Source organism: Excalfactoria chinensis, chromosome 8 (assembly GCF_039878825.1).
Source record: "Excalfactoria chinensis isolate bCotChi1 chromosome 8, bCotChi1.hap2, whole genome shotgun sequence".
NCBI lineage: Eukaryota > Metazoa > Chordata > Aves > Galliformes > Phasianidae > Excalfactoria > Excalfactoria chinensis.
The window spans coordinates 6,994,383-7,236,396 of NC_092832.1; the positions used below are offsets into that span (position 1 = coordinate 6,994,383).

General features: G+C 40.6%; 4 protein-coding genes and 1 long non-coding RNA gene across 16 annotated transcripts in view; 2 read left to right on the forward strand and 3 right to left on the reverse strand.

Annotated features, from left to right (window-relative positions):
* LOC140255467 (heat shock transcription factor, X-linked-like) overlaps positions 1-31,490 on the forward strand; it is a 35,857-nt gene extending 4,367 nt beyond the window's left edge. The window contains exons 1-3 of one of the 3 annotated variants that reach the window (XM_072343085.1): positions 28,656-29,948; positions 30,813-31,122; positions 31,353-31,490. In XM_072343085.1, coding sequence (XP_072199186.1) covers positions 29,445-29,948; positions 30,813-31,122; positions 31,353-31,378 — 840 coding nt within the window. In that variant the 5' untranslated portion in view covers positions 28,656-29,444 and the 3' untranslated portion in view covers positions 31,379-31,490. Of the gene's footprint in view, positions 1-27,003; positions 29,949-30,812; positions 31,223-31,352 lie in introns of those variants that run through there. The other 2 variants (XR_011904482.1, XM_072343084.1) reach the window with 2 other exon arrangements.
* LOC140255234 (uncharacterized) lies at positions 1,250-23,484 on the reverse strand. Its single transcript, XR_011904439.1, has 4 exons — positions 23,407-23,484; positions 22,730-22,831; positions 1,585-1,628; positions 1,250-1,474 (listed from the first exon to the last, which is right to left on the reverse strand). It is a non-coding gene; the product is annotated as an uncharacterized lncRNA (long non-coding RNA).
* Positions 31,491-41,022: 9,532 nt separating the features above from the next.
* On the reverse strand, positions 41,023-62,001 carry LHX9 (LIM homeobox 9). Of its 9 annotated transcripts, none has more exons than XM_072343376.1 (7): positions 61,943-62,001; positions 59,402-60,543; positions 54,621-54,903; positions 52,909-53,111; positions 51,753-52,108; positions 46,793-46,995; positions 45,312-45,668 (listed from the first exon to the last, which is right to left on the reverse strand). In XM_072343376.1, exons 3-7 carry the CDS (start codon positions 54,792-54,794, stop codon positions 45,411-45,413), a joined length of 1,194 nt encoding a protein of 397 aa, XP_072199477.1. In that variant the 5' UTR covers positions 54,795-54,903; positions 59,402-60,543; positions 61,943-62,001; the 3' UTR covers positions 45,312-45,410. The 9 variants fall into 9 exon arrangements, with proteins under 9 accessions (XP_072199480.1, XP_072199473.1, XP_072199482.1 ...); XM_072343377.1 differs by lacking the exon at positions 61,943-62,001 and having other exon boundaries at positions 59,402-59,532; positions 60,183-61,648; XM_072343375.1 differs by lacking the exon at positions 61,943-62,001 and having other exon boundaries at positions 59,402-59,532; positions 59,774-61,648.
* A 582-nt stretch (positions 62,002-62,583) lies between these two features.
* Positions 62,584-65,065, reverse strand: C8H1orf53 (chromosome 8 C1orf53 homolog; the record flags this gene model as incomplete). The annotated part of the gene is made up of 3 exons (XM_072343357.1): positions 62,584-62,805; positions 64,098-64,199; positions 64,694-65,065. Coding segments are annotated over 3 exons (546 nt in total), but the record flags the coding sequence as incomplete, so codon positions are not given.
* A 26,211-nt stretch (positions 65,066-91,276) lies between these two features.
* On the forward strand, positions 91,277-233,802 carry DENND1B (DENN domain containing 1B). 2 transcript variants are annotated; one of them, XM_072343491.1, is made up of 22 exons: positions 91,277-91,528; positions 93,881-93,945; positions 123,205-123,248; positions 138,152-138,201; positions 145,392-145,511; positions 151,612-151,681; positions 153,203-153,283; positions 157,510-157,563; positions 160,119-160,229; positions 173,642-173,742; positions 179,735-179,780; positions 181,278-181,379; positions 190,002-190,127; positions 198,977-199,078; positions 203,494-203,584; positions 206,623-206,663; positions 207,355-207,423; positions 209,771-209,827; positions 210,630-210,740; positions 224,048-224,127; positions 225,011-225,227; positions 226,362-233,802. In XM_072343491.1, the coding sequence occupies exons 1-22, from the start codon at positions 91,512-91,514 to the stop codon at positions 226,908-226,910; spliced, it is 2,304 nt and encodes a 767-aa protein (XP_072199592.1). In that variant the 5' UTR covers positions 91,277-91,511; the 3' UTR covers positions 226,911-233,802. The 2 variants fall into 2 exon arrangements, with proteins under 2 accessions (XP_072199592.1, XP_072199593.1); XM_072343492.1 differs by lacking the exon at positions 123,205-123,248 and having other exon boundaries at positions 91,508-91,528.
* The last annotated feature ends 8,212 nt before the right edge of the window (positions 233,803-242,014 follow it).

Genomic DNA, 242,014 nt, shown 5'->3' on the forward strand with positions numbered 1-242,014 from the left:
CCTGTTTAGAAATAATCTTCATATGCTCTGATGCCTCAGGTATTCGGTGGCAACGAACTTCTCATCAATGATGACATCGTATTCCCTTCACACACATTTAAGGCTTTACCTTTGAAATTGATTGATTACCCTGCTCTGAATGCACAAGCCTGGCCGCCAGTGCTTTTAGCAGCAGCACAAATTACCTAACTCATGTCCAGCAGCGGCCCTGCATGCATGAAGCTCTTACACTGAAAACCAGAAACTTGTGTTATTCAAATAAAAAGAACTCTGACAGAAGTTGTTAAGCCATACAATTTCCAAACAACTGTTAGGTCTGTTTGTCCGAGGCAGTCGTGTTTACGACACAACACAGGATTAGAAACTGTCCTAAAGTCTATAAACGTGCGCTTGCCAATAAAATCTACAAACAATATAGTTGGTGTCACTGAGGCCCAGATTCTTAGTGCAAGTCAGTATAGCTGCCCTGGCTTTGGTGAAGTCACACTGATTTACGCACTGCTGGAATGTTCTTATAACCAGAAAAGAAACAAAAATCACCTAAGTTTATCCTTTCCTTCAGTAAGTCATAGATGCCACAAATAGCATTCTGCTTGAGTCATTGTTACCATGAAGTTATAGTAAATTATTATTGAAAATCCAGGGCTGCAACATTTTATGCCAAATAAAATAAATACTCGAGTCCTGAATCACATGAGCTTCATTGGTGCCTAAAAATTAAGACATTGCATCCAGAGAACGTACTGACACCTCAACCTTAATTGTTGTTTCTCCTCCCACCTGACTAAATGCTTTTGGTACATCAGACGTCCTCACCATTGTACACCTCAGTGTCAAAGCCCTGAGGAGTTCATGGAAGATAATTATGAATGTTAATACAGGAAAAATTTCAAACAAACATAGTAAAACATACAGGTTTTCCCACCAGAATCTGATTGATGGGATACACCACTTCCTGGTTGGTTAACACACAAGTCAATCTGGGAGACACTGACCTGACAGAAGCCTTGCTGTTCTCCTCAGGGAGGTCACAATGTCATCCCAAACATCCACCTGCAAAGCTGGCAGAATCAGACTGATGTTAGTGAGTTGGGTAAGGGGTATTGCTACTTAAAAAGCAGAATGAGCTACAAAGAGGAATATTCAGGCTTACTGTTAACCACTGCATCGTGCCTGGTGATACAGCTGGACAGCTATTCAAAGTACACATTGAGATCTTCCTTCTTACTGCAACTCAACAAAGTGTACATCTTTGGAGAAAGACAGACTAAAGCACATACCTACTTAAACACCATTTAATTATCATATTTATTACCAGTGCAAGACGATAAGGTTTCCACATCTATTGCAGGCTTTTTCCCCAGAAACTGACATAAACCTTTGCAAGTGTTCTGAACTGCAGCGTTACTTGATAAGCTTCAAGGTAGCTTAGTTCAGTCTTTCCATACAAGCTTGAACAGATTTCCTATTTCAGCTAGAAATAAAATGGAGAGAAAACAGCATTAGTTCTCCTAGCATCCTTTCTCCCAGCCTTTGTCACAACTAGTTAGAATGTAATTCTTCCAAACAGGAATTGTCTCTCACCATGTCTCTGCACTTTGCCTAGTGGAATGGAGCCTACGCCTGCGCTGCAAAGTAAATGAATAATAATTTATGATGATGTTGGAAGGGTGTTGACAGAAGCAGAGCTAAAGGCACTAGTGGGGAATAACCACATTTATAGCAAAAATAACTATTGTCAGCCAAAAAAGCAAACTTATGTTCCAGTGTTTAATCTTTATTAGCCAGAACTCCCAGTGGAAAGGACATGGTTTTCTATGGTAATTTTGCTAGAATAAGGACGAGAGATTTTTTCCCACTGACTTCGGCAGACTTTTGAACCAGATTTAGAAGGGAGAAAAAAATTCACAGAACAAGTAAAATGCCAACAATATTTATTTCACAATAAATCGTAAGTGCATTTTATAGGTGGCTAGCAGCTTGTAATTACCCTTAGTAAAACTAATCCTTTCCCTGTGCTTATTAAAATGGTTCGTGTTTCAACAAGCCATGAAAAGGACTCGCTACCAATCTCTAAACTCACAGAGAAGCTGAGAAACATCCACCAGAGTCACAGTTCCCAGTGCCAGTCCTGTTTTCGTGCCTGCTGTTGGAATTCAAAGCCTCTAAGGGAATTAAAACTAACATATTAGTTCCTAATTAAATCCAAAAGGGGTGTGAAATGTAACCAAATAACTTCACGGTATATCTTGGGAATACACTCTCAGGAGAATAAGGAAGGAGAAGTGGCTTTCAATTAATAATTTTCCCTCTCCTAAGATGCAGAAAATGTCTGTAATGTTCTCTTGACCCCTTTTAATTTCTTCAAGGGGAGCATTTGACTCTTCAATCTTCCTCTTACAAATGTATTTAAAAAGTTGCTGCAGGTTTGTAATAATTCAGTAGGATAAAGAAGTACAGTCATCCCTATTGCAGTCCTTTTTTCTTCAATTAGTATTTCTAATCACATTAGACATGTTTTCAGTATCCAGAGAGGATGCCTGATCCCTACAGCTATCGTGAACCATTAGCTTTAATTAAAATTTACAAGTCTAATGTTGTTACATCTGCTAAAAGCATTAACTGCCATGTTAATTACCAAAATGTTAATGTTGCGTTAAAATATGAATGTTCCCTTTTGACAGTTCATCCGTGGTTTAATTATTTATTTTTGATAGAATGCGTCCTAAGAAAAAGAAAAGGCATGAAAAGCAGGCTGAAATAACGAGACATAATGGGAAAACCACACCTAAATGGAAAACTTAACACTTCAGAATACCGACTGCCAGCAGAAAATCAGTTGTACCTTTGCTAAGTGTCTCAAATAAATACGCAGCACTCATGTCACAACTAGGATGTTATTTGTAACTGCAGCACATTCTTGTGCTATTGCTTTATAGGGGTATCTAATCTGCAAAACGTAAAACTTAAACTCCTGTAGCTGAGCACCATCACTGTTGCAGCCCTGGAGAAGAAGCTTCCCCCAAAGCAGCATCTCAGGATTTCACATCAAAAGGTTATGGAACTGCTGAAGCTTCAACTTATAACTTCTTTCAAAGTATTCGTCCATTTACAAGAGGAGCTGTGTAGAACCCAGTCCCAAAGTTGCTGTATTCCCTCTACCAAGAATGCTGGATCACAGCATAAGACTTCAAAAAATCCTGCACTTAATAACAGGTATAGCAAAACACTAGTGAGGGATCAGCTCAAGAAAACAAGTAAAACTGTCACTTTCACAGTAAGTTACTCCTCTACTATAATATTCTCACAGACATATCTTGTCACCGAAACAAATAAGAAAATTCCAATTCCCAAACCAATGTCTTGGGACTATTGCTCTTTAAAACTCTTATCAGTGATTTAAGATCACATTGAGTGCACCCTCAGCGAGTTTGCAGATGACACCAAGCTGTGTGGTGCAGCTGACATCACAGAAGGGAGGGATGCCATCCAGAGAGAGCTGGACAGACTTGAAAAGTGGGCACATGAGAACCCAATGAGGTTCAAGATGGCCAACTGCAAGGTGCGTATTGGGTTGGGGGCAATCCAGCTACGTGTGCAGACTGGGAAAAGACCTTGAAAGCAGCCCTGCTGAGAGGAACCTGTTAGTCCTGGTGGATGATAAGATGGACATGAGCCAGCAGTGTACTCTCACAGCCCAGAAGGCCAACCATACTCTGAGCTGCATCAATGGGATAGGTTGGGTTAGATGTTAGGAACAAATCTTTACTCAGATGATGGTGCTCAGAAAACAGTACCTCAAAATATTACCAATTATTAACAGGTTTGAGAGCTTTTCTTAGATTTGGGTGTTTTTGTTGTTTTTTTTTTTTTTTGTTGTAGTTGTTGTTTTGTTTTTTTTTCTTTCCCCCCTGTTGTTTTAAACAGTAGGAATAGATATAAAGTTGCTTCTCCTAACACAAGAAGGCCAGATTTGGATAGACCACTGCAAATTCTCAGCAGATTGCTAACTGAAAGGACAGCAGATGTGAAGCCACCCCACTTGCTTCCTCCCAGATAACCCTTTTCTGATACCTGGATTTTCTCAGCTGTACGGGGTAGTCAGTCGTTCCACTCACAGAACAAAAGTTTTCCCATAAGACATTCAGAACTCTTCTTTTAAAAGGTAGGCATTGTACCATTATGATTGGCTTCTCAGAACAGAAAAGCTGCATTCAGGGGTCTTTTTTCACATAGGAAAAAGCTTACAGTTTGGAGAACTGCCTTGCCATTCACTTGCAGGACCAAGTATGCAGCAGGACCAAGTATGCAGCCCTGTGAGCTGAAGTAAGGCTGGGAGTTCTTGGAATCTCTTCTCCAGCCGCTCTCCAAACATTAACAAAAAACCCCTTTCAAAGCTCTGGAAAGCATTCGTTCAAGATGATTCTTTGGGTTACACTTCTTTCACTCCTAAAGATTCTTGAGGGTCCAAAGTGATGTTAGCGCAGCTGACTGGTCCTCAGAGGACTCCTTCTCTACACATCTCTGCAACTAAAATACAGCCACGGCCCCCTGTACCTGCTGTAGTCCTGCCCCAAGAGGAAGGGGAGCTCTGAGAGCACCTAACTAAAGCATTTTCTTTGCATCTTTAGTTTTGTTTTCCCCTAAGAGCCAAGGCAGTGTGACCAGGTTGACAGCACTACTCTACACAATGCTCAGACAACACCAAACCCAAGCTATGGCTGACTACATTCCCATAGGTGTGAGCCATATGACACTAACAAAGCAGGACTAGAGATAGGAGTTACTCTGATTCCAAGGCTTTTACAAACACTAGTTCAAACAGAAAGTATTCCCAGTTAAAAATAATAGTTGTTATTTTGAAGAATTGCATGCAAAGAAGAAAATGCTTTCTAATAGTCTGCCAGAAGGCAACCCATCTCCTGGGCTTTGTTTGCTTGTATACATTTCACTGCCTGCAGCAATACTTCTTTAAGTCAAGTTTACAGAAACTTTTGTTTCTCTTGTGGAGATGAATACCTTCCCAAGCTCATTACTCAGGAGCATTCAAACAGCCCAGAAGAGACAACATATTTCAAGGAATTGATTTGTAATTAATCTGATATTAGCTGCTGTCTTGCAGGGCTCTAACAAAGTACATACTGCAATGTTACGCACTTCTACTCATCTTGGGACATAATTTCACCCCTTTTTTGAAGTCTTCCATTCTTAACACGTTTGAAGACTCCTCAACTTTTTTCTCCCCCTAAGGAAAAACTGGAAACCTTTTTTATTTGGTTGCTTGTCACTATAAAGCAGGATGTGAAGGGCTGCTGTACAACCATGGAAACACGGGACCAACAAGGAGCTGCCCTGCTCATCTCTGCAGTAATCATAAATCCTCTTTATGAAATTGAAGTTAATCCCTCAGTATGGTGGCCAGTAGAAGCTCCAGCAGAAGGGTTGCCTTTCCTCAGGCATTCCAGCTGAGGCAACACAGGATTATTATCAGGGACGTAGCATTTTTGCAGCATATCCACCAGGTTCTGATTTCTCACCAAAATGCACATCCTCCCAAAATTAGTAATTGTAATTAGTAATTAATCAAAATTGCATTCAATAACAACACTAACTTTAACATTGGCAAACCTCCTTTCTGTATCTTTTTTAAACCCTTTCTTTAATAGCGCTTGTACAACTAGTTAAATGAAAACTAAAGGATTTCTCTTGCTCCCTACAGCCCCCCTGGGTAGAAGATGCTTGTTAGAACGTGCTTGAGTAGTGGCAACCAGCCCAGTGCACCATCCACCAAAAAACTACATTATCAAACTGTAAAAGCAACAGCGTTTTAGTAATAGTTAATTAAAAGGCCAACGTAAAAGCATTATTTTATGGTCTCTTTCAAGATACATTCACAACAGTTTTTTTACCACACAAAACATCAAAAGGCAAGCTGCACAGTTTTGCTGGGCATAACTTTTTGATAAAAGCTTCTAAAAAGCAGTGACAAACTCTGCCTCAGCAATAAACCTTTCTTTGACCTTTCTTGTGAACATGCACACATTGTTGAATAAATACAGTGCAAAGCACTGCACTCATAATCACAATGGAATCCATAAAAATCTATCTGTTGCAGAATCACTTACAGTCAACCTAGATTTAACGAGAGCAAGATTGACCAACACATTGATTCTGCATACAAAGGAGTTCCAGTTGATGAGTATGTCCATCCCTACATTCAGGGCCTGATATACCTGGCACTGCACAATTCACGTTTAATTTGGGCACAGGATTTATATACCTTCCAGAGTAGTACCTGTGTCTGGTTAATTATAGTCATGCATTGTATGTATTTACGTATCCCTGTTTGCATATATGTATCTGCTTACATATTTGTATATAATGTTCTATGTGCAATTGTAATTAGCATAGCCAAAATAAAAACAGTAAAAGCGTTCCATCAAGTCAATCAATACTGAAAACAAAATTAACATTGAAATTGGTGCGATTTTTTATTCATTTCTGTACAACCAGTTCCCCCTCCCAAAGACTATTTTCACCTGGCACCATGTTTCCTGTTCTAATTGCTTATTCTTCCACAAATAGTTGAACTAACATTCTAGTGATGGAACAAGAACTGTGTTTACAGGACATTTAACAGAGGTTTTCAATCACTCCTCAGATCTGGTTTTCATGTGAATCCATAGTAACTCCCAACTCCTGCAGAAACATAGCATCACCCACACAAGTTGGTGCTTTGTGGTTTGGTGATCAAATCTTTTAGATCTTAAACAAATCTCTGTTCTCCAGTTCATAAACACTGAGATATATACAGCATCTCCACAGCTGCCTTACAGTTCACAGCCCCTCAAGGCCAACATGTAGGAATCATTTCATTTTCTATATGCTCCGCTTGAGAAGTAGAGTATTAGTCATTCCTCTGTAACTCTTAGATTCAGTGCTGTCATGGTTTTGTGGCATTGCTGTCAATATTCTACATCATAATTCTAAAACACTTTTTATTATCTCGAGGATTCCTGTGAGCTATTTCATTCTGAATACCTAAGTATTTAAAATTATTGCCCTATGCTATTTTAGAGTAAATATTTGCATTAATTATTTCTTCCTGTATAACTCACTTAAAGTCACAGACTGCTACAGATTCTGTACTTAATTTCTAGAGTTCCTGGAGCGGACACTCCTACAAGGACTTCCAGTAGCTTCAGTGCTTCACATAAGAAAACAACCCAATGCCCCATTTCATAACTACATTTTGTTTTGCATATTTTATGAGATACTAAAGTACCTGCAGCACAGTGACAGAGTAACCAACCACACTATGGAAACAGCAGACAGGAATGCAGTTCATATGCAATTACAGCAATCTCTTACAGTAGGATTTTACGATAACATAGAAGCTGGATGCTCTTTTAAAGAGTCACACATCTGTACATGTATAATCCTCATGTCATCTACTAATGACAGGATTAGAGTACCATAATGCTGCTACGCTTGGAGGGCTATTAGATGAGCCTGGGCACACCAACTTAATACAAATCAAAGGCTGATTTTCAGGACATGCATGTTTATAAACATTCTAATTAAACATTCAAAACACACCATCCTTAGCTATAGAAGCTTTGTCCCTATGGATGGACAAACTGAAGACCCCACTGTAAAAGCCTTATGTTTCTAATATCGTAGAAGCTTACCAATAGTTTCAATTTATTGCTTTAATAAAGGAAAATAGGTATCTCCAATGGGTTTTCCTTTGTGAGGAAACAAATGGATCCATAGTTTTATTCCAAATATTTCCACAGACTGCTTTACCTGGCATGATGCTACAGCTGAAAATGGATTTGGAGGCTTCCAGGTCCACTACAAGAATAGATTGATGAATGGAAACTTCACTCCAGAATAACCAATTCACATTAAACCAACAATGACTTTCCTACTCCTCTTGCCACTTACTTGCCTTTTTTTCCCTAGTAAAAGTCACTTCAATTAGACCCAGGCAGCAGAACGAAATGCATATACAGGTAGACTGACTATCCCCTGCTGTTCACTAATGTCATTATGTTCACAAAGCATGTTGTTCTTCTTTAACACCTTATTCCATCTGACTTTCTAAAGGCTGACAATTAAGTACTCAAAAAAAAAAAAAAAGCCCAGGTCTCCAACGATAATTATAGCAGCCTATTCCCTTTCTAAATATGGCTTTAAATACATGGACCAAACCTTAGCTACACAAGTATCAAAGAATGAAACTCCAAAGAAATGAAACACAAACATTAATTTTCCCCCCTCCCCCTCAAAAGAAGTATTCTCTCCATTGTCCTCACTTATGTGAAATACTGACAAATAGTTGTCAATTCAGAAAAAAAAATAGAAATCTGTTGTTCATTTTTTTTCTTATGAAAACATGGCTCAGCATCAGCAGTACTAATGTTTGCTTGTTTTCTGTATCTGATCCCTCCCCATCATTCCTTTCTAACTATAACCAGACTACATCATAAAAATCTGCCTAATTCCTCATTCCTGTTCAAACTGAGCAAACAGGTCAGATTTTTTATTTGACCAAAACCAAACACACCCACCCTCCCAGCACTATATTTTGTAGCACTTCAGCAAAGCAAGTAATTCAAAAAACACTGAAGTATGGAAGAACTGGCCTCATTTTCAGCTTGCATGTTCTCCTGCAACAATAAAACAAAAGGAAGACAACTTGGCTCTGAAAACTGATATTCCTGACTCAGTCCTGATTGTCAGTGAAGAGGACAACATACACTGAGCATACACTGCCCTTATTAAAGTGCTTTATTAAACAGTGTGACAAAATAGAATTTATTTCCCTCTAACCATCTTTTAGTTATTCCCCCACACACAAGCTACAGTTTATTGCTTATTTTCTTCTCAACAAAATAACTCAGAAACTTTTCATCCTGATGAAAACTTGCAATAAAAAGGGGATACATCTTAAGTAATACAGCATGAGAGGTGATAAACATCAGGAATAGCAATAAAATCTTCAGGAGCCTTGGTGACTGCTAATACCAGAGGAGGAAAACTGCTTCAGTTTGCTCCCTAGCTACAGAAAGGCTATTGCCCAACACAATAGGATGATGCAGCACAGGAAGGTATAAGGCAATCTGAACGCATGGGGAGCAGCACATTCGGAGATGGTAACAATAACCTTTTATTAAGGTTAATACAGCCTCAGGTGAAATATTGCTACTCTTTGTCATCCACATACAAGGAGGATTCATTGATCAAGATCAACAGAAGCCACCAGAGTTACTACTAGGCAAGTAATGCTTGGATGAAAGGGAACACCAGAAGTGAAAATACCGGAAACACCTGAGTTTATGTATGGGCTTTTGTCACAAGACTTAAGTCTGGATATCAAAGAAGAGTAGGACTCTGCTTCAAGGAATGGCAACATCAAGTAACAACTGAAAATACAGGAGGGCTTTTATATCAACTGTGTGCTGTGATGCCACTCAGTCACTGAAGCCAGATTTAGTGGCTCTTAACATCTGTACTCAAACTCCCTCAGTTTAGCAGAGCCACAGCAGAACCAGGCTGAAAACCCCAACTTTAATCCTACATCAGTCTTACAGTTAATTATCCTTGCATTAATTAAAACAGCCCTCCACAGTAGGATACTCCTGCAACATAAGGTGCACTTCATAGTGCTTCTTCACAAAAGTCCACACACTTGGTAGGACGATACGCAAGACAACAAAAAAATACCAGGAGAGTTTATGATCCCAAGTGGTTATTGAGTCATCTTTGCCTATATAATAAGGCAAAACAGAATGAGTTTCTTCCTTGTGGCCTGCTGGCTCAAAACCTCACTCTCCTGAACCCTTGCCACTGCCTTAATAAATCCCAGAAACCCTTGGGAGCAAGGTTTGGAAACACTTCAGCAGATGAACCGCTTTCTAAAAATTGAAACCTCTGTTTCAAGAACATTCACTCCAAACTGACTCACGGCAGGACTGGAATCAAAGCCCTGTTCTCTTTCCTGAATTCAGTTCAAGTAGAGAACAGTTGGAAAGAGAAGGTTATTTCAGTGGTCAGGGTACAAATCAACACAATGCGTGGAACATTGGTATGTGTCTGCACAGATACAACATCCATCCAAAGCTGCTTCTACTTTCTGACAGGTAATAATGATTGTTAATGGGACTGACATTTCCACAGTACAATCAAAACATATTCTTCAAAACCTATTGCATAATTAACATTACTTACACACATTTCACATCAAATAACATCAAATTACGAAAGACTTATGAGGCTACAGAATAGCATCCTGAAAACATCTTGTCCAGGTGTTACAAGTGACTGCTAATAACATACCCAGGAGCACACTGGGTTATGTTTCTCAGGGAGAGAGATCTCCTGTGTTCCAGCACAGCTAACAGCAAAAAGCTGCACACATGAGCACAGGAGTTACAAGAACGTATCCTTTCTGTACCACTGACCAACAGGAGTATTAAATGCACACACAACACATTACTATGTTAACCAGGAGATGCAGGAGCAGGGTTCATCTGCATTACTTTTAATATGAAACCCGACCAATTGGTGATCATTACAACACGGGACAACAAGCCTCAGCCTTCTTGGCAAACCCAAAGGGACACACGCAGCTCTGGGGCTTGGAGGCAGGTTGGCTGCCATCAAATAGTTGCTGGTATGCTAAATAAAAGATCTAAATACCAAAACAAACCCCCTTCTTCTTGGAAACTTTGATGTTTCCAAACATCGATTCTGAATTAAACAAGGGAAAAAAATAAAAGCAAGCTGAAAAAACGCTGTCAGGACTTTTACAGAGCCACGCTTTTTTATGATTTTTTAATGCTCTGATGACAGATATATAAAAATGAGTGCAAACTGCACAGAAGAAAAATAAAACCTCAATGCATAATTTGCATAGATGAAGAAGAAAGTATAATTTCATAGCACTGACGACAGCATAAGCACAGAGTAACCTTCAAGAGAATTATTTTTGCAAAACACCAGCATGTTTCACATGCTTCAGTTCCTAATATGTCATTGTTAAATCAAAGAGGATTTCTTTTTTTTCCCCCCACGCAAGTAGAAGCTTTAAGGGATGTGAAGCAACTATAACAGTATCAACAAGACTTATTTATGTTATTTCTCTTTACCAAGCCAGCAGATGAAATAGCCTATAGATTCCCACCACAGTACACAGCCATACACAAAACAGGGTAATTGAATCTTGTACTAAGGTTTATCTAAAGCGTGCTTGTATCTGATGTTTCAGATTATCCCTTTGTGAGGATTTATGCAGACAGGTAGTATACAGTCATATCTTCTTCCTGTACATGAGCGGGACTAAATTTCACTTCATTTCTTCTTCAGTTCCTCTTCTTATTTTGCATTCCAAACATCAAAAAGCTCAAACTAAATTTTAGGAGCTTTGCATACTCACAGGTTTTTACTGCTGATGGCTTTTCTACAGGATATTATTCCAGACTTGCTGTAGCATGCAAACCACACAGGGCTCTTGAGAACAGAAATATTGTGTTAGGAAACTATTGAGGATTCTGCTTATTAAAATACTGCATGTACATTACATAGAAAGGCATCTCAGCATATGCTTTATTTGGGCATCTGCAATTATACTGAAATTGAAGTCGTTTTTTAATATGGTCAAAATAATGCAATAACTTGCACGTACATCAAATAGTTCTATATTATAAGCTGCACATCATCTAGCTAGCAGTTATGGCAGCGTGCTGTCACTGGCCATCATTTATCTATACACTGTTACAAGCACCATAATAAAAAAATACAGGACCTAGAATTAAATGTTAAAATAATATAGAAGCAGATTGATCTCATGGAGCGAAGTTGGAATATCTTACATTAGTGAAACATTTATTTGTTTTCAGAGTTGCAATATAAACAGACCCTATTTTCCTCTGCACTATTATACTCATTTTCAAGTCTTCCTTATAAAGCACTTTCCTTGTAGTACAGTAGCACATGCAATAGATTACTAGGCTGCCTCTGCACTGAATTTGATAATGTTCTTACTAGATTAGATGAATTAGGATAGAAACAGTGAAGATAGACAGCGATATAAAGCTCACAGGCAAGCAGCTTAGATGACTTCCCAAGCAAGCCACAGCCAAGCTAGAAATAAACAGTTAGCTGGGGTATGGGCAAGGGGGGAACAACTCTTGTGTATGATAAAAGCAAATAAAAACACTTCTGTTGATACGTAGAGGAATTACCTACTTCTCTTCATTTCCTTCCTGATCCACAGTGGCTCTGCCTTCTTCCACACAAATTTCTCTTTCCCCTTTTATTTAGTACCAGAATTAAGGAATTCTGTATTCCTTTGAACACCCTGCTACGTATCACTGAACAGCTACATGGTCCATTTCAGACTCAGTGTCATGATTCATGCATTCAAGGAAGTCTTACTTGCCTTATGTTTTAAAAATTCTCCTTTCACTTACCCAATCAGATCCAACCTGCGCCACCCTCACTGGAAATCCCAGAAAGTTTTTGATCATGACACAAGTGAATTGATGGCTAACAGAAGCAGAAGACAAGAAAGTGCTTTCCCAAACAAGGAAACCTCCATTAATTTGTTATGCCATGTTTTAAGTCATGCTTTTTAGACTGCAATGTTCTTTGGCTATTATGTTGCCATGGCAACTAGGAGTACTTGTTGTGGACCACTGTGTAAGAAACTACACAAAACACAAACAGTTATCTCTCTAAATTAAGAAAACACAAAAGGAGATGAATAATTACAAGAAAAATAAAAAGCAGACATTATTGATCCACAAGATAGTGCATGATATCACTATCAGACTAATAACTGACAGATGTATTGTAGATATCACAATGAAGGAAATACTGGAGGAAGGATGAAGCCTAACAGCACAAAAATGATTGTTTGAATATGTTAGCTGGTGCCTGAACACACACATAGGACTGTTGGAAGGCAACAAGTGCCATTTTTTAGTCATCATCAAGATTGATGATTGAACAGTTTGCTAAGATCAGTTGGCTAATGCTGAATACTTGTGTTGTCCCTGACACAACTGGTCATTGGTTGTATTTTGTCAATTCTTTAGTAATGCTACTTCCTTAATAACTACTTTTATAACTGCACATCACTATGATCAAAACAACATCAGAAAGATTTCCCCTACCATACGATTTGCATGTTTGGCACTACATTTACCTAACTTCAGGTATTGAATTTGGGTGCATTACTTTTGCACTTCAATGGTTGTCATTGCTTTCCTGAATTTAAATTTGAGACTACAAAAAAAAAAATCTGTCATTAAATTTTTAGACATGCTTAGATTAAGTTTCAAAACCAAGCAGGAAGCAAATTAACTACTTGAAAAAGCTAAATCTGTCAGAATCAAAATTGTCAAATGCATCTCTAAAAAGCACTGTTTTTGCCATTTTCCTGTTTGCCTTTAATAACTTCTTTGAATAATGTTCAACTACATTTTTGCTCTTTGCTTTGTTTTTCCAAGAGACAAATTAATCTTTTATCTTGAATTTATGGGCACAAATCAAATGAATCTGTGCAAGCATCATAACAGACAGAGAGGAGACTCTCAGCATTCCACAGTTGAATCCAGCAAGTGACAACTCTCCACTTCCCTGGTGCTTCAATATAATTCAGATACTCTTCTGTAATTTCTGGCCCTATCCTATTGCTATGTAGAGAGCAGCCATGCTCTCAGTTTCCTGAAAGTTGTTAGAATTTCTGCCTTAATCATTTAAATAATTTTTTTAAATACCCAATTTCTTAGAAGTAAATATGACAGTTGCAACAGTAAAAAAGAAATCCATTTCCAAGCAGGCTTATTGAGAGGTTCTTATGGCTGATTAACATTATTGTCTTCATTTCTCCCTGAATATCAGCAAGATAATCAACCTCTGCTAACAGGTGAACCATTCTTATTTATCAGTTCATCATTTACATCCAGAATATGGTGGGATATTTGTTATAGATACCCACATTTGAGAATTGGAAGCACAAATACTCAAAATTGTCTTCCTGAAAAAAAGTTGACCACGTTCTCCCAGTTGTCATGAATTTATCATACTGACTCCAGCTAGAAAACATCAAGTTGGAACCACTCTTACAGGCAGAACAGAGCCAATAGCAAGATGATTGTGTCTGTTTTTGTTTTCAGCAAAATATCAATATGAATATTTCAAAAGGGGAAATAGCAAAATATCTTTTGCGGCAAAAACATGCAATTTGGGAATGCAGTGAGGAATACACAGACCAAGATGCAAAATAGACCAAGAAAATTAATGTAGTTTCTTAGACTGCTTCTATATAACTTCCACAAAAACATTGTTGATAAATGGAGCTTTCATGGAGTGTCTTAACTTCTTGCAAAATCCTGTCCAGTAGAAAAGCTTTAATAAAAGCCTAAGCTGAAGAACTGCATTTACTAATTTCATTCTACAAGGGGCATCTACATCAACCACTAAAGTCCCAACACTGGTACTTTCAAGTGCTCATACTGTAGAGTAGGAAATAATACAAGAATGGTGGTGTAATAGAGAGCCAAAGGTTATCTATAGGAAAATCTTACCAATTCTGATGCCTTCAATCGAGACAGAAAATGCTGAGGCTGGTCACCCTAACTACACAAAGGAGCAATCTCCAAAAAAAAAAAAAGAGATGCTGTCATCATGGTAGTCAGCCCTTAAATGAAGTCTAGGAGAGGTGGAGTCAGGCTCCATCCCTTCCAGGAGCACAGCTGAATTACCTTCACCTGTGCTCCCACAGCTGACCCAACATTCGCCTCAGCTGATTAATCAGAGGTTCAGGCTGTGCTTACCATTTCCTATGCACATACAGTCACCATGTAGAAAAATGAATGATCTCAAAGGTTGCTTATTGTTCCAGGACATTAAAGTGATTTAGTTTTCAAATGAGGTCTCAGTTAAAAATAGATGACAGGAATAAAATGTCCTGTGGTGCTGAGAATTATCCAACCAAACTTGCTGTTAGTGCAGGAACTTAAACTGATTGAAGTAGTTTGTAAGTAAAACAGAGGTAAGCCAAGAAATTAAAAGTTTTGTGATTCTGATCACATACCTCAATTCTGCAGAATAAAGAACATTTTTAGCAGCACCTGAGATGTAAGCAAGGCAGAACTTTAACCAATATTGACATATCAAGGGATTTCACTGCAAGTTTGTTTTATCAAAGAAAAAAAATCCATAGGTTATGAAAATATGTGCAAGATTCCTCCATCACAGAGGTGCTAGCATAGGAACACTAAGACAGTGATTGCTGTATAATGGTTAATGACAGGCCAAAGGTTAATTTTTCCCTCACAATCACTGGAAAAGAAAAAGGGGGGGAGAGAAGAACAGTATGACGAAAATACTAAGGGCTTGGCTTTTAGCCACCTGACACAAACTAAAGTCTTCTAAAATAATCTCATGGTTTTTAAAAGGCTAACGCTTTAGTTTGGCTGAAGGAAAAGACCTACAAAGTTGGAAGACTTATCTGCATGTCATCCTCAAAGCGGCTGTCATTAGAACACAGGTCCCCCAGTTACAAAAAAGAGCTTAGAAAGAGCAAAACCATTGAGGCTAGGTAGAATAAGTTTTAAAGAAGGATCACCTACCAGTTTCAGAAGTAACAACCATGAGATTTGCTTGAATTAAGTCTAGCAAATGCATTTCAATTACAGTTAAGGTATACAAGGGTAATGGAGAGGAAGTAGGATAAGACAGGTATTGTGTTCACGTCTTCTCTTATAAGAATAAAGCAAAAACAAACACTTCAGTATCTTTCTAAATGAGAAGCTAACCAGTCTCGCTGGCTGTCTCTCCCCTTCCTTAATCCTACAACATCATATTGGTGTTTGAGGACCCAAAACTGATTATTGTTGAGTCCTATAAGTTGAGAGCAGTCATAAGGAGGACCAAAGGCATTAAGCGTTGGCTTAACATGGAGCTATTTTCAGTGGAAGCACAGATGGGACAACTAAATGTGCCCTAAGACTTTTACTACAGGTTTTAATTTCTAATGCTCTTCATGTGCTCATTTGCAGGTCTAGACCTATAATGCTTTGTTAGCTTGAACAGCTGTGTTTTTATGGCTGGACTAGATCTGAATGAAAGTTTAAAGGCTTGTGTGTAGTTATTGTACATGTCCAATTAATCTTCACTCCACTACAAAATGGTCTCCCTCCCTTTTTTGCTACCTCACAGTTCCAGTGCTTGCTTTGGACTGCAGACCTGGCTCACACTTTAAGTTAACAAGGTTGAGGTACTGCACTAATAATCCCTAACATGTTTAAACAGATGTTTATAGCTGCTGGGGAGCATAAGCTCTAGTTTTAATTCATGAAGTAACTTGTTAAACTTGAGTAAGATATGTGGTTTCTGGTGATAAAGTATGATATTTGCTACATTTGATTGCTGGTATAAAAATGCCAACACCTGAAATGTCTCTTAACTGCTCAAAACGAATGACTGGCACACATCAATAGGATTAAAAAATTCATAGCAATACAGCAGAATAATTATCTTGCTCATGTTGTACAACCAGAAAAGAGATCAAGATTTTGTGCCAGGTACTATACATGTTAGAACAAGGTATTTTCTACAGCTATGGACCAGCAGTGCAGAGCCAAAGCCTCCTTCCATTAACAGGCTATAACTGAAATGTGGGCAGTCTACTTGTCTCCTGCCACAGCCGAGTGCAGACAGTACAGACCTGGGCATATCTCAGGCCATTTAATCTTTCTGACACTGCCACATTTGCAGTGTCCCCATTGCTCTTGAGGGCACAAATTATGCCAGCAGGCTTGAGGTTTCAGATTCATATCTTTGCTGGCTAATGTATACTCAGTACGGATATTCACAGGTTGCATGCTCAGTGCAGACCAGCATCTGCTGATCAGTCACAGCACAGTTGCCATAGTTGGTACAAGGCAGCAGACAAGCACATCTGCATTTCTCCCATCTGATGGCTTCTGTGAGATTTTAAGAAAACCAATGTCATCTTATTTCAAATACTTGAGATACGCATATCAAATTAGAACATCAGAAAGAAACATCTACCAAAGATAGTTGCCATGTAACCATTAATTTTCTGACAATTTTTCAGGGTAGAGATAAAAAAAACCCAATGCTGGATTTATAAAATGCATATGAACCTGTTTATTCAAAGAGGGCCAACAAAAGATCATTAACTCATTAATTCATCAGATTGCTCTGCAGATGGCAATAACATCTATTTTCTATTTAAAGAGTGTCTCGCCTCATCATAACACTACACGCTCCAGCTTAACCAAAAACTTGGCAAGGAGAAAATGCTGTACTAGCACCAAGTAATCCCATACGAAATCCTGTCTCCCATCTTTCTTGCTTTTGCTATGCCAGAAATATTTTTAGAAGACCACAAAGAAGGCTTTTCATATTTTACTATGAAACATTCGCTCACTTAGGACTCATGTGTCTGGAGACTACAGCATCTGGCTCAGCCCATGCAGCATAACCTGGAGCTGCAGCAGCAGCTGCAGCCCTGCCCAGCAGTGGTCCCTGGCAGGTAGGATGTGTGCAGCCCACATTGCAGCTTGCAGTGCCACAGGAACATGAAGACATGTTCCACATCTCCAGATACAACTGCTGCTAAAGGATGTGATGGCCAGTGGACAGCAGAGCGCTACACAGGGGACAGCAGGGAATTATAGACTGGCAGGCAGCCCAAAAGAAAGGCGAGCTGCCTCAACACAAAGACATGGCTGCCCTTTTCTGGAAGCTACTCTGAGCAAAACTGCAGGCAACACTGGACCACACGCAGGTGGCACTTGGGCTTGCTTACCAGCTTCATTCCTAGGGGTGAGTGCACAGCCAAGGCATGCTTTTTGTTTGTGCTTATATGCTGTCCCTGTAACAGCAAATTCAGGACAATTATCCTTACAGTGTTTTAGCAAATCTGCAACTCCAACTCCATTGCTCAGAGCCAAAACAGGGAACTACCTTTATTTTTTTTGTGAAGCTATCACTTTCCATAAGCAACCTCTACACAGACATTTTCACAGTTAAAATTAACTACCATTGAACATGCCTCCCCAAGACTAAAAATGCATGCTGCTGCTGGGAACAAACCCCCTCATAAGACAAAGCAAAGGGGATGAGAGGTTTGAAAAGAAACAAATGTTCACTTGGAATAGAGTTCAGTATACTTCCCCCTCCGTAAGGAAGGAACCTGAGGATAGCAGCCCAGATCATATGCTATTTTGAAGTCTAACAGTAAACTTTTATGATGCACCAAAGCCTTACTTAAGGCGAGCACTGGGTGCCAGCACCTGGCAGCTCTCCTTGACCAGGCTTCTCTTCTAATTCAGTTGCTAAACAAATGCAAAATGACAATCCTTAACACAAAACTGAGATTACAGGTGAAATTATTCCTTTGATTAAGGTCTAGATGATAGTAACTCTACTTCATAGAAAATATCTTGAGAGACCATAGACTCATATGCCTGAGGCAGGAAAGAATAACAAAACTAAACATGAGTCCTTCCTGTAAGAGTACTGGTGCAGTGCAATAGTGATGCCTCCCTGGGACTGTTTGTCATCAAAAATACATGCAAGAGCAAGCCCCCTGCTTGACTGTACACAGTGATCTAACATTGCCTCTCCCACAGCGGTAACACAACCATAAACAGATTATCAAATCCTGCGGTGTGATCAACAACAGATGTAAAATTAAGAGCTGACATCTTTAGCAGGTAGCTGAGCCTCACGGATCTTCTGCCAAACTTAATTTTCGCTTTCAAAAACCTTCCATACAACTCTTTTTAAACATATGTCAGAAAGTTGCCTTCTCCATTCCTTCAGTTAGGGCTTGTGTTCTGAAGCAGAAGTATTCTGTTGTTGTTTCGCTTAGGACAATTGGCCTTGCATTTACTCTTGTCTTTATTTCATTTTGCACAGGAAAAATAAAGATCCACAAAAATGTATCTCTCTTATTTGTAGTCACAGCCTGATTAACAACTCACTACATGAACAAAGGCAAACATTTAAAACAGTAAATGAGGTTTTGTAACCATACCTTTTAGAAAATGTATTAGGAACGAAGATGTGCCCTAAAGGAGCATTGAGGTCAAGAACCAGCAAAACAAGAAAGTGCAAAGGTAAAACTACATCTAAGGCATATCTAGTAGTAAAAGACATGTCACAGTGACTTAGTCCCCAGCCCATACCCAGGTAGCCTAAACAGGCTATTAGCACAGAGAGGACACTGAATGCATTTCTTTTTCTTGAAGAAGCTCATTTGGTTTCACAACACTGAATGATGAGAGAAAGTAGGCTGAGCAGGAATTCAAACTGCCTCAACCACAACGCCAGGCAGGCAAATATAAATCTGTACCAAATGCCCATCTAATCACCCTCAGTATGAATTAATACCAATCTAACAATGCAAGAGGGATTGTGCATGGCTGTAAGGGAGCCTGTCAGCCTTTAAAGGCTCCTGTGTTACAGGAAATCTCAGAATTCTTCGGAGGAAGGACTGCTCTTTCCCCACTAGTACCAGATAGTCACTTTATTTAAATCAGTTCTTGACATTATGTTCTGAAGACAACTTTGTCCCCCAAGTTTAGAAGCATACAGGGCTCAAATATTGTTTGTGAATAATTCCAATTCTTGTAAATTAGACATAATAATTAAGCGGTAAGCCATGACAGGTAATGCACCTATTATGCTGTGATGGCTAATTCTTGCAGCTTTATAAAGCATAAGGTACCAATGAACATGTCTATTCCCTTTGGGTATAATTATATTTCATAAGCCACATCCTGGAGTTGCTAGTATAGTTTCCCTTCAGATAAATGTTTCTCAGCCTTCCATGGATTACAGCTGCATTTCTTTTTTAAATAGGGTATAGTATGATTGACAAGCAAGCACTGATACAAGGATTTGAGCTACGTCAAGCTACAAGTTTAGAGTTCAATCTATATCTCTAATCATGATACTATTATATTGAAACACGACCAATCTCCCAAAACATATTTCTTATCCGAAGATTCCTTGCAACAGTGATACTTAACAGCTAAATCTGTTAAAAACATATCTGTTCATTAAATTCTCTGTAGGGAGTAGAGTATAAACCCATGTAAAACTGATTTTAATATGATAGAAATAAAGGGGGTGCAATACCAGAACTGTGTGATTCATTGAAGATACGTAGCAAGTCCAGTACCAGAGTAAATTCTTTATTTGAATACCTAAAATAGCCAATTCACAAGCATGGGAAAAATGAAAGATGGGCCAGAGGAAAAATGGCAAAGTAAACAGTAATAGGGTTCACTCCAAAGTGACAGTAACACTGAGCTGCAGGCATCAGTGTGGCCAGCACTTAATAGATAAATTAAGTTTTGATAATTAAAACATTTGGAACATGGAACATAAAACAGGCCTTTACCTTGAAGGGAAAAATAACTCGTATGGTTGCAGATACTTGAAGTAAGTTACCTTTTCTCTCAGTCACACTGAACTTCCACATCCCTGCATGGCCACAAAACAACTTACAGAGCCACACTGACAGCATGATCACATCAACCACATAAACCTATCATACTAGTTGGCTTTTTTTAAGCATTCAATAAACTTGCTTGTATTTTCCTTGTGTCTTCATAGATACTATTTTTTTATTTATACAGAAAAATCTATTATTTGCCTGGGATTCTGTGTTTAAGCACATTCTATCCTTAAATTTTCTCTTTATAATCTTGTGCCAGTCACTCCTCTGTACACACCTTTATACAAAAAAGAAAAATTCAATCTTAAAGTCCTTTAACTACAGTTGAAGGCCTCTCATTAAATGGGCCATGAAGTCCAATGAAAGTTTGGATTGTTTAAAGAAAAAACAGGAGCTTAAAAATAAATCTGAATTTCTTTGTAAGGAAAAATAATTATGGTTGTGTTATAAAATACAGTTAGTGAAGTACCAAAGCAGATCAAAAGGTTATAAAAATCAACCATTATAAAAAGGCAGTGATAACTATAGGCAACTAGGAGAGAATATTGGAATGAAAAGGTGCTAATCCTTTTTAATATGCTTGGAACAAAAACTGGGAATTGCAATTAATGAATAAAACAGAATTGAGGGGAAAGGGGGAAGGCATAGCCATAAAAATCTCTTAACATGAGTTTGTCATTTCCTCTAGTGAATGATGGGGACCCAGACAAAAAGTGTTAGGTTTGATCTGTTTTGCTATACTTTTCCTTTGCAAAAACAAAAACAGAAATCTTGCTGACAGATTCAGGGCACACTTTGCAGCAGTTGAAAGTGGTGATTGCTCTACCGTTATTCCTTCCCATTCTGTTCTATTCAGTTATGACTTCCATGACCTCTGTCTACACCTCCCAAAAACGATTCCAGGACACCTCACACAGGAAGGCAGTCTTAACCAAATGTATTTCCAGTTATTAAATAGCAGACAATCAAAAGGTGCCTCATTGTTTCTTTTACTGTTTTTCTTTTCATTTATATGCTTTATCTGTCTGCCGCTGATTTTTTATTTAACCATTTCTTGTGTCACCTTCCACTCCTCTCTATGACATACTAAACTCAATTACTCAAAATACTTTTGTACGCCACAGCAAAAAGCTGCCATTAACCTTCTCTTTTCCTGAGACTTCTCACTCAGCACAAATTAAATCATTTGTGCTTCTTCATTCCCTAACAGTTCTATGCAATGGCTGCCTAATAAAAATTAGGTAGTAGCTTCCCCTCTCTAACTAGAGGCCTGAAAGTCACTTGAAAAGATCTGATCTCTATTTTCGTTATGAAACTGCTCTCTAAAAATGTATTTTCAGTTTTCATCACTATTAGCTGCCATACTTCAACTGTTTCAAAACATCTAATGTCACTTCAATGGCAGTTGATTCAGTTCACATTCACTAAAGTCAGAACAAAAGAATGCTTACATTTGGTAGAAGAACATTACCAAACAGAATCAAACACAAATGATAATGATGTCTACTAATTGAGTTACTACTTTATCTTTAGGCCTTCCCAACTGTGATGGAAAAGAATATACCCATTCTAGATTGCATCATCTGCCAATGGCTTTTATTTTTAATTCTCAGATTCTGTGCAGCATAAAGAACCAGCATGCTCTGTAGCTAATCTGCACATAAGGAGCTGTGTTCACTGAAGCCATGTATATGCAGACCACTTTCTTACAAGAAGCTTGAATACATTTTACTAGAAGTTTAGAAAAAGCAGCAGAAAAAAGTTACTTGATACTTTTATACAGAATAAACTCAAAAAGAACACTTCAAAGACTTTAAAAATAACAACTCACAACATACCAAAAGAGGCATCTCATTTAAGTGATCAATTTAGTTTCACATTAGGGTATCAAACAACATTCCCTCTGGACTTGCTGTCTGGCATTAACAAGATCAAACAATCTAGCTTGCATCCTCAGGCTGGAGACTTCACCACACTGAGGTTCCGGCCCAGTTCCCTCAGTTTGTCATGACAGAGATGCAGCATCCCACCCTTCCTTCCCTCCCTCTGCCCCCAGCTGCTGCAGGTCTTGCTACCTCTCGTGCACAAGAGAGATACAAGTCATGGATTCTGATGAAAAATAGGTCAAAGCTGTCATCATACAAAGGTAAAGAGATGAGCCTAGCTCTGCAGAAACACCAAAGCTAACCTGAAAAGAAAAAAAAAGCCACATACCATCACTTGTAAAGCAGCTGGAGTCCGAGCCACCCACCATCTGGCTGCTCCAACACTTCATGCTGTACTCCAGTACCACCCGAGTGGGTCCAGTCCTCACAACTAGAAGCAACAGAGGGCACAATCATAAAATGCTTCCATATAGTAACAGCCCAGCACTTCATCTTCCCTGGGCTACTACCACAGCTTCTTGTCAAAAAAACTTTTTATGAACCACAAAGGATTCATGGAATTAGAGTACTTGGGCTGAACGGGGTAAGAAGCAAGATCTCATTTGTCTGCCTGCTTTTTCTTAACTTCCCTATAGACTGCCTTGCAGAAAATAGCACCATAAACCTTGTTATTAATGTGTAAACGCTGTAAAAACAGATTGATAAGTAGATGGAAAAGGCAGCCCATTCATAAGCTGTTTTAAAATCACAGAAGCATGTCTTACTTATAGTAGAAAGTCTTCCCTTCACAAGTTCTTTTACCTTTTTAACTTACTATTTCTTTCTTCTGCCTGGATCCAGTAGGAATAAAACAAAACAAGAGTGAAAAAACACATCTATTGGGCTTCAGGATCATGGTAACTGAACAGATCAGTACAATGGGAAAGGCATCACAACAGAGGCATGATGGTGAAAGAACCAGCATAATAGAAAGATATAGTAATTGAATAGAATAAGATCACTCACCTGTGTCAGAAGATGCCAGATGTGCTGGAGAACAGTTCAGCAAGAAAAATCACCAAAAAGAGATCCTTTGCCCATGGCAGCCAGCCCTTCAATGGGGTCTAAGAGAGGTACAGCCAGGCTTCACCCCTTCTGCTCATATAGCTAAATTGCCTTCACCTGTGCCCCTGGGACTGACTGGGTCTTTTCCCAGGTGCTCAATCAGTGGCTCAGGCCATGACTCAGTAGTTCCCATACAAGTGTCATGCCTCAAAAGAACAAACAAATGAGAATAGATTTTGAAGTTCCTATTTCCAGTTCATTATGTATAACTAATGGTGAGAATCTGGCCCACTACTTCATCTATTTTACCAACTACTTTTTTCTGGCATTTGCATAAATCAGTGGCTAAAACACATTTTCAGAGGATTTATATGATGTGCATGATCTCTGTAATGTTATAATATGACTCAAGAGATAAATTGAAAATGAAGGATTGAGGCTCTCCCTTCTTCCCTCCCCTTCCTTGTCTGATTCTTGCTGTCCCAGTCATTATCTTCTTATTTCTGAGACTTTTCTGCCTCCCCCAAGCTCTTGGAAATTTCATAGCTGCTGGTTGGATGCTACTACCATATGACATGTTCAACCTTTAAAACAAATAATTTACTTTGAAAGTTGAAAACTGTTAGAATGATTAATTAAAGTGTTTACCACCAAGTTCTTCAAGGCTAAAAATACTGTCATGCTCTAAAACATGCAAGTGTAATAAAATAAAGCTTATTTGCAGGGTCTCTATAATGCACAGTATGTTTTTTCTGGCTTCTCAGTTCTACAGTTTGCAAAAATCACATTCTCAGTTTTTTATCTGATAGCCCCATTTGAAACAAGTAACAGATAACCACTGTGCTGTTACCTGCCATTCCTATTCGTGTTTCTGTGGGCAAGAATATCAGATTGGCAAACTCTGGTGGCCAAGCCATGCAGGCAGGAAGGAAGCCAGCCAGGGTAAGAAGAGTTCCTCAAGCTCCAGAGCAGGGAAGTGGCAGCAAAGCAGCAGCCCTTCTGTTCCGAGACAGCTTGAGGAACTGCTCTGTGTGGAGGGAGACACTGGATGAAAGGAAAACAGTGTCCAAACAGCTGTTCCCTCCCAGCTGCAACAGCATTACCCAAAACCATATAAACAGCTTTAATTTATGGGTTTAAAGAAGACTGAAAAAATGTAGAGCCTTGTGGCTCCACCAGCCACACTGCAGTGAAAAGATGCATTCGGTCAGATCTGGTCCTGGGGAGATCATTTCATATGCTGGAGCCCCAAAGCCCCTCTGTCACTTATCCATATGAGCAGAGCTCTACTGCAGCACCAGAACAAGTACACCAATAATACCAAAACTTGATCCTGAGAACGAGCCATGCCTGAGCACTCTTCTCTCCCACAGATCCTTTTTCCTTTAGGAATTCTTTTAGGAGAGAATGAGAGCAAAAAATAAAATAGGAAAATAAAATAAAATTAAAAAATGCCTTAGAAATTACAACCAAGACCAGGCTTTTTAATCTCATTTTCTTCTTTAATGTCAGGTCACAACTCTCGCCTCTCAACTGAAAAAGCCTTTCTGTTAACAGTGTTTTGTGATTGAATTTGATAGTAAGTTTTTAAGTCATTTAATTTGGCATCAGGCCTGGCTCTGAGCCTTAGAAACAAGTAGGCAGCTAACATCTAGTATTGGTGCTGTTACAGTTTGAGATAAAAGCAGGAGAGACTTGCAGTTTTCCAGCTAAAACAGCTGTGTTCTACTGTCAAAATAAAATGGTAAAATAATTGGTGTAGTATATGTACTTGCAGCATATTTAAATAGCTACTAAGTGCTTTTTAGCAGTTTGTACTTTATGTAATATCCACAGGAGCAAAACAGAGTTCTTGTTGCTTGTTCCATATGATTTAATTCCTACCTCCCAGTAAAGCTTCTGGATAGGTTTGGGGTTCAAAATCTCTTCTGAAATGAAGAAAGCAGTCATTGCCTCCAACTATAAACGCTCTGTTGCTTCTATGGTATTTAGGACACTGAAAGAAAAGAGCCCATAGAAAAGGGCCAGGGTTTTTTTAATGCCAGCACAAGAGAATTTCATCAGTTGTTTCACTTAAAGTCTGTGGAAAAAAAAAATAAAAAAAAATAAATCAAGAAAAGCAAACATTATTTCAATTATATATACCTTAAAAAAATTATTCTGCAGTTTCTCTAAAATTAGGTAAATATTGTGCAAGAATCACAAGTAAACTAACATAAACAGCAGAGCAAGTTTCTAGCTTTAGCTTACTAGTGATATTTACTTTGAGGAGATCCAACAAGGGCTATAGTTTTGTGTCCTAAGTATGCAGCCAACAACATCTGGGCAGGCAGCTAATCCAGGGCATGATAAGATTTCAGGCCAGAAAAATGCAAAATCCAACATGTAACTTCAGCAACTCACCAGCTAATTTCCCTAAAAAAATTAAGTGCTGTTGATAATCACAGAACAAAAAGTTTACAACAAATTTCTGATCCATCTGTTGCACTGAACTGTAGTTGCCTAAGCAAAGGTGGATGCTGCTTTTTTTCTGAATAGAACAAGCATCTCAATGTCACTGTAATCCTTGTCACAGTCATCTTACATTTAACATCAGATGAACTACTAAAGTCTCCCAGGCAATAGTTTAGAACTGCCTACAGTACTCTTCTTTGATTTTGCCTCTTCTACTACTGCTTAAAAAGACTTAGTTTTGTTTCTCCTGACCTCACACAAAGCTTTTGTAGTATTTTATACAAGTTCAATATCGAAGTCTTTCTTCAGGAAAAAAAGGAGGCTGAATTTGGAGCTTCACACTGCCAAAGAAACAACAGCATAGTAGCAAGACACAGGCACTGTCAAAGCATTTAAAGTTGGAATTCTTCAGAGACCCTTGTAAGAGTGAGAAAAAAAAAACAACTTGATGTTACTGTACCCTGTGTGACTTCATTTTTGTTTAAAATCAGAAAAATATTATTCTTGAAGAAACAGCATATTGATTTGTATAATCTGATTGATCAATCACTCTTTTATCAATTGAAAGTGAACGGTATACTTCCTGTGTCAGGAAAGCCTTCAGAGAAATGGATCTTCTGACAGACTGCAAACATCAAAACTTATCAGTAAGATATTTCGTCAAGAAACATGGGGCATGTAAGTAGGAACTGGTTACAGTTTGCTGCCAGGACTACAAAACATGTGGCCATACTAAACTACACAAAACACATTTTGAAAGGTACATGGGGCAACTGCATCACACTGTCTCATAGCGATAGGAAAAAAAAATACTGCAAAAGTCAAACTACAAGAAAACAACTAAGAAAGCCTTCAGTATAGAAGGCATTGATCAAAGGGAACGAGGCAGAGACCTGTTTTTCAGATTGCTGACTATAAGGGAGGGAGGCATTCTAAGCCAAAATTAGTTCTTTCTTGAAGCAGAACAGTTGACTCAACACTTGAATCAAGATCAGAATTTATTTTTGTAACTCTGCCTCCCAAGACCCAAAATCTATAGTCTACGCTGTAAGTTTTGTTCCACTGTTGTTCATTACGACTGATTGTTCCCATATTTCTTTTCAGCTCTGCATTGAAGCCTGTGAAATCAACAGAAAAATACTTACAGCACATACCTTTCTTTCTAAAAATGAATAACCAAGATATCACCTGAGGTACTGTCCTCGTGTTCATTTACATTTGTACCCTCCTCAGAAAGGACTTAGGCTTCAGTGTTTGGTTTGTAGTTGTCTCACCCTCTAGTGGCAGAGAGGCCTTAGTTCTCACAAAGTAAGAAATGGGAGATTTTTTTTTCCCTCCAGCCGCCTGTGCTCAATTGCCTATTTAAAGCAAAGAACGTAGAAATTGTTCTATTTTTTTAAATAAAGCTGCAGATCATTGTCTTCAATATGTGTCCGTCACTTCTAATGGAGCAATGCAAAATACACTGTCCTGCAGGCACTGAGATGATTAAAAAGGTGTTAATGAAGGGTAGCTGTGTGCTCAGATGTACTTCTTCAGTTATGAGAATGACTGCTATTCAAACCTTCCTAGGCAACCACCATTAGTGGAAATATTATGCCACTGCCTGAAGAGTCTAATAGAGAGGGAACCTCTGCTTTCCTCTAAAAACTCAAATTCCTTATCCAATTATCATTTCATAACAGGAGGTGGTTTTTTATTTTGATTTTGGGAAAATAAAGCACATTTTTTATGAAAATAGAATGCCGGCCAAATATTAGATGAAAATTGAATCTGTTCTATCCTGCTTTTGAAATAAATAAATAAATCTCCACAGTTTTGAACTGCTTTATCTCCCAGAATAATTGATCTGGAGCTTTACAGGATTAGATCCTTTTTTAAAAAAAATGAATAAATCCTGACTGATTTCTGTTGCAAATAGTTTTTAATGCTTTTTTATGTATACAGCCAAACTGAAAGGGAACTGGGAGACTGCTTTTTTCAAAGAAGATACATGGCATTGCCAGTATTTAGTTCCATGCAGCCACTGGCAGATTGGAGAACTCTGGAGATGACCAATCATTACACAATTAGTTCCAAGCATGATTTATTCTAAGAACCATATAATCATTAAGGTTGGATAAAAAACACTAAGTTCATCTAGTTCAACCATCAGCCCATCACCACCATTCACACTAAGCTGTGTCTCTTGGTGCCACATTTAGTTCCTTGAATGCCTCCATGGACAGTGACTGCCACCTCCCTGTGCAGGCTGTTCCAATGCCTAACCACTCCTTCTGAGAATAAATTGTTCCTAATATCCAACCTGATCTTCTCCATGCTGAAAGATCTCAGTGTCCTCAAGAAGAATGTATTCTGTCTGTTTTGCTCCAGTTCAAGAGAGCCAAGGGCCCCCAACACCAATGCTCCATTCATTAAAACACAGCAAGAGGGCAATGTATGGCTAACATAAGAGCTCCACTAGCAGCAAAGACAACCCAGCAACTCACTGCAGTGCAGTCTGAAAATGGAACACTAGATTAGGATAAGAAATCTGATCATACTTCTCTAATCAAACATCCATATGCCAAGATGAAGATGGCAACATCCTGTTCAACCTGAACCAGAAATCAGCAAGCATGGTGGTTGCCTTCAAAGAGGTACTGCTGAATCAATGGCTTCCACTACAGAAATGAGAGACTGCAGAATCACAGAATGATCCAGGTTGGAAGGGACATCAAGGATCATGAATCTCTGTAAGGTGGAATGGTACAAAGATGATAACAGATATTCAAAAGTTTATATATAAGGAAAACTCACCAATATGGATGCCTTCACTGGGAAATGCTGAGGCAATCCCCACCAGGGAGCAATGTCCAAGAGATGCTGCCTTAATGGGGGGTCAGCCCTTAAATGAAGCCTAGAGGAGGTGGAGTTAAGCTCCACTCCTTCCAGGAGCACAGCTAATTTACTCTCACCTGTGCTCCCACAGCTGACCTGACACTTGCCTCAGTTGATTAATCAGAGGTTCAGGCTGTGATTACCAATCTCCCATACAATCTCCAACCCCCCTGATTTCAAATTTTACTGAGATCTTCTGTAAAAATTGAAAAATTTTCAGGTTTTCATAAAGTTGTCTAGAAGGAGATCAAAGAAGGAGCACTAGCTCTAGAAAGGTTCACAGCTGGAAACAAACTTCCCACATACATGTGCCCAACAAAGTTATTAAAGAAACAGTCTTCTTTGTGGAAATTATAGATAACTTTTTGCCTATTGGTTTAGGTAGCATAAACATCTGGGATTATATTTTCTTAATTAACAAGCACATCACCGCCACATTTTGTTAGCCAACAGTCACCTGTTGTCTGTGATGTCACTGATATGCAGCACAGTCACCGTGGTGACATTTCTGAGTGTCCCAACCCACTCCTTGCTCCCCACACCACGGGAGCCATTGAGCTTCATCCTGCTGCTGGCAGGACAAATCTCACCAGCTGGAGAAATGTGGAAAGGCATTTCTGAGTGAAAAAAAATAATAATTGATAATTATATACTTAATAATTAAAATGGAGATGTCTTTGTCAGAAACATCAAATGTTTCTGTCCTGGACGTTGGCTCAGCAGTCACAGCTTCTTCTGTCCTACAAGTATGTGGAGAAAAAGTTGCTCAGGATGCTGCCTTAGGATCTACAAAAGCAGAAAACACTTCTCAAGGTTCATGTGAGGAACCCCGCACAAAAAGACTACGTCTTGATCTGTCTGGGAAGTGCTCTGGCAAAGCCACTGACTTGTCATCCTCCTTTCTGAAAAAACTCTGGGAAATTGTTGAAAGCAGCCGCTTTCAGTCCATTTGGTGGGCCAACGATGGAAACTCTATAGTGATTGAAGAAGCATCCTTCGAAAGGGAAGTGCTGGCAAGGAGAGGATGTCTGCAATTTTTTGACATTGACAGCATGAAAACTTTCATTCGTCAGCTTCACCTTCACGGATTCTTCATTATAGAAGGAGATTTGCCAAGATCTGTTTCACGTGATAATGAAGATGAAACAACAGATCCCACTTTTAGCAAGGTACACCGTCCCCCTACCCATGAAATACTCTTGGGACTAGTGGGATTGGTGGACACTCAGTCCAAGTAAGGTGCCTGAAAGTTGGTGGTATTTGGGTTTCTAAACCAAACTGCTTGAAAATCTTACACTTCTCTGCTGTTCACAAATGGCAAGAATGCAAGCAAGGATGGTTACTACAGTGGCTGCTCTGAAAGCAATGCCTCCCATTTAATTATGTTGCCCCACAATGTCAGAAGTAGGTTTTGCCTCCCCCCCAGTATTCCATTAAACTTTCTTGCAATGTGACACGTGGCAGTAGATGGGCAGTCTGACAGAATGGTGTCTGACATGGACATGCATAATGAAGGGTGCCATTAAATTCCTCCAGGCTGAAAAAATGGTTCCCCTTAACATTCGTGGACACTTAGACAACATTTATAAAGACCAAACAGTGGATGTGAGCACAGCGTGTTGATGGATGGTGTGTCTCAGCAGTGGCAACAGAGATGTGAATGAAGGCCTGGTTCTGGTCAGCTCTGAAAACCTTTGCACATGTGGCACGCAAGCTCTTATTCATCTCAGGAATTAAATGCACAGATAATGGTGGTGGCTGTGTTGAAAAAGTGTGTTTTGTAGCTTAGAATTTATCCTATCAAATAGTTTAATTGTGCTTTGTATCTGTTGTAGTTTCCATTGAAATAAATAGGAGGCATTACTTTCAGAGACCTTGTACTTAGCAGAACTGTACTGTAACATTTTATTCACATAATTCATGTCTAAAATGTCCCTGAGAGTCCTCTCTGCTTGTCTTTGAGATTCTAATTACTAGTTATTGTCTTTTCCAGTCTTGAAATGGTGGTAATTTTTCTCCTTTGTATGTTGTAGTTTCTCTACTACTATAACCCCTACTTCAAGAGAGATTATCCCCATCTGCTAAGAAGATTCAAGCGAAGTACTGGTATAAAAAAGAGAGCATCAGGTGCATTCTCGCTGGACCTGGATTTGAAGGAGGGCCACCTGAGCAGTAGCCCTCTGAAGAAATGGTCAGGCCCTGCTGCGTCAGCGGGCACTGATCTCCCCGGTAGCACCCAGGATGCTGCTCCTGCTTCATCTGCTGCTTCACCATATCACGCTGCATCTTCTGTACCAAACGGCCCTTTTCCACTGGGGCTGGGACCGGATAACGGAGCTGCAGGTGACGGGGTTGGACGTCAACACAATTTATACTACAGGAAGTATAGATGCTAAGTATCAAGTGAATATAGTAGTTCCAAAAATAAAGTTTCTGAATATTTTCCAGTTGTCCTGTCCTGTTACTTCAGTTTGACAGTTACTCTTCCTATGCCCAAGGATGGGGGGTTGCCTTCAGGGAGTTCTCATTTTTCAGATCCTTTTAAAACAACCATTGTTATTCCTGCCCTCTAGGTTTTGGAAGACCTGCTAAATGCTAAGCAGGCACTGTGTTAAGCAAGTCTGCTCCAAGGAATGATGCAAGCACAGGACATGCCGGTGGGCAGCTGGAGATGTCTGAAATGCCTGATCCCCTTCCTTCTCTGCCTTTCCTGTCAGGACAGATGCCAAGAGGGACAGGAGGCCTCTGATGAGCCATTCAGCTTGTGGGGATCCCTGGTGGTCACTGCGGTGAATTCAGCTGTCCTGTGAGCAGCATGTGCCTGGCACTGCCCTTCTGCTTACCAATTTGAACTGCGCTGAGATTCTTGCAAATGAGTGGTTTCCAGCTGTGGGCAGCTTTTCGGTGCAAACATGGTTTTAATCCTGTTCCAACATAAGTGAGGTGAACACAGATACCACGCAGATGGGTGCTTTAGAAATATCCATACTAACATTAATTAACCAAGGGCATCTGAGCTGCTTGTGTCAAAACTTCCAACATTCTGAGCCCCAGTCACCATGCTTCTGGCTGACCTAAACTATACCAGAACTAGCCTGTAGCCAAACGAATCCTTGCTGTGCATTCCTCAGAGCCACATTGCCGGGCACAACCAAGCGTGGCCAGAGACCAGGACGGTTCAGCAACTGCTAATCAAATGAACCAAAGGCCTTTGGCCATATTTTAGAGGAGGATGTATAAAGCACAAAACCACAGGGAGCAGTAGCTTACTTGCCAGTGTGCTAGCACATTTACTAAAGCTTTATTCTTCTTAAGCTCTTAAAAATCTTAAGTCTTATTTGCATGGCAATGCTGATAATCAGATACAGTTCTACCACGTCACACGAGGATACATTTTTTCGTATGTTTTTTTTTTTTATTAAGTGTAGATAATTGTGCATTGTTACAATTGTCCGTATTCCCCACTGCAACGCCCCGTTCCCTTTGTTCTTCCCACACCAATGCAAGATAAATATCTCTGAAGATAAAACTACAGAAAACTACTGCATTTTTTATACATCCAGAGATTCTGCTGGCAAACGAGAACTCTTTCTTGTGGAGCAGATAAAAGTTTGCATCTATCACAGCTATAGGAGTGCGAAGCATCTATAAGAAGCACAACACTTTTTATGGCTGCTCCAAACGCCCACGTCAGAGCAACTAAGCAGCAATTGGAACAACGTGAAGACTGACTAAATGTAGAGAGCCCTTGTTTCAGAGTTCGGAGGCAAAATGGATTTAACAGCCCATGCAGTACATGATGCCAACACTACTATTTTAATTGCATGTATTCTGTAGCATGTACACAGCTATCAAACAGCTCTTCAGAAGCACCTTCTGAAGGAAGCAAGCCTTCAGAGCACAACTGAAGGTCACAGAACCCAAAGTTGAGGCTCTTATTGAATCTTTGACTTCGAAGTCAGAGTGTAACCTATTACCACACAGCTGGATGCAGTGGATTCTGGCTATGTCTGAAATTGTGCAGCCACATTGTTACACCATGTGATCTAGGGTGCAAATGCTGCCTTAGGTAAAACTAGTTCACTTAACCTACTGCCCTACTTGCTGAATACTTTCTCAATTTTCCTGTGCAGTTTAAAAGTGTCTAATAAAAATGTTTTACTTAATGTTTCCTCATATATAAGTCTCAAAGCCTAGATAATGGGAACCAGATGACAATAGCGCATACAACCAAACTCATTTTGTAGATATGAAGTAGCTTTTGGAAAAGAGACTGAATTCTTGTGAGTGGGATGGGTTTAATTACACCACAGGCTTTGATCCTGTTTGCAATTCCAGTGTGAATTTGGGCAAAGCTTCACTAAAGTGATACAGTTACTGGCAAATTTAAAATAGGAAAAAGTGTTTCAAGATTCACTGCTGCAGATGGAGGTCTCTGAGGAAAAGAGATGCCATAAGATGGGTGCTTAGAGCACACATGTTGTACCTGTGTATCAGACTCCCTCCTTTATTTTCTGCAGTCTACACAGTGAGTATTCCAGTCAAATAAGTCCATTAGAGAAGTGCAGCTCAACGCATAGGGAACAAGCCATATAGGAGTTCAGTCTTATGCACTAATTTTAATCACGTTTGATACATTTGCTATCACTCTAAGCATGTAAAGATATCCACACACTGGGTTTCACTTTCAGTAATGTCAAATTAATGACAATAGATGTACTGTAGCAACAGAACAGAAACACCCACATGCACAAGAGGACTCTCCCAGCTTCAGTGAGAGAAATGCAACCACTCCCTGCTCTTAAGGGCAGTAGACAGACACCTGGTTAATGCCTGTTGCACTACTGCCTTTCACGAGCTACTGAACTTGAGGATTGCTGCAAGCAGTGTTGAATAATTCCGACCATTTTCTTTATCTGTGTAACAGCGAACACTCACCTATGATCCTGCTTCCCTTCCAAACAATACACAGTGCAAAACCAGGGCGTACGGATCAGAGTCTATAGGCCTGCTTGTCATGAAAGATGCTCATGTGTAATCAGTGCCTAACTTGATTAACAACAGGAGTGGCACTGGTATGTGCACGGTCATAGTTAGCTGACATTCACCTGGAAGGAACTTGCACAGGGCAAGACTATCTTCTGCAGAGCTGAGTCTCTGAACATTTCTGCTCATTACACTCCTTCGCCTGAATTCAAGCATACAGCACTTCCTCCTGGGGAAGTCAGATATTTACCTGTTTGAGTTTCCTGACACTATCGTATCAAATCACAGAGGATTCAAGTTTACCTTGTATTAGGGTCGGAATAATTCTTCACACATTCTCCATTTCATCTCTATGTGACAGTGTAAATAGAACATTACAAAATAGACCCTCTGTGAACAGGACTGCCATTAGCACTACAGGTGAATAAGCACCCTAGGACACACTCTCCCATTAGCCAGGGAGGAGATGGTAGCCAGCATCCTGACACATGTCAGCATCAGCGTTGTGCAGGGAAGCAGTGATGCGGATATCAGCATGTGTTCCAACCACTGTTTGCTCTCACTGCATTTTACAGTTGGAGTCAATTGACAGTCACCACCCAAGGGAATTCATGCTCTGGGCAAACCATTATCCTACTGAGGTGACCATGTGGAACTGCACAAGGAGGGTGGAACTGTGCTTTACATGCTGTTAGCATAGCTGTTAAAAGATTGTTGGATGCTGCTTCCCTTCAGAAGCCTTGAGTTGCCTGAATGTGTTTACCTAAAGGGAAGGAGCATGAAGCTCCTTTTGCTTGTCAGAAAGGAAATGAGGATTGAAAAATACACAGAAATATTGGCTTCAGTTTGAAACCACAACTTTTTTGTACTGTATTCAAAACCCTGCCAAGGCTGATTATTGCCCATTCTTTATAAAGCTCAGTCAAAAATAAATGAATAAATAAATAAGTAAAATCCCATGCTTTGTATTCATTAATCAGCAATAAATCCCCAAATCTGGGCATTCTTTTATCACTATCTGTCTCGAATATAGCTACTTTAAAGTTGTGGGGGATGTTAAGTAACATAATTTGGAAGCAGAGATGAAATAGTGCCTGCTGCAACCTGGAACACCAGAATTAGGCCTTTTCATTCCACGTCAGTCATCAAAATTAGAACATATGTCCAGAATGTACTTCACATACGTGACAGCGACATACATGCAAAACATTCGGGTTATAGTCTCCTCTTCTGACTTTTTGTAGCCTTGACCATTTATGCAGCAGCTTCCAACTGTTCTAATGCTAATTCCTAAGCAAATTTCAGCAAGTGACAACAAAGCAAAATTCTGCAGCTACACAGATTGTTCACCAGTACTCTATCAGCACAACAGAGAGTTTTTTCTTTTAGAAAGAAACGGGGTTGATAAAAACTAAACTGATTTTACAGGTTTATGCCTCTGTTTATCCTTAATACTGCAAATATTTAAACATTTAAATAAATTTCAGTCATATCATACAGAACAAGGAAGTTAAAGATATACATAAATATTTCCAGGACCGGGGATATAGCATGTGGATGCAAGTTGGAAGCAGAAGGAGGAAGTTAAGCTGTTTTTTCCATACCAGGATTCTGCTGTACATTAGTATTATAGAGTGTTTTGTGGGGCTGCACAAGGCTAGCAACTTTACCCAGCTTCCACAGCAAGCCATCCAAAGGTTTAGAACAGAAAGAAAGCTTCACCTCCACGTTGCCTTACTTTTGTCAGTTAATATTAGTAGTATGTGAGCTATAAAAACTATATTTAACATATTTCAGTCTTAGGTTGTCTTGTGCCTGAGTGACACCTGGAAAGTAACATGGCCTTGGCCTTGGAGAATACACTTACAGTGTGAGCACAGCAGAAACCGCTGTGAGCACCACGTGAGGGTTCTCCCTGAGCCCACTGGAAGTGCTTTTCCCCCAGACAAAATGCATTCGGACAACGCTGGGAAAAGAAAATGTGTGTTACTTACTGCAAGTAGTTCTTAATTGCCATTGTTCCGTTTGCAAAACATTTACTCAGTGGGCATAATTCCAGAAACTGTTTAACAAAGTCCACTGAATGACACCTCTGTGTGTGCCAGCATTCTTCATTTAGCATCTCACTTGTATTTCCTTATCTCCTGGGCAACTACCAAGTTTTAAGCAGAAAGTTATTGACAAAGGCTTGTAGAAAATAAGACTTTTTCTTCTACTAGCATTTTTTACTGCTTTTTTAATCTCAACTGGATAATTTTTCCTCACTGTATACAATTCAAAATACTTCATACGTTTGAAGTTGTTTGTTTTGTGTTTTACACGAAGACGAATCGGTTCATCACAGCAACTTCAGGAGAATGACCCCAAGTGACACCAGCTGGCCTCGGCAGTGACTGGCCCAGTGCCACACCAAGAAGAGCCAGGGGCAGCCAGCAGCACACCAGGAGACCTCAGGGGGCAGGAGTCTCTTTTGTTTCCTCTTGAAGCAGCTTTCATCAGCTTCGTTAGTGCTGCCCTGAGAGGGAAGGTGGGGGGACTCTAGCTGCAGAAAGGAGCCACGAAGGAAAAAGAACTGAGCAAACCATTTAAGCCTTTCTTCTCTTACCTAAAGTCTGCCTCTCCCCATCATCCCCAGGCAGCAGCTGTGCTGGAGACAGAGCCAGAGGCAAACTGAGGTGCAGTGCAGCCTGCAGCAAGCGGTGAGGAGGCAGTCGAGCTAAAATGGCGGCCGGGCTGTGTGTGGGTGCTCCCCTCAGCTGGCACCACACAGGCTGCGCACACCTTTTCTCTCATGTTCCAGTAACCCTGCAGAGCCTACAGAGAGATGCTGGTCTTCGCTGGCATGAGAAATCTGGCTTAATTCATAGTCATGCCTCCCAACAGCTCTGACTGACATGGAAACAGTAGGGAAAGGGAGATGGATGCAGCAGGCATTGGTTTGTGTGACGACACACAATAAGAGCAGGAGATATACCTCAGGAGTGTTTCCTTTTCTACTTTCTACCATCGTGGAGCTTCTTCTTTTTCAGTCCTAAGGAAGAGACAGTTTCTGAATAAAGACTGTGTGAGGAAAGCAGCTGGGAAAAGGTAAGGTCCATTCTTGGGTGTGTAGCTGGTAACGGCTGTCACAGACCTGTGGTGCTGAGGAGGCAGTCTGTGGGATCCTGCACAGACAGGCTTGCTTGTGTAAAAATGCACAAATACTTGAGTACACTGAAAAATATATGAATATATACTGGAGGATTCAACCAACTTGAGGGAAAAAAATATATATTTATAACAAAATATTTAATTTAACAGCAAAATTCTTCAGAGTCTGAAAGGAGAGGCCTGTCAGAACTGGTTGCTGGGGAGCCTCGTTTCCCCTGGTACTTATTGTTCTTAAAATAATCACAAACAAATAAATCATAACATACTAACAAAACCTTTGGGCATTTTCAGAAATGTTCTAAACTGAATCTGAGTTCTGTACAGCTGTTTTTTCCATTTCGTTTTTCAGTTCTGCTAGAGGCTAAAAAGCACATTCAAAGACTCTATGAGGAAACCCAAGGAAATGCTCTTGATTTCACCAGATTTTATAAGCCAGTTTTTGAAATCACGCTGAATTTAAGACAGTTGGAAATAAGTTCCAGAAGATAATTTTAAAGTTTTTTACATTTGTACTTACAATGCTATGAGACAAAAGGATCTCAGTATTCGCATGCTATTAGTAAATGATATCAACACTCCAAGTCATATTGTCTTTTAAGACCTCCATTTTAGTGGTAAGTTGTGATTTTGATAGCTTGTCAATTTGGGTCCATCCACAACAATTGCGGTAGTTTTAGGCTACTGCTTTGAAGCACTGATTTCTGATTACTGCTTATTTAGTGTCACACTAGTGCTCTGTGGCACATCAAAGAGCAGAAGAAATTAACTCACTTGGAGCAATTCCATCATTGCTCTACTTAGAAAGCATTCCTGGACAGATGATAACCTCTTTCTAATAGTTCATGGTAAAAAGTAATTGTAACCACTTAATTTCTTTCCAACATGATTCACGTTCCACATGATTCAGAAAAACAAAACAAAGAAAAACAAAACAAAACCAACCTGTCCAAGGCTTTGATTATTAAGAAAAAAATTACCAAATATGGTAAAAAATTACTTCAGTTAATATAGTTAAGGCTCACGTAAACTCACACTGAAAAAGAAAGGAGTTTTCAAATAAAAATAAATAAGAGGAAGCAAAAAGAAAGCAGTCGCTTCTTTAAAACTGATATTAAGATTCTAAATTGTGCAGTATTTTATATCAGATATGCTTGCAGGCACACAGTTGCATTCATGCATGTCTGAGTGTCCATTTCACTTCTTCCTCCAAAGCCCTCTTTTTTCATCAAGTCAAATAATACTGCACTGAGTAACCAGAAAAGAAGATGTGAGATATAGTCTGTTCAATTGCAGCTGCTGCATGACCAGTAATTATGCCAGTATCTTTGAAGATGAAGAGTATTCACCTGTGAGCTTCCAAGTTGGCTAGTTTCTAAGCTTATCTTGCCTCCCCTGTTTACGCTGCATACTTGGGATATGTATTTGTTTGGTTAAATTGTCATAGTAAGATATGATACTGATGCTGTCAGTTTTCCTGCTGTCCTGTTTTATTTTACGGGCATTAGGATATTGGATAACACTTTATTATTTTGCTGAGATAATTATTCCTGAAAATTTCTTGTTCTGGATTGTTCCGTACTGCATCTCAATCATAGCACGTGGCCGCAGAAAGTTAGTTGGTCATTTATACTCAGCTGAGTACAAATTCCTGAATGGAATGGTGAAGGAAAATGGTGAAATAAGGATCCATAGGATGATAAATCACCACATTTCCCACGGTGACTCCTTACATTTCTAGTCCAATAACCATTTCTTAGACTATTCATTCCTGTGTTATTTATTTGCTGTATGCAGCAGTCTCATATACACCGTGAATCTGTTCAGACTCAGAAATCTATACCAAACTGTATAACTGAAGTACAAAGGAAAACATCTCACTTCTATTTTCTAGTGCTAAAATAATTACTGACATTTTTCTTAGCCTCTGTTTTAAGTCCAGTTGGAAAAGAGGGCAAAACAGAAAACAGCACTGATTTTTGTTAAGCTAAATTAGGACTGCAGTCCAGCCCTCTGCTCCTAGCAGCAGCAAGCATCAGAAATTTCAAAGGACGCTTCCTCACAATTCCATTTCCAAAAGCAGAAACACACTTGTTCCAAAACTGAGCGCAGCCAAGAATGTATCATTTCTAATATTTACCACACTAGGAAAAATAGAATGCATTTAATATCAATTTTTATGATTAAAACTATTTGTAGAGTAGAACATTTATAGAGAAACACGCAAGCTATGGATTCAATGATCCCAGAAAGTTTAGTTGTTTTGGGTAATACAGGAAAAGCTGTATAGCAAAATAATCTGTGCATGTAGGTGTTTTGAGCACTACAGATTTTTGGACCAAAGCTATGGAAAGAAGAAAAAAAAAAAAAAAAGAAAAGAAAAGCATACAGAAGAACAAATTCATAACCTAAAATTGCTGCAGATTAAATATTTTACTTTGGAGGAGCAACAAAATAAAAATTATGACAACTGCTTTAGCTAGAACGTGTAAGCCTGGAGAGATACTTCCTATAGGTTTGAGTGACTTAAATAGATATGAAAGTACTAGTTATCTGAAGGCAAGACAAGGATATGTGTATAGGTATGTGTCAAGATAAGTCTGTGTCAATTGAGAAGCGCAGAAGAATTGTTCAGCACTGCAGAATAACTGAATAAAGTCTCCAACACTATAATAGCTTCTGGAATTTCCAGTAGTATAATTTGTGTCCTGTATTTGGGTGAAGGAGGAAGAAATATTTTGAAGTCAATTTAATGCATGTGCCAGGTGCTTGGATTAGCAGCTCTCAAGAATGAAATCTAAAGAACAGAGAGGCATCGCTGTCCTATACATTCTATCTCATTCTGAAGGTTATGCTTTCTTAAGAGACAAGAGAATAATTTAGTCTCTATGTTCATTCAGCTCCTGGCTCAAAGCCCACGGGATTGGGGAGAGAAAATTCATCGATTCCAGTGGGCTTTGGTGTCAGCCTTCTGTCATTTGACCCAGTCCTGCAAACCATTCCTCTGGTGAATAATTCTGAGTCAGATGTCCTAGGAGTGCACAATTTGACTTCTTTTTTGAGACCAGAAGTGAAAAAAAATGCTGCATCTAGCTGTGGGCATGCATCCACTAGGAAGAACCCAAGCACATTTCACTTCTGACAAGTGAAAACTCATGTTTGCCTTGCATTCTCTTAAATCTTGTCTGAAATTATTCCTTACTTTTCTTCCCGGTATAGTGCTGCCCATTCGACGTGTTTACTTTCTAAATGCAAGGGACAGATATTGTTATCTTGTGAAAAACCTTGGAATGGCAAATGCAACTGCTCAAACGAATCAGAGCACTGCATGCAAGACTATCTCTGGACAAACAATAGCACTGTTAAAAAATGAAATCTTGATATCATTAATCATAAGGGAGACACAAAATTCCCCTGGTTGCACTTTAATCAGTTAATTTGATTTTACCATTTACTTCAGTGGAGCTTGTTTTTCATCAAGAGCATTTAATTCATTTATTTTGCTAATCAGATGAGCAAAGCAGCACATGGACAATAATTCAGACTAGAAATATGCTTGTGCACATTAAAAAGGTGCAGAAGGAATCCAACTGACTAAAGAATGTAGTGATTTACAAAAGAATAACTGTCACAAGTAAGTTCTCTCAGTGCCCTAAACACCACCCTAGATCTTTACTGATTTTAATAATTAATGGTCATAATATTTTCTTGCAGACAACACGGGGAAACCACCTTATCTGCGATACGAATAATAACTTTTCTGTATGTACTTCTTTTCTGCAGTAATAAATGCACATGAGGCTCGGTTTAAGAATTTCACAGCATACTTAAATTTCTGATCAAGCTGATTTGAATTAAGTCCTCCGTGCTAACCTTTTTCAACAGAACTTTACAACGGACTATAAAACTGTTGTTTAAACAATACTTCCCATAATTGCCACCAATAAATGATACCCTTTTATTGCCGTTAGAACACTCTTGGTTACCAGTTTCCAGAGATTGCTGCAGTTAGCTGTATGTAACTTTGTCTTACATTGTTAATAATTGTATGGTTTTCTTTTTTGAATTCAGAAACTGGAAGAGTTGAAGAAAACATGCAAAATGCTGCGGATACACGTAAGTGAAATATTTAATGTCCATCATTCATAAAAGTTACATTGTTTACATAGGGTTCATTAGTATATAATAAAAATGTCATCTTAATGAAAGATTTTCTGGCAAGTTTTTATATGTTAATTTGTTTAACATACGCTTTGGCTATACAGCTAAATAGGAATATATTTTTAAAAAATCTTTCTGCAAATAGTTGCTTAACGCTTACAAAACCTCATTCCTAATAATCAGTTATTATCTCACTTGCTTGTCGGCTCATAAAAATCATCCGTGTTTTAGACTGGGAATCTCAGGAGCAACTATTTGTAATGTGCTTGCTCCTTGCATAGTGACCTTGTAAACAGCTCAGGGATCCACAAATTATATCCATGTATTCTAAAAGTCACCGAGAGTTTTACATACTGCTTATGTCTTCGTATACTGATGAAGAATTTGGGGGTTGTTTTTACTGCTGATGCTGATGGGAATTTATTTCTCAAAACATGTCAGTTTTATACAGCAGGTTAAAAAAATAAAAGGTAAACACTAAAGGAAATGCTTTTCGCTGCATAACAGTATTGCTACCTCATTCTTTTTGATTTTATATACGTAACACGTTGGAACTGTGCTGTACTGCTTCTTTTCAAGAGAAAAGTTTAAATTAGCTGGAACAATTAGCTAAGTGTTTACATAAAGTTAACTATGTTTGCATCAAATAAAATGTTTATTAATGAAAGCTATTATACAAGAAACATCAAAGAGAAATTCATCATACAGAAATGTACACTATATGTGACAGATGGAAAAGTGCATGCAGATTTGTCTCATTTAAAAATAAAAAATAAAAAAAAATAAAAAAAAAAAGGTTTCAGAAACAATAGTACTAAAGTTACTGGGTTTTGATTCCTATGATTTGGAATGAGTGAAAAGTTCTCTCTGAATTTACAAAAATCCATTTAACAGATATGACTAGTACACATTAGCAAGCAAGTGGAATGAATGCACTCAGATTTTATTTTACAAGTACTTGTGCTTGACAAATGTGATATTTTTAAAGAAAAGTTTTCTTCGAATATGGGCTGGGTAGATTGCTGCCAGGTTGCTCTGGTTTTATACATAGTTTCTCTAAATTTGTTTTTAATACCACACAATTTGTTGAAGCCTCCGGTTCTGTTAATTAGACACCATAAAATAACATATGTTTTGTTAACATTCAGGAAATGACATCAAGTCTTTTATTTTTATTTTTTGGCTCGATAGATTTTTAAATGTATGATTATCATAACCTAATATTGTCTTTGTCTTCACTGCAGTGGATTTCCGATCAAACTTTTCCCCTTCTTTTAATACTTTAGGGAATTTTCAAACGTCGGGATGTTTGGCTGTAATGCCCCATGATTTGTTCTCCCTGAAAGAAATCATAGTGACAATTTATTAAACTACAGAGCAACCTGGCTTCTCGGGGTCTGCAATTCTAGCTTGTGTTCAAATACACCTAGCATTAAATCTTGCTTCATTTCATCATATTATTTAGGTTATATTCGTCATGCAATTACTTTAGCTGCTAGCTCTCTGACTTCTTTAGAAGCCTACGGTGGGATTTCCATATCAAATCAGTGGGGCATTACCTGGCATGTTCAAAAAAGGGGGCTAAGAGGCTAACATCTAAATCGCACCAGCAGTAGCACAGACATTGAATAGGCAGAAACTGAAAACCTAAGAAGGAGCCGTATTTTAGAATATTTAAAAGGCCGTGTTTCCATGTTTAATACCAATTGTTCGCAGGTACCGTAAAAGCAAAGAGACACTCCGGAACACGTAGGCTTTAAATTGGAAAATAATAATAATAATGAAAACTGATGGGAAATAATACTCCTTAGATTCAAAATGGTTTATTCACACAAATTTAATAGGATATATCACAATTGTTTGGTCCATAAATATTTAGGGGAAATAGTTTCTATACAATGCATTTATCAATAAACAAAGAAACATGGACAATTTTGCTAGACCACTTACTGTACTATAAACACGAAGCTCAATATATAAGATTATTGGATTTATCAACTATATCTGAAAGAGTGCACAACTGCTTTCTATGACATGTTTGTCCCCTCTAACAGGATACACCATAAAAAGAGTTTCAGAAATAAGAGGTAAAACAGTACAAAACTAGTGAGGTGTCAAAAGGGCTTAAAACAGTTAATTTAACAAACAACACATATATCCTGATTTTTCACAAACTTACTCCCAAGGTATATCATAAGGCACATAGTAGAACTGAGTTTTAATTAGTCTACTTAATAAAGTAGATCTCTAGTACCATATATTGTTCTGTCAAAGAACAAAATTTATAAGTATCAATATTTTTACCTGTAAAAGTGTATTAATAAAGATCTCAGCCTTACCAAGGTTGTTTGGTCTGGTTAGTGGTAAATGCCCATAAGATAATAGAAATAGGAAAAGTCAAGATTTAATATCCGTAGAAGATGATAACCATACTTGCTAAATATATAATGGCAAACACACCTTTCTTCTATTACAGTGTTAACATCTCTTCCATCATCTTTTTTTTAAAAATAAGCTACTTTTCTGTGCTAATTTTCTAAAAACCCTGAGCAAAAATTACAATAATGCACTTTAATGTGGGCAGTGAACTGTCAATATGTAACCACACATTTATACAGCCAAAAAGGACACCTTTAAAATATATTAAATAGCCACTTTGACCACCAAAAAAAGAGATTTGATGGTGTCTAAAAAGTGGGGTATATGTGCAAAGTTATTCTTAACAATCCACTAAGAGCAAGACGTAGATCTTGACTGGTTTTTGTTCGGTTTTGTTTCTGAGACTCTCCACAATCTAATTGGTGTTCAACTACAATAAGAGGATACAAATGAACATTCACCACTGCCCAGACCATTCAGACTTTTAGCTTAAATAAAATTAAAAAAAAAGAAAGTTTGCTATTGTAAACTAAGAAATGTATTGAGATCAGCATCCACAAGGCTTCTGAGTTTATCTGCTTTAAAATTATCTCAATTCCCAATTTTGTGAGAATTTCTGCTAACATTTTCTCCTCTTATACAAAGGTTAAAAAAATAAAAACAAAAGGTAAAGCGTATGTTAAAGATAGCAAGGAACTAAAGATGTTGTGTGTTAAACAAAGAGTCCGATACAATCTCAGGAAACAGCTACAATAAATTCAAAATAGCAATGAATAAATGGTACTAAGATCATGTTCCTTAAACATCTTAACAAATTATATTTTGCTTATTTCCATTTCCCTGAAAAACTGTGATTTATCAAAAGCTTCTTTTAACAGCGCACGTGCTTGTGCAACGTTGGAAATCACTTTTGTGCTCACTAAATGACCCCCTGTTTGCTTTAGTAGTACGGCATGGAGGCCGAGTAGCAAACTGCCCTCATTTGTTTGGTTGGTTGTTTTATTTAATTCTGAATCTGTGCCGTTTGACTGCAGAGCAGAATGAAAATCCCTCCCTGCGCAATATGTCAGATCAGAGGGACTCCCACCTGGAGCTGTTGCTCTGCTCTAACATACCCTTACAGCAGCGAGCTCATTCTGGAGAGCATTTCCCACCCTTGCCCTCCGTAACTTGCAGAGATGAGCTCAGGGACCCACAGCCTCGGCTGTGCTCCATGGGCCCCACTCCAGGCCCCCACCAGGTGCAGCCCTTGGTGTGGGCTGGGTGTAGGGCTGCAGGGCAGCACTCATCCCCACGGGGCTCCCAACGTGCCCATGGGGGTGGGGTTGGCCTTGGCACTAACGCGTTACAAAGAAGCACTGGGACTGGCAGTCTGACTACGTCAACCATTTAATCCATGTTGTATTTATTCGTCTACATTTAAAAAATAAATCGTACAAAACTTTTAGATGCGTTATAAAAATAAAAGGAGATCTTGGGTTCTGGAAGTGAACATACAATCGTGAAAGCAGCATTCTTTTGTCTATAATTATACTGACTTTTATCTGGTTATCAGGGAGGGAAAAGAAACTTCTGGGCTTTGTAGCAGTAGTGGTAATCGTGTTTTTTTTCAAGATTGTGGAAATAAGTAACATACAATTTTAAGAGGCACTTATTAGAATGATTCAGAACTTCTCTTCGGTTGTCTGATGAATTAAAAAAATTTGAGTACAATTTATCAACAATAAAGGTTCGTTTATTATAGCAACATATTACTTCAAACTCATTTGCCAAGTGGCTGCAGATGCTACACATCAAGCTGTTTATTTTCCCAAATATTTTGTGGGTTTGTTTTTTGTTTAAAAAAAAAAAAAAAAAAGGCTTGAAAATAACCAAAATAATAATAATAATAATAATAATAATAATAAAGAGTAAGAATTAAAAAAAAACAAAAAAACAAAACCAAAAAAACGGCAATGTTAGAAAAGGTTCGTTAAGGTAGTTTGTGAGGGGCTCCCGGGTTCGTGGCTGTCCAAGTTAGAGGTCACTGATGTCACTACAGTGATAGTGGGATTGGTCAGGTCTGTTAAAGTGGTCGCAGTGCCGGGTGGAGTGAGAGCGCCGCTGTCTGCGGAGGGCGGTGCCGGAAGTGAGGTGCCGTCCGCTTTATCGACACCCCCATTCTCCTGCCGCAAAAGGTTCCTTCTGAATTTGGCTCTTGCGTTTTGAAACCAAACCTGCAAACCAATCCCAATTGATTTCTTTACCGATGCTTGTTTGTTTGTTTGTTTGTTTGTCTTTGTTCTTGCTTTTACGTCATCTTTTTGATGTTTGATTTGCGTGGCAACGCTGCCCACATCGCTCTACAGCCTGGCTTGCTACTGGTGGTACTGGCTCACAGGCAGGCCCTGCACAAAGGCCCAGGGCCCAGCGCCAAGCCTTGGGAAATCTGCTCACTCACTTGCCCAACAGAGGCAGCTTTTTGCATGGCCTCTGGTTTTCGCTTCAGCTGAGGAGTTTTAGGATCGACACTCAAGGATGAAGGCAAAGGGTGAATGAGCAGATTTTGGCCGAGGCTTAAAGTTTATCTTAATCATTTTAAAAGACTGACAAGGAAGGAGGGGAAATTACACTGTCCCTGTCATGCAGCTTGTTGGTGTCGGTTACCTAGTCTTTCTTTTCTACAGGGTTCACTGGAAGTGTTTCAGGTGATTTGTAACACAGACAAGCAATCACTGCTAATAGATTCTCTTTGTCCCTAGATGGCTGCCCTTCTCTGCACACAGCTTACAACACATACCTCACTTTAACTTCTCTGAGCTAGCACACACCATTATGCAGATTTTGTTAATGTCATTTGCTGGGCTCTTTCACAGGGAAATAACTTTGCTATGGAGGCCCTTGGTAATAACAGGGAACAGCTGGTCCTGGAAAATTGTACTGGTCAAAGTTTGCCTTCTGTAAATTGAGGATCTGCTCGCTGAGGGGCCACGTTAACTGCCTCACAGGAGCCCAAGGGCTTCACCCAGTACGTGTAAAATGAGTAGATTTGCTACCTCTGTCCTTAATAAGGTCAGCACAAAGAGACTACAGATCCCTGGATATCTCCCAGGTTGTAGACTCCGGAGACAATTTCCTCATCTTGAAGATGCAACTACTTATAAATCACATTTCAGTATTTGGCTGCCTTCAGGTATACATTTGGCACTCCTGTCATGTAATACCATACCCCCCTGAACACCCACTAGGGACACAGCTGGCAAAAGTATTTATATATCGCTCTCGTTACACATATGGGAAACGCTATTGACTGGCAGCAGTAGGGGAAAATTCTGTCAAGCCTGTGACGGTGGCTTCTTACCTGCAGAACTCTCTTGGTCAGGCCTGTTTTCTGGGCAAGCTGCTTGAGGTCCTTGGCATCTGGGTTGTGGTTGATAGCAAAGTAGGACTTCATGGTACGAAGCTGGTGGTGTTTGAAGGAGGTGCGCATGCGCTTTGTCTTCTGGGATGGGGGATAAGGCTGCTGGTCTCTGTCCATGTGATCTGCCTCGTTCTCATTACAACCTGTTTGATAAACCAAGCAGTGAGTTAGTGGCTGCGCCTCATGTATGATAAAGGAATCTAGGCAACAATCATGGCTAGCGTACTATTTGGGGGGAAGGAAGCAAGCTAGAGAGCAAGAGAGGGAAGAAGAGCTAACATGGGGCAAGACTAAGTATAGATGTGATAATTAGATGAGACAAAAAAGAACCAGAAGATGACCTTTTCTTATACTTAAAACATGCTATGTACCCTAGGCCTTTACCTACTAAGGACAGGCATAGAAAGTTATCTCTACTTTGGCATTTATTTTCAAACAACTCTTTTCCCTGTGGTGATGGTTTTGCTTTGGGCATCCAAAGAGTCATTTGAAATCTCATTCAGATTTTGAAATCTCACTCATTGAAACACTCTTAGCTTGAGAGAAGAATAAAGGTCAAGCCAGCATTCTGAATGTTCCTAAGCCTTCCTCCAAATCACAAGAACCTTTAAAAAAGATGTACAGCAGGAAAGTTTGTTATGACAGTTGATCAGGAAAGCAGAAAATCTGGACTTCTTTGCTAATAAAATAAATGCTTTTGGACTCTGCCGGAGATTTTAAGTGAACTGCTTGGAAACTTTTCCTCTGTAAAGCATCTCTAGAAAGTAGTTGGTCAAGGCTTGATTCAAGCCATTCTTCTCTTAGCTGGTACTGATTAATGAGATTTCTGCAAGCAACAAATAGTGGCTCAACTTTCCCTGATTTCTCTGATTTCAGATTTCCAAAGCATCTGTGAAAGATTCTGTTCCAGATTACGCTTGTATGAGTGTGACTTGCACCCTAGTGTGGCAGCAGTTCATGGACTTGTAACATCACCACTTATCGCTGGGGAATGAGATGACAATATTGGAAAAAAAAATAGAAGAAGTAGAAAAATGCCTGTATTTTTCTCTTTGGCTTAAAAACAAGTGGATTACTTTCAGGATACCATTTTGTAACGATAGCTCACTTAAACAGAAGAAAATTGAACACATGATCATAGCAAGGAGTACTAATGACTGAACAGCTAATTGAAAAGATTTCAGAATGTGCAAACTAGACCAAGTTTCATTAGTTGATCATTTGAATTTTTGAGCAGTTCTTGGATCCCAGATAGCGGATTATTTACTAGGCCAAGCTGATCCAGATTTCTCAATAAAGAGAGGAGAGAAAGAGAGAGAAAGCAGACAATAGAGAGAGACTGATGTTGACAGAGCTAAAAACGGAGGCAAAACAACTTGAAACCAGGAGAAAATAGAAAGCTTCTTGAAGGTGTTTTCTCTTTTGAATTATAAGACAAGTCAACGTGAACAGACACTGTTAAGACAACACTTTGACAGAAATTCAGGTGAATATTTAATTATAGTTAGATTTGCTTCTAGTCTTGGTAAGAAGTATATCTGCACTTTCAAACAAAGCAAAGTGACACTTCAGAAAGCACCAGGAGTTGAAGTTTACCTTAAAAACAATTTCAGGCTAGATTGGTATTGTATTTACTCCTTGTTTTCACAAGCAGTCACGCTGCCTTCAGTCAAATTGTGTGGGCAGTAACTCATCAGCTGCCATAAAGCAGATCATCAGAATTCAGCCCTCCAGTTTTCCATCAGACAGTTGTAAGCTGCTTGTGTGTTTCCTTTTCTTGGATCATTCAGGTGTACAGCAGCAAAGCAAACTTCCTCACACTCCTCTGTCCTGCTTTTTTTGTTTTGATTTGTTTTTCCATCTGTGATCTACTTTTACTTTCAAGAGAAAGCAAGAATGGGGCTCGGAGCATTCTCAGACAAGCCCTGTTCATACAGTGATCAGATCCATCTCGGTTTTACACAGGTGAAACAGCACTGTGTAGCTTTGCCACATCATGCTACAGAACTTTATACCATCGCCTGGAGAACCAGGAGAAAGCAGAGAGTTAGGCGAGATATTGTTGCTTATTTCACTGCAATGGGATCAGGGAGTTGCTAATTTAATTTTGCTTTGGAAAGAGCTAGAACTCATTGCTTTCTACTGCCAAGAATTTTTCAAGTGAACTCTTCTTAGTTTTTCACACACACATATTTATTACGAAGAAAAGTAAGCAGCTCTTGGAGCAACAGCTGTGTAAAATATTTTCCTAGGTAAATCTTCTTCGCCATCTCATTTCTATATCCTGTGAGCTGTAAGTCAACACAGTTGCCTCGATATATATTAGTTCTATGATATAAGAGGTAATATAGAGAAAGCTTTGAATGTTTTAAGTACTTTTGAATAGTTTCTTCCATTTTTTCACATTAATTGCAGACAGTTCACAAGCGCGAATGGCTTTAGCTCACAACATTTTGAGTTATTTATTGTTGTGTTTCCACTTTACAGCTGAGAAGCAGAAATCAAACTGCTAAACAACATGCAAAATAGAAAAGCTGTTGTAGAGGCAGCAGCAGAAGCCCATTTCCCACCCTGGCCCCATGCTTGGCTCGTCCAAAACAAAACACATGCACAGGTCTGAGCCTGATACTGGGGTTGTTTTTAAATACGCTGATTTTTGTGCACGGCTCAGTGGGGCTGTTGGCCTAATCAGGGTCAGCTGCACCAGTTGGCTTCAGAAGTCTGATTTGTTTCTGTACTGGCCTGCCATACCAACAGAGCCAGCTTCATCAGGCCAGTTCTGCCTCGCTTTACCGGGAAAGTGCTCTGTTCCCAAGAAGCAGGGAGCTGTAGGAGCACACTCAGCATGAACCAAGTCTGCTGGCATGGAGCACATGATCCAGGACAGATACATGCTGGGGGCTGCAGGGCATGAGGCTGTGCGGGACTGTGTGGGCATGCAGCAGGCTGGTACCCCTGGGAGATGGGATGTGCAAGGACAGCTGCCGGAGCGCAGGGCAAGGGATGGGAAACGCATGTAGGAAGTGGCTGATAGTTGCTGAGTAACTTTTTTCTCTCTCCTCTTTTGAGAAATAGTTTCATCAACTGCAATTCATTTCATAACTGTCAGAGGCTTGTTTTCCTCCCCTTGGATCTGCAGCACAGCAGGTCAATGGACTGGACTCGTTTGCACCGGATGCATGCTTTGGCTGCAGGCTGTATTTTCTCGAGACCGTGTGTCAACACTGGACACTGCTAGATAATGCTTAAAGCAAAAAATACAGCCCAACAGATCAAATTCCTCAGTCGTCTACATGAAGTGTAAGGCATCCAATTAGAGTAGGCTTCTCTGTTTGATTGTTCTAAATTATGTGAGACCTTGATGAAATAGGCTATATTTTCATATTGGGCAGTGAGTTTTAATCTCTTTGCAGTCGGTGAATCTTCCATCCCCCATGGTTGTAATGAAGCAGACTTTCAGGACTCGCGCCCAAAAGCTATGATGGGGTTCACAAGTCATGTCTCTGCCAAGTACTTAAGGGGTGTATTCTCGTACCCACAACTTTTCTAATCCTAATTCTAATGGTAACTTGTCCTTAGAAATCTTCCCGTTTGGGGACCTGGGGAATTGGATGGCCAAGTGAGAGTTTGAGAGAGCAGGCAGATGGGGACCCCCCTGCCAGGGGCCAGCACTGAATGAACAGGGGCTGTGCCACAGGTTCACTTTTCTTTAGCAGCTTTCAGGACTGATTGAAAACCGCTCCACAGCCAGGGATTCCAATGTCATCTTCAATTAACAAGGAACAATTAGCGCAGTGATTACCCCAGCTCCAAGGTCTACGCATCAGAGGAGATGAAATAGCCTCGCGCATCCACCCGGTTCCCAGCCGCGGCCCGTCTCGCAGCAGCCCCAGAGGACGTGCCGGGGAGGACTGCAGGCTGCGCGGGGGGAGCCGAGGGCTGCTCACGGATCTCCGAGCAGCGGCCCGAACTGGGGCGGAGGGAGGGGGCTGAGGCGGGTGCGGAGCTCCCTCGGTCGCCTCGCCTGGGGCAGCCGCTGCCCGCTCCCAGCCCGCTGCCCCTCCCGGGGGCTGCCCTTCCGCCCCAAGCTTTTGGGGAGGCGGGGGCTTTCTGTTCGGATTTGGCCTCGCTACTTTCGGCTTCCGTCTAACGAAACTCTTAAAGCGCCTGATAGCGCGTAAAGCTCTCCTCCCTCCAGCCCCTAGCACGGGGTGCTCGGGCACGGCCTGGGTACTGAAGCTACCGGAGTTAAGGAGGAAATTCAATAGAGTACAACACTTGTTTCTTTCCTACCGTTAAGAGAGCAGAAACCGTTCCTGTTAATAACATTTGTTAAGGCTTAGTTACGGGGAACAACATTTATTCGTTGGCCTCTCGAGCAGTTTGATCGTTTGAGTGCCAGTAAATGGGGATTGTTTAACCTGGAGAGTTCAGTGCTATGAATCGGAGAGCTGCACTGACTGCCTGCACACCACACTCACCGCGTTCTGTACTTTTTTTGCTCTGAAATTATGTTTTTGCTGACCCTTTTGGACACTTATAATTTGAAATCTAAATGATGAAGAATTTTCGTTAATGAAATACAAATAATGGCAACTGCATCTCCGAGGTTTCTATAGAGAAAGAACGGTGTGGTGTTACTCTGCTTTTTCTGTTGTTTTTGTCTTTACCCTGGGAAGCGGCTAAGTTTGGGTGTTTGACATTAATGGGCACAGACAGCCTTTGAGGAGGGCTGCTGTTAGCTTTCCTGCAAACGCTCCAGCCCTCGGAGGGCTGTTGGTTTGATTTGCCAATGGTTACGCGAGCTGGGGCCCGCCTGAGCTCCCCTCGCACCACCCGGCCCAGGGGAAGCCCGAGAGTGCTCCGTGCCGAGGGGGGGGAGGCCGGGTGCGTTGCCCACCTGAGTTGTAGTTGACGATGTCCACTCCCAGGGCAGGGCTTTTTCGTTTCCTGGGCCTCCCCTTCTGCACGGTGCCCGTGCCGTTGAAGTAGGGCAGGGCCAGCCCTCCGCTCTTGGCTGCCAACTCGGTGTAGCTCAACTGAGGCGGGTATTCTCCTTGCAAAAGAGACTCGAAGTGGGCCCTGCAGTAAACCAGGTTGTCCTTCATGCCAAAGTGATCGCCCGTGGTCAGAGTCTTGTTGCAGGTGGTGCAGGTGAAGCAGCTCAAGTGATAAACCGACTCCCTGGCTCTCATGACCATTTCAGAGGCTGAGATCCCAAGGTGGCAGCGGGCACATCTCTGCACGGAGAACCTTCTGAGGGAAAAGAACGGTGGGCATCAACTAGAAGGGTCAAGGAAGATCTCGCCCCGGCGCTGTCCGCCTCGCTCCTGCCGCGGGAGGTCGGCAAGGAGCCCGGGGCCGCGCACGTCCCTCCCCGCCCCGGGACGGCTCCCGCAGTCCCCGCAGGCACCCGGCACCGCGGCCGTCGGGCAAACGCCTTGCGTTTTCCGCCCGGTTGACCTATTCGCTTAGGTCGTGCGGCGAGCAAAACTCCCCGCCGCCAGCGCGCGGAGAGAAACGCAGGCGGGGAAAAAACGAGGCGCCCCCCTCCTTTCGGTCATTTAGAGACCAGAAAGGCCGCGGAGGAGAGGAGGCGGGGATCCGAGCCCTGGGGAAGCCGAAACGTTCTTGCAAACGGCGCCCGCTCGGCCCCAGCCGCCGTCGCCTCGGGGCTGGGCGAGGGGCACGGCCCCGCACGGTGCGGGCCTCGCCGCTGCCCGCCGCCTTTCGGCCGCTCCGCGCCGGACAAACGGAGCGCAGCGGTCGTTGGAAAACTTTCCGCCGGGCTGCAGGCTGCGTTCCTGCGCTTACTCGGAGCGGAGGGAGCCCGAGGCTCGGCTCTTTCGCCCTTTCCCGTGCCGCCACGTGCTCGGCTCCCCCGGCCGGCCGCCCGCTGGGTAATCGTGCGAGACTTTTCCGAGGGGACGCGTGAGGGGGTAGATGGCCGCAAAAAGCTACTTCGCGAGCTTCCCGTGCGGATGAAAAGAGCGGCTCTGTTCGTAATGCCCGGGGAAGGGACGTGATTTTGTACCCGTGAGAACTGATTGCTGTACCTGTAGTAATCCTCCTTGCAGTAAATACTGCCGTCCTTGGCAAAGCAGGTGAGTTCTGACTCCAAAGCCAGTTTACATTCACAGCACTTAAGACACCTGAGGTGCCATTGTTTGTCAACAGCCAGCAGGTAATATCTGTCTGAGATCTTCCCTCCACACCCAGCGCACAAAGCAGGCTTCTCGGGGCTCATGGGGGGCATGTTCTGCAAAACAACAGCGCAGGGATCAGGCACGGAGCGGGGCGGCCGTGGGGCTGCACAAAGGGACCCTCCCGGGCCGGGGCCGCCAAGTTCAGCTCACCGGGGTTCAGCTTTCACGTTTGTCTCATCACTCTGCTCCTAATCAGCTCGTGTCTTTGCAATACGTGAAAGCTGCTGATTAGGCCGCAGCGAGGGGAGGAAAGCCGATTCTTAGGCTTTCTTAAGTTTAAGTCCATAGTTTCCCCATCACTTTCACATTTTGATATTAGAATGCACCCGAAGAACGGCGTTTTCAAGTAGAGAAACACCATTTTGCCACACTATAAGTTTATGGCGGCGGGTGCACACTGACATCAGTTTTCTGGTAAATTTTCTCCATGCTTAGAACAGCCTAACCCCGCGCTAAGCAAAACCAGGCACTTTAAAGCAGAAATCAAAGAAAGGTGACAGGTGGCGATGCGAGGGGTAGTGGTGGCGGACGCTCAGCGCCCTGCCGGGCAGGGACACGGCCCGGGGTCACCCCCACCGCGAGTCTCTCGGCCCGAAGCAGTGTGGGTTCCCGGGCAGCTCCGGGAGCGCCGCTCGGGACAAAGGCGTGTGGAGGAACCGCGGCAACAAAAGCTCGGCCGGGAGGCTCCGAGCGGCGCCTGCTGAGAAACGGACGGGAAAAAAACAGCCCCGAACTTCTTGTTCTAAAGTCGCAACTGTTTTAAAGTTGCAACACCGCGTTCATTTTATTTTATTTTTATTTTTTAATCTGAAGAGGTTTTCCTCTCCCCCTTGTACAGCAATTCAAAAAAGCGAGTGGAATTTACATTGCAAATTCTCCCAGAACAAAGCGGGAGCTATTTAAGAGAAAGGGGAAGACCCCGCGGCTGTAGCGGTAAGGCGGGCTGCAGGCCGCTGCTCTGCGCGCTATTCCTCGTGCGCGGCGAGCGGAAGCCCCACGAAGTTGGGAAGAAAAGGATCCCGTTCTCCACCGGCCGTGACATTAATGAAAACCTCGAACCCGGCACTAGAAAGGGGAGATGCCGCTAAGCGGAATAACCGACCGGCGCTGCTGTCGGAAAGAGCGGTGCCTCCGTACGGGTCCCGCACTCGAGACCAAAAATGGATCCGAACAGCGAGCGGCCGCGGGTCGCGGGTCCGTCCGAAGGTGCCGGGGGCACGGAGTGCGTGCAGCCCCGCAGCCCGCCTGCAGCCCCTCTCCCACGGGCACGGCGGCCGGACCGGGCTGCTGCTGCAGCGGCTTTACAGACGTCCTCGCTGCGATTTTAGACATTGCCCCCTTACTCCAGAGAGCACACGCGGCAGCAGTCGTGAGACAAATGTCTAACGGAGCCCGGCAGAAGCAGCGCCCTGCGCTACAGCAACAGCGGCGGGGCTGTACAAGAGGGACAGGGGAAGGGCAGGACGGGGACAGGCGGCTTCTCCCTTCCCCGAGGTCGGACTGCCCCGTGCGGGCCCACGCTCGCAGGGATCCCCCTCCAGAAGGGCCGGCTGCTTTCTTACCGTTTCTCGGCCGTTCATCTGTCCCCCTTTGGCCAGGCGGGACTCGGTCTTGGATCTCCTCTCCATCTCCTCCATGATTCCTTGGATGTGGCCTCCGGAGATCCCGTGGAAAAGCATGGCTGGGGGACGGAAAGGACAAGTATTTTCTTCTGCTCTGCACCCCACTATTTCCATATACAGACCCCAGAGTCTTTAGATCATCCAAAATGTTTACACCGAGGAGCACGGCACAGGGAAGGAGGTTGCAATAGGAGCTTCTCTTTGCTCAAGCACCGAGGGCTTCCTGAAGGTGTGCGGAAAACAAACAAGGGGAAGAAAACGTAATAATAATTAGTTTGAAAAATCAAAGAAGAAAAGCGAGCTAAAGGATCTGTTACTGTTCTGGAAAGCCGGGGCTCCCGACCGGAGAGACTCGGACCTGGGGCGGCAGAACCGGTCGGGAGAGGATATAGTTTTGAATACAAAGAAAGCAAAAAGAAGTGCTATTTTCAAGCAGTCCCTGGTTGCTTTAAAGTTCCCAGTGCCTGTAGGTTGGATTTGGGACTGCTGCCTTCCGGAGCTCTGTCCAATTTGTTAAGAGACTAAAGCCAGCCCATTTTTGATAATTTAGTAGGAGGAGTTCTCTCCCTTGAGCCGCCACTGATTTTTATTCAGACAACAAAGACCTGTCATACTCCTCTCAACCCCTAGTGATGGGCAAGCAGAGACAAACATCGCAGCCGGGCCTGTGGGTGGGGTGGGCTTTATTACCTCCCCCAAACGCCGAGTCCCGCGAGGCGGCGGCGGGGCCGGGCTCCCCGGGGCCGCTCCGTACAGCGGGGACTCCGAGCGACCGGGATCGGGGCTCCGGGGGCGGCGGGAACCGGGGGGTTCAGCTCGGGTCCCGAACAGGTTCTCGGGCACCGCCCGCCCCGCCGTCGCCAGCAGCGCGGGCCCCGCTAGACCCCCGCCCTCAGCCGAAACGGGACCTCGCCTGCCCCCGTCCCTCGCCTGCCCCCGTTCCTCGCCGCTCCGGCTGCCAGCGGTCATTGCGCGCAGGGGTCCGGGCGGCGCATTCCTTCCTGGCTAATCTCTCTCCTGCTCCCCCTCCCCTCCTCTCCCCTTTTTCCTACTTACTTTTCACACTACTCTTCCTTGCCTTTCCCTGGAACAGCTGCCGGCTGTTTCCTGACACCTCGATCCCTACCGAAGGATCTTCCTGGCGGCAGCTCTGCGCTCCTCGCTCCCCGGGGGACGCTCCACACCGAGCCCCAGCGCGGCCGCTGGAAGGAGTGCCCCAGCCCCCACTTCCTCTGCAAAGCATCCCGGAGCCATCCTCGGGGGCTCCTCTAGTCACCTCTTCCATGTAACCCAAGATCCAGGCTGCCGGTTTCCTCCCTTCTCTTTCCCCTTAAGTAGCTAAAATTAATGTTATTTGCAGATTGAATGTTGCTACATTCCTCCGAGTGCCAGAATACAGCTCATAAAACACAATTTCACACAAAGATGAAGTCAATCAAGTGAAATAAGCCGGGATTTTTTTTCTCTGTTGGCACACTAGACCCCGGACAGCAGGGCTGCTATTTACTGTAAGTAATGTAATTAGCCCTTTTGGATGGAAATCAATGCGTTGTATGTGCTTGTGTGTTTTAATAAGAGTAATAGCTATAAAATCGACGAAGCTCAAAGGGGTGAGGGAATCTCCCTTAAAACGGACAGAAACCCCCACCAACAGTGGAGTCCTGCGGAGCAGTCCCGGTTCAAGATGAAAAGGGGAACAGGAAAAAAAATTGGAAAAAAGAAAAGAAAAAGAAAAAGGAAAAAAAAAAAAAAAAAAAAAAAAAGGAAAAGAAAGAAAGAAGAAAAAAAAAACTGTGGAGGGGGAAGGAGGAGGGAGAGATGGGCTTTCCTTGGAGAAAACAAGTCAATTAGCACAATGAGACATCAGGAAAAAATAAAGGAGGTGATTCGATCCGGGGGCCGGGAGCCGTTCCGGGCCCCCTCCCTCGAGGTGCCCCTCTGCCCTGCGGCCGAGCCGAGTCGGGCCGGGCCGACTTGTGCAGCCACTTCGTGGAGCGAGGCGGCCCGGGAAGAAGGAGGGAGCGGGGAGCGCAGGCGGCCGGCGCCGGCGAGAGGGCTGGGAGCCCTCGGCAGGAGCTCTCGCCCCGCGCACGGCCGTCCGGCTGCGCGTAGCCCTGCGCCTGCCCGGCGGGCGCCTGCGGTGAGCGCAACATGTCTTCTAGAGACGAGTTTAGTTTTAGTCATTGCGGTGAAATCTTTCCACTGTGGTGGCGCGTTCAGGGTTTGGGTCGGTTTACTGCTAGTGGGGTTTTTTGTTTGTTTATTTGTTTGTTTGTTTGTTTGTTTGTTTTTCTCCCAACGAAATGGTCCTTTATTCCTGTTCAGCTATTTTGTATTTCCGCCCGCCCCGGAGCAGAGAGCAGTTTCGCGTTGGCGCCGCGTTTACCCCCGCGCCGTACAGCACAAGCGGTGCTCGCGGGTGCCGGACAGGGGCACCCCGAGCCTCGTCCTCCCTGCGCGGTCCCTCCGTGTCCCTGCCGGGCCGGGCGCTCGGGGCAGCGATGTGCCGCAGGTGCGGGGCCGAGAGCCGCTCTCAGCGCCGAGCCTGTCGGTGCCGCATTGCCACCTCCAACCAGGGCTCGGCGGCTCCGTTAGGAATAATTGGGCAGGATCATAAGCAAAGTCAGAAACGACGGAACCTCCTCCTGGCGGGCGCGCTTAATTAATGATAGGGCCCTTCCCTTCTGCTCCATCAGGTAGCGTTAGGGATCCGCTGCCCCGCTAACGGAGGCCGGAGGTTTCTAAAGCGCTTACTGATGAACGTGCTGCTTACCTAAATGGACAGAAAAAGTTTGTTGCCTGCATCAGACGCGACTTCTCCATTTCCGAAGGCCCGCGGCAGCTCCCGGTACACCGGACTCACTGTCCTGGCACCGCTCCGCTGCGGGCGGGTGGTGAGGGCGCCCCGGGCAGGGCTCTGTGGGGGCCGCTGCCTTTCGAGTGGGGGAGGAGAGCCCGCAACGGGGCATCTAAAGCCCAAATCGAGCTCTTCATCCCCTATGAAACCATTCGCATTAGCACTTGGCCTCCGAAAGCAGTCTCTCGTTGCGGGGTGCCGCAGCACTTTGGGAAGACATCAGATGGGCAATGTTCGAGGCTTTTCAGACAGCGCCGTATTTTTCCTTTCCTTAAGTATGTGCTCGGCCTTAGCAAAACTCCCAGACAGTGGGGTGTGGGGGGGTTCAGCCGTGGGACCCTGCAGCCCGGACAGCTCGCAGCGGCTCGGCCCGCCCTCCCGGCCTGGCTTTGCCATCAGTCACCCCCCCACACACACCTCCCCCTCCCGCAGTCCCCCTGCGCTCCGGGCGGGCTGCGGCACGCGATGCCGGCTACGCTCCGCTATAGAGCTCTCATTCTTCTCGGCCACGGGCTCCAGGCTAAAGCCTATTACAGCGTGAACGATCCTGCGCTCAGTTCGGGGGATTTAGGACAACGTCTACATGCAAATTAATAATTGACCAGCAATAATTAGAAGAGGGAGGGCACTGCGGAAGGGAGGGGGGGCAGAAGGAGTTTGATTCAGCCGCCCCCCTCCCCTGCTGCGGGCAGCGCCAGGAGCACGGCCGCGGGGGGGCATCGGGCTCGGCCCCGCTCGGGCACCTGAGCCCCGTTGGCGCTGCCCGGCACATCGCGTCTGGAGCGCACAAACGGCGACGGCGAATGGCGGTTCTGCTGCCCGCGCCGGGCACTCGAAGCCGGGTCTGGCTTCACACCGTGTCTCTATTTTCTGCTCTGCCAGCTTGTTGCGGAGCACGGGGCTACTGCCGCTCGGTCTCATCGCTCCGTGGAGTCGGCGGCTAGGACGAGAGTCTGGGCACACAGACAGAGAATTTGAGCAAAGTCGAATCTCTCGGCGATGACACCAAATGTAGCCAAGCTTGCTTTCTGCATTTAAACTGACTGCTTTATAATTATATATCTAATAGTGTTTAAAATATATCTAGTATTGTTCTAAATTCCCCTCTGGTGCCCATAACACCTTTTACCGTCACCGCCTCTCTCCAGCCCCGCACCCCCGGGGCAGAGCCGCTCGGGGTCAGCGCCCCGACACCCCACTCCTCTGCCCGCTGCAGCTCGATGCACAGAGCATCGCGCCGAAAAAAAGCAAAGCTCAGAGCAGCCGGTAATGTGAAAACCCGCACTGAGCCGCCTATTCATTTTCCGAAGGAGGTGTTATTGAAATAACCGACCGCGATGCGCTTAGCGTGGCACTACCAGGGACACGTCCCCGCGGCCAGGCAGCAGCGAGCAGGTCGGCGGATCGCCGTGTGCGCATAGCGGCTCTGCTCACCGCGCCGGAGCGCAGCCGGCAGGTCCTCGGCGGTTTGCCGGTAGCCCCCATCGAATGCGCACTCCGGGCGTGATGTAGCCGTCTGAAAGCACCGTGTTTTGCTGCTTTGGGGAAGGATGCTGCTAAAGGCTACGTTCACGGACAGGTGAGGGGAGCCCTTCGTGGGAAGGAAAAAATATAAGATGAGAAAGAAAAAAGAATAAAGAACACAGGTCCGTATTTATTAAACAGAACGGCTCGGACTTCCCAGGCTGCTGTTTGTCCAGATTAAAACACCCGCACCGAATGCTGACTGCGAATGCACCTGGGGGAGCGACCATTCTGGGCTGCTGGCTTTGAAAAAACAACACGACGGCAAAGGAACACCCGCAAATGGCATCGTGAGGTCTGAATCGCCGCACCGCTTACAGGGGCTCACGCAAGACCTTACCTTGCGACCTTAGGAGCTTCTTCCCAAACTGTGCCCTCCTTTATGAGCGACGAGGGCTGGGGTCTGGGTGGGGAGAGGCGCGGTGCTCAGCCGGGAGATGGAGGTGGGTCCTTGTTCCTGGCGGAGGATCCCTATGTTAATTAAAATAAACAAGCTGCTGCGTGGAAGGATTGTTTCCCTCTCTCCCTCTCGCCTCTCTCCCCCTCTCTACATCGCCTCTGATACGGAATTGACGCGAATTTGTCACCTCTGACCCCCTCGGCACACACGTATACCTGCCTTTTCTTTGCTGCCGGCTTCTAAATATTTACTTCGAAACAAAACAAACAAATATTAATAAAAAGAACGAATGAAAACAAAACCGGCTCCCACCTCTCAGCTTTGGCCGCTTTTCTGGGTTTTCCTGCTTAGCTGTCTCAACTCCTCAGTAATCAGGTGAGGTGTTAATGGGAGCCGGTTGTAAATAAAACTAATAAAGCAAAGAGCATATTAGGAAATTAAAAAAAGGCGAGGGCTGAGAGGCTGCTAAAAATATTGCGGCGAGCGGAGCGGTTCCCCATCGTGTCTCTTGCTTCGTTCTGTGCTTATTCACAGCTGAGCGGCGAACCCCGTGTTGTTGCCATCTAGCCGCATTTTCCTTTTTCTTTTCTTTTTTTTCCCGAATCGTGCCGAACCAGCCGCGGATTGCAGCAACCCTTCCCACTTCTACTAAAAGCGACTCGCGAATGGAGTCGCTAAACAGCAAACTTCAGCCTGATCTGATGTGATATGATATACGTACTCGCGGAGCAAGCTCGCTTTGCCAAACCCGATGAAATTGTGAGTTGTCATGCAATACTACGCAGTCAAACCTGGGATAATTGAAAAAGTGAACCCAATTTAACCCATTAGAATAAAATCAGATGCCAAGTTGAATCGGAATCATTGCTTCTTAGGTGACAGGACTGATGACAATTGATCCACCGGCTCAAAACAACAGAAAAATAGAGGCTCGAGGCTCGCGTTTGACACCCGGAGCCGCTCTCCCCGCGGTCTGATGCCCGCCCGGCCTTCCCCGGGGCTTCCTCTGAGCTCCTGTGACAGTCTCAGCTCCTCTCCCCTGAGCCGTGTGACCGCCAGGTCGACGTGGCCAGCTTGGTGATCTATTCATATAAAAAGAAAGGGGGGAAAAAAAAGAGAAAGAGAAGAAGAAGGAAAGCCGACAAGGGATGCTAATGATCTGCTCATAGAAGGGAACCGGGCGCCGGGCGGAGGCAGCACTCCGCTCCCGGGGATCAGCGAGCGGGGCCCCGCCGGGAGCCGCGCCCGGAGCCCGCTCCGCCCCGCGGGCAGCAGAGGGGTCCGCGGAGCGTCAGCGCGCCCCGAGAAGCGCTCGGGGAGGTGTCGGGAGGTGGGGGACAGAGCTGCTGGCTGAAGGAGCGCGGAGAAAGCCCCGCAGGGCGGGCCCTGTGCGCAGGTGACCTAGGGTACGCTGCGCCAGCTGCGGGGCCGGGCCGGTTTGATCCCTCGGGTGGCGGTAAATCGCTCCTCAGCGGAAAGTTTAAGCCGGAGGGACCCTAGGGACAGAGCAGCCCGGGCTGGCGGCGGGGCGGCTGTGGCGTGGGAGCTCCGTGCCCAGCCCCGCTCCCTACATTGCCCGAGGCGTATAGCCCCTCTCCCTGCTGCAGGGGCACGGGCCGGGCTCCAGGAGAGTCACCTGCTGCCAGCGCTGTGCCCGCGGCTTCGGAGCCCCTCGCCGGAGGGTCCTCCAGGCGACGGGTAGCGCGCCGGGGGTGCCGAGGGCCGCGGTCTGTCCCCGCTGCCCACCGCGGACACGGCCGGGCTGCACCGGCCCCGCGTTAGAGCACAGCCCCAGTGCCCCGGGACTCCGGGCTCGCCCTGCCCGGCGTGCGGCCCCGCTGCTAACACGGCCGGGACAGACTTCGACTCTAAAATACTCTTCTTTCCCGTCTGACGGACGTCAATATACAAACGAAATCCATTTGGATGTGTTGTGTTACCAGAAGGCTGCGCTGACGTTCAAATGATCTAAATCTTAGCATCTGGAAGCCTGTACGAGCATCTTTTTGGAACAGGCTTCGAGACATTTCGTTCAACCGGAGCCGAGGATGGAGCAAAATGGGACACCGAGCAACTGACAATAGTTTCCAGCCCAAACGAAACCTCCCGCCTCGTCTGAATGTGCGCAGATGGAAAACGCCTCTCCGCGTAGCGTAGCGCGGCCCGTCGTGCCCCCCGTCCCGTTCCGCAGCCGCCCCGGGACGCCGCTGCCAGGTCGTGGCAGAGGGCCGGGGCCGCTCGGGGCGGGGCTCCCCTGCGGCTCTTTGGGAGCCGCCGCCCATCAGAACCGCGACGGGACGCGTCCCGGTGCCGCTCGGTCTGGGAGCTGATCTGGGGGAGACGCTGTGCCAGGCAGTAAGAGCAACAGCGCAGATAGCAGCGGCTGCAGTAGGGAATAGAGGGGCTGGCGTGCGCAAGGAACAAAGGCGGAGGAGCTCCCGCTGAGGGTACGTCCGACGCACAGCAGGGCTCGGCACCTACCGGATGCCTGTAGATTTCTTTAGCGTACTGTACACTTCGTATTATGCTTGCAAATAGAACACTTTTATCTTCCAAAGCCTTTTACAAACCCGGACACCGACCGGATAGATGTTCAATCAAATACGAAGAACGTAAATTATTCAGGAAGCCAGGCCAATCTGCCCAGCCGGCCCTCCTCCCACCTCTACCTCGGGGCAGGCGCTCAGTCTAGAAGCACGGCCCGGCCCGATCTGCTCCCCGGCATCCAGCAGGGATGCGGCATCCCCAGGGTGCTGCAGGCCGGGTCCAGCCCCCAGGACAGGTTGCCCCTGGCGGCAGCTGTCTGTGGAAGCACTGCCTTCATGTAGCACAGCACACAGTACAGTGTCGTTGTTCCCTGAGCCGTCCACAAAACAATCAAAACTCCAAATGTACCCAAATCAATAATTCTTACGTGTTGCACGGCATGCAACAATGACTATAAAGACACCTGAAGGATGTAAATTATTGCATACACCTGCTTTCCATGGCTTCTTCCCAAGTGAAATTCATGGTACGACCAGATACAATCCAACAACAGATAAACCTGTTTGTTACTTGTAGTGCAATAGAAAGGGAAGGGGTGATCAATAATGCTGTGCCAAAACACGCTCACACACGGTTCAGTTTGTGCTTTATTGCATTGAAAGTGCAGTCACCGTGTGCTGGCTGTGGGCACAGTGCATGGCAGTGCTGGTGGTGGCAGCCACCCGGAGCTACAAGGTGTGCTCATGTCCTGCAGCTGTTCTGGCTGAGTGCAAAGATGTTCACGGTCACACATAGAAATAAGAGTTGAAGCGCTTCTTTTTCGACTGGTCTTTTACGTTAACTTGCTCATATGGACACTGCAGAAGAAATAAAACAAGCCATTATTGCATTACTTAGTAATCAGTATGGAAAAGCCCGGCCCGGCTTATGGTTAACAGGAATTGTTAATGATATATAAATCATTTGATCTATTGTGCCCTCCAGACTAAAAGGAAAATAATGGCAACCCCAAGCAAATGGTCCTAATTAGCGTCCAAGAAACCACTTCCTAAATGCATCCTTCCAACTCATTCTAGTTTGACTGTCCAGAACAATCTTTTGTTCTTAAATTTCTTTATTCTGGATGTAACTGCAGAAATGCTGTGCATACCGGAGCTCCCAGAATAGCTCAGCTGAGAGCACAGCACGGCACCAGGAGCAGAGGGGGGACAGCACGATCCCGGGCTCTCAGTACATCTGTAACCATGTCCTGATCAATTGAAACTCTTTGTCCCCAAAGCCCTGCGTCCCGACAGCTTCCTTACAGGAAGAGAGAGATCTCACTGAAGAAACAAGTCTTTGCCACTCGGGCAGCAACTTTAAAAAGGAAAAGCTAAAGTACAGCCAGTCAGCTGCGCACATTTGAACTGTGTATCACATGTGCTCATCCTCTTTCTCCACTGCTTTCAGAGGGATCTTTAGGTTAAATGCACCACGGCCAGCCCCCTATATACTGCACCCCGAGTGTTACCCACGTGAACGTTCAGGCACAGCTGTAATGAGAGCCCAGATGTGGGATGACTGTGGCCTTGGCCTTGCCTGCACTGGAAGAGACAGAACCGGTGCTCCTTGGGTGTACGGAGCACAAACTGGCAGTTCTCAACAGACAGAGTGCCAGACCCTATTGCTTAATGACATTCACCCACTGCTCTACCAAATCCTGCACCTTACGTCACTTCTCAGTCTTGCTATAAAACATAACTTCTAAAGTTTTAAGCGCTGTCCTGGAAAACTGAGCTATCTTTGAGACAAATCCCATCTCGTGACCCCAAAATGGGAATGTTTGTTGGACACGGGTTTTGTGATACACTGCTTCTTTTCCTTGGCTGATGGACTTGTGAAAGGGTGCAGAACTTCCATAAACCAATAGTCAGTCAAGTAACTCCTGTGCAGGGCACTTCATGCTATTTCTAAGAGATGGCGTCAGTGGGAAATGCTCCAATATTTTAAGAAAATCTGCCAATAACCTCCCCTAGACTTAACATGTCCAAGACCACGGCAGGGCAGGACACACCAGATGTGCTGCTGACTCCTGCTGCCCCAGCAGCAACAACGTACAAGTCACAGGGATTGGCGCCCAGGCGGGCTGAGGGCACAGCTTTGTACTCACGTGTCTGCACGCAGAGCCACAGCATTTACCTCTCCGCAAGTGGGCGGCCTCAGTGAGCACCTGGTAGCCCGTGGCTGGGTCCACGTAGGTCTGCCGGCCTGCCTGGGGACAGACACGCAGCTCAGCCCGGAGGGCGTCCAGATCCCCGAGGCCCCACACTGCACGCGGGTTGGATGCAGGGAGCGAAGAGCACTTGGGCTGCTTTCCCTTTCTGCGCTATTTCCTCTTCCCTTTCCAAATTCCAGCCTCTCGCGTTTTACTTGTAACCCATCTCACGCAGTTATCGGACAGCGTCTGACATCTTTCACCGCTTAACATCTCCTCGATCCGCAGCCACGCCCGCTCCGAGCCCCGCGCTGCACGCGGAGCTCGTTGTGCCGGCTGCTGCCGCCCGCCGCCTCCCAGACGGGAGGCCCCGGAGCAGCGCGGAGCGAGCGCGGAGCCCCCGCGGCGTCTGCGCGCCGCTGCCGGGAGGGCGGCTCTTTCCCGGGGGCAGCGCTCCGCTCGGGTCCGGTGTTCCGCGCGGCCTCCCTCAGCCCCAGCGCCGCCCGCCCGGAGCCCCCGGGCGGACGTTCCCGGCGCGGCCCCGCTCTCACCGCAACCGCCTCCCGGTGCAGCTCCACGATGCGCCTCTCCAGCGGCGTCAGCTGCGGGGCCGGGGGCCGCCCCGGGGGCGGTGGTCGGGCGGCGGCGATCGCGGCGCTGCGAGCGGCTCCCGTGGCGGCTCCCGGGCCGGGCCGGGCCCTCTGGGGCGGCCGCCGTGCGCTTCCGGGCTCCGGGAGGGCGGGCGGGAGGAGAGCGGGGGCCGGGCCCGAGTCCCGGCCGTGCCCGGCGGGTGGCGGCTGCGAGGGGGGCGCAGAGGAGCTCGTCGGGCACAGCACGGGCAGGGCTGGCAGCAGCGCGTCCTTGTGGCCTTGTGTTTGGGTAACATTTACAGACGGACGGTCGCATCGTTCCCGTTCCGTGTTTCAGCACGGTCTCGGGTTGCACGTGGTGCGTGAGCTCAGTGACGCGCTCTCGCCTTTCACACCCCTCTTGGTGCTCTCAGTCCAGTCACCACCAAGCGCTTGCAGCTTCCCGTGTTCCCGTTCTGGGTTGCTTAGCTCTGGCCCCGCGGCCCTGTTTCCACCAAGCTCCTTCCCTCTGGCCGCTGTCTCCGAGGAGCAGAGCGCTAAGTGGCAGCGCTGGAGCCCGGTGCTGCTCTCTGCCTTGTGCCTTTTGCTCAGCCTTCTCCGGTCCTGTGTGCTTTGTCCCACCTCTCCAGCCTCGAGGTGCCCCAGCTTTGCTCTTGCCTCCTTACCCACTGCCTTTCCAGGCAGCGCTTGCCTCTTGGCACCCTTTTTTGGCCTTTCCAGACATGATAGTTCTGGGGGGGACCCCAACACAAACTCTTCACAAGGAAAACTGGAGATAAAGTAACTTATTCCCTTGAATCTGGGCAGTCCAACGGAAATACAGACATCACAGAGTTTGGCTGCACCCACCCAGCTGGCACAGCAGGATACATGGGTACATGGAAACAGGCTTTGTTACCATTTAAGACTTGGCCAGTTCCAGAAATGTTTTCCCCCGTGTGGCATAAGGAGTAAGCCTGAAGCTTGTTGCTTCCAGTGTGTTGTCTCTCTGCCAAACATGCTGCTGCTGAAATCACGGACAGGGAGTGCAGGATGGCAGCCACTTACTTTGTACAGACTGAGTTGGCGGACCATGAGGTTCAGCACTTCTGACCATAAAAACTGATACTAATTTAAGGCAATTTGTATTTACTAAAATGTCAGGAATGGAAGACGTGTTGTTTCCCAGCTGAGCAGCCTGTTTCACAGCTGGTTGAGCGGTACACTTCAGTTAACCAATGCAATGAAACCAGGCTTGTTTTACAGATGTTGGTTCCAGTTCTTTAATCCTAGTCTCATGTAACTGCAGCAGCAGCTTGACAATATCTCGTTTTTCAAGGGGAAAAAGAAAAAAAAACCAAAAACCAAAAAACCAAACACGTTTGAAATGAGCAATCAGTGTTATTTATTTATTCAAGGCCACCCTACATTCCGAGTGGGTAAGGAGGGATTGGTGGGCAAGGTCTGTGTTGTCCACCTGGCCTGAAGATGCTATAAACTCCCCATTGCAGTGTAATGGTCCCTTGGAGATGATGGGGGAGTTTTGAGGAGACAGTGGGGAATTGCATCCTCAAGGCTTTGGTGTGCACAAAGACGTTGAGCTTATATAGATGCATTGCAGATTGCATTGTCTTGACAGCACATTTTGGGGAGACTGGAAATGAGCATCACCTGTCAATAATAATGTCCTCTGTGTGGTTTCTTTTGTGGTATTTCAATGGAAATATGTCTTTTATTGTTTTGCCACTCGGCCCCTTTGCACTCAGCACAGGCAACCTGGACTGTGTATATGTTTGTTTATGGCCTTCTCCTACATGTGACTTGCAAGCCACAGCACTAAGCGTTTTGACCTCCTGTTCATTGTTTCCCCTTCAGCTGGCAACCCTCCCAGCCCTTCAGTCCCCAAATGAAGCCATGGTGACATCTTTCACATCACTCAGCTCTCTTCTTGGGAGACTTTCAGCCCCGAGTAATAGGAGCGCTCCCTACAGCTCTACAATTGGCTCGGTGGAGCCTGTTCTCTTCCAGTGGCTGGCACTGACTTCTTTCTATATTTTTTCATGTGTTCTGTGGAGCACAGATCAGTATTTATTCAAATCACAGTTACAAACAGAAAGCCATCTGTGACAGACATTTGGAGAATATGCAGCCTATAGAGCTTCTTGAGCATCTTTTAATAGACTGAGTTTTGTTAGGAACTAACCTTTCTTTGAAGAGAATAAGAAAGTTTGGTGAAGTTTTTTAGTGAACCTTCTCACCACGTCAGCTCTCTGTGCTAGACAATACAGGGGAGCATCGTGGGGGGCTGAGGAGCTGTCAGTGCAGCACCAAGTCCTCCCACTGCCAGTTTTGCAGGCAGCAATCAAGAAGAGGAAAGAGCATGAAGGGAGATGCCGCTCAGTACATGCTCACTCACTGCTGCTCTTTTTTGCTCTCCTTATTTTTCCTCATGTTATGCAAGCTTGGTGCCCACGTCACTTGAATTAATGCACATTTGTGGTGCTTAGCTGCTAATAGGAAAATACAGTTTTAGATCAAAGAGTAGCTAACGAATAAGAAACACTTATTCAACAGTTGCTGATTGCAGTAACTTGTTATGTATGCGTGTGCAGTCACCAACAGACAAAATCATAGTATCAATACTAATTGAAACGCTGTATACAGTGGCATCCAGTGCGACTTGCTTCAGCCTTTGCTTTCCCCTGTGATTCATTGCTTTTTCCCTAGAACACATGGAGGGAGTCCATTGCAACCCGTTTCTTTGCAAGGAGTCATCGTTTTTGTTCATATAAGGAACACAGGAATGTAGAGGGCTCCGATTTGGAGGAGCAACTCTTTCGTCTGCTAGTTGGATGAAGGTTCCATTTCCTAACTGAAAAAAAAGTCATCATCTTTTAAGACTATTTCTTTAAAGGTAGTAAATAAAAGAAAATATTCTGGCAGCAATTGTAGAAGACCTACAGATGCCACGTAATTTTAGTTTAGTTTAGTTCAGTTTAGTTTAGGGAGGCAGGCAGGCAAAAAGGAAGGCAGGAAGAAATGAAGGAAGGAACAAACGAAGGAACAAAGGAAGGCAGGAAGGAAGGAGTGAAAGAAGGCTGGAAGGCAGGAAGGAAGGAAAAGATGCATTACTTCATAGGTTTCTAGGACAATTTCTAGGATGAAAGGACTAAATTAAGCAAAAAAAGAAAAAAAAAATAATAAAAAATAAAGTAACCTAGTGTAAGGGAAACTGTTGATCACAGCCTGAACCTCTGATTAACCATCTGAGGGAAGCCATGAGCCAGCTGTGGGAGCACAGGTGAAGGTAATTCACCTGTGCTCTCGGTAGGGGTGGAACTTGACTCCACCTCTCCTGGATCCCATTTAAGGGCTGGCCACCACTAAGGTAGCATCTCTTTCTGGAGATTGCTTCTTGGTGGAGTTCTTGTGGTAAGCCTTGACATCAGAGAGCATCTATCTTGAAGGCTTCAGAGTTGGTGAGTCCTTTCCCTTAGTCATCCTCTGGCATTTTATTCTGCCTCTATTTGTAGTATTCTAACTGTACAGTATACTTGTATTATTTTAGCTGTTCAATATCATAGTTGTGTTATTTCCACTGTACACCTAGTAAAAATCTAATTTAGTCTACTTCAAACCAGCACTGAACTTCTTGTTCTCCCAAACCATAGCCTGAAGTAACATAAACCTGTGTTCTTCTAATATGCAGGCAAATAAAATGATTCAATTGTGCTTATCAGATAGGGTAATTCTAAAAGCACTGACTTCTGTCAGGCTGGGAATACCATTTAGTGGTGCATACATCAGAGATATAATCCATGTAGCCTGGTATCTGCTGGCTGAAGCCACCATCTTGGAGCCTATGAGAGTGTACATTTGTCCACTGAGCCCTTTAACATCTGCAGAAGCAGTCAGCACTGTTTTATCACACCTAAAATCTCTTGCACCTCAGCTGCCTGAGTAGGTTTAGGTGCAGTTGCAGTTTGTGCACACTTCTTTGGGACTTTTGAGATCTTCCTGCTTTGAAAAACGAGTGCTCTGATTGATTACATGGAGTTAAGTTTTTTTAAATGGATTTCCACCCATTAAAATTAAAATTGCCTTCCCCTAATGCATCTTGGTTGCCCTTGTTGAAGCCCTCAATCTCTGCTGGGAGTGGGAAGGAAAAGGGTTGGAAGATGCATGAAACAAGTCAGCTCTTCCATGTGAGCTGCTGCCTGCAGATGGCACAAACCTGTGCTGTACCCAACAAAGCAGCACCCCTTGCTGCTCCTTCCCAGTGTGGGGCAGCTGCTCCTGGACCTGCCAGGGTGTCTCTGCCCCTGCCTAACCTTTCCAATAATATCTGTGCTTTCTTATCTTGAGTTGAGAATGGTTGCATTTAAGTTTTTTTCAAGCATTCACAGATGATTGAATGGATTTTTACGTAGTGTTCTCTTGAAGGGGATGTCACTCTTGAAGCCTCAGGAATTATGAAACATAACTGTGGAGCCTTTCCTATACTTCTCTTTGCTCAACCTCCGCCAAGCAGCAGCCCGGTGCTTCCATAGTCTGTCATGGAGCAGCTTCCTTTCAGACCTTATTAATTTGGCAGGAGCCAGAAGCAATCTTCTTTGTAGGATTTAGGTGGTAAGTGTAAACATTAATAGACTAAGATATTTATTGCTTACATCTGGCAATAGTACATTAAGGAAAATAGAGCTCTGACTGATTGTATTTTTTTCCCTGAACTTATTTAAACTGAAGAAAAAAGTAATAGGAGGTTTGTTTTTACTGCGCTCTTCAGGGATCTTGAGTCACTGTTGATGGATGGAGGTTTTTTGAGGTCTACAGATTCCTTTTCCTATTTCCGTGGCAGTTCTGGTAACGTTTTCCCACCTGTACTCGTGTCTGACTTGAGAGATCTAGGGTCTAAAATTTGCCTCTTCCCTGAATTCTATCCATGTCTGGCAAAAGCACTGCAGAGCCATTTAGTAACAAAATCCCTGTTAGGTTGGCTAATCCAGTGCCTTGTCTTCCTAACCTCTGCAGCCCCTGTGCCAGACCTGGTCTCCAGTGAGCTTTTCTCCCCTTCCTTGTTGCCAACGGGATGATAAGCCACCTGCCTGCCTGGATCACTGAAATTCACTTAGTTCTCACTCAGAGGGATCAATATGTGCTAGTGGTGTATGGATTTCATGTGAAAACTGCCAGCTTGATACAGAAACATTTTTTTTCCTTGGGGTAGTGCTCCAGGGTAGTATGCATCATGAGCTCTTGCTGGCTGTGTATATGAAAAAAAAACACAACAGGCAACAATATTTTTGTATAGCCATAGTATTGTGTGACATGGGAAAGAAAAGTCTGTAATCATGGGGTGAATGTTGTTATTTTCCTAAGGAGCGCAGAGTGCATCTCTTTTTCCTGCCTTCCTAAGTGCCCCTGCCTGCAAGATTTCATTTAAATAGATACCAAGGAGCAATATTTAATCCATAACTATCTGCGATCTTCCTGCTTTTATTTATGTCACTAGAAAAACAGAACAGAATCAGTTAAATAGGAATGGATGACTGTTATCTTAGCATGTGGCAGATTAAGTGTTCTACAGAAATGCCTTCCCACGTGCCTTAGAACTGCGGCAGTGGTTTGGACAGTGCAAAATCACTTAAGCACCAAAAGCACAGTAGAATAAGTAAGGCTGAAGTCTTAGCCTCAGTTCCATTAAAATTGCACAAGGAATTGTAAGAGAAAAACATCCAAGTGATATTTTTCAGAGGTGCCTTTAGCTAGGAAAACGCACTGTTGTGCTTGACTTTTAATAGGGGTATGAAAAAGTTTCGGTATGAAGAAGTGTTGATACTTCCTAGAATTTTATTTCAGAAAGGGAGCTGTATGCTCTGTTTTTCCTCCCTAGATGTGATAGGTAAAAAGTGTCCTAACTAATATGAGTCCAGGCAGGACTTTGTTGTCAGGGCAAATGATATTTCAAAGCGCTGTGGCAATTGGTTATATTCCAGGTTGTTGCTCTTGAGTATGATGTGTGGGATCACTTGCTCCTTGTTGGGCTACCTGCACTACAGATTCCCACATCTGAGCTGCCTCCTACTTTGCTTAGAGACAGGTCCTTGTAGTCTCCAAGTACAGTTAATCCCTGTGCTATATCTTTCTGGCAATGAAGTTATTTATGCTTCTAAAGTGATTATTTTCTGCATGGATTGTGGCTGTTTCTGGCCCACTTAGCCGTGGCTCTGGGATCTGCAGTCCAGGGGGTGCAGTTCCATCCGCCTTCTCCCCCCTCGTTGTGCACAGAGTATACTGACAGCCTGCTCATTTATGTGCATGGGATGTTTCACAATATACCACTTTGCCACTGTAATTATAGTTTAATGTTAAAAAGAGTGCACTTTGCTCCCCACACTTCCAGTGAGCTGTTCTGCAGCTGTGTTTTAGCCAGACACTTGTGCCTTAGAATGGAAATATAATTATCTCAAAATAAGCAGCATTTCCTTAGCAGATGACATTTTGTGCGCATAAGGTTGCTTGGTTTTCAGATGTTCACTGACCTCTATCATCGCTTTCTTTTGATGCTTGTTTGTAGCATGGCAGTGGCAATGCACCTGAAGCACAGGTACAGTGGAGGTGGGTGGGCTGCCATGGGACTCATGCCTTGTCATTGGAGGGGGTGGGAGAGGCACAGCGATGTGTGATAGGCCAATAGCATGCAGCAATGAGGAAAGGTGGGGTAGGAAGGAAAGATTCATAACAACATAAAGCTATGTTACCCAGTCAAAGTTAACTTATAAGGAGTGATTTTTAAAATACCATGACAAACACAGCTGCTGCAGCCAAGTATAGGATTTCTTGCTATGTAAGGGAGTCTTCCATGCTACGTTGGAATGGTTTGAGACAATAGCCTGAGTACTGTGTGTGTAGGAGCTCCCATAGGCTGCAGTGGTGGGACTGAAGCGAGATGGAGGAGGAGTGTACAGATTTAAAAGTTTACTCATTTCTGGAAATCAAAGCTCAGTCTCTGGGCTGTATATTTCAGAGTGGTTTGACAATCAGATAGGATGAAGAAAAACAATGGATCAGTCCTAATATGCCCCTGTTTTACATGAATCTGCGGGCAGTAGTGGGATCGGTCCTGAATTTTTGTGATGTAGGATCAGAATTAAGAAGAGTGTGCTTGAAATCTGGGCTTCTATATTCTGTCAATATGTATCACAAAGACTGTATTATTCAGGCACGAGTTTTCACGTTTAATATCATGCTACATATGTCCCTTGGTGAACAAAGGACTGTAATGTAATTGGGTTCAACCATCAGGTTAAACCCTCAAGAGAACAGAGTTCAAGCTGTTAATAAATTGCTCCTAAATTCCAGCATAAAATTGAAGGTTGGCGATTCCATCTGTTTTAACAGAGACAGAGAATGATTTCTTAAATATTTTAGAAAAGCTCAGCTGAATAGTGACCAGAGATGCTGTGGGACACGATTATCTACAACCCTCAGAACTACCAACTCACTGTGATGGCTTGAAGGCAAAAAAACATCACAAAACAGCTTGGTTTACTTTTTCCTGTCTACTTCCAGTCTTCCCCAGAAATCCTTCATTCTGGAAAACCCTCCATAGTGGATGGAACCTCCGCTTCATGTAAGGAGCTGTTATTGTTAAGACATAGCAAGGCCCAAACGTGAGCTGGGTGCCGCTTGTCTCAAACATCCTGTTCTGAAGATGGTTATTTCAGAGCTTCCCTGGGAATAGCCATGAGCATACTTGGAGTAGCAATGGGATGAATAAGAGGTAACTGCTGCCTGGCTGTGCTGAAGGCAGGTGGTAGGCGGAGGGAGGAATGATTGGATAAGCAATCAGAACTTATACAGTAGGGAAGGTTCTTTAATCAGTAATACTTTGTTGTGATGTAGGCATTTTTTTTTCTTAGTATTTCTTAGTTGTTTATTTTTGAGAACCAACTTGTTCTCATTTTACTTCTTAGAACGTAGAACTGCTTTGGTATGCAGTGCAGGAACTGCAGTTACTGTGCTTGAAGCTGTGGTGTGGGTGAAGGCTGAGGGAGGCAGACGATGCTCTTTTTCACATGATTTTCCTTTAGCTGTGGGAGCGATGGGAAGTGCTGAACACTGACCATGATTTTCCTTCTGGTGGCAGTGCCAGTGGCTCAGCTGCCCTGGAGGAATGCTGGCTGTGCTGCCTACCATATTTGCCTCTTGTCACAGCCACAGAGCCCCTGCTTGCTGCTGGGCTAAAGCTCAGGCAGGCAGCAGAGGATACTGCCCATCTGACCGCACGCTGCCTGCATTGCAAAGTACAAGCCTGCTTCCTAGGTGAGAGGGTGGCAGGATTTTTTTTACAATTAAAATCGAATTTGTGTTTCTGTGCCAGGATGTACAACATTTTTGCATAACAGAAGGCTTCTTTGTTGAAGTGCATTCAAAGACTTTACAGCGTGAGGTTTAAAAATGCATCACATTGAATTTTCTAAAACCCCTGCATTTTTGTAACTGGGTCATCTATCTATTAATTCATAGCCTTTATTGCAGAGATATTAGTATAGATTTTATTTCTTTTTTCATAGCATTAATCTGCTGTAATGGGAATCTTTTAAGAGCCCATTAAGCATTTTTCAGCTCATGTAAAAATACAATAATGTGATAGCCTGATTTAAAGTTATTAAATCTGCTAATGGCACACAGTGGTGAGGGGAGGACTGTTAGATAAACGAGGGAGAATTTCTCTATTAAATAACAACTAATTTATCCCTCTGAATCTATCCTTAAACAGACCTCCCACTTCCTTGGCAGCATTTTTGGGAACAGATTAATGAAATGTGGGGACTGATTTACATATGCAAATTGCTCAAGTAATTATTTTATTTTTTGTAGTCACAGCAGACGTAGGTGACAACACAACTGCCTTCGAGATTCTGCCAAAATGTAAATGTATCCTGTTGCCTTTGGTAAGTTAATGTGTGTCCAGAGGGAGGGAACTAGCGAGGATGGCAGAGAAATTCAGCTGTGGTCTGTATACAGCACAATTGAACTGTTGGTTCCCTCCAGTGCTCCCGGAGCTGCAGATACACCCAGGCAACAGCTCAGCCATAGGAACAGACCACAAATAAAAGAAAAAGTATACATTTTTAACAAGTCTTTTGCCACTTAAAACATTCCTTTTCTGATGGGGTTCCAGCAGCTGTCCCTTGAAGCACATCATGCTGCTGTCAGCCCTGGGTGCAGCTCTGCTGGCTGAGCAGGAGGTGGCAGGGAGCAGCAGGGCTGTGGTGGCCCAGGCTGGCAGTGGGCTCCTGACCCAGCGCTGCACACCTGCAGCATTGAGTGTCTGGGAGGAAGTGCTGCAGCTTTGTGCTGCACGGGAGAAGCTCAGGAGCTCCGAGTGGTGTCAGGACAACTTCTGGTTACAACAATAGCTTTGCCTCTGCAGAGAGACTTGCTGCTGTGGGAGGAAGCTGAGCTGGTGTTTGTCACCCATGGGGTGGTGCTGCCTCTGTGATAGAGATGGTGAATCTTCTCACATCACTTTAAGCTTCCTACAGAAAGCAGAGCCTGTGTGTCTGTATGCATTGCTATACCTTGTTGGGGTCTCCAGCTGGGGCGCAGCGTGTTGCTACACTGCTGATCTCTACAGCAAATTGGATGTGCTTCACTGGAGTTGCTCCAATTTATGCCTGAGCAGAATTAGGCCTTCTATGAGGGCTGGATTCGAATTATTGCCTGTCACAGCCACTGTGCAAAGTCATCTGATGTTAATTCATTGGAATGCTGGGGATTGGCTGTGCTCTCAGTTTGTCTTTTACTGTCAAACAAATATCCCAAACTGAAATGTATCCAGAGCCCTTGAGAATCAGTTCCAGCCTCTTCCTGCAGCACAGAGAAAGGGAGAATCTCTTGTAGCAAACAGTGAGCAGAAAATAGGCTGAAAAGAGGATAGGAGCTGTAGAATGTTTAAAACTCATTCTGAGCAGAAATAGTGTATGAATGCTTCTTTGAAGATTCTATGTACAACCATTTTGTGGGAGTTACTGGGCTCAGGGCAGCTGAAAAGTACTGTTTACAGATATGTTTTCCATTGGCCAATTATTCTGTTTTATAAATGGCTTTTCATACCTTGTTTGGTGCTGCATTACTTCTTACACCTTGTTAGGGATGCTTCTTGCTCTGTTTTGATTTTTCTTGGTCTCTTGTGGGTGAAAATCTTAGGGAAAATAGTACCACAAGACTGTAACTTGGCTTGCAGACTTAGAAGGGCTCTCCACAGAAAGCAAGATGAGATGTGGAATAGGACTTGCAAGTTCAACTTAATGGCTGAATCCTGTCTATGAGTATATGGAATAAATGTGACTTATGAGTGACTGAATGGGAACTGCTGAGTCCTGGCCTGAACCACTAATCAAGCACCTGTGGAAAGGACCTGGTCAGAGCAGCAATGTGGAAATCTGTGTTGGAGTGATAACAAGCCTTGTGCTCGTGCGAGCTGCTTCCTTCCCAAGTTGGAGGTTTCTAACCCTGGTTCTCCTCTCAGGCCCTGGGGTAAAAAAGTGCTTACCCATGTCAGTTTTGTTTTTACTTGCCTATGTTGCCTATGTTGCAATCTAGAAAATGTGGCCTCACTTCTAGTTTCTGAGCCTGGAATCCCCAGGTTGATCTTTAGGCTGGTGTGCCGCACAGCTGTGGGCACAGCACTCAGCTTCACAAAGCCCCCCCAATCACAATGCAAATGTGAAAACCCTTTTGCAAGGTTTGAAATGTTGATTGTGTTGTTACTATATAGGACACTGGAGACATTGGAGTCATTTGGTGTTGACTTCATACTGGCATGTTTATATTCACATTTTTCTATATGTGATTATTTAGGAATAAGGATCAGGAAATGGGTATTGAATCATACTTGCCAAAAAGCAAAAATGACTGAAACAGATGATGTGATTCTTCAGAATAATTTTGTACAATTGGGGAAATAAAGGAGTCAAGGAGAATAACAGTTTACGTGTCAGTTATGTGAACCTGGTGATGAAAAGGCCAGAAAGCAGTGTTACAAACAGCCTAACCCAGTCAGCAGCACTTGTGCACTATGAGAGGTGACGATGATAAACTTGGCTGTGGAGACCATAAAAATCTGCTGTGTAAAAGATGACTGTCCAGAGTTACCAGGTTGCTGGACTGAAATCAGAACTGAAGCTGGATGCCAGCAGGATCAGACACTTTGGCTCCACAGAAGAAAACTGGGCAAGAATAAAGATAATTTCATCCAAATGCCATGGCTTCAATCCCTGAATGTGGGGAAAAAAACAAGCTCAAGAACTCGGTTATTGTTTTCCCTGAAGATGTACTGTATGACTCGGTAAACAGCAGGAAAGTGCATTTACTTATTAGGGTATTTAGAATGGGGCAGAGCAATAGGCTAAAGATAGGAGCCTGAGATGGAGGTCTGGAATGACCCCTTCTGTCACTGTTCAGTGCCTTGTCTATCCCAAGCAAGGCAGTTGTTGCCATTTAACACTGATTACTGAAGTAGTTATGTGCTTGTTCCCTCAGCCCCTTCTGTGAGGGCTCTCAAGAAACTCTTCAAGAAATTTTTTCTCTAAACCTAAAAGAAGCCTGTTTGTTTTTAACCCATATGCATTGTTGTTGGTAATATAAATTAAGGCAATAGCTGTTGTTACTAATGATTTCTGGGAGAGTTGGGAAAACTTTGATCAACTGTCCTGGCAGCTTTTGTTTCATTAGACTAGTTAAGCTACTAGCCTTTCTAGCCTTTCTCTACTGGAAGGGCCTCACCTGGTGTGAGACCACCTGTAAGGACTGGTTGTACTATTTTTCCACAGCTATGTCAGCATTACCGCTTTGTGTGAGCTTCAGTGCTTGCTTCTCAAACTTTTTTGGTACTTGCCATCTTCTGGCTACTTACGGAGCCCCTTTCTAAACTTTCCTCACTTACAGATTCCAGTCAGATTTAGCACATTTCAATTAAGCAAGTTCTAGACTCTTTAGTGTTCATATTTTTGCTTTCTTCAAGACTTGGATTCTCTTCCTTACTGTTTGCTCCTTTGAAATATAAGCCATAAGTCTTCATTTATTTCTGTTTAACCAGAGTTGAATTCTGATGGCTTAATTCAAAATGGATTTGCATGTGTAACTTTTCTAATGTGAAGTTAAATATAGCCTTGTTTGTCACCTCAATAATGATTTCATGAAGTAATTGGTCAGTTGCCTTGTTTAGGAGTAGCTCTGACAGGTTGCTAGAAGAAAACACCGCTTCTTATAAGCTAAGACAGAGTGTTATAGGATTCTGTTGGTATCAGCTTTCTAAGAATGAGAGAGTGGATTTCAATAGCAGGTTATCATTGTCTCTCTAGAACTCCTCATACTTCCATGTTTAAACAAAACTATCAATTTCAATTGTTATACTTATGTCTTCACAGTTTATTTCAACATTAGTAGATAATTCTTAATGGTGTTCTTTCACAGACACCATCTGTAGGCACATAGCTGTGAGTTAGGGTGGCATATTGCCTAGGTTTTCAATAACTGTATATCACATACATCAGGAGGAATGGCACAGATCTCTGCTCTCTGGGCCTGAGGGAATGACATGGAATTGCAGAAAGGAGAACCAGGTGAGGGTTAGAGAAAGGTTCTGCCCCTGAGGGCAGTGAGTGTGGAGCAGGCTGCCCAAGGCTGTGAGCACAGCCCAAGCTGCTGGAGTTCAAAGAGCATTTGGACAGTGCTTTCAGACATAGGGTTTGTTTTTTGGGTGGCCCTGTGTGAAACCAGGAACTGGATTCAAGAATCCTTTTAAGTCCCTTCCAACTTGGGATTTGCTATGATTCTATGTGTTTAGTCACTTCTTAGCATGCTTTTCTTCACTTCTGTTCAAGTTACTTACATCATGCAAGTGACAGTAAAGGCAGGCATCCATATAAGCCACTCAAAACTTGATTTACGACCTTGGTGTTTAGTGTCTGTTAAGAAGTTAAGCTTGATTGCTGTGCTTCTATGCATGGCAATCAAGTGGGTCTGTCAGACGTGCAGCCTCACTGACGGCGAAGTGGATATGTGCTGCCAAAAGTTATCTATGGAAGTGAAGTCATTGGGTCAGGCCTCCAGCTAGCACCCATCGTCTTTGCCTGTGATGTGAGGTGGCCTTAGAATGCCTTAAAATTCATCAGTGTTAATTAACTGTTATATAGCATTGATCTATCAGGAAGACCTACTGAATGTTGGAAAGCTTGCAGGAGGATCTACTTAAGTATTTATGTAAGTTTTACTGAATTAAAAGAAGCTGTTTTGTAGACAAAATAAAGCAATTTTTTTTTGAGATGGGGTTTATTGCTGACCCAAAACAGCAGGGCAGAAATGGCACCAGTCTGGTCTGTGACTGCCGGCATCTTGCCCTGTTGTACAGTGACTTGTTTAACCTCCCTGTTTTATGATCTCTTTTTGGTGAATAGAATGTGGTATTAGCTATCTCATAAAGGTAGCACACTGGGATTAGTTTCTGCAGACAGCTAAATTCAGCACACGAGGAGCTTAATAAATCAGGCAATCTAGACATGGATTGCAACCTGGGCTCTTCCTTTGGGACTTCTTTGGAAGGCATGTACATTGAGATGTTTTCTCTTGGCTTATGGTACAGCGAAACTGCTGTATAAATATTAGCCAGTCCAACTTATTTTAGAGTTTTTAATATGCCCTGTCTCTTGCGGAGACTGTTATTGCTGACAAGATGATAGAAAGTTGAGCTCTGAAGCATAGAATGCTTGTTCCCTGTTGCTGTTGCTCACAGTTAGTACTGATTTGCTGCTGTGATTGCATACTTGGAGACCCAGATGCACACTTACAGTGGAGCTCCTGTGCTCTGGTAGAGATCTCTTGGAATACATCTATTTTATTACTTATCAGACAATGAGGACTGCTATTTGTGCTGCTTGTGGTCTTCATCATGGCTGTCAGCTTGATATCTGTTCGAACCAACTGGGTAGGGAGGGCTCATAGCCTTAGGCATGCAGGCGAAGCAGAGAAATCCCAACTTGGAGGCTGCTTGGCAGTGGTGGGCTTCTCTGTGTGGTCACTGTGGAATAGAAATAGTGTTTGGGTTGCCTGTCTTGTTGATATCTTTTCACAGGCTCAGGGAGAAGAAAGATAGTGCCATAGCCTTTTGCCTGTGCTTGCTTTTGCTTAATAAAACAATGCAAACCTGTAGTGTCCCCCCTCACCGTAAACAGTAAGAGCAAGCTGAGATGTGCCTAAATATTGCAATGGTTCACTTAGGAAAAAGTTCTAATTACTGTGACTTAGTGGACCCAATCTCTTGAGGCACACTAAAGTTAAGATTTTAATTGTGCAGCGGTTTAGATAAATGGGATACTGGATACTAAAAATATTTCAGCCTGTACTCAACCTTAAGCTTCCACATAATTCCATTAACTTCAGTGGGACTGTATGTATTTCTAAAGTGAACCACCTGTGTTTTTGGGAAGAGCAAAACTATTAAGCTTTTCTGCATGCAGGATTTTATCCTGTGACTAAGTCTCTGTGTATCATGCTGTAAATTTACCCTGAAGACTGCCATAAACTCAGTGCTTTTAAAGAGTATATTTGAAGAGCTCTAGTTGAGTCTCAAGGCAGTTATAATAGCGTGCGTTTGATTTACAGCATGCCATTGAATTAGAAGGGTATTTGAAAGTGGATTTATGTTAAAATAATGTAGACAGTGATTTAGAGTGTGGATTGTGGCCATAAGTATGGGCAAAACAGAAGAGTTTATTCCAGAAAACAGCTCGTTGCCTTCTGTGGAGAAAACACAAGAAGAAAATGTGGAAATTGTCAGCTTGGCTAACTATATCTGTCAACTAAAAATACTGGTCAACACATGGCTTTTCAAAGGAAAGACGATTTTCAGCAACATGGTGTGTAACCAGCACTGGATAGAATCATCAATGAGCTGGAACAGTGATTTGGAAGGGTGAGCCGTGGAATCCAATAAAACCAGTTGGGACAAGGAGTCCAAGAAATACACTCTTCTTGGAAAATGACAGAGCGGTCTGGCAGAAAGAGCTATTAACTACAGCAGAGCTGAGAATTTTGCCAAATTCTTCAACAATACAGCGATGGCTCCTGAATAGGCGCATGCCTTGACCCAGTAAGTAAGCGTTTGGGTTTTGTGCAAAAATGCACAAATGAAATCTTAAAATAATTCAAAATGTCTTTTTTTTAAATAACTTTAGATCACTGTCAGTATTTCTTTTATAGTTTCTTATTGGAAGCTTACAATGCAGAGCCAAAACATCAGCTGGCATGAATCACCTGACTCCTGGGAAGATAGGCTGATGGGAGAGATATGGGTGGTAGTAGATCTGGGGCAAAATCAGACTCCTTCAGCATTTCTCTGTCCTGCTTCTAAGTGCAGCCTGTTACCTTGAAATTAAGGTAATTTAAATAAAACCCACGAGGCTTTCCTGAGAAATAGATGTCTGTTATCAATGTAATATTGTAATATTATCAGTGTTAAAAGTGGATGTTAAAACATACTCGTTTCAAAGTGAAAACCATGAAAACAGCAGGCAAACAAACCTCTGTCAGGAGAGGGAGGGAGGCTGCAGTGACTCATTTGGTAACACAGTGCATCTGAGCACAGACTGTTTCCTGTTGCTGCACAAACACCTTCTAGTTTCTGAAGATGCAGCAGACAAAAATAGCACGACCACATACAACTTTCTGGTTTGGAATGCTCTGTTGCTAACAGCTAACTATGGGGGTTGCCAAATTTAACTGTTGACCTCTTAGTTTAGGGTTGGTTTATTATTTTTGGTGCTATAGTGCTTAGAAAACAAACCAGCAATAATCTTCAATGGGAACTTGGGCTGCGATTCCCTGCTGACAGAATCTGATCAGACAGCTTCGCCCACAAAAAGATCAGAGATTAATGCTTACAGCCCATAGCCTCAGCTTAAAATTCATCAGATTCACTGGGGAAGGCAGCCCTGCTGCGTAACAGCGGTCTCATGGGTGAAGCGATCCACTCCCCAGGACTAGGCTGCAAGGATACAGCGAGTAAAAACTGATACGAGACAAATGCTGAGGGCAGAAAGGTCTGTGCAGTGAGATGATGCATGGAATATGAAGGGGGTGGGGATTTGGCAGCCTTAGCTGGGAGGCCGGGGGAAACATTCTGAGCATCAAGGAGGGATAAAGGCAGCTGTCTCTTGGAACCTTGATGAAGAGACCTCTGTGTTCTTCTCTCCTGTGCCCAGAAAGAGTTGATGGCAGGAGCAATGGTGGCAGACTGAGGACAGGGAACTGCCTGCAGGAGTAACCTGCCAGCAGAAGAATATGGAAGAAATGAAAGCACCGAGGAAAACAATTCTGTCAGTATTTGGGGGAAAAACATCACAAAATGGGATATCTTGGCTAAGGCTGGATGGAATGCAGTCATATCAAGGTTCCTTCTCGGAACGTTAAGATTGCATAAGAAATCTGGTAATGTAAACATCTTAACCCACAATATTGCATAGTTTCTGGACAGCAAGAAAATATTCCATGAAGCATAAAATGCTGAGTGGCTTTCTCCATTTAATTTGTTAACGTTACAGGCAGAGAAAACATTTCTAAGGAATGCTCACAGTCTATAAGTGAATAATGAAATCTGAAGGCATTTTTTTTTTTCCCCTAAAGATTGATTTATCATAATGTGTTGAATTTTTCTACTTCTGCATGTATTACTATTGTTTCTTGCCATATAAAAGCATATTGACTCTATTATTATTAGAGAGATCCCTCCCCACTGATGCTTTAGGCTATACTGTTTTTTCTTAAGCACCCATTCTCCCAGTGATGTTTCTGCAAGTCCCCTCTGTTAGAAGAAGAGAGGCAGCAAAGGAAGCAAGGCAACAGAGAGAACTCATGAGCAGGACTGCCGGTCAGAGATGTTGTCCTAGTTGCTCAGTATCCTATTTGCCTTGCAGTACATATGTTTTCAATACAGCTTCTTCTAAAGCTGGGAGGAGGTTGTAGATTTAGTTTTACAGCATCAAGGAAAAGACTCTCTGTTGGCAGATATTTCCATGGCCCGGTTCTGCAATTACTTATTCTTGGATGCTTGATTGTGGAAACAGTTGCCAGGAAATGGGGGAGAGAATTATCTGAAGCACCTCACTCATCCCCAGTTAGTTGGCTGGTGTCAGCATGGGTGACTGGGTAATGTCTGGGAAAGTTCAGTGGAATTGCAGCTGTGGCAGCAGAGCCTGCACTGCTGTACCCCTTTAGCCTTGTTCCAGGGCAGCACACAGTTTGGGGGTGTGGATCTGTTTGTATGTTAAGTTGCATTGGTTATCCAGAAAATGCCCAGATCTGCTGAAAATACCCATCAACTTCCTTAGTAGGCCTGGGTTAATGCTGATCTCTATCTGTAACCACATGATAAGAAATGTAAATTGCTCACTGATAACATGCAACAGAGGCAGTCTTGCAAAAGCAGCAGAAGCAACGTGTAGGTCCTTGGATCAGTTTATGGACGGCACAGAGTATTTTAAGTACCTCTTGCTGTGTCCATTATTAAATAGCTTATATGACATGAGTAGGTGGGTAACAGGACATTTTGTACTCCATGTAGATTTAATATACTGGAAACGAGCTGTGTTGCATCAGAGTTACAGTGTACCATGTTTTCAGGCAAAGCTAGAGGCGCTGGAAGGAGATCTTGCAGTTCCAAATGTGTTTCATTCACTGAAGTACTGCCTGGGAGTACCCTGCAGTTCTACTATGGAGTGAAAGACAAAGGATTTTTTTACTTCAGGTTTTTCAGTTCTTTTCTGTTAACTATAATGAATGGTAGATGAGACCCAATTGTTATCCCAAGCCTATAACTTAAAGAAATTCTTTTGCAAGATTCTGCCTGTATTTGTAACACGTTTAAGGAACTCTCATATGGATTAGATCTCGTGAGTCTGCTGGTGGCTGATGTGTTCTTTGAGAAAGAAAAATGGCACATTGTTTTGTAGAACTATTCCCTGTGTCTTCCCACTTGCCAAGCACAGTATATGTTACTTGAGGGGAAAAAATGGAGCACAAAATAGTTTGTAATTTAATAGGAAAAGTGGAATGAATGATGGAATTTGTGGTGTTGTGAGTCATTAATGGATATGCTTATTCTAAGCATAAATGATGGTACCGGGAATATTTAGTAAGCTATCAAAAGTATTTTCACTTGGCAAATTTCAGATCAACTGATCCATACTCTGTGGAACAGGCCCAGCCCCGATGAACTTATACAAACTGAACGTTAATAATCAATGCCAGATGAGATGAGCAAACTGCGAGGCTCTGAATGATGACATCTTTCACAATGCTTTTTGAAATGCTCATAAATAATTCTTTGACTTAGAAGTAAGGTAAAGCCTGGACACACAACTGTGTTTAGCAGCTAGCATCGAAGGAGCTCAGCCATTGGTAGAGCAGTAAGAACATGCCGTTGTGCTATTTGATACAGTGCAGTGTTAATATGGACAAGGTTCTTGGGTGTTTCTTGGGTTTTTCAGGATATTGCAACAGAACAAAGAATTTATTCTTGTAAATGAGCATTTTAATTCTTTAATGTAGCTCATCAGTTTTCATGTACTGCTAAAGCCAGTTTTGGAACGATCATTCAGAGATGAACTGCTTCAAGGATGGTTGTGATGAGAAGGATATTGTGACAATACTTCTTCAGAGCCAGAAACCCACACAGGACTTAAAGGTGCTGCTTTCTTGCTTGATATCTCAACATCTTGACTTGAAGGCTTGGTTTCACTGTGTCAGTCCCACTGGCATGTTGACTGTAGTTGCACAACGGTTTTAGCTGCATTTCCTGCTCTGTACTGCTGGGTGACGCTATAGTGTGCACAATGAGTTCTTTGTTCTCTTTCTCTTGAAGTGTATGTGGGGCTATGTGAGGTCTGAAGATGCAGCCTGCATCCCAGCTTCACCCAGGATGCAAACCCCAAGCCCTGCAATTGTGTGACCTCAGGAATACCCATTACAGGTGGGCTGTATGAGGAAAGCCAGCTGGGAGATGATACCCTGCTTGCTGCCACCTCAAGTCTGTGCTGAGGTCTGGATTAGGCCTGTAAGCAATGACAAGTGTCCACCTCTGAACTGGTCAGCAGAGCAGGGTGGGGCCAGGAGCTTGATGGAGCTGCTTTTGCTCAGCGCATAGGAGAAGAAGCTGAGGGAGAAACTCACTCCCATCTGCAGCTACCAAGGGGCTGGGGGGGTGCAGGGCCCATGGAGCCAGACCTTCCAGAGTGGGGTACAGAGATCATGACGATAAATTGAAACATGGGCAATTCCAATGTGACACAGGAACTTATTTTTTTCATGTGGAGGTGATCAAGCATTCGGTGTGTTTCCTGGCAAAGCTGCAGTAGTATCTTTGCCATTGGGGATACTTCAAACAGGATGAGGCCCTAAGCACCTGCTCCACCAAAACCTATTCTCTGGAGGTCCCTTTCTGCCTGTGGTATCTCACATGGCAGGGAGATGGCTTGATGTGGTATGAGAGCATAAGCATTACTGGAGGTTTTTACTCAGTGATACTTTTAACTGTCCCAGGAACGTGTGTGCTTTCTTCTCCAGCATCTGTTAATAATATAGCAGAGTATGAAGAAAATGACATTCTAATTGAATGATCTAGAAAAGCAACAGATGGAGAATTTTGTGCAGAGTAAGTAAAGACAGTATGATTTGATTTCTGTGCTTGTCTGGGCCCCTGAGAACAAAATGGTCTGATTTGGTGTCAGCCTTACAGTGGCACTTGAACTGCTGAGCAGGCAGTATTCACAAAGGGGAGGGTTGAAGCCCTACAAGGTGGTGAGCGGGGTGGCTGCACTGAGGTATCTGCTGCCATCTTTCTGAATTCTCTCAAGACCAGCTTCCCGAATGCCAAGTAGTGTGGAATCCCACTACGCTTCCCTGCATAAACTGGACCCAGAGCTCTAGAGGTTAGAACAAGCATGTGGGCTTGTTCCAGCAATATTATCTGCTGTCCAGTGCATGGCCGTACTGCCCAAGGACAGCCCTGTTGGCCCTGCTTTTCTTCAGCTGTCGTGCCCTTCTGACCATCTTATTATAGCCAGCTATTAACCTCAATCATCAGTAAGTATCCAGATAATCGTGACAGTTTAGTGTATTAATTAACTACTGCAGATTACGCTTACATCTGCTGTGCTTAAAATCTCTCAATCACTTTAGTGCATTTGGTCCACTAGTGACTTAGTAATGGCAAATAAATATATAGGGATATAAAACCATCTGCCTGAGCTGCTTCTTTTCATTTAGCACAAAGGTAACTGGGTTGGTTGTCCTAAAATGTGTATGAAGAAAGCCATGAAAGACATGTGTTATTCCAGTGATGCATTTGTGATTTAATTGCATAACTAAGATGTACAGCAATAGAAGTGTGGGAAGTCTTACTCAGGAAGTTCACTATACATCTATGTTACAATTCACAGATCACATGAAGTTGTGATTTTCTTCTCATGAGAAGAGTATCAATGTTGTTTATGTTATTAGAGGAAAGGTTCCTTTTCCTAAGAAGAAACCTTGTTACTAAATAATCTGATGCAATTAATTATGAGTAAAACACCCAATGCAAAACCCAAACATTTCACATAAGACGCTGGTGCGTTCTGCTACAATACTAGTGTGTAGGCTGGAGAAGCTGCTGTTCTGATGGGGAAGCCTTGAAGTGCTTCTAATTTTTTTGTATGCAAAGAAATGTAAGTTTGCCACCTTTGTTGGCTGTTTTTAGGTCAATGTTGCCTGTAGATCTGGAAAGCAGGATTTTTTTGGTGTAATAAATTTCCATACAGACCATACATCAATATATTGGTATTCTTAAAGATGCTACTGCCTATGGAGGGCCTTAATCCATGATAAGCGAGCAGCTGGAAACTGCTCTTTTAATATTTACAATTGCCTGATTTACTGGGTGTTTTTTTCATAGGTATAGCAGTTTGCAAAATATCTTACATGCTCCTTAGGTGTATTAATTTTAACAAATTTTATTTAAGTCTGGCTTCACTGCCAGAAGCCACATTCCAATTACGACAGAATGAATTTTTTTATGGCTGGTAAGAGAAGTGTTTCACCAAATTACAGCATCATTGGTGTTGGAAGGGACTTCTGGACATTGAGTCCAACCCCCTGCTAAAGCAGGTTCCCTACAGTTAGTTGTACAGGAAAGCATCCAGATGGGTTTTGAATATCTCTTTAGTAGGAGACTCTACAGCATATCTGGGCAGCTTGTTCCAGTGCTGTGTCACCCTAACTGTAAAGAAGTTACAGTTCAGTAACTGTACAGTTCAGGCCCCTATCCTGAATTTGTGTGCAGTTATTTCCCCATAGGTGTAGGACTCTGCACTTGCTCTTGAGGAATCTTATCAGATTCCTCTCTAACTCTCCAGTCTTTCTAGGTCTTGTTGAATGGCAGCATGTCCTTCTAGTGTGTCAGCCACTCTTCTCAAGTTCACATAATTGCGGAACTTGCTGAGATGCATTTTATCCTTTCACCCAGGTCTGCGATGAAGATGTTGAGCAAGACTAGGTCCAGTACTGGCTCCTGGGGAACACCACTAGTTATAGTCCTCTAGCTAGTCTCTGCACTACTTATCACAACTCTCTTAGCCATGCCAGTCATCCAGTTCTCTTCACCGCACCACCTACTCATCTATTCCACACTTCATAAGCTTACCTATAAGGAGAGTGGGGGACACAGTGTAAAAAGCCTTTGTATGACTTTACAAAAATATTTGTCAAATATGGCAAAAAAAAAACCAACAAACTTGCTCTGTGGTATTTTTAATGAGTGCCAGATGAATTAGGTAGTGGACAGCCAACAGCATTTATAATATATGTATGAGAGGCGTGAGGAATATATTCTCGCCTAAAGAGAAGAACTGCTTTTCAGCAAGAATATGTTGGTGCTGGTAAGGAACTTTTACTTGCAAATGACCAGAATGAGTGATTTCCTTCTACAGCATATATGCATGTTGAAAAGTACTGTCTGACCCCACTGCTCCACTGAAGCATTCATGCTTTACTAGACATGCACATGACATTATCCGTCGACCATGGGGCTAATAACAAAAAGTTATAGAGATCAAATTGAGGATTTAAAAATACTATCTGTAAACAAGTTCTGAGTTAACACAGTTGTATTGTAAACATTTAACCTTTTGACCATCTTAGCTCTTCAAACTCGGGTCTGAGTTGATACAAATTCCTTCAGCCTCTTTGTTAAACTTACGTTGTAAAGTTTTGCTAATTACAACTTAAGTAGGAGCTTCTGATTTCAGAATCAAAAGGAATGACAGTGATGCACAGAAAATGCTTAAAGGTCAGACTGTTCCTGAGCAATGATTTGGTCTGTAGCTAGTTATGGTGAAAGCGCTCATTTTAAACTGGCCTACTCATGTAACATGGTGAGTTTGACAGCTAGATCAGTTGGCCTGATTAAGAAGACTTGCCTTCTTGGGTTCTGTGCTCGGGCATATTGATTACAAAGCAGGGAGTCATTATTCCTATCTAAGTAGTGATCTTTCCCTGGGTGCCCACTGATTAACTAATGACTCTGTTTACCTGGGCAGCATGTTTGAGCAGACAGGCTTTGCACATTGCATTACTGAGGGCTGCTGTCAGATACTGGGTTTTGGCACCCCTGTCTTTGAAGAAGCTGTATTATGCAATGACTTGGTGTAGATTTTTTTGAATTCATCTTAAGTAAAATATTTTCTCTTAATTATTGTCTCCTGTTAGTACCATGGCTGAGAATTTTAATCAGTTTGTGAATTTGCGGGTTTAGAAGATTTTGCATAAGGAGATTACATTGTCTCTGCATTTACAGTTTGGGAGGGGTACGCACAAGATTCAGACAAAGGGGTGAGAAAATAACCTCTGATCCCATTAAATGAAAAGCAAACTCTCTGCGAGCTTAGTACTTTGCTCTAAGAGATGCTTTCCCAGTCTGTGAGGTCTGATCAGATGATGACATCGTTAGGAAATGCACTGGTAGCAGATGAGATAGCATTAAAAAAGGTTAATCCTTGTGAGGGCGTGAAGACTAAAAGAGATCCCTGTATAGACAGGCTCTGTGGCAAATGAAGAAGCAATTCTTGATGCAAGATGTGTGCTGTTCATCATACAAATATGTCCCAGGAATTGTTCTGGTATAACCATACAATGGGAAATGCTATCTTTTCTGTTTTGTCACTTTTGACAAACCTGTTGATGTTCTCAGGGGGGACAACTTTTTTTCACAAGCTCTGCTAACAACGTTGTGATCTCTTCCCTTCTCTCTGTCCCCTTCGCCCTGACAAGATAAAATCACCAACTGTGTGTATGTAATGGTTTCGGCTTTAAAAAAAGTGGCGAGGTTCTCACGTAGCTCTCCCCACTTGCTCCGTTCCCAAGTGGCACAATGTGTGGCCGTTCCTTGTCTGTTTCTCATATCCCTTTTTGAGATCCAAACTGCACTCTGCACAACTTTTATAGACCCAGAGGCATGTGGTTTCGATTTGGCTGAGAATGGCAGAGTGCTCCATATTAGAAAGGATGCGGATGCTTGTTTTTGAATTTTGATTGGTGTTTTTCAACTACATCTCCTGTTGTTCCCATATTGAATTTGGTTGTAAACTAAAATACTTGCTGTATGTTTGGGTATGATCCTTGAGCAGGAGCTACCCTGACTCATTTCCATCTTCTCCCTATCTGATGCAGATGAATCAGGTTTTTGTCTGTTTCTCAGGCAAGCTCTTTCTTATTGAGATGCATTAATTACTTTGGGAGAAAACGGAGTCTTGTAAGTCCAAATTGATTAACATCAACACCTCTTTTACAGAGGGGTAGAAGAGCTGAATTGTGGTTATATGTACCTCTGACCTTTATGGCTGCTCCTCTTCATCACAGCACCATGAAAATGAATAAGTATTCACTACCAGGTAGCTGCAGTTAAGGTTGAGTAGGAATCTGTACAGTGCTAAGTTGCTCATACCTAAACAATCAATGCTCATCCTCCCCCGCCCTCAGCAAACCCTCCTACAGCAGTCCCTATGCTGACCTTTTAAGGAGAATTGAGGCAGAGCTCAGCCATTTTCGAGTTATACAAAGCGTAAAGGAAAACGCTTTGTGTCTTCTGGGTTACCTGATAGAACGCTAACTCTGAAAGGCCCAAATATCACTGGTTGGTTGGTTTTGTGTTCTAATTTGGAAAGGAAAAAGAAAGGTAAATGGGGATGTTCAGAACTTCAGAGCACACTGCAGTCACACATTCTCTACATAGCTATTATAATCTTCTTTCGGTTTCTCCTTCTGCCTTAACCCCTTCCCAGGGTTCAAACAAGGCAGGAAGGGGTGGTTTTGAACAGCAGCACTTCTCCTAAAACATGGTCTTTCATTAAATTACTGTAATAAAGTAACTCTCTAGCTGCTGTGCCTGTGAGACAGTCTTGAAAACATGACCCAAGTGTAACCTGGGCATAGATGCCTCCTTCAGCTTTCACATAATGGCTCGGAGAGATGTGAGACTCATCTGCACAGTGGTCTGTCTGGTGTGCCCTCTCTTTGGCAGGTGAGCTTTGCTTATTTCACTGCTCCTGCAGGCAGGCAGGGAGTGAGGCAGCATGATGCTTGCTGAGGGTGTAGTCATTTTCCTCTGTGTCAAGGAGCCTATTTACTGTGGGAAAGAAACCCTACCTATTTTCTTCCCAATTACAGTAAAACACATTCTGAGAGCAATGCTGACCATATCTGCCCAGACAGACACCCATCCTGGGGCTGGCAGGACCTCACTGCAGATGTCCAACAGGCCTTCAGTTTCTCCTGTTGGAAGCAGCAGCGGTTTAGGTGGGGAGAGAAAGAAACTCACATCAGCCTTATAAAATATTTAAGGTTATCCAAAATACTCGTGTCCTGGAAAACAGTGTGTTGTCGTCCTTCTGCAACCCGAACTCAGTTACTCTGAGAATGTCTCACTGTATCGGTAACCACCAGGCCCAAATTCCATCTAGCCAAACTGTTGGCTATTTTGGGCAGCAATAAGTTCTGAATTCTGCAGGCTTAGAAGTACACTTGGGGACAGAGGAGGTTGGTTGGGAGGCAAGAAATATGTGCAGCAAGATCCAAATCCTCTCCATTCCCACTTCCCCACTGGACAGGATGTGGTAGATGTGGCCACCCTGTGCTTCTGCACATGAGTCCCAGCCTGGGGCTCCCAGCCTCCCATCTCTCATCTTCTTGCCTGATAGTCCAGATTGATCTTAGCAGAGAAGTTAAATTTTACAGCCGTGTGCCAATGCTGCTTGCTGCAAGGGCCTCTCCTGGTGTACAGTGCCAGGATGATGATTTTTTGTGGAAACAAAAAGCTACATGAAATGCATGAAGATTTGTTAAGGATGCAAAGCCCCAGACCCGCTCACCTACTTCAGCTGTTATTGCAAATGCTGTCTGTTAAAGGTAGCCAAGGATTAATGGAAAATGAAAGCTGGGAAAGTAAGTGCTTGAAAATCAAGCAAATCCCTGCACTGAGATTTCTGCTGGAGCTTCCAGTTGGTTTCACTGCACATTCTCCACGTTTTATTATTATTTAATCTATATCCTGTGAGGTGTGTAGGAAGTGTAACGAAGCCAAGACAATATTGCTTTGGAAAATCCAGTACGTGTAATTTCCTGGCTTTTGGTTATTTGATTTAGAAATATATGTATATTATTTTCTTTTTTAGCCACAGTAATGCATTAATGCTGTTTTATACGTTTAATAGAGAACTGGCCTGAATTTTCCTGACTTTTTAACTGCTGATGCAGGGATCGCTTTTGGGGGCGCAGTGCAGTGAGCAGCACCGTGCCTGTGGCCTGGCTGCTGGCAGCGTGCTGCTCGCTGCTGTGCTGCTGGGGGAGCCGGTGGCGGTGGGAGTTTGGCTCTCAGAGCATCGCAGGCGAATGCGGCTTGGAACGCACTCAAGGAGAATGTTTTTTTTTCTCCCTTTCCAAACATACTGGGAGTCCTCGGGGGTATAAAGCTTTTCATGTGTTTCATGAGTTTACAGGACTGCGCCTTCACTCCAACACTTCTTCTCACTGCATTACTTCTTCAGCAGTTTAGGAGAGCGTTTAGAACTCGGTATAAAGCAAGGCCAAGCAAATTACCGCGGGTTAAATGAGAATTTATGACCTTTAGCACGAAGGAATTAACTTTTCCTCCGAGCGGAGCGAATTCAAAGGGACGGGAAAGGACGGGAAGGCAGCCGGGCAGGAGCGGAGCGCGACCCCGGGCTTCCCTCGGGACGCTGCCGGCCCACGGGCGGCTGTCACCCACGGGGCGCAGCGGGAACACGGGGCCGCGTCGTGGCGCACGGTGGCTCCGCGCGGCTCCGAGCCCGTCCCGCACAGCTGGCCGCGGCCGGGCAGCACGGGGCTCAGCAGCGCGCTGAGACGGCCGCGCGTCCGGCTGACGGCGGCCCCGGCGGTTCCCCGGGCGGCCGCGGAGCTTCCTGGTTCCCAGAGGGTGCAGAAGCCGCGGCAACAGGAACTGAGAGCAGGGGGGAGGAGGCGGTGCCGCCGCTCCGTGCAGTCGCGGCCCGAGCCGGGGGAGCGGAGCAGCCATGGGCCGCCGCCCGCCGCAGCAGCGCCGCCGCCCGCCGCCGCGGCGACGCTGAGCCGGCCCGGGCCGCAGGGAGAGGGCCCGCTTCTCCGCGCCGGGCGCGGGGCTTCTCCCTCGGGGGGCGCCGGAGCGGCCGGCCGGGCCCGCGATGTGACCATGGACAGCAGGTTCAAGTGAGTGGGGGCGGCGGAGGGGGGCTCGGCGCGGCGGGTAGGCCTCGCGGGCCGCCGGGCCGGGGGGAGGAGGCTGAGGGGAGCCCACCCGGCGGCGTGCGAGGGGCCGGGCGCGGCGCGGCGGCTGAGTGACAGCCGAGCGGGCGGGAGGCGGCGGGGCCGGGAGCGGGGGGCGAGGGGAGCGGGGCGGCGCGGGGCCCCCTGCCCGCAGCGGATGGGGGGGGGGCTAGACGGCGGCCGCGGCCTCGCTGCCGCTCCCCGCCCCTCCGGCGGCCCCGCTCCTGCCCCCGGCTCGCCCCGCCGCGGCCGCCGAAGGAAAGCGGCTCCGGGACGGGCGGGCGGCCGCCGGGGGCGGGTCGTGCCCTCGGGAGCCGCCCGCCGTGAAAAGGTGTCGGGGCGGCGTGCCGCTGTACGGGCACAAAGGCCCCGCGCTCTGCACGAGCTGGATCTGCTCCGCGGCTCCGGCCTTTGTGCTGGCACTGCGCTGCCGCAGGTGTATGCGGCGAGCGAGAAATGGGCACGGGCCGCCGTGTTGCTGCTCCGCTCCCTGCGCTGAAGCCGTCCCTTTGTAGACAGGGAGCCGAGAGGTGTTCCACGTGTATTTCTGAGCTGACAAAAATCTGATGCTGAATGAGTGGGTGCGGAGTAGTAGCGGGAAAGGAAATGGCAGTCTGACAATTCTCAGATTGCTCTAACACGTTTCTCGCACTTCTGAGCATAGTGGGATGTGAAGAGTAAACTTAGCAGCAGCTTTCTGGGGAGGCTTAGCTGGTGCGGTGCGAGATGGTGAAGGTGGCTGCTGGTGTATCCCTCAGGCTGCACTCCACATGGCAGTGCCATCCTGCTTCCTGCACCTGGCACGTTATGCTGGAGCCACCTGGAAGCAGGGCAGGGGTAAATGACCTCAGCTTTGCTATCGTCGTGAGGACATGTCTGTTTTCTTGTAGGAATGGTCTTGTGGCTGCTTTTCCAGACAGCCAGGCCTCATCGTTTCCATCCTGGACCTGCAGGGACGAGAGCTGGCTGTAGCACTGGTTACAGCTCTGAGATCCTGGGCTTGGCTTTCTGTAACTCAGAGCAGGATTTGTTCTCTTGCCTGCAGGATTTTCCTATGTAAATACTTCAAAAAATGATGCAAGGAAAGACTGCATTATAGGCAGGTTATGTCTCTCTAATCTGTTAGATTCTGACTGCATACCTTAGTTGATGATGGTGCTGCAGTCAGTAAAAGCGTGGCCTAAATCCACTAATTTGTGACAGCTGAGATTTTCCTCCTACTCTGCTCCTGGATTTTAGTCAGAACTCCCTTTAAAGAAACAACGGGGTATCAATTTACTGTGCCCTTCAGTTTAAGTTCCATAAAGCTGGGCCCAAATCCTGTAGTTTTCATCTATCTACAACCCTAGCTGACCTCAGTGGGGCATTACTCACGGAGGGAGCTCAAATGTGAGCCTTTTATGTGGTTAAATAGCTAATTGATATGGGTGCGGTTATACCACTTGTTTTTAATATAAATAGCAGTGTGCTTGGTAGAGAGAGCGCTCAATAGTACGGTACTGACAGTTTGAGCTCTTCTATACTGCTTGGTTTGGGATTAGGTTGTGTGTTCCTTGCTCATAGCACTGCAGTTGTTACTGTCAGGTGTGTGCTGCTGCAAGGCATTGGTGCACAGGTGGGTGGCTGGGGGGGTTTAGCATGGCATAGTGGAAACTCCAAAGAGCTGTCTTGATGTATAAGGCAGTGGCGTTATCAGTCAGACAAGCTAACAGGTGTACTGATCTTCCTTATGTTTTTTGCTTGGTTTTTCTTTTTTTTTAAGGCTGTACATGGAAGCCTGACTTGTTATTTCTAAGGAGGAACCAGTGTGATTTCTGGTGTTATTTTCATTGACTTTTAATTTATTTTAATGCTGTCTGGACAAATAGAATAGAAAAGTTGTAACACTGCATGTACGGTAAGTGTTGAGTCCTGACCTGAACCACCAATTGAGCACTTGGGGAAAGGACCCGGACAGCCCTAGAAGCACAGGTGGAGGTAATTCAGCTGTGTGATCTAAAGGGGTGAAGCCTGGCTGCACCTCTCTTAGACCCCTGTTAAGGGTTGACTGCCCATAGGGAAGGATCTGTGGTTGGAGATCCTTTCTTTGTGAGGTTTTCCCCTATGAGCTCAGTTTGCTGGAGGTGGATGAGCAGTCCTTCTGTCCTTCAGTTATAACAGCTTTATATTTATTTAGTCCCTTTGGCATTATAGTTCTTGTATCATCTGTCCGTTGTGCTGATCTTTCTGATTGTTGTACTGTAGAAGATGATTTATGTTGTCTGCAGCACTTATATGATTGTTTGCTTCTTCTAGGGAAAATCCAGAACGTACCTTTGATTTGGTACTGAAGGTGAAATGCCAAGCATCTGAAAATGAAGGTAATAACGTACCGTCTTTGCCAGCGTCATAGAAATGAGAGATGGAAAAGGCTCATTTGTTGTGTTGTTTTTTTTTTTTCCTCTCTAGTTTTATTCAATATTATGAATTGTGTTAGAAAATGACTGTGGCTCCTTTATTATTATGTTTAATCTACTAATGTGTTAATTTATTATTGTCACTTTCTTGATTGTTGTACAACCGCTTCTGGTTGTTTGGTTATGAAGTATTTTTGTTCTGAGGGATCAACTTGTGAAGCTTGGGCTCAAAGTGGAGCTGCTGCAGTTATTAAGAAAATATGGGTTTTATGTGTGACTTACTAGAGCAAGTGACCGCTGCCTGTCAATGGACTTGTCACAGCCCTGCAGTGCAAAGTGAGCTCTTTCCTGCTTAACAGGCAGAAACCTTGGCTGTAGCTCATGTTTGGTAGATGCTTTGGCACGGCACGTGACGCAAGCAGCAGTGAGCACTGACGTGTGCTCATGTTAGCCACTGGTTTTGCATCTCTACCAGTGTGTGGTGAAGAGCTCTTGTACTGTGGGATTTATCGCAGAGAGGCTTTTTGCGTATTCTGTAAGGAGGTGACTCGTGCTGAAATGGACGTGACCTCTGTCACTTGCTTTGGGGGAACTCTGCTCATGTTATCATCCGAGGTTGTTGGCCTTTTGGAAACACAGGGAGAGCAGTCTTGCTGGGGTCACGCTGTAGTCCTGTTAGCCTGTGATGGCTGTGTCTTAATCACAGTTGTAAGTACAATCAATTACACTTTTGAATTGAGTGTATTTCTTATCCTGCTGTGCTAATGGATGCTATTTCCTGAGTTTACTGCACTGAGTTAGAAGCCAACAGGAGCCCTTGCACACTACACTTACATAACCTTAAGCTACTCCTTTATTTCTATTTTTTTCCTTTTTCCCTTAAGCCAGCATCTCCATTAGTGGTATAAAGGGTACCTGCCTAGCATGTCTATGAAGAATGCTTCTGTTAAACAATCAGGGCTATTTAGTTCTTTTCCTGGCAGTCCCAATTGGTTTTTCTGTACCTGCTATGTTGATACTATCTATTATTGATGTCTCAAGTTTCTCTGCTCTTTCTTTCATTTTCTCTTCCTCATAACACTGTTCTCATTCAGCTGTGGAATAACAAATGTCCTGCTGCAACCCTCGGTTATTGTCACTTTTCTTGTGACTAGCAACATCCTTCCACTTATTGCTGCCTTACTGATTTGCTGTTGGTATGGTTTGGAGGAGTTAAGCTGGTCTCCTTAGCTTGTGTCATTGCTGCGTTGTTTTGTATCATGGTGCATGCCATCTTCTGCTTGCTTCCTCTTGCACTTTGTAAATGAATAGACTGTGAGAGCAACCTAGCACCTCTAGTAGCATTGCTTCTTGCAGAGTGCCTTTAACTGACATCCTTCCTTGGAGATTCACTCTGAGATGAGAGATGGAGTTACCCTCTCGCCAAAGGCTTTTTTGACTTCTCTTTTGTCCTTCCCTCCTGGGAACCAATAACCATCAGCCTCAACTGCTGTGAGGAACTGCCTTGTTACCTCTAGGTTGGATTGCTTCTCCTGCCTGCCCAGGCAGGCACGTTGTGTTGGTTGTGGGCTGCCTTCTGTGGAATAGCTTGGGCCTGTATGTAGTCGTGGCTGTGAGCTGATGTGGCATAGGGCTGCCTTTGTGCTTGTGCTGTGTGCACTTCCTCTCCAACTCCACCTCTGATCACTATCCTCTCAGCTCTGCTGGATGCTTTTGGTGGGGGGGGCCATGAGGAGGGATGCCATCAGCATCTGAGTCTGTGCTGTGTGACCAGAGGGAGGCTCATGGGAGTTTCAGCAGTCTGGAGATTGTATGGGGTCTTGTAAGAGTCCTCTGCTAAGGACCTGTGTGGTTTCCTTTTGCCAACCAGACTGTGCTGGTGGAGTGTACTGGTTATCATCCTCATGTACTTGGTGAGCCAGGTGGGATTCTGCTTAGTTTCTTTTATTTTTATATCTAATTCAGGTAATGAACTTCCCAGTGAGGGCCTGATATTATATGTGGTAGTGCAAGCACTACTGTGTATCAAATCAATATATACCAACATTGAAGTTATTGAAGGGAGTAGCATAAGGGATACAAATGTTTTGCCTGCACTGTTCTTTTGGAAACAGAGCACGAGGCTTGGTCATGCTAAACAGGGAGCTTTCAGCACTGGTTTATTATGAGGCCTTACAAATTTGACAGTTACCCTGCATTGTAGGTCTTGCCTTTAAATAGATTTTCATGCTAGGATAATCTTTTGAATATATCATACTTGAAGACGTGATCCAGTCACCTGTTTCTTTGCTCAAGCCTTTATTTCTTATGAAAGAGATTTGTGTTTAAATAGGGGCTTTTTCCCTCGCATCCCATCTGCTCCTGTACTTGATCCTGGAGCTGTGTCAGGGCTGAATTTGTGGCATCACTGTCATCAGTGTTGCCGTGGAAATATCACAGCCACAAAATGATGATCTCCCCACATGAGCGAGCAGCAGGAGAAGCCGCCTTAGCGGAGGGGAAGACCTTAACATGACCTGTGCATCTTTGAGCCTTTTCTGTTCAAGCTCTGCTCTAATATGCATTCTCCTGAATTTTAATTTCCCTTTGCCAGTCTTTAGCTGTTGTAGCAAATGAAAATGGTGGTAGCTCTCCTGACTGCGAAGCTGTGAATAAGATGATGTTTTTATTAGCGTGCTGTATGCTTGCATTAATGGTCACGAGGAAGAATTTTGCAGTTGAAATTAATATGCTCTTTGGAAGACTAATTTTAGCTAACTTCATAATTAAAGCAGAGCTCTCAAAGAATGCTAATTTCTCCAGAACTGACAATGTCCCAGGGCTCTTCCGGCTCCAAGGGATCATGCATACGTGAAATGTAGTAGCATTTATTTTTATTATGAGATTTGATCCTAACTCATTCCACTAATGATTTGCAGCACTTTCTACTCGGTGCAGACTGTTCAGGGCTTGCATGAATGTATCACTTCACACATGGCAGGTAGCTCCTCGCTGGCTATAGGCTTAATGGTGCTATTGTGGCATTAGTTACAGCTGGACCTATTGTTAGCATTTGGTGTTGGTTGTCTGGTTTCTGCCACATGAGCGTTACTTAGCTGACTGTATATTCCTCAGTACCATGTTGCTGACAGTGGATGATGCTTTGGGGCTGTCTCTTTAAGCTGTGGGGGAACATCACAATATTGCTAGACTTAGATGAGTAGAAGTAGTACAGTCATTTGTGGAGCTGGAGGTAAGAGAGAGGTTCTTAAATGCCTGTTCCTGTGACTGAGGGCTCCATTGAATTAGTAGTGTGGGTTTTGACATTGCTGCTGTTGACAACAGTTGTTCTTTACTTGCGTTAAAGTAAAAATATAAGTTTATTAAGAGAGCTTAATGCTTTCTGTTGGCACAAAGCAGAATGTGGTTCCCTTAGTCGCTCAGGAGATGGTGCTTACTCTATTTTCACTTTTGATATTACTCCACTTCTAAGAATCTTGAAAGTTGCATTTCGGCTTGATGGTAAAGCATGTACTCCAAGAGGGGAAATAAGACTTGGGAAAGTCACGTTATAGCTGATGTCAAAGTTGCCAATTCTCTGCATCCTGGTCAAAATTGTAATCCTCAATTCACGGCGTGTTGAAACACAAGTAACCGAGCACTGTGGCTTCTTTGGGGAACCTGTAAGGCAGCTCAGGCTGAAGTTAGGAATCAGCTGACCTCTGCTCGCTATCGTTTGCTGTTTGACAGCGAGGTGAGCTGCTGCGACAGCCCACGGCTGCAGCCATAGCTCTGGTCTGCAGTATCGGTAGTGCTGTATAGCAGAAGGTCGGACATCGTCTCCCAGGCACCTGCAAGTTTTTATTAAGACTTTCTTATGCTTCTCCTTGGGAGAACAACAAGCAAAATAACAGCTAAAATAGTTGTGTGTTCTAACATCAGCAGTTGGCCTTCTGCATTAAACTGTCTCTGACAGAGCCCAAGGACTGCTTGGAAGCAGATATAGAAACTAGAGACTAGCACTGCTGTCTAGGCTGGGGTAAGAAGTTATGCCATTTTTGCTCTTTGGGCTGAATGGTAGTTCCTAAAAATCAGAAGTAATGCACTCTTAGAGTCCTCTGGAGTGCATAGCCACGTGTGAGGCTGGTGGTCCATGATGGTATGGCAGCTGCACGTAAAGCAGGATTGTTCTGTCTCTGCCCTGTCTTTGGGAAGTGTTTTACTGCACCTGAGCCTACACATTAGCTAACCAAAGCAGCCTGTGGCTTCTTTGTCTCTTTTATTGTTATATTTTTACTACATAAAAATAGTGGGAAGTAAATCATTTCTGGGAAACACATGTTGATGAGTTCTTAATGTGGGATGTGCCCAGAGTAATAATTCCAGTGTTATCTTTTGGAATATCTTATATTTATGCATGTGTAAACATATGTATGTATATGCATGTGTACAACTGAACTTGTATTTTGTTTCTATATATGAAGGAGAAGTTAGAAAATTGGTTGTATTATCAACTGTACTGCCTCTGTTGATTTCATTGAAGCTGGATTGCAGAAGCCCAACACAGAGAAAATGGAAGCAGAGCACCTAGAAGTAGAAAGGTGGCTCTATGCAACAGCTGCTGTGAACTGAAGATTCTCTGCATTTTTGTCCACACCTTCCCAAGAAGGAGTGACTCAAACTGGTTTTGGTTTGTGTGGCTAAGAGCACAGTTTGCAGCACTGTTCTTTTCAATTATAGCATGTACACAAAGCAACAGAGAGAATTCCAGGCTTGGAAAGGCTCAGCTGTGAGTGTGCTTTTCAGATTCAGGGAATTAAAGCACTGACGGTCTCAGTCCAAGTCCAGGACTCTTTAGACCTGACTGAATCTGTTCAAGTATTATTCAACAATACTTCAGAAATAGCATGTTTTCTGTTAAACCTTGTTTGGACAAGGTTTGAAATTTGCTTTACTTTCTCTTCCTCTTAAAATACTGCGGTCCTATACCCCTATGGCTAGATGCATGATTTCTGGTGAAGGCGCTTGCTTTGCCTGTACCAGAATGACAAACGTTAGTGAACTTAACCTTCTTTTTTAATTTAGAAGTTGCTTTTACTGCTGAATTTTCAAGGAAAAGCAATGGAAATTGGTTTAATTCTGTACTGGTAGAATTAAGAACCATCTAAATGAAGTTCAGTAACTAGACCAGAAATGCAGAGTTCATTGCATGGGGTTGGGTTGTTATCGTATGGCACTAATATGACAGGTGGTTCCAGGAAGGTCCTGACTCTGGAGAATAATGTGGTTGGCCATTCTGTTCATAGGTAACCTGTCTTACTTCGGTAGGATTTTCATTAAGTGCCTTTATCATTGTTTGCAGAACTGTGGTAGAGCAAGCACTGTCTTAATTTTTTTTTTTCCAGTAGTTGTTTTCTTCACTGTAGAGAGGTGTTTATTAACCACACTGAGCCTGTGGGTGTAACATTCTGATCAGATAACTCTTTTCCTCTGCAGTATTTCTCTTTTTTTTTTTCAGAGCATCACTTAAACACGATTAGAGAGATAATTCTATCAGTGTAATGCATCGAGAAGCCTGCAGTGTTTCTTTTTTAAGAGTGACTAAAACTTTTAGTTCTTCTGCACTGCCAACCCTTTTCTACCCAAAGTTAGATCTTTCTAGTACTTTCCACATATGTTTTGCTTTTCAGGTGATTATGGAGAGCAAATGTAAATTGCTATGAATTGGATAAACGTTTTTTACAAGTCTCCTATTTATCTGTAGACTCTGACTTGGAAATATTTCATACCACATAAGAGTTCATTTGACACTGATAGGTAGTTAAAGATGCTTAATTTGTATGGCACCATTTTCTAACGTGGACCTGATGATAGTTCTAAATGTAGCTTCTGTGTATGAAAACTGAAGGCTTCCTTTCTGTACTTGTTAGCCATTCCATTAAATGTAACCACCCCTGTGACCCTCATCATCTCATGGGTTGGATTTTCAGGTTAGTGCTGCTTCCACGTAATGCTTTCTTATTTTTTGCTGTAAATTTTCCTGTGGTAGTAGCCAGGAGACTTGGAAGGGGGCACTTCATCTAGTCTGCTTTCTCCACAGGATTATTGACTGACCAGAGTGTTGCTCAGTCCATCGTTCAGCACGACGCAGGTGTTTTGAGAGCAAATGCAGGTGTAATGATGGAGTTTGGGCATTGGTTTTGTCAGTATTAAAGTGTGTAAGCCTGAGTGTGGCTCAGGCTCTCTCATGTATGAGCGTGGAACGTGTCTGTAAAAGTTCAATAACTGGCAATCTTCTGTATAATTTAAAGCTCTGTGCTCGTGCCTAAATAAATTGATTTGTTAGACTTGAATTTTTTCCGTATAATCTGAAGGTTCTTCAGAGTATGAGCAATGTCTTCATGTGGGCTTGAACTAGCAAAGAGTGGGTACTGTAGAACTGTGATCAAACACAATTAAATCAACTTCAGTATTGCATCTGTGGTAAAGATGGGTGTTGTGATGCTTTATCTCCTTTCTTTCCTTGAATTCTGAGAGAAGGAGGGTTAGTTATTCTAACTTTGTGTTTCTCCTCACAGTAGCGAAAACATGGAGGAAAGTCGATGCTTTTCTGTGCTTTATTTCCTTTGATTTTTTTATTTTTTTTTCTTCTAACATAAAGAGATGTGTGCGTAATGTGGAGGTGGGTGTAGATATGGACGTGTGGGTGGGGGAATGGTGAGTGTGACAGCAGGTCAAGGATGTGCTCCCCCTGCCTCTGTGCCTTGCTGAGGAGAGGAGCCCTTGGAGCGGGTGGGTGGGCTGGGGGCAGCAGGGGAGGGAGGGGAGCTGGCAGCCCCCAGCTGTGGTGGCATAAGCAGTAATGTGCTGCATGAACTGTGAGCAATTCAGTCGAACTGACCTGTAGTATTGAAAGTAAACATGAGCCCCAAATGACAAATTGTACTATGTGCTGCAGTCCATCAGTATAAAAGCTGAAACTCCTCCGTGTTTTTCAATTTTGATTTTTGTTTCATTTTGGTACTTAACTGCTTGAGACGGCTGCCTGGGGGCAGTTTGCAGGCTTTCAAACTGCCTGTGTCTACAAGTGTTAAGAGTTCACAAATTTTTCTGGGCTCATGTCAGCGTGCTGCTGCCCTCCCACGCACTGTACGGTCCCACTTGCACCAAAGTTTGTCATTTTTTGAGACGATATGCTCTGCTGATAGCTGTCCTTGTATGGAGTTAAATGGCTTGTCTTATGTGTGTGTGGGGGTTTGAAATCTGTCTAAAAACCTTTGCAAACTGGTTAAGCTTTCAAGGTTTGTGGTGCTTTTTGCAAGGCCGTACGATGCCTCTCTCTAGCACTGACTTGACAAAGCCGAAGCGTGGGATTTCTGTTCTGATTCACAGTTATGTTCTTTTTAGTTACTTTTCCTTTCCCGTTTGTAATTCTAGTGGGGGATGCAGTACACACATGCTCATTTTATAGCTTGGGAAAGCTCATTCTGTTTGTAAATACAGTAAAACGTGGTCAGGACAATGGGGACAACTGCTACGTGGACTGCTAATGGGAAGCTTGAAAACAAGCAAATCCCAGACAATGAAAACTCTGTGAAGCCTAAATAAGTTGTCCCAGGGTAGTGCTAGTTTTAGTCTTTAAAATAACTCAGTGTTGTAAGGTAATTGTGCATAGCGCTTTGTTTGCCAGCAGCGTGTAAATAAACTCTATTTTTTTATAGTAGTCAACCTCGTTGTTGTAACTCCAGGATCCAGGTAAAAGCATGATATTTACTGGCACATCCTTGAAATGGGAGATTCTGAGTGATGGGAAATATAAAAATGCTCTAAGCAGTAACTGACATCTACTTTTGACATTTTCTGTGTATTTTGAACTTAATAAATTGTGTAGGTGAAGGCTTCTTATATCTTACAGTTCTGGTTTAGGAGAAGAGATTAAAACTTGATGTTGAACTTAATGTGGAAGGAGAAGAGAAAAAGCAGAAGTGATGGTGCTGGGGGGGGGGGGGGGGGGGGGGTGGGGTGGGGAAGTCTGAACAAGATTTGGGGTGTGGTGTTGGACTTCCTAAGTTGGGGAAGCCAAGGCAGCGCTTCAGTCACGCAGTGCTCATCTGCAGAGCTTGCAGTCCTGATGTGAACAGTGCTGTCCAAGTATGAAACTCTTAATTAGGAAGGGGACTTGAAGAACTCCCTTGGATGACATTTGTTTCAGTTTGAACATGGGTCTGATTTCTTTTCAGATTTGGGTGGATATTCAGCTGTAGATTATAATCTGGCTCCTAGTGTGAAATTGTGTATGAAAAGAGCACGTGGGTTTCTGTGTTTACTTCAGATGTGTTTTACAAACTTGGAAGGTTAATGTCAAGTTTTAATTCTAATGGAGGAATAATCATCATAGCTTAAGTATTTTGCTGTAGATGTAAATGTTGTGCTTTTCCTTAAACTCAGAAAGGAAAAGAGTGATAGAGTGACTAATTTTGTTTGTGTCCTAATAGGGAGAGAGAAATTCTTATTTATTTGACTTCAGATGCTGGTCACATCGTGGATTTATTTATTGTGCCAATGGAATCTGTGCGCAACACACACCCAGCAGCTGGCCCAGCGCGAGCAGGAAGCTGCTCACACGTGTTGAGGAAGCAGGAGCTGCTGGGCTTTTCAGGCTATGCAGTGGTTGTTTCATCTCCCAGCATTCATTCCAAGTGGCTGAGTTTGTTTATTTAAAATAAGCATGTTACCAGATCTACAAACAAGATGCCTGAGTTGCTGCTGTCTCCTGCCAGCGTCCTGTGGCACGCTTCTGTGATGCTTTTTGGACCTGCTTGCTTGCTTGAGGGTGCTGGAGCTGCCTCTGCGTTGTGCTGAACTCCTCTTTATTATTTGAGGAAATGGATTCAACAGTGTAGCTACTTCAGCTGCACTGTCATGTCACAGGTAGCTGTGGTGAGAATGTGCTTGTGTGCCAGGGCAGATAAAACTGAATTGGTAAGGTTCCGAGTATTGAGTTGCTGATGTGTAAATCCGTTTTAGTCGGGCATTGGGCCTGCCTCATGCAATAGATGCACATGCTCACATCTGCTTCTGTGTGGGATCAGAGCCCTGCAATGCCTTGCAAGGGCTGCCTTAATGATGTTGTTGTGTCAGCTGGGGAGAAACATCAGCTCAAGTAACGTATAGCCAGTAAGGAAGCTACCGGGAAAGAGAATTGCCTGTCTTGGTACGATATGCTGTATTTTATGTGAAATTATTGGTGATGTACACAAAACAGAAATGCTTTCAGCTTTGGAGATAACAGCGAGCTCAACCAGTTAAAACAATACTATTAGTAAGCTGCTGGGAGTTTCAGAGCCCCTGGAATGGGCTGCAGCAGGTGAGCTGGTGCCAGCTGTGGGATGCTGCTCTGTGCAGCTCCCCTCCAGTGACAGCTGTGCTCACACAGAGCTGTCTGCAAGCTGATGTGCCCAGCTTGGGCTGGTGCCGCTTTCCTGTGCGTTGCAAAATGCTGTGTGTGCTATCCTGCATCCTGATGGAGATGTTTTGTGATGTGTTCTCTTCAGCAGTGTTACCCAGCAGCCACATTGGCTTTCTGGTTTAACAGTGGATGTACTTCATGTACTTTCTGATGCTTAAGAACCCCCACCCCCAAGTTGCTCAGTTGCAAAAAGCCAGTGTTCAGGATCACAGCTTGCCTATGTCTGTGGTCACTTCAGAAATGCATGGCCTGGAGAGTTCTTGTGGCTGTATGGTTACCTGGGTCTGTGCCATGTAAGCGTGACATTTGTGTGCAGGAGCTGCATGGTCTTACTATAGCTGTTCTGGCTTCCTTTGGGAGATCAGTGGGGCAGTGTAGGAGTCAGGTTGGAGTGGCTCATGTTGTGCCTTCAAAGCCAACAGAAGTGCATCCTGTACATTCCTCTTATATCTTAATGTAATGGGGCAACATGGTGCTGATGTATGTTACTTCTGCTCCCGGGTCCATCAGCCCTAGGAGTTACCCAGCTGAGCACAAGCAGTATGCTGTAGTTGTCAACACATCCTGAAGCATTTGTTGTTCAGCAAGTGAGATGCAAAGTCCTGCTAGGACAAAGTGTGCCAGAACAGCACAAACAATGGCTGCAAACGGAGTGATGTTTTGAAATGCTTTGCGTGCAGTGAGACCAATGTGTTTTGGGTATTTTCTTTCTTTTTTTTTTTTTTTTTTTTTTTTTTTTAAGTTAATTTTTATGTATATATTTAGACCGATGTTTGGTAAATGTTGCTTTGGAGATGTGGAGGAGTGTGCGTTCCTTAGCACAGCAGTTAGTGCAGGCACTCTGTGCCGGCAGATCAGAACACAGCGTGAGTCATGGAGCAGATACAGGCAGCCTGACCTGAAATAGATGAGGAAGCAGTTGAGTGTTAGGGGAAGCGCGGGAGTGCCTTTCTTGATGGATGTTCCCAAACCCCAATATGTATTTGATTAATCTGTTTCATGGGGATATTACAAGTCATGTCATGTATGAAAATCAAATAGAAATTATAGCGTTTGCTCTGTGTTATCCTCAACTAATAATCCTGTGGCAGAATGCTAGTGATCCATTACAACGACTTAATACATCATAGAAGGCAAAGAAAGCATGTTTGAAATATAAATCAATAGTTCTAAAGTTTAATTACCTTCTAATACTTGTTTTTACTCACCAAGATTTCTGGGGTTTTTTTCACTCTCCAATGTATCAACTAGACTTAGTGGGATAATGTAAGCACTGCAAATGTACACGATCAGGCTGAGAGGTGGACTTTGTTCTCAGATTACCTCTGAACACCAATAGCCAAGAGATGAATTTGAGGTAAATAGTTTCAATTTCATTAGGCTCTTAAAGGGAGTGTTTACTACGTAGAACTGATGGGAAAGTGGTTTGTTCACCAATAGGATGTAAGATTCTCAATTGTCGTAATTATTGCATTCAAATGCAGTAGTGAAACAATGGTGTGTTTGCACGTATAACCCTGTTAGAAGTTACAGGTGTTGATTTAACACTTGGGTGTTTGGCTAAGATCTGCTCTACGTATCACAAGCTGCAGTCCATGCTGTGGGAAATAGCGAGCAATTCCATCCCAGGAAGCTGGTGATGTGTCTCCAAGGCACGGTGGTACAGAACACTGTGTAATCCAGGGCATTAACCACCACTGCTTTTGAAGGGTTTTAAGTAAATGAAGAAGTATTTTACAAGCAATAGGTGAAATAGCTTCCTAACTTGTGGCATTAGGGGGCTGAATAGATGTGAATAGGATACAAAATCTTCCAGCTCTGGAATATATGTACAGAGCTGGCTCTGACTGGTTTTTCTTTTTTTCCTTTTGAGTGTCCTGTTATTGTCTGTGTTTCCTCCTTTTGCGTGTGTAAGTTTGACGTCTTCGTTTGGCTTAGCAACACCAATGGGAAAGGATGAAAACACTCTTTGTGAAGGCCAGGCGTAATCCTAGGTCTCTGTTGGACTTTGATGTTGAGCTTCAACCGAAGCGGAGGTGGAAAAAAGCAGAAAGAAGAAATTTATGTGTCATGGAGTGGAGGAGGTGTGGTGCCAGTGACCCCAGGAGGGGAGCAAAGTTGAGAGAGAAGATAGAGCTGTATGTGTCCCTGTTTGGTGCAGGGGGATTGGTTTTAAGGGTCCCTTCCAACTCCAATGGTTCTGTGAAAGAAAGCTGGCATCCCATTGCTGAGAGTCAAAAACCAATGAGCTTTCCTGGTAACGTGCATCCAGGGGGCAATTTCAGAAGAAAGGGGGGAAAACCAGTGCTGCATCTTTAAATAGCATTTTCCAGGAAATAGGTGCTTTGAGTTTGCACTGAGTGACTAATAGCAGTGCGTTTCTTACCAGTAGCTCTCTGGGGCTGGCAGCACACATTCCTGTGCTCCACTCTCTGTCTGTGTGCTAGCGGAAAGCAGCTGCTGCTGTGGTTGCTGCCCACTCATTGTGCTGGGGCGGAGGAGTCTCACTGCAGGCAAGAGCTCCTGAAATTGGTCTGGAGCAGCAGCTTGGGCTGGTTCTCCTTGCTGGAAACTGAGATGCAAGCGTGTGACAGGAAAAAACTCGAGGTGTTCAGGGCTTACTGGAGAATTGTATTCAATAACCATTTTCTTCTTCTATTTAGCTATGGGGCCTTGCAATGCTTGGAATGACTCATGTGTTGTACCAGAGCTTAAAGCATTACCTCTTTGTAAATTTAGAATTCCAACTTCTGCTTTTATAAGCAGCTTCATAGAGTGTAACTGACCAGCTGAGATGAAAATGATTTAAGAGCCCCAAAAGAGAGATGGTAGTTAAGTAATACTTTGTGCATCTGTCAATCTTGAGAAGGGCTTTGGAGGTAAGACAAATCCACCTAAGCACCTGTGATGTTTCTAGTATGGTATGTGTAAAATTAATTGCATATAAGTAGATTGTATGCTTGAATGTGAAGTGTGAAAAAGCAACCCAAGTAATTCTCGCTCTGAAGATAAGCAAAAAAACAATGCTTAACAGCATATGGACAAAGAAGGAGACAAAGTAGGCCAACCAAATCATATGTGGCTCTTCAGTAAGAGTATTGTTTGACTTGTAACTTTCTGTTGAAGAAATGTACCTTACCACATCAGAAATGAGGTTTCAGCCTTTTGCTCAGCAGCTTGGTGGAGTGCCCCCGTATCTTAGTGCAGCTGGTTCCTCGTTTTGCAGTCTTTGCATTTTTGGTTTTAATTTAGGGTGCAAGAGTATGTGGGAGGAAGTTGTGACTGGGGCTTTTCATTAGAGATGCTGTGTAATTTGAAGGGAAACAGAAATCTATTCTTAAATTCAGCTTTTCTTCTGGCTCTACTTCAAGATGAATTTTAATGGTCAGTTTTCCTTATCTCCAACCTAAATCTCCCTTGTTTTAGTTAGAAAGCATTTCCCCTTGTCCTATCACAACAGGTCTTCCTCAAGAGTCTGTCCCCTTCTTTCTTCAAGCGTGAGTTCCTATATGACTATATTATAACTATAACTCCTATGAGTTCCTATAGCAGCAGTGTGATGTACGGTGTTTTGCCCTGTGCTTGAAAGCGAGTGTTCCATCAGGGAAAACAGGGAGCTGCTGTTTAGTGGTACCCCCCCTTTCTCATAGCAGGATGATCAATGTGTAGAGCTGTGAAACAAGTGCCACCAACCACAGCTTTGTAGTTCTGTGCTGTTCCTAAAGCTTCAGGAGGGTTGTTCATCTCGCTGGCTATAGTGCATGTTTCCAGAACATTTTTTGCCTGTTTGGAGTCAGGCTGTGGTACTAAATGTGAGGTGAGAAAAAGGAACATACAAATGGCTCAAGATGTCTTCTTAGTTTAGGGTGAAGAACTTCTGATCTTTTGATTTAGCTGCAGGGAGCATTTCCAAGTGTTTTGATGTTTTTACCATCTAATCTCCCCTCTAGAAACTGATTTGGCCAACCTATTTAAAAGTAAGTGTTGCTGTGCCCTGAGAAGTTCCTCTCTATGCAGATGCAGGGCAGAAGACATTTCCCATCTGTGGTGTGGAAGGCAGGCATTTTCCTTTGCAGTTTTAATCACAGCAAATGCTCCTTTCTTGCTGTTTGTGTCTGTCGGCTCTGGAGATGAGTGATAACATGATGGGGCTTATATATCATCACTGCAAGTGGAAGCAGTTCAGTAAGAGCCTGAGGTTGTTTGTGCTCCCATGTTGGCACAGGGGTGCTGCTGCTGGCTGCTGTGTGTGGTACAGCTGTGGGGGTAAGGCTGGGAAAAGGTTCTGGGCCACAGAACATACCAAAGCCTGTTTTTATGCTAGAGGTGTTGGCAGCTGTCCTACCTAGCAGCCTGTAGGTCTGACAGTGGCTATCCTTTGTGTGATATTTATGTGATATGTGGTACTCCATGGAAACAGACAACGTTATCTCCCTTTTTCTGCCTCCTTCCCAACCCTTCTGCCTGGTACTTGAGGCTCCTACCATTCCCTTCCCATGGCAGTGCTGTGCTTTTGGTTCCCAGGTTCTCTAGTCCTGCTGCTTTCCACACAGACATGCAGTGGCTGGGCCCTATGGGGTGGGTGCTAAGGGATAATAGTGACTTTTTTTTGGTTATGATTTCTCAGTTTGTTTCATCAAAAATCAAACGTATGTAAAACAAGCAAACGTGTTCATGCTCCCCCATGAAACAACCTGTACCAGCCAGTAATCCATATGCCTCTTATGTTGGGGCACCCCAGCTCTTTCCAGAATAGGTTACTAGAACTGGTCATGCGGATGTGTGTCCTGTCACCTATTGAAATGCAGGAACTTCTTTCCAGAATATGTATTCAAGAGAGGCTGTAAGAGATCCACAGAGATGCAGGAAGCCCAATTTATTTGCAGTAGTAAATTCTTTCCAGTAGTCAAAGAATCATACATGCATTCAAACACTGAAATGCTATTCAGAAATAGTTGTATAGCTTGTTTCCTGGCCCGCTTGTATGTTTGTTTTTAAGAGTGTTTCTATTTGTTTTAGTCCACTTCAGTAGACTTTCTTGTGTCTGTGTGTTGTTTATGCAATAGAAACAAAAGTGTTATAAAGAGATAAAATATGAAAGAACGCCGCAGTTATTTCCCAGAAAATGCCCTGGTTTATTTGCATTCCATGGATTTTTCTTTCTTGCTCAGAGTTCCATCTATTTTTATTGCTTTATTTCTGGATGGCTGTTCTATATAGCAGAGTGCACGTATTTCTGTTCTCTTATTGCTGAAGAGAATGGGACTGTGGGCAATACTGATGCAGTGCTTTTGGTCCAGTCTAGAAAACACACTTGTTTTCCTGCTTTGGAGTGCTGTTAGTGAATATAAGTTATGCTCTGTAGATATCCAGAATGCTGAGTGCTGGGTATAATTTAATAATCTGTGTATTACTTTAAAGACACGAATAAGCAATAGCTGCTTGCTAATAAAATGCAGTTACTGACCCATGAGCGAATTGATCCCTACGACTGTTTAAAGCTTAAGGCTCAAAGTTTTTTCTCTTATCTTTCTGTTAAACAATGGAAAGTTTTACCGTATGTTCAAATAACGTCTTCATCAGGTTCCCCGCAGGACACCATAGTTAATTTTCAGTTGAGTGCTTGACAGGATTTTCTTTTTGCCGGCTGGTTGGGTGAAAGTCTAGACGCTGTGAGCCGGGGCGTTGGAGGCCTCACAATATAGTTATTGTGAATGGGAAGCAGGAGCAGCTTCCTCTGATGTACGGACTCGGTGCCCAAACTGGCCATACAAAGGCACGGCTTTTGTTTCGGGGGATAGGGGCTAATCCGGGTGCTGCACACTGTGAAAAACCTTTTATAGAAGGGGGGGAAACTTGCCTTGGAGGTGAGAGGTCAGCAGTTTAACCTCTGACCACAGAATAAGAGACCGGGGAAGAATGGGATGAACAAGGGGGAAAAGTACTTCAAGTACTCTATTCTTTGTTTATCAAAAATGGGTCAAGTAAATGAGTGTCGGGATTGGTTACATGAGTTCTAATGGGACACAAGTGGTTGTGGAGGTGTATACCAGCTTTTAGCGGTGCCTTGCTGCAGTTTGTTGCTGGCATCTGTTCTCAGATGCCTGATTGAGATATCCCTATGTGAAAATGCCATCCACCAGCGAAACGTAAAAGCACCGCTGCTCTGCTTTCCAGCATTTGGTCTTGTGACCATTTTCTCTGCCTTTGGGATGTTGTGGAGTTGATGAAGCAGCACAGCGCTGCTGCCCCTTCGTGCTTGAGGTACAATGCCAGCAAGTTGGGTCATGGCCGCAGGGCCAGCTGGACAGCAGGGGAGCTGCTTCCCATCTCCACGCAAAGGGAGGGAGCATGCAGGCTTCCCCCTCTGATCTCACATTGGTATTATCAGTGCTGGGACTTTAGTTACAATCCAATTAGAAATGATGGGAGTCATGTTAACTAATAGTTAAGCCCCGTGTATTTCCAGCTCCACCGGTTGGGACCAATTGGTTCCGCTGCTCTTTAGACAGGCTGCAGAGATGCCAGCAGTGACTGGTGCCTTAATGCTCCTTGCCTGCCGCACAGCCATTCCTTGTGTTTCACTGCGTTCAGCCTGTGGGAAGCACAGCTTCCCTTCCCCCCTGTCTCTCTCAGCATGCCAAAAAGCACGGGGGACATAATGCCTTGCTGATGGAAGTTTTATACTTCAGTGGCCAGAGACGTGTTTTATATACGAGGTAAATTCCAATTCCTGTTTCACACAAAGGGATTAAGCTCAGCTTTGTTGTTGACCCTCTTCATGTGTCACGTCTTCAAACATTTGCTTATGACCTGGAGAGCTTTGGGCTCTTGCACTAAAGGAAGAGACTGGCAAGGCCTGGCGGTCCTGGCCAGCAGCTGCCTTCCCAGCACCCTGAGCTGTGTGGCAGTGTGTGCTGGATGTCACTTTGTGCTCAGGCACAGCTTCCTCTGACCCTTAGCAAGGCTCAGCCCTTTGTTTTGCAATGTCACATGCATCTTTCTTCTTTTTAATTGTATTAGTGGTAAATGCTTCTGTAATGTATTTCTTTCAGTGATCTGACATGTCTTGGGGTAAGAGGTGTTTAATCCTTTGGGTTCACTTACAACAAACTACAGTGTTTGTCCCATTTGCAGAACAGTTTAGTAACTCCATTTTGAAGGCAGTACTTTGGGCTGTTGCTGGGCATACCTTTGCAGACTGTTTCTGCAGCTGGTAAGCGAAAGTAAAACAACCCATTGTACTCTGCTCTTTGTCTTGCCATGATTAGTAGTAAGAAAGAGTCCTGCAACTTTTTTTGGCAAGAAGCCTATGATATGATTCGCTGTGACCTGGGCTTTTCCCATCTGATGGACTAAAATGATGTTCTCAGCCAAAATGGTGTTGTTTTTGCCCTTACAAAAGCAGCACAAGTTGAAAGGTCCGTGCATGGCAGAGCAGGTGGCCTTCCGGTGTTGTGTCTGAATTTGGAAAACAAGGTGCAGACTGTTTAATTATTTCTTCTGGAATTATTAAAAGCAATTTAAGTCTCTTCCGTTCCTTAGGAAAGGTGAGTGGTGTGATGCCCTATGCAGGGCAATGCATTTCAGCTCCTTGTGCAATTCTGTGCATCGATGGCTGTTACTGCTATGCAGATGTATAGGTACATTCTGAAATATTAAGCATCAGGTTTATTGGGAAAATTGATGGTTTTGTTTGAGATGTAACCTTAATATATGCTGTTATTGATTAATAATGAAATCATTCTGTGTTCTTTCACATCAATAGTAATGCTAATATCATTATTATTTTTTTCTTTGCTGGAGTTTTGACTAGTAGATATCTGGTGCATATTTAGGCATAATGTATGATTTCCCCTTCCTCATATCATATATATATATATATATATATTTATTTAACTGAAATAACAGTAAAAAATAACAGAGTTTAAACCGAAAGTAAAATGAAGGCCTCCTTTACTTAAGATGCAGAAATAGCCCCAACAGGTCGATGTCCATCTTCCTGTAGCTGGTGCTTCCCCATGTGTGCAGATTGGCTCCCTCCTTGCTTTCAGTTCTGAGGGGCTTTGGGCACTGCTTTGCTTTATGCCCAGCTGGCTGGCCCTGAATTGCTGTTCAGTGAGAGCCAGCTGTGTGCTTGGCAGGCTGCCTGGGCTGGAGTAGCTGCTCCTGATGCATATTCTTGTACTTTGAGGGCAGCTAGTTATAATGCAGACAGCTCCAAGCAGAGACTTCTGGTACTGCCTTCTGGAAAAGCCCAAACGACAGAAGAGGTTCTGGGCTCTGACCCCACACAGGACAAGTGTGTATTATTTGGAACTAGAGTTCTTTCTGTTACCCAAGGCTGCTGAGTGCCATGCTCTGGTGCTGCTGCTCACATGGAGCCAGATGTGTGTGCAGCTGCTGCCTGGGTGACTTCCATTGAGAGCCTTTCTTATTTTCTTAGTTTTCTATGGGTGGTGGGGGGGCAGTGAGGGAATGGGGTTGGTGATGATCTGTAAGTGGCTGGGAAATAGCTACAGTATCTTCAGTAGCTGCACATGCTGGTATCAGTGCGGGTGGGAAGGGGTTTTCATTTTTAGTTTGTTTTTCCTGGCCGTGGCTGCTGAGCCGTGAGTGCTTCACAACAGAGTGAGATCTCAGCTGGTTGCAGGCCTGTTAGCTGCGGGAGTAACGCTGATCTGCCTGTAAGGAGCCCTTAACCTGCTTTTTGCATTGCGTTCTCCAAAGTTCAGTGGTGACTTTAAAAGATCGGTATGTGGAAAACGTTAAAGCATTGGTTTTCAGTGGCGTGCTGCCTGTCATAGAGCAGGGCCGAGTGCTGCATGTGGGCCAGCCCTTGCATTTTTGTTGTTGTTGCTTCTTGCTTGCACGGGGCCTGTGGGACAGCCGGCCCCTCGCTGTTGATGGTTCGATTACAGCACTCACCCACAGCTTCTGAGGAGTGCGAAGAAAAGAAATTGCTTTCTTAAGCAAGGTGTTTTCAATTCAATTCTCACCCATTAGCTCTGTTTGGTTAAGTTTTGAATTACTCCATCAGGTGACTGATGAGTTTATTTCTTTCTTTTCTCGCAATGGTATTAAAATGGATTTGGTATAAGATTGGGTGAAGGAGAAAAAAAATAGGAAGATGGATACTTACCAGTGCTGCTTCCTTTTTTTTTTTCCTCTGGTCTAGTGTATCATGGGCAATAAAGATAAAAACGGATCCTGAATCAGAAGGGTTTCGCAAACATTTATTTGACTATTTTGTATCTGTGAGCTGCTTGTGTATGAGACATGGGCTGTGGTTAAATGACGTGGCTCTTATGATTTTCGAGCTTTGTGTAGATGGGAATGTTTATGATTGTTTGAATTTAACTTCTTGCACAACCGCCTTGTAGAATGATGAGATGGCTGAAGTCATGTTTGGGGTCACATATCCAGATGTGTGAGGAGTGGGCCGCTGGCAGCTATGAGCTGTGGGTGCTGCCCTTTCCTGCTTGCTCCTCATCAGGAACACGTGGGAGGAACCTTGCTGTGCTGCTCAGGCAGGAAGTAACACAAATAGTAGCACACAAAGGTGCTCCTGACACCTTCTCCTGTGGTGAGGGAGTTACCAGCCTCATTTATTTTTTCTTTAAGCAGAGGTTGCCCTCTTGTTTCTTTGGGGGGGAGGGGAGGAGGGAAGAGTTGAAGCATTGAGATTTTTGGTTAAATTCCTTGCTAGTCTGTGCGTGAGGGGAGTTAGGAAGCAGTAACCTGGTCATCCAGAAGCTACTGGAGATGTGGTTGACTTATGTACCAGGAGTGATATTCTTTTCTTCTGTATGCAGGTAGTGTAGATTCCACACAGCAAATCTAATGTGAGGCAAACTGTGTGTGCCTGGGCAGCCAGCAGTGACAGAGCTGAGCAGCACAGCTGCTGTGCTGGGTCTTGCTGCTGCTTAGCAGACTGAGAGGGCCTGTTTCTTGGTGAGAATGCACAGTCATTGCTAGATCTTTCTCAAAACTGAGCTTGCAGTAGTAATATAGGAAAGTAACATGTAGTCCACAGTATTTTTGAGTTCTTTGCCTACATTTAAAATAGACAAGACACTGCATAAGTCTGTTTCCAAGAGGATGTGGAGAATTGCTTTCAAATCTGAGCTGGATGTAAAACTTGGATTTGTTCGCAAATGTGAATGCCCTGAACCTTACTGTTTCCAGTTGTTGCTCATCTCATGAGCTCACTGCACCACCTCTCTCACTGTCAAACCTTGAACAACAGACTCTATGACAGAAGAACAGAAACACCTTCTGTAAACTTGCCTTGAATGTTAGCAGTGACTTAAGGCAAACATGGTGCATGCTTTCTTGTTCTGCTACCATGTCAGTAAGTTCTTAGATCCTCAATGACATGAGCTGCAATTCACTCAGATTACAAAGGAGAAATGGGAAAATGGAAAATAATGCTATCGGTCCAAATGGCGTCCAGTTGTTTCCAGAATTGTAAGGACTTAACAGGTAAAAGAAAGCCCTGCTTATTTTGCAAAAAGGCCAAATGGAGGCTGGACATATTCACTTGATCCGTACACTGTCTGTGCAGTGAACTCTCACCCTGATTAAGGCCTTATCCTGAAGCATGGCTAATAGCATTGCGGCCCAAAGGGCCCTTTCTTTCTGTCCCTGGTAGCTGAAATGACTTTCTGCTCTGTCCTTCAGGGGTGACAAATTCTCGGGCAAGAAGGGATTGACCTGCAGCTCTGAAGGAGGTGTGAGCAGTGGCCAGACATTTTTGCCATCTATCTGCTCATAAATGGGGAGAAAAATAACCTTCTTATTTCATGCTTTGAGTACCAATGGGGAGTGCTGTGAATATGCCAAGGAGCCAGCAGGGCAGGTGCTTTGCAATATGGAGCAGGCGTGCATTGTTTCTTTCTTTTTCCATCTATTAGAAACAAGATTTTGAATTCCCACAAATATGTCTGCTGGTGTCCCGAAGCTATTTAGTAAGAGAATAGTCTGAGAAATGATCCTGTTCAATCCTGAACCATTTGTGAAATCCGTGAGTAATTTGGTGCATCCTGTAGTCTGGGGTATGTTGCAAGCTTAAGTCCTACAGAAACTATTGTAGGTCATAATAAAGTTTTCTGCTTGCCTGCAAGCCTACCTAACCTGTGGTTGTCTGCAGTTAAAAGCAGCTTCTTTAGGAAAAGCTCTCCACTGGGAGGGATTTCTATCTTATCCACTTGGTAATTATGCGTCTGAGAGTCACTGGTACCAAACCGTGCTGGCAAAGGCTTATAGGCACAACTGCTGGGAGGTGGCTGCAGGAGGCTGTTGGCTGCTTCTTCCTTATTCCCCCACGACAGTGCTTAGTGTGTGTGTTTGTTGATGTTATTTGGATTTAGAAAATACTTCAGTTTCCACAAGAGAAGTTAATAGGAACTGCCAGAAGTCAGCTTTGAATAAGTCATCTTTGCCTCCAGTGGGAGGGAGGTACCTGCGCTGCTCTGTGGTCAGTGGGAGGCAAGGCTGGGGCTGCATGGGGCAGAGCTGAGGCACTGTGCTGGGGCTGGGCCTCGTGTGTCAGGGCAGGGCAGAACCCGGCACCTTGTGAAATATGCTGTGGAGAGCACGGCCTGGGTGCTTAAACACCTAGGAAAATCTCCATGTATTAACATGCAGGTGCAAAAGGCAGCGGGTGTGGTGTGTGGAAGTGTAGCCTGGGTGTGCCATATAGGCTGGCTCATAGCTACCTGCTGCTGTGCTGGGTGTTGCTGTGGGACTGCCATGCTCAGAGTCTGGCTGCTGCTTGCTGTGGGGCGCAGCAGTGGCAGTTTTGAGAGATAAAGATCAGTGGCTGAAGGGGGGTGGGGTGGGGGGGGGAGAGGAATAAATTATGATACAACTTCACAAATAGGTTTTCTTTTGGTTTTCTGAAAAGATGGTACGGGTGTGGTTGCCTTCTGTAAGAAGTCTTCTGTGAAATGGAAAGAGTTAGAAGAAACAGCATTCTGATGAAAGTTCCCCCCTCCCCCCCCCCGATATTTCTTTGATAAGCAAAAAATACCCAGACTATACTATGAGGTTTGAATAGAGGCATACTTTCAAGTATTTTCTAGTGGCACCTTCATTTGCATGCTGTCTTTAATCTGTCAGGTTTCAAGTGCTGGGGAAGCTAGCGAGTGTTCCTTAGTTCTACTCCCCTATGAAGTTTCCTCAATGTGTGTTGTCCTTGTTCTTTCTTTTGATGGCTGAGGCTCAGAAAACACTGCAGCTTCCTCGCAGTGTGTGGTGCTTCCCTGCTCCCTGGCTGCAGCTGCTGGCTCCAGCTGGCCCCTGGTAGTGCAGGCACTGCTGCCCCATACCCAACTTGCACTCCATATTCCTGCTGCCCTCCAGCCCTGTGCTTACAGAGCTCTTGGTGTGTGGATTTGAAGCTGCTGCATGAGAGTTTTTCCAGAGGTGATCTCTCAACGTGGATGCTCTTTTTTTTTCTGTTAGATTTCATCCATGGGAAAACTTGCATTGCACCTTATGTTCATCTGTTATTTTGTTTCCAGGTATTTATAGTCATGAGACAATGTATCGATATCAAAGTATCATTGGAATTACTGTTGCCACTTGCACTCAAACTGGTCTAAGCCTGTGGCAGCCTTTTGACTTGGACGAATCATGGAATTACAACTTTAGAAAACTTTTTATTACTGACAGCTACCTTTTCTGTCAAAATCAGTTCTGCTCACAGCTCAGGTATGTTTATAAAGCCCTGAGATAATGATAAATCACATCAATTCTGTTAATTGTGTTCCAGTGTTCACATGAGAGCATCAGCCCAGAACCTTTTTTAGACCAAAGAGAGCTGTCTGCTACAGGCTTTACTTTATCGCTTGCCTTTTCCTCCTCAAGTATTTTCCCAGCCCCGTATCTCTTGACCCGATCTCTTCTTTCCCCTCTCCACTGATGGCTTTTTTTCCCCCAGTGATTATCATTACAGCATCAGAGAAAATACAGCTGGAGGGATGCCGAGCAGTCATCTAGCCCATCCTACTGTCCTGAGACATGACTATTTTTGCCTATCCTGCTCTGCAAAACCCATGGGGATGAAGGTTGTGCCTCTCCAGGCAGAATATTGAACTACTTAATTAATCTTCTTCATTTTTACTTAGACTCTGTTTTTCTGTCTCAAATTATTCTGGGTTGCTATCGAGAGAATTACCTGCGATGATGTTTCTCAGCATGTGTTTGTAGTTTATGTTCCATTACTAAAAAGAATGTGTGCTAATTAGCTTATTCTGTTGTATTTTTGGATGGTTTTTATAATCTATGATCTTAATGATGTTGAAGAGCATTCTTTAGATTATATTAACTGCTGAAGTCTTGGGAAAATTACCATTTGCTAAGCTTTGCCTCTTTTTATTTATTGTAGTTCAGAATATGCTCCGTTTCTGATTTAGTCGGCCATAGAACCATTACTTACATCTTCTCCAAGATTTGTTGCAGAAATTAAAATGTATTAAAAATGGCTTTCCTAATTACAAGGATAATCTATAAATAGGCTTTTCTTCCAAAAAGCGGGGGGAGGATTAGCTGTCTCTTGCTTTGCTCATGCTGCACATCTGCTTACTCAGAGATCTCTCTTGGAGGTAAGGTATGTTATCATCCACATTGGATTACATTTAATTTTCATGAAACAGAGTTAACAGCGGTGTTTATGTGAACACAGCAGAAGATTTGGATTGGAAAGAAAATGCCTCAGTGTTTGCAGAACCATTGCTTTTCCTGGTTTTGCTTTTGCAGGCTGAGGAGCACACCCTCTGGCCCCATCTCCTTCCCATGCTGCCCTTCCAGGCTGCGGAGAGGAAGAAGGACTGTGGTGTGCTGCCTTTAGAGGCTTATGTCCATCAGGGACCCAGTGTGCTTCAGTTGGTGACTGCTAAATTTGAACTCCCTGTGTTTGTATCTGACTTGAACTTAGATCTGTTGGGAATGACATAGGACTTAATGTGACCAAAACAGAAAGCTTCTGCACTGCTAAGTGCTGCGAGGCTAAGGAGCAAAATCATACCTCCTACTGTCTGTGATGGCTTTCGCATACTTATTGATAAGGACAGTTTACCATCGCTATGTCTATCTTCTCATGGATTTCTGTGTAATCATACGGGATCCCTCAGGCTCAGCTGCTGGCATCTGCTCAGGTCTAGCAGTGCTGTAATACAGAGGACATTGCCACACCTGCTCTGCATTGTTTGCAACTTACCCATTTCTGTACCATATTCGCTTTGTAAGGGGGCAGCGGAGGTGCAGTGTACCAAACTGTTCTGGTAATACAGGCTGAATTCCTATTTGGGAGCTCTGTGTCATACCTGGCCATATCTAAAGCATGTTTGTTTTCAGGGCTGAGTGTGAGGTACTGTAACTGGTACTGTGCTGAGTGCTTGATGAGCTTGCTTTTCCCTTCGTTATTATTAAGCATGTTCTGTTCCTCTGCCTTACAGGGCTCAGGGAAGTCTTTCTGCTGTTCAGGAGAACTATTGCAGAGGAACAGACCGGTGATTTAACCCATACTGCATTTCTTCCTGTAACATTAAAGCTTACTGGAGATTATGGGGACATTGGAGTGGGTATTGATAATTCAAAGTGACAGAGAAATTGGAGGAGCGCATTTAGGATGTAATGCTGTTCTATTGGGAGAAGTATAATGTACTGCGCTTCAACAGAAATAGGGAGTATGAGGAGCAGAACCACCCATGGTGCAACAGTTCTCAGTAAGGAAATGGCAGTGTATCCTAGAGTAGCTGTGAAGTAATCCTGCAGTGCTGTTCATTTCTGGTCCAAAACTTGGGTGGAAAGGTTCTGGAAAGCTGTGAAGTGCGAGGATGTTTGGAAACAGTGCAGAGAAGGGCAAGAGTGATGGCTTGTGGGAAAACAAGTGTTATACGAGGAAAGCATAATGAAAACTCTGGTTGCTTAGCAATGGGAAAAGAAGACTGTGGGAAAAAGTGTGAAAGATCTCTGGAAGGAGCAAGGGTACGGTGTTCTTCATGACAAATAATGACCTTAAATTGCACCTGGGAAGATTCAGGTTAAGTTTTACTGAGGATTTTGAATACTCAGGAGTAATCTTCAGAGCTGATTGCCTGGGAAAGCAGAGAGGTTTAAAATAATGAATGGTAAACATCCCTTTGAATGTGAATTTTTTAAATGCAAGACTGCATGTCTCAGACATCTACTGACCAGATACCCAAGTGGAACAGACCCGCAGGGGTCATGAAGTCCAGCTCCTGGCTCCAAGCAGTGTGTGGTAGTCCATGCATCTGAGTGTGCTGTCCAAATGCTCTTTGATCTCTGGCATTTGGGGCCCAGGAGCTGGAGGCACACAAGCACCAACTGTGCTTACCAGCTCCGTGTTGGCAGGGTGGAGAGAGGGGACTTGTCTGATGAGAGTAGGGGATTGTAAGGAGATACAAGGTGTGATCTGCTCACCAAACTCACTATATGTAGTGAACTCACAGTAGGTACAATATTCATTATTGATTCTATCTTTGTATTTCTTAGTTAAAATGCCTTTTGTTAAGCTTCTAAGATGGGAATTAATCTACTTCTTTATTTATATATGCTTGACCCAAATTTACTCACTAAAACTATTTACTTGTGTAGGCATTTGTGGGGGGAGGTTGTTCTGTGGTTATTATTCCGTGTATGTACTTTAACTGACTGAAGCCTCATTCGATGCTTTGAGTGAATTCACTGTACCCTACTGTGGTCTCCTTATTGTTTGAGGACAAGGTTTTTCCTGAAGCTTGCTGTAGATAATGTAGCTCAGTGTATTATTTTTTTTTCCTCATGTTCTTAAAGGTTTTAAGTAATCTGTTCTAAATCGATCCCTTTTCTCATGTTTTTAAACTAAACCTGGAGGTAAGGCATGCATGTGAAATAAGGTTTTGCAACTTGCCAGCATTTCTTCTTATTCTCCTCTCAGGCTTAGACAGTGATTTCACTCAGTGTTACTCCGGCATTGCTGAACTAGAAACGTTATGATAGCAAAATTTTAATTAAAACTTGAGACTTTTTAATTAAAAGCTTCTTTTCAGAAATTAGTCTGAGTTGTGTCACCTCCTGCAGCCTTGCTGCTGTGGTGTTCCACCTCATTGTAAAGCTGAGGGCTGGAGCATGTGTTTTGTGAAGTAGCATGGAATGAGTGAATGCAGTGTGCACCTGTACGGGCCTTATTACCATACTGTGCACCGCTTGGCCACTCCATACACTGGGTGATGCTCTTACAAGGCCGCACTAGAGAGTGGGTGATGCAAACAAAGGATCTCCAGGTTTTCCGAGGTTATGCTGAGTGTGGTCTGGTGTAAGAAAGTTAGCCTTGGTGAAGCAGGCCTTAGGAAGAACTTGTGTATATTTACTTCTTTGTGCTTGCATATGTAGCACACGGATATTTCATGTGTGCAGCCAACAGTTTCTTCTTACCAGCATGCCTGCACAGAAGTGGTGTGAAGTGCTTCTCCTGAGAAGTCTGTCAGAAGTGGGGAATGAGGAAAAATTCTGGCAGTACTCGGCTGGCTGCAGCAACTCACTTCTGAGTGTTTCTCTTCCTCTCATCCATAAAGTCAGCATAAAATTGTGACCTAACATTGCTGGATCAGATGGGATATCTGAACAGCAATCCTCAGGGAAACAAGAATTCAGTCTTTGTAAACCTGCCTGAAGTTGCAGAATTTGGTTATGCTTTCTCTTTTAATTTCTAAATTGGTACCCTTCTGTTTATTCCAAAGTTGACACAGATGGTCAGATGCTGTTCGGTTCCAGAAGCAGAAACTAACATCAGCTTCCAAAACAAGCCCAGTCTCTGACTTGGGAAATTGAAAAGCCTCAGGACTTCCTGATAGAGGTTCTAGGGTTTCAGAGGGTCAAGGAACAGATAGAATGCAGTCACTTGAGTTTTGAGGCGCAAGCCACACCAGGTGTTGTAAAAAGAAGCATTATGTGTACTCACTAAAATCACCTCCTGAAAGCCACTAATAACAGCCATGAAACCCAGCGTGGTGCAGGTGGCACATGCTGGAGTATGGCTTTTGCTGTACACCCAGCCCTGAGTGATTTTCTTGAATCTAAATAGGACTGTTTTCTCTCGCATGTCACTTGTTTTGTGCTTTCAGGAGGGTATGCAGAATGTTTTGCCTTATTTTAATTGTCCTGATGTGTAATGCCTTTTTGCTTTCATGTAGAACACAATGGAAATGAACATTGTACTTCAGTTTAGTGAAGTGGATTATACTTTAAGGTTCTTGTTTTTACTGCTTCAAGTAGCATTGGGGAGCCGTCATGTGAAATGAAGTGTTGCAAAAGGAGAGGACAGTGAGCCCTGGCCACAGGTTTTGCATCTGTTAGCCATTAGGGCTCCCAAAGAGGCAAGTGGAGGCGCTGGCCTTACTGCCAGTGTGCAGAGCGTGCTCTGGTGAGATGCTGCTTGCTCCACAGGTGTGTTTTTGTGATGTAGAGGCATTACTCATTTTCTGACTAAAAATAGTTACTGGGATCCAAGTTTTGCTGATTTCTGAGGTTATTCTTTGTTCCCGATTGTGATGTTCTAAAATTAAGCAGAGAGGTTTTACTGTTGCGATTACTTCCTTTTGTGAAGATTGACGTTACACTTCCACCGAGCAGTGAAAGAAAGAAATTGAATTTCTCTATATAGTAACTGTTTTGCAAACTGAAAGTATCAAAAATCCCCCACAACTCACCTTTGGTTTCATTATGAAGGTGCTAAAATATTCACTAACTGTTTATTATGGAGATGTTGTTAATACCTGCCAAAACAGTCTGGTTCATGCCTAAGAAACAGCTTTTCAGCTGGCGACGTTTGGACAGCCTTGCTCCTTGTGAGATGCTCAGCACACCTATTGGCTGAGAGTTGCTCAGCCTTTCTCTATAGAAGCTGCTGTAGGTGGTAGAGAAATACTGAGCAGTAGGAATGGGTAAGAAGCAATACGACTAGCTGCAGACCAGTCTGGATTTCCATGGCTGTAGTTTTCTGTCCCCTGTAATGCTCCATCTCCTACAAAGAAGGAAATTCTTTGTTCTGGTCCCAGATTGAGGTTTGGGGGATACTGGTTTATTTGGTGAAGACCTGAAAAGCTTTCAATGGTTGACATGAGCTTGGGGGTTGCCTAGCCTGGTTTACTGTGGGAGAAAGGTGATGGTATGGGGTCAGGAGCAAGGAGCCTGGATATTATCCAGACATGCCTGTGACTTATTTACATACACAAAAAGTATGGGGAAAAGCGTTTCTGCTCTGTGAGAACTGTATTTTAGACCCAGTGCTCTTCAGTCTTCTCTTGTTTCTAATCTACCTCCAAAAGGTTTTGTTCCCCCTTGTAGAAGTAAGAAAACTAATTGTACAAAATATATGGATTTTCACAAAGAACAGCTGTAGAACCGTCCCCAGTTGTTCTTAGGATCAAAGATGTGGCTATTTGACTGTCTATTGCAGAAACAGGTTTTTGCCTGAAATCTAAATCAAATCTAAATTCAGTCTAAATAAGGTTGCAAGTTGGTTGATAAGGTGAGCTTTGTGACATCTTCAGGTGCCTGGTGGCGCAGTGGTATGAGGCGCTGCTTGCAACACCAGAGGCCCGGGGTTCGAATCCCCCCTGTGGCGCAAGTGGTAGAAGTGCCGCTCTGCTACACAGAAAGGCTCGAATCCTGGGAGTTGGACTCGATGATCTCTAAGGTCCCTTCCAACTCGCACGATACTGTGATACTGTGATACTGTGATACTGTGATTTGGCACCTGATCTGGGACAAGGAAGAAATGCTTGCAGCCTGCCCTCCTCTGCAGCTGGCAAGTGCAGGCACTGCAGCTGTGCGCAGGGCAGTGGGATGTGAAAATATTGTGAAGGATATTTGTCTTTTAAAGCCTCAATTTGCTGTAGCAACCCTATGTATATAGACAAAGATGAGTAGAAACCTCTGTACTTTGCTGAAAGTGGAGAAGTCTCCAGATCTGATGTGAGGTGCAGCACTCGGAAGGCTTCTGATTGATCAGGCAGCACACGCTGTAGAGATGGATGTGAAATGGAAATCTGGGTGTCTTCCAGACCTCAGCTCTTTCAAAGATGGGAATCCCAGCCCCACCTGCCATAGCTCAAGGGCAGCAGTTCTCACCAGGCAGTTTCCCCTGGCTCTTGCTCAGGGCTTGCTTTGGTTTCTTGCCCTTCGTAAATCTATAACAGTAAATCTATAACAATCATAATAGATTAATGAAAGCTTTCAGGTGTAATCTACATGCTGCTTTTTAAATGGCTCATGGAACATATATTCAGATGTGTCATCTCTTCAACCTCTTCATCGAGTCTTGGGTGTGCTGGCGATGTCTTTAGAATTCCAAAGCTCCCTTTTCTGTATCTCCTGGAGATGTTTGTTTTCCCCTTCGTAGCACTTCATATCAGTATTTTGCTTCTGCTCGAATGAGATATTTTGTTTAATCTTATTTCTTAATTAAATTGTGAATATTAAGTATAGCCTTAAAAAATGAAGCAGTCAGGTTAAAAAGCAGAGTTAAATATGGAAACAGTTGGGTACGTTATACAGCCTGCTCACCTGTGTGAAACAATAAACATAGTTTCATAAATATGAAATGCCTCTTTAATAATCCAGCATCTTCCGTAGTTTTTACCTACATTTTTGTACTTGCCTCAGAGCTTGGAGCTAAGCTGACCCTCTCTTTAATATTAATGTACTCTGACTGTAATACTCTGTTCCTTTGCCTCTGATTAATGCTGTCTGTCAATTATTTACAGATCCAGTGGTACTGTGGAAGTTCCCGGAGGACTTTGGAGACCAGGTTGGAAACATGAGATTGAACTTTTTTTTTCTTAATGTTAGAATAATGATAAAAACACTCTCCTATTCAGCTACAGAAAGGCAGATGCTAATGATAGCGGTAAGGAAGTCTTCACCCAACTGGTGATTAGAACAGCTTTGTGACAGGAATACTCAATAGCAGGTTCCCAGCTCTATCTATGGTACTACCTCTATCACCCTGGATTTCATATAGATCATTTTGTAAGCTGTTTCTGTTGAGAGTGTGGGCTTGTGTAATCTGTTCTAAAATTGAAAATGGGGAATATGTATCAGCCAAACTTTGCTGTTAATATCAAGAGGCTGAACATTGTTATGAATTGTATCAAAAAAAGGCATCAAAACAAACAAACAAGCTGAAGTCCTCCACGAGATTCATTTTGTCTCTTTAATGTCAGAAGCTTTTTTCTCTTTAATCCTTTACAATGCAAAATTTGTGTATATTTAAAGTTATTGTAGAGTTGCTGTAATTATTTGTTTAGTAAAAAAAAAAAATAAATCAACCCTTAAAGTCAGTGCTCTACACATAGTGAATTGGATAGCACGAGTGCCCCAGCTTCTGGCTGTGAATTAATCCTTATTGTAAAGTTTATACATGCAGGGCTGATGCATTATTTCACTGTTCTAATAATAGCAAAGCTGTTAACTAGGATTATCTTGCCTAGACTTTTAAAATTATTTGTATTAAAAAAAATGAAACTCTTAAGTTTGTGTGTTCTGTGGTCTGAATTTCTATGTTAGGATAATCTGTTTCTAAGTGTTTTATGATTTCAAGAACTTGGAGCTGAGTTTCTTCAATGGAAATATTTCTCTTTTTATAAAGAGAAGCATATGACAAGAATTAGAATAAATGTGTCTGTCTTTGCACTTTTTTTAGACTGATACCAAGTGCAACATATTCTTCATTGCTTGTATCCCTGTAACAGATGATCTGGAAATAATTCTTTTTTCGCTAGATCTTGATTAATTGTTGTTTGTTTTTTGTTTTGTTTTATTTCGGAGTCAGTAATCCAAGGTTCTATAAAGCCAGCCGTAAGGTGATTCATGATGAAAGGAATAAATATGCAAGTGTAGAAGGTAGAATGTCTGGTTAGGGAATAGCATCAGTCAGAAACGTGCGGCTTGTAAGATAGTGATAAATGGTATATGAGGAAAGCGTGCTCTTGTATGTTCTTAGCTTGATGTTCAGTGAGTTCTGATAATTTTCCTAGCTGCAGGAGAGTTGTCTTCATTCTGATTTAAATTCTTCTTTTCTGGTTGGTTTGTTTTGTTCTTTTTATGTTGCTTAAGATAGTCTTGATATTTGGGGGGGGGGGGGGAAGAAACAAATTATGTATGAAGAAAAATGGAGCTTATTCAGTGAGTCGAAGGTTATTCAAAGAACAGCTGGTGTAGAAATATGATTAGAAGATGAAGCCCACTGCAGGCTGGAAGGGGATCATATGGAGATGCAGCAGACCTACCTAATCTGAAAAAAAAAACCCCAAGAGTCCTCAGGCAGTGATTTGCCTTTGAGCTCTGAAAAGCCTGCCTGAGTGGTAGAGGGAATCCAGTCTTTCAGGTAAATTGCTTCTCTTCCTGAAAAGCAGTATGTTTTAGTTGTCTTCCTTGCAAAGGAAGTTAGGAAGTTTTCCTGCTGGAATCACTAGATTCGAGCAGAATACATTGCAGGTTCTGTGACAAACCCCTGAGCTGAAAGATGGAGTGCAGTCAGCAGGCTCTTCTGTGCGCATGCGTGCATGTGCACATGGAACTCTGTAGGTTTGGACTGGAGATCTGTGCATCTACAGATAATGGATTTTTTTATAAACAAGCTGTCAGTAAAGCTATCAAGAAGAATAGCAGTGCAAGTTTGATGGGAGAGTATTTAAAAAAAAAAAAAAAAAAAAAAAGAAAATGTTCTCAACTCTCTTTTCCTGTCATTTCTATTTTAAATGTAAGACGCATGAGTTAGTTTTTGGATGTGTCCCAAAGAATCGTCTTTCCTAAATCCAAGGGCTGTCTGTTTGCACAGTGATGTGATAACAGTGGGCAAAATATTTTCCTCTCTTCCTGCGTTTTTCTACAGTTTATCATGTCACCTTTTTGTTGCTTTCATAATGCAAAGAAAACTTGTCTATGCCTCTTTGATTTGTTCCTCTTCTTTCCCACATTCTTCCTCTCGGTATGCCTCTCAAAACTCACCAGTTCTTCCTTGTTCCTATATCTGTAATATTCTTGTGGCTAATGTACAGCAGATCTTGATACCCTGTCATACACCAAAAGCTGAATGAATGATGGAGTTGCAGGTTAGTATTGCACTGGCATTAAACACAAGTTTGACAGCGTTGAAGAAATCCTGAATAATTTTATCGCTGTAGGAAAAATGGAGGATTCTTGATTTGAGTGTGTGCAGGTCTTCAGTTTGAACAGTTAATCCTGACTCCGATGTGAGCGTGAAAGGTTATAGCTGTTTAATGGAATATTTTGTACTTAAAATATATGTCCCATGTGAAAGTCTACAGGCAACTTGTGTGTCCAAGACTCCTCTTGGGCTCAGTGACATTTTCATGATAAGGTAATTTGTTTTAGTCTTGGAATTCTTTTGTTTATTCAGACAGTTTAGACCAGTGTTTGATTTCAACCTTGCAAGCTGGCTTTCCTAATAAGACCTATACAGAGAAAATTATAACGTTAACATTTTTGGAAGAAAAAAATGAGTTCATGGAAATGAGGTACTTCTTAACGTGCTGTAGAGAAGTGGACCAAATTAAAACAAAAATGAATCAGAAAAAAACCCCCTTTGCTTCCTGAATGAAAGAATTTGTAACTGTTAAAAAATCAAGTGTGTTTCTGTGTGGAAAATGTCACCCAACACAACTGAGATCTACAAATGCTGCTGCATTCACCAGTAGAGGTGGTACCTGATGCCCGAATGATGCCCAGTGTGTCCAGACACTGCCAGTACGCCTCTGTTCATAGCTCTTCTGGAAATAAATATACTCAAGCTCCCACTAACTTCATTGGGTTAAAATGTTTCTGGCACCAGGAAAGGTCAAAAGGAGAGTGCTAACAGTGCTAACAGTGCTGGGAGGTGCTAGGAGCCCTTTCAATGGCAGTGCATGTTTCTGGTAGGAAATGGTGTGTGCAGCTGTGACTGTAGCCAGCAATGTGGGAATTGATCCATCACCATAAGGCGGGTGAGGGCAGTTTGTACACATGCATGGTGCTTTCAGTATTACCAGGAGCAGCACGCTGACAGGCTGTTGTAATGAGCAGTTCAGTTCACTACTGTCACGTGGGAGATCTTCTCAAGGCTGTGTGTGTAATCTAAAAGACAAGAACTTGGTTTGCATTTTTAAAAGATGGACTAAGATGAAGGGAAATCTGTACACCAGGGTTTTCTGCCTCTTACAATGACCTTCACCCGTATTTATTTTTATCTTCTCTTAACCTTTGAGGCATTTGAGGTTCAATGTTTCTTAACAGCACAAAGCGCTTGCAACTGTTTTAGCTTTGTGGCTTTGCTCACCTTGCTGGTTACTTCCTCCAAACGGTGTCCATCTACAGTCAGTCCCAGAGCTGGATGTGGTTTATAGAAAATCTGTTTCACTGAGCAGTTTGTTTTTTCTTACTCAATCTTTATAATAGTGTTGTTATTTCTTTGCTTTGTTGGTGGAAAAAAGTCACACCTAGGAGGACAATGCTAATAGCTAATATAGAAGGAAACCGTATTTCCTATTTTGGAAGTGGGCTCTGGCAAGGGATGGTTGATTAATAGAGAATTGAGGCTCTGCATTAGACTGTTGTGTTGTTGACTTGATCCTATTTGCTCCTGCTCTTTGCTTCTCACGTAAGGAAACTGAAACTGCCTTTTTGTGTCAGACCTTTCCCATGCCCTGCAGATGAGCAGTCCATCTGGGTTAGGAATATTACATCTCATGTGAGGAATCTGTACTGTTTTCTACAAAGTTACTGTGACTCTCCTTGCGTTCTTCTCTCATATGTTATATCATTATGTTTTTGTTGTAGCTGATTATGTGCAAGTCACTGCTGAAATGTGAGTAATAAGCATTACTCCTTACTCTCATACTCCTTATGGTGAAACAGCTACTGAAGCCTAATAGTTGGATTTACATACATGTAAATCTATCCGGTGTAGGTAATCAGATAGTCCATGCAAATTGCTTAAGTATGTTTACTTATAAATGTGTCTGTAAATACCAGTTGTTTAAGGGCTAGCTCTTATGAAGTTACATTTTAGTCTTTCCTCAGCCGAAGGAATCTCATGCTTTGCTTTGAGTGTGTGTGTGTGTGTGTGTGTGTGTGTGTGTGTGAACTACTGAAGGCTAAGGCAAGTTGAAATGAGTGTCTGCTCAGAGCCCAAGTACTCGGTTTATTGCAGGCCTGAAAATTCCTTTGCATGGAGCATGATAGAAATTCTGCAAGTGAGGTCATCCTGGAAAATCCTGTATTGTTCTTTTAAAGATTTAAAGTATAGTGTTGGATTTATTAAAGAAAAATACATCTCAGCAAGTCTTGTTGTCTGGGCCAGAGAAACTCATGGAAGTCAGCTGTAACAATTCTGTTAGAGCTCAGTTCCTGTGTGCTTTCCTGAGAGAGCTGCGCCAACCTGGGGGGTACGAGGCTGTTTATTTTCTGTTCAAGGCTGCAGGCACGCTGTTAGGAGATGCATCTCACAATCTCCTTGCATTTGATGGCTTTGTTCTATTATTCCGGTGAGGCGCTAAATACATTTCAGATGTTTATGTTAATTAGTTAGGGGATTGTTTTTGTGTTAGTAAATCATGAAAATAGTTTGGGAATTTTTTGTTGCTTGTGTATTAATAAGCAGTTAGTGTTTGGGTGTACTGGTATGAGAAAGGAGGCATCAAATACATAGATTACTACTATTCACAAGTACTTCTTTGTCTAAATGTTACAAGTTCTTGCTTATTTCAGAGTGTGTAGGAACTTGAATCCACATCTAAATGTCAGGAAAATGATTAACCCCAATGATGGCAACTTTGCATGTTACCACTGAGCTCTGTCAGGTTAAGAGAACTTCCTGTGATTTCCTGATGTTTGTTTTTTGTGTTTGAAAAACACATTCTTCTTCTCCAAGGGTATTGTGTCTGCATGGCAAGATGGTTTCCATATATGCGGATCAGCAGAAAAGCATTCTGAGCTGTATTTAGAAATACGAGTGAATAGCTAAACTGTTCGAACAGGAAATATCCATCTAGTTCTGACAAATATTCTTTGGAACGACCGCTCCTCTAGACATGCTGGGAACACCCAGAATTGCTGATACTTCAGCATCTCTCGATCTGTAAATACAGGAAGGTACTTTCTCAGTGTCCTTTTAAAAAATAAATCCCAACTGACAGAATACATCTTTACTGTGAGACTTTTAAAAGGCATAGCAGCCCAACACAGAAAACTTGTACTTTCTTGATATTCTGAGAACAGGTGGCGACGTCAAGTACACTTGTTGTCAGGATTGCAGCAGTTTTGTTTCGTAGAGCTTTTAAGTTAAAGATGCTGATCAGCATATGGTACTGGCTAGCTGCATCTCTACCAGCTCTTTTGTTATCTTGTTATTGTTATTGGTCTTAATGACAGTTGTAAGCCATAGTTCTGGATGCAGGGGTTAGTCCACCCTGGGGAGGAGAGGGAGAAACAGCAGTGTGGATTATGGAAATATGAATTGATCTAAAAAGCAGCTCTCTTGTAACAGAATGGGACTCAAAGAAAGACTGGGGAGAAGCTGGTGAAAAGACGATGGAATATGATGTGAAAATGATCATTTGAATGCTTTCCTTTTCATTCCCAGCTGCTGTGTTCTGGTGAAAAGGCATGCATTTGTATATCTTAAGGCTGGGTGAAAAAGGGCCAGATGAATGGAATTACTTGTTAGATATGTTTTCATTTTGAGTCAAATTATGTGCATTTTAATAGACTGTATGCATACGTTAGCCATTTTTGATCGTACAGCTGTGATGTTGGGGGACTACATTTTATTAAAAATAAAAAACGTTCCTTTCTGTTTGCTTAAATAAGTATAGTATTAATATTTGGCTGTCCTTGAGATAGAGCTCATCAGCCCACCAAAAATAACTGTTAGTGATTTGGCTTATTCCTGCCTTTTTCAGCGATGTGCCAAACCTAAGAAGAAAAGATTAATTGATGGCTGAAACAGTGATGACAATCGTTTGGAACAGCCTCCAAAAAGACTGCCAAACTGTCATGTGTGATGTCATTGTTGACTGACCTCGGTTGCCCTCAGAATATTCAAGTCTTGTCACCTTATTCTGTATTATGTGCTTACTTACACTGTCTCATCTACTTGCTTAGTTCCCTCGGTACATTTTAGTCTTCCTTTCTTCTGTTATACTTTCAACATTGTTTTTGTTCCTCACGTTTACTGGTACTGTTTGAGGAACATTCTGATAATCTCTTTTTATAGTGGGTACTGGATGTAATGTTCCCGAATCTAGTGTTTAGTGTTTAAATCTTAAAGTGTCACTTAAACTAATCAGTTTATATTTTCTGAAATGAAATAACTTCAGTTTACATCGTGCTTATGTTAGGAAGGTGTCTGAGTTAAATATTATGAACGTGGTGTGATGAAATCCAGGAACCACGGCACTCTGGTCCCAAAGGAGTAAAGAAGGCTGGTCACTGGCTTTGTCTGCAGTGAGATCAAGGGGAGAGTTGTTGATGGGCAGCTACTGAAGGGGTCCGGACTGCAGCTCTGGGGTCTTGGTCAAGGAATGTGGGAAGGTGAAGCAGCTTCAGGTTGGCAATCAGTATGGAAATGCAATTTTTTTTTATCTTATATGAGAATTCTTTCTCGTACTTTTTTCTTCTGTATATGTTTTCAAGGCTTTGTGAAATATTGCACTTGGACTATTGAACTCCTTATTTGCTTTTTCTTAGCTGAATTTGTTTCATCAGTATCAGTCTGTGTACGGTCATTAGTGGAAGTATAGTTGGTAACAGAACATCTCAGAAATTATCATCTCCGAAGTCATAGTGCATCCTGATGTCTGTCCTGTATCTTTCAGTGGGTATGGCTGATCTTAGAGTAAACACTGGGTACTGTAGCACAGCTCTAGATGTTAGGCTAGTTAAGGTCAGGAACTGGGGAGACCTCCTTCAGTTCATTGACCAGTCCTGCAGTAGAAATAAGTGCAGTGTGTGTATTCCCTGTGTTCTGGTGGTTCTGTCCTGCACGTAGGGGAAGCAGGCAGTGATCTTCTTGCATGGGACAGCCTGTGCTTCCTGGCCTGCTGTTGGGTGAGGCTGCCTTCTCAGAGCTGCTGGTTGTGTTCTGCTGTGCTGTTGGCCTTGGCTGTGCTGACCAACTTTGTGTGCACTTGCAGAAGCGGTAACCTGATGGTGTTGCAGAGTGAACACCGGCAAAGGTGCAGTGGCCCAGGGTAATTATGAAACAATTCTCCCAGCAGGTTCCTTAGTAGCTGACTTCCTTTCCCAGTTCCCTTTCTTTTGGCTTTAGATCCTTCAAGCTTAAGAAGTTTAGCCCATGTGCCAAATGGGTTTCACTACCCTTTACACTTCCACTAAGTTCATCTACTTCCCCTTCTACTGATGCAAAGCAGCATGTACTCCATTGCACTGGAAATTTAGAGCTTGTTCAAGTGTTCTTGGAACATCTCACATGGTTTATCAGTGTAAGTCACTGCTGTTGGTACTCCATTTGGATGCTATGCCAAGTTTATTTATTCACTTGTCGTATTTGATATTAATTGCTTCTACGTTTCTGAATTATGAGGAAAATTATTTGACATTTATTTGAAAAAGAAATGATGTAAAGTTCTGATACTGGATGTGCATTGCCTGTTTGCTGTGTCTTTAAGTCAACTTCTCTATTGAGTACCAAGGTAAAGATGCTGTCACTAGAATTGTATATTAATAAAACGTCACTCATCTTTTTCCCTGCTGTGCAATGGTAGAAGTTTTTCTGATGTACTTTTGTGTCATTTTTGTACAAAAGGCAATGAGTTTCAAGATAATGACTATTATCTTAAAAGTTAAGTATGTTCTCCATAGTGTTTCATCTTTAGTGGAGGTGGAAGAGCACATTTGTTGTTTTTTTCTTTCCCACGTTTTTGCCAGCTCTCTGATACTGTCTCCCTGTCCATGCATTTAATTGGTGGGTGCCATACAATTGTTATGTTTGCTAGGTCTGTATGCAGGATTATGACTTCCCTTCTGCTCATTTTCATTATCAGTTATGGGATGGATGATAAGAACTGCTTTTGGGAAGAAGAATTTTGTTGATTTTTATCTTTTTAATAAGAGTTCCAGAAAACTTGAGGGTTCTTCTAGTGGGTAAATTTATCTGTGCTTAAATTCTTATTGTCTTGGCTATTCTGTTATTTGTGACTGCACTTTGGATCTCTGTATGATACAGTGGACAGTAAGATGTGACTTAATTATAACTGGTCACATGATGAGATTCAGCACCGTCTAGGCAAGTGGAGAATCCAAGATTCTGTAATTCAGTGAAAATCTCAATTCTGAAACCTTAGGAAGCCCTATTCTCCAGTCTTTTAGCATGGTAACAATGTCTTCTGAGGTACCAGAATTAACCGAAGTATTTGTTCTTTTCTCCTTCTGAAGTGCCTTTGAGGGATGCTCTAAACCCACTACAATCTTGTACAGATAAACTGTGTCAGGATTGAGTTATGTGACCAGAAACGTAATACTATCTGCAACTTAATCTAAAAATTGCAACTTAAAAAGCAGGTTTCATGTGGCACAGAGGCTCTCTTGTCACGCAGTTGAGTTACCCCACCAGTAAAACGGTTTTATTCATCCTTGGTGTTATGCTGTGAATGAAATGGTATTGTATGGATGTGACTTTCATGAGCCTACCCTGCAATTGCAACTAGCAAGCCAATTAGTAATAGCTATTAATTATTAATATAGCTCTTACACTATTTCAGAGAATTCTTCTTAATTTGCCTTTAGACCTAGAGGAAAATTTGAAAACTCCAAAGGCAAAAACCAATAAGGTTAACTACTTTGATCTTTCCAATGTACGGAGTGGCACTCATTTCTTAGCCTGGAAGACTTTCAAAGTTTCAGAGGATATTTAAAAGTTGGAGGACGATACTGCTTGTGTTTCAGTGATCTTGTATGAATCGTACAGTGTTTTCCAGTTTCTTTTTTACAAAAGACTTGGAAATCCTGTAAATTGAGTCCTATTTTCACTTTATTTAACAAATGTGAAAATGGTAGCTGAATTGCTTCAGACTGGAGATGACTGAATTTTGTAGTTTAATGCTTTCAGAAAGGAGAGACAGCATCCATGTAGCTTAATGCAACAATGAATCACTGTGCCGTAAGGTACATTTCCATTATTTCTCATAAAAGGTTTTGCATCTTCACCCTAAACCATTTGCATTTGATGTATGTGTTCTGTCCTTTATGTGAATAAGAGGAATGTTCTGAAAGCAGCTGTTGTTTTTTTTTTTTTTTGTTTTGTTTTTTTTACCCTACAAAAGAACGGGATAATCAACAGATTTGGAGGGAGGCACATAAGGGTTAAAAATAGTTATGGAGGCCTGCTAATGATTTCCATACTTTAAACTTTTGGATTTCTGTGAACGTGAGTTAAGATTAAATTTTTTTTGTTATTCAAACCGTTCGGGCCTTTCTTTGTTGTAGCTACTACTTTTTGATGAGATTTTTAGCAGAGGTAACAGCTAAGTCTTTGAAATATAACTACTGCTGCTAGCTTCACATGGGTCCCTGCTGTGGGTGTGTGCAGCTTCTGAAAAAGGAAAAGTCAGCGGTGAGGACAGAGCAGCTTGCCTTTTCATGCACTGTTTTATGTAGACACATTAGGATTTCACCTTAGTAGAGCCATAATGATGAAGGGCTCAACTGTGCGAGATGCTAAGCAGTCTGGCTTTGATTTAAGAATGAATCTAAATCTGTACTTAACTTGAAGCATTTAAATATTCCCATTGAAGTCACTGTTTTGAGTCAGAAATATGTCATGACGGTCTTAAATCTCAAGTAGATCACTTGGTTTGTGTGTTTGAACTGACATAGGATGACTAAATCTGTGGTACCAAATGCTGGGGAGAAAGTCGTGGAGAGTAAGTTGGGTTAAAGGGAATGATGAGGATGCTAGGAGGTGAACACGGAGATTTCAGTATGGAAACTGGTAAGAGAGACCTTCTTCCTTGGATGGAAGAGGTTTAGAGGTGAATAGGGATGGGAAGCTCTTGGAAGAGTTTTGAAGGACAATTGAATGAAACACTGAAGTAGAACAGCAAGTAGTTTTTGTCAGCAAGAAATAAAAAAGAAAGTATTTATTAAAGTGTATGCGGCAAAGATGAGACAAAAAAGAGAAGTTCCCCTTTTCATGGTGTTGGGGGAGGGTCTTTACAGAAGTGAGGTAGATAATAAAGAGACAGGAACTAGGAAGTTACTGAGGAAGAAAAAGGCACTAAAATGTTTTATCTAGGTCAATGACTATTTGACATCTTATAATTCAAGGTAATAGAGATAAGGATAATTGTTTTTTGAGCACTGATTAATGTGAATGTTTTTTACTATCTTGTCTGGATTGTTTCATTAAATAATTCAAATGCTATTGCATACTACTGATTTTTATTTAGGCCCTTTCTTCCTGGGTATGCTGACATATCTATGGAGTGAACACAGTGTGACACTATCTTGGAAAGAGACTCTTCCCATCTTGAGAGATGCTGATTCTATATGTAGAACAGATCTAGGTGGGGATCGGACTGCTTGGGGGTGGGTGTTACACTGTGGATAGATGCAGAGATAGTTGGAACGAGGCAGGATTTTATATTAAAAAAAAAAGTCTAAATTGCCATTTTTTTTAAAGTAATTCAGTATTCTGGATGTCTTAAAATGTTCCTATTGGAGAATATTTTCAATCCCATAGCAGAGATTTGCATGAAGAAGTTTTCTTTCCTTTTAAATGTGAACTGCAGAATATTACGAGACCAAAAAATTGCTAGGGAGATTAGTTCTCACATCCTTCTAGTTTGAGGAATTAGTTATATTAAATGTCAGTAATCCAATATTTCAGTAGTATATGATCAAAGTGGTCAGCTTAATTTCTGCTGATTCATCTGGCTTTATTTATGGCTTAAAGCAAAAAGGAACCTCTTGAAGGGCGTAAGTTGAAGTGGAGGAAAAAAACCTCACAAACTCACTCATACCTTTGTAAAGATGCACTAAACATATTTGTTTGTTCTGTAATATATAGCAAAGCAGGTGAAATCTCCTTATAGAGGCAGCTGTTCCGCTTCCTCTCAGTTGCTGTGAGATACCCTCCAAAACTCACTGTGCTTTACAATGTACTCATCTATGTTTGCAAATGGGCTCATCTGAGGTATGTTTCCATTTCCACTTAGCAGGTTAGCAGTCAGAGCCATGCATGTGCTTGCTTCCCTTACCTGACACAACCTCTGTATGTGTGATGTCATTGCTGCTTTGTGGGATGAAAACTCTAAAAGGGAGACACACGGAGACTGTAGCTTCACTGAGTTAAGCGAGGCCTGTTGGGAGGGTCAGAATTCCTGCTGTTGCTGGCAGTGTTAAGGGTGCTAAGTTCTGAGATTGCAGTGCTTTGAAATTGCAGCCTGGGGAAGGAGAATTTGTTCTTAGCTGAAGACTGTAGAGCATGAGTCTGATTATGGACTTCTGAAGATTTCCTGTCGATTGAGTATGATATTAAAAATAAAAAAATCGGATCTTTCCTTCATTAGTGAGGAATAAGGTGCATATTTGGAACGTAACCAGCACATCACTTCAGGATAAAATAGCGTTATTAAGACCTTTTTTTCTAGGAAGGTGGTGTGTTACTTCAGAAGCATCATCTCCTACCTTTTCCATTGCTTCTAAAATGATGATATGCAGCCATTGCTGTCTGGGTATAAAACCAACCAAGGAACACTGAATAATTCTTGCTTTGTTATTGTCTGTATTATCTTTGTGTATAATCAGTGAGTAGGACCAGGCTTGGACGGTGTATTGCAATTGGTGCAGTAATTAATAAACCAACTGAACCGTGAATGTGTGAGGGCAGCTTGCTGCTGATGTGCTATAGAAATAAATATTTTTTAAAGTATTACTTCCATCTTATTTTTAAGCTTTGCGTGGGGGAAGCAGTGTGGTATAGTTGGTATGATATTGATTTTGTTGTTGTATTCTTCCCATTAGAGTTTGTGTAAGGAGTGAGATAGAAATCCTTTGACTTAGTAATTAAAATCAATTGAGTTTGTGACTGCATGTGTTTATTCAGTGTTTCAAAGCAAATATGTGCTCTTTAACTTGCTTTTTACAGCATCTTTTTAGTTTCTCCTGTGCGCACACTTTCCTTTCTGAAACAGTGACTGCTGAAACTCCAACTCTGTGAGAGCCCAGAGTGGTGCTGATTGTGAGGCGGTGTGAATGGAGGATAGCTTGCTTTCTGAACACTTGGCAACCTTTTGGAATAAACGTGTGCTTTTATGAAGCTTTTAAAATAAAAGATGATAAATGCATTATGTTTTTTCTGAGGATGTGCGTTTTGACACAAGTGCAAGTCCTGGATGAGTTGTGGATTGGGAAAGACAATGACCCCTTAGGAAGCAGAGCTCAGTTTTACTCAATAGAAAGGTTATTGACTTGAACTGTACACCAATAGTGACTGCTTGTGCGGATGTGTGAATAACAGCCATTTGCATTTTAAATCAGTCTAGAAGCATCTTGGGGGCATCTTGTTTTCCTCCATTTTAAAAATCTGACTAACACCTGTAATTAAGGGGGAAAGCAGAGCCCTGCAAGCGAGGTAGGACTTGCAGCCATTGATCTGTGTAAACCCGGCTTATGCTGTCAGGGGAAAAGCAGTCAACTGCTGAGCTGCTTTGTCACTGACATAAGCTGGGAGAGGATCTTTTTTTTTGTCTATGCTGTTTATACACCAGTCTATAGACCTGCTGGCTGCTTGAATTTTAAAGAGCGGAGAGGTTTAAAGACTGCTCCCTGAGGGATGCTGCCGCCAGTTGGGAAGCGAGCAGGGCTGCCCTGCAGGAGCTGAGCGTGTGCCGGGGGCGGCGTGAGGCCTCGCTGTCCTGCGGCCGGAGGCACGCGTCGTCCTTGGGTCACCAGCTGGGCTGCTGAGCTGCCCTGGGCTTGGGGCTGGTCTTCCTGTGGGATCGTTTATTCCAAGAGGACACACTGGGAGGATGGAGTGAAAAGGTTTCCGTACCTGTACTAAATCGGTTCTAAGATCAACAGGCAGTGAACCCAACCCTCAGTAGTAGGGAGAAAAGAACTTCCTGTGATGTGGTAATAGGTACTGATTTGTAGGGAGAGTTTGAGTGTGAGATACTGAAGCCCTTTCCCAAAGCACAGCACGGTGTGCTCAGACCTTTCTCCTTCTGTGCTGGTCAAGTTGGATTCTGAGAGATTTCTTCAGTTCTCTTACATGACTTAAAAACTTGAAAACTGACTTTAACATTCTGTGCTATTAGTTGACATAGTGGGGCATTGCGTCTCTTTAAGATGTTGAAACTAACAACGTGTGCTGTATTTAAAGGCTTCATTTTTGTTTTACTTGTCTTTCTCTGGACTGTTTGGCTCTTGGTGATTAACTTGCATGGGTTCTCTGTGTCTTACACTTTAAACTGATCCAGGCAGATGTTTGGGGCAAATGGTCATTGTGCTGTGTGGGTATTTCAGCCCATAGCTTCCCCTAATGGGAGCTGGCTGCTCAGCACACAGTTGAACACTGTTCAAGCAGGAGGGTACTGGTATCCTCGATCCAGATCTTAACCTCATCTGCATCTCTGTGGTCTGACTGCCTTTTCCTGAGCGCGCACACCTTGCAGGATGCATCATAAGGCCCAGTATAGTCAGTACAATCTTTCTGTTGGTCTCATACAAAGAGAGTCCCCTGTAGCAGTGCTGACCAGCACAAATACCATCGCTTGCCTTAGCTCATTTGTACCATGGAAGGCTTGTTTTCCAAGCTGGGAGTAACTGTTGGAAATAACTGTTATTTCTGGGATCCTGTAAAATTGCTTTAATTTTTTGCTGCTAACAAATCTGGCAAATCACTTTTTTATTATCTAATGGAAAATTTTTATTAGCTTGAGAGCATTTTTATATTATAATTCAAACGTTTTAATTTGTCACTAAACAACTTCTTAAATAACATGCTGTGAGAGAGCGATGTTATCCTCTTATATTATGGTATAAATGTAGCTCTGTCAGATTCTCTCCCTCTACCTTTATGAATAGAGTGGCTTGCTTGTGAAAGCCAAAGGGTTAATCATATAAATATCTCCTTTGGACCAGCAGAAGATTTCCATCATTTTCAGCGTTTGACCATGAGACATGTATAGAGTCGTTATACCTCTCTGTTATTCATTCTGCTGCCAACTTCATTCCCTTTTCTCTGCCTGCATTTTAATTGAAACAACATTTGTATTTTTGAGCCAGGATCTGTCAGAAGTCCCTGTGGCTAGTCTGTGGTACAAGTAGCAGCAGACGTGGCTTACCCATATGGTGTGGTGCTTCTTGTAAAATCCATATGGCCTTGTTGAGGGGAATCCCAGCGGGGATGTGAAGGGTGTTAATACCCTTCAGGCCAGGCCTTTCCCTCCTGGGGCTTCTACGGCATTGTCTTTGCAATCTGCCGAAGCACAAACTTAATTCCTTTTTAATAATCAATTATTTCAGTCCAGGAACGTGTACTGTATTTTTTGCAGTCTTATGTTCCTCAAGTTTATTATTTGCTATGAATATTTCTGGATATCTTTTTAGAACTGGTCTGTAGGGGAACTGCTAGCAAACAGAGATAAAAGTCTTTTAAGAACCCTAACCCTGTTTCCCTTGCATTTACAGGAAGTGCTGAACAGCGTTCCAAAGTTCTGCTTTCCTTTTGACGTCGAAAGGTATGTGGCACAGTTATCATTTATTTAAATGTATTTTATATGAGGCGACATTTAGTGTTATGGCAAGGGAATTTTTCAAGAACAGGTGTAAATGTAGTAAAGAAACATGCACTCATGGATGAACATCACAGCAAAATACAGCTTTTCTGGAGTTTGAAGGGTTTGTCTTTCAGGCTGGAACAGTGTTATGCTTCTTGGTTTTTGTCCTGTATGATTACAATCTGTGCAAAATCTGTGTTGATTTGAGCATACAAGACACTTTTGTTAGAGCAGCAAGCATCGTAAAGAAATGTCACAGTTCTCTAAGATGTAAATACTCAGTGACCAGTACTGAAGACGTGTTGAGTTCAGAGAAATTAAGACTGTAATTGCATGGAAGTTACTGAATGTGCAATTGATTTTTTTCTGAGTAGACCTAAGATCATTAGGTATTATTAATTAGCTTTTACCTTTCTGGTACCCATTATGGTGTGGCATCCATGTAATGATGCAATAATTGAAATGCTTTGTGTAAAACATTTTTATTAATTAAAATATTTATCTGAGCTTGTCAAAATGATTAACAGTAATTAGTTTAATCAATCACACTCATTTCTAAAACTCACGTTGTCCAAATCAGCCAAGATTGAGTTAAAAGCACGTTGTGAGTAAGGAATGGAAGCTGCAGGCAGTAGCTCAGGCTGAGCTGGCTTCAGGGCAGTGTAGGATTGGCACTGCTGTGTGTGAGAGCCCTGCAGCAGCATCCGGCAGTGCAGTGACGGTAGTGTGGTGTGAGGTGGGTAGGGAGGCTTTGCAGGAAAACATGGCACATACAGACTGTCATGAGCACAGCTTGTCTGAAGCAAGCTATGTTCATTTAGCCATTTATAGATTAGTTTAGTTGTTTGCGTTTAGAACTGGATAAGCTTGCTGCTCTTTAAACTGTTTTGATGACTTAACTAGTGCTGTTCATCTTGGCTGTAAAGCATTGAAGTCCTTAATGTGCTCGAGATGTATGCAGAATTCTGTATACAACTGACAATGAAGATGAAAAATGGGAATAAAAATTGAGGATATCAGAAATAGGTGAGGTTCTGCTGCTGCCATCCAGTGGCAAGAACATCATCAGCTGCAGCAAGTAATTATTTTCAGTAACTACTTCTGTGTTAACTGTTTCTGTCTATTCATTCAGAAGACACTTAGTTGCTTGTATGAGGCTGATAAGCTTAATCAGAGTGCTGGGGCTACTGCTTGTGTTTTGCTTCTGTGCTTGTGCACTTAATGTTATGTGCTGTAACTTGAACTAAGTATCCAAATGATGGGGGGCAAAGTGATTGTATTTAAGGGATGTCTGTTGTTTGTGCGCCCTTTGTCCCTCTGCTTCAAAGTACTTTCTGACCTCCGTATTTGACCAAAGAGCTGTGCTCTCACAGACAGGAAGTTTCGACAAAATCCACAGAGCTTGGCAGTTGGACAGAAGCCGGGGTGATTCTTGGAAGCTGAGATGCACTTCCATCTGACCACCGGCTGCTCAGCCTGCACGCGGCTGCCTCTAAAACCAGCTGCTGTGCGGGCAGCTCCTGCTTGGCTGGGACTGGGAGCTGGGCTGTAGGGGCTTGTGAGGGAGCACAGGTAGTGTGAGGTCAGGGGGAGTGAAGGTGCTTGGGCAGGGAGGTGGGCAGAGCTGCGCTGGGCAAGGAGACAGAAATACTGGAAGCCTATGCAAGAATGTGTGCTGCTCCCTTACTTAACTGTTTGTGGGAACAGCTTAACAGCTATGTGGTGTTTATGTTGCTCAGTTCAGGCATTTTTTACAGTAAAGACACTTGAAAATAAACGAACAATACAAAAACTGCATGGTTGTCTTCTGCTTTCTCAGAGTTTTGTTTTTTGTTTTGACAAGTATGGGACCAATACAGACAAGTATTGCTAAATATGTTGCTATAATTCCTTTTCATGTTTGTTTCATTTTTAAAAGAATGTTGTAGGTGTGACCAACACCTAGTTTTTGTTTAGCCATAAACATGCTTTTCACTTGTCTGCTGAATATTTATTTATTTTCTTGTAGAGAGAACTACCACAGACCATACGCTGAGTGCCCCCGAATATTTTTACAGGCAGTTTCAATGGCAAATTCTGCACAGAGAGCTTTCATTGAAGAGAAAAGCTGAGTTCCTATTGCACAGATTGAGCTCGTTGTACTTCAGGGGATATAGTTTGTCCAAGTGTATTGTGTGATCTATCAGTACATAAACCACTGAGAGTACTGTCTGATCCTTGTAAGAGCTAGGAATGACTGGAGCAGGAGTGCAGTTTCCATCGATGCTACTGATTGAGGTATCTAGAATAGGAAAAATGACTTAGTTCTGTAGATTGCTTCTGGGGTTTCTTACATGCAGCAGAGTTTCAGGCAACAGTGTCCTGTTTATTAATTAGATAAATAAAACTCGTTTAAATAATAAGCTTATGTTCTTTAAGTTATGAAAATAACTAAATTAAAGCTCTGTCAAATCCCAGCAGTAAGTCCATTGTCACACATTTTTCTCTGCCTCACCTCTGTTTAATTAGTGAATGAATTGATAAGTGGATGAAGTGAGACCGTGTTTGATTTTGTTATATTCACTATACTTCGAAGATCATGGGCTAAGATCTAGATTTGATTCGATGTGATGCTGCTTACATCATCTCACCAGAAATACTGGCTTTGTCTTTTGGATGTATTAAGTAGCTGTACACTATATGTTTTAATTATCAAAATTACGTACTGTGAATAGTGATTTAAAATCTGTGGGTAACTGCCATTAAATTTAACCTGAAAGTCTAAGCCAAAAAGGCACAATGAATGGTGTAATGTGTTGACTGTCACTTAGACTTTGAGTTACATACATATATACGTATGTATATAAGTAGAAAGCAAACACATAATTTTCTTACTACCCAGTATAGCTTACATTTTATGTTGAAGAGGATTAAGTAACAAATTCTGTCATAGAAGTTCTTGAGCGTTTACCTCAAGAGCCAACATCTTTGTTGCAACTAAATTATTTTAGGCTTAATTAATAGCACCATTGGATATCTTTTTAAGTATTCATCTGTTGATAATTATGAACAAGTTCCCTTTTTGCCTGCTGTGGAATACCTTTCTCTGTTTCTATTCATAAGAAACAGGAGGATTGTACTAATAAAGAATGTAGAGGCTTTTTAATTTCCTTTTAATATTTGCTAAGGTAATTTTTGTCAGAGAAAAACTCCTTGTCTTATATCCATATTTCCACTCTCAACCTCCAAGTCACGTAATTTGCAAAGTCCACGCCTCACTCTTGAGCTGTGTTGGTAATTTTGCTGTAAGACTGAGTGAGCATGCAGATGTTCTTGTTTTTGGTCACAACTCAAAATCAGTCCTAAATGGCACTGTCACTGCTTGACTCCTCAGTTTTTCCGTGCTTTGATTCTCTCTTCTCCTTTGTCCCTTCCTCTATAAATACTTCTGGCCTCTCTTTCTGCTCCTCAGTTTTGGTTATTTTTCCCCTTCAGGTGGTATTTCTTCTATTGTTTGTACAGTGCCTTTGTAGCTGAAACTTTAGAAGCTGTCTGTAGAGCTAATACGGAGATGACGATAAGTGCCTTCTTGATTTCACCTACCGTGCCTACCCAGTCATATGGTAAGGGCTATGTTTCAGAGCATAATAAGTGGCTCTGCTGGGCATGCTGTAGGAGGATTTCTCATTAGCTGCAAAACATTGCTCAAGTATGTGGACTAGTGTGCCTATTATTTAGCTCGTGAACTATTGCAGTCAATGAGTGATGATAGTGAGAGCAGCATCATTTCTGCTGTCCTGTTCCTGGCTAAACCATTTCAATTGGTGTTCTTGGTGTTTTGAGTAGCAGTCTGTGGCTATGGAGATGATTTGTGGCTTACACAAATTATTACTTTGAAAATCAACAGATGAGAATAGAAAGTACATAGCTAAGAATATGTTTACTATTTCCGAAGCTGTATAGTTAAATTATAACATTTCCTGAACACTTCAGTCACCCCAGTCAATCTGCAGGATGAGTTACAAACTCTGCAATAAAGCAGTAATCTTGTACAACTGAGCTTTTTCCACTCTTTATCTCATTGTATTATACACATGTCTGTAACATAAAATGTGGGCATGTGAGGAAAAAATTCTGTTATGACAGGAGGAACCCAAGTGGTGGAGTTGTGGATCACAGGGTGAGCTTGGAAAGTGGAAACAATAGTTGCCATTGGAGATAGTAATCAGTGGAAGAAGATGGCTCAGCCGGGGGTTGCTGAGTCCCCACTCCTCTCCATCAGCTGGTACTTCCACCATGACATCAATTCCAGCTTGAATCTCTCTCTAATCTTTTCTCTGGTTTGGGGAGGATTAGGGCCAATGGCTGCTGTGCTTGACTTTTCAGTGTGATTTAGAGACAAAATACACTGAAATTTATCAGTTTTCAGTAGCAGCTGCCTTTAAGTAAGAACTGAGTAAGCTGAGTTGGTGAGTTGAATAAGAATTGGGCCTCATTGGCCAAGCATATGTGCATGACACGTTACAATTCATGATACAGGTAACTTTGTTCTGTTTAAAATATATTGATTGAAATCTTTTCTGCCGTACATAATTTTTCACTGTTTGGAAACAACAAAATCGCTCTGAAATTCTGAGCCCTTTAGAAATTCCAAAATGCAAAGGGCGATTCATTTCAAACACGCTGTGTTTCATAAGCAGATAAATTTGGAAGAAGAGCACTCTTAATTAAGAATTAAGGCTCAATGTGATGGTTAGACGTGTTGTTTTTCATTAGAAGAGATTTAATTTCTGCCTTAATCAGCTCTCTGAAGGCAGCCTAGAAATGCAGCCTGCACAATGGCTATAGTGTAAACAGAAATGTTTAATACAGCTCTTTACCTGCTCCGTGTGAACCAAAGAGCCTTTTCTGTATTCTGCTGATATGAGAACATTTTAAAAACTAGTTTTATTCATATAGTGAACTGTAATAGCCTTGAAAGAGCCCATTGTAGTCTGCAGAGTTAATAAGTGTTTACACACATTCTTTGCTATTGGTGATTTATTGTTGTTAAACTAGGATTAAATGTAAGCAGGCCATGCAGGAGCAGAAAGGAAGGAGGGGAAAAAAAAAGCAAGACAGAGGAATGAGGGAGGAGAAGGTCAGCAGCAGTTTGCAGCAGCTTGCCTGCGCTGTCTCCCTGCAAGCGAGCAGGTCACTTGTTTTGATATAACCCCCAGGCCCGAGTTCCGCAATTGCTACCGTGAAGCTTGTTCAGTAGATCCTGTGCTCCATTAGAAAGTACGGATAAGGCTTTGGTTGGGGAATTCTGGAAGGTAATAATTGCACTTTACCTATGTTGATTTTCATGTTAAGGAAAGCTGGTGGAGGCGTCTTTGCTGTGTTTCGGTAGCGCAGCCAATGTCGTGACTTGTGTTCAGGTGCTTGAGTGCCATAGCCAAAACCTGTCTGCAGAATTATCTGCAATGGATGTATTAAAAATATCGTGCCAGTGCTTCTTGAATGTTTTGTGTCGAGTTTAGACACTGGTGTTATCTATCAGTGTATGGAAATATCTAGCCATCATTAGCTTGTTTTTCTAAGGCTGGCATACAGTCAGTTTCAGTTCTGAAGGGGGATGAAAGAGCAGGCCTCCTTGCTGCCCTCAGGTCCTGCGTGGAGCTCTCAAATTAGCAACTTAGAATGAATTCAGGATTTGAAACTGGTGAGAAAATGTGCTGCAGATGGTTGGTCACTGGCTTTTGCTAGCTGTTCTTCTGAAGCAAGTGAGACCAAATGCAGACTTCTGCATTGTTTGTGGAGGTTCAGCCTTGGAGTTTTTCTCCTCTTGAGCATCCAGAATGTGCTGCTTGCAGCTCTTCATAAAGTCTGTGGGATGCAGCTTTCAAGCTGGGCTGTTCTCACACCAACTGTGAAAATGCTGTGTAGTCTCTCTTGAGGAAGTGGAGGGAAAATGTTGAGTTGGAGGTGGTGAGATGGCATTGGGATTGCCTCCTGCTGGACTACCATAACTTGCTTGAGCTATTTTTAATAGAGTCTCGGAATTAAATTCTATTTGGTCTCATGCTTTAATTGCAGTACCGTAGTATATTCTTTGCCATCTTCCAGTGTTGGGAACGAGATAATTAAGTGGAAGGAAGGACTCCTTACTGGTGTGAGATTCTTTGGGCTAAGGAATTGTTTCTAAGCAGTAGTGGAGCAGAGGCATATGGCATATGTGTACGCAGTACACAAATAGCAAAGCCTGCATAGTTGGGCATCTATTAAGATAGCTTTTGTAAATGACTTATCACCTGTTTAGCTGAAGGATTGTACCCTGGGCAGAGCACAGGGTGCTGGCAGTGCTGCTGCTAGGGGACTTCACAATACCTGGCTGTGCGCTGGCTTGAGGGTTTCAGGTGAGATTTGCCTCTATTCCTGAGAGCAGTGCAGAGATTGGGATAGAAAATGGCTTTTTCTTTTTCAGCCACAGATGACATGTTAACCATATCACTCACTAGCAGGTGCCTAGGCATTCTGCTGAGGAGGATGGTGTAAGAATGAGAAAATAACAGAGGGCAGTGGAATTACAGGCAGAACTGCTGCATGTTACCTTTTCAGAACTTCCTATACTGCCCATTAAAACTTTGCTTTAATTTACTTTCGACGATCCCATGCCTTAACTCTCCCAATTGAAAATGCTGGGTCTACCTGAAGCTTATTTTTTCTGGACGTTGTTGAAAGTCTTGTAATGTTAGTTATATTCCTTCTTGGTCTTTTTGCCCCGAACTGAAGTCCCAACCATTTTAAGTCTCTCCTTGTAATTCAGCAGCTGCCTCTTCTCATCCTTATTTTCCCTGCTCTGTGCCTCTGTAACTTCTGTACCTTCTGTTCTGTGTTGTGGGGGTCTGACCTACATGCAGCCCTTAAAGTGTGGGCTCCCTGAGGTGGAGGTGGCTGGGTCTTGGTTGTGCAAAGGTGGCAGCAGGCATCATGGATGAATGAGGGAATGGGGCTCTCTGGTGCCTAGGGAGGAGGCGGGGTGAAGGAGGCAGTGTGGAGAGGAGGGAAGAAAAGGATAATCAAAGAGGAAAAACAGTGAGGCTTGGGCATGAAAATGCTGGAGAGCAGTGACTTTTCTGCTAGTGTTTTCTATCATTTGGTGTTCTTACGTTCTGTATCTAATTTTTCAGGGTGTCCCAAAACCAAGTAGGACAGCATTTTACTTTTGTGCTCACCGACATTGAAAGTAAGCAACGGTTTGGATTTTGCCGTTTGACGTCAGGAGGCAAAGTCTGCCTCTGTATTCTGAGGTAAGCTGCTTGTGGGAAATTGAGTCGAGAAGTGAATGTAGAAAAAAATGTAACATGTCAAGAGATCTTAAGCTTTATATCAACGATTATTAACAATATATGTTACCGTTATCAGTGCGCCGTTTCTGTACAATGTTGTTACCATTGATTTCAGATGGAAAGTGGTCCCAAGTCCCATTGGTTTCAATTTGGACAATGCAGGAACTTTACACTGTAGCTTTTACAGTCTTTGAGCATTACATGGATATTTTTAATTTTTAATGGAACTTTTGACAAGTATCCAGTCAATTTCACTGTGAACACACTGTTCTCTATTCCTGTACATGGAAGCACAGTTTTCAGGTGTCATCCATCTTCATGCAGGAAACTCCAGACTGAGATTTATCACCAATGTATGGCATGGCATTGTGGTGTAGAATGGACACTGAAGATTAGGAAATAGACCTCATTTAAATAGTTTGGTTTTCTTTCTGGTTATTCTTTATTCTCCTGTGAAATAATAGGCTTAGTGATAAAGGGGGAAAAATTAGTGGTAAGCTAAAGCCTTTTTGTATTGTGCTTTTTTTATAAGGCAAAATTGCCTTCAAGTATTCAAGTAATAACATGGCAGCATGCAGTAGCTATGGAGGAAATGAGGGCATCTTGTTTGGAACCCTCCTGACATCCAGAGTTCTAACTAAAGGTTTTTGGAAATTAGTTGTCTCTCTCTGTGATCCCAATAATACTGTAATAATGCTGCCTAAAGTTTTAGTTCAGGATGTTGGAGGATAGGATACTTAACTCTTCTTACTGTGACATCTTTTGTTTATGTGTCTCATTAAGCACCATAGAGAATATACAGAATTTATGGTTCTTAGTCCTAACCTTGCCTGTCTAGCTTATAATTATGCAGTAACAAATCATAGAAACATAGAATGGCCTGGGTTGAAAAGGACAACAATAATCATCTAGTTTCAACACGCTTGCTACGGGCAGGGTCACCAGTCACTAGATTGGGCTGCCCAAAGCCACATCTAGCCTGGCCTTGAATGCATCCAGGGGTGGGCCTCAAGTATGCATATTTAAACACTGCCTATGGTACTGCAAAGAAAAAGATACACGTTCTCTGATGGTGTAAATTAAGGTATTTCTCTTAAAATTTCCACAGAGACATAAATAGGTTAGATATTAGACATTGGTCTGTTGCTTGACAGGAATAAGTAGGAAAATGATAAGTGGCAAGCTATGATTTTTCACCAAACTGCAGTCAAAACATTGCCTGTAAGGCTTTTGTTGTGACAATTTCAAAGTTATTTTGCAACACTGAGTGCCTAACAGCATTAGCTTCATGGAATTGTACTTCTAGATTGGTAGCCCTTTGCTCTCCAGTTTATATGTTAGCTTGAAAGAGCATTTAGCTTGGATAGACAGAATGCACCAGTGTTTTCATTGAAGTGGTTTTGTATCTGGTCTCGTTTCTCCAAGATACATTATGAATGACCAAGGGAAAGAGCCACTAGCAGATTTCTATTGGCATCTCTTCTGTCTTTGCCTTGTTCATATTTGTTTATTTGAGATTAACCAATATGAAAGACATTTTAATGAAGAGATGCTGTCTTTATGAAGATTTTTGTACGTGTGCAGTTGCTTTTTCTTCTCTCTCTGTCTCTCTATATATACGCACACATATATACACAACAACGCTATTATAAGAACTGTTCAAACTACATGCATCTGTCACAGATGTCCAATAATCTTGATGTTTATATAAACACATAAATGCAGGCCATATCAGTAATGCCATATCTGACTACTGCACATCTACAGCTGTATATACTTGTGTATCTCCACTAAGGAGAGCACTACATTTAAACTGCTGGCTGAGGCTTTAAGACAGACTAGAGACAGTCAAGTGTAAAAGATTTAGCTGATAGTAGTAGATAACTAATATCAAAGTAGAAGTATCTTAAAGGAAAAACAGGAACAAGCTAAGCACAATGATAAGAAATTCTATAAAAATTTGGTAGGCTGGTGAGTAGGGAACAGAATACAGCTTGTCTCTTGTGAAGAGCTTTTGTGGGTGGTATCAGTTCACACGTTAACCTTTGCCAGACTGGCAAAGTGTTGGGTTTTGAACTGAAAAGTGAAGAAATGATGATTTGTCCTGAAATTTTACACAACCAATGTAAAGATGCTTATGAGATTAGGTCTTGTAGCTTATCTCTCTATAATCGATTGTTTTCTTCTTATCTGAAATGCTAATTAAAGGAAATTATCTTTGAATTTTCAGCCACGTAGTGCTAGGTTAAACTGGAGAATTTTAAGTAGAATATATACGTGGGTTATTGATACAAAAATTCTGTAGATGTTTCATAGTTTTGTATACTTTATATCAACAGTAATGTGAACAGAGTTCTGAAGTCAGAATGTTCTGATTGCTGTGTAAGTGCTAATACAGTGAAATAACTACACCTGATGTGGCTATCCCAGCCATTTTCATCTGAGGAAACTGCTTGTGTTATGGTATGGTCTAAAATGATTGCACAGAATTTGTCTGTATTTGCTAAATTCCATGTGCAAATGAGTGCAAAATCCTAATGAGATGAGAGAACGAATCTTGGATCGTTCTCCAGGAATGTGGTGTGATTTCTTTGCAATTGTTTTGGCTTGTTTGGTTCTCTCTATTTTTAAATGGCGAGGCTACTTCGTGTGAAGCTCTGGGTGTGAGGCCTGCTGTGTCACTTCCTTCTCCACAAACCACTGAGTTCACATAGCCCCTAAGAACCTGGGTACCACAGCAGGAGTACTGTAACGCATTTTTGTTCTCACATTCCATACCGGATCTTTTATTCTAGTTCAGTTTTCTGTATGTTAATTTTGGCAGCTCAGAATTGAAGTGGTGCAATAGAAGTGTTAATGTTCGCTTTGAAATAACAGAAAGAAACTTGGTTCTTTTGGGTATTGTTTCGACATATCTCCGCTGTTTGTAGTAGGAATAATGCTTTGAGTTTACACTGAATTGTTTTTGAATTACCGGAATGGTTTTAATATGAAATTTATTTTATTTCACTGCTCTTTGTTTCATTAAAAATCTTGGGGCTCTTGAATGTGAGGTTGACCTTATGTATCCAGAGAAATGCAAAATGCATCGTTAAAATTTTCAGTCTTAGATTTCATTAATTTTTACGACTGTAAAATTGTCACCTATGTTTCTAAATGAAATGCTATAATAAGGAAGACAGGTTTATGTGGTAAGTCTTTGTAGTTCTTCAGTTCAGGCCATGCTTGAAGCTTTCTCCCTCTTCCTTTAGGCAAATCCCTTAGAAGCAGAATGTTTCAATTTTACACATTTTGTGTCAATTTTCCAGACAGAAAAGTAGCCCCTAGACATTAGACATTTAGCTACGGAAAGGCAGTTTCCTTAGTTTTATTTGATTACTAGAAGTTAGATTCCTGCTGATAGTTCAGGACTGTTAGTGGTTACCTGACTATTTGACAGAAAACATTTCCTTTCCTTTATTTAACCTTTGACTCACGAATGTAAAAGTTTTATCAGAGCTATAGCAGAAGCACAAGTGAGGTGGAAGTCTACTTACTGCAACAAGGGTTATGCAGGACTTTGAGTAAAGTCTGAGCTCCTGTCTTGCGGCTCATTTGGATTAAAAGAAAATGCTAAGTATGTTTCTAATTAGCCATGAAATATCTCCTGCTTGTGTTTTCATGACAGGCAGCGGCTGTACTCTTAAAGACCACTGTATTCTAAAACAGGAAATTCGTGTCTTTTAAAACAGTCACGTATATCTTTTGATATTCTTCTTTGTTGCGTGGAGAATCTTTTGTGGCAACTTTATAGGAATACGAGGTTGTTGTATGTTTGTTTCTTAAAGGAGTGTTAGTTGTAACACGCTGACTGCAACGGCAGTGTGTACAATTAAAGAACAATGAGAAAGCAATGATGTTCTCATTTAAGAATCTACATTCTTTTTATTAGATGAAGACAGATCTTGATGGTCTTTTGTGCTGCGCATGTTTTGATTTGTCTTAATTTTCCAGGTTTAAGTAGCATGATGAAATCATATTTACCTTGTGTGTCTGTGGTGCTTAAAGGTTTATAGCAATTCTTTATCCAGCTTTTCAGCTCAGAAGGAAGCTGGTATTTTTAAACTACCTGCAAACAGTCTGTTTTTACAACACACGTATTTGTGATTTTGTTATGTGTAGATACAGATGTGCATCATAAACCTCATCTTGCTAAGGGAGCAAGCTCATGTAAGAGTACTCTGGTCAGCATGCTTTACCTTGTGAAAGAAAAATCTTCCCTGACCTTGTGCTCAGCTTCGTTAATTCCAAGTCACGAATTTGACCTCTTGTATCTACTCGAAAATTAAATTTTAGTTTTCACAATAAGAGGGGAGCTGTGATCATAGGTACGTGGCAGAAATACTGTTAGTATTTTATTGAAGGAGGAGCATTAACAACATGCTGTTCGTAAATGTTCATTATGAAAGACAAATGATCGCATAAGATTTTAGAATATTCCGCAACAAAAAATGATATGCTTGGGTGATACAGCCAGCTACTGCTGAGGTGATGGCAAAACCCTGCAAGGGCTTTAAATGATGTAAACTACTCCTGTGTCTAGGCTTATAAAGGTATTTTGCAGTTTGCACCTTGTAGCTTGACTTGGATGAAGTGGTTGAGCTGTGCTCTGACCTCTGCTGCAGCTGGAGGCTGGCAGAGCTGTTTGATGGCTGCCATGTCTGCAGGGACTCTGGAGGTTGTGCCCAGCAGTTTTGCTTTTGTGTCCAGGATGAGGGAAGTGTGGTTTCAGAAGGTCATGGGACAGGAGTTCCAAATGGAATAAAACTCCAAGACCAGTAGGTCTAGGCACTGTTGCAATTAGTGTTTTAAAAGGGTGTACAGTGTTCAGACCCAGAAGCAGTGAGCAGTTGTATGGAGGTGCAATTATGTTTGTTTGTTCTTCACCCTAAGAACTGGAGTCTATTTCTGAAGCCTTACCAACTGCTTGCTGAGAACAGAGCTATTGCAAAAGAAATGCAGCCCCTTGCTCTGCTCTCTGAACAAAAGTAGCCTTGACTTCTGAACCATGCAAGATTTCCTTTAGTAATGTCTTTTTTAAAATTTGTGATAAAATTCCAAAAAGGCAACTGGAAGGTATCTAGTTTGTAAGTAAGGTGTAATTTATACTTGTAATATCTGGTGAACTATGTATTACGTCTGTATCATAAATAGTGAGTATGGAAAGCTCTGATGTCAAAGCTAAAGTTAACTCATCTGTACATAGATGACAAAAAAAAAGGGCAATAATAACTTCTCATACCCTTCAATTATGTCACATTTATATTGGATTCTATTTAATTGAGAATATTGCACAAATAGGGGTTGTAGACTTATGATAGGAGCCTTTGAAATAGTGGTGTTATTGTGTTTACAGTATCAGTAAATGCTTATAGAAATTGCTTTTATGTATAGAAATGACTTCATAGTGAGACCAATATTCTTGTTATGTGGCATCTGTGCTGTTCTTTAGCGGTGCACAACTTGTCAGATATGGGGCTCTGCCCAGGTAGAAGGTTTGTGGCAGTCAGCCCAGGCACAGCAGAGAGTGGAAAATCAAAATGGTAAGTAAAATTGCCAACACAACTACTGAAAGCTGTAACAGTAAAGGACAATGGGTCTGTGATTTAGAGGTGTTTGACAATGCTTAAAGTGATTTTTTTTTTTGGATACATTTAGAGTAATGAGAAGCAAAAATATTATAAGCTAATGTACAGGTACGTGGGACTTAAAGTAGATTTCACCTTACTGTGTAAAATGAATAAAATAATACATAGTGGATCTGAAGTACCGAGGTATCAGCTGTTATTATAAAGCGAAACCCAAGTGTTACCAAATAGGTATGGTTAGTAGATACGGTGTGAAGAAGTAGAGCTTTGCTACAGCCTGTCAGTGATTTACTATCAAACTGAAATTTGTGAGGGACAGACTTATAAGCATTTTATATGTAAAAATACAAATACATTTTATGGTAGATTTCATAAACAGTGGAAAAATACACTGATTACTTATTCAATTTCCTTTTTTTCTTCTCCTCTTTTAGTTACCTACCCTGGTTTGAAGTGTACTATAAGCTTTTAAATACTCTGGCAGATTATTTGGCTAAAGAACAGGTAATTATACATTTTATGTACTCTGTTTCTCTGTGGAAAAGGTTTTGCAGTAGTAACGGTGACCAAATAACGATCAGTATTTCAAGTGCTATAAAGTGACTCTACACTCATTAATTTTATTTTGAGTAAAATTTAGGAGCAAGTCATTAAATTTGTTGTACTGGAATTCAATCAGTGTAAATGTTGGGCAGCCACTGTCACTTGAATATCACATGGATCTTAGAAAGCTGCTGAGAATCTACCTTTCTGAAGTGTCAGTCTTAGTATAAACAAGTCCTGGGTGAAGTGTGAGCTAAGTGTTACATCACTGGAGAACTCTATGATGCATTGATTGTAAACTGTAGATTTCTGGAGCTATCTGGTTATCAGTTACAAACACCTTTTTTTCAGAACTGCATAAAATATGATGTACTGTTTCACCCTTCACATTAACTAAAAACTACCTCTTGTAATTCTGTCATCCCAACTAGCAAGACAAAATTGCTTGCAACATTTGGTCAAGAATCATGATAGTTTAGTTTGCATATTCATGAGCAATTAGACATATTCCAGGATTATGCAGGGAAGGAAATAGTGGCATCTGTCTTTATGGGGAACACAGTAGCCGTATCTTTCTGACTTAACTATATTAGACTGCTAGATGGCAATTTAAAAAAGAAAAGGCCTCAATGAATGGCCATATGCTGTAGACTGGGAAAACTCATCTTTTAAGAATATATGAACTATAGATTAAGCAGTTATTATGTACTGTAGTAAATAGACTTTATGATAATACTTCATGTAATAAATAAAAGCATTAGGAGTTTTAGATGTTGGGTTAGTTAAATATCTGTTAAATGCTTTCTGTATTTGTAGTCTCATCACTAGTATTCTGAATCTTTAAACTGAGCTTTGTATTTGGCTCTCATGTCACTATAGCAGTAAAATTATTATTAAGGATATATTTAACCTTAATAGGAAGGTAGGAATCATTTTCTCCTCTGCTTACTGTTCGATGGTTTTGGCATTGTACAATCCCTTTAAGATGCCAGATTAAGCTTGTTGTGCTGTATACTGAGGAGTCTGTTGTGATAAGAAAGTTTTAGCTGCATATGGAAGTATGTGCTTGATTGTCCTGCCTCATGCCATATATGTTGCTGAGGCTGTTAGAGGACATTACTGTCATCCTTTCCCAGGCACTATGTGACCAAGAGTACAATTCAAGCATAGCTGCCTATTTAACAAAGCTTTCATTAGGCGAATATCATGGCTGACTGTTTTAGGAAGAGGATACCCAAGATGCATGGCCTAAGTAGCTATTTTAATGCTATTTTCAGTTGTTCATATTGTAATTAATTTATGGAGTAAGTGGGGAAAAAAAGTAACGGTTGACTTGATTACTTCATATTTAAATACTTCATGGGAAATTGCAGTTGTCTTTCTCAATATATATGTGTATATGTATAAATGGTTTGACATGAAGTAAATTGTTATATTTCTTTTATGTGACAATTAATTACCTTTAAAAAATATTCCCTATAGGAAAATGACTCAAACGATTTGTTAAAGTCGTTGTATAGCCATCCTGTGCCAAAGGCAAACGCTTTAGTCAGTTTAAGTGTGGTAAGTATTTTCTGCATTATTCCTAGTTCTGTTGCCCAATTTAAAAGACTGTGGTTAAAACAAACCTTTTGTAAGCATTGAACTTACATTGCTTTCCATCATTAAGTGGCTTGGATAATCTTTTTAACCTTCCATTTTTTTTTCCTGCACAGTATAGTTTCTCACTATCTGAAGTTGTTCTCTTAAAGTCAGTCAAAAAGCAACAAATTGGATTTTTACTGTATGAATGAAAAAGGAAACTTAAGTGGGATTGTGGGATCTAGCATTGCTAGAACTGCTTCTTTGTGTTTCTGTTTCTTTCTTGTAGATAATTTTTGTTTCTCCAACTGTGAATTAGGATACATTGACTCTGTTTTATTGCTTCTTGTGCCAGAGCAAGTAGCATTAGAGAACTGGAAACAAGTTTGTGTAAGCTTTCCCATCTTCCTACTCTGTCTTCCCAGGTTTGCTTGATCATGTGATAATACTCTAGGAGAAATGAGAAGGGTATATACTGCATTACATAAAGCTGATAGCACAGGTAGAGGTGAAAGAATAATGTGTCTGTGCCACGATACTTGGTGCACTGATGCTTTGGGGTGTGGCACTGGATGCTGTCTGTATGGCAAGTAGGTTTTGCCATGGGAACATCAGTGACCCTATTGCTGCTATAATTCCTGATGATGCTAACAGAAGAAGCATATGAAGCTATGCTTATATACATCTGTAGCGGCCATATCAAACATAGAGCCATTCTTTGTGTCCATGGCTTCTGTTGAAGTAACTGTGTGCAAATAACATCTTAGCTGCATCATCAGTTTGCAAGGCACAGAAGGAACTAATACTAAGTCGTCCATTACTTACTGAAGGTTCAGTAAATTATTGAAACATCTGTCCCTCCTAGAGGGGCACAGAAAAATAGAGAGGAAACAACTACCCGTAGTTACTTAAGCTCCTTAAAATAACGCTGCCTTCATTTTAATTTCTTTTCAGATTTCACTTTCATTGTACTTTTTTTTCCAATAGTCTATAGAACCCTAATGCTGTTATTCTTCGAACAGTAATAATCCTCTGTGTCTTCCAGTCTTGCATGGTGTTTCTCACCAGCACACACTGCTGTTTCTTGAGGCTACAGTTGATTTTTTTTTTCTGTTGCTTTGCTGTGTGTGTGTGTGTATATATATATATGTACATACATATATGTACATATATATATATGTATACAAGTGTGTGTGTGTATATACATCTATATATATGTACATATGTATATTTGTTTATTTGTTGTTGTCGTTACGACAAATGTTATTTTTCAGTAAGTAACAAATTAAAATTATTTTTTTTCAGAATGGCAGTATTATATCCTATCAACCTACAGGAGTACCTTCTTGTATATGGAATAATCTTTTGCCATTGCTAACCGCAGTGTTATAACCAATTCTAATTTGGAAGTCATGAAACACTTTCCAACATTCTTTAAAAACCCTCCTGTGTTTCAGTAGGACATAAATTTTTAAGATTTTTTTCCTTTTGTTTCCTGGAAAGCTTTGCTGTCTATTGCTGTCAGTGCTGCGTTTCATCTTGTACAGAGCTTTCCTATCTCAAAATGAATGTTGTGGTGAACTTTGGAGTGGAGGATACAACCAGCAACATAGGGATGACAAATTGCTTGCAATTAAGTTGATGCTTGCTGGTTTTATTTCAATATTAGTTGACATTAGAATTTATTTTTTTCTCAGCTGTCTCTTGTTCCCAGTAGTTAGTTCCATGAAAGAGTTTTGTTATCTTTTTAGCTGAACAATGCTTATCCAAATGTGGGCTGGTTGCCAAACGCTTGGCTGCAGGCACAGTTGAGCAAGTACTGTGGGTTCAGGCAGGAAAAAGCAGGATGGAGTAGGTTCCCTTGAATCAAAATGTGTTTTGGATCTTCAGGCGTCTATTTTCATTAGCTCTGTGCTGCAGGGAGTGGGGAAATGTTTGTGGCCACTTTCAACTCTAACTTTGTATGTCAAGCTTTTTATATATCGGTGTCTCTTTCTGGCTTCTTGTGTGTTGTAAATAGGCTGAAGTGGAACAGTCAGTGGTCATTGACTTAAAAAGAAGCTACAGTCTGAAAAATAACTGTAGGAATAACAGCATGAGGTTGTCTTTCATTGTGCCAGGATGAGTCTAGTTCAAATTTCATGATGTAGAATTAAAAAGATTCATCCCTCATTTACTCAGATATGCAGAGTAAGGCTCACTGATGTTGAACTAGGATTTAAATGGCAGACTACAATGGTACTTACAGTTACATGTATATAATCATGCATAAAATATGCCAGTATCCAGATGCATGATTTTTCCCAGTAATCCTTGGTAAGTAGGACACCAGAATGCCTTGATCCAGTTAAAGAGCACGTTCTCTTCTTGCACCGCTGTCTTGTTATGAGCAATCATTGATTCTAGGAAACCTAAGCTTTCTATTTCTTCCATTTAACCTATGGAGGTCCAACAAAAGTGCTTTTTCATTTGCTGGAAAAGTTAGCTTAGTCAAGACTGAATTCAGATGGGGATGGAGCATACGAAATAAAGCATATTTTCAGAACATGTTTTAGACCTGGGAAGCATTGGAGTCATCTTTGCTCTATTGGTTGAAAAGCTAAAAAATGAATTCAATCTTTCTCTCATATTGCATAAGAACCAAGAGATGATTTTTGCAAGTAAGCAAGTTTTGAAAAGTCAGCCTTGCCTTGTGTCGGTGAGTTTAAAAGGCGCTATCTAAAACCTATTGTAATTAAAGTCATAATTACTTGCTATAGGATATGTCTTCTGATTTCAGGCTTATTTATACTTATCCCTTTGGAAATTCTGCTATTGTCTATAGCCTAAAAGAGCAGTATTAACCTACCTGTTCTGTTTGAGCCAATCTGATTTCAGAGCTTAACCAAAATCAAACTTATCAACTTCACAAAATTTGCGTTTTTCTAGTTTTCCTTTTTTACAGAAGAATTTATACAGGACAGCAACTATTAATTTAGTATGTCTTTCTTCTTGAGGGAGTTCTCAAAGGTGTGCAAGGACTCCATACTATGTTATTTTTGCTGCTTTACGGTTCTTAATGGCTACAGTAATGCGTCTTTGCTTCTCATAGCTCTAACTTCCTTTTCTGTTCAGTGAGTGAAATATTACTAACTTATTTCTAATTAATTTCTACTCCAAGTTATTAGATTCATTAATCAGATAATCTGTTGTTAAATTTTCTGCCATCTTATTACATATAGAAAACAATTTTCTCATCGTACTCTTTAAGAACATACTGCTTTTATCTGAGTATTTTCCTGTTCCTGACTACAGATCCAAAACAATATCCTGGAATGTCTTGTGCAGATGGAATGATCTCTTTTCTTTTTTAAAGACAGAGATGGGTTTTTTTGTTCTTTTTTCTTTAAGCTTTTGCCAAATGACCCAATATGTGGAGAATATTTTCTATTAAGTGTATGAAACTGGTTTAATTAGAGCTTCCTACACAGAGTATTTAGTACTGACATATTTTTTGCTTGAACACAAGACACAATATCTTACAGGTGTCCTTCTTGTTTTGTTGAATCTTTTTCAAGTTTGACTTAAAAACTGCTTTTGTGCTGCTGCTGCTAATAATATATATATATATATATATATATATAGTATAAAAACAATCATCTTAAGAAAAAAGTAACAAAAGCTAGAAATTCAGTAATCATTACATTTACTTAAGATATACTTCAAGGTTTTATCCTTCAAGATTTAGATTAATTATGAAAAAATATCTTAAAATTATTGAGTTAAATCTGTATTTGACTACTAAAAGCACTGGATTAAGGAGAACAATTTAAACTACATCTGTTTTCAGTTTAGTGCATTTTATGTTTACGTTCTAAATTGCCTCAAACATGAGATTATAAATGTTTTTCATAAACGATTATAGAATGTCGAGCAGTCAGACGTTGGGTTTGTTAACACATTTTTGATTAGTAGATGTTTGGAAAGAGACAAGGCTGTATATTAAGCAATAATATCACTGTTCTCATTAATGTGCTGTGCTAAGCTAGAAATTCTGATTTCATGATGTGATCTGCTTAGTTCTTTGTCTGGTGCTGGTAAGAATCCTATTGGTATTGTGGCTATTTGCTTAAACAAAGATGGGGTTGGAAATCTTAAATGTGGGATATTTTAGAAATAATTTTAGTTGCTGTGTACATAAATTATGTGTTTTTCCCCCCATTGATTAGCACTTGTATTTCATTACTCCTGATATAACTGGATTGCCAACAATCCCTGAAAGTGTAAGTATGCAGTTTCTTTTTAAGAGATTTGAAAGTATAAGCCTCACTCTTTGAGAAGGGCTGTAATCTGCTTTTATCAATAGATGGATTTTTTTCTAGGCTGTTTTTAGAATATGATTGATGTCTATTATTATAACCTTTAGCTAGTAAAGTTATTCTTGCACGCGTTGTTAAAGCATTATACAGGGCATTTTTGAGCCTTGCTGTCTGCCTTTTGTTCATAATTACTCTGTTTGTTTGCATTTATGGAGTTTATATGTATGCAAAACATATTCTACTTACACAGCTAGTATTGTTTGAATACCTGCCCTTTAAACAATGCTTTGCTAAGTTGCAAATTTAGCTATCAAGATAGGCAGGTTTTTTGTGTAAGAAGGCATTGTTTCATATGCTGTACCTGCTCACATATGGATGGTACCCATACCCCAGAAACAATTACTGCTATTTTTTAATGAAGGCTTTTGATCTGTGGAAGCTGCATTCTTGGTAGTGCTGCAGTACAAATGCAAAATGTAAGATCACGTCCTCTAAGATGTGTTTAGATAGAAGGTATTTAATTGGTTGTTATCTGATTTTCTGATTTCTAGTTCCGAATTAAATTGGGAATTGATCAAGGCTTTATTGTTTTGGATTTTTACACTTTCACATGACTTTCAGAAGAAAGTTAGCTGTTTTGGTGGGCTTGCTGCATCACAGACACACCATCCCCGGGGTGCAGGAGGGTTTGGGGGAAAGGCAACAGGGCAACACAAGCACAGGTTGAGAAGCCCAAACCTGCAAGGAGTGGGAGAGTATTCCTAGCAGGGCTTCAGCACAGAAGATGCTGGGGTCTTGGGGTGACTCAGAAGTCTGCATTAAGTTGCTGAATTGGGATGAGAGGGCCCACAGTGAGGGTGGCTCTTTGGCTGGGAGAAGGATTAGTTTTTATCTGTTTATTTTCATCTGTTTCACCCTATAGGTTGAATTCTTTGGTCTCGTACTAGAGCATAGCTTTGGAGGTTGGGAGGTATTTAGTATATTTGTCTTGGAGAAAATGGGGAGGTTTCATTTGGAGTCTCTGGGTGAGTGAGGTTCTTGTGATGGTGTTGCTGTGGATGTGCTCTGCTGATTCTGGGGGAGAAATGTAATGTAATTGTCAGATTATGTTTTTTAACTCTGTTTATGAAATACCTGCCCTTCCAGTACTCTCAAAATGTTGGAGGGTAGAAGATGTAGGAGTTAAGAGGTGAGATAGATATAGTAAATCAATAATACAATGACTTTCCCTTGTTCATTGCTTGTTCATTGCTCATTGTTTGTTTCACAAACATCTGGAACAGTATCAGTTCTAGTGCAGACATAGCTGTGACTGACTCCCACAGAAATGTTGCTCTGTAGTAGATGGCAAACTTTTTCACCACAGCTTGTGCAGTACAGAATCAGCGTGTTGTTGTTAACTAAAATGTAAAGGCTGTCCTAGATAAGTGGGACTCAGATTACCACTGCACATCAGGCTCTGACAGCCCTTTAAAGGCAATGCTTGAAGGACCAGAGTTTTTTTAGGTGCTGCATTTGTGGCCTTAATGCTCTCTGCTTAGCTTCCAAATATCTATGCAGCGTGCACCATGAGTAACTCCATGCTCTGTGTCTATGAATTAATATTACATTTGTGAATTGATGTGAAACTGCTTAATTCATTGGATCTTTTGTCATTTCTTCTCAAAAACTCTCATTTAATATTGAAATGTATCCAAAAAGGTGATGAACCTTCTGGTTGCTGTTCAGACTTTTCCTCAGGTTAGGATCCCCTAATTATGGCCTGCAAGGAGCTGGAGCAGCAGCTGTTCAGCAGTGGCTCTGGATCACACTGCATTCCCTGCATTGTTGGTAGCAGCCAAGTCACAGTTCTGAACCTCAGGAGCACATGCTGCCTTTACCCCTTTGCCATGCTCTCATCGTCTTTCTGGGCTAAAAGCCCTCACTGTCTGTGCTGACCACACATCTAGCGTAGGCTGGGTTTCACTGCTCCGGCTCCTGTCCTTGGGCTGATAGGTGCCAATGGTGGGCTTCCTGCATTAGCATTTGGGGGTATGCTGTTCCTGAGAGTTGTTTTTGAGGGTTTTTATTCCCAAAAAGCTGGTTTGCTTTACTTGAAGTAGAATAAAATGTGCTCACTTTGGGAGAGCCTGGCAAAACATAGTGGTTTTCTTGTCGTAACTATGGGAGAACAGTTACTGTGGTGCTGGGGGATCTGTTCCTGGGCTGGAAGTTGTAGGTAATAGCATACATTGGTATCTATATACCACATTTCTTACCTTTTCAGATTTGGAAGTTGGGCTAATCTAAATTCAGGAGTATAATCAAATGAGCAAAATAGCAACTTACTCCAAAGCTAGATCATCACTAGCTTTAAAATTCAGTTGATTATTTTTAGAGCATATGCATTTTAATGCAGAGTTCCTTAATAGTTTTATTTTCCACCGATTAATTGGTCAAATCTTTTAGTATACAGTGTATTAATGTTCTGCTTAGCTACCATTGTTGCCATATTGTTAACATCTTATTTATTTAAACAGAGAAACCTCACTGAGTATTTTGTTGCTGTGGATGTGAACAACATGCTGCAACTTTATGCCAGTATGTTGCACGAGAGAAGAATCATTATTACCTCGAGCAAACTAAGCACTGTAAGTACTTCACACATCTCCTTTTCAGTAGAATATATTGAACGTTTCACAAAACGACCTACAGACCTTTGTGGTTTTAGATATGTTCCATGTGTACTCATAAGACAATATCTACTTACTTCTCTGATATATGGTTTTAGTCTGGCTCTTGAAGTACAAAAGTCTGATTTATATAAGACCTACTCAGATACATTAAGTCAGGTTAATTATTTTCCTTATCAGTAGATGAGAGTTCTTTAACTCTCCTGAGCTCATTTCTGTGCCTTCTAGCCTAAAAAGAATTCTTAAGGGCTATTATAAGATCTTTATTATTCACTTGTGGCTTATTCCATTGGAACTACTTGAAAGAAATCAAGGGGCCGTAATAATAGCTGCTATCCTAACCTGGTAATAGGTAGATTCATCTTTCTTAGAGTGGTTTGGGAGTGCATACTGTAATAGCTCTGATTTGGAGCAGCTCTTCAGTCTTATAATAGCATACAACTCAAAATAGCATTTTATTATTATTAAAGGTTTTACACTACTGCCACATTAGGATGTTTTTCTTTTTTTCTTTTTTCTTTTACCTGTGTAGTCTACTTAATAAAGCATGTTGCATTTCATTTGGAAACTATATATAAATATTCAGGTGTTAATTTTTTCAAAATATATATTTTTGGAATCTTATGAGGTTTTAAAATTCACTGTATTTTGAATATGTACCAAATACTAATTTCGTGTTACTATGATACTGTTGCTTTATAAGCTACTTTTGTCATTGGTTTTATTTGCTACACATGTTGTTTGGGCTTGTTAAGATCAGTCTTCAAAAACATCTTATATTTTTCAAAAGTACCCTTAAAACATTTTGTTTTATGTTGTTTCTGTGGTGGGAAATCAGTGTTACATTTCTGGGCACTACTAATTCTACTACACAATAAGTGAACAGCTATTTTTCAATACATAGGCACAAGTTTGGGTATAGTATTAAAAATTCATACTTTCAAAGACATGCAGATGCTGATTTCCAGTGTGTGTGTATAAGGAGCGAGAAATGTTGGACTATGAATAGCGGATTAAAATCCTTTAATTTATAATTTAAATTAAATTAATTTAATTTATTTTAAATTTATATGTATTATATTTACAGTGATTCTTAAAATTGTGTGTATATAAATGTAATGCATATATCTATACAGTTTATGTAATTATAAGCTATCTAATATATAAAAATGCTATACATAAAGTACATACTACATTAGTGATTATTTGCAGAATGTGAAAATAATTGTCTACGTTAATTAGGAATGAAAGAAACATGAGGTCATATAATCGGGAGCTAAAAGAACAACTGTAAAACAAGTAGTGAATGAATATGTTCAGTCTTGAAATTGCCATACTATGACATATGTTTTATGTGCCAAAGATTTTACTCTATCTTAAGAGATTTCCATATTGTTTCTTTTATTTTTTGTGGAACTGGCCATGGGAAGACTTGGGCATTGCAATAGAGTAATAAGGTGACCCTAGTGGGCATAGAGAATTTCAAGGGAAAACCTTTTCCAAGAACCTGGCCTTGTAAAAATTCAACAATGCACTGAAAGGAAACATGGAATTGATTTTTTATTTTTATTTTATTTATTTTATTTATTTTTTGCCAGTTTGGGACACATCTTGGTATAGGAAAAAATGAAAGAAAAAATATGCCATTAAAAAAAAAAAAACAACACAACAACCCTCAAGTGTAATGATGCTCCAGTCAAACCCCTTTTACTGTTCCAGTAGTGAGAAAATAGGAATCATGATTGCAGCTGTGGAATCATGATTGTGCCTGTGGAAGAGGGTTTTGCAGGTGGGCATGTCAGTCTGCCTCGCAGGGTTTGCAGTTGTACTCTCAGCCTACATTTGGACTCTCTTATGGCTTGTTGTTGTTAGGTTCAACATCTCAGCTGACCTCTGTTCCTTTGATGTGACAACGGCAGAGACTGTGTCAGTATTACACTGTGTTCATTCACCACCTTATTTCCACTTTCATATTCCAAACTATTTGGAAACAATGGCAGATCAATGAGTAGAATGCACTTTTCATTTTGTTTAATGTCCACCTGTCTGGAATAAACCTTTTCATGAAGTAATAGTAATCTTAGTGGTGTCACCTGGACAAGGGTTGTTAGTTGTACGCAGTAGAAGTTGGATGTCCTGAGGGTTGTCACCATGCAGTGAGCATGAGTAGTAGGAATGCAGATCAAGTGTGAAAGGAGAGAGCACACCAGTTCCACTTTCTTCTGGTTATTTTTTTTTCCCAGTATTCTAATATTATGTAAGTTGTAGTTAAATGAAGCTACTGCTGTTATACAGCCTTTTCAATACTGGACTAGGTACATTTTTTATTTTCAGAAGTAAGATATGATAAAACAAGTGAGTAGTGCTGGATTATCAGGAGTTTCAGTGAGAACCTGCTGAACTCTTTTGTAAACAGAGTAGGAGCAATGCTAGGCTTCCTTCTTTGCAGAACAATAGAATTTAAAAAGCAAATTGAGCACTTCCCAGGATCTCCTCGAAGAATTCACTTGGATAGCCAAGAATGTTTAAATATGTTTTATACACGTTTCTTCTTTAAAATGTTGGAATACTTTATGCAGTACAAGGAGGCAAATGACTTGTATTCCAGCTTTATGCTGTTTTGCTATTTTGTATACAAAACACAGCAGGTTATTTTGTGTTGTGAGAGCTGTACTTCATTTTTCCTAAATTACAGCTTGATTTGCGTAGCACTGTTTTTGAAAGAATGATCTTTTCTAAGTCCAACTTTCTGTGAAGGGAGTTGTGCCTTATCTTTGAGGTTAACTGAATACCGAGTGTTTATGTCAGTTCATGGGGATTGGGTTGTGATGTGACCTACCAGTTATCAGCTCTGCTTTGGTTCACTATCTCAGAACAGGGACTGATAAAGAAAAAGGCATAATTCAAGGCCGTGCCTAGTTTTTCCTCATCCTTGTTGAGGGGAGGATGGAAGTGTAGGGAGAAGGGTAGAAGATTGTATGTTTAGCATTGCTGCCCTATGAATTTCATGCTTTCATTATTCACTTAAGAGATCAGTACTGGAAAAAGGCAAAAGGGAAAAAGAAGGATGCTTGTTCAGAATGGTTTACTTCATTGGAAAAGGGAACTATAGAAAAAATTTTCTTGCATTAAGCTGTTGAGTAGTATTTTAAATTAAAAAAATAAATAAATTACAAATTTATCTGAAGGGGCTTTGATTCAATTCTCAGATTATATTTTATTTTAGCCAAACATACTTTTTTTTATAAACCTCTCATATTTACAATTGCTATGTATTTTTTGCATCTGTCTTTAAACTGTTTATATCCCTTTAAATACTGCTTTGATGGAGATATTTGTCTACTTGCCATGCCAATTACTACAAAGATATAAGTGGAAACTTCCCACTGCTCCTTTCTGTCATAGCTTCTGGGTCATTATTTGCCCTAACTGTTGATTCTTTTATTAGCTTGACTTTCCAGCCACTTTAATAATGTGATTATCACCAACCTCACAGCTTGCTTCAGGCTTAGTGTTATAGTGAGACAGATCCAGCTAGCCTGAGGATTATGCTCTGTAAGATGCAAAAATTGCCGTTTCTGGCTTGGGAATGGTAAACTCAGAAAGAGGAAATAAATTATCTGGCTTTGAAACATACGAAAGAATGAATGAATGAAACAAAGGAATTGATTTATTCACAGAGCTGACTGTTGTTTCATTTTACCCGTACAAGGAAGACCTTTCCTAAATGTCATACTGCAAATTCTTGCACAGCACCATCACAACATCTGCATGTATTCTTTTTAGGTGCATGAAGCTGTAAGAGTTTCAGTACAGTAAGTTTTCAAATTAATCTCACTATAAATTATTAAAGTGCTGGGGAAGGCTTTTCCAGGAAGGCTGAACTACAACATCGATTTTATGCATGCTGGAGGCAGGCCCTAGATGTTGAGGCCCCAAGTGCACCTGCTGTGGTAGTCTACCAGAACATCATACCATACTCTCATGTATTCAAAGCAAAGGAATAAATCATGATTTTACAACAGTGCATCAGTTGACTTATTGCTGTTTTGTGACCGGAGGTAGGAAGGATTGCTGTTTAAAGCCATGTCATCGGTTCTCAAGTCACTCAAGCATGAAAGCTTGTCATATGCCTCTGTAATTGTACCTCACCAGCCTTCCTCTAACTAGTCAGCTGGGGCTGCGCGTTTTGTCTCAAACACCCGGCTGGCCAGTGTCTGACAGGAGCTTTCTCATCATCCTGTCAGTAATATGTTAACTAGAGTGTATCTTCTGCGGCCTGCAGTGGCAGGTGGAAAGGATGCTACACTTTAAAGCAAATGTCTAAACGTTATCTCCATTTTGACCAATATTTGTTTTTGGTAATACGAGTCTGATGTGTCAGAGCACTGTGGCTCCAGTGTTCTGCTTTGTGCTGGCATCATTGGTGCTCCCTGTAAGAAAGAATGTATTTGTCGATAAAAGACAGTTGTTTTTTGTTTTTTTTTTTTATGGAAGAGCACTGAAAATCATCTGCGCACAATGTACATTTGTGGAAGCATTTTTACTGTTCCTTATATGTAAAGAGAGCTTTGTGCAGTTCCACTTGGTTGTGCTAGCTGGTCTGAGCGGTAGCTGTGTGTTCTTTGTCTCCATTGCCTTTCTGGGTACAGTTGTGCTCTCTGTGGTCACTCGGGCACTGGGAAGTTGAGGACGCTTCTTGGTGAACATGATGCAGGAGAACAGCTGAGTGGGAGGCCAAGCAGTTCTCACTTTAACATGTTATTTTTATGAATCATTTCAATCCTCTCAAATCTGACCCAAAATCCAAGATTCTGGAGTTGATTCCAATATCCTTTATGTCCCAAAAAAGTAGTACTATCAACTGATTCAGAAAACAGCTGTGGTGTTGGTTTATCTCGCTTCATTTAAGTTTCTCTGCGGTGTATGTATTGCAGGTTGCTGGGTATACTTAGGAAATGAGCCAAGCAGTGCTTTGTGACTGGGCCAGATAGCTGAGGTGTGATTTTTGGAATGCAGTGCAAGTTAATGTGGAGCCTAGAAAGATAGACCTTCTTTTGAGTTTTTATTGGAGTACAAAGCTGGCTATTTGTGGAGATGCTTCTGTGCTGCAAGATAAAGAGTCAAAACAGTGAAAGAACTGGCTCTGTACAAGCCTTCCATGTTGGGGAAAACTGTGGCATTGTATTGGGAACTGTCATACAGCTTAGTGACAGCGTCATGTTTCCTTATGCTGGTGTGATGCTTCCAGTTCTAATTCAACCACCAACAGTCACAGTTGTTTTTCATTCTGCCCTCAGTGTAGTTGCAGTTTCATCTAAAAACATACTTTGTTTTTCATAGATCGATTTCAAATAATGCTGTCCCAGTAATTAAAAAAAATACAGACTTGAAGTGAAATTCTTATTTCAAATTCCTGTGAGGTAGTACATTGTGGGCAGAGATGTGTTAAGGGCTAAATTTAGTTCTTGGAAAATAGAAGCGGGTAGGAATTTATCATTAACTTGCAAAGCAGCACAGATATTCTGCTGATACTTACTGAGCTCCCAGAAGTATTGTTAAAATTCATTCTGAAACGTTAGGTCAATTAGATCATTTGGTCTGCTCACAGAAGAAGAGTGATGGCATTTAATAATTAAGAGTTCAGGTATGAGCGGTCTATAATGAACTGGCCGTTGTTGAGGTAAGTTGGCCAGAGGTGGGTGCTGGGTGTGCAGCTGAGGTCCTGTCAGGATGTGTGCCCAGTGTGCTGCTAGCAGTGGAGTTATGGGAGCAGGGAAGGGAGATGTCAGTATGGCATTGAAATGAGGCTAGGATTTGTAGCAAGACTTGAGAACTGGAAAACTCTCTCAATCTGGAAGTTCAGAAAACCTGCAGATTGCTATTACTTATCGCCTTGTGTAAAACATGAGGGACTGTATCATCGGTTTTCATTTGAACACAAATTCTGTGGTAGGAAAGCATTTTGTCATACAGATTGATCTATGCATTCATTTCAGAATAAAATTCTCACTTAGCACTTCCAGAAAAAAAGAAATCCAAGATTCAGATATAGGCAAGGGTTGCTTTTTCATTCCCTTCACGTAAACTTTGGCAATTCAGTAAATTCTGCCATACAAAATCTCAGGTACAGCTGTGGGTTGGGCTGCATGAAAATAGGAAATGAAGAGGTCCATATGCTGCTATGGATGACCAGCAATGTCTCATGTGGGAAGAGGAAGCATGAAGCTGAGTTACAGAAGAGCATGTGAATGTACTGTTAGCTCTCTGTTCTGCTATGCCATTATGGCAAGATTTCTTCTTTTTCACTTACTACTGCCTTATCGCTTTTTTTCTGAAATTCACCAATGGTGAGATGAATTATAACATAGTCAGTGGTTATCTCTAGTCTTGCAGTAAATAAGTTGTCTGTCAGTTATTCACAAGGAAGCCGTTCCCTGCTGCTGCTTAATTAGTGTATGGCAGAAGAACATACCATGGAGTTACTCTGGGGGAGGAGATGTTAATAAAAACTATTTTCCTTGAAACTTTCAGAAGCAAGGAACGTTTGCAGAACTCCCTTATTTTATGAGAAAGTAGCTCTTCCTCCATAGGGAGAGTCATAAAATTAGATGAGGAAAAAGAGCAGGAGTTATGAGATAGTCAGAAAAAGGACATAGAGACATATAGGTACATGTTCTTCTGTCTGTGTATTTTTTTGAGGGAGAGGAAGAGGTAAAGCAGCTAGGAAATGAATGTCAAAATGAGAATACACAAGTTATTAAGAATATACTTAGATGTAAAAATGAGGAAGCTGAAATTAATGTGCTGAAAAGAAGAATAATTAGTTTGTTATAGAGAAAATGAATATCAGGAGGAGGTGCATCAGTTATCCTAATCTGTAATGTGGTAGGTGTCAAAGTTGGTTCAACCTAATTTCAAGCATGTTTTTCTACATAAAACACAAAAAGCCTCTGTCAGAATGGTGAAATGGAGTAACTGAATAGTTATGTGACTTTTCCTATGCAGACCACACCTACTTGGGTATATATGTACCTCAGATTATCCATAAAAGTGCATGCAGGTTCTTAGTGTAAGCACAGTATGCCTGTAATATTCCTCACCAAGTCCTCACCTGTCTACTACCACTTCAATTTTATTTTCTGCTCAGCTTTCATTATTGAGAAGCATGTCATTCTTGAAGCCATAGGCAAGGAACAAACCGTGTCTTCAGTCTTTTCCTTTCCAAGCTAATGCGAAGGAATGATGCCATAATGCTGCTTTGCGAATCGAGAATTACAAGGAAAGAATGAAGCTGATTGTAAATGAAGTGCTGTCAAATTCATGAACTACACTCTTCTCTTCCTTTCCCTTTCCCTTCTCCAGAATAAGGATAAAAGGAATTGAATGACACTAAGACAAAACAAGAGATTAGTTTTTATTATTACTTTATTTTTCATGTTTCATTTTCACATTGGATGAAGTGATGTGTTTCATCTGTAGACTAGAAATATATTTCCCTTTTCTCTCCCTTATGTGAGGAAGAAGTGCTGGGGGCCTCATCTTGCCAACAGGAGGAAAATACATTATGGCTCACTTAAGGCCCTCCCTTTTTTCTTCATTGAGGTTATGGGAATGGCAGATGGGAAACTATTAGCCAGGAGCTAAATTAAGGAAATGCATGAGAAGTGGCTTTGGTTATCATGGCTTGGATAGTATACTCTGGTCTCTTTTGCTGATTTATTTATTTATTTATTTATTTATTTATTTATTTATTTAAAATCAGTGGCTTCTGTCTTCTTTCCAAGGCCAGCAGAGTAGACTAAGTGTATGATTTAGTCTGACTACTTATTCTTTAGAGCTGGGGAGGCTTATATGTTCTACCGTAAAATGGCCAAAGCGAGGGCTCCCTTCCCATTTTTAATCCCCAGCAGTCTTCACCTTCTCATTCACGAAATGGATGAGAAGACTGCTTTTAGCAGGCACTAAGTATCTGTTTCAGATCTGGGGCCTGATTTTGTTCTTGACCAAACAAGATTTAGATATGGAGGTCTCCTGTGACAAAGCTGATGAGCTAATAATTTTAATAGCGTAGAGGAGATGCTTCCTTTCACTTGATGAAGGCTTCTTCTTCAGGAGGAGGCCATTGCTTTCACAGCGATTCTGATGTGCAGGAGTGCTGGGGTAAGTGCAGTAAGAGTTAGTCCAGGTTGATGGCAGATACTGAATAGAAATGATGACCCTCTACAACCTATTGTTGTAGGTATTACTAAAGTAGATGAGTTAACAGAATCTTTGGCATCTTTCAACATATGTGTGGTCAAGGCAGTGGGAGGGAAACGGTTCTTTAGCCCAATGGTACTGCGAGGGAGGAGGGAGAGAGCACTTCAGTAGGCATTTCTGGACATGGTGTTGACAGAGATTGACAGTGTTTGAAGGCTTTTCAGGAAATGGCTTTTTTCACAGTAATTCTTTAGTTACTTACTGTAGATTTTGAAAGGTTGTATGGTGTCATGGGTTAATTTTACTTAAGCGTTTTGTCTAACTTCTGTTGCCGTTTTTGGCTTTCAGACAAGATTCTGCTAATCAAATTCTGTCTTTCTAGCTCTTACACTGCAATGTGTGTGCAAGCCTTGTCACCTGTGCTCTGCATCTCTTTCTACCTTAGGTTATTGAAGCTGCTTTAAATAAAAATATTTTCATAGAAAGTGAGAGGTAGATGAGAAACAATAATTTTATATGGGATACAGAATAATTGTTTTTGTATTACTCATGGAAATTGTATAAGTAATGGGTATGGAATAAACATAATATACAAGCCTGTGGAAAATCTTTGTTCTAGTTATATCGCTGTGGTTTTAACAAAAACCAAAAAAGCCTACTCAATTTAAAATCCACAGTTCATTGATAAATTGAATATTGGAGTAGCAGATACGCACATTAGAATTATTACAGATGCATGAGAGGGAAGGTGTAGCTGCCCAGGAGTGGGTAAACCTGCTTTGAAAAAGGCCTTGAACTAAAGCTGTTCAGACTAGACTGTTCCTGTTCAGCACTGTGTAAATTTAGAGCAGTCTTTCCTGAGTGGCAGCTCGGTGCTGTGAGGTGGAAGGGAGTTCCTTGGTCTCTCTGGGATTTGTGTGTCATCTCAGCCTTGTTGGAAGTTGGTATTCATCAATTTACTGTCACCCAATGATGAATTTTGCTTACAAACTTTGTGATGCATTTTTCCACTGTTTTGAGAAATTCTATTATCTGCTCACACACATTTCTGACTTTTTTTTTTAATGAGGAGAAAATGATTGTGCTGGAATTGCTACAGAACTTCAGCAAAAACCTTGCTTGCTTTCCTCATCATGTGGTGAAAGCTGAGATGGTGGCTCAGACCACAGTTATCAGAAGATACCGGGAACAAGCTGAAATTCTCTGTTGTACTCTAATAAATTCATTAACTGATAGAATGAGACACGATTTTTATTCTTGTCCTCTCACAATGCTAGCAATTCAAAACTAAATTTGTATAGACTCAGGTTGTTTAGTGATTTTTTTAAACCCATTTGCTTTAACTCATTTTTAATAGTAGATTAAATAAAAGTTTTAATCTGGAAGAAATTGTTTGAAATAAGGAGAAATGTTCTAAAAAAGTAACAATTGCTGGGGACGTACTGAAAGTTCAGTTCGGTATTGACAAATGGGGTTCAAAAGATGCAAGCTTTATTTAAAAATTGCCAGTCCATTTTGTAGGGAGCTGTGATACAATGCCTGTAACTTTCTCCACTGCAGTGGACTGTAGTTGTATATCCCAACGTCATTCACTGCTTCAAACCACGTGGTAAGCTACCAAAGTGCAATACATAGGCCCTGCAGAAACTTCCTGCTTCCTTAAAAAAAATTTAAGGATGTTTACCATATTGCAGAGTTGAGCACTGACTTGTTTGTGTGCATGTGTAAAAATACAGCCAATTTTATGCAAGTTTTACTATGAAAGCAATCTGAGTTCCCTGCTGATGTAATCTGTGGTAGTCACAGGTAAAGTAGGAAAGGTTCTACGAAGTTTTGAAGAGAACCTCATGATTTAGGGGTAATAACTGCCTATTCTGAATAGGTGACTTTTACAATCTATGCAGTTTCTCTAAATAATTTATTTAAAAGTGGATTGTGAACAAATAGGTTCCATGCAAGTACCTTTTTTCAATAAACAATACAAAGGACTGTTTTCTGCAAAAGATCTCACCTGTTGCACTACTTTCCACTCAGTCAAGCAGGAGAAGATGGTTTCTCCTCTTGGAGCTCTGTGCCTTCCCCTCTCCTCCACCAGCTCCCCTATTCCTATTCCTGCTTTTACTGGCTTTTCTCCCAGGCACAGCTGCCTTCAGATGTTCTCTCCTCATATCCCGTGGTCATCTCTTCAGACCTCCAAGCTCTGATAGAAGAAGTTGGATTCTGTGTGCTCTGTGTGTTCGCTTGAACTGGTTGGACTTGCAGCGTTATTCTGAGATGTGCAGTGTTCTGTATCTCCATCTCTTTGTATGTGATAGTGTGATAGTTAAAAAGGTATGTTATTTAAATAGTGCCTTTCAGTGTTGAAACCCTTAAAAAGAAAATTTGCCAGAAAGCGTGATTTGATATGAAATCCATAATTATCATATCAGTATTTGCTTAAAGACAGAGTTGGCACAGTAGTAAAAATGTCACGCGGTTTGAAGAGTAGCAGACTCCCATAGCTGCTTGTGTTGCAGGCTGCGTACAGCAGGAAACTGAAACGTATTCCTGCCGTGTTAAAATATTTGGAAATGTACTGCAGTAGAGTAAATGGAAATTTAGAAATGAGATGTTAGATTGAAAGTTATTGAAAATAAGGGTGAGGGCAATAGAGCAAAATGTTGATGGGTAAGTAATCTTTACTGTTCCCGCTAGAAATGCTCTTCCTTTTTTATGTTAAATGTCAGTCTGAGTGCTACACCGAAATACAGATTCTGAAACAAAAGTTAATAAAACTATTGTTTTTAATCGAATTGTCCCCTTCCTCTGTTAAAGAGCTAAAACGCAACACAGACGTACTTAAGACAGGAAGAATCTCTCTTTATTCAAATTGTGTCATCATGTTAATTCATAATTTACGAATAATTATTAAGAGGAGGAGGGTCACCCATGTGACTGTAATCTCAGCTTAATTCAGTCTGTGATTGAATTACATGCTGATTTCTGTATAGGCAGTTGTGATTTGAAATGTCTATTCTATAACGACTATTATGTGGGCATTATGATTACTTGGAGTGAATATGGGATTATTAAAGGACCCAAACCCATAATATTGGGCTTGATTTGCACTATTACTAGTTGTAACTAAACATAGGAGGGAACGAAATTGAAAATAAAACTCATAAATCCCACCACGTAGAAGACTGGTAAGTGTTCATTAATTTCATCCCTCAAATTAATTAATTCTTAGTCGCCAAACTCTAATTATTAAAACAGCCTTTTCTGTAAGACTGAACTGAGAGTAATTGCAGCTGTTTGCCGTGAAGCTAGGAAACGAAATGTTAATATGAACTGACCAGTTTAAGTAGGGGATGATGATATCCTTGGCTTCCTGCAGCAGAGCTGTCAGGCGCGGGCCGCGTGCCGGTCAATGGTGACATCCCGCGTGTCAGCGAGCAGCCTCCCGTCGCCTTAACCCGCAGCTCACACCGCACTGAAGCTCCAACTGTCGAGCGCTCCGGTCCCTTGGTACTGCTGCAGCTTCCAGCTCTCCTGACTGGCTCATGTTTCATTCTTTGGCAATTTGCCCTAATGATATCCCTTAGGAGCTTTCAGACCCTCTTCTTTTCCATATTTAATCGTGTTATATTAATCTGAGTGCTGAGCAAACTATGCTGCACAAATTGTAATTGTCCCTGATTTCTGCTGCGGTGCTCTTGTAATGATTTTTTTTTTTCCTCCTTTTTAGTGTAAAAATATACATACAAAATTACAGCGTAATTTTTATTTACAGGAGTAACTATCCAAGCCAGCCTGGGTGTGAGAGCTTTAACTGCTGTTCTGTTTCACCAACAGGGACTTTTTTTCCTGTAAAATCCATAATTTTTTAGTACTTGCTACATGGGCAGGATTTACATTTTATTTTTAGCTCTTCATTTTGTTACTGTAAAAGTACACGTCTAAAAAAGGGCAGCAATAATCAAGTTAACCTCAGACAGTAATTTTGTTGTGATATAAAACATGAGGACAGCCTTGTCTTCTTCCATAAGCTTGGAGTCTTCCGTGTGGGGCATTCCCTTTGTGTGTGCTTCCATGCTCATACTTCATTAGGCAATGCTGGTAAGTAAAGCAGAAAAGCAGAAGGACAATATAGCATCAATAGCAGAAAGTGCTCTCTGGGTGTGACCTGCCAAACCCATAAGAGATTGTGTTAAATCTTACGGTTGAGTTTCTTAATTTTTGTTTCAAGCGCTGTTTTTATCCCAATTGACCTCAAGTGAGGCATTATTTATACACATGAATATATATATAAATTTATATATATAATTTTTTGTCAGGTTTGTAATGTTTTACATGGTGGTTATTGGCTGCCTCATTTTGAATGTGTTCTTGATATTTTCTCATTCTATGGATACTTACTAACGTAAATAAAATGGACTGATTCCCTAATAGTAACACAGTATTTCAGAGATTAAATCCGAATTCATGATGTACTGCACATTATTTTGTTTGCTTAAGAAGTGAACAAGACGTAGCCCCTGATCAGTTCCACAGTGATGGTTTGTTTAACAGTTAACCAGAAAATAAGCAAAAAACAAACTAAAAGTGCACAGAAACCAACAGAAACCAGATATGTCTACATGACCATTTTGAATGGAAGCAGATTGTAACTCCTTCATTCTTGGCCAAGGAGTTCTTTGTCTTCTGGTGATGCTGACTGCCAGACTTGCCAGTTCCTGTTTTAGGGACCGGGGGAGAGAAGCAGGAGGTTTTGAAAGTTGTAACTCAGTTGCAATACTGTCACAGGGAACATTCACTATAGAGTTATTCTACTTTTGCAAAGGTAGTTTGGAAATAGAGCGGATTTTAGAATTGGGCTGTGTGTGCGTGACTGTACCCACAACTGTTGACCATGACAGGCATCAACAACTGCGTGCTGATCTTGTTCAGATGAGCTGAGCAGGGCTGACTTGGAATTTGACTCATCAGTACAACTTCTTGTGAACGTTGTGCATATGTTAGGTTTATGTGTAGGCATAGTTAAGTAATTAAAAATACTATCATATGTGGCTTGAGGAGGTGAAGTTTCTTCCAAACATAAACATTATTTTAAAATGTTGTGTTTTCTGTTTATTCTTCATCTTTGTTTTTGTTGCTAATTCTGTGTATATGACTTTTCTTTTTTTTAGTTAACTGCTTGTGTTCATGCATCAGCTGCGTTATTGTATCCCATGTATTGGCAGCACATTTACATCCCAGTGCTTCCTCCGCATCTCCTGGACTACTGCTGGTAAGATAGAACCTGTTGTCTGTGCTTCTGAGATTCTTGCCTGTCTTAGAATTCCAAATAACTCATGAAAACAAGATCTTCTTGCATGACTAAATGCACAGGGTCTGATTCATGAAAGCACTTCAGTCAGTGCTTAATAATGTCTTGAACAGAGATATTTCAGCATGCCTTTTTACTGTCCTGATTACTATCAGCAGAGCATCTAAGAATCATGCTTGTAATGTTCATGTCTCATTGGTAGAGTTTTAATGTTCAGTAAGTTGAACGAAACAGTTTTATGGTTTTCATTTATTTAATGTTTATGTTAACTTGCGGTAGATGATTCTGATAGCAGCATTCGAAATAACACTGACTGATCTTTCTGGAGTTAAGCATTAGTGTTTTTAAGCATCAGTGTTTTTCTGAGGTCCAAGGGATGATTCCGTGTCTGTGCTTTAGGGTCACCCAGGTTCAGGATCGTGTCCAACACTTGGCCAAATTTGCTTAAATCTCCTTATTATATGTAAAACAAATTCATTGTAGGAACTGATAACAAATATTACTTCTGATGTGTTTCTGTCCACATAGCTGACTTCACGTGTTTGTTAAATTTTTGAACTGGAAAAGGCCACTTTTTGAGTGACTTCTGATCCTTCAAGGGGTGATGTTTCCTTTGTGAAGGTCATTCATTACTCATTATACCAGGCTAATCTGAGGTAACTTTCAATTCCAGATACTTGAATTCTAGGATTTCAGGCTGAGAAAATATTTACTTCTGTTGGCAGTAGTGCCACATGTTGCCAAATGAGCTTCCTTAGGGAACTAATACAAGAGTATCTCTCCCTGGAGGCTTTCACTTCAAATTGATGCTCGGAATCTGTGGTGAATAAATGAACCATTTAAATCTATTTTAGAGATCAAAAAGTATTATATACAAAACCCAAGTCCAAGTCAGATGCGTACCAGCCTGATTCTAGTATTTTGTTAACAGTTTTTCTTCACAGAAATAAATTATGTTTATGTGCTTGTAGGGCTTTTATTTTTTCTTATCTGGAACCTGTTGATGTTCGATTAACTCCCACCCACTCCACCTAACTTCTTGTTTTGAAAGGAATTCTCATTAAATTTCCTTCAGTCTTTGATATTTTTTCCTCATGTTTTCAATGTCTGCCCATGGTATAACTTTGCCTGGGATGATTCCTGTACTTCATCTGTATATTATTTTTTGTTTTTAAAAACACCCCCTTCATGCTTTGCTTTCAACAGTAGCTAAGCCTTTCATCTTTAATGATAGTTTTCTTCTGGAGAAGCTCTGTCCCATTTTTTTTTCCTCCTAGCTTTGATAAAATGCACCAAGATGGGGATATATCTTGGATGTATTTGTTTAGTTTTTGTATTACTTGATCTTACTTGCCAGAAGCTTTTTATATTCTTCAGTATCATCCATAAATGCTGTTCTCAGAAGGTAGATCAACACCCCTATTTAAGCTGTACCCTGCCGAGTGCATCCTGAATGCTAGAAGATTTTTTATTTGCCCTCCTGAGCACAGAAGATGTTTTCAGAAATAATAATGTTAGATGCTGTATACAGCTCCTTGTGATGATGATAATACTTGAGATTCCAGGTCATTATGGCGTGACCTGAGAAATTTTTTTACTCATTAAAAAGAAGCATGGAGTTTCTTAAACTTGTAAAACTCATTTATATCTTCTTTTCTCTTTTACTGCTTGACAATAGAAGAGGAAAAAAAAAGTTTCCTTTTCTTTATATTGTTTAAATGGAAACATAAAGTTCACAGAAGGAAATGCACAGTTGATGAATTTACTTCAGCAGCTGTAACTCAGACTTTTATTAGATTGTCATGTATTTATGATTCTCTGTCTGATCAAGTTTGGTTTGAATTTTTTTTTTTGTTGTTTGTTTGTTTTTAGAGATAGTTTGGAATAAAATACTTACCTTTCTTCTTACTTCTGTGTCTACCAGTGAATAAATGTTTCCCTCTTAGCTTTATAATATGCGAGGTTAGAAAAACTTGATGAGTTTATGGAGTCAAAGTATTTCTTAGACCAGACCCAGTGTGTGGTTCAAGAAGATCAATTAAAAGTGAATGAAATAATTTCCTAAATGTTTGGGGTTTTTTTGGTATATTTTCATTTTGATATCGTGGACAGAATAATTGCTTTTAGGAAAACACTTTTTTTACTCTTAAACATAATGCATTTTCCTGCTTTAAAAACTACGTTGTTTAATTTGCTCTTTGAGATGTCTCCCACTAACTCATTTTCTTTGCATTATTCTGGAATGATAGTAAAGTAAACAAAGTAGAGGATTATCTCTTTGATAATGTTGGCCATTTGAAGGGAGTATGAATGTGTTTAAACAAAGATAAAATACATGTAAATTTACTGCTCTAAGTACAGGACCTGATCCTGCAACGTGCTTTGCACATTAATCATCCAACATGTTTGTGAGAAATCCACCTTTTTATTTGTGGTGATTTGAACTATACATTTTTAAAATTTCCTAAAGATAAATGATATAATTCTATAAGGGTTAGAATTTAGAAAATTGAACTGCTTGGCTGGCGGGTTTTGTGGGTGTGAGAAAAGCAAGGTGCATCTTTGAGATAAATCTGCACTTAAATTCACCCACTTTCCTTTGTAATCTAAAAGCCTCTTTTGTTCTATAAAGCAATTTTAAGTGAAGACAAGTTTTAAATGTACCGTCACCAGTGTGGAGTGTCGTGCGATTCAGGTTGGTCATGAATATGTTCAGAATCTCGTGTGGGAGCAATACTGTCTATTGACTTGATTTTCTTTCCCCATGTAACATACGTTGGCCTTAAATTCTGCTGACATCTCCAATGTGAGAACTGGAACAATCATATGAAAAAATAAGGAGATATCAATTCCTTTTTTTAAAGAACAAAAAATACTAGACAGTGAGATGACTTGCACATTTTAGCTCTAGAAAAAGAGAACACAGAGAAGTAAGTTTCTGAGAACATAATTTTGAGCAGCAGATTTTCTAAATATAGTTCTCTGAGTATTTTTTAAGATCACTTCTGAAGTGTATGGAAGAAAAGATATTCTGAGGCCTCCAACATAGGAAAGAGATGGAGTGTTTGGAGGGTGTCCAGAGGAAGGCTGCAAAGATGCTCAGGGGGCTGGAGCACCTCTCCTATGAAGATGGGGTGAAGGTGAAGGAGCTGGGCTTGTTCAGTCTGGAAATGAGAAGGTTGCAGGGAGATCTCATTATAGCCTTCTGGTGTTTAAAGGGAGCTTATAAGCAGGAGGGAAAACAACTTTTAATAAGGGTAGATAGTGATTGGACAAGGGGGAATGGTTTTAAACTGTGGGAGTGAAGATGGCAATGAGATGTCGGGGGAAGTTGTTCACTGAGAGGGTGGTGAGGTACTGGAACAGGCTGCCTAGTGAGGTTTTGGGTACTCCATCACTGGAGGTGTTTAAGGCCAGGTTGGATGGAGCCCTGGGCAGCCTGGTCTTGTACTTGATCTGGTGGCTGCCAACTCTGCCTCTGGCAGGGACGCTGAAATGTGATCATCCTTGAGATTGCTTCCAACCCAGGCCATTATATGATATGGTTGCATTCATGCAGTTAGGGACTGGCTTTCAGGAGAGCTTATGTTTGATCGTTCTTATAGTAGTTATATTTGAATAAAATCAATTTGTTTAAAGGGTAAAGCACATTTTATCGAATTTGTGTGATTTCTTGGCAAACTAAGTTGCTGATATAAGAGTGTATGACAGTTTAGTCTGTAGATGATAAAGCATCTGTTCTACTGATGCTGTGTTAAGAATATAATGCAATTAGAAAATTCAAGTTAGGATTGTAGCATGCCTTCTTATGAGATTTGATCTCTCCTGAATTGGGATATATGCAAGTCTGTTTTCCTGAGAATAGGGCAATTATTTTCCAATTAACATGCATGTTTGGTGTAACATAATTATTATTTTAGGAAATCATGCTGTAGATTAATAACATTCTTTGTAATAATGTGCATAAGTGAAAACCGGTATAGCAGTTCCCAGTACTACCACAATAAGCAACTTTATGTACATGTTAAAAAACTCTGGCTTTAGGGGTTCAGTGTCCAGCAGTGATGAAACTAATTCTTTGCTGAAAATCAGGTGGACTTCTCATACCTGCTTTTTTTTTTTTTTAATTTTTTAAATTTTTTTATTATTATTATTATTTTTTTATTTCCTGCATTTTCAATATATGTTTATCTAATTAGCTTTGTTCTGTTAACTTTGAAATTGGAATGATGTGGCTGTTGCTTTGTTCTGCACGCCACCCTTTCTAATGACAGATTTATTAATGGAGCAAATCATCAGCTACTACAAGTCAGTACAGGCCTGGTGAAGCTGCTGGGAAACCGTGCTTGAAATACATAGGTGATATAGCACTTCTTTTCATTGTAGTTTCTCCAGTTTGTGTCACTTGTAACACTGAGGTGCTCTGATGTGATGAACCCGAGGAGGATCTGTTTTGCTCAGCATTCAGCAGAAGAATCTGCACTTAGGCGCCAACCACAGTCACTCGCATTTGTTCACTCAAATATATTGCTTAGTGTCAGACACTCTTGAAATTATAGTGTCTTCAAACTGTCTAATTCCTCGCTACATATGAATGTATGTGCATCTGCTCTGCAGGCACATTCTTGGAGAGAAACCCATTTGTGTTTTCATGTAATTTATCTTTAGTCTGGAAGGCATAAGGCCCTAGCCTGGCTGAAATGGTCACAGGTTTTCAGTATTGGGCTAAGAATAAGACACTGTGGGAGTCTTCATTTCCCTTTTTTGGAAGTCTGCACCCCACTGCCGGAAGGCCTTAAGCTGTGGAGCAGTCTCTCCAAACATTTGATTTTTGATAGTGCAGACATATAGAAAACTTGTTTTCATCTGTCAGTTACTTGTTACTTTTTTTTTTGTTCTGTTTTCATTTGTTCCACTCAACATTCCTAATGAGAACAATTGGATAATCCATAGTGTGCCCAGTTTTTTCTACAGTATCTGTGGCTGTAGCCATTTGCGTTTGCTCTTCTCGCAAAGCTGGGCCTGCACTGCTGAGGCTATAGGAAGTGGCCCAGGAAAGCCCCTCCTTGGCCTCAGGAAGCGGGTCCCTGAGCAGTTAGTGCCTCGTTAAGCTCAGCTAGGTGATCAGATTAATGCACTGTTCATATCAGAGGTATCGCCTTAATTTATTTTTCAGTCCTTAGTTTTGATTTTTCTCTCTGCTCTCTTAGAATTTAATTTCCCACAGAGTTCCTTGAACAGGTCTATCTATCGCTCGCTTCTCCAGAGAGAATATTTTTAGTAATTTCACAGCATAAAAAAGCACAACGATGATTTTTGTTGGTGTTTTTTCCTTTAACACTGGATTGTGAATGTATTATTTATCAGATTAATGGGAGAAAGCAAACATTGTTGAAAACTATTTAAATGGATCTGACCAGTTTACTTTATTGCTTGCATATTGCAGGAGGTCTTGTTGCAGAGGCTCTGTGGAGAATGATTCCTTGTCTCATGCAAATTGGAAATGATAAGCTTGCTATCTTGGGTCATATGAGATGTTACATGAGATATTATATGAGTGCTGCTCACTGACACCACATTCTCCAGAACGGCATTTTAAATTGTTGTGCTTTTGGAGATGGACAATTTTCTCACTTGGATAGGATTGCTTTTACTATAGTAGCTATACAGTAGTCATTGAAGTTAGATATGCAGGATGTTAGGAAGCCTTACACATCATTTTATTCATAATTCCTCAGTTAGGACCAGTGTCCATTATTTTTGGTCATCTTTACTGCATTGTAATAATGATAATAATTTCTCTCAGCTAGTAAAAATTTCAAGAGTATATGTTAAATACAATCTTACACAGTGAATGTTACCTGGAGACCAAATAAGCTAACTATTTAAATGTTTTAATCCACAAAAGCTGCTGTAGCTAAAAGATAATTGGATTTTGTCTTTTTTTCTTCAGTGCACCTATGCCTTATCTAATTGGTGTCCACTTAAGCTTAATAGAGGTAAGTTCCCTATACGCTTTTCAGTAGTGATAAGCATGACGTGTGTACCATAAATAATAATTTCAATGGAAATGCATCTGGAAAAGTCCCCGATTATTAGCTCAGAATTACAGACTTTAAGCTTCAATGTTTTAAGAAGTGAAATTGTCCCTATTTGGAATGATGCTTTTGAAATGCTGTCTTGAAAAATGCAAGCTCTACATCATGATTTGTTTCTGTGTGTATTAACATCTCAGTGATACTATTTTTTTATGCTTTTATTAGAAGTTCAACAGCATTTCAGATCTTTACAGTAATAGTAATTAAATTTATTTCTGGGTCATCATCAAGTAAAAGTCAGCATCCCTCTGATTTCCCAGCTGACTCGCATTCTTCTCCCACTATAAATTGGAGTCCAGCATTCATCCAATAAAATTTATAACTTTTATTTTAGAAAACAGAAAATTTTGTCAAAAACCAAAAGCCTTTTCAAGCTTAATCATACAACAAAACAGCAGATCTCACATGAGTGAGAAGTAGTAGCTGAGTCATAGGAAAAACAAATTGTTTTGTCTCCTTCTATTCATGTTTGATGACACAGGTAGGTCTGTCTATGTGTGTAACATGAATATCATGCAGTATAGGTAATTGATCCAGGAACTGTTTTATTCTTCTACTAGCGCAGTTTCTGAGGAGGAATTCAGATTTGCTAAACCAATGAGTTCTCCTCCTGTCTGAACTTCTGGCACTTCTATGTTTCCTAATTGTAGGCAAAATATTCTTTTCTCATTGACCAAGCTCCTATAATCTATGTGCATCAATTGTAATGTCTTGACTAGGATCTTTATTTAGTCAGAAAATGACAAAACAAATACTCTCTGTAAATGAAATCACTGAAATCCTGATATTATTTTCTGACCCATAATATTGCATATTATTGTAGGACCATACATGAAGAGTTTTATGTGCTTTTTAAAAATCTGTTCTCTGAAAGGAATAAATTGTTTAGTGCATAACTGCTAATCAAGTCCAGTGACAAAAGAATATCTTTTGAGATACTAGTAGACATCACATGATCACATGCCTGGGACTTAAATCTGAAAATAATTACTTTGCTCTATTTTCTTCTGGTTATATGATTAATATCCGAACTAGTTTTCACAAATTTGAAAGAATGTAATGGTTTTAAAAGGTGCGATTATATATATAGTTATATTATATATATATATATATAATATTGTGCTTAACTGTTTGAAATAATTCTGTTTTCAGGAAATAATTTATTGAATACTCTTATATTTCAGAGGTTATTATAATGACAGTGTTTGACAAGAATGAAGTATTCTAATAATCTTTGACTCCTTTGTCTAATTCATAGATCCTATGTGTCAAAGCTCAACCTTGTCTTTGCCAGTATTATTCTTTGTAAAATCATCATTTCTAATTCTAATAGTAAAAAGGCACTTCAAGGAGGATGCCATAGTAAAATTTTTTTTGCTATTTTTTTTCTCTTTGCAGAGAGTGAAAAATAGATCACTGGAAGATGTGGTTTTGCTAAATGTTGACACAAACAATCTAGAAAACCCTTTTAATGACCTGAACAACCTACCCGGTGAAGTGGTGAGTCTTACAGATGTTTCTTGGGGTTTCTCTTTTATAGAGCTGCTATTTTTGCCTGGTTTTGCTAACTGCTGTAAAAGAAATAAGGGGGTAAAAAGCAGCAAATGTAGTCCCCTATATTTGATATTTTACATTTCTGACAGTTGAGGGGATGTTGAATGGAACATTATATTTCTTATTGTAAAAGTAGGATCATAATTATAAAGCTAGCTGCATTCATTAGGCATAGCTGCTCTAAACGCAAGAGTCTCTTCATCTCATCTTAATCATTATATTACAAAGTAGGCATTTCTGTCTGCCTAGTGGCATGTCTTGCAAAAGAACGAGGGAGTTTTTGAAGGCAAAAAGAAGAAGGGGGCCAATTATCGGCTTCTCCTTCCCTGCCACCTGCCAGCGTTTTCCTTTTAATTAATGATCTGATGGCACTGGTCAATATAATAAGAAATGCTCGTACAGTTGGGGTCAGAAAATTCAGGCTTTGATCTTCTTCAACTTTCTGAAACATTTATTTGTTTTCTCTAAATTATTTCAGTTTTTTTTTAATCTCTTCTATCCTGCTGAGGGCTGCACGAATAAAAACCTATACTGTTTGTCATTTGCTTTGGCAGAGCAAAGACTGCTTACTTAGAATTCTATTTGTAAATTAAACTGCAAACCCAGTTTGTCATAAAAGACATCTGATCCTTTTGAAATGACGAAAACTGTCTTTTGTCTGTAAAGGATGATAAATTAAGTGCCAGTTCTTTCTGGACTTTGATCTTGCAGAGGGTCTCCCCCTCCTTTTTTTTTCCTATTGCCTATAGGGGAACACGTTCTGTATAACATTTTATATAGTCACGAAATTCACTTACCTTGCTTTCCCCAACAGAGCTCTGAAAAAAAAATATTATTTTGAATTCGCTGTTTTGATTATTTACTTACAGATGCACAAACTGTTGTCAGCACAAAGAATTTTATATCAAAATTTGAAATCAAAGGGCTACGTTTTCTGAAATTGTAAATCGCAAAAACAAACTGTCGTAATCAAAGAAAGGCGCTGATGTGACATGCTATTTTTGTCACTACATGCTTTGTTTTTGCTGATAATTTGTATGTGTTTGAAACAACAGAAATCAAACTCTTGATGATTACATTAATTTTGTTAAGTCCCCTTTGATTATAATAGCATTTAAACCTAGACTTTTTGCAGCACGTCTGGTCAGTCTTCCTCTTGATTCAGAATCAACTTCAGTTCAGTGATGTATAAGAAACTGATGATAAAAAAACATTCAACGTACTGTAATTCATGAGAGCATAACAAGTGAAGTTAAAAAATTGAATCTTTTTCCATTGTGTTGGTAATTTTACTTGGCCTTGTATTTAGTGTACAAGGTTGAGGTTATAATGTCATGGAGGTACATGCCTCTTGTCAAGTAATAGCTAGATGTAGAACTGAGAATTAGGCAACATCGTTGGTCACATATTAGAGTAGCTGGAGGTCCTCTGGACCAGTGGAAATGAAACTGCAATGAATGTAAGCTCTCATATATTTTACAGATGCATACCAAAGTGGTCTCCAAATGAATATGCTAGCATGAAAAGAAGTAGAAGTTACAGTTCTTCGTACTTTTAAGAGTATATTCTCCCTCAGGATATATATACATATGTTACTATTGCTAGTGAATTTTATCTAATGTGCGGACTATACAATAGACTTCACTGAAGTCTATTCTTCACTGAAGAAAATTGGAAAAAAAAAACAAAACGAGAAGAAAACAGCACAGTTTTATGCAAAATATACTTGCAGAAGTTATTTTAGGATTTTATAGCGAAGCTTCTGAATAATTTAATCTCCTTCTGTACTTTAATATATAAAACAATTTAATGAAAAATTAATGGAAAGCAAAAATTATAGTTAGAAAATCTGCAAACAAAAGACAAAGTCCAGGCTTTGGCACAAAAAATGGCAGAATGCTTATCCTTCTGTATTCATCAGGGACAGTTCAACTGCTAACATCTGGGTTAAAATAGTAAGAAGTAGGACTGCAGAGCCAAAATAACATGTTAGGCTTGAAACATGAGAGCAAATGTCAGATGCTTACGTACATGAAATATTTTGGCCTATATAAATAAGACTCATAAGCTTATGTACAAAGGTAGTAAAACTTCTGATGAAAAAATATGATAAGAAGGAGTACCACTGAAGGGTGTTAAAATAGGATGAAGAACTGGAAATATAAAAGAAACTCTAGTCTACCCATGCCTTTGAAAAATTGGTTCCAGATAGATTAACAGCCTAACAAAAGGAACGTAATATTCTCAAAGATTTTTCTAAAGCTGTTTCTTGTCTCTGAAAACTGGGTATTTGTTTTCTTGATCACTGTGCCTGGAGGTATCCTTCTGGCATAGGTATTTAACAGTTTACCTTAGTAAAGTGTCTATAAAGTGCCCCCAATCTGAATTTTTCTAAGATAAATTTAAGGTTGAAAAATACTGCTATATGACATTGTCTAATAAGCTGCATAATAAATTAACCGAGATTTAAAGGCATTTTTAAATCATTCTTTTAAGTATTTAAATTATAGTTACAGGCTGGATGACTTTCTATGCATGTGAACTCTATTATTCTGTCAGACTGACCAGTGGTCTTGACTGTGCAGAGGTCAGTGGTCACAGTTGTCCTGAATTACCAGTCCTTTTTTCATGCGGACCCTCTGCTGTGTTGCATGCTGTAATCTTCTTAATGGCTTCATTCCAATATTCACACATAATATTTTAGATTTATTGACTGTTAGAAATACTACCATGCCAGTAGCAGTTCCGCTACTCCTAAGGTATTTAAAATTGGAAAAATAAATCAGTGCAAGACTTTCAGGAATCCTTTGTTTTCTTAGAAGGGGGAAAGACCCTCCTTTTCCTCTCTTCTGACACGAACACTTGTTTTTAAATTTTATCATTTCGCTGTGAATTTGTCTATTATTTTTTAATTAAAAAAAGGATGAAAATAAGCTACTTCTGCAGGACTAAATTTCCTAATGCAGTAACACTTTGATCACCACTTAACAGTGTAATACGGTAGCAAAAGAAAGCTTGTATAGATATTAATATAAACTACAGATGTGTAGCTGTTTGTAAACCTTGCGCCTGATTATGCAATGCCTACTTGCAGTTGACTCTTGAAAAAGATGAGTCCTTTGCTCTACTTGAGCTCTTTCAGATAAACCTCGGAAAATGCAGGATAGCATGTTTAGCAAATCAGACTTACTGAAATCGCTGTGGACTTCAAGCAGAGCTTTTATAAAAACGATCTTGAGAAAACAATAAGCTTTATTGGTTTATCTTCTGTGTTTGTTAGATATTGTCAACAGTAAAATCTACAGAGCTGTTGAAAATTGCATAGGCTTTGTAGCACGTTGGGCATATGCACTATGATACAATACAGAATTCAGTGTTTTTTCAACTTTGGTTTTGAGGTAAGTCACAGTATTTTAACACCATAACTTAGGCAGAGAACATCACTGCTTAGAGGTAGCGTTTGAGAAGTCAGCTGTAATTCACATAGAAAATTTAACAGTTGCTTTGGAAAATAATTACCGAGACTGAAAGTTATTCCTGAAAACACGATGTTGGAAAGAAATGTCTTCAGTGCTTCAGTGTTCAGTAGTGCAATGAAAAAGATTTTTTTTTTAAATGTCTCATATTTTACCTCTCATAAGACCACAGCAGCATGCAGTATTTGCAGCAGTATGAAATAGATATCTATGTTGAATCTCAAATGTGGTGCTTGAGATTCTCTTGAACCTAGATCTAATTTTAGAAGCTCGATTATCAGATAGAAAAATGCAGTTATTTTGGAAAACATTTGCATTTGAATCGAGGGAAGAGTATTTTTAGTACATGCTGAAGGACGGTCTGAGATGCTGTGTGTAGATAAGTACTGAGAAACCCTTTCCTTAACAATATTGATATAAATAAACTCAAACTCCATTTTCTTTTTTGTTTGTTTCTCTTCTCCACCATCTTCTTACTTTCTTGCTACAGGAAGTGTATTTTTACTGTCACCTGATCGGATGGAACACTGAGAAATGATGTTATAGCCTGGCAAATGTCACTCACTAAAGAAATAGCCCTGTATCTCTTTCTCAGAGTGTGGTAGTCATTGGGAAGTACAGTGCACGGTTCTGCATTAGGGCACAAATCTTTCAAATACTTCCATACATGCTTAAATTTATATGCATGCTTATGCTTTTGCAGGAGGAAGGGATTGATTAATAGTTATATGAGTTTATGATTCTTTTTAACGTTTTTTGTGCAGTCCCATTATTTCACTCGCATGAATATTAAAGAGATATTAGTCATGACTCGTTTCTGATCAGTTAACTGTGGTTGGAAACTTAGAGGATATATGGTGACTAGTTTAAAAAAGAAAAAAAGGCTTCTTTTCAGCAAGCAACACAATATGTTTTGGCATTTTTTAGTTACTTCATATGTATGAGGGCAAAGCCACATACCAACCTTATGACTCCCTAAACCTCCCCCAAACTATTCTATTGATTTTAAACCTTCTGAAAGCTCTGATTGCTCTTCACTCACTGGTAGTGTTTAACAGCCCAATGAAGTCACTTTCCTATGAGAAGCAGTTGCTAGGAGAAGATAAAAACAGTTTGCTTCTAGTGTAAATTAATAGTACCATTTCTGAGACAGATCATTAAGTGACTCTCAGGAAAAAAAAAAAAAGTCTTAACAGGATTCTAACTCTGTGATTTGTTTCTAGGTCTTTATTTTTAAACTTTTTAAAAGGCTATTTCTGTCGAAGTCGTGGAAAGAAATGGAGAAAAAGGTCTGGCATTCTTAATCGTAGGTAAAAGGATAAAAACATATATAAGAAAAAAACAAACAGAAAATGGTGAAGTTTCCACTGAGGTGTATTCTGGCTTCATACCAGTGCTGTGTATTTCCTTTGAAATGTTAGGAGTGATTTATTCTGTCATTATTGCATCACCCAAAGGAGTTTTAGGTTATAAGTGATCATAGACCTGCTGTGTACCAAACCCTTGCAAGGAGTTTAAAGCACCCATTCTCATGTCTGTACGCGTGATACCGAGTGCAGTAACTGCACTGTCACTGTCTGTGTGGTTCATGTTTGGAGCTGGGAGGATTTGTGGGCAACTACCCCGAGTTACATCCTGGCTTTGCTGTCTCTTGTTGGTTTGATAGCACGCTGGTGTTTGATGACTTCACCTTGCAGGAAACCTGAGCAGGCAGGCCGTGAGGGTGCTTAGGAGTGTTTCAGCAAGGATTTCAGCTGCACTGCTTGAGAAATTGGGGTTGGAGAAACTTTTAAAACTCCAGTATAATCATTCTGAGGCCAGAAATTGCTCCAGGATGGCAGCCTGGTATTGCATTCCTGACAGTACATTGTTCTTGCACATTTTTGTGCTGGAGCCCTCTGCCTTCAAGCCCAGTTCATTGGAATGTTCTTGGTGTTGTTGAACTAATAATGTGCCAATAATGCAGCAAAGTGGGAGATCTTTTGTTTCTGGTGTTCTTTTAAATATGTGTTTGCCAAAAGCGTCCTGATACTGTTTTATTTTAGAGCATATGGATCCTGCCAGAAAAAATAAGACAGTCCCTTTATCCCTCACATGTAATTCCCCTCCTCTACATCTTCTTTCCTTCCTTTCTTCTTTCTTACCACCTGTTGAATTTTTCCCAAGCTCATCACTTTTGGTGTTCAGCATAGAACCCTTTTTCTTTCAGTTGAAATACACCCATTCCTTATTCTTGATTTTGGTTAACTGTGTTCATTGTGCCCCTGCTTCCAAGAATGACATGAGGAGTGTTCCACTATTTATCCATCAGGAGGGAATGGCCCTAAATGCTGATGAACATAGAAACAAGTGATCTCACATGACTTGGAGTGACGTCTGTTTTCTAACTGACTGTTTTATTTTTGCTGTTTCCATTACTATTGCACCATTAGAAGATTCTTTTCTGACACAGTTAACAAACTGCTGTTGGTGCCAATATTGTGTGTTTATGTATGTATGCATAGGTAGAGCCTATGCTGAGATTAGACTTGCCGAAATGGCAGTTTACAGAGTGGTTTGATTTAGTCACTGTTGAAACTGATACTAAACTGTTACAGATGTGTTGCTGCAAAATTCAGGTGAAGAGGACATTTGTGCCTCTTCTGCTTGAGTGTCCCTGAAGCTGGATTGTAAGGAGAAAGATCATGTGCTCCCAGTTCCCCATTGCACTGTATGGTGCATTTCACTTGATTTGAGAACAGTCCTAAAAGTAATGATAGTCAGGCCTGGATCAACACATCGTATGAACTCATGCCTGCTTAGAACAGTACTGCTGAAAGTATGAAGTAACTTGAATACAAGATAGAGCTCTGAAACTCATTCTTTATCATTTGATCATGTCACACCAGGTGACATATGCCTTTGGGAAATACCTGGCTTGGCAGTTGAGAAGTATTTTCCAAAGCATTAGGTGAATTAAATTTCAGTTTATGAAATTTATTTCTGAAAGTTATTCTTTATGTATTTGAAGAGATAATGTTGGATTCGTTTTGTTTTAAATAATAAACATTATGTTTCCTGTTTTGAAAAACTATTGAATTCTAATTATCGTTTCACAATAATTAATTAATGCAACCCATATCAGATTTAATATTTTCTTAATGTTTAACATTTTAATATTGTTTTATGTTTTTTTACAAGATATAAACTAGTCTAAGTTAAGTAACAATACATGTTTGTTTGTTTTTTTTCATATCAGTGTATGCAGGATATAATTTAGAATAGTGTAGATTTCCAAGAAAGTAGAAGGAAGAGGAAATTTTCAGATATTTAATATGCTTTGTTCATCATGACAGAGATGGTGCCCTAAGGCTGAAGATTCTTTTCTCTGCTTTTGGTGAAACTGAGCTAATACTTGACAGGTAGATTTTCCTTCAACAAGATGTAATCCCTCATTTGTATGCTCCAAAATTAAATAAACCTAATTTTTAAAAAATTTAATATAACAATACAGCATGAAACAAAGAAAATAACATGCATTTGTTTTTCCAACCTTGACCTCCCTAACTGCATTTTGTACTAAGAACGGTACTCTTTTTTTTCTTTCTTTTGAGGTGCAAGGGAAAAACATAAATGAGCCTTGGTGTATGCTTTCCATGGGCTAAACGAAGCAGGCTCTAAACTTTTATCTAGATCTATGGAGCTTGGATATAAATTGAAAAGATCACAGCTATGGGGAAAAGACCTATACTGTAAAGGCCTTTCTGCATAGATTATGAACATCATAACTCAATAATTCTTTTTTCAAAACTATAGTTATAATTGGACCCAATGGGGGTCTCTCTCTTTGATCAGATCACAGTAACTGTGACTTTACACTGGAAAATGTCACTACTGTGAAGGTTTATCACCTGTAGAGCTGGTCTTTTCTCTGATGCCATGTTCAGTTCTCATTAGCATTATTCAAAGTTTAGTTGTTAATTAGGTTGACACTTCAATTACAATCATCATCTACAAGAACAGTCGTGACTGCTTGCATAAAGAAACAAAAAGATACTCATTCTTGCATGCATTTCTGAAAGAATGAAAGATGTTTTGCTGATGGTGTGTGCTCATAGTGTTCTGGTTAAAGAGTAAGTATATGTGTTACTTCGTATAGCATTTAATGACATAAATATTGCTGCTATGGTTATGTCAAAATACAAAGGGAGGCAAGAACTTGTATTCACAGCATAATTGAAGTTGGCTTATTTCTCCAGATACGCCTCATGACTGTAATTAGGAGAATAAAACTATAACTGGCTGTAATTCCACATACCTTTAAAGAGTATGGCAGCAATTCCAGGTTGAGGATATACTTTTGTTCTGGAATATCTCCAAATAATGGCCATCTATGCTAAGAAAAGAAAAGATAGATCTTTTTAAGGAAAAAAAAAAAAAAAAAAGTCAAGCACAAAATTAAATACGCATTTTTTCTTGCTTTTCTTTTTATTTCAAGCTACAAATGCGTTGCCAGTTATCTCTTTTTTTCCCCTTTCACATGTTATATTTTCAAGTACAATTCAAAAGACACTGAATTTATCAAACTTTTCCCCATTGTTAGATACTCCTAGCAGCTACCCCTGTTGTGCATGAGAAAATGATGTAAGATTGTAATTTGATATTTAAAAAAAAAAACACAACAAAACACCTCTATAACTGAATTGCAAGTGAGCATCGGGAGTCTTTAAAAACAAACCTTTGACATATAAATTTAAAAAACCCTCACAGTCTTTATTCAAAATGAGAAGGCAAAATTTATGATTGAAAAAGATCTGCAGAAGAGTGGCTCACATGCAGTTTACTGTAAAATAATTAAGCTTATTTATGTCAAAAGGCCTTGGGTAAAAAAGAGAGCATAACCAATTTGCATTAGCACTCTACCATCATCCCCTGCCTTCATTTCAATTAACAGACCAGCAGGTGCTCTTTGCAGTTAAAAAGATAAGCTATCAAGGAGGAGGATGAATTTTTGGCTGACCTGTAGACACCATGGTTTGCCTGCTGATTGGGTTCATACCTCGCTGTACCAATTTCTGAGGTGTTAATTTAACTGTTCCACTCTGTCATGCAGGTCTCGGCCCTGAAAAATAAACTGAAAAAGCAGTCTACAGCTACGGGTGACGGAGTAGCCAAGGCGTTTCTTCGGGCACAGGCATCACTGTTTGGATCCTACAGAGATGCGCTGAGATACAAACCAGTAAGACAACCTCTTTATTCCATTAATTTACAAGAGCACAGGCTCATTCTTTTGCAAAGGAAATGTGAAATATTATCCCAGTCTGGAACATTTCAAATCAACTGTTTTAAACCTTACTCCACGCTCAGAACGTGTTGGCAATTCAGAAGACGGTACTACCTCCTTATGGTGAATTGTACTGAAAAATGAATGCTTGTCCAAAGTCAACTTTATTTGTGTAACTTCTCCAAGTTATTTAGTATGAAATTTGATTATACTAAGGGAAGTGTTTGCAGCTGACCTTATTTAATGTACTGAAGAACTGAAGAGGCTGTGACTTTTATAGACTCAGTAATTTTTCACTATACAGGTCCAGATACTTTGCTAAGTTTGAAGCTAGAATTTCTTTATTTTCTAGCAGATGCCAGATATGATGATTCAAATGCCTGTCTCTTCATTAATACACTTAACTTGATTCCACTGAGAAGACAGGAGAAATGAAAACCCAGTTCATCCCAACAGAGCCTCAGAACTTTTCTTTCTGAGGTTTTGGTGGTACTTAGTTAATGTGTTTCAGGTTTTCATCCTTTCTGGTGTATGTGGGTGGCACATATTGAGCATATTTGATCATAAAATTACTTACCAGAAACAACATGTGGATTAAAATTACTTTCCTATGATATTTACAAACTCCTGACAGTAGTTCCATCTGATAAAAGTGCATCGAGATGACACTGACTGAATCAGAGTCTCAGAACGTGGCTTTTTACTGTTGTTTTAAAAATCAAGGCTGGGCTAAGTACAGAATGATTCAAATACTGAGATTTGGCAGGAGAAAAGTGATCGTTCTTAAGGCCTTAAATAAGGTCTGCCTCCTACCCAAGTGGTTCTTTCACGTAGTCTTTATTGCCGTGAGCATTTTACACCCTTGCTGTCTACTCCACTAAGAAGCTTCAGACAACTATTGAGATTAAAAAGTAACCCACATGGAAATGTTTAAGGGTTTAGTGTAAGAATTTGTGTTTGACAGACATCGTTTTCTTTCTATATGGAAACTCATTTTACATATGATACTGAAATTATTCTGTTTTCATAATTGCTGAAGGACAGCACAGTATGAATTACATTTAAGTAGATCTTTTCAACAAAACAGACACAGTTTATTCCATATTGGCATTACTTGACATTGTGCAGGAAGGGGTTATCTAATTTGTCCCTTAGTCCAAAGATGAAGACATTGGTTGTCAATCCACATCAGCTTATGTTACAAGCAATGGTGTCAAAAATTATCTTAAACTACAGTCAATATATCCAAGCAAAATGATGTCAGTCTGGCTGATGTTCTTAACCTTTGTTCTGATTGGAAATAGGATGGAGTCTGTCCTTCATCGTAAGTTTGTTGAACAGAACATAAGTCCTTCAGCATTCTGATTAGCATCTCCACTGAATTCAGCTCTGCTTTCCATTTTATTTTAGTGTGTCAGTTGCCGTATCGGTCTGCATTTGCATTGTATTGGAAGTAGTGTACCATGCTTCACTTCTGCTGGCACACATGTCTAAGTGACCTTTGCTATCTGTGTTTCTGCATCATTCTTTTTTGAGTATTATATTTTCTTGGCTTGCCAACTGCATATAAGAGAAGATATTGACAAAATCGTGGTTTTTTTTTTACAAAAATATTTTTAGAAGATATGTTATTTGAGAATATTTTAGCAGAATTACGCTGGCAAGTGTCAGCCTAATTCAGATTTGCATCAGCTTGTCCAAAGGCCAAGTGTATATATGTTGAAAAAATTAAAAATAAAAAAATGGAGCAGTGTTCACACTGTATCAAGTAATGTAGTTTTTTACAGAATGTTTGTGATTAAAAAAAAACTTACTGGGAGCTGAACTTGATCCAGACTACCAGAAAGTAAGAGGAGCTGTTCTGTGATAGTTCAGCTGATTTTACATGAGCCTTTTGAACTAAGTTCAGTACCTTATAAATTAGAATGTTCAAGAAATTCATTCTTGTTTGACTGTATTGGGAACGTTTGTCATGAGACTCAGGACATGTAAATTGTTATTGCAAAGAAAATACTGTACTTTGCCTTGGAGTCCATGATGCTAGATCTAATGAAGAAAATTTAAACCAAAGTTAAGGAGGTGATTTTAAAGCTACTATTCTGCTACCAAAACTTTGGGAGGAATATATTTAAAATATTTTCTAGATAATTTTGAAATACTTTTGCTGTAAATAAGCCTGTTGCATTTTCAGAATCAAGAAATGGGAGGCTATAAGATACCAGTTTTAGGATCATTAACATCCTAGTGAAAAATAAAATAACGTTTGGTTAGTTACCACTTGCCTGTAAGTTTAAAAATATGTTCAAGTGGACTACTTTACTTGCAGTGGGGTATTCTGTATGACTTTAACTTGAAACATGAAACAACTGTCATTAATATTCACTTTGAGTAAAGAACAGCTTTGATAGTGTCTGTACTCATCCAACACTTCTCTTCATTCCAAACGCTGTTCATCACACTGAACACTCATTCTGTGCAACTGTTTGTTTTCAGCATAGGACAGATTCTCCTTGGTGTAGCAATATGTCTTGAACAAACGTCTAGCAATTATTGAAAATAATGTGATTGGTGAAAGGGAAAACGGGAAGCTTCAGGGGTCTTGAAAGGAGTTCATGGGACTCCGCAAGACCATATGGAAAATTTGACTACTTGAATACTGGCAGGAAATATGACATGCAATGGATATAGGTGATAATGTTTTTATGTGTGTGCAATAAATGATAAGAAAAATCAGCAAAGTTTTCAAGAAAAGCAGAAATAGATGCTTTGTGTGATTTAATAGTGACACTGAATTAGAGAAATCAGTCAAATCTGATATATCTGCCGAAATTATTTTTTATAATATGTTGTGATTTGCTTTAGCAACAATAATAATAGGAGTGGATCTGTAGAACAGATCAGTGCAGTTGGTTATAAGGACATGGCATCCACAGAGTGTGCATGTCTAGATCTATATGATTCTTATTTATTATTATTTATTTTAGTGTTGTCTGCTAAACATCTACAATAGCTGGAGGTCTTTTTCTGGTTTACTTTAATACAGAAGGAATCCGCTTCATGCACAGTTGTTGAAGAGTGTCTGAAAATATTGCTTTTTACAGCCTGTTTTAATATCCCATCACCATTCCAAGATTTTGATAGGGAAGAGAAAAAGAAAATATAAAACAGATTTTTATCTTTATTAACTTCCTTATTTGAGAAATTTCTAAAAAAGAATAAATGTATTCAAAAGAAAATCTCCTCAGTGCAATATCAGTGCTAGCCAGCTCTAGCAGTTGCAGTAGTAGCCATTGTACAATCTCTAATGTCAGTAACTGTGAAGAGCTCTGGTTACAAGAGTCTGTCCCTGCTGTGACATTGCAAGGATCGGAGCGTTGTGATGTGTCCTCAAACCATGTGGATGCATATACATATAGAAATGATTTTTATTTTCTCTATTCACAACTTAGCCTTGAATCTTTCGTTGCTCCTCATTTCTTTAGGTATTCCCAACATTTGGGAATTTATTACAGAATAATATTGTGTGTTTCAGAACACACAAAGGTGGGAGTTAAATACAAAGATTTCAATTATGCCATTTCTTTCACTTTATCAATCAGTGCATGTGCAATATTGTGTTCCTTTCCAGCTATTTTACTTCACATATTCTTTGTGGGTATTTTTCAGGCAGCCTTGAAAATGTAAACCACAGCAGTCAAACATTTTAGCAATGCTGTGGTAGCTGGGGAAAATGAACCTTACGCATGAACTTATGCAAACTTTGTAGATGATAGCAAAGACTAGATCTTTTCTTGCCCCCATTAAATGTGTGTGATATAATCAGATAACAAAACAGTGAGTGGCGCAAAAAAAAATCTTTAAAAGTCAGTATTTCACTGACTGTGTCTAGAAAGGAAAAGGTAGGTGAGATTTTGGGGTAGAAGAGGAAAAATAATAATTAAGATTAATTTTATCAGTGGGTCAAGGAGAAACCGGCTTCCCTGCTTTGCTTATAACTAGCAAACATCAGCAAGAATTATAGGTGTGATTTAAGTAAGAAAAATGTAGTCCATCATGACAAGACAAATACATTTCAAATGTATTTCAAATAAACAAATTCTCTTTGAGATGCACCTGTTTGAAATCTTGGGGTTTATAAGCAACAGTAAGTTAAATTCTGTGCTTGAAGAATTGGCTTTTCCTCAAGAATCAGCCAACAAAAGATAGTTGTTCAAGAAAATCACCTCCAGTTTTTGGTGAAAAAGTCATCAAAGTTATTGATGTTAAACCAAAAGAAATAAACTCAACGTATCTTTGTTTTAAGTTATGTTGATTGGTAACATCATTCATCAGAATTCAACAACAGAAAAGTAAAGGCTAATGGCATGATTTGGAATTCTTGTCAGCACGAGTTCATATTCTGATTGGCCTTCTGAGGGGATGGGATAGCCTCTGTATTGGAGATAGCACAACCTGTCAGACCATGCTTTAATTGAGTGCTTTCTGGAATGCTCTGGGGCTGCAAGTTTTTAAGTACTCTTTAAGTAGTTAAACTGACTTTCAAACTGACCCAGGCATTTTATTTAAAATACAAGAAATAAGAATAGTGCAATTAAGTGTAATGTTAGGGGAACAAAAGGGTATTTTAAGATTCAGAGTGCTTCTGAATGCATGAGAGTGCTTAAGCAATAGTTGCTTATTATTGAGTTTCAAAATGAAATCTTTTGAGGACACAACTAACTTGAGCAATTGGACAACTTTTATCCAAGGAGAGTAGAGAAACAGAGAGTAGTAAAATGCCAGAATGTAGCTTGTTCTTAAATACAGAACCGCCCTGCTATATCTGTTATGTCCCTTCTCTAAGAACCCTTTTCTTCATGTCAAAAGCCATACTGTTACTTTTATATTAAGAACTGTAGTGGTTCTTTATTGAATATGGATGTTAGTAGCAGTGTTAGAAGGGCCTAATTGTAACTGCGAGAAATATCAGCTCATCTGAATCTTTGATTAGGTGGATGGCAAGAAACAGGCAAATCTTGCAGTAATTTGTTTGTAGTTTTAAATATTAACATCATGAGTAGAGCATGTAGTTAAGTCATACTCAGTTATTTCCTGAATAGTTGTCTTTCTCTGTCAGGCCAACAGCTGAAATTTCATCTTTTTACTTCTTTGATTTTAAACAAAGGAATTTTCATATAAAAGTAAGAATTATGTTTAAAAATGGACTTCTTTGATAAATGATACAACACTGAGGAATTTTTACTTATCTTATATACTCATTTTGTATTAAGCAAGAGTTGCCAAGTGAAACTGTTCCAATTAAAGCAATAATACAAACAATATAAGAGTCATCTTGTGCTAGAAAGATATGCTTCCTGAAACAGTTGAAATGTTAGTACTTCTTGTTAAACGTGCCTTCTAATCTACACTACCTTTCCTTCTAAAACCCTTGCACAGTTTTAGATCACTACTTTCCCGTTGTATTGAGGTTTGCATAAATAGCTTTCTTAAACTGCGAATGTAGCTTGGAGTGAAAAATGCCTGCTGTGTGTGGCAAGCTATGAAAGGGAGGAAAATTCTATAGCAACTGTTGTTAAAAGGACAGATATCTTGTTTGGGCATAGACTGTTTGGTCTGAGTATTAGCTGTCTACTTTTCAGTATGGAGTCCCTACTGGGTTTTGATCGAGCTAGTTTTGAAAGTACATTGTAGATCAATATGGAAGGGGCCATTTGATGGTGAAGTAGTTAAATATAGCGGAGCATTCTTTCAAAACTCAGAGTTTCCAAAGGTACCCAGCTGTATTTGCAGAAACAAGAATGTTACATGCTTCATGTCCACAAACTTCTGCAGCTTTTTTGTTTATATTAGATAAATAGGTTCATTTTAAAATAGCAATCCAAAACCTCTCGCGTTTACCATAACAATCTTGAAGATTTGCCAAGGCTTTATGGGAAAATGATGTATTTATTCAGAATAGGAAAGAAATGAAGGAAATAAGTGTTAACAGTGTTTGTTATTTAATGCAATTTCAGTAAAGTTACAGCAGGTATTCAGAAACTTAAGTCTGAATTTTCTACAGGTTTTAAACGATTTTCTCCCTTACGTGTGATGAACTGTTAGGAGCTTTGAACCTATCAAATCAAGTTTTTAAACCAACCTTACTATTAGTAGATGGCAATAATTGGATTGCTTTTGGGCGTGAGTCGAATTAGATCTAAACACATTTTCACCTGAGGTGTATAGCCTTGGCTATTCTTTTTCTAAACCTTATTGATAAGGCAACAGATGCACCAATGCAGGAGTGCTTACTAAATATCTGAGGTATCCAGTGATAAAGGGAAATATTTAGGGGACTAGCACAGCCGCACACTAAAAATGTGTGTTGAACTGCTGTTTCCTGGTGTTCTGCTGCATGGCTCAGGCTGGAGTGGTACTGCCAAGAAGAACTCTGACTGCTCTTTCTTCCTAGGCTGATACAAAGGGAAGACCAGGATTGCTTATTTTCTCTTTTACTGGGAGATAATCTCTCCTTTCTGTCTTTCATCTTTCCCACAATTTTGGGGAAAGTGGCAGTAAAAGCTGTGCTTACTTTTAATTTTTCTAAAGTGTATGTCTCGAAAATAATATCCTTTTCTTTCTTTGGTTCTAAATTTAAGGTTTCAGAGCCTGTTGTGAGTCATCATCTAGTCAGTTCTGCACTCCCACATAGCCTCAGTATTTTCAGAAATCATTTGTTGTGTAAAGAAATAAATAAATAAGGATTATTTTTTTTTCCAATTTGCTGCCTTGAAATCTTTTGGAAGAGCGACAGAACTGAGAAGAGAGTCTGCCCTCAGGAACACCATGTCTTGTACCACCATATCTCACTGGAGACTGTTTCATTTGTTTTGAAGCACTTTGAATTTGCTAAGTAGCTTGAGGTCATCTTCTTAGGACAAGAGTTTTCAGGAGCTCAAGAAAAGCTAATGCAAAGTGGGTCAGGAAGGCAGTGCTATTTAAAGTGCCACAAACAGTTCAAGCTCTTTGACAGATTCAGCATGTCCTGCATGTGTACCGTGTTCACCAGTTCTCTCTGGGGAAGAAGTAGGTGGAGTAACTCAAATGCTCTTTGTGGAGATGTGATGGAGATGCTGTGCTGACAGTTTTGCATTTCATTTCACGCCAGGTATTCTGCAAAAAGGGAAGGATCGTGTTAAGTAAATTTGCTTAAATATTGCTTCTAACTCTTCCTGGGAGAATTCTTTTCTAAAATCAGAGTTCCCTTACGGATGTCAGAACGTAAGACTTTAAAGCAAGTTAAGCATGAATTTAAGTGCTTTGCTGAGTAGGATTGGACCCCTCTACAGTTTTTAGATACTTTGAATTTAGGTGCTATGTAAGATATCCAAAATGTGATTTTAGCTACAAGGTGCCCCTGCAAGTTGAAAAAGAGGGGGAAGCTTTTGGTAGCATCCGAATAGGATTTTAAAAGGATGTGAGGGTGGATTTACTGCTAGATTTCATTGGATCATGTTTACATCATTTAAAAAGAAAACATAAGGTATAAAAAAGCATTTGAAAATGATTTAGAGCTGCTCTGCCAAACTCTCGAACACCACGTGCCAAGAATGCCTTGTATTCCAGAAGCATAGAAGGTCTCAGGAAGCCAGGAAAGTGTATGAAGTACCATGTGTGGTTAAAGTTAACTAGGGTACAGGGTGGAAAGCAGTGGTGGTCATGGGCATGAATACATTTGTCTTCAAAGTGACTAGCAGTTGGAGCCTGACAGGACTCCTTTTTTAGTACCAGGAAGATCAATATAAGGAGCTGCCTTTGATCTTTTTTTCTTTTGAGTGGCTGAGGTATCTTAGTCTGTTTTGGGTATTTAGTTTTTGGGTAGTAAATCATCCTAGGGGCAGATTTGTTGGATTCCAATTTTTCGCCTTTTTAATCGTTTCTAAACCGGTGACTTCTTTGTTCTGTTTACTTGGATTTGGAGGCCTCTTGGATTTGTGATGAAATCATCTGATGTCTTCATCACTACACAAACATTTTAGTGTATGTATTACTTATTCATTTAAATCCGACGACTTCAAATATTTATTGCAAAGCATTGACAAGAATAACAATTTGAGAGAATGCCTGTCAGTAACTTCCAGTGCTCTGTGCACACTATGGATAACAAATTATAAACCAAATTAACAGATAATATAGGAGCCACTTCAACTGTTTATAAATAATCTTTATTTTCAAATGGGTGCTGCTTACAGTTAATAAGTTCAAGAAATACTTCATTTTCAATGAGTACTTGTTTATTTTTCCATCATTAAACAGTTGTGTTTTTTGGTTTTCTTTTTTTTTTTTTTTTTTTGTAGAGTGCTTGGTAAACTATGGTCTATGTGCTTTTATTGTTTTTGTTTGTGACTTTTTTGTTTTTGTGGAAATAATGTCAAAATAAATTTGAATTTATTGCAATATTTTCCTGTTAAATGAGAGTAATGAGTGTTGAAGCAAAGGTCCTGTTATCCCTCAAACTTTGAACCACTTCCTTGAAATATTTAATGGAGAGTACCTGAGAGGTGGTATGAGCCAACTAAAAACCACCTACCTTTTCCTTGCTAAGTGTTTTTTGTAGGCTAGCGTTAAAGCTTCATAAATGAGAGATTCAACTGCAACATGTGTCTGAGAGCTATTTAAAATCTATGAAGATTTCTTTACTGTTGTCTGTTTTTTGTTTTCTTTTTTTTTTTTTTATTCCATGAACATATAGAGAGATCTTCAGTATACAAATGTGTTGATTTATTTTAGTTAACATCCAGTGTTTTCTGTTTAAACTCTTTCAGGGAGAACCTATAACTTTCTGTGAGAATAGTTTTGTGAAGCATCGTTCCAGTACTACTAAACAGTTCCTGGAAACTGCTGTTAATCTTCAACTGTTTAAACAGGTATGAGACCCAAATTTTGTTATTTGCTTTGGAAATACATCCATATTTAAATATATATCCCTTATGGTGATCTTATGAAACTCCATGTGTTTGTTTGTGGGCAGTCATCCTAGCCTTTATTCTATTATTGAGATTTCATTTATAATTTTTTTAATAAAAAAAAGAGAAAAAAACTTGTTCAGAACCAGTCAGCAACTCATCCAGGCAAGTAAAATCAAGGATCTCCCAGCTTGATGGTGGAACTTCATTTCTGGCTCCTTTGGCTCGTGACCAAGGACCTAAACAGCAAAGTGCTTGCTTCAATTGGACTTCAGTGCCATTTTATTTAAAATCTGGATTCATACCTTAATTACAGCTTTCATCGCTGGGATTTCTGAAGTTGGCATACAGAATATTGCCAACCCAAGCCATAGGGACGATCTGAAGAATATTGTAGATGATTAAGGAGAACCTGAGACTCAGAGTAGTTGTTTTCCTGCAAATATCTGGAATGATTGAGGCAGGAGAGTTCACGTAATCTAACAGACCCCTTTATAGATAGACTACCTATCTATAAGTAGATGAGGGAAATTCATTATATATAGGACTTTCTGATTTCCAAAAAATGCTTGGTGCTAATCAGAAGTTAATGTCTGTAGCAAAGATTTATCCAGGGGTGATAGTTTGTAGAAGTTCTCTGAAAACATGTTTTTCTTGATTGTGAAGGAGCTACTGATTGTAGAATAGTGCTCCTTCAATTTTACTGCTGTATTTTATGGTTACAAAATGTAAATAAAAAATAATGAAGATACCTGTAACCTGTTGGAATACCTGGGACAAGTGATTGGAGTGGAAAGAAATAACAGAGCAAGCTGTTTGCATTTTGTATATCTTAAGACTTGAAACACTTTTAGCAAGGAAGATGCTTACAGATTAAGTCTCCAAATTGTTGTCAAGTTACTAAGCGAGGTCTTCAGTTGTAGAGAAAAGGTTTAACCTCACTGAAATTATGGGCTTGTCAATATGGCTCTGAACTTACTCATTATGTTTTAATATGCTCAACTAAAAATAATCGGCTGTTAGTTTGTTTATAGCTCGTTTTTAATTTTATTCACACTAAGGGAAACAATATATTACAAAGGATTAGGAAATAGTAACAATTTTGATGGTGTGTGTGGTTCACTATTAAACATTTTTTTCATTCTCCTACTTTGTTGTGATTGTTACTCCCACTTCAGCTAATCCTGAGCACAGCTGCATCTTTTATAGTCTTTCCCACTGACAAATGAGCTGTTTTCAAGGTTCTTTTCAACAGAATAAACTGTATTATATTATGTTCCTGAAAATGACTAATTGTTAAGCAGTAGATAATTTTTTAGGAGCAGAAAATGGTTGTGTGAAATATGTTTGGGTGTTTATTGCATTGACTGACAAGTAAGCTTAATTCTTGTCATTTGTTGCTGTGTTTTTTTGTTGTTTTTGTTTGGTTGGTTTTGGTGGAGGTATTTTTTTAAATGTTTTCTCTCCCCCCACCTCTGTTCTTCTTGGCAGTTCATCAAAGTACCAGAAAATCATCATAGGATCATTTCCAGCTTCCACTGTAAACTGTGGAATTATTTCTTTATGTTATTCACATTCCGGTTATTTTAATCTTCTACACAATCCATTTTTACCTGCTGTTATATTTTTATCTTCTATTATATTTTGATGTGTTTTCTGTTAATGATGTCACCAAATATATTGGCACCTGACAGTCTTTTGCATGAAAATAACTAACCCGGAAATAGCATCCATCCCAACATTTGTCCTTAAATGCTGTCACTGGTTACACTTGTGATCTGGTGCTTCCCTTTTATAATAGGCTGTTTTCTTCTGTGGGCAAGTCCTCATCTGACGTAACGTTCAGGAACTGTTCAGATATTCTGCTTTTGCTTCATCTGAGCTAATATTTTAAGGTAGATGTGCTAAACTTAGATAGTTAAATTGCATTTCTTTTAGCAAGAAGATTGTCAAAGAATATGTTTGAGCTGCTATTGCGTGGAAATACTTTGTTCCACTATGTTCCTGTTCTTAGTAACCAGTGTCTCACTTGGAATTTTTACTGCTCCCTACATTTATTTATATGTTTGGGTTTGACTGACAAACCCAGACCTCTGCCTTCCTTCTTTAGTGGTTGTGCTGCTAAACCTTCAGAGATTCATATTGTCTATCATTCACTGTTAGAATTCAAATCATTTAAGGAGTCTGATAGTTCTCTTTAGCCCGATAAAGTCCAAGAGTAGCATCAGAGTTGGTATTTTTCATTAAAGGTGGAAGTCAAGCATGATGTCCCTGGATCTGTAAGAGAATGTGTTTTGCAGGGACTATAGCTTTAAAAATGAGAGAAGAATATCATATAAGGCATGCGTGATTCCAAATACTTTTTTTTTTTTTTCACTTAGCGATTTAAATGCAACTCATAATAGTAAATGACTCAAAAATAATGATTGCTAATACAGCTAATAATATGATCAGTTCCTTTAAATGGTTTCGTGTGCTGGGGGGCTTGAGGGTGGTTTTGGGGTTTTTTTTGTGTTTTTTGGTGGGTTTTTGTTTATTTTTGTTTTATTTTTGGACAGATCTATTTTTCGGTGTTTACGTTCAATACTTAATTGAACTAATCTAAAAACTAAAATTCGGCCAGTGTTTGTGCCTGCTGTTGATAGAATTTTACCTAATGTTGAGTGTGTCCATAAATCTTTTGCTAGCTGATGGTATGGAATGAATTCATAACTTTATCCGAAGAGATAATGCCTTATACTTCAAAGGCTGCCTGTTTTTTCTTTTTACTTATTTTTTTTTCTTCTCAGCAGTAGCTAAAGATTTTTCTTATCTCTCTTCTCACTGTGAAATAATCCAGTGATCCTGAAGAGGTATGACCATGAACCCAACCTGTTTGGAGAAGGGCCAACTTGGAGTAAAATGAAAAAACAAGGAGTTCAGACGGGAGAAAGGACTGTTTATCTTCGTGCTTGTCTCATTATTGCTGCTGGAATTTTTCTATTCTTAGAATGTAATTCATTTCATGACAGTATTGACAAGCATTAGATTGCCACTGACATTGTTTGGATAATCTGTAGTAATATATGACATAACCAAACAATTAATTTTGGTCAATTCCTATGTACTGTTTAGTACCAGTGAATAACTCATATTTCTTGTTAGGAGATGAACTGTGTATAATCAGAAAAGTGCTTTCTCCCTTTATCTCTCAGTTTTGAGTTAGCCTTTTCAAAATAAATAAGGAGGGGCTGTTCCTGGAAGGAATGTTAAACCTTGACAAATAAGCTCATTGTAATTCTTTGAAGCTTGTTAATTCCTGAAAAGAATGAATTCTTTTCTTCTGAGAGGATTAATCGTTAGTTATCTTCTTTTGACTCTTACTGACTTATTGAATCATTTCATCCTTTATATACCCATACAGATAGTTTCAAATCCACATACTCATGCAACTGCAACCTGCACGTAAGGATGATTATTGTAACATGCACCTGTATGTGCAACTAAATGAGTGTTACTTGTTTAGAACTTAAAAATCCTGTGGCGTCAACCTGAACTGTGCTCAGTCATAGGGAGAGTCTGCCTTGGCATCATGCCCCGCTTCACTTTTGAGTGCAGTGTCCTTCAAGTTAGTTTGCACACTGCTGATCCAATCTGTGCTGCTAATGCCACCATTTCCGAAAACAAGCTGCAGCGATTCTCTTGTTCAGTACAAGCAGTTTTGCTATGATGTCCTCACACTTACTGTCCTTATAAGTCACTTTCTGTACAACATATCCATTGGACTTCTAATGGAGCTCGATTAGACCTGTAACTTATCATTTCTTTGAAGTGAATGTGGTGAAATGTGTCCAGCTGTTTGTTCTGTGTACTTCAACAAGTTCTACTTTGGACCCATTGATGTGTACAGCAGAAAGGGAAGTTTATCATTTTCTGTTTGTGATAAGGGGTAACCTTAGGACTTCCCAACATAAATCAAGGAATTCTTGTCTGTCTTTAATTGACTATGATAATACAGAGTTATCATAAACATATGCTAAAATATTTTAATGCCATTAGGAAATCAAGAAGAGCTTGAAAGCGATTGAAACTCTGAACAAACTGCTGTAAATTCATGGGCTATAAAATTTGGCAGACTGCTTTTGTAAACTTTGCATTGTAAATGTAATTTACTCAATATACATAAAAGTAGCAGAAACTCAAAGGAAGTAACAGATAAATTTTGTACAGTATTTTTACATTCCTTGGTTCTCGGTTGAGAAGTCCATATAAAATTACATATTATCCATCAGCCATATGTTATCTTAAACATATAAACTCCATCATAATATCCATACATACCACGATAGCATTGTAAAGAAATGTAAGGACCAAACAAGTGTTATTTATTTTTTTAGTTTATTGATGGTCGACTATCAAAATTAAATGCAGGAAGGGGATTCTCTGATGTCTTTGAAGAAGAAATCACAGCGGGTGGATTTTGTGGAGGTACAGAATTAATTTGAGTGTTTTACTTGATGCTTTTTCTCTGAGAGCTGTTTAACGTGATGAGGTCCTTATACATTTTAGAAGTTGTTAATATTTGTACTGTTTCAGTGTTTCCGTTCATTCTTGAAAGGTTTTAACCTTCAACAATTGACTGCTGGGATGAATAGCATGTATCTAGTTGTGTCATTATAACACGTGAAGATACTTTGTTTTAATCCAGTAAAACAGTAGATTTTAAGATGTGATCTAACGTGTCACTGTGTCAGTTGCCTTTTACCTGCGTGTTTGTACTACCTGTTAAATTCTATGCTAACTTTTTATAAATAATCTTCATATTCGTACTGCTGGTTGTGCTCTGGATAGTTGGGTTTTCAAAAACTCTCCCAACTTTTTCACATCTAATTATTTCTGCAGTGCAGAAAGCAGTGGTTTCTGTTTAGAGAAGTTTATTATCTCTAGCAAATGTACTACTGAGGAAAGAGAAATTTAACCTTGATATTGAACAACTGTATATCATAATCTGTGAAGGAATATAGATATACTTGCCTCCTTCATTAAAGAAATATTCCTGGTGATTTTTCTAACAGTTATATTCACTGAGAGTTACTGTAGCACTTTTCACATTTGTTAGAAGATAGAAGATTGTGTGCTGAATCAGTTTCCGATTAGTGCAGGATTATTGCCTGGTTTCCTTTTAGACATTTAAATACCCTATCTGCTGTACTTCTTCTTGAGGCACTATATCTGCTTTCAAAATGTTGGATCACAACATGCATGGCATGTGAAGTCAAGGTAGAAGCTTCCTTGATAAATGGAAGCTCTACCAAATCAATTGAATTGCAGATGGCAGCGACAGATGAACTTACCTTGCAGGACCACTCTTACAGGGGCACGTTCCCAGGACAGAGAACCTGAGAATGGTGTATTAGTGCACAGCCATCCTCACCTTCTGCAAAACACTCTCATTACACTCAGAGTACATGAGTCCTTTTAAAGGTTTTCACTGCCTTCTCCTTCTCTCTGAGTCTTGTAATATGATCTGGCACATCATTTGGCTTTTTTCATGATTAAAATGTGATTAACTTGAACAGAGATTTGCTTCCTTCCTGCCAATATAGCATAGCTTATGCAGCTCTGTATACAAATTTTAGCCATTGAGCATCTGATAGTCAGGTAAGTAATGTCAGTATTTAGTCTGTTTGCTCACTGCAGTTAGGGGATCGAGAGTCCTCAATAAAACTGTGTTAGAACTGGGATAAAGTTTGATTTTTGGCCATGTTCTGGCGACTTGTGAACCTCATCTGGGAGGGAGTGCTCTGCTCAGGAGCCCTTCTCACTTGGATTGCACTGTGTGATGACTTTTCAATTCTCACAAGCTGTATTTTGCCAGGTTGCGGACAAATTGCTTAGGGCACATATTCAGTATTTACATAACTGCTGTCTCATTATCATTATGAAGTGCAGGGCTAGCAATATGTATGCAATTGAAGATGACATTTTTGACGCTAATGGTGTAGAACTATGATCTTTTCTCTGAGTTAAATCCCATCCATCTTATCAAGTGATCCAAAGTTTTAAATACACAAACAAATAACAACAGAAAAACAAATCAACCACCCACCCACCACTACCACCAACAAAAAAAGCCCACAGATGAAAACTCAGTTTTCAGAAAAGTCACTGAACTTTAGAGAGCATTTTCCCACATACGCCACCATAACTAAATCAATAGAGAAAATTAGACCAGAAGTTGGAAAATATTTTGTAAATAACTTCTGGTTGAATTTTATTTCCCTAAATATCATAGTATCATAGTATCGTGCGAGTTGGAAGGGACCTTAGATATCATCGAGTCCAGCCATCTTCTTTACGTTTATAATTTCTCATTCTTATATTACATGCTTTTTCATGCTACCTTCTCTGGTAGTATCAGTGAGCCAAGCAGAAGTAGTAACAACTTAGTAGTATTTGCTTTTGGTTTCTCTTTGATATTCTTACTGGAGCTCAGATCACAATAATCAAGAATTTCTCTCCTTTCTAAGCAGGTGTTGCTTTCACTCATGCTATCCTTTGTGAGAGTCTGTTTCCAAATGGCTTATGTGCATTTTAGTGTCATGGGTGAAAGTAGTACCCCCTGGTACAACTGCGCACAGCTCTGTTTCTCCACCTCACTTGGCAAAGAAACTTGGCAATACCTCTTAAGCAGTTAGTTCTCAGTCACGTTCTAGGAGCTGAGTGTGATTTGGTTTTCCATTAGCTCATGAAATAAATCTACCTGCGCTTTAGTTTATTAATTTACTGCAAAGCTGAAGTTTTGCGATGTCATTTTAAAAGTCTGTACCATCAAAGATGTATCAATATTCTCCTTGCAACACTTCCAGTCTCCAAAATTTCGAGTATTCCAGTGATTGATCTGCTCCAAAACTTTCTCAGAGTGGGGACCGATAGCTAATAGCTATTGCCTTATAGATACTTTGAAGGAAATAGGGAAAAGAAAGTAGATACAGTTAGCACATTGCAGTGATTTTTCCTATGCACAAGTACATGATGATGACATAATCTTCAGACTTTTCTCGAGTGCTTTTTCCTTGCGATGGAACCATCTGCAGTTTATGTCATTGTCTTACTTGAAAGGTTACCCAGTGGGATCGTTATTCTTGAACACAATTCATTTAGATTTTCTTTAATATGGTGTTCTCTTTTCAGAGCTTTTAATGGGATGTTATGCTGCTGTACTTTTAATTTCTCTTTACACTTCAATTGGAGTTTAAAAAAAAAACATTGTGAAAAGATAATTCACAAAGAAAACAGAAAACATTAAATAAGTGTTGTATTGGTTTTTTTTCCCCCCCCTTACTATGTACATATTCTTAACTTTAAGTTCTTTGTCTCTCTGGAAAGAGCAAAATTAATGAATAATCCTCTAAGAGAATTTTTAATGCAGACTTGGAAGAGAACTGAAACATTTAAGATGTTGAATATATGTTTGATTCTGTTTTTTTTATTTTCTTCTTTATTTTTAATATTTTTTATTCCAGGAAATTCAAGATCTTACCAGCAATGGATGTATACCGTGAAGGTATAAATATTATGTTGGTTAAGTAATTGTTTTTTGCTAAATAAATAGAAGTCTGGATCCTTGACAGCTTTCTTTCTTTAAAACTTTGCCTGCTTCCTCGTATGTATGTACTAGAAAGCGTTTGTTTATTGGGAAAGAAAACAGATAAATATGTTTACTGTGGGGTTTAGGGGAAGAGACTCAGAGCAAATTCATATGAAGCTTATCTCTTTTAGTAAACAGCATATAGTTAATATGGGCTTGTGCAGTTTGAATAACAGAAGACGCTTGGTATAACCTTGTTATTCTGCGGAATTAGTAAAATATATTATTTTAGATTAATTGAATTCTTAGGTGATTATACATGATAGTTATTTATTTCAAGTTGAAGTATTTTGAAGTTACATAATTTAGGGTAGGAATGCGAGATAAATAGCCATAACTTCTGAATTGATTTTGATATGGTAGCAGTGAATAAAGAATGACAATACATCATCCTGTTAGAATGCATTGATAAAAGCGTCAGCTCAGATAATGACATACTGTAACCCTTGTGTGTCTGCAGACAGTAGGCTGTGGAAGAAACACAGCTGTGGCTGTTCCTGCCTCTTTAAGCTGTTAATTCTTTTCAGCACACTCAAATTGTCCTGTTGTCTTAACTTTTGGCTTAGGTTATAAATGTTATTAACATAAGATGTTTTGTTCATTGCAGAAAGGTGGTGCACTGATCAACACAGCAATGACCAAAGCTACTCCGGCTGTGAAAACAGCATACAAATTTGTAAGATATCTATTTCAAAGAAATTATATGTAAAAATGCCTTCCCTACCTGTCATCTCCGATTCTTCCTGAATACTTAAAAACTTAAACATTTTGTAAATATATTGCAGAAAAGCATTACAGCCTGCCAAACTCTCTTAGCTTCGTTCATTTTCTTAGTGAGCACTGGGTTTTCAAATTGATTTGGTATCTCCCAGATAATCTCTTAGTACATAATATCTTTCAAAGAATCACCGTGCTGTTGTCTCAATCGTGGTACTTATTTGAATAAGTATTTGCAAAGTTAACACGAGTCTAAAACATTTTGTAAGTGTTACCTTTAATTGTAAATAAAGCTTTACAATATGTAGTTACGTAGGATATAGCCTTAAGATGTGGAATAAAGTCTTTTCTATTAAGAACGTCATTCAGGACAAATGGAGTCCTGTCTTACACAGATGTGATTTCTCTTTGGCAGTATCTGCTGCACTATTGCAAAGACATGGTAAAGCATCAGCAATGCGTGCAGCAAGTCTTTTGTATCAGCTGCTGTTCTAAAAATGGTCAGAATACTCCCATTTAGCTGGATTTACTTCTTATGCCTTTGAGCTTAAAAATACCTTGTTTTAAAAACAAAAACCTGTCTAACCAACAAAGCACCTAAAATAGTTAAGGAATTGCCAGTATGAAAAAATCCCACGGGACAAAACAAAGCAAAGCAATAGTTTAAAATGAAATGGGAACTATTTAGGGGTTAGATTTTAATTACCTGAGAGAAGACTTTTGGCTTCTATTTTGCTTTTTCAAATGTTTCATTAGTCGAATGCATAATAAGTAGTCCTGATAAATCAGACGATCAGTCTGAGCCAGTGTACTTTAAGTAAAGTTTTCAAAGAGAATTTTTAATTTGCATCAGTAGAAAAACTCAGCAGTCATGAAGAGAGAAACAGGTAAATAAATAAAAGCTGTTTCATGTCTTGAACTCTTTCATAATTGAAGAAATGGTTCAATAACCAGTTATTTGGAAATTATTCTTCTTTGGTTTGCATTAGCTTAGACTGAGATTACACAGTCTTATCCCAGCATTTGATTTTGTTAATTGTCCTTGATAATCAAGATCTTTCAAATCAATCCTCTGTTCATTCCAAGGCACTGGCAAATGAGGATCTGTGTGCCTGCAGTATTGTCATGTATTTTCTCACACACTTGCACTTTGTGGAGCCTACCACCAGAGAAACGGCATATGCATGTCTTAGTTGCTAGATAACTGTCCTTAAGTAAATAATGTGATTGGTGCCATCCCTCAGAGTTAGAACAAAGTGCTCCTAAATGCATCCAAAAGCTGTGAATGTGAGCTGGAAAGTTTAAAGTGGCTCTCAGGTTAGCATCTGCTACATGGCACCCCACTGTGCTCTTACGGAGCTTGTAGGTGTATGATTTAAAGATGAAAACAACTCTCTGTCCTCTTGAATCAAGAAAATGATTTCATTTTTTTTTAGTCCAAATTTCCAAGTAATTCTAAACATAGAAAAATAGGTGATTTCTGCGTATTTCATCCACTAACTATATTTTAAAGCATTCTGTTTTCTAGACAACCTTGATGACTTTTCTTGTTTTTTTCCTATATGAGCTATATCCTTGTAAGAACAACACACTTTCCATTAGGCTTAGTTTTTCTTTGTTTTGTTCCCCTCACATCTCCTTCTCTCCCCCCTTTTCCCCTCTCCATCTTCCTACCTCCCTCCTTCTCTTTTTTTTCTCCACATAAGATGGTATTCTGTATTGATAATTCATTTCTCTATTGAGGAACATTCTTAATTCTGTTTTCTATGCAACAGTGATCCTTAGCTGCCTATTTTAATACATACACAATTCTGCCCTAAATAGCAGCACTATTCTGTTCAGCAACACTGGGCAAAATCTCCATCTGCATATGAAATCATTTCTCTTAAGATTGATGTTGCCCTGCAAGTTGCCAGACTGGAACACTGTAGCAGTCATCTTGAAAAATCTCAACATTTTTCCAACGTGCCTTAATGCTAAAACAGCCTTTGAAATTTAAAGGACCGTTTCAAATAAAGGAGTGATGTTAAAGACCATTTTCAGCCTGTCTTTAGTAATACCAGAGAATTTTTGAGCACCTGTGTTTTCACTGCATTGGTATGCATGTACTGATAGAACCCTATATATATACTGACAAAGTGTGAATGTATCAAATATCCTGACGAGGCAGATATGACATTTGTGATACAGGTAATTGTCCTTCTTTGTAGCACCACGTGTGGATAAAGGAAATAGGTATAATAAGCGCGGCATCATAAAGCGTGTTGCACGACTACAGAGTTACATGCGGCCTTTTAATTTTCTAGGCAAAAAACCACGCAAGGCAAGGAATAAAGGAAGTGAGGAGTAAGTTGAAACACAAGGTACGTAGTACACTTTTACTCTCTTACCTTGCTTCCTTGTACGCTTGAAGCTCATACTTTACAAATCGCATGAGATTTGTGTTTTTAATGACTTTTGAAATATGCTTAGCCCTTTGTTCAACAATACATTTTTCATAACGAGCCCTCTGGCAACTATCTGTCATTCTATGCATCCACTGAATAGTCTCTTTATTGTTTGCATATTTTATCATTGAACAACAGAGGTTTTCAAAGATGCATTAACAGGATGTATGTTTTCATAAAGTTGATTGCTTTGATATCACAATTGTAGCCTTTGCTTCAAGCTGAGAATTTGAGATAGAAGAGCCTTGCAGTGCAATGCATTTCAGAAGGTGTAGTTCTCTGGATTTCATAGGATATGTGAACAATTGCCACGTTTAAAAATGAATGAACCGTTTCATTTTACAAAAGTGATGTTGCAGAAATATCTGAAAAGATGTTTTGGGCATTTTGCAGCTGCTTTTCCTATTGAAGGTTTTGTTTCCACTTGAGAATTTTCTGTAGAGAGGAGGAACCGTTTCTAAAAGATATTTTATTCTATTTTAAGAAAACTTTCAAAAATATTTCCCAGACGCTTGAACAATCCATCTTTTAAATGACAATGTTGATGATTTGGCTTCATGAATAGCTAAATTTGATTTTCTTACTACAGATGGTATTTTCATGACAGTAATAGATTGTGGCAAGATAATTTTGAATGCTTTCTGCATGCATAATATGGAGGATACATTTGCAGATAATGATTATAAATGAAGGAATTTGAATCTGTTTTGTTGCATAGGAGAGCGAGGAAGATTATCGAACTTGCGGTGCTGTTGCAGTGCAGAGTGCTCCGGTCTACACAGTGCACAGTGAGAAAAGAGGGAACTCAGAAAAGCGAAGACTTGCACAGGTAAGAGCCCTGAAATGTCTGTTCTACTTCACATGCACTTGAGGAAATTTTTTCCAGTTACAGTGATGCGTCAGTGAATCTAAGGTTATTTTACTGTCTGTGTTTGAATAGTGTGATTAAATCACGGTGTTTAAAGCAATACTTCTGTCAGAGAATACTGCCCAGAAGGAGAAAAAATGCTATTCGTACTTCATCTCTGCTGAGAGGGGAAAACCCGGGAGATTTATCAGTATAGATCTGAGATTTAATTTGTCTTAAATCTGTTTCTGATAAAGGTTTCTCACAGCAAATAGGCTCAGCTCTATTCACAGACCTGCGTTAAGCCATCTATTTTAGTTGCTGGTAATGGTATACATCAATATTGTATTTGTAATAGATTGATCTGGCAGTCGTGTGACTTTTAGCCCTGCTCAGATAGTTACAGTTTGTTATTTTATTAATGAGCCAAGTAGTTAATATGATGTCAATCTCATCCTTTTGTTCTCCAGTCTGCTTTAGTCCCGAATTGCAGTAACAGGTGTAGCGTCCCAACTTTGGCAAGGGTTTTAACATCTCTGCTTTCATTTTGACAATCTAATTTCAGAGGTATCAATAAAAGAGTTTACATAATACCTTTTTTTAATTGCAAGGAATGTGTGCATATGTATGTATTTTAATGTTGGGATATAAATTTTGCATTATATTGTTAGTGCATGCTTTTAATGAACGCAATGAATTAGTACGTGTGGGTTTTTAACACATGTATCTTCCACAGATACCAAATGTAGAAATTAAGTCTAGCTGATTGTAATAGGATTTTCTTTTTGCTCTTTAATGCAATGATAAAATCTGAATTGTCCGTGTAATCAATTTAGTTTTGAATTAGCCTTGTCTTATTGGTAATAAAAACAAAGTCGGTGAAGTTCAGCAAAGAATTGATGCAGATAATTGCTAAATAACGTTGAAATTGTACGTTAGCATTAAGTCATTATATTTAGTAGGGTTATAAATAATACAATGATTTTCTGCGTTGAATTATTTAGGCACTTTTTAGTTTGTGCATGCTTTCACGATCCCTTTAAAGCTAGTGATAAAGTGTCAAACTGTGTGCCCTCGCTGTATTTTTATGTACAGGCAGCTGGGGTGCCTCCGTTCTTTCAGAAGCTTGCCTACAGCACATTCTCCTCACTCAGTATCAGAACAGAAGATGTTCTGTGCTGTATGTATGGCTCTAGTACTGTAGTGTTAAAAACAAAATTGGGTTCTTAAAATATTTATTACTAATGGAGAACTCATTTTAATATACAGCAATGCCTTTCCCCCTCATCAAAGTAATTTGATAATGTGAGGTAGTAAAGAGCTTTTTTGTGCAATATAAAGCAATGTATGGAGATTAGTGCAGGTGAATCTACAGTTGTATGAATGTAGATATGTCAAAGAATACACTCTTGCAGCCATCAGATTCTTATGGGCTGTTTTTATTAAAGGAATGTGCAGTAATTTGCTACTGCTAAGTGCAGGAGGCAAGGGATTACTTTATCTCTGTGCAATTTAGCTTTTCTTCTAAGGGCCTGTTCTGACAGAACAATTAAACCTGTATGTGTGTGATTGTTCATACAGCTGCATGCTGCTAAATCCCTCAGTGTTATTGTTGCTATTCGTATCAGACGTTTTCTGGTTTTGAGAGCAAGACAGACAGCGTGCTATTCCATACATTTCTATGCATATACAGTTATACGCATATATATATATGTGCATGCATACGTAGGTACAGAAAGGGTTTGTTTACTGGCAGTGCATGGTAATTAATGGCCTCACTTGCTCTGCTGCAACCAGAATGTCCCAGGTCTTCTCCCCAGCTCTTGTCCCCAGTGCCACCTGAGCCCAGGATTAGGGTAAGAGCAAGCAGGGCTCACTCACAAATACTCTGATCTTTCACTTTTGCCTTCTCCTCTTCTTTACTCTGTTCTCCTTTTCTTCCTCTCCAAAAGGAGGTAAAGTACTTATTTTAAAAAAGCACTGTTTGCTACTTTTGGTTTTATTTTTGTTCTTTGTTAGGTCTTTGAGTAAGTACAAAGAAATGCAATTTCTTTATAATTGTTTATTTTAAACTTTACATCCAAATAAATATAAATGTATGTGGTGACAAATGCACAAGAGAGCAGGTACTGAACTTATAGCATACAACAAATGACTCTGATTGCTACTATTATTTACTATATCTGTAGTGCACTCTCTAGGCTGAAGATGAATCTTTCCACCTAGATTTCGAAAATGATATCCATGAGTGTCAGCAGCAGTATAGTGGTACTGCTAATGTGACAGTTCACGCACATTGATAGATAATTAATATAAGGATGAGGTATTGATTAAGCTGCAACATCAATCTGTTTGAATATCCACCCCAAACCTAAACAGATAACAAGCAGAAGAGAGAGTGCTTATTAATAATCTTCTTGCTTCCAAAGAAGAGGCACCTCTGCACTTTCTCGCTCTCTCTTCCATATTACAACATTTAAAAACTTAAGTATAAAGAATTTGTTGTTACATTTTGACCTGTCAGATGCATGCTTTGAGCTATTCATTCTCTGCTGCTTGGAAAGAATACATATGAAAGCCATCTAATAGTTACCCGAGATACTGTACAATATATTTCATTTGGGTCATTGTGTATGATGCAAAAGTTGCCCTTCATTGTAGCAGATCATTTTAAATGTTGGTTCACAACAGGTTTTTGGGGACTGCTGTTTTAAATCTGCTTTTACCCCAATAAATAGTAGTTTGTATGTGAGTCTGCTAATTAGTATGGTTATTTCCTGTTTTGTTGATGAGGCTTTAATAAATGTCAAGAGTACATCCATGAAGATCTCCCAATTAGGCTTTGCGTTTGTAAAACCCAGCCCCTTTGCTTTTGTGTGAAGATGACAGTTCCAACTGCAGCCTCAGCCTAACAGGGCTCCAGGGAAAGGATACTTCTCTGGTTTTATTGAAAACAAGGCCAGTTTGGCCCTGGGGAGAATACCAGTACTGGTCACAGTACAGAGCCGTTTTTAACAATGAATATTTACTAAGCTTTAGCACTGCTCTCACAGTGCTCTTATAATATATATATATATATTTGCCAGATCAGTAATAGACTATCAGAAAAATAATAATAAATCAAAGCAAATTGTAGCACGTAACATAGCTGTCAAAATCTAATCGGAGGATAAATAATTGTGTTATTGCAAACGCTCGTGATCAGCCTGCCCTCCTCTAATTGGCATTTTGAAAGTCTTTCCTAAAAAATGAAATAACAGGAGCATGCTCGTGTGTGCCTTGGTGCACGCGTGCGCACATACAGACAATTAATCTTTGCCTGGGATGAATTGTTCTATCTCCGTAATATTCATTTGAGCTTACTCTTGCTTAGGTTAGATGTTCTACACTTTTTCTACGTGTACGAGATTAACTATATTGCAAGTCAACATTAACAGATGGATTGCCCTAAGCAAGGGAAAACCACAACAAAATCTAGGGAAAGTGGAGGATTGAAGCTTTTTATTGTTAAGCCTTATTAAAACCTTGGCATGTGCTCTGCTGTTAACTGTTTCATGCCTTGATTGAATAGATCTCTGTTTTATCTCCTACTTTAATTAGATATAAAAGGATATCTATGAAATTACCGGCTATGAATTTTTAAAATAAAAATTAATGCAAGCAGGAGATCTCTTCAACTCTGCTTGCAGCGTCTTGCCGATGATATTGCCGAGTTCCTTTAACTATTGATGAGGGGAGTATTAGGGCGCTGAGCATTCTGTTTTTGCATAATATGCTTTAATTCCGTTCCATTACATACGTGTGAGTAATGCTGATTTCTGGGTAGGTGAGGGCCTATATGCAGCCAGAGCTCCACAAAATTGCTAAAAAATCAGTAAATAATTGAAAAGACAGCGTGCCTATTATGAGTCCAGAAGATCTGTTTGATTTCATGAATAAGATCTTTGTAATTTTACTGTTTTATCAGGTGATAGGGTAGCTTATTAAAAACGGAGCATTTGAGGATGTAAATAGTACTAATGTATTTAGTGGCTAATAAAATATCCTTGCAGGTCTGCAGAAAACCAAGTAACAAGAAGGGGTTCATGGTATAATGAGTAAGTTAGCAATGCCTCCTTGTCTCTAAGGAAAGGTATGTAATACCTGGGCTGTTAGGCACGCACCGGCTTGCAGACGTAATGGAAACCTGTGCATTTGGGTTCGAAGTGTGGATTTACCAGGAATCCCTGAGTGTCAGCGCTACTTTGAATGCTCATATATTGAGAAGCCGAGCAAACGGCTTCCCATGACTTTGCAAGATTTAAATGCAGTGTCTAAGAAGGTTTTAAAAACACTTTGGTGTGAGGTAATAAAAGCCATGTTAGTCTGGACTTGTTTCTTAGTATTCTTGAATGGAATTACCTATTTCTTTCTTCTTTTTTTTTAACATATCACAAATGTGGCTTTTATTGCTTTATTGTACTGTATTTGCTAGAAAGTATGTAATTCAGATTGGAGTTGGTACTTGGCTTCAGTACAAGAGACAGCGAGCGTCAGGGAGGAGGATGTGTACAGAATAACCTCACCTTCAGGAGTACCACATTTATCAGTACCCCTACAATGACCAGGAAAATAAATGACATCATCGTTAGCTACCGAGGGCCTACAGTAAGTGATTACCCACCTAACCTGAAAAAAGATGGTGAGAGTGGGCTGTTCTGGGGAGTTGTTTTTTTTCCAAGAGCATAAAAGAGGAGAGAAAGTGCTTGTGATAATGCGGTGCTGATTGTAAGTATTCTATATTAGGAGACTGAATGCTGAGAATGGACTTGAAAGAGAAAGAAAGAAAAAAAGAGGAAAAAAATCCCCACAGACAACTCAATAATGATTTCAGAACGACAGTAGCTCTGATTACAGAACTTTGTATGTATTTGCTTTCAGTTAATGTGCTTGAGATCACATCCGTGCCTTAAGTCCATGGAAAATACTGGAGGTATCTTTACCTCTCATTGACTAAAATATTACAAATAAGCAGACTTCATAACCAGTAACAGGCAGTTTTTCAAGGAAATTACATTTATTTTCTGAGAAATAGGGTTTTGGAATAAGCTTTGGTTGGTTAGTAAATTCTGTTTCTTCAGCTAAAATGGCATAATTTAACAATGCTGCAAATATCGTGAGCTTCCTTAACTTGGACAAAAATCTTTTGTCTTGGTGTGTCAAATAAGATCTCTTCATTCTGTGAAACAGATTTCCTTTTAATTAAAAATGAAAACCGAGGCAGAATGAATTCAAGTTGCAGATTACGAGAGTGCCCTCTTGTGGCTCTGAGAGTATATCCTTTGCCTTGTAAAAGCCATGCTTTTTGTGCGTTTCCTTGCTTTATTATTATTAACTAGAAGGTTTTAATATGACCTTAATATTTAGGTGTTTTCGTGTATCTTGCATCCTCTTATTGTCAGGAATGCACAGCACTGAGTAGAGCTGCTGTCCCCACGTTGCTCAGAGCTTCCCCTCACCAGATGATAGCAGTCACTGCCTCTGCTGCAACAGTGGCTGATTTTCATTTAATCATTTAAATTGAAAAGAAGCAATATACCTTTGTAAAGTGTTTCTGGGTTTTTTGTTAGTGAGAGTCCTATCCTCCTCTGTCCCCACTCTCTTTTTAGCATGGGTTTCAGCAAAGGGCTGTTGCACCTCTGTGGCAGGTTTCTGTCCATTGTTAACCCATAAAATGAAGTAATCCTTGCCTGTCCTTCTTTGGGTTTTTCAGTGAACATTCAAGAAATCTCCCCACTAATTACCACGATTTCAATTTTATTTAAAAAAAAAGAAAAAAGTGGGAAGATAGTTTAATGGTCAGGAAATTGCTCTGGAATTTTTTGTTGCCTGGTGGGATATTTAATGGAACACTTATTTTTTCAGGGCAATATCACCAGTGTATCTAACTTTGATCTATCTAAGAGAGAAATTTAGGCAGTAAAAAGTTTGCAGATGCTTTTCCTGGCTATTAGATCTGGCTACTAGATTTTACTTTGTCAGCAAACTCAAGGGCGTGTTTTTCAAGGGCCTTTCTTCTACAAACAAATGGAAAAATCTGAAAGAAAAACACTCTTCCACAAACAGGAGAGCTTATGGACGTCTTACTGTGACAGTGCTGTCCTCTGCTTGAATTATTATTTCTTCGGTGTTTCTGAGGAGCAATCACAGGCAGCGTGCTGACCTGTCCAAAGCAGGGGGCCCAAGGGTCAGTCCACCTATGTCCCTTCCAGACTGCTTTCGCCTCCTGGCCTGAAAGTTTGGAGAGCACAGCCTTGTATCTAAAGCTTCAGCTCTGTCACTGACTGTTCCCTAACCTTTTCTTTCTCTCTCTAATCCTGTAACCAAGTGGGGGGGGAAATGAATAAGGAAGTTCAACTGAAAGTAAAGTTTGCCATGGGGGCTGAAGGAGGGAGAAGTAGAAGAAACAGAAAGAGCCTTTCCTGCAGGGATCTCAGTGTTTCTGAATGTGAGAGTCAGGATTCAACTCAGATAATTTTAGACACTTCACTGAAATGTCAGAGCTACTTGCAGTGGTATCTTGTGCTTTTTCCACAGTAAGTGAAGTTAGAGAGGCACAACCAAAGGGCAACTCAGCCCACCAAAGATCGAGATTACAGATTACATCCCAGTAATTTCTCTTTGCTGCTGTTTGCTGTGTAATGCAGGTGTGAGGGCAGCTGGAATTAGTGCAGGGTACCCAACTCAGAGTGCCATCCGTGTTCCTCAGTGCCTCCTAGAGACCCTTTGTGTCAAGCAGGATAGGCTTACTGGTGCCAGGCATTGGGTGAAATGTATTTGGAGGCAATCTTTCTGTTTCCGGGCATAATCACTTTTCTTTGTAAATAGGACTGGCATCCATTGGCTCTTCGGTTGTCCAAAGGTTTGATGGTCAGAGTTCAGTGCTGCTTAGGTTTTATGTAATTTATTATTATTATTATTATTAATATTTGGGCTTCACATTAAGTTTTGAGGTCTAAAACAGTGACTTTTCTGTTTAGGGTCACATCTGCTTAGTGCATTTTAGTTTTGGTCACTTCTGTTATTCTTTTAACATGTTTCTGCTTTTGATAACCTCTCCTTTGAGAAAAAATGTGTGTTAATTTGTCACCACCCTAATTTGGAACAGAAATAGTAAGGATGTGCTTTCCATGACCCAGTATCTCAAGAGATGTCACTGCTGTGACAAATCCTGCCACAGCACTGATATTCACGTTCAGGTTGCCTTTGTCTTTAAACATAATTTGGAAACTTTCCTGCTCTGGCAGACTCTTTTATTGCCACAGAAAGGATTTCTTTTTCTCATTGGAAACCTACTCAGTTGATCTCTTTTCCTGTACTGTTTCAATTATCAGGATCTCAGAATCAAGGACATAGTTCTCTCGTGGCATACAGTTGTGTGTTTTCCAGCCACTTCATGATCTTTCAAATGCATTATCTGTGCATCTCAGTCTTCAAAGCAGAGAAGATCTTTTTCCTAGGAAAGATGAAGCTGTTTTTGTATTGCATTGATAGTCTGTAAAACTAACCTTAAGTTCTGTATAATACTACTGCCTTTACTACTAAAAGGTAATTTGGCATCTTAGATGGTATCCATTTAGTTTATTTTCAGAACGACTTCTGTGATATCACACATTGTGGCATCACTAAGTTATGCTGCTTTAAATGGGTAAAAACATGCAAGGAATTTTTGAAGAGATCACTTCTAGAAATTCATCTGGAATTTTGTTTTGCATCCATCCTGGTCTGGTGCTGGTGTAGCTAATTGGTGTCTCAAGCATTTACTTTCAGCTTGGTGGTGGTTATTTGCACTATATCCTTGAAAAAGGGAAAGCAACTAGGAAGAAAAAGTTTAGTAACTACTTACGTTTTATTTATGTTCTTCCCTTTTCCCTATCAGTCCTTGCTCTTGTGGAGCGCAAGGTTAGTTACTCTTCCTGCGATCTCATTACCCATTGCTTCAGTTCTCAGTCTTTAACTGGAAAGAAGTGGGTTGTGTTTAACTGGAAAGTTGGACAGAGTCTGGTCTTTTGCTTCCCTACTGGAGGTGAAACTGTAATTGCTTCTGTTGTGTCGTAGAGGATAAGTGAAATAAAAAAACTGAAGCATAAGTAATAGTGGATTTCTTTTTATTTTACTTTCTCATACTGAATGAATTATCTTAAAATTATTAAGAAAAAGCAAACAGTACTTCATGTATTTGAAGTTGTAGTAGATATTTTTCTTTACTTGAAATTCTACACGTGTTGATATATTGAGTAGGCAGTAAATGTGAAGTTATATATGTGCTGCCATTACTCAAAAGATTATTTGTTTCTTACGTCGAGGGCAATTAATGGCAGCAGCCTGGTTAAACTTCCTGCCTCGCTGCTGATCAATAAGCACTCATTCCAGAAAGTTGTGCTTCTGAAAGGTCTCGTATTAAATAAAAAACTGGCATTTCAAAGATTGACTTTCATGCCCAATCAAAAATGTAACCATCTTAAATTTAAATCTTTAGCATTCTTGTACTTTGTCTGCATTTTTATGCCAAAGTGGTACATTTTGTGAGGATACCAGAGAGTGGAATAGAACAGAATAGGACCCCTTCTCACTTTGTTTGGTTCTACCCACATTTATCCCATCATCACTTTCTTTTTCTGGTTATGGTGGTCAGCATTTGCCACAGTTGTATAGGTAACAAACCACTTGCAGAATGAGATTTTGAAGTCAGAAGTCAGGCAGAAACCAAAGGTTTGAATCTTTAGCCAAATCTTTCACCTTTATTACTGAAAGAATATATTCGGGTTTAAAGGCAATTGCTTACAGCCAGTGAAAAATGGTATGTGTGGCAACAACACACATAGTCAGGAGCTTATCAGCTGCAGTCGTGTGCTGCCACCAGAATGAATGAATGCAACATTCAAACATAGCTAGCAAAAACCATTGCTCTCCATGGAGCCGTGTTGTCTGCACATATCCACGCACTGACTGCGGTTGATCCTTTGCTATATTTTGCATGCAGGCTTGGGAGATTATTCAGGTGGTTTGTGGTGAATGTGAGCTCGTTGTGTGATAAAGAGCATAGAATGCATTGAACTGTGCTATATTCTGAGAGGTGAGAGATGGGTTTTTGTGCTGCAAAGTGCTTGAAGATGGAAAAATATAAAATGAGGCTGAATCTTAGCTAACGTTTAGATATAAAGTAAATATATTAAATAATACTTTATTTTGATAGCAGAACTAGTTGAAATAAGAAGAATCGTTGAGTAGTTTTTAAGACATTTGTTTCTTCAGTTGGTAGAAAAAAACATGACAGCAGTCTATTAAGACTTTATAAAGTTCTGGTGCAGCAAGAAAGGAGTGTTACAATATCATTTCTTGTGGTAATAAATTTAAATGGTCTGTTTGTTATTAGAATTCTGATCAGGAAGGAAACAGAAGTCTGTCCTTTTTTCATAAAATGGTATAAAAAAGGTTACACACTTCAAAATGCAGAAAAGACAAATTAAAAGCTTAAATAACTGCAAACAGCAGGGTACGTCAGTAATGGAAGGACTTCTTAAATGACTTTGACAGCTTTTGCAGGTGCACGTACTATGTCACTTTACCTAGTGGGGCACTGAAAAAGATTTACGGTTCTCCTTTTGCAATTTATTAAGAGTTTCTTTTTTTTTCCTCTTCTTTCTTAGCAAAATAGTCTGTGGACATACCCCTCTCTTGCAGTTATTTTTATTGCAGCTCTTAGAGGAAAGTCAGCTATTCAAAAACATGTGTTGCTTGTTGTCTCAGTGGCTAGCTTGCAGAGCTGTAAACTCTGGAGAATGTTGTTATTTACGGCCAGATATTTGCCTTTCCTTCTCCTTCTACTTTTTCTTTTCATATAGGGATCTGATTTAATTTGGAGTAATTCTTGAATTTTTTTTCTTGCATGAAGCCTAAACATGTAATTTGATGGCAAAAATCTTTTCAGAGTCTGACCATCAGGAGCTAGAAATTTTCGGGTTGTTGTTTTTTAAAAGGTTTGTTGATGTATGCTATGTTATACTCTTTACATACGATATTCTTGCTTTCACTAACTTGCTTCCATAACACTATCCAAAGATGCCCCAAGGGGCCAAATGTGTGTAACTGCTATGTCTGTGCTGTTTGCTGGTTTTAAGTAATTTCATTCAGTTCCTGCTTCTGAAAGACACAACTTTTTTTATTATTAAACTTGCTGGCTATGCTCTTTGAAAAATTACATCTTATGCTGGCAAATCACAGAGTTATCTTGTGGGAAATTATGAAGTTGATGGACTTAACCCATCTGAGAATAAACAAGGGTTTGGTTTGGTTTGGATTTCTGAAAATTCTCAACATTTTTAAAGACTCTTCTCTCCTGAAAGATCTTGTCTTTATGTTAATAGGGGTAAGAGATGGCAGCATCTAGTTCTGATGCAAATTTCAAGTGAAGGAGGGTTTTGCCCTCCAAAAGTCAGTTCCAGGCTTAGAGCTTTAATGCAAGTGAATGTCATGTCAGTCAGAATTTTCCAGACCAGGTAGTGAATTTCCAGTCCTACAGAAGTGAACTATTTTAATTGCCTCAGTGAAGACAAACTCTAAAATTTAAATCACTGAGGTATCCAATTAACAGTATCAATTAAGGCAAAGTAGTTAACCTTCCTTGTAGTTATTTGCAGTAGCGTGATTGATTTCAGTAATGATGGGAATAATTCAAAGAACTCTCAGAGCCTGGAAATAACTTGAATTTACAAAGGAAATTTAATTGACTACTGCTAATGAAAGGAATAGATGAAATACTTCTGCTTAGCGTGGTGTGGTACAACTGCAGGTAACTACCCTGGGTATATAGCCTCCGAAATGACCAGTGGGCCATCTTTTAGCAGTTTGCTTTCTTGACGATCTATGCTGTATTTAATAGGTTTTGGTTGCATTCATTAAGTGTCTTCTTTCTATTTTAGATTTCTGTTTTCTTAACATATTTTGGTTCTTTGCTTTAAAGTAATAATAGTAAAACCATTTCTATTCAAATTTTTAAAATTATTCCTATTTCTGTTGTACTAGCAAATAAAGTACTGTTTTGTCAGGTAAATCATATCTTATGATGACTTACGTATTCAAAGCTGTTTGCCTGGTTTATCTGTAATATTTCCTAAGCATTCCTGGTTTTATATTTAATAAATAGTGCTTCAGAAAATGGTCCAAACTTACTAATATTGCATTTGAGCACTATTTGTTTATTCTGCTAAGCAAAGTCAAACCAGAGAGCGTGTTCTATAAGGCGTTTATTGCTAAAATATGTGGGTCACTCTGAAAGTAGTGCCTCGTATTTATTTCCATGGCAACTACAATGGATACAAAGAACACAATAACACTATGTGATAGAGCAAATTCTGAGCTACAAGACAGGTTTTCAACATAGTCACCACTAGCAGCTGTGCATTTTCACCAGCAATGATCAAGAGTCTGCATGCTACACTCATAACAATCTGCACCAGAGAAGATGATCCACTGTCATAGTACTCTAAATGCACAAATGCACTCACATTCACTGTTTGGTCTCTATCAACATTCAGAAAGCATTGATGAATGTCAATGGGTGCCTTTTTTTTTTTCTGCATGAAGGAATTCAGTGACATAGCTTTGCTTCATATGCGCTTCCATGTCAGACGCCATTTTGTCAGACAGCCCCTCTGCTGCCATCTGTCACATGGCAACAGCATGTGGTGGAATATTGGCAGGAAGGTTCAGCTTCTATGCTACACTTCTAACTTCCATCTCTAACGTTATGAGCTGACATAATAAAATGGGAGGCGTTAGTTTCAGAACAGTCCTTGTACATTAGAAATATTAATAGTACATTTGTTTTTCTGTGTTCCATCTTGTATTTTGTGCTCAGTGTGAAGCTTAGTTTGGTTTCTTTCCTTGTTTTTAATACTGTAATCTATTTATTTATTTATTTATTTATTCATCTGCTGTTACTTGGTTTAGCACATTAAGAGCCACATTTCTTCTTTGTGGACAAAGAAGTATAGAAAGTGCTTGATCTCTTGTTGAACAAGAGAAAATGTGTCAGACTATAAAGAATATACATTGAGTCATTCCCAATAATAGTGGAGAAAAAAAAAAGTTCAGTATGTGTCCTGGTACATGTAGAACACTGACAACATCTGTAATAGGTGACATATTGAAATCCTCACAATACAAGATCTGAGCTCCTTGTAGCCTGAAATTAAGGCCATATTTCCTCCCCATCAGGGTTTGTTGTAGGCTTAGGCATTTGGTGAACTGTATGATGAGATGTGGGCAGTAGCACTTCTTTATACTTGAGTATGATTTTCTTTAAAGTTAGCTAACACTGTTTTTCCTTTGCACAAATTCCATCCATATGTCCTTAAATTATGGCCAGTCTTACAAAGCTTGGAATCACTTCTGTGGATGGATTGTTCGCACGGTTAATTTTTTGTGGGCTTTGATATGGAAGGATTGTAAGAGATGCGCAGGCCTTCCAACTATCTGTATTTCACATATTTCTAACTTAAACATTCTGGCCAACATAGAAGTTTTTTTTCCAAGTGTTGGAAGAATCTTAAGCCTGGTTGTGTTTGCTAAATAGGAATGTGATTGAACGGGTTACTCAGTATGGTAGCGTGTGAATTTACAGCACACTAACTTCTCTTTACAAGCTTTTCATAGGATGCTCTGAGTGCATGCTAACTTTAACCATAATTTAGAATAATGTATCTTGCACAGAGGCATTCTTGGTGCACAGCTTTCAAGCTGACATACTGTTTACTCCATCCTTCTGTTTAACACTCAAATATAAATACAGCTATGTGAAGAGACTCCCTTCAAAAATCCATTCTTGTTCATGCTAAGTAACCCACATTATCTTCAGAACTTTGCAAATATTTCTGTCAGAAAACGGTAAATAACAGGGCTTTGTCTTTATAAGAGAGGGTAGGTAATAGGCCTGAGTGATGTTTTACGTTGTATTGGCAGCTTTCTGCTAATCGAGGCTTTGCATAAATAATACTGCAGTTCATAGACAATGAGGGAAAATGGTTTTCTAGCTCTTTAACTGGTTACATCCGTGAATTTTGTTTTCTCTTTGTAAGAACCTTTGGAAGACTGGATCAATATGTGCCTTTCCTCATTGGGTGCTTTGAAAGACTTTAATGAGTGTGATAGCAGCTAGATTCCAAATAATGCTGATGTAGATTTGGTTTTGGTTTTGTTTATTTAAAAAAAAGACAAGAAGTGTGTAATGTTAGTTTTCTGTTCTCCAGACACGTTTCAACCAGCACCTCAATAACCAGGATTTTACCTTGGATGAAGATGATGATGATGAAATAGAGAGAACAAGCAAGTAAGAGGCCTATAGGGATATGTGTGTGTGTATGGGAGAAAGAGTGAATGGCATCATCAGTTAAGTTCAAGTGACAAATCTTTCTGCTTTCCACGCTTAATTTGAGATCTTTAAGAGGTTCATTAGTTTAGGAATAAATCCCCTTTTGAAAGAGAGGCAGGCTATTATGTATTTAATTATTTATGGTGGTTTGGAGAGTTTGATATAACCCCGAATCTTTACTGGTTCAGGATACAAAGAAGCAGTGAAATTATGTTTGTCAACATGGTGACCTCAGCTAACCTGGTCCTTGAGTTTTTGGCCATGGAAAGAGCTTTTTTAGAAGTATTCCATATAGACAATGGTAGGGAAAGACTGCAGTAGTACAGAGGTCAGAAGTGGTAAGGTTATTGAAGTGAGTGAAAGAGAAAATAGGAGACAAAAACACTGATTACTGTTGCACGTATGTAATACTTGGGTAAGTCTGCTCAGCTGACAGAAGAGTTGCAGTATGAGAGCATTGCCACTAGAACAAAAGATGTGGCTAGGTCAGCTGGAGAGAGGTGTAGCAACGCTGATCTTAATATATAGACAAGGGAAAAGTGGAGCCAAATTTGGAATAACTATCAAATTTGGAGGGAAGGTTTGGGAAGTCATGTTAAGGGTAACTTAAAAATAATAGTTGTTGATTAAGGAAGGGCAAAGAGGCTGGAGAATCTCCAAGTGGCCACTGCTTCTGTGTAGATACTGTACATCTATCTTTAGGTAAGGTTGTTGACCTGAAAGAAAAGCAGGGCTCATATTCCTTGTAAGTGTTTGAATGTATACTGCTACTTACTTTCAGGAGTCTCTTTAATACTGTAGTTTTTATGCTCCCAACTGATGCAAAAGATTTTGTCTTTAGGTTATCATCGGAAGACAGTGAGGAAGCTTCTGCTTGCTTTTATGATAGTGATGATTCTGGGGACACTGGAATAACTTCACAGCAACAAGGAGAAATGGACTTGCTTGGGGAGATTCTGGACACGCTGAGCACACACAGTTCAGATCAAGGAAAGCTTTCAGGAGCAAAGAGCCTGGACTTCTTTAGGTCGATGGATGATATTGATTACAAGACTACGGTTAGTCTCCTGGTTTCACTTGAAAAATAACCACAATCCTTTATACTGGAATCCTGCGCTACACTGAAATCAACTGCATGCAGACCAGTCACTACTGAATAGTCCTTAGAATTGCTAGCATGTCATTCTGCTGCTGCAAAACAGCACACCCATGCTGGCAGCTCTGTGATGGATTTTCATCAGTCAAGATATTGGTTACACTTTTGTTCAGTTTACCAAGTCATCTGGGGAACAGGTTTTTTTTTCCCTTTTAACAGTAACCGCATACAAAACTGTGAATAATGTATTAATTTACTTAATCAGATAATTTAGTATTATATTTAGCTGTCCATTCTTGTATTCCCAGAGCTAGTTTTAGTCTATGTTACGCGGTTTAGAAGGTATTTCCATTTTCACGTTGCATCATTAAACTAGTCATATTGATACAGAGCCATTTCCATCAGGAATCCACAAGCAAACCACTTTATGGGTCAGAGCTCTTGCCTACAACTTTACAAACCCTTCCCAACTCACTGCCATGTTGTTAGCTGAAAAAATACTGGTGTTTTTGAATTCTGGTTTATATCAGCTGTCCAACATTTATTTTTGCTGAAAGGAATCTGATAGTCAGAGATTTGTCACTGGAACAACAAATTCTGACAAATGTTTAAAAAGCTTGTAAAATTTGATATTATGAATGTCACGCAGGGGTCACATTAATAAAATGCCCATTTTTGTTTGTTTAGCTAAAAGTTGGTATAATTAATTACTGAAGCAAAGAGAGGAAATACCATCTGGTTTTAGTTTTAGCCCAGCTCCTTCTCATATTTATGGTACAGACCAGCTAAGTGTCTTTGTTCACTGTCAAAACTGCTTCTGCAGAGACTGAACGGGCAGGGCATGTGGAATCTTTGTGCAAAAGGTGATCCCTAGGATAAAAGACAGTGTTCTGGCAAGAGAGCTTAAAAAAAAACCAAACAACAAAAACCCCCACACAGCCTTGTTCTTATGTTGTTTCTGGAACTGTAGCTTTGTAACATTGAAACCCAAAGGCAATCCATGATTTAGGAGCCCACAGAATCCATTACAGTATTTCTGTTTTAAAAGTGCTTGTGTTTCTTGTGACATAAAATATAAACACATTCTTTCTTTCAGAACAAGTCGAATGCACCTAGTGAGAGCAACCTTACCTTACTGTGCAGCAGTGCTAATGAACAAGCAGACTGGAATCTCGGTCAGGATGACAGTGTCCTCCACGGAAAACAACTCCCTCCATCTCCAAGAAAACAAGGTTCTTCTGGTGGCCATAGAGAGTCTCTCTCAAACCTGGAAGAGGAAAACAGTGAGAAAACCTTTATTACTGACAGGATGGACACCACTAGTGGCTGTATAGCATCCCCACCTCCAACACGATCAAGTGACCATTTTGCTTCTCTAGAAAGTTTCAAAGTGGGCTATAAGTATGCGAAGCAGAATGAAACACTAAGCAATACCTCAGAAGATCCACTCCCAGCAAATCTTGCTCAGCATCCATCCATTCTTGTCCCTTGGGAGAAAGATAGGAAAGAAGGAAATGAAACTCCAGATGAGGGAGGGCTTCTTCAGGAAGTGGTATCTTTATGTAAGCTGAGTTCTGCTTTTCACTATGGTTTAAATATTTCAAAGGATAGCTTATCCAGCAGTAGCAGTGGAAATAATACGTAAGAGAACTATGAGAAGAGAAACTTTACTCCCATCAGAAGTGTAAAGGGAGACTACTCAGGACTCCATATAACATGATAACCAAAATATGAAAAAGGAATAAGAGATTTTCAATTATAAAAAAACCCAGTTCTCTTCAGTTCAGTATGCATCTTCTGCCATTGGGACGTTTGCTTCTATGTTTACCCAGTTCTTTTGTTGGCTGTAGTTAGGTCCACAAAATGGAACTAAATATATAAATGCACTCTTAAATCAGGTACTAGTTAGTCTCTGTGCTACAAATACAGCAGGTGTATGGTGCTTCCTAGCGTTTACTTCTCTAAGCAGCAGGAAAGGTATCACCTAATAGGCAACCAGGTTTTGAAGGTACTGTATTAATCCCATTAAGCAGGAAATGAACCAAACAATCTAGGTTTGTCTGAAATGTACAGATGTTAATACTTTTAATGAATAATAACTGCCTTAATCTTTTGAGAAGAGGTTTAACTATCTTAGAAGATGAATGCAAATGTACAAAACAGCAATAATGATATTCCATGACAAGAATTTTCTTCAGCAAAGAGGGGGAAAAGAAAGTTTTTTGGTGTTTTCTTTTTTTCTTTTTTTCTTTTTTAGATTAAGGAATCACTTGTGAATATAACTTGGAACTTACTGCAAACTTAAACTGTGGCTCTGTCTTCCAGTTTTCAAAAAGGCAGCATGTGCTTTTTTCTGTGAAGTACATGAAGTGCTGAATTATAATGTGAAGTTTATTAACTTCTGTTTACAACTGAGACACTTTAAAGGCTCGTTATCCAGTTTCCCTATGTAGACTATTTCATCTACAAATTTTCAGAAAGGAAAGTGTAAGTGGAATTGATAGATTCCTTTTTTATTATCATTATTTGCTACAATCTATTAGTGTCTGGAAACTAATTTGTGCCTCTTCTGCAATATTTTCTTTTGATTCTGAGTACTTTTTGAAAGTAGTTTGAGTTGCTGTTATTTGGGAGTCATATTTAGTTAAATTATTAAATACTCATCACTGGGAATGTCATGCAACACTAGGAAATGGAAATTACTGATTCGGTATAAGACAGCTTGTATCCAGCTCTCATCTTAGCCATTTTCAACATCTAAAAATCTCTTAACAAACATTGTGAAAGAGAATAGATGGACATACTCTACATTGTATTTAGAACAAGCATTTGTGCTCCTCTGGCAGCATTCCTGAAGAATATTTACACACATAAAATCCAAAAATTACTCCTGCTATATGGAGCAGCTCTCTCATTTCCCTTTTCCTTTTTTTTCTTAAATTCCTCACTTTCTCCATCTCTCCACCTTACAATACATGAACTCCAGAATAGCTCAGCATAGGAAAGGTGTGAAGTCAAGTTTCAGTAGATTACCATTGTCAGCTTTGAAGGATATTTGTGATGCAGTTAGCAGAAGTAACACGTGGGTTTAAAATGAATTGTGCCTGGGATGAATGTTCTCCTGCTCTTCTAAACTGATGCCAGAAATGTTTTTTTTCTTTCTCGCTTTGGCATGAATGTTTAGTCATAGCCTCAGTGTAGGCCTGAGTGAGCAACTTAATGAGGTCAGGAGTTGGATCAGATTGCACTTTAATATCTTTCTAGTAGTTTGTAGCAAAATTTAATATCAGTCTCCACGCTGAGATTTATGAATGAATTTTCCTTCTAGCCAGCACAAATGGAAAGGGTTTTCTTGACTGCTTTATTACAAGGCAGCTGACCTAAGGGAATGGATTGATATCATTAGACGGGCAACGTTTGATGCTTTGCTGAAGAGCTGTAAAGGACTCCGCATAAGGCTTTAAAGCGAAAGTTTCAACTATGTATTCCAAAATTTTGGTCCGTTTGGGGAGAAGGGGGGACTCAGTACTTGTCACCGAGGATAAGGATCTAGATTCAATCAGTGCAAGGGAGGTAAAAGGTTGTAAAAGTGGAAATCTTAGGGAAATGTCTGTGTCTGATTAGAGCATGAGCATTCCTGAGGGCATCTGCAATCTGTACTGCTGGAGAATCTCAGTGTTCCTGATTAGAGTTTTTGTGTGCTGAGCTCTGCACTCTATCCTTTGGTTTATGGTAATGTGTAACAACGTGTTGTATAAGCTGGAAGTGGATTTTTAAAATTCATGTAAAGATGTTATTTGGCAAAATATTTTACACAGCCAAAAGGAGGTAAGATTTTAAATAATTTTTGTTGTAACCTTTCTAGGAGGGTCACAGTGTTTGAGTCGGGTTCTGTTCAGATGAGAATGGCAGGAAATCTTTGTAGACGCTTGTTGGGAGGTGATATTAAGGACACAGTAGAAGGCATTCTTCTTTGCTGGTACTAAAGATTAACCAAATGTAGTGTTTTTAAGTGTGTCTAAGGGAAGACGCAAAGGTCTGTGTTCTTGTAGATCTTCTCACTTGTTCTCATCCACGTCTCTGCAATTTGCTAAATGGAGTTTCAAAATTTGCCATTTTTTTTTACCTCTGCATCCAACACAATGCTTCTGTCCACACTTCTATCTAAGATGACCTTCTTATCTTTGTTTATTAAAGGTAATATTGATGTCTTATGCAGGAAAAAGGGAACAATTTCAGAACTTCTGGCTATTGTTCCTTTCAAATCAATCAAACGCTCAAGTCCAGGAATGCTGCCAGAAAGTGGTTTTCAAAAATGTCTATCTGATAGAATAAATCCTGCTGGCTTTACATGAGAGTTGGGCACTGAACTCCTATTATCACATAGATTGTCTCATTCTCACCTTTGTGGAAAAAAAATGGAAGCCATATGAGGCTGGTAATATTCACGTAGTTATTATAAGGAAGGTAAAATTGAAAACTTGCTGGTGGAATCACTCAAGTTTGGTATATCACGGTAATAATTCGCTGTTACTCTGAGTGAAAATACAAGCTAAAAAGATATAAACAGCTGAGTTACAAGAGAAAGGAGATAAAATTCAAATTAGAATTATTTTTTATTTCAGTTGCCATCAAAATGTTTCTGCTTTCTTTCCTTACTGTTTATAAAGCCTGCAGAGTGTTTACAGTCACTAAGCGATACGTCCTTTTGGTTTTGAACCCTGTATATGCTCAAAAATCTCAGACTTATTTAAATTCAATTTAACTGTAGGTACCTTTTTAAATGTGTAACGTTATCTTTTCCACTTACTGCCAGTGATCTTTTAAAAAGGCTAGTATGTGTGCCTTATTGAAATGTCATTACCAGTTACCAAATAGACACAAGTCCAAACTAATATTTTTGATTCAACACTCTTCTCCTCTGTCCTTGTGCTAATATAAAACTGTCTATTGGCTACATAATGCATTTTTATTACCGCATTGAGTTCTATATTTAGAGAAATTGTCCAGGTCCGGTACTTTTTACAAGTTTTAGACCTGTATGCTTCTTCTTTGTGGAAACTGTCCTGATGTCATTGAAAATCATCAGTGTTCCCCACCGGCTGCTGGTGAGAATTGAATTCTGTTTGGTCAGAGCTCCTGTGATGGTCGTCAGAGTCCTCTTCTAACACATCAAGATCTCAAAAAGCTTCCCATTCCTCATGTTGCAGGAGGATATCAGGTTATTTGGTTAAGCTTTGTAGTCTGTTCTTGGACTTAGGAATCTATTTCTGACCTAAATGGACAGTTCATTTAACACAGATCTCGGCTTGAAATGAGCTGTATTGTCTTGAGCGAAAAAGAAAAGGCGGTAGAAAGATACTGCTGAGTTGTCCCAGTGAGATTGTGAAGCAGAGCCTGGGAGTCCCCATGAGGGAACTTCAGGGAAAATCCAGATTTCAGGATCCAGTTGTAGTGATTCCAACCAAATTGTATAGGCAAAAGCAGTACTGTCTATGGGATAAATCCCCTCTGGGATTCTTGGAATGGATAATATGTTGTCCCAGTCAAAGCCTTCCCATCCATGTATATAGCATTGCAACGCTGTGGAAAACAGCACGGATATTCAGGGAAGAAAACTACTGTGGGCAGTAAGGTGATCCTTGCCTACCCTCTAAGCATGCAGAGGGAAGGCAGTGGTGTGCTCTCCCATCCCATATATTTGGGGATCATGCAGCTCCTAGACTTCTTTCGAGGAAAAAATGTTGTTGTAGAAATTCTCATATAACATTTTGAGTGAAATCTTAGTTGCCATTTAGCATTTCATTGGTAGTGCGGCTGTTTGGTGGAAGATGGGGTCCTCAGAAACCCCATCAGTAGCTGAAGTCTCTCAGGCATGGTAGCACAGACTTCAGATGGAGCTTTAGACACACTGGGAGCTTCTGAAAATCTCACTTAGTCTGTTAGAGAAATGTTTTAGGTCTCAAAAATCTGTTTTAGATGTCTTTTTGGGCTTTAGAATGAGTGTGTTACAACTTGGTGTTCTTGTAAACCATGTAAAGTTTTAGGCAAAGGAAAGCTAAGCCAGGTTTTTAAAACAGCTTCTATTTTTTCACCTACAATCAGTCATATGCAGTCCTACAGAACAATCTTTCTTCGGTGCAGCTGTCTAATCAGATTGCTAGGAGCATCTCAAAGCTTTTCTCTATGCATGTAATTGGAAGAAACATTTCATGCAATAAACAAAGTGCTGGTGCGAGGCCCTTTTGCAAGCGCACCGCTGTGAAATCCTGCCTGTGGTACCCTGCCCAGCAGAAAGCCTCTGAACTGCTGCCCTCCCCAACTGTGGGGAGGAGCTGGGCTGCCCTTCATTCCCAAGGGAGATGGTTTCTCATCTCTTGGTGCCAGGCCTCCGTCCAGGTGCTGTGAGACTTCAGTCAGCTTGTTCCCAGCAGGCTAGAACTTCAGCCTAAATAACTGGGGCTACCAAAAATGGTTTCCGAGGTAAGCAGCTTCTTTATCGCAAAGCCCGGAGTGGTAAAAGCTGCCTCTTCCCACAGTGAATCTTTGGAGTGTGAATGTAGGAATGCACCAGCAAAACCAGCGTGGATGGCTATGTGACTTGTCTTTTGTAATGTCTTCTTTGCTGCTATTAGATGTGTGTGTCTGCCAAGCGTTGCTCACCTGCTAACAGAATCTGGGCTGGAGAGAGTATGTCCTTGTCCCCACCCCAGGGGTGTGGGCCATATCGTGTTCTTCAGGGTGGATGCAAATAAAGGAATGAAAAAGGGATGGTATTTATTTATGTGTGAAACTTTCCTTGGTTTGCTTTCTAATGTCTGTTTCACAGTTTCATCTGGTGGCCAGCTGAAAGTACTTAATTAAGGGCTTTCCTGGAGGCTGCTCGACTTCCTCTATTAGAGTTTTCTAAAAGGTACGTGGCCAGCGTACTGTAGAGCACCAGGTAGTTGGCGGGGTCTCCGTTTTCAGCTGAGTTGGAGTAAGAAGCAGGTAACACAGCTGAAAGTTATCCTAAAGTTTTACTGTAGTAAAGGGTACTCAGATTCTCTTATACTATTCCGTAGGTCAATTCTAAAAATATTAGTATTTAGAATCCAGTAACAGTATTAGCTTTTGAAAACTGAGCTGAGTTCAGGTTATGGTTCTCTGTGAATTGACATCCTGTTAAAAATAAGGGAGCTACTTGGTTTCAGTGGGAATGTGTTGACTTTCAAATCTTCAGTGAATTTTGTGCAATATTTCTCCTTGTTTCAAAGTAATTTAGTAGTTTTGAATGTGCACATCTGCTTTCCAAGCAGGTCTTCTAAATTGTGTTTTTAGACAATGTGTAAAATTACGTGTAGCACTGAAACGTGGTTGTAAGATAAAAACATGAAGAATATATTCTAATGAGGCAAATGTATATTTCCAATGACCAGGAATAATTATGGATGTCACACGCTACAGAAATAATAAAGCTTGAGCCAGTGTTTGTGTACAAGTGGGTAATCTTAAAACTCTAACCCACTTCAGCTGAAGTAGGATTAAATATTAAGAGTTGGTAATTTTTAGTTATGATTCGATCACTTTTTCTTATCATTTTTAAAAATAAATGAGGAGTTAGGCGCTGCTTTTCATTAGCAGCAATGAGGGGACGGTTCAAGATGATGACCTTATAGTTATTATGAATATATTTTGTGACATCCCTAATTATAATAAGTCATTACTTAGAAGATCTACTAATGTTGCCGGTATCCTTTTAATTTTCTGTAAATTAATATCTTTGTATATTGATGTACATTTTGTTTTAACCTTTGGTTTTCCCTGGAGAGCTTCTTTAAATTAATTTACTTGAATGAGGCAATAAAGCACTGTGGAACAGCCAGTCTTGGTGCAGCTAATGCACTAGAGCATCACATCTGTTACTTCACGGTTTTTGAGAAGAAAGAGTAATGTAAAATGCTTAGATGTTTAGCAAACTGGTTGTTTGCTTTTGTCTCCTTTTTTAAGACCTGTCTCAATTATGATGAGAAACCCTCAGTGTGAAACAAAGACACATCGCATGTCCAATCACTTCTAATTTTTTTCAGAGCCTATTGGTGAATTTTGAAGTCAATGTTGATGTCCTTATGTTTTTTTAATACCTATAGGAAAGGTATAAAATACAGGGCATTTTGAGGTTTTATTGACCATTTTGCGGACATAAAGAAACCTAACCAGCAGCATGCTAACAGGTTTAGCGTTATAGTTAATCACTGACCATTAATACAACTGGAACCAGATCTAAGAATTTATTCCATGCTTTTGCACCCTCTGGACTACTGTTCAAAGTCATCTCAAGAATTGTATGTCAGACCTTAGACTACTCTTAGTAGTGCACTGTGTAATACATAGGAAATGAGCTGTGGGTTTGTTTGGTTTTGTTTTATTTGGAGGGGAGGGAGGGAGTGTTTTCCTTCCCAGTTTGTGGTTGTCAGTAGAAGTCGTTGGTGAAGTCCATATTGCCATTAAGTGCCCGACACTGTATTATAAAATAAAACTTACGGATATTTAAACAACTTGGGTGATCTTGTTTGATGGGTTGGCATCAACAGTGTTTTCATACTGAACAAATATTTAGAATAATAGAAAAGTACTGTATTTTATTGGAAGCCTTTATCCATTGTTTGTTTCAGTTTCTCAAATACAGAGAAAATTGTGTTTTCTAATTAAGTACAGTTTAGACAGTGCAAAAGAGAAACGCTGGTGTCCTTTGTAATTATAATGGTAGTTTAGCATCCTTTAAAAGTTGGTTTGTGATTCACTCTTATGAATTAAGAACAAATCACAATTAAGGGCAAATTAATGTCTTGTGCACAAAACCATGGAGGCTGCGATCTCAGTACTGATACTTGATCCACAGCTGATAAAAATACATTCAAAGAAAACAATGAGGCTGTGGCTTTAACACGTGCTACTAGATTTGCTCCAGTTTCCTCTAGCTAGCAGAGTGATGCAGTGATAAAACCAAAACTGAGCATTGCAAAGGATTGAAAAAGAGCAGGTAATAAGACAAGCTAGTCTAAGTTGGGAAATTTTACACAGATGATACATCAGGACTCTTTTCCTGTCAGTAAAACTCTACCAGGTATCAGTGATAAATGAATTAGTCCAGAGGTTTTTTTGGTGTAAGTCACTCGGTACCGCCCCAAGTATGAAAGTTGGCGTATAGGAAGAGTTGTGGCATTTGGAGGAAAAATGCAGCTCCAAGTACTGTCGTGTTTGGGACTGCATTACGAGAAGAGGTCATAAACACTTCTCTCCTCTAGTGACTTTGCTGCCTATGCTCCAAAGGCACTTTTGCAAGATACATTTATGCAGTAGAGCTGCAGCCATACCTGGATGATAGACAAAGCATTTCATTTTCTTTCCCAGACTCACTATGTGTTAGCTTCATGTTCACAAAAGAAAAAGTAACTTTATCAAATTCATGAATTTAGATATTTATTTGATGCGACAAGCGATAACAACAACAAAACCATTTCAGTGCCTGAAGTTATGGTGTGGGTTCACTGGTAGCCAGCTAAAGGAAAGGAGAGTCGTTCTGTAGATTTCCATCAATCAGAAAAGAATGCCAGCAGCTTCCTTCTTAAGCTTTAAAACCCAAATCCTGTTACAAATTCTGTATGAAACATAAACAAGTTCTTAGAGGAAAGTCTGGGAACTGCATTTGGAGAATGCTATGTGCTGTATATCATTTCCTTTCCTTTGCTGCCTATCTCAAGTTTCTTCTGGAAGTTGAAGAGCCAGAGTCCTGACAGTGTGCTGCTTCTCTCATTTTCTTTTTCGAGTCTACCCGCAGGTAACTGTCACAAGCCTGGGAACAATGCAAGGCCAAGACCCAACAAACAATACTGAAAACCAAAGGGAAAACGTGGGCTGCAAAAAAACCCTACTGAACTCAGGCTTTTTCCTTTCAGCTGCATTATCTATTTTTAACTGCTAAGTCCTGCAGAGCACTCAGTATTGTGAACAACGTGTAAAGTCCAAACACTTGTCAAGAGAAGCTTGTTTTTCAGGTGTGCACAGTTCCAGGAAGAGCTCAACGCATTCACATTTCAAGGTGAGTGTTTTTATAGTGGTATTAAGTAACTTCATTTGGTTTGTCTTAGTACATTTCTTGAATGATAGGGAGGAACATTTGTGTGTGCTCACGTGCATCTGTGAGTGCAAGAGTACTGCTTGAAGTACATTCAGACATCCATTAAAAACAAACAAAATTGAGATAGACATGTTGAGTGATAAGAGGGAGTTGTATGATCAGAGTGGCTGGTTGACCTCTTGCGTATCTGCAGCTGAGAGGGAGAAAACGTGGTGGATAGACTGAAGGATGACCATGGAGCACTAGATTGAGCAGCTGGCAGAGTGCAGACAAAGGCGGTGAGGAGCAGTAGGACAACCTGGGCAATGAGGAAGTGTTGTGGGCTGAGATCTGCAGTGCCAGGTGAGGAAGTGTTCTTGTAGATCATGAACATGGGCAAGGACTATGAGGGATGAAGTTGGAATGTGGGCTGTATGTCTTACATGGGTGCTCTGTGGGGCAGAACATGACCCCATCTAAGGGCAGAGAATTATGCTAATAAAGGCAATGCAAGAGAAAATAAAAGACGGTGGCAGCGCAGGTTTGAACTCTCCTGGGTTATGAGCATGAGAGGATACAATGCTGAAGCTTGATTCCATGCATCGGGATAGGAAGCCTGAATGGCCAAAGTTGAGACCAGATTCTTTTAGGGAGCATTTCAGCTTTGATGACTAAAGTTAAATTGCGGTATGTGACTCCTGAGACTGTAAAAATGACTTGCAGTGAGCCTTAAAAGTCAGAGATACAGCAGAAGATTGTGGATCCCTGCAATCCTCAGTTCAGCTCTCTACTGGCACCAGCTCTGTGTTCAGTAATATAACATTTTGTAGCATCAGCAATTCTCTGTTCATTGCTCCTTTTAAGAAAATTACCCGTTAACATAGTACCACCTGTTTAGCAATGGGAAAGATTATGTACTTAAGATGTTCAGCTGAATAATACATACAAACACCTGACATTTGGCCTGATCTGAGAATAGGTGACACGCTTATTTAACAATTTTGAAAATGTTAAAATGGCGAGGTAGAGCTAAAATGTCATTTTAATATATTTGTATTTAACTTATCTGATTCAGCCCTTTCCTGCTTTTCCCCTTGGCATATTCAATGTGGGGGTCACGGCAGCAGTCTGACACTGGATACTTTGAACGATGCCCTGAACATGGTTGGCATTTCAGCCTAATTAGCTGCATTCTATTCTGTGATTTGTCTTTGGTCCTTTGGGTTGCTGGCCAAGGATTTTTTGTTGTTGTTGTTTTTACCATTTTTTATGTTCAGCGTTGTCTCATTTTAAATGTCAGCAGACCAGTATTTGTGTAACTGGTTTATTTTCTCCTTATTTCTTTTCTCCCCGGTGATGGAAAAATTGAAAACCCATTTCTAGATCTCAGGCTACATGAGAAAAGTGCATCTCAGGGATGAGTGACAAATAGGACCTGATCTTGTCAGTGCAGATACTGGGTACAGCTGTGTACTTTCCTGGATGGTATCCACAATTACCCACAATTTTGAGCTGGGATGATCTTGTCTTGGGCTGATTTTATTCCCTTTTGCTTGCAATGTGCCATGATACAGAGAGAAACATAGCTAAAGGGCAGATATGCCTTTTCCCTTTTGGGCACGCTTATCAAGCAGAAAGCCCTGACAGCCCACCTCTTGCTGGAGTTCCCACTGAGTATGTTGTGTGTGATGCTGGGGCAGCTCATTCTGAAAATGCTGAGTTCAGCTGTGTATCAAAGGCTTATGCTTAAAGGAAGGAAGATGTCACCATGCCCAGTTACAGAAAGGCTGGCAGGCCTGGTGGGTGCATTGAGCCAAGATGGCTGCACGGAGCCGCCATGTCGGTTTCCTCTCACTCCTCCCATGCCTATGTTGCTGTCAACATTTGTGAGTTTCTACTGCAAAGTAAAGCCGAGCACCAGGTGCCAAATGAAACTAAGTGGCTTTAAATTGGAAACACACATTTTTGTCATCGCTATTTATTGCAATACATGCCAATGAAAATTGCGCTTTTGCTGAAACTACAGGGGAAATCGGAAAGGTCATGCACAATATTGAGCTAAGAAAAATGTCATGCTTTAAACAGCACCGTGAAGAGCATAAAACCAGATGAAGGCCTGTGTAATTTTTCTCTGATCAGAAAAGATGATTTAAAGTTATGACTGGGACGTGCCAGTCTTGCTGGTATCTGACACCATTAGATGAACTGCTGATCAATGTAATTGCTTTGCCAAACAATCTCAGGGAAAGAAAACCTTCAGCCCAATGAAAGCAGAACTGGAAAGCAACTTCTATGAAACCAAGCAAAAATACAACCAAAAGTCGCTCAAATTGGTTACGGTATAAAATCTCCCATACATTTTTATTCCATAAATATAGGTTGAAAGAACTTAAACCCAGAAAAAATCACCACTGAGGTGAGTTTGGCCTTTAGGACTCCACCTGTGCCTTGATTCATAATTCATTCTCTGACTTTTCTATGTGAAGGAGGCCTTCGCACCTCATGGCATGCATTATAGATGGAGGGGCTTTAGGTTAAAGCATGCTTTTACTGTGAGGCACAGGGTATCAGGCATTCTCCACATCAAATTCATGTGTGCAATTTCAACAAGACCTTACTCTGCTCCCTGTAAATACACACCAGATGTATGTTTTATAAATGTTAGGTTTTGCTCTATCTTTACACATGCTGTAGTTTGAAGCCTACGCGTCCTTCATTGCAGCAGGAAAGCCCCATCCACTCATCCATCTGTGATGTTTTGCAATAGGCAAAATTTCAGCGTTGTCAGCTACTTGTTCGACTTTATTGACTTATGATGTGTCATGGTTTTGTGGTGTTGCTGTGTCTGGTTTCAAGTTGTTTTCAAAGGTTTTTTTCTTTAGCTGTGAGGTGACCGAACAGGATGGGAAAACAAAGTTCACCAAAATTCTCAGATTCGTGATTCCTGACGTTGTGTGACACCACAAGTGTGAGATTTGTCCTGAGATCTGTAGGAGAGTTGGGGCTTAAGTTATAGAAAACATAGCTCAGAAATTTGTGGCTGGAAAAAATAGACTTGTCTGTGTCCTCTCAGAAGACAAGCTTTCTGCTATGGGCCTGCACTGCTAAGGTTGTTTTTAAAATTACATTAAAACTGTAACTTAGATTATGTTCATTATCAATTAGCCTATGCTTGAACAACAGTCATAAGCCAGACTTCAGCACCACTTCACTTTCAAGAAAGTGCAGATAAGCATTGCTTCCTGTGTAAAAGCCTGAAGGCTCAGTTATGGTTGACAGTGTTAGTTGCTTGGGAGAGCAAAGTTTTTCTGTGTCCAGGTACTAAAACATTGGCAAAGCATGTCCAGCAGGACAAGGGGAAATGGTTTCAAGTTGAAGGAGGGAAGATTTAGGTTGGATGTTAGGGGGAAGTTCTTTACTATGAGAATGGTGAATGGAGAATGCTGGAATAGGCTGCCCAGAGAGCTTGTGGATGCCTCATCCCTGGAGGTGTTCAAGGCTGGGTTGGATGGGGCCCTGGGCAGCCTGGTCTAGTAAATGGGGAGGCTGGTGACCCTACCTGGCAGGGGGGGTTGGAGATTGATGATTCTTGAGGTCCCTTCCAACCCAGGCCATTCTGTGATTTTGTGATTAGCTTTGAAAGGTTCTCCAGTTCAGGTTTTAAGGTGATTTAAACTTCTCAACTTGACACACTTGTGTACTCACAGTAACTTGTGCATTTGAACAATAAATATAGTTTTATTTAAACTTCTGAAGAACAAAATAATTTCAGTTATTTATAGAGTTATAAACAAGTAGTGGTGTTGAACATAGCCCAAGGAACAGAGCAGAGCAATTGGGAACACTGAAGGTTTGGCTGCAGGGGAGCATGAGGTGCAGTGTGAAATATTACCATAGCCAAAAACATCCAAGGGTAAAATCTAGGTCACATGGAGCTCAATATAATCCTTATTTATTGATCATTTTTATACTGTACACAGAACATAGTAACATACACCACCTAGGCTATGAACACATGATGTATACACAGAGAAGAAACAGTTAATTTTACATAAGATGGAGAAGGCACATAACACAATAGTACACAACAATCATTTGGAGCTGGCCAAATTGCAGCCATAGTATTTATATTCTTTCTAACACAAACTTTCCTCTAACTGTCCAAAGGCTCTTCTTGCTGCTTTGCAGGCTGGGTGTCACCTCTTTCCAAGCGAAAACAGGAGGGACTGTGAAAAGGGAGGAGTTGATTGCTTAATTCTCCCCATGCTTCTGTGCACCTTCAGGGGGATACGGCACATGCTTTAATTTAGCACCTTTTTCTTTGCAGAAGACTGGTAGACATAAAGAGAACATTCAAATGTGTGAGGTTTGGGGCCATATTGTGCATTTGCTTCCTGAATGGATAGGCTGCAAGTGATTACAAACAAATTCTTTTACTTGTTCCTTTTGAGTCAAATAGAGATAGTTAGAAAATGCATTTTCAGAATTCTTTACGTGTTCTGTATGGAATTGCAGGTGCTCTCCACAATTCTTAGATGTTATTTCTCCTCCTTATGTGCTTCACTATGTATTCTATAATACACCCAGGCTGAGAAGCAGAAAATAGCTTGGCACCTGCTTAATCCTTGGTTGAAATTTCAGCAAAGATGGTATTAGATGCTCTCTATGACATATTCCCCTTTGCTTTGACTGTTGTTTCTTGGCTGAGATATGGCCCAAAAGGGTCAGGCTTCTTCACTGTGGTCACTACAGCTTGCTAAGTAGCCACAGCTTTGGGAACATTTTTGTGCTTCTGGAGGTGCTGTGAGGCTTTTCCAACTGCAGAGTCTGACTCCCTGCCCTTTTTGGGGTGCTGTTCTTTAATTCAGCTTTTTAGAAAGTATGTTTAAAACAGAATTTGTTCCCTTGGGGCTTTTTCTTGTTTGTTTCTTATAAGTCCAAAAATAACAATTAATTTATGTTCACATTTTAATCTTCACTTTCAATAAAAGTTGCTCCCTCTAAGTTATCCTACACAGATCTGCCTCACTTGGGTAGATCTCATTTCCTGACTCACCACCAACCTTTCTGTCCCTTTTCCATGACCTCACTGTTAACAACGCCCAGCTTTACCCCTGCTGCACTGGAAAGTCTGTGATGCAGCTTTTGCCTTCACTTTCCTTGAGTGTCATCTGCTTTCATTCCCATTTTTCCTCTTACTTTTGCAAGACTTTTCAACACTCCTATTTTCACCATTTCCCCTCCACTGAGACAGATGTCAGTCACACCTGACTTACTCTAATCCTAGTTTAAGGGTTTTCCCTCTTGCTTTCCCTCTTCTTCATTTCCCTTCTACAAACCACATTCATGCTCCACAGTGAGACTTTTCCATTTCTTTATGCTTTTATGGGTGTCTTTTTAATTCTTTTGTAGTGTATTCCTCCAGAGCTCTCTTTCGTCTTCATGAAAATTCTTCAGGCTTTCATCTGCTTTCTCTTCCTCTCTCTGTACATTTAGCTGTGTATCTTTCTCAGCCCTGGAGATTCTCTGCATGACAACACTTTCCTGAAAGTGTTATTACAGATTGTTTTCTCAGTGTTTCCAAGATTTCATCCAGAAAGTCAATCCACTGAGCAGAGCAGAATGAGCTTCCAGCCACTTCCTCCTCCTTGCTGTGTCTTTCACTATGAACAAGTATGTTTTCCTTCCCGTTAGCTCTCCATGCAGACTGACCTCCATCTTCAGCTGCTCCCTCTCTGTTGTCCTTTTTCTTTGAATCATGTAACAGTTTAGGCTGGAAGAAGCCTCCTGAGGTCATCTACTCCAACCTCCTGCTCAAAGCAGGGTTGATTTCAAAGTTAGATCTTTATTACATGCTTCCACTGCTTTCAGTTCTATTTTCTTTTCCCACCTCTTCTATTCACTTGAAAATTTTTAACCTTTTTTTTTTTTCCCCCCTTCCTTTTAGCCTATACAGCCATTATCATTGAGCAGAAATTCAGGAATATAAAGCAGAAATGTGGAAGCACATGCCCTGCATCTGCCTTTCTGTTCCAAAGCCACTGCTGCTCTTTGCTCCCAGTTCCTGCTTCTAGATTCCCCTTCACTTTCCAAGCTCTCTCTTCAGACTCTTCCCAGCCTTCAGCCTTCCATCTCTTCTTGTCCTCTTCTTGTTCACTCTCTTGTTCTCACAGCTTATGGTGCATCTGTGCCATCTGGAAAGTTGCTTTGACTTTGTATCCCTTGTAGTTTTTTTGGTGAGCCTCAAGTTACACGTGTGAGAATCTGTACAAAACATTCCCACTTCACAGCCCATCCTCACACACAGTTCTTTGCTGTCTTTCTTGCTGTATAGCTTGTATTCGAATCACGCTCTTCTTTTTCCAAGTATATATCCATTTCAATTACTGATAATGCTGAACAAACTTCATAGCATTCCTTATTATTCCTTAGTAGTGGGCAAATGCTGAGCTAAATGAGTTTTGACTAAAAGCTTTACAGCCATTGTTATGTAATGCCATATTTCAAAAGAACTTCCTTGAATCTCTCTCTTTTAGCATCATATTTTTGTTAACTTCTTTCTTTCTTTCCTTGGTTGCCATTTGCCCTCTGGATTTAAACTGCAGTTGTACAGCTAAGACTGTAAACTGGGCTTGAGTAACATTTGTTGT

Coding starts and splice junctions, on each gene's coding strand:
- LHX9 (XM_072343372.1), bottom strand. CDS start 55,965: ATGGAAGAGGTGACTAGAGGAGCCCCCGAGGATGGCTCCGGGATGCTT. Junction 52,109..52,908: donor TGCAAGGAGGATTACTACAG/GTACAGCAATCA, acceptor CTTTTCCCTCAG/AAGGTTCTCCGTGCAGAGAT. Junction 45,669..46,792: donor TGACCAAGAGAGTTCTGCAG/GTAAGAAGCCAC, acceptor ATTGGTTTGCAG/GTTTGGTTTCAAAACGCAAG.
- DENND1B (XM_072343491.1), top strand. Junction 206,664..207,354: donor AATGGATGTATACCGTGAAG/GTATAAATATTA, acceptor TGTTCATTGCAG/AAAGGTGGTGCACTGATCAA. Junction 224,128..225,010: donor GAAATAGAGAGAACAAGCAA/GTAAGAGGCCTA, acceptor TTTTGTCTTTAG/GTTATCATCGGAAGACAGTG.